The following is a 288,358-nucleotide window of genomic DNA, read 5'->3' as shown; positions in this document are numbered from 1 at the left end:
AGAGCCCTGCTGGATAAAGTATTCTTGGTTGCCTGTTCTCATTTAGGACGCTGAATATATCCTGCCAGCCCTTTCTGACCTGCCAGGTCTCTGTGGAGAGGTCTGCTGTTATCCTAATACTTCTCCCCATAAAGGTTAGGGATCTCTTGTCTCTCACTGCTTTAAGGATCTTTCTTTATCTTTTGAATTTTCAGGTTTCACTATTAAATGTTGAGGTGTTGAGCAGTTTATATTGATTTTAGGGGGGGGTCTCTCTATCTCCTGGATCTGAATGCCTGTGTCCCTTCCCAAGTTAGAGATGTCCTCATCTATGATTTGTTCAAATACACTTTCTGGACTCTGAACTTTTCGTAGCCCTCAGGAACTCGAATCAAACATAGATATTTCCTTCTGAGGCTGTCATTTATTTCCCTTAACCTATCCTTATGATATTTTGATAGTTTTTCTCTTTTTTCCTCAGCTTCCTTCCTTGCCATCAATTTGTCTTGTATGCCATTCACTCGTTCTTTTACCTTGTTAAACCTCATCATTAGGACCTCCTGCTTGGATTGTATCACATTTAATTGACTTTTTAATTCGACCTGATTAGATCTATATTCTGCAGGAATGAGGGCTCTTGAATCCTTTATGCTTTTTTTCCAGCGCCACGAGTAGCTTTGTAATTGTGCTTCTGAAATGGCTTTCTGACATCGAATTGTAATCCAAATTCTTTACCTCTGTGGGAGAGAGTATAGTTCATAATGCTTTCTTTTTTGGTGAGTTCTTGTTTCTTGTTATTTTGCTCAGTGCTGAGTGGCTAAAAACTAGTTGTCCTTCTTAGAAGTGCAAACTCTTTTCTCTGTAGCATTCCTCTGTAGGTGTTATCTCTTTAAATCTCAGGCCAAATCCTAGGTTTTCAGGAAAATTTGAAAGTTATCTATGGAGAGAGGAGGGGCAAGATGGCGAAAGAGTACAATATTAATGAGACAGAGAGAGAGAGAGAGAGGCAGAGACACAGGCAGAGGGAGAAGCAAGCTCCATACAGGGAGCCTGATGTGGGACTCGATCCCGGGACACCAGGATCACACCCCAGGCTGAAGGCGGCGCTAAACAGTGGGCCACTTGGGCTGCCCTCATTTTCACTGTTTTAAAAGATAATTCATGGAGAACAACAGACCTTGAGTATGTGAGTGGAGGTGAATGAGAGAAACAGAGAATTTGGGAAAGTTCCTGACCAGGATGTCTTGTGTCTGCAGGTGTCCAGGGTGAGTTGTAGTTGGTGGAGTCTGGAGGAAACCTGGTGAAACCTAGGGGGTCCCTGAGACTCTCCTGTGTGGCCTCTGGATTCATCTTAGTAGCTGCTACATGGGCTGAGTACACAAGGCTCCAGAGAAGGGGCTCCAGTGGGTCACATACATTAGAAGTGATGGAAGAAGCACATACTATGCAGACTCTGTGAAGGGTTGATCCAACATCTTCAGAGACAATGCCAAGAACACAGTGTATCTGCAGATGAACAGCCTGAGAGCCGAGGACACAGCTGTGTATAACTGTGCAAGGGACGCAGGGAGAGGACCTCAGTGTGAGCCCAGACACAAACCTCCCTGTAGAAGGGGATTGGAACCACCAGGGGGTGCTCACTACTCATCACTTCTGTCTTGAAGGCCCAGGAGGAAGTGCAGATGGAGGTTCTGGGCAGGTTTCCTGTCTGGGTCTGGGCTTCCTCTCCATGAAGCGTTTTCCCCCAGGGAGCCTCTCTGAACACTTGATTATGTGTTTTCCTATTCAGTTTCTGTCTTAGAGTCTTAGAGAATCAACTATACATTTGCACATTGTTGTACTTAATTTATTCTGATCCTAAATATTAATCAGTTACAAATAACTCCATGCACATCATATGAACATTTTCATGGGTCCCAGTGTCACTCTCTATGGAACAAGGACCCCAACAAAACGTAGTCTTGCTAGAAGCAGCTTAAGTGCATGCAGCACATCAGGGTACAGAGGAATCTTGAATGAACACAAGAGAAAAGAGACCCTTAGTTGAGGTCAATTACTGGCAAAATGCTCACAATAATGTTAGTAACTGCCTGGCACTCAGAGGGATTTCCAACATGACACGGTAAGGAGGTGGAGTCAAAATCACACACACACACACACACACATATAAATCTTTATCACCCTCACCATTTTGTGTGGAGTCAGTGTCCTCCCTACATCAAAGGAGGAAAGGTTTAGATTCTTGTTGGATTTCCTATTCTATATTTTGAAAACAAGACGGTTGAAGGAAGGTCATGGAGCTAGCAATCAAGAAACAAAGGATATGGTGTGGGGATTAATTACACTAAACATGTTTGTAAACTGGGAGGACAACAAAGAGAAATTGTCATTCTAAGTAGAAAATGGTCTGAATCCCTGGAAAAGACAATGAATGATATATCAAAGCAGGATGAAACATAAAATGATAATATAAACAGACCAAGGACCTACCCAGACTCTCAGGTGGAAGCTGTTCTCTCCCCAAGGTCACCAGCTGTTTCTGAAGGTCATGTGTACACTGTGCTCAGAGACCAGCTTCTACTGGATCCATGAGGATCTTCAGGGTGAGGAGCTGGATTGGAGGACCATCTACTTTCAGGGAATAACTCATTGATCCTCCAGGTGCTGATATCAGCTCACTGTGTATGACCTACCATCCCCATGTAGAAACCACTCATGTGATGGGAGGAGGGGTGAGACCTTAGTGAAGCACTTAGGTCAGGAGGTACAGGCTCATGATGGGATCAGGGCCCTTTTACACCAGGCCTGGGAAAGCTTCCTGCCCACTGGCCCTATGTGAGGTGACAGGGAAAGGATGGACTAGCACATGTGGCACTCCAGACACCACATTTGCCTGCACTTGAACCTCAGACTTCTCAGAGTCCAGAGTTTAAGATTGACTGTTTTTTAATCCACCCCATCCATGTATGACATTACAGAAGCTAGAAGCTAGCACAACATATGGTAGTCTATATTGTCTTTATTTAAATTCAATTTGCCAACATATTGTATGACACCCAGTCCTCATCACATCACATGTCCTTCTTAATGCTGGTTCATCAGTCACAACACCCAACCACCCACCTTCTTTCCAGAGACACTCACTTTGTTTCCCAGAATTAGGAGTCTTCCATGTTTTTTCTCCCTCTCTATTTTTTCCCATTCATTTTCCCTCCTTTCCCTATAATTCCTTTCCCTATTTTTATACACCCCATATGAGTGAAATCAAGATGACTGTCCTTGTCTGACTGACTAATTTCACTCAGCATAATATCCTCCAGTTTCATACACATCAAAGCAAATTGTGGTTATTCATCCTTTCTGATAGCTGAGTAATATTCTATTGTGTATATATAAGCCATATAATCTTTATCCAGTATTCTGTTGAATGACATCCAGCTTCTTCCACAATTTGGCTATTGTTGGCATTACGGTTTTAAACATTGGGGGGCAGGTGTTCCATTATTTCACTACATCTATATCCCTGTGGTAAATACCCAGCAGTGCAATCGCTGGTTTGCAGGATAGCTCTATTTTTGTTTTGCCAAAATACAGCCTACATTCCTGATTAAAATCTTCAAATTGAAGGATAGAGAGAACATTCTTTAATATCATAAAACCTATCTAGGATATTTCACAGTGAATCTCATTCTCGGTGGGGAAATCAGAACTTTCCCTAAGTTCAAGAAAACACCAGGGATGTCCAATATCACAGTTTCTATTCACCATAGAAGTAGAATTCCTAGACTCAGCGGACAGAAAAATAGATAAAAGGCATTCTAAATGGCAAAGAAGAAATCAAACTCTTTGCAAAGGGCATCATAGTTTGTATAAATCTCCAAAATATATCACCTAAGATTCCAGAACTCACATAGTTAGTGACTTGACAGGAAACAAAACCAATGCAGAGAAGGCAGCTGCATTTCTACACACTAACAATGAGATTGAAGAAAGGGAAATTAGAGAACTGATCCCATTTATAATGGCACCCAACCATAAGATACCTACGAATAAGCCTAACCAATGAGGTAAAGGATGTGTTCTCTAAATCTACAGAACCGTTATGAAAGAAATCAAAGAAAATTCAAAAATATGAAAAAACATTCCATGCTCAAGGATCAGAAGAATAAATATTGTGAAAATGTCTATGTTACCCAGGGCAATTTATACATTCAATGCAATCTCTATCAAAATACCACGAGCTTTCTTCCCAGGGATGGAACAAATAATCCTAAGGTTTGTATAAAATCGGAGAAGAAACCATATGGTGTTTGTCCTTCTCCAATTGACTTACTTCACTCAGCATAATACCCTCCAGTTCTATCCACATTGAAACAAATGGTGGGTATTCATAATTTCTAATGGCTGAGTAATATTCCTTTGAAAGGGATTATAGGGGAAAGGAGAGAAAACAAGTGGGAAAAATCAGAGGGAGACAGAACATGAGAGACTCCGAACTCTGGGAAATGAACAAGGATAGTGGAAGGGGAGGTGGGGAGGGACTGGGTGATTGGGTGATGGGCACTGAGGGGTGTACTTGACAGGATTAGCACTGAGTGTTATGCTATATGTTGGCAAATAGAACTCCAATAAAAATATACAAATAGTAGATAAATGGAACAGAGTAGATAACCCAGAAATGGACCTTCAACTGTATGGACAAATAATCTTCAACAAAATAGGAAAAATAATTGGTGTGGGGAAAATTGTATATACCCCTGCAGAAGAATTAAATTGGACCATTGTGTTACACCAGACAAAAAGATAAAGTCCAAATGGTTAATAGATCTAAATGTGAGACAACAATCCATCTAAATCTCTGAGGAGAAGACATGGAACAACTATTTTGAACTTAACCATGACAATTTATTGCATGATATATCATGCAACAAATATATATATATTTGTTATATATATATGTTATATATATTTTATATATATATATATAACAGCAAGGGAAACAAAAGCAAAAATGAATTCTGGGAGCACCATCAAGATAAAAATATTCTTCAAAGCAAAGAAAACTGTCAACAAAACTAAAACACAAGCTACAGAAGGGGAGAAGATATTAGCAAATGACATATCAGACAAAGGGCTTGTATCCAACATCTATAAAGAACTTATTAAAACTCATCACCCAAGAAATAAGGAATCCAGTCAAGAAATGGGGAGAAGACATGAACAGAAATTTCCCTGAACAAAACCTACACATGGCCAACAAGCACATGAAAAAACCTTCCATATCACCTGCTACCAGGGAAAAACACTTCTAAAACACAAGGAGATACCATCTCACACCAGTGAAAATTAACAAGACAGGAAGCAACAAATCTTAGAGAGGATGTGGAGAAGGGGGAACCATCTTGCACTGTTGGTGGGAATGTGAACTTATACAACCACTCTGGAAAACTCTGTGGAAGTTCTCAAAGAGTTAAAATAGAGCTACCCTACATCCCAGCAATTGATCTGCTGGGGTTTTATCCCTAAGATACAGATACAATGAAAAATCAGGGCATCTGAATCCCAATATTCATAGCAGCAATGTCCAGAATAGTGAAAATCTGGGGGTAGCCACGATGTCCTTTGAGAGATAAATGGATAAAGATGATATGGTTTATATATACAAGGGGATATTTCTCAGCCATCAGAAAGAATAAATATTTACCATTTCCATCAAAATGGATGCACCTAGAGAGTATTATGTTGAGTGAAATAAGTCAATCAGAGATGGACAATCATCATGGTTTCATCATATGTGGAACATAAGAAATAGTGACAGGTATCACAGGGGAAGGAGGAAAACTGAGTAGGGATAAATTAAAGAGGAAGACAAAACATGAGAGACTCCTATCTCTCGAACTCAAAGGGTTGCAGAAGGGGAGGTGGGTGGTGGGACTTGGTACCTCGGTGACAGACACTAAGGAGAGCACGTGATGAAATGAGCACGTGGTGTTACTGTATGTTGGCAAAATGAAGTTAAATAAAATAGTGAAAGGGAATAAAGGGGAAAGGAGAAAAATGAGTGGGATATATCAGAAAGGGAGACAGAACATGAGAAACTCCTAACTGTGGGAAACTAGGGGTGATGGAAGGAGAGGTGGGTGGGGGGTGGGGTGACTGGGTGATGGGCACTGAGGGGGGCACTTAATGGGGTGAGCACTGTGTGTTATTCTATATGTTGGCAAATTGAACACCAATAAAAAATAAATTTATATAAAAAATAAAATAAATAAAATAAAATATTAAATAAATTAAAAATAATTATTAAAAGAATGCATATTATGAGCAATAACATGCCAATAAATTTGGCAATCTGGAACAAATGGATGCCTTCCTATAAATGTACAAACAACTAAATCTGAAACTGAAATGAATGGAAAAGCTGTACAGATCCAAAACCAGGAAATGAAAATCAAACATACTTAAAAAGTCTTCTAACAATAAAAATCCCAAGCACAGATGGCTGCCCATGGGAATGCAACAAGCATTTTAAAAGAATTAATACCTATATGTCTGAAACTGTTCCAAAAATAGAAATTAAAGGAAACTTCCAAACTCATTCTTAGAGGTCAGCATTACCTTGACCTCAAAAGCAGACAAAGATCCAACTACAAGGCAGAATTACATACCAATATCCTTGATGAATATGGATGCAAAATTCCCACAAACATCATAAACAATAGGATCCAACAGCACATTAAAAGGAAAATACACCAAGACCAAATGGGCTTAATTTCTGTTCTGCAAGTGTGGTTCAGTGTCTGCATATCAATCAGTGTGATGTATCTCATTAATAACAGAAAAGGATATGAACCATTTTGTCTTCTTAACTGATGCTCAAAAATCATATGGCAAAAGAGATTATTATTTCCTGATTAAAACTTTCTACTGTATAGGGATAGGGGAACATACACTACATCATAAAAGCCGTCTACAGAAGACACAGAAAAGTCATCCTCAATAGGGAAAAGTTGAGAAATTTTCCCATAAAATGAGGAACAGGACAGGGATGCCCACTGTCACAACTGTTCTTCATCATAGTACTAGAAGTCTTAGCCTCAGCAATCAGAAAAAAAAGAAGTAAAAACCATATAAATCAGCAAAGAAAAAGTCAAACTTTCACTCTTCACATACAACAAGGTAACTTACCTACAAATCCCGAAGACTCCATCGAAAAATTGCTAGAACTGATACCGGGATTCAGCAAAATCTGAGCATATATTATCAATACAAGGAAGTCAGTGGCTTTCTCTACAGTGTAAATGAAACAGAAAAAAGAAAATCAAGGACTGGATGCAATTTATAATTGCACCAGAAATCATCAGATAATGAGGAATGATCCTTACCAAAGAAGGATGGATGTATAGTCTAAACATTCCAGAACACTTCTGAAAGACAGTAAGGAAGACACAGGTAGATAGAAAGTATTGATTCTCATAGATTAGAAGAATAAACATTGATAAAATATCTATACTACCAGGAGCAAGCTACACATTCAAAGCGATCCATATAAAAATACCACCAGCATTGTTCACAGAATTAAAGAAAAAAATTCTAAAAATTGTAGGGAACTACAAACACCTCAAATAGCCAAAGCAATCCTGAAAAAGTGAAGCAAAGCTGGAGGCATCACTATTCTGGTTGCCAAGGTAAATTACAACATTGTGATAATCAGGACAGTATGGCACTGACACAAATAAAGACAAATAGAACAATTTGAGAACCCAGAAATGGACTCTGAACTCTATGGTCAAAAAGTCTTGACAAAGCAGGAAAGAAGATCCAATGGAAAAAAGAAAGTCTCTTCAAAAAATGGTGTTGGGAATATTGAAGAGCCACATGCAGAAGAATGAATGGGAACACTTTTCTTACAACATTCACAAAAATAAACTCAATGCTGATGAAAGAACTAAGTATGAGGCAAGATACCATCAGACTCCTAATGACACAGGCAGTACCTTTTCTATCTCAGCTGCAACCACTTCTAGACGTGTCTCCAGAGGCAAGAGAAAGGAAAGGAAAATGAACTATGGGGACTTCATCAAGGAAAGAGCATTTTCACAGCAAAGGAATCACTCAGTGTAATTAAAAGGCAACCTACAGAATGGGAGAAGATACTTGGAAATGTCTTATCTATTTAAGGTCTGGAATCCAAAATATACAATGAGCTTATCAACCTCAACACCCACCTAAACAAACAAAACGAAACTTCAGAAACAGTAGAAGTCATGAACAGACATACTGTCCTCTTACAAGATCCCACTTCACACCATATATTAGGTAGCTCATCCCATGTAAGATGAAATACTTTTTCTTTCCTAGGTCTGCCTTATATAATCCAAAATATTAGAAAACACAAAGAATTTGACAAGGAGGGAAAAAATTGACCCTAACTTGAAGATTAAAAGAGAAATTATGTAATAAAAAAGATATTTAATCAGTAAACAGGGAGAAAAATAAATTGCATGCTTATGAAAATTCTTATACCTATTGAATGAGGACAAGCCTCACAAAACCACTTAGTACTAACTAATGAACTCAGGGAAAATCCAGGATATAAAATCAACATATTCAATAAAGCTGTTTCTATACACCAACAAGTTATTTATATGAAGTTACTGAAATAATCCCAGTTAGATTTGTTGACTGTATCCTTTGCTGTGCAAAAGCTTCTTATCTTGATGAAGTCACAATAGTTCCTTTTTGCTTTTCTTTCTCTTGCCTTCATGGATGTATCTTGTAAGAAGTTACTGTGGCCGAGTTCAAAAAGGGTGTTGCCTGTGTTCTCCTCTAGGATATTGATGGAATCTTGTCTCACATTTACATCTTTCATCCATTTTGAGTTTATCTTTCTGTATGGTGCAAGAGAGTGGTCTAGTTTCATTCTCCTGCATGTGGATGTCCAATTTTCCCAGCACCATTTATTGAAGAGACTGTCTTTCTTCCAGTGGATAGTCTTTCCTCCTTTATCGAATATCAGTTGATCATAAAGTTGACGGTCCACTTCTGGGTTCTCTATTCTGTTCCATTGATCTATGTGTCTGTTTTTGGGCCAGGACCACACAGTCTTGATGACCACAGCCTTGTAGTACAACCTGAAATCTGGCATTGTGATGCCCCAGCTATGGTTTTCTTTTTTAAAATTCCCCTGGCTATTCAGGGTCTTTTCTGATTCCACAAAAGTCTTAAAATAATTTGTTCCAACTCTCTGAAGAAAGTCCATGGTATTTTGATAGGGATTGCATTAAAAATGTAAATTGCCCTGAGTAACATTGACATTTTCACGATATTAATTCTGCCAATCCATGAGCATGGAATATTTTTCCATCTCCCACCATTTGCTTCGATGTGGATGGAACTGGAGGGTATTAGGCTGACTGAAATAAGTCAATTGGAGAAGGACAAACATTATATGGTCTCATTCATTTGGGGAATATAAAAAATAGTGAAAGGGAATAAAGGGGAAAGGAGAAAAATAAGTGGGAAATATCAGAAAGGGAGACAGAACATGAAAGACTCCTAACTCTGGGAAATGAACTAGGGGTGGTGGAAGGGGAGGGGGGCAGGGGGTAAGGATGATTGTGTGGCAGACACTGAGGTGTACACTTGACGGGATGAGCACTGGGTGTTATTCTGTATGTTGACAAATTGAGCATCAATAAAAAATAAATTTATTAAAATAAAAGACAGGGATCCCTCGGTGGCGCAGTGGTTTGGCACCTGCCTTTGGCCCAGGGCCCGATCCGGGAGACCCTGGATCGATTCCCACATCAGGCTCCCGGTGCATGGAGCCTGCTTCTCCCTCTGCCTGTGTCTCTGCCTCTCTCTCTCTCTGTGTGTGTGACTGTCATAAATAAATAAAAATTTAAAATAAAATTAAAATAAAATAAAAGACAAAGATTGAGTTAAAAAAATAACCCCAGTTAGACAGGCATCAAAAATAAATAATATTGCTTAAGTTTCACTAAGTAGATGAAATACTCTACTAAAAATGAACTATATTAATGAAAGTGTAAAAAAGGCCACAGAGAAATTCAAAGATAAGTACATTGGTAAATTTGAACGTCATATACTCACAGTGTGATCTACACAAAGTGATTAGAATTTTGAAGTAATCCTTCTTTATAACGTGTAAAGATGGAATTTAAGTTTGGAGTTGCTTATGTAGTCAGAGGACATGCAAATTAGACCCTCTCTCCACTCATTAAACCAGCCCAGCATGGACCCTGCAGCCTGAAGTGCATCCCCAGCTCAGGATTCTCAGGTGACCCCGACCTAGGATCAGGACAAAATACAGACAACTCACCATGAAGTTAGTGCTCAGCTGGGTTTTCCTTGTCACTATTTTAAAAGGTAATTCATGGAGAACAAGAGACATTGAGAATGTGAGTGGAGGTGAGTGAGAGAAACAGGGGATGTGGGACAGTGTCCTGACCAGGATGTCTTGTGTCTGCAGGTGTCCAGGGTGAAGTGCAGCTGGTGGAGTCTGGGGGAGACCTGGTGAAGCCTGGGGCATCCCTGAGACTCTCCTGTGTGGCCTCTGGATTCACCTTCAGTAGCTACAGCATGCAGTGGTCCGCCAGGCTCCACGAAAGGGGCTGCAGCGGGTCGCATGGATTTATGCTAGTGGAAGTAGCACAAGCTATGCAGACGCTGTGAAGGGCCGATTCACCATCTCCAGAGACAACGCCAAAAACACGCTCTATCTGCAGATGAACAGCCTGAGAGCTGAGGACACCGCTGTGTATTACTGTGTGAGGGACACAGCGAGGCGACCTCAGTGTAAGCCCAGACACAAACCTCCCTGTAGAAGGGGATTGAGACCACCAGGGGGTGCACACTCCTCACCACTTCTGTCTTGAAGGCCCAGGAGCAGGTGCAGATGGAGGTTCTGGGCAGGTTTCCTGTCGGGGTCTGGGTTTTCTCTCCATGGAGCAGTTTCTCCCAGGGAGGCTCTCTGGACACATGATTCTGTGTTTACCTATTCCATTCGGATTTCTTTTTTTTTAGGAAGCAACTATTGATATGGAGATAACACACATATGCTTAGACTTGATTACACTTGTGACTAAATATGAAATAATTACAAATATATCCATGTTGAGAATGATGGATATGAGGTCAACCAGTAAATGTAGCCAAAATCCAAGTAGAGAGAAATGATCTGAAAATTTGGAAAATGAGTAAAGTGATATCATGAAAACAGCAAAAAGCATGAAATAGAAGAGACCTGAGGTCCTACCCAGACTCTCAGCTCAAAGCTGTCCGCTACTGAAGGTCATCAACTGGTTCCGAAGGTCATGTGTGCACACAGTTCACACATGAACCATAATCTTCTACTGGACCCCTGAGGATCCTCAGGGTGAGGAGCTGTATTGGGAGACTTTCCGTCTAGAGAGAATAGCTCATGGAGCCTTCAGGTGTTGATATTGCTCACTCTGTGTGACCTCTACCATCCCCATGTTGAATCATAAGCCCATGTAATGAGGGGAGCAGGTGGGGCCTTAGGGGAGCACTCAGGTCAGGAGGTGCAGTGTCATGTCTGGATAAGGCCCTTTATATGCAGGACTGGGAAACCTCCATTCTCTTGTCCCCACGTGAGGGAATAATTGAAAGGATATGATAAAATCTGGGCTCTCTCCAGACACCACATCTGTCTGCACCTGGAACTCAGGCTTCCCAGACTCCAGAACTATGGGAATGAGTGTCTGTTTTTTAATCCACCCAGTCCATGTATGATGTTCCAGCAGGGGGCACAGGAAAAGACACTAGTGACACGTGGACCCATTCACTGATGCTATGGTTTTTCCTGCTGCATTTGTCGTGAAAAGTCCCTGATAACTTCCATCCATGAGGTAAAGGGTGGATTTCTCACATGTTCACTCCTGCAGAGAGGAGTAACCTGTGGACAATCCTAGGACTCTGTGTGAACAAGGCCCAGTGGACACGCAGAGTGAGAACCTTTACAGGGAGTCAGGGGGTTGGGAGATTGTGTAACTTTAGTGTAAGGATGATGATTTATCAACATTTCCAGGGAAAGGGGATTTGCTGACCCTGTGGGACTTGAATCTGAGCATCACCTTCCAGATGCTGATAGAATGATGGCTGTGAGGGTCATGAGAGCAGTTTGGTGCTTTCCAGACTCCTTTCTTGTCTGAGTCTTTTGTGAGTTTAACTATGTAATTCCTTGGAGATGGTCTACTTTTGTTAAATCTCATGTGAGTATCTGTACTTCTTGGAATTTGAAGTCTGTGTAATTTGTGATTAGGGAGCTTTTCCCTTACTATTTCATGGAATAAATCATCTGCCCCTTTTTCTCTCTGCCCTCCTAGGGTCTTCTATCTTAGGAATGTCATTGTTTCAAAATTTGCTGATTTTCAAAAATCTTCATCTTTGGTTCTTTAACTGTGTTTCAGCTTTTTCTCAGTCATTATTTTTCATAATTTTATCTTCCCTAATGCTGACTTACACCTCCATTTTTTACATCATCATTTTATGAGCTCCATTTTGGGTAGCAGCTTCATTATATTATTTTTAATTTGGCCAGAATCAATTATAGCTCAATTATCTCAGCAGAAATGGAACCTCAATTGTTTTCTATCCTTTCTTCAAGTCCACCTTGTATTCTTTATATCATTGTTTTACATTCCAGTTTAGACATCTTGCTGTTAACTGTATTGACTAAAACAGTGATCAAGAGGTTTTCCTCTGCAAATTTCTCAACAAGACATTAGCCAATAGGATCTAACAATATATTAAGAAAATTATTTACCATGACCATGTAGTATTTATTCCCGGGACACAAGGCTGGTTCAACACTCGTAAAACAATCAATGTGATTCATCATATCAGCAAGAGAAAAGCCAAGAACCATATGATCCTCTCATTAGATGCAGAGAAAGCATTTGACAAAAATACAGCATCCATTCCTGATCAAAACTCTTTAGAGTGTAGGGAGAGAGGGAACATTCCTCAACATCTTAAAAGCCATCTACGAAAAACCCACAGCAAATATCATTCTCAATGGGGAAGCACTGGGAGCCTTTCCCCTAAGATCAGGAACAAGACAGGGATGTCCACTCTCACCACTGCTATTCAACATAATACTGGAAGTCCTAGCCTCAGCTATCAGACAACAAAAAGACATTAAAGGCATTCAAATTGGCAAAGAAGAAGTCAAACTCTCCCTCTTCGCCGATGACATGATACTCTACATAGAAAACCCAGAAACCTCCACTCCAAGATTGCTAGAACTCATACAGCAATTTGGTAGCCTGACAGGATACAAAATCAATGTCAAGAAATCACTGGCATTTCTGTACACTAACAATGAGGCTGAAGAAAGAGAAATTAAGCAGTCAATCCCATTTACAATTGCACCCAAAAGCATAAGATACCTAGGAATAAACCTAACCAAAGAGGTAAAGGATCTATACCATAAAAACTATAGAACACTTCTGAAAGAAATTGAGGAAGACACAAAGAGATGGAAAAATATTCCATGCTCATGGATTGGCAGAATTAATATTGTGAAAATGTCAATGTTACCCAGGGCAATGTACACGTTTAATGCAATCCCTATCAAAATACCATGGACTGTCTTCAGAGAGTTGGAGCAAATTATTATATAAGATTTGTGTGGAATCAGAAAAGATCCCAAATAGTCAGGGGAATTTTAAAAAAGAAAACCATATCTGGGGGTATCACAATGCCAGATTTCAGGTAGTACTACAAAGCTGTCATCATCAAGACAGTGTGGTACTGGCACAAAAACAGACACATAGAACAATGGAACAGAATAGAGAACCCAGAAGTGGACCCACAACTTTATGGTCAACTAATATTTGATAAAGGAGGAAAGACTATCCACTAGAAGAAAGACAGCCTCTTCAATAAAATGGTGCTGAGAAAATTGGACATCCACATGCAGAAGAATGAAACTAGACCACTCTCTTGCACCATACACAAAGATAAACTCAAAATGGATGAAAGATCTCAATGTGAGACAAGATTCCATCAAAATCCTAGAGGAGAACACAGGCAACACCCTTTTTGAACTCGGCCACAGTAACTTCTTGCAAGATACATCCACGAAGGCAAAAGAAACAAAAGCAAAAATGAACTGTTGGGACTTCATCAGGATAAGAAGCTTTTGCACAGCAAAGGATGCAGTCAATAGAACTAAAAGACAACCTACAGAATTGGAGAAGATATTTGCAAATGACATATCAGATAAAGGGCTAGTTTCCAAGATCTATAAAGAACTTATTAAACTCAACACCAAAGAAACAAACAATCCAATCATGCCCTGGCCAGGTACCATAGAAACAAGAGCAACATTAATAAACATAGTGACACCTAAGGTCAAACCAAAATAGTCATTTACTCACCCGGGGCACCTATGGTTCTAGGAAAGAACATAACAATTTGGGTTGGAAATGGAAGTGTCAGTGTCCCCCTCCCACGGAACAGGAGACGTGGAGATCAGACTACACAGGGGCTTCCATGGTTCCCGAAACCAGGATGAGCCTCCACCACCATCCAGATACCAATTATCCATGGGAATAAAGAAAGTGGTTGGACAGATTGACATATAGTTATTATGGACATGTCTGGAGTATCTTGGTTCTTCACCTTTATTTCTCCATCCTCTGTGCTCCTCATGGACAGGTCCCTGCATGTACATTGAATATTTCATGAATTATCAATCTATCACAGAAGTCATTCTTCCCTTTTGCATATTCTATATTTCTCTCTGGCTCCTATGCTTCTGTCTCTGAACCCCAAGATTTCAACACATGTATAGTAGAGGGGAGAGTCTCAAAACATTAAAATTAGCAAGTTAACATTGTTTGTTTTTCTATTCCCCAGAAAAATCTTGATATAATGCAGTTATTTATTGCTTTCCTTGTGACTTATCATTTCTGTATTCATTGTTTCTTCTCTGTACATTCTTTGTTCCCCAATATTACCAGGTATTTACATAACTAGCAATGATGGACTCCCCATTTACACTTTTCACTGTAGGAAGAGGCTCAGCCAAAGGAAAGAGTAACATTCCTGATCCTCTGAACACCCACAGATTTCTACTGGCAGAGCTCATGTTTCCTCTGTGTCCTCATATGGACCATGGTTCCTCAGCTGTGACCTTGGACCTCGTGTTCCGGCTCAGCCTGGAAGCTAAGGAGGCCCCAATCCTGCACCCAGCTCTTCACCTGCAACAGGACACAGTTTCTTTTTTTAATATTTTTTTTTAATTTTTTTTTAAATTTTTATTTATGATAGTCACAGAGAGAGAGAGAGAGGCAGAGACACAGGCAGAGGGAGAAGCAGGCTCCATGCACTGGGAGCCCGACGTGGGATTCGATCCCGGGTCTCCAGGATCGCGCCCTGGGCCAAAGGCAGGCGCCAAACCGCTGCGCCACCCAGGGATCCCAGGACACAGTTTCTTAAGCACAGGTGTCTTGTGCTTAAGGAATGAGACCTGCCCTCTGGAGCCCCCTGTGTAGGTTCCAGCGGAGGTCCATTCCCTCTGAATCACAGGCATTTACTCATGAGGATATTTGATGACCCTCTGCACACAGGACCACCACATCAGGGACTCTGGAGGGATTAAAGCTTATGGGCTACAGGACGCCTATGTGTCTGAGGAGTAGAATGAAAGGCGTTCAGGGGCAAAAGTGACACCAGCTCTATGAGAGGGCCCTCCATATTCATACAGACCACAGCCCCCAAGCCATGGACCTTGGACATTCCCTCTTTTCATGGGGGTCTTGGCCAATACATCTCCCTACTTTTGGTTTGTTGGTTTAACCTGAATATCTATGAGGGTTCTGGCAGAAGCCTAGATACAGGAGACCCTGCTGTCTGAGGTGCAAGGAGCAGGTGTCAGGAGGAGTGTCCACCAGCAAGATGGAGCCCCATAAATGGACAGAACCAGAGCTGTCTGGTAATGAGTACTCATGTGGAATCTGGGTTCACTCTCAAAAAGCTGAACCCACTCACCTGCCCCTCTAATGCCCAACCCACCAGGTGACCTAGAGCATTACATGAGTAAGCTGACATGATGCTGATATTTCTGCTCCTCCAATTCTCAGGGTCAACTCTTCCATAATCATGGGTCACCAGGCACTCATCTGTAGCCCAGAGATGGTGAATGGATGGTAGCTCCTGTGCTTCCTCTGCTCAGGCTGTAGTTCATGCCTGGTGGTGTCCACGCTAAACCACAGCAGTCAGCACAGCCCAGACTCCTTGCACTGACCAGGTCTCCTGTATGGTGGGCATGAACTCAGGGCCCATCCCTGGTCAGAGGTGACACATACTTGAATGTATCCTGATGTGTGATGTGTGCAGCCCTATTGAGGATGACCATGAGACAAACTGGATGATAATACACTGGGGCAGTGACCAGAATCCTCCCAGAGCACATCATTACTGGTGACCCTGTAGAAGACCCACAAGGACTGTCTACACACAACATCAAGATCCATTGAGGAGGTATTTTATCCAAAACAGAAGCAGGTGCATCTCCTCCACTACGGTCTTTATGTGCAGCTCTTCTATTCTTGAAACATGACCCATATGCGAGCCCATCTGCACAGGTGAGACAGATACTGATCTCCAGGAGGGATAACCTCAGTTCAGAGACACTTTCATGTCACTCAGGTAGGAGACGCTGATCCAACATGCAGCATTCCAGGAACCCTATTCCCGCATCAACTGCTGTCTTTGCTTCTAGGGAGGCTGCCCTTTCCAGGGGCCTCCATGACCTGAATTTGGGTTCTTGTCTGTGTTCTCTGGGAAAGGGGACATCCAGGGTCTGCAGGTTTACTGATATATCCCCCCATGGGTATGGGGTAGAGTTCTGGAAGCAATGACAGAGTGTGTCAACCTGGGAATGATACTCTGTAGGGCAGGCCTGGACCCTCTTATCCACAGACCTGCAGGTTCCCAGATGCTGGGAGAACAAACAAAACCAACATGCAAAAACTTCCCTATCTCTGCTTGAATCATATTTTCTTCAGAGTTGTTGTGAAACAAGTCACACCCAGGCCCAGAATCAATGTGGAGGACACTGCCCATGAGATTGGTGCTGGGAAGAAGGGAACATTGGGATCCTTACTGCAAATATCAGCTACAGTGTGTGTGTGTGTGTGTGTGTGTGTGTGTGTGTGTGTGTGTGTTATTGGACAGTGGAGGTGCAATGGGTTGTGAACTGCCTCTCTGCACAAGCAGATATAGTCATATGGGATCTTCAACACCAGGAACCTAAGTGAGATAAGAGGCTTCCCAGAGAACTCTGACTTTCTGGCCTCCAGTGACTATGGACTGTATCAGTGCATCTGGGGGTCCAGGCAAGTGGCTCCATTAGGGTTCAGTGTTCAGACCCCCCTTGCTTGGGGTCTCCCTGCTGACTTCACAGCTTGGAAGGCCAGGTCGCTATTGCAGGAGATGTTATCAGAACACATGGTGTCATCGGAAGAGCTATCTGAAGGCACATCACACCCATTGTAGGGGTAGAAAGATTTCCTTCTAGAGTCTTAGGCTTCTTGAATAATTACATTGACATAAGACAACAGGATAAAAAGAATATCAATTTTGAATATATAGGAGATTGTGAAACATAAAGACACAGAGATGTCAGTAAAGTACATAGGATTTACATCTTTATAAAGCGTGGGGATTGGGAGGCATGACAACACAAAGGAAGTAGGTCTGTGGAAATAAATTATTAAAGAAATAAGGTTTGTTTGTACAGTTTCTTGGGCTTAAAATCCTATTTCTGGTACTAAAGAAATCACGCCTCTGGAACAGTGAGGATGGTTTTCCATCAGAAGACTTGTCTTCAGCTCAGGGAGTCAGGGAGGGTCAGGGTATCTCTGCACTGGCTGTTTTTTTTAGTACATTTAATTACATGGACACACGTTTGGTGGCATATTAAGCACCCCTTCACCATGTAATACAGGAGTTGAGACCCTTCAGTAAATACCCTGTGAGCCCAGACAGCGTCCTACTTGCAGGGCCCAGGTCAGGCCTGCAGGGGACGCTCAGGACCACCACGCAAAGGACTGCTGCCAGAGAAACAGCTACACAGGGTTCTGGAGAAGGCTTTCCTCTCAGAAGTTGGAGTCACCTTGTTCAGGAAACAATCTATATTTTAATTGAAGTTTGATTTGCCAACATATAGTATAACACCCAGGGCTCATCCCATCAAGTGCCCTCCTCAGAGCCCATCATCCAGTTCAGAAATCCATCTAAAATGCAAGTAGGACAGGGAGAGCTACAGGCTGTGTAAGTCTCCTGTTCTGTCAGGAGCATTTGCTAAACTCTATACAGTGAGGAGCACATTTGCAGAGCATGCAATTCCACCACTTTTACATATCTGAGGTGTGAAGAGATAGAGGTGGGAATGCACTGATTACCGCATTGGATGCAGCATATTGGAAACACACTGATCCAAGAATAAGACATTCAGATCTCAGAGCCAACATCAGGTTCAGAGAGTCTGTCATTCAGAGGTGCCTTCACAATGAGGAGGATTTCCTGTGGCTTCTAGACCATCGGTGGGAGATGTTGTGCTTGCACGCAGTTCAGGAAACTGGAAGGGGACCTACATCGTCAAACAAGGATTAAGACTTGGGTATCAGGTTCCTACATAGCACAGTCCTGTGATGGAGATCGGCTCCTTCTCTAGATGAGGCTTGTATTGAGTATGAAATGCTCCATCTCATGAATTTTCAAATCATGCAAGATGCAATAGGCTAAGTATGGGAATATCTGTGCCCTGAGCATCACCCAAAACCTGCACATGCTCCCTCCAGTAGCCCCTTATATTGCAGCCCTCACCATGGACTGCTGGAGAAACCTCTTCCTGCTGGCACTGGCTACTGCTAAAGGACTCTCTAGTTTCTAGTCTGAAGACAGTATCAGGCCAGTCAAGGATGTCTATATCCCTTCCTGTTCCTCTCCACAGGTGGGGACTCTGAGGTCCAGCTGGTGCAGTCTGGGACTGAGTTGAGGAAGCCAGGGGCATCCATGAAGGTCTCTTCCAAGATGTCTGGATACACCTTCATTAACTAATGTATGCATTGGGTATGACAGGCTTCAGGACTAGGGCTTGATTAGATGGGACGAAATGATCCCAAAGATGGTGCCACAAGGTATGCACAGAAGTTCCAGGGAAGAGTCACCCTGAGGGCATGGCCTCCACAAGCACAGTCTGCACAGTCTGCAGTCTGAGGACACAGCCGTGTACTACTGTGCAAGACTCAGTGTGAGAACCCACATCCTGGGAGAGTCAGAATCCCTGGTGAGAGGACAGTTTTGGTGGTGGGCTAAGGAGGTGACAGCAACAAGGGTTCTCCTCCTATGACTTCCTCATAGCAATGAGCCAGGGGTTTTGGACAAAGTTAATATACTCATGTGCACATCATTCTCTCCAGCAGGGTTTAAAGCTACAGTTACACTGAAAGAATGATCCTGGTTAAACACTTTGCATCAAATTAATTTTATTACTTGTTGTAGTGGGGATATTTGCAAACTATGCGGACAGAAAAGGGGGAATTCCTTGAGGTCTCATCTGTAAAGTATTGGAAGGTGTTGTGCTTCAGAATCTGAGACTGTTGATTTGTCTGCAAAAGGGTCAGAAATTTTCCCACTTTATTCTGAAATGTGACAATATGCTTGGAGAAAAGAAAGAAAGTGAACACCATGGATGAATTTTTCCAACCCACTCTCTGTTTCAGCAGCACACACATCACATTCTAGTAGGACATTCATGAACTTATGGTCACAAGTCCTGGGCTGACAGGTGTGCCAGGTTCAAGCTCAGTCTACGTCAGCACATCATCCTTGCAATACCCCCCTTCAGTGCTGAGTTTCTGCAGAGGCTCCTCCCCACCCAGTCCACCCCAATGGTGTCTCTGTCCCTAGGGCATTTCTGGGAGTCACCACAAACATGGGCATCATTGGATGACCTGGGATGATGTGACCTGAAAACCCAAACCATAGTCTTCCTTGGCCACAGTTTCCAGGAATAACACACAAGGCTCAGGTCTGCACACGTTAATTCCCTTACCATCTGGAGGGCTACATAAAGTCAAATAATAAGCAATGAAGCAGCATAACAGGTTATAAAAACAATGCACAGAAGTAAGGTACATTTCTATACACTGACAGGGATACAGAAGAAAGAGAAACCCAAGAATAAATCCCATTTACAATGGTAAAAACAACAATACTTAAGCGTGATCCAAACTAAAGAAGTAAAGGATCTGTACTCTGAGAACTGTAGAAACATACCTGAGATGATGATGATCTCTGTGCTGCATCAGAGGAACATTGTTCATGTTCTATAAAGCATAACTCTGCTCCATGAGTTAACAGGCCCCCATGTCAGGTACTTGTCTCAGGAGAAGGGAGGCAGCCTCCCAGTATAGGAATTGTACCTAAAGGAACCCTCTTACACAGTTGGTGGGAATGTGAACTGGTGTAGCCACTCTGGAAAACTGTGGAGGTTCCTCAAAGAGTTAAAAATAGACCTGCCCTATGACCCAGAAATTTCACTGCTGGGGATTTACCCCAACAATATGGATGCAATGAAATGCCGGGACACCTGCACCCTGATGTTTCTAGCAGCAATGTCCACAATAGCCAAACTGTGGAAGGAGCCTCGGTGTCCATCAAAAGATGAATGGATAAAGAATTTGTGGTTTATGTAGACAATGGAATATTACTCAGCTATTAGAAATGACAAATACCCACCATTTGCTTCAATGTGGATGGAACTGGAGGGTATTATACTGAGTGAAATAAGTCAATCAGAGAAGGACAAACATTATATGTTCTCATTCATTTGGGGAATATAAATAATAGTGAAAGGGAATAGAAGGGAAGGGAGAAGAAATGGGTAGGAAATATCAGAAAGGGAGACAACAGACCATGGAAGACTCCTAACTCTGGGAAACGAACTAGGGGTGGTGGAAGGGGAGGAGGGCGGTGGGTGGGGGTGACTGGGTGGTGGGCATTGAGGGGGGCTCTTGACAGGATGAGCATTGGGTGTTATTCTGTATGTTAGCAAATTGAACACCAATAAAAATAAATTTATTATTTAAAAAAATAAAAAAAAACAAAAAAAATAAATAAAAATAAATAAATAAATAAATAAATAAATAAATAAATAAAATTCCCACCAAAAAAAGGAATTGTACATACAGACCACAGAGTGGGTGCCCTGTGTTGGTGTCTGCGACCTCGAGGACATTGGTACTACATCCAGGATGTGCAGGTGTCCTGGAAGAAAAAGATCATCAGCCCAGAGGATCAGGATCAAGGTCTCCAGTTGTGCCTATGCTGTGCATGCAATGGTTCATGTGAGGTCAAGTACATCAGTGAGGAAACTGAAAGAAATATCATCTTAAGAGTTAGAAACCATAACAAATCTTTTTATTTCATTTTTTGCATATTATGAACTTTTGTATATATATTCTTTTATTGGAGTTTGATTTGCCAACATATAGCATAACACCCATGCTATATTTCATTTTTTAAGATTATGTTTATTTATTCATGAGAGACACACAGAGAAAGGGAGGCAGAGAGATAGGCAGAGGGAGAAGTAGGCTCCATGCAGGAAGCCCAGTATGGGAATCAATCCCAGGACTCCAGGATAACTCCCTGAGCTGAAGGCAGATGCTTTACTGCTGAGCAACCCAGGCATCCCCAAATCACTTTGTTTATAGCAGATGTAACAAATATATAACTTTCTATGCAATTATGTCTGGAATAAATGTTAATACTGTGTATATAAGACTAGATTTGTAAAGTCCTCTACACCAATGTGGACCCCTTAAATACCTTTTTGAAAGATCGATTCGATTTAAATAAATTGTCATGCAATGATTTGTTTAACATTGATCCTCATTCTTAGAAACCAGAGGCCATATATTGACCTGCTTGCAACACAGCTCATGGACCACGACTCTCCCAACACCAAACAACATGCTTTATGGGTTCAACAAGTAGATGTCCATGGGTGGTCCTGGGAGGTCCATGGAAGCCTAGCCCAGTCCCTGTCCACTTAAAAGGACAGGATACAACCCAAAAACACCCACTTCTCCTCAACATCTAGGGTAAAATCCTCTCTCAGGCAGAGGGAGCTCAGAGCTCTCTTCAAAGGCTGGTTGAGGTCTCTGGTGAAGGCAGAGCTGTAATATGGAGGAAGATGATTTTCTGGGGTCTTCTCTGTGTCTGGTGACTGCTTTCCAAGTTGATGGTCTCAGATGTCAGGTGGGGGACCATGGGGATAGTTGTGAATGCTCGTGACTGACAGCGCCTGAGTCTCCTTGTCCTCAGGCTCATTTCCCAGGTGCTGCTGCAAGATTCAGAGCAATGACAGGAGAGGGAATCACGGACCCCACACCTCACCACCACTGTCTATTGATTTTCCATGTAAACCATTGATTTCTGGTAGAAATGCATCCACCAACACCAGGAGAATGGGTGCAGTGAGTTGGATCATAATTAATTATAACACATGCAACAGCCTGTCCCACAGGAGCCACATCCCAGAGTCCCATCCTGAATCCCATCCCAGAACAAGTGCTCCCTGTAGCTGAGCTCATTTCCCACCAAACAACTGGCCATGTCTTACTGCACAGGAGAAATGGGAAGGGGCCATCAGTGTGAGCCCAGACACACACCTCCCTGCAGGGACAGGGGAGGGGCTAAGCTAGGGGGTCGCTGAGGTCACCAGAAGATGTGAAGGTCACCAGAGTCCTCTCAGGTCAACAAGGGAACACTCAGGTCGCTAGGGGCTCCACAGGTAGCCAGAGAGCACTTGGATGAACAAATGTAGTCAAGGGACTAGGGCAATTAGGAATAAGGACAGGGTAAGACCCAAGAACAAGTGCAGAAGGTGAATTGTCTTTCTTCTAGCTAGAAAAATACGCTCCTTGTTGGTCTTCATTTTTAAAGGTCATGATATTTTATTCATAATATATGTTAAAATCATTACATTTTATTTTGCATAATATGTAAACTAAAATATCCCTTAAATGATCTCTGGAAATAAACGATGAAAACTTTATATTAAGAGGAAATAATAACTCATGAATATTTACATCTAACCTCCTAGATTTTGTGATAATTTATTGATATTTCCAAAACTAAAAGTTATGGGATTATAATATATGATTATAAATAAATGGATAAGTACAAAAATCTGTAGGTATATGTAGCCTATTTAATAAAACTTTTTGTAAAATATTTCCATAATTAATATCTAAAATAAAATTTATTGATGGACAAAATAACAAAATATGTGATTACTCACAGTTGACAATATATCAATAACTCTACATGAATTGATATTTAAAATTTCACTCCAAATGTACTCATTTTAATACACTATTCCTTAGTCAAAATCATTATCTGCCTGTGTTACATACCTGATTATATCACCCTGACATGCCATCTGCACTTCTCCATCTGCAAAGCTCTAGGAATGACCCCAGGATGAACAGAAGTTGTCTTCTCTCATGTCAGTCAAACACCAGATGTCTCTCTCCTCTTGTATCATGAGGTTTCTTCAGAATCTCAAAGCTGGAGGAGGAGCAAGATGGCGGAAGAGTAGGGTCTCCAAATCAACTGTCTCCACCAAATTACCTAGAAAACCTTCAAATTATCCTGAAAATCTATCAATTCGGCCTGAGATTTAAAGAGAGACCAGCTGGAATGCAACAGTGAGAAGAGTTCGCGCTTCTATCAAAGTAGGAAGACGGGGAAAAAGAAATAAAGAAACAAAGGCGTCCAAGGGGGAGGGGCCCCCGTGAGGAGCCGGGCTGAGGCCAGGGCGAGTGTCCCCAGGACAGGAGAGCCCCGTCCCGGAGGAGCAGGAGCTGCACCGACCTTCCCGGGGGAAAGGGGCGCGCAGGGAGTTGGAGCAGGACCCAGGAGGGCGAGGATGCCCTCGGGCTCCCGGGGACAGTAACAGCAACTGCGAGCCCAGGAGAGTGCGCCGAGCTCCCTAAGGGCTGCAGCGCGCACGGGGGGGACCCGGCGGGACCCTGAGCAACTCAGAGGGGCTCGGGCGGCGGCTCCGCGGGGGGGTTGCGCGGCCCCGGGAGCAGCTCGGAGGGGCTCGGGCAGAGGAAGAGGCTCCGTGCGGAGGGGGCTGCGCGGTTCCAGGAGCAGCTCGGAGGGGCTCGGGCGGCGGCTCCGCGGAGGGGGTTGCGGCCCGGGAGCGCGAATCCAACAGCGCAGGCTCCGGAGCACAGAGCGCCGGGACACAGCCCAGGATCCCGCCTCCCCCCGGGACAGGCAGAGGCCGGGAGGGCCCAGGACAGCAAGGACGCTCCTGCCCCAGCTGAGCAGATCAGCGGCCCCGCCCCGGAGCCTCCAGGCCCTGCAGACGGAGTTCCTGCCGGAGCTGAATCCAGGTTTCCAGACCTGGCCCCGCCACTGGGGCTGTTCCTCCTGCGGCCTCACGGGGTAAACAACCCCCACTGAGCCCTGCACCAGACAGGGACACAGCAGCTCCCCCAACTGCTAACACCTAAAAATCAGCACAACAGGCCCCTCCCCCAGAACACCAGCTAGACTGACAACTTCCAGTAGAAGCCAAGGGACTTAAAGTACACAGAATCAGAAGATATTCCCCCATGGTTCTTTTATTTTATTTTATTTTTATTGTTTTTATTTTTTTTGCTTTTGGATTTGTTTCCTTCCCCCACCCCTTTTTATTCTCCTTTCTTTTTCTTTCTCTTTTTCTTCTTTTTTTTTCTTTTTTTTTCTTTTTTTCTTCCCTTTTTTTCTCTTTCTCTTTTCTTTCCTTCTTTTTCTCCTCTCTTTTTCTCTTTTTCCCAACACAACTTGCTTTTGGCCACTCTGCACTGAGCAAAATGACTAGAAGGAAAACCTCACCTCAAAAGAAAGAATCAGAAACAGTCCTCTCTCCCACAGAGTTGCAAAATCTGGATTACAATTCAATGTCAGAAAGCCAATTCAGAAGCACTATTATACAGCTACTGGTGGCTCTAGAAAAAAGCATAAAGGACTCAAGAGACTTCATGACTGCAGAATTTAGAGCTAATCAGGCAGAAATTAAAAATCAATTGAATGAGATGCAATCCAAACTAGAAGTCCTAACGACGAGGGTTAACGAGATGGAAGAACGAGTGAGTGACATAGAAGACAAGTTGATAGCAAAGAGGGAAACTGAGGAAAAAAGAGACAAACAATTAAAAGACCATGAAGATAGATTAAGGGAAATAAACGACAGCCTGAGAAAGAAAAACCTACATTTAATTGGGGTTCCCGAGGGCGCCGAAAGGGCCAGAGGGCCAGAATATGTATTTGAACAAATTCTAGCTGAAAACCTTCCTAATCTGGGAAGGGAAACAGGCATTCAGATCCAGGAAATAGAGAGATCCCCCCCTAAAATCAATAAAAACCGTTCAACACCTCGACATTTAATAGTGAAGCTTGCAAATTCCAAAGATAAAGAGGAGGGAGGAGCAAGATGGCGGAAGAGTAGGGTCTCCAAATCACCTGTCTCCACCAAACTACCTAGAAAACCTTCAAATTATCCTGAAAATCTATGAATTCGGCCTGAGATTTAAAGAGAGACCAGCTGGAATGCTACAGTGAGGAGAGTTCGCGCATCTATCAAGGTAGGAAGACGGGGGAAAAAGAAATAAAGGAACAAAGGCCTCCAAGGGGGAGGGGCCCCCGCGAGGAGCCGGGCTGAGGCCGGGGCGAGTGTCCCCAGGACAGGAGAGCCCCGTCCCGGAGGAGCAGGAGCTGCACCGACCTTCCCGGGCGGAAAGGGGCTCGCGGGGAGTTGGAGCAGGACCCAGGAGGGCGGGGATGCCCTCGGGCTCCCGGGGACACTAACAGACACCTGCGCCCCGGGAGAGTGCGCCGAGCTCCCTAAGGGCTGCAGCGCGCACGGCAGGACCCGGCGGGACCCGGAGCAGCCAGGAGGGGCTCGGGCGGCGGCTCCGCGGAGGGGGCTGCGCGGCCCCGGGAGCAGCTCGGCCGGGCTCGGGCAGAGGAAGAGGCTCCGTGCGGAGGGGGCTGCGCGGTTCCAGGAGCAGCTCGGAGGGGCTTGGGCAGCAGCTCCGCGGAGGGGGCTGCGTGGCCCGGGAGCGCGAATCCACCAGCGCAGGCCCCGGAGCACAGGGCGCCGGGACACAGCCCAGGATCCGGCCTCCCCCGGGACAGGCAGAGGCCGGGAGGGCCCAGGACAGCCAGGACGCTCCTGCCCCGAGCTGAGATCAGCGCCCCGCCCTGGAGCCTCCAGGCCCTGCAGACGGAGTTCCTGCCGGAGCTGAATCCAGGTTTCCAGAGCTGCCCCGCCACTGGGGCTGTTCCTCCTGCGGCCTCACGGGGTAAACAACCCCCACCGAGCCCTGCACCAGGCAGGGGCACAGCAGCTCCCCCAACTGCTAACACCTGAAAATCAGCACAACAGGCCCCTCCCCCAGAAGACCAGCTGGACGGACAACTTCCAGGGGAAGCCAAGGGACTTAAAGTACACAGAATCAGAAGATACTCCCCGGTGGTTCTTTTTTTGTTTGTTTGTTTTTCTTTTTGTTTTTGTTTTGTTTTGCTTTTTGATTTGTTTCCTTCCCCCACCCCCTTTTTTTCTCCTTTCTTTTTCTTTCTCTTTTTCTTCTTTTTTATTCGTTTTTTTTTCTTTTTCTTCCCTTTTTTTTCTCTTTCTCTTTTCTTTCCTTCTTTCTCTCCTCTCTTTTTCTCTTTTTCCCAATACAACTTGCTTTTGGCCACTCTGCACTGAGCAAAATGACTAGAAGGAAAACCTCACCTCAAAAGAAAGAATCAGAAACAGTCCTCTCTCCCACAGAGTTACAAAATCTGGATTACAATTCAATGTCAGAAAGCCAATTCAGAAGCACTATTATACAGCTACTGGTGGCTCTAGAAAAAAGTATAAAGGACTCAAGAGACTTCATGACTGCAGAATTTAGAGCTAATCAGGCAGAAATTAAAAATCAATTGAATGAGATGCAATCCAAACTAGAAGTCCTAACGACGAGGGTTAACGAGGTGGAAGAACGAGTGAGTGACATAGAAGACAAGTTGATTGCAAAGAGGGAAACTGAGGAAAAAAGAGACAAACAATTAAAAGACCATGAGGATAGATTAAGGGAAATAAATGACAGCCTGAGAAAGAAAAACCTACGTTTAATTGGGGTTCCCGAGGGCGCCGAAAGGGACAGAGGGCCAGAATATGTATTTGAACAAATTCTAGCTGAAAACTTTCCTAATCTGGGAAGGGAAACAGGCATTCAGATCCAGGAAATAGAGAGATCCCCCCCTAAAATCAATAAAAACCGTTCAACACCTCGACATTTAATTGTGAAGCTTGCAAATTCCAAAGATAAAGAGAAGATCCTTAAAGCAGCAAGAGACAAGAAATCCCTGACTTTTATGGGGAGGAGTATTAGGGTAACAGCAGACCTCTCCACAGAGACCTGGCAGGCCAGAAAGGGCTGGCAGGATATATTCAGGGTCCTAAATGAGAAGAACATGCAACCAAGAATACTTTATCCAGCAAGGCTCTCATTCAAAATGGAAGGAGAGATAAAGAGCTTCCAAGACAGGCAGCAACTAAAAGAATATGTGACCTCCAAACCAGCTCTGCAAGAAATTTTAAGGGGGACTCTTAAAATTCCCCTTTAAGAAGAAGTTCAGTGGAACAGTCCACAAAAACAAAGACTGAATAGATATCATGATGACACTAAACTCATATCTCTCAATAGTAACTCTGAATGTGAATAGGCTTAATGACCCCATCAAAAGGTGCAGGGTTTCAGACTGGATAAAAAAGCAGGACCATCTATTTGCTGTCTACAAGAGACTCATTTTAGACAGAAGGACACCTACAGCCTGAAAATAAAAGGTTGGAGAACCATTTACCATTCGAATGGTCCTCAAAAGAAAGCAGGGGTAGCCATCCTTATATCAGATAAACTAAAATTTACCCCAAAGACTGTAGTGAGAGATGAAGAGGGACACTATATCATACTTAAAGGATCTATTCAACAAGAGGACTTAACAATCCTCAATATATATGCAACGAATGTGGGAGCTGCGAAATATATAAATCAACTATTAACCAAAGTGAAGAAATACTTAGATAATAATACACTTATACTTGGTGACTTCAATCTAGCTCTTTCTATACTCGATAGGTCTTCTAAGCAAAACATCTCCAAAGAAACGAGAGCTTTAAATGATACACTGGACCAGATGGATTTCACAGATATCTACAGAATTTTACATCCAAACTCAACTGAATACACATTCTTCTCAAGCGCACATGGAACTTTCTCCAGAATAGACCACATATTGGGTCACAAATTGGGTCTGAACCGATACCAAAAGATTGGGATTGTCCCCTGCATATTCTCGGACCATAATGCCTTGAAATTAGAACTAAATCACAACAAGAAGTTTGGAAGGACCTCAAACACATGGAGGTTAAGGACCATCCTGCTAAAAGATAAAAGGGTCAACCAGGAAATTAAGGAAGAATTAAAAAGATTCATGGAAACTAATGAGAATGAAGATACAACCGTTCAAAATCTTTGGGATGCAGCAAAAGCAGTCCTGAGGGGGAAATACATCGCAATACAAGCATCCATTCAAAAACTGGAAAGAACTCAAATACAAAAGCTAACCTTACACATAAAGGAGCTAGAGAAAAAACAGCAAATAGATCCTACACCCAAGAGAAGAAGGGAGTTAATAAAGATTCGAGGAGAACTCAACGAAATCGAGACCAGGAGAACTGTGGAACAGATCAACAGAACCAGGAGTTGGTTCTTTGAAAGAATTAATAAGATAGATAAACCATTAGCCAGCCTTATTAAAAAGAAGAGAGAGAAGACTCAAATTAATAAAATCATGAATGAGAAAGGAGAGATCACTACCAACACCAAGGAAATACAAACGATTTTAAAAACATATTATGAACAGCTATACGCCAATAAATTAGGCAATCTAGAAGAAATGGACGCATTCCTGGAAAGCCACAAACTACCAAAACTGGAACAGGAAGAAATAGAAAACCTGAACAGGCCAATAACCAGGGAGGAAATTGAAGCAGTCATCAAAAACCTCCCAAGACACAAGAGTCCAGGGCCAGATGGCTTCCCAGGAGAATTTTATCAAACGTTTAAAGAAGAAATCATACCTATTCTCCTAAAGCTGTTTGGAAAGATAGAAAGAGATGGAGTACTTCCAAATTCGTTCTATGAAGCCAGCATCACCTTAATTCCAAAGCCAGACAAAGACCCCGCCAAAAAGGAGAATTACAGACCAATATCCCTGATGAACATGGATGCAAAAATTCTCAACAAGATACTGGCCAATAGGATCCAACAGTACATTAAGAAAATTATTCACCATGACCAAGTAGGATTTATCCCTGGGACACAAGGCTGGTTCAACACCCGTAAAACAATCAATGTGATTCATCACATCAGCAAGAGAAAAACCAAGAACCATATGATCCTCTCATTGGATGCAGAGAAAGCATTTGACAAAATACAGCATCCATTCCTGATTAAAACTCTTCAGAGTGTAGGGATAGAGGGAACATTCCTCGACATCTTAAAAGCCATCTATGAAAAGCCCACAGCAAATATCATTCTCAATGGGGAAGCACTGGGAGCCTTTCCCCTAAGATCAGGAACAAGACAGGGATGTCCACTCTCACCACTGCTATTCAACATAGTACTGGAAGTCCTAGCCTCAGCAATCAGACAACAAAAAGACATTAAAGGCATTCAAATTGGCAAAGAAGAAGTCAAACTCTCCCTCTTCGCCGATGACATGATACTCTACATAGAAAACCCAAAAGTCTCCACCCCAAGATTGCTAGAACTCATACAGCAATTCGGTAGCGTGGCAGGATACAAAATCAATGCCCAGAAGTCAGTGGCATTTCTATACACTAACAATGAGACTGAAGAAAGAGAAATTAAGGAGTCAATCCCATTTACAATTGCACCCAAAAGCATAAGATACCTAGGAATAAACCTCACCAAAGATGTAAAGGATCTATACCCTCAAAACTATAGAACACTTCTGAAAGAAATTGAGGAAGACACAAAGAGATGGAAAAATATTCCATGCTCATGGATTGGCAGAATTAATATTGTGAAAATGTCAATGTTACCCAGGGCAATATACACGTTTAATGCAATCCCTATCAAAATACCATGGACTTTCTTCAGAGAGTTAGAACAAATTATTTTAAGATTTGTGTGGAATCAGAAAAGACCCCGAATAGCCAGGGGAATTTTAAAAAAGAAAACCATATCTGGGGGCATCACAATACCAGATTTCAGGTTGTACTACAAAGCTGTGGTCATCAAGACAGTGTGGTACTGGCACAAAAAGAGACACATAGATCAGTGGAACAGAATAGAGAATCCAGAAGTGGACCCTGAACTTTATGGGCCACTAATATTCGATAAAGGAGGAAAGACTATCCATTGGAAGAAAGACAGTCTCTTCAATAAATGGTGCTGGGAAAATTGGACATCCACATGCAGAAGAATGAAACTAGACCACTCTCTTTCACCATACACAAAGATAAACTCAAAATGGATGAAAGATCTAAATGTGAGACAAGATTCCATCAAAATCCTAGAGAAGAACACAGGCAACACCCTTTTTGAACTCGGCCATAGTAACTTCTTGCAAGATACATCCACAAAGGCAAAAGAAACAAAAGCAAAAATGAACTATTGGGACTTCATCAAGATAAGAAGCTTTTGCACAGCAAAGGATACAGTCAACAAAACTCAAAGACAACCTACAGAATGGGAGAAGATATTTGCAAATGACATATCAGATAAAGGGCTAGTTTCCAAGATCTATAAAGAACTTATTAAACTCAACACCAAAGAAACAAACAATCCAATCATGAAATGGGCAAAAGATATGAACAGAAATCTCACAGAGGAAGACATAGACATGGCCAACATGCATATGAGAAAATGCTCTGCATCACTTGCCATCAGGGAAATACAAATCAAAACTACAATGAGATACCACCTCACACCAGTGAGAATGGGGAAAATTAACAAGGCAGGAAACAACAAATGTTGGAGAGGATGCGGAGAAAAGGGAACCCTCTTACACTGTTGGTGGGAATGTGAACTGGTGCAGCCACTCTGGAAAACTGTGTGGAGGTTCCTCAAACAGTTAAAAATATACCTGCCCTACGACCCAGCAATTGCACTGTTGGGGATTTACCCCAAAGATACAAATGCAATGAAACGCCGGGACACCTGCACCCCGATGTTTCTAGCAGCAATGGCCACTATAGCCAAACTGTGGAAGGAGCCTCGGTGTCCAACGAAAGATGAATGGATAAAGAAGATGTGGTTTATGTATACAATGGAATATTACTCAGCTATTAGAAATGACAAATACCCACCATTTGCTTCAACGTGGATGGAACTGGAGGGTATTATGCTGAGTGAAGTAAGTCAGTCGGAGAAGGACAAACATTATATGTTCTCATTCATTTGGGGAATATAAATAATAGTGAAAGGGAATATAAGGGAAGGGAGAAGAAATGTGTGGGAAATATCAGAAAGGGAGACAGAACGTAAAGACTGCTAACTCTGGGAAACGAACTAGGGGTGGTAGAAGGGGAGGAGGGCGGGGGGTGGGAGTGAATGGGTGACGGGCACTGGGTATTATTCTGTATGTTAGTAAATTGAACACCAATAAAAAAAAAAAAAAAAAAAAAAAAAAACAAAAAGGAAAAAAAAAAAAAAAAAAAAAAAAAAAAAAAAAAAAAAAAATAAAAATCAATTGAATGAGATGCAATCCAAACTAGAAGTCCTAACGACGAGGGTTAACGAGGTGGAAGAACGAGTGAGTGACATAGAAGACAAGTTGATTGCAAAGAGGGAAACTGAGGAAAAAAGAGACAAACAATTAAAAGACCATGAGGATAGATTAAGGGAAATAAATGACAGCCTGAGAAAGAAAAACCTACGTTTAATTGGGGTTCCCGAGGGCGCCGAAAGGGACAGAGGGCCAGAATATGTATTTGAACAAATTCTAGCTGAAAACTTTCCTAATCTGGGAAGGGAAACAGGCATTCAGATCCAGGAAATAGAGAGATCCCCCCCTAAAATCAATAAAAACCGTTCAACACCTCGACATTTAATTGTGAAGCTTGCAAATTCCAAAGATAAAGAGAAGATCCTTAAAGCAGCAAGAGACAAGAAATCCCTGACTTTTATGGGGAGGAGTATTAGGGTAACAGCAGACCTCTCCACAGAGACCTGGCAGGCCAGAAAGGGCTGGCAGGATATATTCAGGGTCCTAAATGAGAAGAACATGCAACCAAGAATACTTTATCCAGCAAGGCTCTCATTCAAAATGGAAGGAGAGATAAAGAGCTTCCAAGACAGGCAGCAACTAAAAGAATATGTGACCTCCAAACCAGCTCTGCAAGAAATTTTAAGGGGGACTCTTAAAATTCCCCTTTAAGAAGAAGTTCAGTGGAACAGTCCACAAAAACAAAGACTGAATAGATATCATGATGACACTAAACTCATATCTCTCAATAGTAACTCTGAATGTGAATAGGCTTAATGACCCCATCAAAAGGTGCAGGGTTTCAGACTGGATAAAAAAGCAGGACCATCTATTTGCTGTCTACAAGAGACTCATTTTAGACAGAAGGACACCTACAGCCTGAAAATAAAAGGTTGGAGAACCATTTACCATTCGAATGGTCCTCAAAAGAAAGCAGGGGTAGCCATCCTTATATCAGATAAACTAAAATTTACCCCAAAGACTGTAGTGAGAGATGAAGAGGGACACTATATCATACTTAAAGGATCTATTCAACAAGAGGACTTAACAATCCTCAATATATATGCAACGAATGTGGGAGCTGCGAAATATATAAATCAACTATTAACCAAAGTGAAGAAATACTTAGATAATAATACACTTATACTTGGTGACTTCAATCTAGCTCTTTCTATACTCGATAGGTCTTCTAAGCAAAACATCTCCAAAGAAACGAGAGCTTTAAATGATACACTGGACCAGATGGATTTCACAGATATCTACAGAATTTTACATCCAAACTCAACTGAATACACATTCTTCTCAAGCGCACATGGAACTTTCTCCAGAATAGACCACATATTGGGTCACAAATTGGGTCTGAACCGATACCAAAAGATTGGGATTGTCCCCTGCATATTCTCGGACCATAATGCCTTGAAATTAGAACTAAATCACAACAAGAAGTTTGGAAGGACCTCAAACACATGGAGGTTAAGGACCATCCTGCTAAAAGATAAAAGGGTCAACCAGGAAATTAAGGAAGAATTAAAAAGATTCATGGAAACTAATGAGAATGAAGATACAACCGTTCAAAATCTTTGGGATGCAGCAAAAGCAGTCCTGAGGGGGAAATACATCGCAATACAAGCATCCATTCAAAAACTGGAAAGAACTCAAATACAAAAGCTAACCTTACACATAAAGGAGCTAGAGAAAAAACAGCAAATAGATCCTACACCCAAGAGAAGAAGGGAGTTAATAAAGATTCGAGGAGAACTCAACGAAATCGAGACCAGGAGAACTGTGGAACAGATCAACAGAACCAGGAGTTGGTTCTTTGAAAGAATTAATAAGATAGATAAACCATTAGCCAGCCTTATTAAAAAGAAGAGAGAGAAGACTCAAATTAATAAAATCATGAATGAGAAAGGAGAGATCACTACCAACACCAAGGAAATACAAACGATTTTAAAAACATATTATGAACAGCTATACGCCAATAAATTAGGCAATCTAGAAGAAATGGACGCATTCCTGGAAAGCCACAAACTACCAAAACTGGAACAGGAAGAAATAGAAAACCTGAACAGGCCAATAACCAGGGAGGAAATTGAAGCAGTCATCAAAAACCTCCCAAGACACAAGAGTCCAGGGCCAGATGGCTTCCCAGGAGAATTTTATCAACGTTTAAAAGGTTGGAGAACCATTTACCATTCGAATGGTCCTCAAAAGAAAGCAGGGGTAGCCATCCCTTAGTATCAGATAAACTAAATTTACCCCAAGACTGTAGTGAGAGATTGAAGAGGGACACTATATCATACTAAGGATCTATTCAACAAGAGGACTTAACAATCCTCAATATATATGCCCGAATGTGGGAGCTGCCAAATATATAAATCAATTATTAACCAAAGTGAAGAAATACTTAGATAATAATACACTTATACTTGGTGACTTCAATCTAGCTCTTTCTATACTCGATAGGTCTTCTAAGCACAACATCTCCAAAGAAACGAGAGCTTTAAATGATACACTGGACCAGATGGATTTCACAGATATCTACAGAACTTTACATCCAACTCAACTGAATACACATTCTTCTCAAGCGCACATGGAACTTTCTCCAGAATAGACCACTATATTGGGATCACAATCGGGTCTGAACCGATACCAAAAGATTGGGATTGTCCCTGCATATTCTCGGACCATAATGCCTTGAAATTAGAACTAAATCACAACAAGAAGTTTGGAAGGACCTCAAACACAGTGGAGGTTAAGGACCATCCTGCTAAAAGATAAAAGGGTCAACCAGGAAATTAAGGAAGAATTAAAAAGATTCATGGAAACTAATGAGAAATGAAGATACAACCGTTCAAAATCTTTGGGATGCAGCAAAAGCAGTCCTAAGGGGGAAATACATCGCAATACAAGCATCCATTCAAAAACTGGAAAGAACTCAAATACAAAAGCTAACCTTACACATAAAGGAGCTAGAGAAAAAACAGCAAATAGATCCTACACCCAAGAGAAGAAGGGAGTTAATAAAGATCGAGCAGAACTCAACGAAATCGAGACCAGAAGAACTGTGGAACAGATCAACAGAACCAGGAGTTGGTTCTTTGAAAGAATTAATAAGATAGATAAACCATTAGCCAGCCTTATTAAAAAGAAGAGAGAGAAGACTCAAATTAATAAAATCATGAATGAGAAAGGAGAGATCACTACCAACACCAAGGAAATACAAACGATTTTAAAAACATATTATGAACAGCTATACGCCAATAAATTAGGCAATCTAGAAGAAATGGACGCATTCCTGGAAAGCCACAAACTACCAAAACTGGAACAGGAAGAAATAGAAAACCTGAACAGGCCAATAACCAGGGAGGAAATTGAAGCAGTCATCAAAAACCTCCCAAGACACAAGAGTCCAGGGCCAGATGGCTTCCCAGGAGAATTTTATCAAACGTTTAAAGAAGAAATCATACCTATTCTCCTAAAGCTGTTTGGAAAGATAGAAAGAGATGGAGTACTTCCAAATTCGTTCTATGAAGCCAGCATCACCTTAATTCCAAAGCCAGACAAAGACCCCGCCAAAAAGGAGAATTACAGACCAATATCCCTGATGAACATGGATGCAAAAATTCTCAACAAGATACTGGCCAATAGGATCCAACAGTACATTAAGAAAATTATTCACCATGACCAAGTAGGATTTATCCCTGGGACACAAGGCTGGTTCAACACCCGTAAAACAATCAATGTGATTCATCACTATCAGCAAGAGAAAAACCAAGAACCATATGATCCTCTCATTGGATGCAGAGAAAGCATTTGACAAAATACAGCATCCATTCCTGATTAAAACTCTTCAGAGTGTAGGGATAGAGGGAACATTCCTCGACATCTTAAAAGCCATCTATGAAAAGCCCACAGCAAATATCATTCTCAATGGGGAAGCACTGGGAGCCTTTCCCCTAAGATCAGGAACAAGACAGGGATGTCCACTCTCACCACTGCTATTCAACATAGTACTGGAAGTCCTAGCCTCAGCAATCAGACAACAAAAAGACATTAAAGGCATTCAAATTGGCAAAGAAGAAGTCAAACTCTCCCTCTTCGCCGATGACATGATACTCTACATAGAAAACCCAAAAGTCTCCACCCCAAGATTGCTAGAACTCATACAGCAATTCGGTAGCGTGGCAGGATACAAAATCAATGCCCAGAAGTCAGTGGCATTTCTATACACTAACAATGAGACTGAAGAAAGAGAAATTAAGGAGTCAATCCCATTTACAATTGCACCCAAAAGCATAAGATACCTAGGAATAAACCTCACCAAAGATGTAAAGGATCTATACCCTCAAAACTATAGAACACTTCTGAAAGAAATTGAGGAAGACACAAAGAGATGGAAAAATATTCCATGCTCATGGATTGGCAGAATTAATATTGTGAAAATGTCAATGTTACCCAGGGCAATATACACGTTTAATGCAATCCCTATCAAAATACCATGGACTTTCTTCAGAGAGTTAGAAACAAATTATTTTAAGATTTGTGTGGAATCAGAAAAGACCCCGAATAGCCAGGGGAATTTTAAAAAAGAAAACCATATCTGGGGGCATCACAATGCCAGATTTCAGGTTGTACTACAAAGCTGTGGTCATCAAGACAGTGTGGTACTGGCACAAAAACAGACACATAGATCAGTGGAACAGAATAGAGAATCCAGAAGTGGACCCTGAACTTTATGGGCAACTAATATTCGATAAAGGAGGAAAGACTATCCATTGGAAGAAAGACAGTCTCTTCAATAAATGGTGCTGGGAAAATTGGACATCCACATGCAGAAGAATGAAACTAGACCACTCTCTTTCACCATACACAAAGATAAACTCAAAATGGATGAAAGATCTAAATGTGAGACAAGATTCCATCAAAATCCTAGAGAAGAACACAGGCAACACCCTTTTTGAACTCGGCCATAGTAACTTCTTGCAAGATACATCCACAAAGGCAAAAGAAACAAAAGCAAAAATGAACTATTGGGACTTCATCAAGATAAGAAGCTTTTGCACAGCAAAGGATACAGTCAACAAAACTCAAAGACAACCTACAGAATGGGAGAAGATATTTGCAAATGACATATCAGATAAAGGGCTAGTTTCCAAGATCTATAAAGAACTTATTAAACTCAACACCAAAGAAACAAACAATCCAATCATGAAATGGGCAAAAGACATGAACAGAAATCTCACAGAGGAAGACATAGACATGGCCAACATGCATATGAGAAAATGCTCTGCATCACTTGCCATCAGGGAAATACAAATCAAAACTACAATGAGATACCACCTCACACCAGTGAGAATGGGGAAAATTAACAAGGCAGGAAACAACAAATGTTGGAGAGGATGCGGAGAAAAGGGAACCCTCTTACACTGTTGGTGGGAATGTGAACTGGTGCAGCCACTCTGGAAAACTGTGTGGAGGTTCCTCAAACAGTTAAAAATATACCTGCCCTACGACCCAGCAATTGCACTGTTGGGGATTTACCCCAAAGATACAAATGCAATGAAACGCCGGGACAACCTGCACCCCGATGTTTCTAGCAGCAATGGCCACTATAGCCAAACTGTGGAAGGAGCCTCGGTGTCCAACGAAAGATGAATGGATAAAGAAGATGTGGTTTATGTATACAATGGAATATTACTCAGCTATTAGAAATGACAAATACCCACCATTTGCTTCAACGTGGATGGAACTGGAGGGTATTATGCTGAGTGAAGTAAGTCAGTCGGAGAAGGACAAACATTATATGTTCTCATTCATTTGGGGAATATAAATAATAGTGAAAGGGAATATAAGGGAAGGGAGAAGAAATGTGTGGGAAATATCAGAAAGGGAGACAGAACGTAAAGACTGCTAACTCTGGGAAACGAACTAGGGGTGGTAGAAGGGGAGGAGGGGCGGGGGGTGGGAGTGAATGGGTGACGGGCACTGGGTATTATTCTGTATGTTAGTAAATTGAACACCAATAAAAAAAAAAAAAAAAAAAAAAAAAAAAAAAAGGAAAAAAAAAAAAAAAAAAAAAAAAAAAAAAAAAAAAAAAAAAAAAAATAAAAATCAATTGAATGAGATGCAATCCAAACTAGAAGTCCTAACGACGAGGGTTAACGAGGTGGAAGAACGAGTGAGTGACATAGAAGACAAGTTGATTGCAAAGAGGGAAACTGAGGAAAAAAAGAGACAAACAATTAAAAGACCATGAGGATAGATTAAGGGAAATAAATGACAGCCTGAGAAAGAAAAACCTACGTTTAATTGGGGTTCCCGAGGGCGCCGAAAGGGACAGAGGGCCAGAATATGTATTTGAACAAATTCTAGCTGAAAACTTTCCTAATCTGGGAAGGGAAACAGGCATTCAGATCCAGGAAATAGAGAGATCCCCCCCTAAAATCAATAAAAACCGTTCAACAACCTCGACATTTAATTGTGAAGCTTGCAAATTCCAAAGATAAAGAGAAGATCCTTAAAGCAGCAAGAGACAAGAAATCCCTGACTTTTATGGGGAGGAGTATTAGGGTAACAGCAGACCTCTCCACAGAGACCTGGCAGGCCAGAAAGGGCTGGCAGGATATATTCAGGGTCCTAAATGAGAAGAACATGCAACCAAGAATACTTTATCCAGCAAGGCTCTCATTCAAAATGGAAGGAGAGATAAAGAGCTTCCAAGACAGGCAGCAACTAAAAGAATATGTGACCTCCAAACCAGCTCTGCAAGAAATTTTAAGGGGGACTCTTAAAATTCCCCTTTAAGAAGAAGTTCAGTGGAACAGTCCACAAAAACAAAGACTGAATAGATATCATGATGACACTAAACTCATATCTCTCAATAGTAACTCTGAATGTGAATAGGCTTAATGACCCCATCAAAAGGTGCAGGGTTTCAGACTGGATAAAAAAGCAGGACCATCTATTTGCTGTCTACAAGAGACTCATTTTAGACAGAAGGACACCTACAGCCTGAAAATAAAAGGTTGGAGAACCATTTACCATTCGAATGGTCCTCAAAAGAAAGCAGGGGTAGCCATCCTTATATCAGATAAACTAAAATTTACCCCAAAGACTGTAGTGAGAGATGAAGAGGGACACTATATCATACTTAAAGGATCTATTCAACAAGAGGACTTAACAATCCTCAATATATATGCAACGAATGTGGGAGCTGCGAAATATATAAATCAACTATTAACCAAAGTGAAGAAATACTTAGATAATAATACACTTATACTTGGTGACTTCAATCTAGCTCTTTCTATACTCGATAGGTCTTCTAAGCAAAACATCTCCAAAGAAACGAGAGCTTTAAATGATACACTGGACCAGATGGATTTCACAGATATCTACAGAATTTACATCCAAACTCAACTGAATACACATTCTTCTCAAGCGCACATGGAACTTTCTCCAGAATAGACCACATATTGGGTCACAAATTGGGTCTGAACCGATACCAAAAGATTGGGATTGTCCCCTGCATATTCTCGGACCATAATGCCTTGAAATTAGAACTAAATCACAACAAGAAGTTTGGAAGGACCTCAAACACATGGAGGTTAAGGACCATCCTGCTAAAAGATAAAAGGGTCAACCAGGAAATTAAGGAAGAATTAAAAAGATTCATGGAAACTAATGAGAATGAAGATACAACCGTTCAAAATCTTTGGGATGCAGCAAAAGCAGTCCTGAGGGGGAAATACATCGCAATACAAGCATCCATTCAAAAACTGGAAAGAACTCAAATACAAAAGCTAACCTTACACATAAAGGAGCTAGAGAAAAAAACAGCAAATAGATCCTACACCCAAGAGAAGAAGGGAGTTAATAAAGATTCGAGGAGAACTCAACGAAATCGAGACCAGGAGAACTGTGGAACAGATCAACAGAACCAGGAGTTGGTTCTTTGAAAGAATTAATAAGATAGATAAACCATTAGCCAGCCTTATTAAAAAGAAGAGAGAGAAGACTCAAATTAATAAAATCATGAATGAGAAAGGAGAGATCACTACCAACACCAAGGAAATACAAACGATTTTAAAAACATATTATGAACAGCTATACGCCAATAAATTAGGCAATCTAGAAGAAATGGACGCATTCCTGGAAAGCCACAAACTACCAAAACTGGAACAGGAAGAAATAGAAAACCTGAACAGGCCAATAACCAGGGAGGAAATTGAAGCAGTCATCAAAAACCTCCCAAGACACAAGAGTCCAGGGCCAGATGGCTTCCCAGGAGAATTTTATCAAACGTTTAAAGAAGAAATCATACCTATTCTCCTAAAGCTGTTTGGAAAGATAGAAAGAGATGGAGTACTTCCAAATTCGTTCTATGAAGCCAGCATCACCTTAATTCCAAAGCCAGACAAAGACCCCGCCAAAAAGGAGAATTACAGACCAATATCCCTGATGAACATGGATGCAAAAATTCTCAACAAGATACTGGCCAATAGGATCCAACAGTACATTAAGAAAATTATTCACCATGACCAAGTAGGATTTATCCCTGGGACACAAGGCTGGTTCAACACCCGTAAAACAATCAATGTGATTCATCATATCAGCAAGAGAAAAACCAAGAACCATATGATCCTCTCATTGGATGCAGAGAAAGCATTTGACAAAATACAGCATCCATTCCTGATTAAAACTCTTCAGAGTGTAGGGATAGAGGGAACATTCCTCGACATCTTAAAAGCCATCTATGAAAAGCCCACAGCAAATATCATTCTCAATGGGGAAGCACTGGGAGCCTTTCCCCTAAGATCAGGAACAAGACAGGGATGTCCACTCTCACCACTGCTATTCAACATAGTACTGGAAGTCCTAGCCTCAGCAATCAGACAACAAAAAGACATTAAAGGCATTCAAATTGGCAAAGAAGAAGTCAAACTCTCCCTCTTCGCCGATGACATGATACTCTACATAGAAAACCCAAAAGTCTCCACCCCAAGATTGCTAGAACTCATACAGCAATTCGGTAGCGTGGCAGGATACAAAATCAATGCCCAGAAGTCAGTGGCATTTCTATACACTAACAATGAGACTGAAGAAAGAGAAATTAAGGAGTCAATCCCATTTACAATTGCACCCAAAAGCATAAGATACCTAGGAATAAACCTCACCAAAGATGTAAAGGATCTATACCCTCAAAACTATAGAACACTTCTGAAAGAAATTGAGGAAGACACAAAGAGATGGAAAAATATTCCATGCTCATGGATTGGCAGAATTAATATTGTGAAAATGTCAATGTTACCCAGGGCAATATACACGTTTAATGCAATCCCTATCAAAATACCATGGACTTTCTTCAGAGAGTTAGAACAAATTATTTTAAGATTTGTGTGGAATCAGAAAAGACCCCGAATAGCCAGGGGAATTTTAAAAAAGAAAACCATATCTGGGGGCATCACAATGCCAGATTTCAGGTTGTACTACAAAGCTGTGGTCATCAAGACAGTGTGGTACTGGCACAAAAACAGACACATAGATCAGTGGAACAGAATAGAGAATCCAGAAGTGGACCCTGAACTTTATGGGCAACTAATATTCGATAAAGGAGGAAAGACTATCCATTGGAAGAAAGACAGTCTCTTCAATAAATGGTGCTGGGAAAATTGGACATCCACATGCAGAAGAATGAAACTAGACCACTCTCTTTCACCATACACAAAGATAAACTCAAAATGGATGAAAGATCTAAATGTGAGACAAGATTCCATCAAAATCCTAGAGAAGAACACAGGCAACACCCTTTTTGAACTCGGCCATAGTAACTTCTTGCAAGATACATCCACGAAAGGCAAAAGAAACAAAAGCAAAAATGAACTATTGGGACTTCATCAAGATAAGAAGCTTTTGCACAGCAAAGGATACAGTCAACAAAACTCAAAGACAACCTACAGAATGGGAGAAGATATTTGCAAATGACATATCAGATAAAGGGCTAGTTTCCAAGATCTATAAAGAACTTATTAAACTCAACACCAAAGAAACAAACAATCCAATCATGAAATGGGCAAAAGACATGAACAGAAATCTCACAGAGGAAGACATAGACATGGCCAACATGCATATGAGAAAATGCTCTGCATCACTTGCCATCAGGGAAATACAAATCAAAACTACAATGAGATACCACCTCACACCAGTGAGAATGGGGAAAATTAACAAGGCAGGAAACAACAAATGTTGGAGAGGATGCGGAGAAAAGGGAACCCTCTTACACTGTTGGTGGGAATGTGAACTGGTGCAGCCACTCTGGAAAACTGTGTGGAGGTTCCTCAAACAGTTAAAAATATACCTGCCCTACGACCCAGCAATTGCACTGTTGGGATTTACCCCAAAGATACAACATGCAAACGCCGGGACACCTGCACCCCGATGTTTCTAGCACAATGGCCACTATAGCCAAACTGTGGAAGGAGCCTCGGTGTCCAACGAAGATGAATGGATAAAGAAGATGTGGTTTATGTATACAATGGAATTTTACTCAGCTATTAGAAATGACAAATACCCACCATTTGCTTCACACGTGGATGGAACTGGAGGGTATTATGCTGAGTGAAGGTCAGTCGGAGAAGGACAACATTATATGTTCTCATCAAAACTATAGAACACTTCTGAAAGAAATTGAGGAAGACACAAAGAGATGGAAAAATATTCCATGCTCATGGATTGGCAGAATTAATATTGTGAAAATGTCAATGTTACCCAGGGCAATATACACGTTTAATGCAATCCCTATCAAAATACCATGGACTTTCTTCAGAGAGTTAGAACAAATTATTTTAAGATTTGTGTGGAATCAGAAAAGACCCCGAATAGCCAGGGGAATTTTAAAAAAAGAAAACCATATCTGGGGGCATCACAATACCAGATTTCAGGTTGTACTACAAAGCTGTGGTCATCAAGACAGTGTGGTACTGGCACAAAAAGAGACACATAGATCAGTGGAACAGAATAGAGAATCCAGAAGTGGACCCTGAACTTTATGGGCCACTAATATTCGATAAAGGAGGAAGACTATCCATTGGAAGAAAGACAGTCTCTTCAATAAATGGTGCTGGGAAAATTGGACATCCACATGCAGAAGAATGAAACTAGACCACTCTCTTTCACCATACACAAAGATAAACTCAAAATGGATGAAAGATCTAAATGTGAGACAAGATTCCATCAAAATCCTAGAGAAGAACACAGGCAACACCCTTTTTGAACTCGGCCATAGTAACTTCTTGCAAGATACATCCACAAAGGCAAAAGAAACAAAAGCAAAAATGAACTATTGGGACTTCATCAAGATAAGAAGCTTTTGCACAGCAAAGGATACAGTCAACAAAACTCAAAGACAACCTACAGAATGGGAGAAGATATTTGCAAATGACATATCAGATAAAGGGCTAGTTTCCAAGATCTATAAAGAACTTATTAAACTCAACACCAAAGAAACAAACAATCCAATCATGAAATGGGCAAAAGACATGAACAGAAATCTCACAGAGGAAGACATAGACATGGCCAACATGCATATGAGAAAATGCTCTGCATCACTTGCCATCAGGGAAATACAAATCAAAACTACAATGAGATACCACCTCACACCAGTGAGAATGGGGAAAATTAACAAGGCAGGAAACAACAAATGTTGGAGAGGATGCGGAGAAAAGGGAACCCTCTTACACTGTTGGTGGGAATGTGAACTGGTGCAGCCACTCTGGAAAACTGTGTGGAGGTTCCTCAAACAGTTAAAAATATACCTGCCCTACGACCCAGCAATTGCACTGTTGGGGATTTACCCCAAAGATACAAATGCAATGAAACGCCGGGACAACCTGCACCCCGATGTTTCTAGCAGCAATGGCCACTATAGCCAAACTGTGGAAGGAGCCTCGGTGTCCAACGAAAGATGAATGGATAAAGAAGATGTGGTTTATGTATACAATGGAATATTACTCAGCTATTAGAAATGACAAATACCCACCATTTGCTTCAACGTGGATGGAACTGGAGGGTATTATGCTGAGTGAAGTAAGTCAGTCGGAGAAGGACAAACATTATATGTTCTCATTCATTTGGGGAATATAAATAATAGTGAAAGGGAATATAAGGGAAGGGAGAAGAAATGTGTGGGAAATATCAGAAAGGGAGACAGAACGTAAAGACTGCTAACTCTGGGAAACGAACTAGGGGTGGTAGAAGGGGAGGAGGGCGGGGGGTGGGAGTGAATGGGTGACGGGCACTGGGTATTATTCTGTATGTTAGTAAATTGAACACCAATAAAAAAAAAAAAAAAAAAAAAAAAAAACAAAAAGAAAAAAAAAAAAAAAAAAAAAAAAAAAAAAAAAAAAAAAATAAAAATCAATTGAATGAGATGCAATCCAAACTAGAAGTCCTAACGACGAGGGTTAACGAGGTGGAAGAACGAGTGAGTGACATAGAAGACAAGTTGATTGCAAAGAGGGAAACTGAGGAAAAAAAGAGACAAACAATTAAAAGACCATGAGGATAGATTAAGGGAAATAAATGACAGCCTGAGAAAGAAAAACCTACGTTTAATTGGGGTTCCCGAGGGCGCCGAAAGGGACAGAGGGCCAGAATATGTATTTGAACAAATTCTAGCTGAAAACTTTCCTAATCTGGGAAGGGAAACAGGCATTCAGATCCAGGAAATAGAGAGATCCCCCCCTAAAATCAATAAAAACCGTTCAACACCTCGACATTTAATTGTGAAGCTTGCAAATTCCAAAGATAAAGAGAAGATCCTTAAAGCAGCAAGAGACAAGAAATCCCTGACTTTTATGGGGAGGAGTATTAGGGTAACAGCAGACCTCTCCACAGAGACCTGGCAGGCCAGAAAGGGCTGGCAGGATATATTCAGGGTCCTAAATGAGAAGAACATGCAACCAAGAATACTTTATCCAGCAAGGCTCTCATTCAAAATGGAAGGAGAGATAAAGAGCTTCCAAGACAGGCAGCAACTAAAAGAATATGTGACCTCCAAACCAGCTCTGCAAGAAATTTTAAGGGGGACTCTTAAAATTCCCCTTTAAGAAGAAGTTCAGTGGAACAGTCCACAAAAACAAAGACTGAATAGATATCATGATGACACTAAACTCATATCTCTCAATAGTAACTCTGAATGTGAATAGGCTTAATGACCCCATCAAAAGGTGCAGGGTTTCAGACTGGATAAAAAAGCAGGACCATCTATTTGCTGTCTACAAGAGACTCATTTTAGACAGAAGGACACCTACAGCCTGAAAATAAAAGGTTGGAGAACCATTTACCATTCGAATGGTCCTCAAAAGAAAGCAGGGGTAGCCATCCTTATATCAGATAAACTAAAATTTACCCCAAAGACTGTAGTGAGAGATGAAGAGGGACACTATATCATACTTAAAGGATCTATTCAACAAGAGGACTTAACAATCCTCAATATATATGCAACGAATGTGGGAGCTGCGAAATATATAAATCAACTATTAACCAAAGTGAAGAAATACTTAGATAATAATACACTTATACTTGGTGACTTCAATCTAGCTCTTTCTATACTCGATAGGTCTTCTAAGCAAAACATCTCCAAAGAAACGAGAGCTTTAAATGATACACTGGACCAGATGGATTTCACAGATATCTACAGAATTTTACATCCAAACTCAACTGAATACACATTCTTCTCAAGCGCACATGGAACTTTCTCCAGAATAGACCACATATTGGGTCACAAATTGGGTCTGAACCGATACCAAAAGATTGGGATTGTCCCCTGCATATTCTCGGACCATAATGCCTTGAAATTAGAACTAAATCACAACAAGAAGTTTGGAAGGACCTCAAACACATGGAGGTTAAGGACCATCCTGCTAAAAGATAAAAGGGTCAACCAGGAAATTAAGGAAGAATTAAAAAGATTCATGGAAACTAATGAGAATGAAGATACAACCGTTCAAAATCTTTGGGATGCAGCAAAAGCAGTCCTGAGGGGGAAATACATCGCAATACAAGCATCCATTCAAAAACTGGAAAGAACTCAAATACAAAAGCTAACCTTACACATAAAGGAGCTAGAGAAAAAACAGCAAATAGATCCTACACCCAAGAGAAGAAGGGAGTTAATAAAGATTCGAGGAGAACTCAACGAAATCGAGACCAGGAGAACTGTGGAACAGATCAACAGAACCAGGAGTTGGTTCTTTGAAAGAATTAATAAGATAGATAAACCATTAGCCAGCCTTATTAAAAAGAAGAGAGAGAAGACTCAAATTAATAAAATCATGAATGAGAAAGGAGAGATCACTACCAACACCAAGGAAATACAAACGATTTTAAAAACATATTATGAACAGCTATACGCCAATAAATTAGGCAATCTAGAAGAAATGGACGCATTCCTGGAAAGCCACAAACTACCAAAACTGGAACAGGAAGAAATAGAAAACCTGAACAGGCCAATAACCAGGGAGGAAATTGAAGCAGTCATCAAAAACCTCCCAAGACACAAGAGTCCAGGGCCAGATGGCTTCCCAGGAGAATTTTATCAAACGTTTAAAGAAGAAATCATACCTATTCTCCTAAAGCTGTTTGGAAAGATAGAAAGAGATGGAGTACTTCCAAATTCGTTCTATGAAGCCAGCATCACCTTAATTCCAAAGCCAGACAAAGACCCCGCCAAAAAGGAGAATTACAGACCAATATCCCTGATGAACATGGATGCAAAAATTCTCAACAAGATACTGGCCAATAGGATCCAACAGTACATTAAGAAAATTATTCACCATGACCAAGTAGGATTTATCCCTGGGACACAAGGCTGGTTCAACACCCGTAAAACAATCAATGTGATTCATCACATCAGCAAGAGAAAAACCAAGAACCATATGATCCTCTCATTGGATGCAGAGAAAGCATTTGACAAAATACAGCATCCATTCCTGATTAAAACTCTTCAGAGTGTAGGGATAGAGGGAACATTCCTCGACATCTTAAAAGCCATCTATGAAAAGCCCACAGCAAATATCATTCTCAATGGGGAAGCACTGGGAGCCTTTCCCCTAAGATCAGGAACAAGACAGGGATGTCCACTCTCACCACTGCTATTCAACATAGTACTGGAAGTCCTAGCCTCAGCAATCAGACAACAAAAAGACATTAAAGGCATTCAAATTGGCAAAGAAGAAGTCAAACTCTCCCTCTTCGCCGATGACATGATACTCTACATAGAAAACCCAAAAGTCTCCACCCCAAGATTGCTAGAACTCATACAGCAATTCGGTAGCGTGGCAGGATACAAAATCAATGCCCAGAAGTCAGTGGCATTTCTATACACTAACAATGAGACTGAAGAAAGAGAAATTAAGGAGTCAATCCCATTTACAATTGCACCCAAAAGCATAAGATACCTAGGAATAAACCTCACCAAAGATGTAAAGGATCTATACCCTCAAAACTATAGAACACTTCTGAAAGAAATTGAGGAAGACACAAAGAGATGGAAAAATATTCCATGCTCATGGATTGGCAGAATTAATATTGTGAAAATGTCAATGTTACCCAGGGCAATATACACGTTTAATGCAATCCCTATCAAAATACCATGGACTTTCTTCAGAGAGTTAGAACAAATTATTTTAAGATTTGTGTGGAATCAGAAAAGACCCCGAATAGCCAGGGGAATTTTAAAAAAGAAAACCATATCTGGGGGCATCACAATACCAGATTTCAGGTTGTACTACAAAGCTGTGGTCATCAAGACAGTGTGGTACTGGCACAAAAAGAGACACATAGATCAGTGGAACAGAATAGAGAATCCAGAAGTGGACCCTGAACTTTATGGGCCACTAATATTCGATAAAGGAGGAAAGACTATCCATTGGAAGAAAGACAGTCTCTTCAATAAATGGTGCTGGGAAAATTGGACATCCACATGCAGAAGAATGAAACTAGACCACTCTCTTTCACCATACACAAAGATAAACTCAAAATGGATGAAAGATCTAAATGTGAGACAAGATTCCATCAAAATCCTAGAGAAGAACACAGGCAACACCCTTTTTGAACTCGGCCATAGTAACTTCTTGCAAGATACATCCACAAAGGCAAAAGAAACAAAAGCAAAAATGAACTATTGGGACTTCATCAAGATAAGAAGCTTTTGCACAGCAAAGGATACAGTCAACAAAACTCAAAGACAACCTACAGAATGGGAGAAGATATTTGCAAATGACATATCAGATAAAGGGCTAGTTTCCAAGATCTATAAAGAACTTATTAAACTCAACACCAAAGAAACAAACAATCCAATCATGAAATGGGCAAAAGATATGAACAGAAATCTCACAGAGGAAGACATAGACATGGCCAACATGCATATGAGAAAATGCTCTGCATCACTTGCCATCAGGGAAATACAAATCAAAACTACAATGAGATACCACCTCACACCAGTGAGAATGGGGAAAATTAACAAGGCAGGAAACAACAAATGTTGGAGAGGATGCGGAGAAAAGGGAACCCTCTTACACTGTTGGTGGGAATGTGAACTGGTGCAGCCACTCTGGAAAACTGTGTGGAGGTTCCTCAAACAGTTAAAAATATACCTGCCCTACGACCCAGCAATTGCACTGTTGGGGATTTACCCCAAAGATACAAATGCAATGAAACGCCGGGACACCTGCACCCCGATGTTTCTAGCAGCAATGGCCACTATAGCCAAACTGTGGAAGGAGCCTCGGTGTCCAACGAAAGATGAATGGATAAAGAAGATGTGGTTTATGTATACAATGGAATATTACTCAGCTATTAGAAATGACAAATACCCACCATTTGCTTCAACGTGGATGGAACTGGAGGGTATTATGCTGAGTGAAGTAAGTCAGTCGGAGAAGGACAAACATTATATGTTCTCATTCATTTGGGGAATATAAATAATAGTGAAAGGGAATATAAGGGAAGGGAGAAGAAATGTGTGGGAAATATCAGAAAGGGAGACAGAACGTAAAGACTGCTAACTCTGGGAAACGAACTAGGGGTGGTAGAAGGGGAGGAGGGCGGGGGGTGGGAGTGAATGGGTGACGGGCACTGGGTATTATTCTGTATGTTAGTAAATTGAACACCAATAAAAAAAAAAAAAAAAAAAAAAAAACAAAAAGGAAAAAAAAAAAAAAAAAAAAAAAAAAAAAAAAAAAAAAAAAAAAAAAAAAAAAAATAAAAATCAATTGAATGAGATGCAATCCAAACTAGAAGTCCTAACGACGAGGGTTAACGAGGTGGAAGAACGAGTGAGTGACATAGAAGACAAGTTGATTGCAAAGAGGGAAACTGAGGAAAAAAGAGACAAACAATTAAAAGACCATGAGGATAGATTAAGGGAAATAAATGACAGCCTGAGAAAGAAAAACCTACGTTTAATTGGGGTTCCCGAGGGCGCCGAAAGGGACAGAGGGCCAGAATATGTATTTGAACAAATTCTAGCTGAAAACTTTCCTAATCTGGGAAGGGAAACAGGCATTCAGATCCAGGAAATAGAGAGATCCCCCCCTAAAATCAATAAAAACCGTTCAACACCTCGACATTTAATTGTGAAGCTTGCAAATTCCAAAGATAAAGAGAAGATCCTTAAAGCAGCAAGAGACAAGAAATCCCTGACTTTTATGGGGAGGAGTATTAGGGTAACAGCAGACCTCTCCACAGAGACCTGGCAGGCCAGAAAGGGCTGGCAGGATATATTCAGGGTCCTAAATGAGAAGAACATGCAACCAAGAATACTTTATCCAGCAAGGCTCTCATTCAAAATGGAAGGAGAGATAAAGAGCTTCCAAGACAGGCAGCAACTAAAAGAATATGTGACCTCCAAACCAGCTCTGCAAGAAATTTTAAGGGGGACTCTTAAAATTCCCCTTTAAGAAGAAGTTCAGTGGAACAGTCCACAAAAACAAAGACTGAATAGATATCATGATGACACTAAACTCATATCTCTCAATAGTAACTCTGAATGTGAATAGGCTTAATGACCCCATCAAAAGGTGCAGGGTTTCAGACTGGATAAAAAAGCAGGACCATCTATTTGCTGTCTACAAGAGACTCATTTTAGACAGAAGGACACCTACAGCCTGAAAATAAAAGGTTGGAGAACCATTTACCATTCGAATGGTCCTCAAAAGAAAGCAGGGGTAGCCATCCTTATATCAGATAAACTAAAATTTACCCCAAAGACTGTAGTGAGAGATGAAGAGGGACACTATATCATACTTAAAGGATCTATTCAACAAGAGGACTTAACAATCCTCAATATATATGCAACGAATGTGGGAGCTGCGAAATATATAAATCAACTATTAACCAAAGTGAAGAAATACTTAGATAATAATACACTTATACTTGGTGACTTCAATCTAGCTCTTTCTATACTCGATAGGTCTTCTAAGCAAAACATCTCCAAAGAAACGAGAGCTTTAAATGATACACTGGACCAGATGGATTTCACAGATATCTACAGAATTTTACATCCAAACTCAACTGAATACACATTCTTCTCAAGCGCACATGGAACTTTCTCCAGAATAGACCACATATTGGGTCACAAATTGGGTCTGAACCGATACCAAAAGATTGGGATTGTCCCCTGCATATTCTCGGACCATAATGCCTTGAAATTAGAACTAAATCACAACAAGAAGTTTGGAAGGACCTCAAACACATGGAGGTTAAGGACCATCCTGCTAAAAGATAAAAGGGTCAACCAGGAAATTAAGGAAGAATTAAAAAGATTCATGGAAACTAATGAGAATGAAGATACAACCGTTCAAAATCTTTGGGATGCAGCAAAAGCAGTCCTGAGGGGGAAATACATCGCAATACAAGCATCCATTCAAAAACTGGAAAGAACTCAAATACAAAAGCTAACCTTACACATAAAGGAGCTAGAGAAAAAACAGCAAATAGATCCTACACCCAAGAGAAGAAGGGAGTTAATAAAGATTCGAGGAGAACTCAACGAAATCGAGACCAGGAGAACTGTGGAACAGATCAACAGAACCAGGAGTTGGTTCTTTGAAAGAATTAATAAGATAGATAAACCATTAGCCAGCCTTATTAAAAAGAAGAGAGAGAAGACTCAAATTAATAAAATCATGAATGAGAAAGGAGAGATCACTACCAACACCAAGGAAATACAAACGATTTTAAAAACATATTATGAACAGCTATACGCCAATAAATTAGGCAATCTAGAAGAAATGGACGCATTCCTGGAAAGCCACAAACTACCAAAACTGGAACAGGAAGAAATAGAAAACCTGAACAGGCCAATAACCAGGGAGGAAATTGAAGCAGTCATCAAAAACCTCCCAAGACACAAGAGTCCAGGGCCAGATGGCTTCCCAGGAGAATTTTATCAAACGTTTAAAGAAGAAATCATACCTATTCTCCTAAAGCTGTTTGGAAAGATAGAAAGAGATGGAGTACTTCCAAATTCGTTCTATGAAGCCAGCATCACCTTAATTCCAAAGCCAGACAAAGACCCCGCCAAAAAGGAGAATTACAGACCAATATCCCTGATGAACATGGATGCAAAAATTCTCAACAAGATACTGGCCAATAGGATCCAACAGTACATTAAGAAAATTATTCACCATGACCAAGTAGGATTTATCCCTGGGACACAAGGCTGGTTCAACACCCGTAAAACAATCAATGTGATTCATCACATCAGCAAGAGAAAAACCAAGAACCATATGATCCTCTCATTGGATGCAGAGAAAGCATTTGACAAAATACAGCATCCATTCCTGATTAAAACTCTTCAGAGTGTAGGGATAGAGGGAACATTCCTCGACATCTTAAAAGCCATCTATGAAAAGCCCACAGCAAATATCATTCTCAATGGGGAAGCACTGGGAGCCTTTCCCCTAAGATCAGGAACAAGACAGGGATGTCCACTCTCACCACTGCTATTCAACATAGTACTGGAAGTCCTAGCCTCAGCAATCAGACAACAAAAAGACATTAAAGGCATTCAAATTGGCAAAGAAGAAGTCAAACTCTCCCTCTTCGCCGATGACATGATACTCTACATAGAAAACCCAAAAGTCTCCACCCCAAGATTGCTAGAACTCATACAGCAATTCGGTAGCGTGGCAGGATACAAAATCAATGCCCAGAAGTCAGTGGCATTTCTATACACTAACAATGAGACTGAAGAAAGAGAAATTAAGGAGTCAATCCCATTTACAATTGCACCCAAAAGCATAAGATACCTAGGAATAAACCTCACCAAAGATGTAAAGGATCTATACCCTCAAAACTATAGAACACTTCTGAAAGAAATTGAGGAAGACACAAAGAGATGGAAAAATATTCCATGCTCATGGATTGGCAGAATTAATATTGTGAAAATGTCAATGTTACCCAGGGCAATATACACGTTTAATGCAATCCCTATCAAAATACCATGGACTTTCTTCAGAGAGTTAGAACAAATTATTTTAAGATTTGTGTGGAATCAGAAAAGACCCCGAATAGCCAGGGGAATTTTAAAAAAGAAAACCATATCTGGGGGCATCACAATACCAGATTTCAGGTTGTACTACAAAGCTGTGGTCATCAAGACAGTGTGGTACTGGCACAAAAAGAGACACATAGATCAGTGGAACAGAATAGAGAATCCAGAAGTGGACCCTGAACTTTATGGGCCACTAATATTCGATAAAGGAGGAAAGACTATCCATTGGAAGAAAGACAGTCTCTTCAATAAATGGTGCTGGGAAAATTGGACATCCACATGCAGAAGAATGAAACTAGACCACTCTCTTTCACCATACACAAAGATAAACTCAAAATGGATGAAAGATCTAAATGTGAGACAAGATTCCATCAAAATCCTAGAGAAGAACACAGGCAACACCCTTTTTGAACTCGGCCATAGTAACTTCTTGCAAGATACATCCACAAAGGCAAAAGAAACAAAAGCAAAAATGAACTATTGGGACTTCATCAAGATAAGAAGCTTTTGCACAGCAAAGGATACAGTCAACAAAACTCAAAGACAACCTACAGAATGGGAGAAGATATTTGCAAATGACATATCAGATAAAGGGCTAGTTTCCAAGATCTATAAAGAACTTATTAAACTCAACACCAAAGAAACAAACAATCCAATCATGAAATGGGCAAAAGATATGAACAGAAATCTCACAGAGGAAGACATAGACATGGCCAACATGCATATGAGAAAATGCTCTGCATCACTTGCCATCAGGGAAATACAAATCAAAACTACAATGAGATACCACCTCACACCAGTGAGAATGGGGAAAATTAACAAGGCAGGAAACAACAAATGTTGGAGAGGATGCGGAGAAAAGGGAACCCTCTTACACTGTTGGTGGGAATGTGAACTGGTGCAGCCACTCTGGAAAACTGTGTGGAGGTTCCTCAAACAGTTAAAAATATACCTGCCCTACGACCCAGCAATTGCACTGTTGGGGATTTACCCCAAAGATACAAATGCAATGAAACGCCGGGACACCTGCACCCCGATGTTTCTAGCAGCAATGGCCACTATAGCCAAACTGTGGAAGGAGCCTCGGTGTCCAACGAAAGATGAATGGATAAAGAAGATGTGGTTTATGTATACAATGGAATATTACTCAGCTATTAGAAATGACAAATACCCACCATTTGCTTCAACGTGGATGGAACTGGAGGGTATTATGCTGAGTGAAGTAAGTCAGTCGGAGAAGGCAAACATTATATGTTCTCATTCATTTGGGGAATATAAATAATAGTGAAAGGGAAAATAAGGGAAGGGAGAAGAAATGTGTGGGAAATATCAGAAAGGGAGACAGAACGTAAAGACTGCTAACTCTGGGAAACGAACTAGGGGTGGTAGAAGGGGAGGAGGGCGGGGGGTGGGAGTGAATGGGTGACGGGCACTGGGTATTATTCTGTATGTTAGTAAATTGAACACCAATAAAAAAAAAAAAAAAAAAAAAAAAAAAAAAGGATCCAAAAGTACATTAAGAAAATTATTCACCATGACCAAGTAGGATTTATCCCTGGGACACAAGGCTGGTTCAACACCCGTAAAACAATCAATGTGATTCATCATATCAGCAAGAGAAAAACGAAGAACCATATGATCCTCTCATTGGATGCAGAGAAAGCATTTGACAAAATACAGCATCCATTCCTGATCAAAACTCTTCAGAGTGTAGGGATAGAGGGAACATTCCTCGACATCTTAAAAGCCATCTATGAAAAGCCCACAGCAAATATCATTCTCAATGGGGAAGCACTGGGAGCCTTTCCCCTAAGATCAGGAACAAGACAGGGATGTCCACTCTCACCACTGCTATTCAACATAGTACTGGAAGTCCTAGCCTCAGCAATCAGACAACAAAAAGACATTAAAGGCATTCAAATTGGCAAAGAAGAAGTCAAACTCTCCCTCTTCGCCGATGACATGATACTCTACATAGAAAACCCAAAAGTCTCCACCCCAAGATTGCTAGAACTCATACAGCAATTCGGTAGCGTGGCAGGATACAAAATCAATGCCCAGAAGTCAGTGGCATTTCTATACACTAACAATGAGACTGAAGAAAAAGAAATTAAGGAGTCAATCCCATTTACAATTGCACCCAAAAGCATAAGATACCTAGGAATAAACCTCACCAAAGATGTAAAGGATCTATACCCTCAAAACTATAGAACACTTCTGAAAGAAATTGAGGAAGACACAAAGAGATGGAAAAATATTCCATGCTCATGGATTGGCAGAATTAATATTGTGAAAATGTCAATGTTACCCAGGGCAATATACACGTTTAATGCAATCCCTATCAAAATACCATGGACTTTCTTCAGAGAGTTAGAACAAATTATTTTAAGATTTGTGTGGAATCAGAAAAGACCCCGAATAGCCAGGGGAATTTTAAAAAAGAAAACCATATCTGGGAGCATCACAATGCCAGATTTCAGGTTGTACTACAAAGCTGTGGTCATCAAGACAGGGTGGTACTGGCACAAAAAAAGACAAATAGATCAGTGGAACAGAATAGAGAATCCAGAAGTGGACCCTGAACTTTATGGGCAACTAATATTCGATAAAGGAGGAAAGACTATCCATTGGAAGAAAGACAGTCTCTTCAATAAATGGTGCTGGGAAAATTGGACATCCACATGCAGAAGAATGAAACTAGACCACTCTCTTACACCATACACAAGGATAAACTCAAAATGGATGAAAGATCTAAATGTGAGACAAGATTCCATCAAAATCCTAGAGAAGAACACAGGCAACACCCTTTTTGAACTCGGCCATAGTAACTTCTTGCAAGATACATCCACGAAGGCAAAAGAAACAAAAGCAAAAATGAACTATTGGGACTTCATCAAGATAAGAAGCTTTTGCACAGCAAAGGATACAGTCAACAAAACTCAAAGACAACCTACAGAATGGGAGAAGATATTTGCAAATGACATATCAGATAAAGGGCTAGTTTCCAAGATCTATAAAGAACTTATTAAACTCAACACCAAAGAAACAAACAATCCAATCATGAAATGGGCAAAAGACATGAACAGAAATCTCACAGAGGAAGACATAGACATGGCCAACATGCATATGAGAAAATGCTCTGCATCACTTGCCATCAGGGAAATACAAATCAAAACTACAATGAGATACCACCTCACACCAGTGAGAATGGGGAAAATTAACAAGGCAGGAAACAACAAATGTTGGAGAGGATGCGGAGAAAAGGGAACTCTCTTACACTGTTGGTGGGAATGTGAACTGGTGCAGCCACTCTGGAAAACTGTGTGGAGGTTCCTCAAACAGTTAAAAATATACCTGCCCTACGACCCAGCAATTGCACTGTTGGGGATTTACCCCAAAGATACAAATGCAATGAAACGCCGGGACACCTGCACCCCGATGTTTCTAGCAGCATGGCCACGATAGCCAAACTGTGGAAGGAGCCTCGGTGTCCAACGAAAGATGAATGGATAAAGAAGATGTGGTTTATGTATACAATGGAATATTACTCAGCTATTAGAAATGACAAATACCCACCATTTGCTTCAACGTGGATGGAACTGGAGGGTATTATGCTGAGTGAAGTAAGTCAGTCAGAGAAGGACAAACATTATATGTTCTCATTCATTTGGGGAATATAAATAATAGTGAAAGGGAAAATAAGGGAAGGGAGAAGAAATGTGTGGGAAATATCAGAAAGGGAGACAGAACGTAAAGACTGCTAACTCTGGGAAACGAACTAGGGGTGGTAGAAGGGGAGAAGGGCGGGGGGTGGGAGTGAATGGGTGACGGGCACTGGGTGTTATTCTGTATGTTAGTAAATTGAACACCAATAAAAAAAATTGCAAAAAAAAAAAAAAAACAAAGGTAAAGAGAAGATCCTTAAGCAGCAAGAGACAAGAAATCCCTGACTTTTATGGGGAGGAGTATTAGGGTAACAGCAGACCTCTCCACAGAGACCTGGCAGGCCAGAAAGGGCTGGCAGGATATATTCAGGGTCCTAAAGGAGAAGAACATGCAACCAAGAATACTTTATCCAGCAAGGCTCTCATTCAAAATGGAAGGAGAGATAAAGAGCTTCCAAGACAATCAGCAACTAAAAGAATATGTGACTTCCAAACCAGCTCTGCAAGAAATTTTAAGGGGGACTCTTAAAATTCCCCTTTAAGAAGAAGTTCAGTGGAACAGTCCACAAAAACAAGGACTGAATAGATATCATGATGACACTAAACTCATATCTCTCAATAGTAACTCTGAATGTGAACGGGCTTAATGACCCCATCAAAAGGCGCAGGGTTTCAGACTGGATAAAAAAGCAGGACCCATCTATTTGCTGTCTACAAGAGACTCATTTTAGACAGAAGGACACCTACAGCCTGAAAATAAAAGGTTGGAGAACCATTTACCATTCGAATGGTCCTCAAAAGAAAGCAGGGGTAGCCATCCTTATATCAGATAAACTAAAATTTACCCCAAAGACTGTATTGAGAGATGAAGAGGGACACTATATCATACTTAAAGGATCTATTCAACAAGAGGACTTAACAATCCTCAATATATATGCCCCGAATGTAGGAGCTGCCAAATATATAAATCAATTATTAACCAAAGTGAAGAAATACTTAGATAATAATACACTTATACTTGGTGACTTCAATCTAGCTCTTTCTATACTCGATAGGTCTTCTAAGCACAACATCTCCAAAGAAACGAGAGCTTTAAATGTTACACTGGACCAGATGGATTTCAGAGATATCTACAGAACTTTACATCCAAACTCAACTGAATACACATTCTTCTCAAGCGCACATGGAACTTTCTCCAGAATAGACCACATATTGGGTCACAAATCGGGTCTGAACCAATACCAAAAGATTGGGATTGTCCCCTGCATATTCTCAGACGATAATGCCTTGAAATTAGAAGTAAATCACAACAAGAAGTTTGGAAGGACCTCAAACACGTGGAGGTTAAGGACCATCCTGCTAAAAGATAAAAGGGTCAACCAGGAAATTAAGGAAAAATTAAAAAGATTCATGGAAACTAATGAGAATGAAGATACAACCGTTCAAAATCTTTGGGATGCTGCAAAAGCAGTCCTAAGGGGGAAATATATCGCAATACAAGCATCCATTCAAAAACTGGAAAGAACTCAAATACAGAAGCTAACCTTACACATAAAGGAGCTAGAGGAAAAACAGCAAATAGATCCTACACCCAAGAGAAGAAGGGAGTTAATAAAGATTCGAGCAGAACTCAATGAAATCGAGACCAGAAGAACTGTGGAACAGATCAACAAAACCAGGAGTTGGTTCTTGGAAAGAATTAATAAGATAGATAAACCATTAGCCAGCCTTATTAAAAAGAAGAGAGAGAAGACTCAAATTAATAAAATCATGAATGAGAAAGGAGAGATCAGTACCAACACCAAGGAAATACAAACGATTTTAAAAACATATTATGAACAGCTATACGCCAATCAATTAGGCAATCTAGAAGAAATGGACGCATTCCTGGAAAGCCACAAACTACCAAAACTGGAACAGGAAGAAATAGAAAACCTGAACAGGCCAATAACCAGGGAGGAAATTGAAGCAGTCATCAAAAACCTCCCAAGACACAAGAGTCCAGGGCCAGATGGCTTCCCAGGGGAATTTTATCAAACGTTTAAAGAAGAAACCATACCTATTCTCCTAAAGCTGTTTGGAAAGATAGAAAGAGATGGAGTACTTCCAAATTCGTTCTATGAGGCCAGCATCACCTTAATTCCAAAACCAGACAAAGACCCCACCAAAAAGGAGAATTACAGACCAATATCCCTGATGAACATGGATGCAAAAATCCTCAACAAGATACTGGCCAATATAATCCAACTGTACATTAAGAAAATTATTCACCATGGCCAAGTAGGATTTATCCCTGGGACACAAGGCTGGTTCAACACCCGTAAAACAATCAATGTGATTCATCATATCAGCAAGAGAAAAACCAAGAACCATATGATCCTCTCATTAGATGCAGAGAAAGCATTTGACAAAATACAGCATCCATTCCTGATCAAAACTCTTCAGAGTGTAGGGATAGAGGGAACATTCTTCGACATCTTAAAAGCCATCTATGAGGGGATCCCTGGGTGGCACAGCGGTTTAGCGCCTGCCTTTGACCCAGGGCGCGATCCTGGAGACCCGGGATCGAGTCCCACGTCGGGCTCCTGGTGCATGGAGCCTGCTTCTCCCTCTGCCTGTGTCTCTGCCTCTCTCTCTCTGTGTGACTATCATAAATAAATAAAAAAAATTTAAAAAAAAGCCATCTATGAAAAGCCCACAGCAAATATCATTCTCAATGGGGAAGCACTGGGAGCCTTTCCCCTAAGATCAGGAACAAGTCAGGGATGTCCACTCTCACCACTGCTGTTCAACATAGTACTGGAAGTCCTAGCTTCAGCAATCAGACAACAAAAAGACATTAAAGGCATTCAAATTGGCAAAGAAGTCAAACTCTCCCTCTTCGCCGATGACATGATACTCTACATAGAAAACCTTAAAGTCTCCACCCCAAGATTGCTAGAACTCATACAGCAATTCGGTAGCGTGACAGGATACAAAATCAATGCCCAGAAGTCAGTGGCATTTCTATACACTAACAATGAGACTGAAGAAAGAGAAATTAAGGAGTCAATCCCATTTACAATTGCACCCAAAAGCATAAGATACCTAGGAATAAACCTCACCAAAGATGTAAAGGATCTATACCCTCAAAACTATAGAACACTTCTGAAAGAAATTGAGGAAGACACAAAGAGATGGAAAAATATTCCATGCTCATGGATTGGCAGAATTAATATTGTGAAAATGTCAATGTTACCCAGGGCAATGTACACGTTTAACTTAATCCCCATCATGATACCATGGACTTTCTTCAGAGAGTTAGAACAAATTATTTTAAGATTTGTGTGGAATCAGAAAAGACCCCGAATAGCCAGGGGAATTTTAAAAAAGAAAACCATATCTGGGGGCATCACAATGCCAGATTTCAGGTTGTACTGCAAAGCTGTGGTCATCAAGACAGTGTGGTACTGGCACAAAAACAGACACATAGATCAATGGAACAGAATAGAGAATCCAGAAGTGGACCCTGAACTTTATGGGCAACTAATATTCGATAAAGGAGGAAAGACTATCCATTGGAAGAAAGACAGTCTCTTCAATAAATGGTGCTGGGAAAATTGGACATCCACATGCAGAAGAATGAAACTAGACCACTCTCTTTCACCATACACTACGATAAACTCAAAATGGATGAAAGATCTAAATGTGAGACAAGATTCCATCAAAATCCTAGAGAAGAACACAGGCAACACCCTTTTTGAACTCGGCCATAGTAACTTCTTGCAAGATACATCCACGAAGGCAAAAGAAACAAAAGCAAAAATGAACTATTGGGACTTCATCAAGATAAGAAGCTTTTGCACAACAAAAGATACAGTCAACAAAACTCAAAGACAACCTACAGAACGGGAGAAGATATTTGCAAATGACATATCAGATAAAGGGCTAGTTTCCAAGATCTATAAAGAACTTACTAAACTCAACACCAAAGAAACAAACAATCCAATCATGAAATGGGCAAAAGACATGAACAGAAATCTCACAGAGGAAGACATAGACATGGCCAACATGCATATGAGAAAATGCTCTGCATCACTTGCCATCAGGGAAATACAAATCAAAACCACAATGAGATACCACCTCACACCAGTGATAATGGGGAAAATTAACAAGGCAGGAAACAACAAATGTTGGAGAGGATGCGGAGAAAAGGGAACACTCATACACTGTTGGTGGGAATGTGAACTGGTGCAGCCACTCTGGAAAACTGTGTGGAGGTTCCTCAAACAGTTAAAAATAGACCTGCCCTATGACCCAGCAATTGCACTGTTGGGGATTTACCCCAAAGATACAAATGCAATGAAACCCGGGACACCTGCACCCCGATGTTTATAGCAGCAATGGCCACAATAGCCAAACTGTGGAAGGAGCCTCGGTGTCCAACGAAAGATGAATGGATAAAGAAGATGTGGTTTATGTATACAATGGAATATTTCTCAGCTATTAGAAATGACAAATACCCACCATTTTCTTCAACGTGGATGGAACTGGAGGGTATTATGCTGAGTGAAGTAAGTCAGTCGGAGAAGGACAAACATTATATGTTCTCATTCATTATGGGGAATATAAATAATAGTGAAAGGGAATGTAAGGGAAGGGAGAAGAAATGTGTGGGAAATATCAGAAAGGGAGACAGAACGTAAAGACTGCTAACTCTGGGAAACGAACTAGGGGTGGTAGAAGGGGAGGAGGGATGGGGTGGGAGTGAATGCGTGACGGGCACTGGGGGTTATTCTGTATGTTAGTAAATTGAACACCAATAAAAAATAAATTTAAAAATTAAATAAAATAAAATAAAATTTGGTAAAAAAAAAAAAAAAAAGAATCTCAAAGCTTCTCACTATCCTTACCCAGCTCTTGTCCCAAACTCAGAACATGATGCTTCATTTATAGAAGTTTGCTTCTCAGGACATTGTAGGATGACATTTTTCTGAAATATCTTTACCCCACAAGAGGTAAAACATGAACTGGTCAGGGTTTCCTGAGGGACAGAACCCATAGCACATTGGTTCCCATGACTGAGTAGTCTGAGAAGTCCATGATTTACGGTCATGAGGTGGACACCCAGGAAAGCCAGTAGAGTAATTTTCATCTGACTCTGCCCTTGTCTTTCATTGGAGAACCTGGGGATGTGCATGTGTAACTATCTCCAAGGCAGGAGGACGTGGATGTTCCAGATCAAGCATGGAAGCAGGAAGAATGATGGAAGTCTTCATAATTCTCCCAATTATCCTATTGAGAACCACTAAGGCATCCCTTTATCTTTTTTTAAGATTTTCTTTACTTATTCATGAGAGACAGAGACAGAATCAGGGACATAGGAAGAGGGAGAAGTAGGCTCCATGCAGGGAGCCCGATGTGGGCTGGATCCTGGGACTCCAGAACAACCTGAAACGAAGGCAGATAACCACTGAGCCACCCAAGTGTCCTGAACATCTGTTGTTTAAAAAACCCCAGTCCGAATGTGAAATGGTGCCGCCACTCTGGAAAACTGTGTGGAGGTTCCTCAAAGAGTTAAAAATAGACCTGCCCTACGACCCTGCAATTGCACTGCTGGGGATTTACCCCAAAGATATGGATGCAATGAAACGCCGGGACACCTGCACCCTGATGTTTCTAGCAGCAATGTCCACAATCGCCAAACTGTGGAAGGAGCCTAGGTGTCCATCAAAAGATGGATAGATAAAGAAGATGTGATTTGTGTATAAAATGGAATATTACTCAGCCATTAGAAATGACAAATACACACTATTTGCTTCAATGTGGATGGAACTGGAGGGTATTATGCTGAGTGAAATAAGTCAATCAGAGAAGGACAAACATTATATGTTCTCATTCATTTGGAAATATAAATAATAGTGAAAGAGAATAGAAGGGAAGGGAGAAGAAATGAGTAGGAAATATCAGAAAGGGAGACAGACCATGGAAGACTCCTAACTCTGGGAAACGAACTAGGGGTGGTGGAAGGGGAGGAGGGCGGTGGGTGAGGGTGACTGGGTGATGGGCACTGAGGGGGGCACTTGGCGGGATGAGCATTGTGTGTTATTCTGTATGTTGGCAAATTGAACACCAATAAAAAATATATTTATTATTAAAAAAAATAAAAAATAAAAAACCCCAGTCCTTGTACAATGTTACAGCAGCCAGAACAGGATACAACCCTGGTTACACATGAAACCAAGTAATGATGCTCTGGAATTTCCACAAGTTGTGTCTCTGATGACCCTGTGGGATTTGCGTGGTACCATGTCCTTACCAATTTGTGTTATACTAACTGCTGTGAGGTGTGCGCCTCACCACTGGGAATTATGTTGGTCCCCCATGACAGCAACCAAATACACATCTGTGTCAGTTACTCTCCCTCCATAGATGAGGGAGGTTTCTAATGATGAGCTCATTACTGGAAACCCTCAAACATCTACAGTAATTGTTTACCCTTTATCTATATGTTTATATGCAATCATTATTCTAGAGGGTTTCTACGCCATCCTGGTGGCATGTCCTGGTGTTGACAGTGTCTCTCAGCTCTGCCATTCTATTGCATAGTTTACATGTGAACTCACTGGTAGTGAAGCTGTTTCAGAAAGTTAAGTCCACTCAGAAATGTGATTCCCCCTGATGGCAGGAAATAAATCTCCATTGAGAACAACTCATTCCATATAGCAGAAGGGGAGAACATCCTCAGAACCAGAAGAGGAAACATAGGGCCCAGAAGTCTGTGCAAACAACCCTTTTCAGTTCCTAGTCATTCGCATAACCAAAACCAAATCCTGGCTTTAAATATCCATAAACCAAATTTTGTATTGTCCAACATGTGGAAGGGCTGCCTACAGTGGTCATTGTCTGGGTGTCATATTTTACATAGCTCATGCACGTGGAAAATGAAATGCATCTCCCCTTAGAACTATCTTATGTCTTAACTGTACTGAGTTATTAGACAAGACAAAGAAACTGGAAGAATACAGGAGAAATCTTCCTGCCACAACAAGGTGAAGACCTATGCAGGGAAACTAGGCAATTAAAAAATATTAATCAGGAGAGAGGAAGAAAATTATTTGTTTCCCTATGACATGATATGTTACAGGGGCAATTTCTACAAACTCAATAAACTAGGAATTAAATAATGATTTCAGGGAAAATTTAGGATATAAAATACCTATCTATTGACAATAATATCACTTAAACTAGCATCAAAAATAAATATTTAGGATTAAATTTCAATAGTGGATAAGATATCATACTAAAAATGACCAATTTTGATGAAGGCTTTTTTAAAAAAATAGAAATGCAAAGATAACACCACTCAAAGATGAGAAATTCATATTTTCACAGTCAAGCGCTGAAGATATAGTCAGAGGACATGCAAATAGGGCCCTCCCTCCACTGATTAAACCAGCCCAGCCTGACCCTGCAGCTGGGAGTGCAACCCCAGCCCCAGGATCCCCAGGTGGCCCCATTCAGGGATCTGGACAGAGCACAGACAACTCACCATGGCATCTGTGCTCAGCTGGGTTTTTCTTGTCGCTATTGTAAAAGGTAATTCAAGGAGAACAAGGGACCTTGAGTATGTGAGTGCAGTTGAGTGAGAGAAACAGGGGATGTGAGACAGTTTCCTGACCAAGATGTCTTGTGTCTGCAGGTGTCCAGGGTGAGGTGCAGCTGGTGGAGTCTGGGGGAGACCTGGTGAAGCCTGGGGGGTCCCTGAGACTCTCCTGTGTGGCCTCTGGATTCACCTTCAGTAACTACGAAATGTACTGGGTCCGCCAGGCTCCAGGGAAAGGGCTGGAGTGGGTCGCAAGGATTTATGAGAGTGGAAGTACCACATACTATGCAGAAGCTGTAAAGGGCCGATTCACCATCTCCAGAGACAACGCCAAGAACATGGCGTATCTGCAGATGAACAGCCTGAGAGCCGAGGACACGGCCGTGTATTACTGTGCGAGTGACACAATGAGGGGACCTCAGTGTGAGCCCAGACACAAACCTCCCTGTAGAAGGGGATCAGGACCACCAGGGGGTGCACACTCCTCACCACTTCTGTTCTGAAGGCTCAGGAGCAGGTGCAGATGGAGTTTCTGGGCAGGTTTCTGGGGCTTCCTCCTCATGGAGGCTGTCAGGATCTGGGGCTTCCTCCTCATGGAGCAGGTTATCTAGGGAGTCTCTCTAGACACATGATTAAGTGCCTTCTTATAAACTTTCTAATTTATAACATTTGTTTTTATATAAACTATTGTTTACATGTACTAAAGACAAATTTGCTTATACTTTTTCTCTACTGCCCCTACACATCATTTAATGACACATATCTCAGTGCATCTCATCTTCTCCTTAAGGAGTTCCACCTTTCTACCCTGTTCATTAGAGAACCCCCCTGCTCAGTGTGCAAGGTTGGTAGAAGCAGCATGAACCAAATGGACAAGAAGCTATAGAGCGATCAGGAGTAAAAAGCAAGACACAACTTCTGGAGGCATCACTGTAATGAACCAACCTACCAGCATTCATGCTAGTGATAACGTGGAAAAGCAGTGGAAACTCCCCAAGGTCGTTGTTAGGATGTGGAATCCGGAGATCACACGCACATGAACACACACACATGCACACACAGAGACACACACATGCACACACACACAAGAGTATAAATCATCATCACATTTACCATGTCTCTTGAGAGCAGGGCAGGCTTCATAGCAAGTCATAAATGCTTGGATGGAATAAGGAAGGACACTGACTCAGGGAGTGTGTTGTAGGTCAGTGGTGGGGATGGGGTCCTGCTCCAGGAGAAGCTTGTGTGGAGTCAGTGTCCCTCCTGCATCAAAGGAGGGAGAACCTGTAGGCTCTGGTTCCATGACCCATGTTTGTGGAGCAAGACAATAGGGAGGAATGGATGTCAAGTTTCTAGCAGGTACATTCAAAATATGGTGTAAGGAATCATTCCACTAAACATGTATGACAACTGGTAGAATATTAGAGAGAAGTGGTTGTTCTAAGTATGAAAATGTCTGAATTAGGAGAAAGTGAGATGAATGTTTCTTCAAAGCCTCACACAATATAAAGTGATTATACAAATGGATCAAGGATAACCCAGTGTCTCAGGTGGAAGCTGTCCTCTCCCCCAAGGTCACCAGCTGGTTCTGAAGGTCACATGTGTGCTATGTGCACAGAGAGACCAGAGCTTCTACTGGATCCATGAGGCTCCTCAGGGTGAGGAGCTGGATTGGAGGAACTTCTACCTCCAGGGAATAACTCATGGATCCTTCAGGGGCTGATGTCAGCTCACTGCGCTCCAACCATCCCCAGGTTGGAACCTAATGCCCATGTGATGGGAGGAGGAGGAGAGGCCTTAGGGGAAGACTTGAGTAAGGAGGTGCAGCCTCATAATGGGATCATTGGGAGTTCCTGTGCTTCTTGGAGTTGATGTCTTCTTCTTCCTGAGATTAGGGAACTTTTCAGCTATTAATCAAATAACTTTTATTTTCCTGCCTCTTCATCTAATGAGACTCCTATCATATGAATATTACTGTGACATCGGAATTAATTGAGTTCCTTATGGCTCCCTTTGTTGTCTTTACCTTTGTTTCCTCTTCTTTTCAGTCATTATTTTCAATAATTTATCTTGTCTAAACTGGCTCTCTCTTCTGCTTCATCAACCGCATTTTTATAACCTTCACTGGGGATTAAATATCGGTTATAGCATTTTTAATATTGTCTGACTAGATTTTACTTCGTTCATCTAGAAGAATTGGAACTTTTGGCGATCCCTGGGTGGCTCAGTGGTTTAGCGCCTGCCTTTGGCCTGAGGTGTGGTCCTAGAGTCCTAGGATTGAGTCCCGCTTCGGGCTTCCCTTGTGGAGCCTGCTTCTTCCTCTGCCTGTGTCTCTGCTTCTCTCTCTTTCTCTCTCTACCTTTCATGAATAAAAAATAAAATCTTAAAAAAAGACCTAGCCTATCTTTAAATTTAAAGATAGCATTATATGGTCTCATTCACTTGGGGAATATAAATAATAGTGAAAGGGAATATAAAGGAAGGGAGAAGAAATGTGTGAGAAATATCAAAAAGGGAGACAGAACATAAAGACTCCCAACTCTGGGAAACGAAGTAGGGGAGGTGGAAGGGGAGGAGGACAGGGGGTGGGGTGAATGGGTGACAGGCACGGAGGGGGAGCACTGGGTGTTATTCTGTATGTTGGCAAATTGAACACCAATAAAAAATAAATTTATAAAATTTTAAAAAAAAATTTAAAGATAGCAAAATTAGAAGAATTGGAACTTATATTGTCTTCTCTCCTTTTTTCCAAGCCCACCTAGTATTCTTTAAATCGGTGTTTCAAAGATACAAATGCAATGAAACGCCGGGACACCTGCACCCCGATGTTTATAGCAGCAATGGCCACGATAGCCAAACTGTGGAAGGAGCCTCAGTGTCCAACGAAAGATGAGTGGATAAAGAAGATGTGGTTTATGTATACAATGGAATATTACTCAGCTATTAGAAATGACAAATACCCACCATTTGCTTCAACGTGGATGGAACTGGAGGGTATTATGCTGAGTGAAGTAAGCCAATCGGAGAAGGACAAACATTATATGTTCTCATTCATTTGGGGAATATAAATAATAGTGAAAAGGAATATAAGGGAAGGGGGAAGAAATGTGTGGGAAATATCAGAAAGGGAGACAGAACGTAAAGACTGCTAACTCTGGGAAACGAACTAGGGGTGGTAGAAGGGGAGGAGGGCGGGGGGGTGGGAGTGAATGGGTGACGGGCACTGGGGGTTATTCTGTATGTTAGTAAATTGAACACCAATAAAAAATAAATTAAAAAAAAACAAATGAGGAAATCCAAATAGAAAAAAAATAAATAAATAAATCGGTGTTTCAATTCCACTTTAGGTATGCTCAGATGGCTCACCGTATCTGCCTTTGACACAGTGTGTGATCCTGGAGCCCTGGGGTTGAGTCTTGCTTCGGGTTCCCTGCATGAAGCCTGCTTCTCCCTCTGCCTGTGTCTCTGCTTCTCTATCTCTGAGTCACTCATGAATAAATAAATAAAATCTTTAACAAAAAAATAAATTCCACTTTGGAGTATTTAATTGAATCTCTAAGCATTAAATTCCTGGACTATGAGATTGGCATGCTTTCATTTTTTTGTGGTAAATTTTTCTATCATTTCATTTTTCTTTTTTATTTTATTTCTGACAAAGTGAGTTAATTTAGGGAATAGCAGAGGAATCACAATTAGAGACATCAGAAACAATGAATATCTACTATTTGCTTTGACATGGATAGAACTGGAGGGTATTATGCTGAGTGAAGCAAGTCAATTGGAGAAGGACTATAATCATATGGTTTCACTCAAATGGGGAATATAAGAAATAGTGAAAGGGATTATAGGGAAAAAAGAAAAATGTGTGGGAAAAATCAGAGAGGAAGACAAAACACGAGAGACTTAACTCTGGGAATTGAACAAAGGTAATGGAAAGGCAGGTGGGCGGGTGGTTGGGGTGACTGGTTGATGGGCACTGAAGTGGGCACTTGACGGGATGAGCACTTGGTGTTATACTGTATGTTGGCAAATTGAATTCCAATAAAAAATATAGAAAAAAGTTCCCACTTCTCCCGGGCTGGGCTTTCCTGTCCCAGAAGCTTTTGCCACTGAGCTTTAGCCAGGGAGGCCCTTGCAGTGCCCCTCCCCCACTTGATTCTTTTTTATTTCATTTTTTTCGCCTTCCTACCTTGCTAGAAGCTAAAATCCTTCCCTCTATGATGTTCCAGTTGTTCTCTCTTTAAATCTCAGGTCAAATTTGTAGGTGTTCAGGATGGTTTGTAAGTTATCTAGGTAAGTTGGTGTGGCCAGGAGAGTTGAGGACCCCTACTCCTCCGCCTTCTTGCCCCACTTCCTCATCTTGGCAGTTTATTTAAGCCTCCAAATTCTTCTCAGTGTTAGAAAATAGTTATGTTAAGTAGAAACAATGACTTTTTATCATCTGGAGGGAAAGACCTCAGAGGCTTGAGGACACCTGATAGATGTCAGGGACTTGATTCAAGATTCCAGCTCACCTCTGACTACAATAAATATAGCTGGAGATCTGTATCCAAGGAGCAGAAGGAGGGATGAAAGATGGGGATAAGTAGGAGACATCCTTCACCAGGAGGATCTGTGTGATCATGTGGAAGAGACTCTGATTGCATGTTGGAAAAACACAAAAGCGTGAGATGTCTACTCTGTCTCTGCAGGGGTGTTTGGAGCCAACAAGTTCTGCTGGGATCACCAGGGGACACGCACAACCACCAGGAGATCTCAGGAACCAGGAATCTCAAGATCCAGAACAAGATGACCGTTGAGAGCTAGTCTCCTCTTCAGGGATTTCTGTGCCATGCTCTGAAAACATCGTCCAGACAGGGACAAGGTTAACATTTGTAAAATCTGTGGAAACACGGAAAAGTCCCCCACTTTTTGAAGACACCATCATAGTGCCAGTAACCAAACTCGCCAAGGTTAACCCACCAGTATTAAAATAACTGATATTGTTATGGCAATAAATGTGAGTGTCAAGGGCAGCCCGGGTGGCTCAGCGGTTTAGTGCCACCTTCAGCCCACGGTGTCATCCTGAAGACATGGGATCAAGTTCGAGTCCCATGTCAGGCTCCCTGCATAGAGCCTGCTTCGCCCTCTGCCTCTCTCTCTCTGCCTCTCTCTCTCTCTCTCTCTCATGAATAAATAAATAAAATCTTTTTAAAAATGTGAGTGTCGAAGTACAATGACCTTCATGACATAGATGAAGAAATGTCCTTAAAAAATAGAATCCTTTCTGTGGTCATATCTTCTGACATTAATTGCTTTAGTAATCGTTCCACTCTGTTATCTTTATGTAGAATTTCTATTCTTATGTACAGAGAGAGATCAGGTGTAAAGCCCTTAGCTTGTTGAAAACCACAGCATTTCTATCAGCTCTCTGAGTCTCTGTCAAGGCTTCTACTTGTCTCTGTGTTTCTGTGAAAGAACGATCTGGTCTACACACATCACTCAGTTGGGGCTTCTGGAAATTCAAGAAACCTTCAAATCTTATGTCCAATTCTGTCTTGGTAGTGGCTCAGGGAGCATCCAGGTGCTATGGTGGGGACCACAGGCCCAAACACTGGGGCTCACTCCAAACTGCTGTGTCCGTTTAGATCCTCACACAACCTCTCTGTGCTGCAGTGAATACTTACATACCTGTAAATGGTGCTAATTGTTTATGTATATACATTAGGTTGTGTCCATATGTGGAAATATGGAAGATGATCAATGCTAAGTATTCAGACAGCAAATCAGGTATTGAGAAAAAACAATTTACTGACAGATATCCTGTCTTAAAACTCTTCCAGGATCCTACATAAGATCTGAGTGCCTCTTGAGGTTGCTTCCTCAAAAATTTCCTGTATACTCAGAATACATGCAAATATGGCCCTCCCTCCGCTGATTAAACCTGCCCAGCCCTGACCTTGCAGCTGGGAGAGAAACTCCAGTCAGAATCCCCAGGTGACCCCATTCAGGGATCAGGACAGAGCACAGACAACTCACCATGGAATCTGTGCTCAGCTGGGTTTTCCTTGTCACTATTTTAAAAGGTAATTCATGGAGAACCAGGGACCTTGAGTATGTGAGTGGAGATGAGTGAGAGAAACAGATGATGGGGGACAGTTTTCTGACCAGGATGTCTTGTGTCTGCAGGTGTCCAGGGTGAGGAGCAACTGGTGGAGTTTGGAGGACACATGGTGAATCCTGGGGGTTCCCTGGGTCTCTCCTGTCAGGCCTCTGGATTCACCTTCAGTAGCTATGGCATGAGCTGGGTCCGCCAGGCTCAAAAGAAGGGGCTGCAGTGGGTCGGACATATTAGCTATGATGGAAGTAGTACATACTACGCAGACACTTTGAGGGACAGATTCACCATCTCCAGAGACAACACCAAGAACATGCTGTATCTGCAGATGAACAGCCTGAGAGCCGAGGACACAGCCGTGTATTACTGCATGAGGAACACAGTGAGTTGACATCAGTGTGAGCCCAGACACAAACCTCCCTGTAGAAGGGGATCAGGACCACCAGGGGGTGCGCACTTCTCACCACTTCTGAGTCAAAGACTCAGGAGCAGGTGCAGATGTAGGTTCTAGGCAGGTTTCCTGTCAGGCTCTGAGCTTGCTTTCCATGGAGCAGTTTCCTCTAGGAAACCTCTCTTGGCACAGAATTCTGTGTTTATGAATTTAGTCACTAATTTTGTAACTTTTTTGTTAAAAAATCCTTCTATGCATAAAAGATAAATTTGATTAGATTTGCTAACTGTCCCAAAAATATGAGTAATTAGAAATCTGGGATCCCTGGGTGGCGCAGCGGTTTGGCGCCTGCCTTTGGCCCAGGGCGCGATCCTGGAGACCCGGGATCGAATCCCACGTCGGGCTCCCGGTGCATGGAGCCTGCTTCTCCCTCTGCCTGTGTCTCTGTCTTCCTCTCTCTCTCTGTGACTATAATAAATAAATAAAAAAAATTAAAAAAAGAAATCTCTGTGTACATCAAATTATCCTTATAAGCCTCACAGCTATGTGCACTGTGTATGACAGAACCACCGAGATCCTTATACAGGTTTGTAGAAGCAGCATAAACTGCCTGCTGGACTTGAAGGAACAGAGTCATCAACAGTCTAAAGCAAGAAAGTAAAAATCCCTGGAGGGGTCACTGTCTTGAACCATCCTCCCAGGATCAATGTTATTGACCACCTGGGAAAGCAGAGGAACCCCCAACTGCACATGGTGTGAATGTGGATTCTGAAGATAACAAATGCACACACAAAGACACACATACACACACGGGAGAGTATTAAACCTTTATCACCCTCACCATCATCAGTTGAGAGTAGGACAGACCTCTCAGCAAGCCATAGATGCTTGGATGGAGGCAGGCAAGGACACAGGATCAGGGTGTATGTTGTGAGTCAGTGGTGGGAACGGGGTCCCTCTCCATGAGGGTCTGGTGTGGAGTTAGTGTCTGCCATGCAAAAAAGGAGGATGAACCTTTGGGTTCTTGTTTTATTTCCCATGGTTGTAGAACAGGAAATGAGGGATGCATGAATGTCAAAAATTTAGCACGTAGATTCAAAGATATGGTGTAAGGAATAATTCGACTAAACAAGTATGAAGAGTGGAAGAACAAAACAAGAAATATCCATTCTAAGTAGAAAAAGGTCTGAATCATGGATAATGAGAATGATCCATGGAAGCAGCAGAAATTTTAAAATGATAGTAGAAATAAAGCAAGGTTTTACTAAGAGTCTCAGGTAGAAACAGTCCTCTACCCAAGGTCACCAGCTGGTTCTGAAGGTCATGTGTGCACTGCGTATACTCAGATAACAAAAGATTCTAATGGATCCATGGGGATCCTCAGGGTGAGGAGCTGGATTGGAGGACCTTCCTCCTGCAGGGAATAACTCATTGATCCTTCAGGTGCTGATATCAGCTCACTGAATAGCTTCTGCTTCTGTTTACTCTCTTATCATCTACTGGGACTCCATTAGTACAAATGTTGTTATGATTTCATAAGTCACTGAGTTCCCTACGTCTATTTTTGTTGTCTTTACCTTTGTTTTCTCTTGTTTTCAGTTGGTATTTTCTATAATTTCATACTATCTATACTACATCATTGCTCTGCTTCATCCTACTTCCATTGTATGGCATCCACGTGGGATAGTGTCTTGGTTATAGAAATTTTAACTTAGCCTGATTTGAGTTTATTCATTTATCTCTGCATTACGCAAATATCTATCTATTATCTTCTATCCAATTTCCAAGTTCTTCTAGTATTATTCAATCATTGCTTTAAATCCTGTTTATATACATATCTTACAGATATGTAAATCTAAAATCCTGGTTTGAGACATTTTTATCCTGTATAATCTGCTGGGATTGATTTATTTCATCATTTACCTTTTTATGATAAATTCTTAAAAAAGGAAGATCCTTGGTTCTCTTTAGTCTTCCACTTGAAAGAATGTGGACTACAAAATAAATTGAAAAATAAAATAAAAATAAAAAACTAAAAGTATTTATGAAAATTAGGGAGGAAAATTTAGAACAAATTAATAATGATAAATAAAGAAGGATTTATTGGAATATAAATATAAAATAGGAATAAATAATGAAGAATGAAAGTAGAAAGGAAGCTAAGAACTAACTCCCCTATAACTGACACCTCACAACACTCTCTGATGACCAGACTTGCTGACCTGGAACTGCTGGTGCTGATCCCCTGGGGAGGGGCTGCCGTGCTCACTCTCAGAAGTCCTGCCTTAGTGGGCATCCTCTTCTACAAGGTAGGGGGCAGGGCTCAGAGTGAGCAGCTCTGGGCTCCAATGGATGGCCCTCTTCTGCTCCCTGATGCACTGAAGGGGGGGTTGAAAATGATCCCCTCTCTTTAGCCTGGGGTAGAATACTCATAACCCCCACTGTTCAGAGAGCCCTCACATGAGAGCCATCAACCCTTCTGTCTGCAGTTTCCATCTGAACCCCATGTTCACCCTGCCTGTGTCTGAGCTAGTTTATCTCAGGCACATGAAAGAGTCTCCATATATCAACATGAGGGACTCCTGTCGTGTGAACCTGGGCTGGTCCTCCGAGGGTGGGTCTCACAGTCTTTAAATTCCGCTGGGATAGAGGTAACAGGATCACACCTCCATTCCATTTCTGATGAAACAGAGAACAGTGAGACAGGCAAGGTGGCAGCACAGTAGGGGTCATCACTTCATTTCACCCCATTAATTTAGCTAGATAACTGTCAAACCACGTGGAACATCTATGAATTCAACCACAGATGTCAGGAATAAATGAATGGATCTCTACAAATAAAATGTGACCGCTTTTCCACAGTAGGAATATACAGAGATAAATGGAGGGGATATGTGGAGAGACAAATGGTGACACAAGAGCCTTCGTAAGCACATTACAGGAAAGTCATACAGTCTGGACCTCAAAACCTGGATCTTTAGAAACATGCTTCTGTGAGTGCAGTCCCTCCCTGAAAGCTGTTCTTAAGTGTTCTTGATATTCTGCCTACAGAAGAAGCAGGCAATATCACAGATGGGACAGTGGGGTTGAATCTTTCTGGAGGCACAGAAAGATCAGGCTGTCTGAACCACAAGAGCTTCCACACATTGGGACAGGGAAATGAGTTTATGTAACAACCCCAGGAGGAGGTTCAGCTTGTTTGAACTAAACAGTGAACCAAGGCCTGATTGGATGACAGCTCTCCATGTTAGATCCCTGCAGAAGTTGGGAATGCAACAACCCTCCACCTTCCTCTGGGAGAGGCAGAGAATTGGTACACTAGACTGGATGAGTACTCTCCATGCCAGGGCCCTACAACAGAGGGAAAAGAGGCCAACCTATGCTTCCTCCAGGATGTGGGGAGCAGATGCATGAATGACCAGGTGAAATGTCTCCTTGCCAGGGCTCTACATTGTTCACAAATGAACCTCATTCCATATGAACCTAGGAGGACCTGAGTGGGCAGGCCCGATAGGAGCCTATAGAGTTTGGCACACACTGCGATGCCTTATCTGCAGGGCTGGAGATTGGAGCACAATCATTTTTATTTTCTTCCTCTAAGGAGGCAAGGAAATCCTTCAAGGAACAAAAGCTTCACACAGCAAATGCCTGACACTGAACCACACCCCCTGACATTGGGTGGGGCAATTCCACCCAAGCACAGGCACCTGAGAGCCTGTGTAGCATGGCCCTCCCACAGGAGACAAGCTGGAAGAATACTTTGTATTTTGTTTGGGTTGTTGTAGATATTTTTCAATCTGCTCACTCATATAGCCATTAAGCACTGGACAAAATGATTAGAAAGAGGAATCCACACCATATGCAAGAACCAGAGAAAGTCTTCTCTATCACAGATCTATTATATACAGTTATAAATAAAATATAAGAGATGAAGTACACAATTATAATTATGAATTACTATTCGTGCTTGAAAAAAACATAAAATACATGAGAGTTTCTTAGTGTAGGAATCAAATTTCATCAGGCTGAAATTCAATGTGCTCTAAGATGCAGTCTAAACTGAATGCTGTAACAGCCAATGTAAATGAGGAAGAATAGACAGTAAATGACATAAGAGAAGGTGATGGAAAGGAAGGAAGATGAGATAAAGGCATTAAAACAAGTGAGAGCCACAAACAGATACTTGGAGAAGTAACCAATGGTTTGAAAAAATACCAGCTTATATATTGGGTATTCTGAGCAGACCAAGAGAGACAGAGGACCAGAAGGAATGTTTGAACAAATCACAACTGAAAACATCCATAATCTGTGGAAGGAAACAGGTGGTCATATGTGGAAAATACAAAGGAGCCCTCCAAAAATCAATAAAATAGGTCAACACAACTACTTATAATAGGGAAGATGCAATTTTCAGAAATGAGAAAATCATAGAAGCAGCTCAAGAAAAGATTCCTCACATACAGAGAGAGAGAAACATTAGACAAACAGCAGGACTAAACATAGAGACCTGGTAGGTCAGAAAGGCTGGAATGATAAATTCAGGGGAGAAAATGTGAAATGCATCCAAATGAATCCATTTGTCTAACTAGGCTGTAATTCCTAATTGAAGGAGAGATAAAGTGCTTTCAGAACAGAAAGGCATTAAAAGATTCTGTGACCACCAAGCCCACCTTCCAATAAATATGAAGAGGGATTCAGTAAGCTAAGAGGGATCCCAAAGATACACAAAAATTCTGCTGGAACGGGGATTGTATTTTATTTCATATTTTTTGGAACGGGGATTTTAAAGGTAATACAATAGCAGTAAATTCATACTCTTCAATAGTTACTCTGAGCATGGATTGGATAAATGATCCAGTCAAAAGTCATAGGATATCAGGTGGGATAAAAAGTAATACCCATTCATTTGGGTCTACAGGAGACTCATCTTAGACCCAAAGACACATTCAGATTCAAAATGAGGGGGTGGATAAAGATTTATCATGCAAATGGACATAAATAGAGAGCTGGGGTAAATATCTTCATATCAGATAAATTAGATTTGAAACCAAAACTTGGGACAGCTCTGGTGGCTCAGCAGTTTATGATGCCTTTTGCCCAGGGCCTGATCCTGGAGACGTGGGATCAAGTCTCATGTCATGCTCCATGAATGGGGCCTGCTTCTCCATCTGCCTCTCTCTCTGTCTCTGTCTCTGTCTCTCTCTCTCTTTGTCTCTCTCTCTCATGAATAAATAAAAAGAATCTTTTAAAAAAATTAGAAAAACATCTCAAATACACAAGCTAACCTTAAACCTAAAAGAATTGGAGAAAGGGACTCCTGGGGGGATCAGTGGTCAACCACCTGCCTTCAGCCCTGGGTATATGATTCTGGAGTCCAAGGATCAAGTTACACATCAGGCCCCCTCTCTCTGTGTCTCTCATGAATAAGTAAATAAGTACTTTTTAAAAAGAAGAACTGGAGAAAGATCAGCAAATAAAACCTAAACCAAACAGGAGACAGAAATAATAAGTTTTAGAGCAGAAATCAAAGAAAAGGAATCCAGAACAGTAGAAAAATCAAGGGAGCTAGAAGCTATATCCCAAATATTTTGAAATGTTGTATCTTCTTTCTCATTAGTTTCCATGAATCTTTTTAATTCTTCTCTAATTTCCTTTTTGACCCTTTCATCTTTTAGCAGGATGCTCTTTAATCTTCATATGTTTGAGTTTCTTCCAAATTTCTTCTTGTGCTTGAGTTGAAGTTCTAAAGCATTGTGTTCTGAAAATATGCAGGGGACAATCCCAATCTTTTGGTATCACTTAAGACCTGATTTATGAGCCATTATGTGGTCTATTCTGGAAGAAGTTCCATGTGCACTCGAGAAGAATGTGTATTCAGTTGCATTTGGATATAAAGTTCTGAAAATATCTGTGAAATCCATCTGGTTGAGTGTATCATTTAAAGCTCTTGTTCTTTAGAGATGTTGTGCTTAGAATATCTCTCAATTACAGACAGCACTGTGTTGAAGTTTCCCAGTATATGTGTATTATAATTACGTCATAACTTTGGTTATTAATTGATAAACTTGCAGGCTCCCACATAAGGGGCATAAATATTCATGATTGTTAGATCCTCCTGTTAGATAGATCCTTTAAGTATGATATAGTGTCCCTCGTCGTCTCTTACTACAGTCTGTGGGATAAACTTTAATTTATCTGATATGAGAATGGCTACCCCTGCTTTCTTTTGAGGACCATTTGAATGGTAAATGGTTCTCCAATCTTTTATTTTCAGGCCGTAGGTGTCCTTCTGTCTAAAATGAGTCTTTTATATACAGCAAATAGATGGGTCTTGCTTTTTTTTATCCAGTCTGAAACCCCCCACTTTCCGATGGGATCATTAAGCTCATTCACATTCACAGTTACTATGGAAAGATATGAATTTAGGGTCAACATATTATCTATTCAGTCCCTGTTTTGTGGATTGTTTCCTTGGACTTCCTCTTTCTTTTACAGAGTCCCCCTTAACATTTCTTGCAGAGCTGGTTTGGTGGTCGCATATTCTTTCAGTTTCTGCCTATCTTAAATATTTTTTTTAATTTTTATTTATTTATGATAGTCACAGAGAGAGAGAGAGGCAGAGACACAGGCAGAGGGAGAAGCAGGCTCCATGCACCGGGAGCCCGACGTGGGATTCGATCCCGGGTCTCCAGGATCGCGCCCTGGGCCAAAGGCAGGCGCCAAACCGCTGCGCCACCCAGGGATCCCAGTTTCTGCCTATCTTAGAAACTCTTTATCTCTCCTTCTATTCTGAATGAGAGCCTTGCTGGATAAAGTATTCTTGGCTGCATGTTCTTCTCATTTAGGACCCTGAATATATCCTGCCAGCCCTTTCTGGACTGCCAGCTCTCTGTAGAGAGGACTGCTGCTAATCTAATATTTCTCCCCATATAAGTTACGGATCTCTCATCTCTTGTTGCTTTAAGGATTTTCTCTTTATCTTTGCAACTTCCAAGTTTCACTATTAAATGTTGAGGTGTTGAACGGTTTTTATTGATTTTAGGGGCGACCTCTATATCTCCTGGATATGAATGATTGTTTCCCTCCCCAAATTAGGGAATTTTTCAGCCATGATTTGTTCAAATATGCTTTCTCGTCCTCTCTCCCGCTCAGCACCCTCTGGAACCCCAATTAAACATAGATTTTTCTTTTTGAGGCCGTCATTTACTTCCCTTAACCTTTCCTCATGGTCTCTTAATTGTTTTTCTCTTTTTTCCTCAGCTACCTTCCTTGCCATTAACTTGTCTTCTATGTCACTCACTTGTTCTTCTAACTCAGTAATCCTCATTGTTAGGACCTCCAGTTCGGATTGTATGTCATTTAATTGATTTTTAATTTCGGCCTGATTAGTTCTAAATTATGCAGTCATGAAGTCTCTTCAATCCTTTATGCTTTTTTCTAGAGCCACCAGTAGCTTTCGAATTGTGCTTCTGAGTTGGATTTCTGACATTGCATTGTAATCCAAATTCTGTAACTCTGTGGCAGAGAGTAATGTTTCTGCTTCTTTCTTTTGTAGTGAGTTCTTCCTTTTAGTCATTTTCCTTAGTGCAGAGTGGCTTTATGAGTGGGGTGAGTCAAGTATATCAACCACGACCTAAGTAAATTTCACCCTAGATTATTCTGACGAGGTCATGGACCAGAAATTGAAAAGAAAGTTCAGAATGAAATTAAACAAAAGGACCACTAAAGTGAAAAACAAATTTTAAAACAAAGTGGTAAAAAATAAAAGGCCAGGAATCCTAAAGAAGAGTAGAAAAAAAGAAAAAAAAAAAGGAGAATAATAAAAAGGGGGAGGAGGACTGTGAGATGGTGGTGGTGAAGAAGTTGTAGTGGAGGGAGAATGTAGTCAATCTGAGGGGTTCTATAGGATGATCCCCTTGTTTCTGTGTATATTAATTTCTGTATATTAGTAGATGCTCAGTACCAAATTTATGTAAACCAGAAATACTTGTAGAAGGCCCCAACACTGGCCACCAAAACATAAATAAGATAAAAGATGGGGGTAGAATGGAAATGAGGAATGTCACAAAATGCCCCAGCATGGTATTCCACTTGGTTCTGGGTGCATATTGGTCCTGTTTTAGAAGGCATTATCTTCGGCCATTTTAAAACAAAATGAGGCAGGTAAAACACACACACACACACACACACACACACACACACACACATACAAACATATCTTGTATATCTCCCAAAATTAAGTCAAGTATGCTTAAGGGAATCTAGCATTGGAAAATATATCTCGGACCTGTAATTGTAGAAATATGAAAGTCAAAAAGGAAGAATCTTAAAAATGAAGGGGTGGTAAAATATTGCAGTTAAGGTGGAAAAAGAAAAAATTGGAAATGTTCACTCTGATATTACAACAAGTTTTACTGGGAAAAAGAAGAGAAAAAAAGGAGGGGTATCCTCTGTTTCTCTATACTGCAAACGTTCGACTTCCTTGGAGCTTTCCAGTGCTGCCTATAAGAATTTGCTCTTCCGCTGTCCTTCCAGCTGGTCTTCCAGGGGACGGACCTGTTGTGCTGTGTCCCAAGTGTGCGCAACTGAGTTATCTGCCGCACCCCCTGCCAGGTGCAGGGCTCAGTGAAAGCTGTTTATCCTGTGAGTCCCCTGTTCTATGGTGGCCCTGGTCTGTCCCAGGGACAGGTGACAAAAGGAGGAAAACAACACTAGTGGCAGTCAGCTCTCTAGCTCTGGAGTCAGCTCCTGCAGTAAGTACCGCAGTCTCCTAGTTCACACTGGCCTGGATGATCCTGGGGCTGAGGAGGCACTGATCTGCACAGTTTGGGGGCGCCTGGTGCAGGAGAGTCCTTGTTGTCCTGTGCCCTCCCTGCCTCTGCGAGTCCTAGGGAAAGTGCAGGATCCAGGGCTGTGGTCCTCAGCCCCCTGGGATCAGGGGCCTATACTGCTGGAATCCAGCACCCAGGTTGTGGCTCCCAAAGGCAGCCAGGTGCAGACCCCTCCAACCAGAGTCCCCGCCTGAGCTTGTCCAGAGACCCCACTTGGTCTGCACTCCAGTCCTATGTGGATCTTGGCCCCACAGTTGTGGCGCACTCTCTCCAGGGTGCACTGCCTCTGTTAGTGACTCCAGGAGACTGGAGGCTACACTGACTCTCCTGCAGTTCTTCTCAATTTCTCTGCTTAGCGCTTTTCTGTCTGGGAAGAATCCAGTGCAGATTTTTAAAGTTCCTGGTTCTCCTGGCCTGGGGTTTCCTGTCCTGGAGGATTTCATCACCTGGCCTTATCCAGGATCCTCATAGGGGTCCTTCCCCCACTTGATTCTTTTATTTTTTTCCACCTTCCTACCTTGTTAGCAGCACAAACTCTTCTCTCTGTAGTGTGCCAGGTATTCTAACTTTAAATCTCAGGTAGAATTCATAGGTTTTCAAGATGATTTGAAAGTTATTTAGGTAAGTTGATGGGGACAGGTGACTTGGGGACCCTACTGCTGCGTCATCTTGCCCTGCCGCCCTCTGCTGCTTATAATACTTTGTGATAGCTTGAGAAAGTCTCTTCACAACCCCATCCCCATAGGTATACCTTCCCAACAAAACACCCCACACATCCTACATTCCAAAAGGTGGACGATTCTCTACTTGCAGACAAGCAGGTTTTCTTCTCTCAGTCTTACAATTGATTTTGTAGGAGCTCAGAATGATTTGATAAAAACCCAGATGTGTGCAGGGAGGAGACAAGCTCATCGCCCCTACATGTCTGCCATGTTAAATCCTTCTTTTCACATTTGTTTGACAGCAAAGATGGTCTGAAGTAATAGAAGGAGAGAATATGTATGACAGCTACAATCCTCATTTCTGTAACAGAAAAGAATAAAAACTGTTAATTAACCTTCCTTCTTCGTCTACCAACTACATATACTCTTTGATTTCAGCAACCCTTCAGCTCCGCAGAGCTCATTACTTGGCCGAATGACCAACACCTTAATCCTGAAAGGTCTCTCCTTGGTCTCCTCTTTACCATTATTGCTACCTAGTTAGTGCTGTAATTCTTTCTTCGCAAGGATATTACACTCATCTATAAAGCCAGCTGCTTCAGGGATATGGATACCATGATACTCTACTGAGCTCCAACATAAAGTAGTGCTTGATTATCTGCAGAACAATCTGTGAAGGAGGCTTATGCTTTTTCTTTCAAATAATTGTACGAATCTCACCATGAGAATATGGGCAGGGTGGAGAGAGAAGGTAGTGGAGCAGGACTGGAGTCCATGAATATTTGGAAGTACTTAGAAGTGACATTCTGTGTCCTGAGGATCGCTTCAGAACCCATCACTTCTTCCATTTGGTGATAGAGAGGCACTGTGCATGCCCCAATTTAGGGCTTAGGCATTCAGATATCATGCACTTGGAGGTGGGACAAGATGGCAGAAATTAGGGTCCCCAACTCACCTGTCCCCACCAAATTACCCAGATAACTTTCAAATCATCCTGAAAACCTACAAAATAACCTGATATTTAAAGAGAGAACAGGGATCCCTGGGTGGCGCAGTGGTTTGGCGCCTGCCTTTGGCCCAGGGCGCGATCCTGGAGACCCGGAATCGAATCCCACGTTGGGCTCCCAGTGCATGGAGCCTGCTTCTCCCTCTGCCTATGTCTCTGCCTCTCTCTCTCTCTCTCTCTCTCTCTGTGTGTGACTATCATAAATAAATAAAAAAAATTAAAGAGAGAACAGCTGGAATGCTACACTGGGAAGAGTTCACGCTACTATCAAGTACAAATGTTGGAGAGGATGTGGAGAAAAGGGAACCCTCATACACTGTTGGTGGGAATGTGAACTGGTGCAGCCACTCTGGAAAACTGTGTGGAGGTTCCTCAAAGAGTTAAAAATAGACCTGCCCTACGACCCAGCAATTGCACTGCTGGGGATTTACCCCAAAGATACAGATGCAGTGAAACGCCGGGACACCTGCACCCCGATGTTTATAGCATCAATGGCCACGATAGCCAAACTGTGGAAGGAGCCTCGGTGTCCAACGAAAGATGAATGGATAAAGAAGATGTGGTTTATGTATACAATGGAATATTACTCAGCTATTAGAAATGACAAATACCCACCATTTGCTTCAACGTGGATGGAACTGGAGGGTATTATGCTGAGTGAAGTAAGCCAGTCGGAGAAGGACAAACATTATATGTTCTCATTCATTTGGGGAATATAAATAATAGTGAAAGGGAATATAAGGGAAGGGGGAAGAAATGTGTGGGAAATATCAGAAAGGGAGACAGAACGTAAAGACTGCTAACTCTGGGAAACGAACTAGGGGTGTTGGAAGGGGAGGAGGGCGGGGGGTGGGAGTGAATGGGTGACGGGCACTGGGGGTTATTCTGTATGTTAGTAAATTGAACACCAATAAAAAAAATACCTTCAGATATAAAAAAAAAAAGTACAACTTGTTTCTGCACTGAGCAAATGACTAGAAGGAAAAACTCACCACAAAAGAAACAGAAACAATACTCTCTCCCACAGAGTTACAAAATTTGGATTACAATTCAATGTCAGAAAGCCAATTCAGAAGCACAATTAGAAAGCTACTGGTGGCTCTAGAAAATACTGTAAAGGATTCAACAGACTTCATGACTGCAGAATTTAAAACTAATCAGATCGAAATTGAAAATCAATTAAATGGGAGGAGGGGCAAGATGGCAGAAGAGTCGTGTCCCCAAATCACCTGTCCCCACCAAATTACCTAGATAAGCTTCAAATCATCCTGAAAGTCTACAAATTCGGCCTGAGATTTAAAGAGAGAACAGCTAGAATGCTACAGTGAGAAGAGTTCACACTTCTATCAAGGTAAGAAGCCAGGGGAAAAAAGATTTAAAGAAACAAAAGGCATCCAAGGGGGAGGGCCCCACGAGAAGCCGGGCTAAGGCCGGGGCCAGTGTCCCCAGGACAGGAAAGCTCCCTCCCAGAGAAGCAGGAGCTACACAAATCTTCCCGGGTGGAAAGGCACTTGCAGGAAGATAGAGCAGGACCCCAGGAGAGCGGGGATGCCCTCGGGCTCCCTGGGACGCTAACAGACACCTGCGTCCCGGGAGAGTGCACCGAGCTCCCTAAAAGCTGCAGCGCACACGGCTGGACCTGGGAGCAGCTCGGAGGGGCTCTGGCAGCGGCTCCACAGAGGGGGGTTTCCCGGCTGGAGCACAAATCCAACAGCGCAAGCCCGGGAGCACAGGGCGCCGGGGACACAGCCCAGGATCTGGCTTCCCCCCAGTGACAGGCAGAGGCCAGGAGGGCCCAGGACAGCAAGGATGCTCCTGACTCGAGCTGAGCAGATCAGCGGTCACACCCCCAGAGCATCCAGGCCTCTGCAGATGGAGAGCTCTGTAGTTACTGAGGGAGCTGAATCCAGGGCTCCAGAGCTGGCCCCGCCACTGCGGTTTTTCCTCCTGGGGCCTCAAGGGGTAGACAATCCCCACTGAGCCCTGCACCAGGCAGGGGGCTGAGCAGCTCCCTCAAGTGCTAACACCTGAAAATCAGCACAACAGGCCCCTCCCCCAGAAGACCAGCTAGACGGACAAGTTCCAGGGGAAGTCAAGGGACTTAAAGTATATAGAATCAGAAGATACTCCCACATGTTTTTTTTCCTTTTTTTATTGCTTTTTGATTTGTTTCCCCACCCTTTTTTCCCTTTCTTTTTCTTCTCTTTTTTCTTATTATCTTCCTTTTTTCTTTTTTATTTTTCTCTTTTCTTTCCTTCTTTCTCTCCTCTCTTTTTCTCCTTTTCCCAATGCAACTTCTTTTTGGCCACTCTACACTGAGAAAAATGACTAGAAGGAAAACCTCACCTAAAAAGAAAGAATCAGAAACAGTCCTCCCTCCCACAGAGTTACAAAATCTGGATTAAAATTCAATATCAGAAAGCCAATTCAGAACACTATTATAAAGCTACTGGTGGCTCTAGAAAAAAGCATGAAGAACTCAAGAGACTTCATGACTGCAGAATTTAGATCTAATCAGGCAGAAATTAAAAATCAATTGAATGACATGCAATCCGAACTAGAAGTCCTAACAACAAGGGTTAACAAGGTGGAAGAACGAGTGAGTGACATAAAAGACAAGTGGATGGCAAAGAGGGAAACTGAGGGAAAAAGAGACAAACAATTAAAAGACCATGAGGATAGATTAAGGGAAATAAATTAAAGCCTGAGGAAGAAAAACCTACGTTTAATCGGAGTTCCCGATGGCGCCAAAAGGAACAAAGGGCCAGAATATGTATTTAAAAAAATCATAGCTGAAAACTTTACTAATCTGGAAAGGGACACAGGAATTCAGATCCAGGAAATAGATCCCCCCTAAAATCAATAAAAACCGTTCAACAACTTGACACTTAATAGTTAAGCTTGCAAATTCCAAATATAAAGAGAACTGGGGGGTATTATGCTGAGTGAAGTAAGTTAATCAGAGAAGGACAAACAGTGTATGTTGTCATTCATTTGGAGAATATAAATAATAGTGAAAGGGAATATAAGGGAAGGGAGAAGAAATGTGTGAGAAATATCAGAAAGGGAGAAAGAACATAAAGACTCCTAACTCTGGGAAACGAACTAGGGGTGATGGAAGGGGAGGAGGGCGGGGGGTGGGAGTGAATGGGTGACGGGCACTGAAGGGGGCACTTGACGGGATGAGCACTGGGTGTTATTCTGTATGTTGGTAAACTGAACACCAATAAAAATTAAATTTATTATTAAAAAAAAAGAAAAGACCCCAAATAGCCAGGGGAATTTTAAAAAAGAAAACCATACCTGGGGGCATCACAATGCCAGATTTCAGATTGTACTACAAAGCTACTGTCATCAAGACAGTCTGCTACTGGCACAAAAACAGACACATAGATCAATGGAACAGAATAGAGAACCCAGAAGTGGACGCACAACTTTATGGTCAGCTAATATTCAATATAGGAGGAAAGACTATCCATTGGAAGCAAGACAGTCTCCTCAATAATTGGTGCTGGGAAAATTGGACATCCACATACAGAAGAATGAAACTAGACCACTCTCTTTCACCATACACAAAGATAAACTCAAAATGGATGAAAGATCTAAATGTGAGACAAGGGATCCCTGGGTGGCACAGCAGTTTAGCGCCAGCCTTTGGCCCAGGGCATGATTCTGGAGACCCGGGATCGAATCCCACGTTGAGCTCCCAGTGCATGGAGCCTGCTTCTCCTTCTGCCTTTGTCTCTGCACCCCCCCCTCTGTGTGTGTGTGTGTGACTATCATAAATAAAAAAATAATTGTGAGACAAGATTCCATCAAAATCCTAGAGGTGAAAACAGGCAACACCCTGTTTGAACTCGGCCCCAGTTACTTCTTGCAATATACATCCACGAAGGCCAAAGAAACAAAAGCAAAAATGAACTATTGGGACTTCATCAATATAAGAAGCTTTTGCACAGCAAAGGATGCAGTCAACAGAACTGACAACCTACAGAATGGGAGAAGATATTTGCAAATGACATATCAGATAAAGGGCTAGGTTTCAAGATCTATAAAGAAGTTCTTAAACTCAACAGCAAAGAAACAAACAATCCAATCATGAAATGGGCAAAAGACATGAAGAGAAATCTCACAGAGGATGACATAGACATGGCCAACCCGTACATGAGAAAATGCTCTGCATCACTTGCCATCAGGGAAATACAAATCAAAACTACAATGAGATACAACCTCACACCAGTGAGAATGGGGAACATTAACAAGGCAGGAAACCACAAATGTTGGAGAGGATGCGGAGAAAAGGGAACCCTCTAATACTCTTGGTGGGAATGTGAACTGGTGCAGCCACTCTGGAAAACTGTGTGGAGGTTCCTCAAAGAGTTCAAAATAGATCTGCCCTACTACCCAGCAATTGCACTGTTGGGGATTTACTCCAAAGATACAGATGCAATGAAAAGCCGGGATACCTGCTCCCCAATGTTTTTAGCAGCAATGTCCACAATAGCCAAACTGTGGAAGGAGCCTGGGTGTCCATTGAAAGATGAGTGGATAAAAAAGATGTGGTTTATGTATACAATGGAATATTACTCAGCCATTAGAAATGACAAATAGCCCCCAATTGCTTCAATGTGGATGGCACTAGAGGGTATTATGCTGAGTGAAATAAGTCAATCAGAGAAGGACATACATCATATGGTCTCATTCATTTGGGGAATATAAATAATAGTGAAAGGGAATAGGAGGGAAGAGAGAAGAAATGTGTAGGAAATATCAGAAAGTTAGAACATGAAGATTCCTAACTCTGGGAAATGAACTAGGGGTGCTGGAAGTGGATGAGGGCGGGGGTGGGGGTGAATGGCTGATGGGCACTGAGGTGTACACTTGACGGGATGAACACAGGATGTTATTCTGTATGTTGGCAAATTGAACACCAATAAAAAATAAATTTATTATTAAAAAAAACTGGAAGAAATAACTGATGAGCTCAGGAAAATCAGGATATAAAATCAGCAAATAGTTTATCCAAAATAACAACAAATTACCTATACAAAATTAACAAAGTAATCTGCTTTACGCTGGTATAAAAAATAAATTTTTGTATTAAAATTTACTAAGGGGATAAAATATTCTATGGAAAATGACCTATATTGGTGAAACCCTTTTGAATATGCACCCCAAATGCAAAGATAACTCTGTTTATACATTAAATCTTCATATAGTCATAATGCCATCTACACAAATTGCTATAGAATTGTGGTGCAACACATGTGCTGACTTTTAAAGACTCTAATGTAAGTCTAGAGTTGGTTATATAGTCAAAGGACATGCAAATAGAGTCTTCTCTTTGCTGATTAAACCAGCCCAACCCCGACCCTGCAACTGGGAGTGGAGCCACAGCCCCAAGATCCCCAGGTGAGGCCATTCAAGGATAGGACAGAACTCAGAGGTCATCATGGAGTCTGTGCTTGGCCTGGTTTTCCTTGTCGCTATTTTAAAAGGTAATTAATGGAGAACAAGAGACCTTGAGTTTGTGAGTGGAGGTGAGTGAGAGAAACAGGGGATGTAGGATCGTTTCCTTACCAGGATGTCTTGTGTCTGCAGGTGTCCAGGGTGAGGTGCAGCTGGTGGAGTCTGGGGGAGACCTGGTGAAGCCTGGGGGGTCCCTGAGACTCTCCTGTGTAGCCTCTGGATTCACCTTCAGTAGCTCCGACATGAGCTGGATCCGCCAGGCTCCAGGAAAGGGGCTTCAGTGGGTCGCATACATTAGCAATGATGGAAGTAGCACAAGCTACGCAGACGCTGTGAAGGGCCGATTCACCATCTCCAGAGACAACGCCAAGAACACGCTCTATCTGCAGATGAACAGCCTCAGAGCCGAGGACACGGCCGTGTATTACTGTGCAGACACAGTGAGGGCACCTCATTGTGAGCCCAAACACAAACCTCCCTGTAGAAGGGGATCGGGACCACCAGGGGGTGCACACTCCTCACCACTTCTGTCTTGAAGGCCTAGGAGTAGGTGCAGATGGAGGTTCTGGGCAGGTTTACTGTCAGGGCCTGGGCTTCCTCTCCAAGGTGTAGTTTCCCTGAGAGAGCCTCTCTAGGTACAGGATATTTTTACCTATTCAGTCTCTAACTTACAATCTTTGTTGTCATAGAAAGAGAAATATAGTAATGTTCACAAATGGCAGTTTCTGATTTGGAAACTTTGTTGGATTTAGTCAACAACTCTTCTTATATGCACAAGGACATATTTGCTTAAACTTTCCCTAAATATCAGTTTATTACCCATTTCTCCATGTACTACAACTTCTCCTTTTTAAGAATCTAAGCTGCATACATGGTACATGAAATAACCACTCAGCTCAGTGTGCAAGGTTTTTAGAAACCGCATAAACTACATGCTGGTCATGACACTACAAGGGGGTCAAAAATCCAAAGGAGAGAAGACGGACTGCAGTTGTGACCTCAGTCTTGAATCACACTGACAAAAACAATATTAGCTTCAACCTGGGAAAACAAGAGACCCCAAGAAGTGAGTTGTGAGGATGTGTAGTGAAGGGCCCCCCCACACACACAGACACAGACAGGAGAGTACAAACCTTTATCACCTTCGTCATCAGGTCTGTTGAGAGCAGGTCAGGCCTCTCAGCAAGTCATAAGTGCTTGGATTTGGGAAGGACACTGGCTCAGGGTGTGTGTTTTGGGTCAGTGGTGGGGACGAGGTCCTGCTCCAGGAGGGGCTTGTGTGGAGTCAGTGTCCCACCTGCATCACAGGAGGAAATTCAATGGTTCCTGCGGGATTTCTCATGAGTGGGGCAGGAGGAGAAGAGGGAGGACTGGTGATCACAGAAGTTAGCAGGTACCACTCAAAGATATTGTGTGATGACAAATTCAACTAAACTATTATGAAAACTGGAGAGAACAAGAGTGGAGGAGGACCCTCCACCTGCAAGGAATAACTCATGGAATCTTCAGGTGCGGATATCAGCTCACTGTATGTGACCTCTGCCATCCCCATGTTGGAACCTAACGCTCTTGTGATGGGAGGAGGAGGTGTAGCCTTAGAGGAGCACTTAGTTCAGGAGGTGCAGCCCTTGATGTGATCAGGTTCCTTATACATCAGAACTGGGAAATCTCCCTGACCCAGGCCCCATGCGAGATGACAGGAAAGGACAGGCTAGGGCGTGGGTGCTTCCAGGCACCACATATGCCTGCATCTGGACCTTAGACTTCCCAGACTCCAGAACTGTGATAATGAGTGTCTGTAGTTTAATCCACACAGTCTGGGAGTGTAATGACACCACCCAGACACATTAAAACAGTGTCGCATCTCTTTTTTGTCCTTTACAACCTGGTCCCAGTGAAACAGTGAGGTTATGACAAAATAGCAGGAAACCCACATCCAGACTCACTGTCCTCAACTGCCTTCCATGCTCCTGTGCTTAGTAGCTCTGCATCATGTTGGTGCCACACATTCCACCTACAATCCTTGGGTTCTTTAGACACATTAGTATCCTGAGATTCCTGCCTCTGTACCACCTAAGGAGCTTTAACCCAGGCACATCCCCATGGAAGCAGACATCTAAAAGGTCAGATTTTCCTGTCTGCTGCTCATAATACTATACAGAATATTCTGGATCAGCCTCCCTCCCTGCTTTCATCACCACAGCTATATCTCCCCATCACAACATCCACACCTCCTACATTCAAAAGGAGGTTGATTTTCCACCTGTGGACTTGCAGTTTTTGTTCTCTCAGAACTCTGACTGATTTCATGGGTGATCAGAATGATTCGACAACTGCCTATCATGTTCCAGGAACGAGACAAGCTCAGGGACCCTGATCCAGCATCTTAACTCCTCCCTCCCAATGCTGTTATAGCAAAGACCGTGTGGGGAATTCCTTCTGATTTATATGCTGTAGATAAAATGGGGATTCTGGAATTTTATGTCAAAATCGCCAGGTTTATTTCCCTCCCAACTCTTATCTCAGTCCTGTGGATTCATTTTGTGTTTGAGTGTATGTTGTACAATAATTGTATTATTTTGCAGTAAGTAATGGTGACATATGTGGTCCATGCACATAATCTCGCTAATGAATGACATAGAGAGGAAAGCACCCCTCAACATGTGACACAGGCTTTGGGCAGGAGGTCGGGCATCCTTCGCAAGGACAAGAATGTGGTAATATTGTTATCACAACTCTATGTCTTCATGCCATTGAGGTAGATGCACTTTGGATGGTGTGGGCAGCTGGCAGTCCCCCGGATGCACAGGATCCTTTCAGGAACAGAAGTTGCTGGATCTGTAGGCAGAGCAGAAGTCCTGTCTCATTTTGCAGGGTCAAGGGGACTGACCCAAGAAACTCAAATTTGAGGTGGATCAGAACAGCAAACTGGAATTGAATTCCTTAACCTTGGTATATTCTCTAAGTCTCTATCTTCCTCTGTGTGTACAAAAGCTAGGTCTAGCTTCTGCTCCAGAATAACAGCTTTATGACGAAGACGTCACATATGGTGCTGGTTCTGGGTTTTCAGAGTGTCTGTGGTGTGTGCTGCATGCACTGTGTTGTCCTGTTTTGGCTGCTATTTCTTTCAGGCCAGGCATCTACACAGGCCCTCTTTGCCTGCAGTGGGCAGTGTGTGGTCCCTGGCCAGCATGTGGTGTGTTTTACCTGGATGTACTCTGCTCTGCTTGTTAAATAAGCCCTGATACCACCTCCGCTAAAACTGAGGCCCTGCAGAATTCTCTGGTCAGGAGATGTGGGTGGGCAAGAGTGCAGCCGGTCTGGGAAACCATATGGTGCAACATCAAATAAGTAATAGGAGACCTGCCCTATGATCCAGCAACTGCATTACTGGGCATTTACTCTAAGAATGCAAAGTACTGGGCTGCCCAGGTGTCTCAGCTGTTGAGCGCATGCCTTCAGCTCAGGCCATGTTCCCAATCTGGGGATTGAGTCTCATATTGGGCTCCTGGGAGGAGCGTGCTTCTCCCTCTATGTCACTGTCTCTTTGCATCTCCCCTGAATAAATAAATAAAATCAGTGAAAATAAAATAATCCTGAGACATCTGGGTGGCTTAGTGGTTGAGCGTCTGCCTTTGGCTCAGGGCATAATCGCAGAATCCAGGGATCGAGTCTCACATCAGGCTTCCTGCATTTAACCTGCTTCTCCCTCTGCATAGGTCTCTGACTCTCTCTGTTTGTGTGTGTCTCTCATGAATAAATAAATAAAATCTTTTTAAAAAATGAAAGAATATTCAAAGGAAAACAGGACCATTGGCATACTCACTATTATAAAAATGAATATAAAAGCACTGAGGTGGATACTTGATGGGATGAGCACTGGGTGTTATGTTATATGTTGGCAAATTGAACTCCAATAAAAGAATATACAAAAAAGTACTAATTCAGAGGGATGTGCATTTATGTTACAGCAGCATTATGTACATTAGCCAAACTATGGAAACAATCCATACATGAATGAAATCTAATCCATTTGCAACTACGGGGATTGAGATAGCAAATATAATGTTAAGTGAAGTAAGTCAGAGTAAGAAAAACACTGTAGGATTTCAGTCATATGTTGAATTTAAGAAAGAAAAAAATGGGATCCCTGGGTGGCGCAGCGGTTTGGTGCCTGCCTTTGGCCCAGGGCGCGATCCTGGAGACCCAGGATCGAATCCCACGTCAGGCTCCCGGTGCATGGAGCCTGCTTCTCCCTCTGCCTATGTCTCTGCCTCTCTCTCTCTCTCTGTGTGTGACTATCATAAATAAATAAAAATTTAAAAAAAGAAAGAAAAAATGAGCAAAGGAGAAAAAAAAAACATTGATACATACACCAAGTAATAGCTCCTTCATTACAGATTACAAGTTGATGGTTACAACATGGGAGATAATTGGAGTATGGTTGACCTGTCAGATGGGGATTAAGGAGTGTATTATTGTGCAGGACACATTGTGACAACCCACAGCCTGGGAGTGTCAGAAATCCTGTTGAGATGAGAACTGTGGTGGAGGGCTGAGGAGGTGACAGGGACAAGGATTCTCCTGACCTCATCACACCAATGTGTCAGGGGTTTAGGACAGAGATAATGCTGTCATGTGCACATCATTCTCTCTATGATGGTTTGAAGCAACAGCTACACAGAAGGAATGGTAAAGGTTTAACACTTTGCATCAAGAAAAAACATTTATTACTTTTTGTGGTGGGGGATATTTGCAATCTCTATATGGTAAGAAGGAGAGAATGCTCCTTGAGGCATCATCTGAGAAGACTTGGGAAGTGTCAGGCTGCAGAGTCTGGGACTATAGATCTGTCTTTATCAAGAATGGGATATCTCCCCCTCCCCGCCTGCTTTATTTTCTTTTTTTTGAAATGTGACAAAGTTCTTGGGGGAAAGAAAGGATGTGAGTTCCATGGATAAATTTATCTGTCCCAGTCTCCATGTGAGCACCACAACCATCCCTTTCTCATAAGATACTCATGAATTCATGGTCACAATTCCTGGGCTGACAGGTGTGCCAGGTTCTGGCTCAGTCTAGGTCACCACATCATTTTTGCTGCCCCCCTTCAGTGCTGTGTTCCTGCAGAGGTTCCTTTTCACACCACCCAGCCAGTGTGTGGTCTTGCCCCTGGGACAGTGATGGTGGTCACCACAAACCTGGGCATTATTGTGTGACCTGGAATGTGACACTGAATACCCAACCTATATTCTTTCCATGACCACACTGTCCAGGTACCACACAAAGGGCTCGTGTCTACAGACTTTTATTCCCCTACCATCTGGATGTCTACCTGAAGTCAGCTCCATCAACTAGAGTTCATGCTTGCAGGGCAACACCCTTGCAGATTCCTGGGTGTTCAGACCCTTCCTCCGTGTTTCCAGAGTAGCCATACTTGTATTTTCATGTTATGATTCTTCTTCTACCTTCACAGAGGAAAGATCATTGAGAACCAATAGTCACATTACTTCCTTTTTGGGAGCTCACCTCCCTCTATTACCTCTCATAAGAGCATTGGCATTACTTGAGGAGCCACCAAGATGCTCCATAAAGAGTATTATTTTATTTTCTGTCACTTATGTGCACTTCACACACACTGTTACATGTTTCAGGAGTACATCACAGTGACAGGACGGAATATATGGTGGGCTATGCTCTTGCCCAGGGGCTCCACCATCAGGAAATTATATTAATCTTAGGATGTCTAAATTAATGAGACTCATAAATGTCCCTTTTACCATGTAATAGAACATTCACAGTTTCCATCCATGATCAGGACACCACAGTCCACCCTGGGAATCCAAGCTCCACATCCAGCCCACGTGCTAATACATTTATCACATCCCTACAGCCCTCGAACCTTCAGCCTAGAAATGCAAAATCTCCAGTCCAAATCTGTCTAAATATCCTCCACCCAAATTCCCACATCTCATCATCTCTAACACATGTGGGCAGGACTCGGTGTATGATCACCCTGGGAATGTCTCCTCTAAACCTGAGGATGCATGATTCTAAAAATAATTCTGATTCCAAAATGCCTGGTGGACCTCACAAGGAGCACCAGCTGTAGACCCTCCCAGTGCAGGGATCACATGGAGAGGATATAGGAGTTGGACATACATTTCTAAGAACAACTTGGAAACAATTAGGTTCTGAGGCCTGAGATTCTCTCTAGTTCTGGAATCTACACTGGGTCTGTTGCTCTTCCCTTGGGGACCTCTATCCCTTTCAGGATCTGTGTCAGTGTGAGGACATGTGTGTTTACCAGCATGCTCTCTGGTATGAAAATTAAGGGAGACCCATGGCCATCTTACAAGTTATCCTCTCTCTCTCCCTGTCAGCCCCCCCTGGGTGCAATCCTACCTCTACAACTTCTTAAACACTTTTCAGGGCTCTGCTGCATGAGCAGGGATTCATTGCATATGAATAAAATCAACTCAAAGCCACACTACAACACTGGAAATAACAATATTTTATTGATGATATAATCCCCAATTTTCACAAGTCCTGGTGCTTAGTTTGGCCACCATGCAGTGTCTATAATGGTACTGATCTCGAAACATCAATTATTTGCATCTATTTTTACATAGTGTTGAGGACGATCTCCATGGAGGAATTATCCAGAACCTGACGTGAAATGGGACCATATCCAGTTCAGGGGGAGTTGATGATAGGGGTGATCATGCTGCCAGCCAGTGCTTCACATGATTCACCCCACACCAGCTGCCCAGCATCCCTATGCAGTTTTGGGCTCATGGAGAGGGAAGGGCATCAAGTGTGGTATCCTGTGTCTCAAGCCCAACTGTGCACATCAAGATATTCATGGACTATCGCTAAGAGAAATTACACACTGTGCACTTATCTCAAGAACATGTCCTTCCTTCCACAGTCTATGAAAATGATTTGTCCATTGACCCCGTCTTATTGAACAATGTCATCCCTCTCTCTCATAATCACAGTGACACTAGCACAAGGTCCTGAGGATACATTCTTAATCTCTGCAGGCTGACACCACCACCTCTGCAGGCAGGAGGAATGCCCCCAGTCTATACCTCTATACCAAATCGTCTAGTAGAGAAGCCCCAGGGTGAGGGTTCCTGGATCAAGTTGAGGAGAGGATTTTGTGTCCTGGTGGCTCCAGTCCTGAAGAATGGAGTGTCCCTTTGGGACCTAGGACATGAGGTCACAGATCTAAGTGCTCACGGTTCCTCCCCTACAGACTCAGTCTCCCTCTGGCAGGGCCCTGTGTCCGACCCACACATGAGTCAGGACATTTATGAGAATGGAAATATCCCCAAAATCTCCCCTTGGTTGAAAATCCATGCACTGCGTTTAGGGCAGTGACTCTTGCATCCCCACCTGGGCATCCTGTGTTCCTCACCCCTGTTGCTGACTACCATTTCCTCTGAGTGCTCATGTTGTAGGCTTTCTCAAGGAAGGCAAGTCCTGTCCTCATCCTGTGGTGTCCCTCTCCACAGGAGATAAGTCCCTGGCACCCCTGCAGGAGTCTGTTTCTGGGCTGGGGAAACCCAGGCAGACCCTTACACTCACCTGCTCCTTCTCTGGGTTCTTATTGAGCATGTCAGTGTGGGTGTCACATGGGTCCTTTACCCACCAGGGGAAGGCACTGGAGTCAATGCCACGTCTGGTGGGAGAAGGCTAAGTACCACAGCCTGTCTCTGAACAGCAGCAAGATGTATAGAAAGTCCAACACCTGGAAAGATAAAGGATTATGTTTCACAGCAGAAGCACATCTATTCAACCTGATGAACAACCAGCCTGATGAGATACAGCAGAGCATCTGTCATGAAATCACAAGTTCAGGTTTGAGCATGAGAACAGAATTGCTACAGTTTATGAAAACAACACCATGAAAATCAATTGCAAGAGTCTATATTCATATAACATAAAAATACTGAGTTACTAGAGACCAATTAGGGAACAGGTCAACATTGAGGAGACCAGGGAAAAAAAACAAGACTTTTACATATATTGTCAATGGATAAACTATTCATAGGCAATCATTAATCATGACATTGGAATGTTATAGACAAAATTTTAATATACATAACACCAAATATTAAGAATACACTTTGTGAAAATCAACTACATTTTTCTACCCAAGTATTTATCAAGGTAATGAAATACAAAATATGGACCAAGGAAAAACTTGCACAAATTTCATAACCAACAAAGTACATTCACTTGAATATCATAAGAACCCTCAAACTCAATAGAAAAAAAAAACAATGACATCCATCTATACAACAGGCAGAGCCTTGTGTGGACATGTTATACATGACAGTACAGACACATGAAGTAAGCACAGGAGAGGACACTTTCCACCAGGATCTTTCAGGGAAATTCATATCAATCACAATGAGATGCCCTATATACTCATCATGGGGGCTCATGTATGAATGAAGCACTTACCAGACATCCTGGGAAGCATACAGGACACCTGGGTCTCAACCCTGTAAGTAGGAAGGAAAAATGAAACAGAAGCCCTGGAAAATCATTTTTCTGTTCCTCATGAAATTATAGATGGGTGACCTACCATGAGACCTGGAAATCCCACTCTTCACTCCTCAGTGATTGCTCTAGAATAATGAAACCCCATGTTCATGTAAAAATGGCATGTGAGGACTTTTTGTGTCTTCATTTCTGTTAGAAGCCTAGAAAAACCCAACAGCCTGTGTGAAGAATAATCCCAGTAAGAAAACATCCATCAATGGGACAGCATTCTGCAATAAGAAGTCACATTATTGATGCACACGCCATCCCAGGGCAACCTCAAGGACATGATGTTCTGTGAATGTCAGCAGTCTCAGAGAGGACAGGCTGTGCAGCCTGGGGCATTCGTACAGCCAAGCCAGGGTCACAGTGGTATGGTTGGGCTTTCTTTCCCTCTCTCTTCCTCAAACCCAGATGATGAGCTCCTCTGCATCAGGGTGCATGCTTCCCTCCTGTGCACAAGGTCCTCACATATGGAGGCTTCACAGACTGACGCAAACCAGCTCGAATCCTCTAATGGGGGTGTTTGAGACCAGAGTGTGATATGTGTTCTGACAGCAGCTGTCCCCTCCAGCATCTCTGGCTCTGGCTCTCTCCTGCAGGTGAGCAGACTATGTTAGGACACCTCCAGCTGTTTCCTGCTACTGCTTCTTTCCACAAGCTGAGATCTAGACCTTCCTCACACTCAGCTGGAAATGAGGGACTGTGTCCGGGAACAGATGTGGAGCTCTGTGTAGTGTGTGGTGTGCACCGTGATGGTTGCCATAGTAGCTACACCACGTGGTTCCTTCCATCCAGAGTTTCCCATAGCCTATTCTCCACATCCTCACCAGCACATGGTCCTTCTCATTTTCTTTCCTGTGGTTCTTTCATCACCACGAAAACTGTGAGAAGATACCTCAGTGGTTTGGGGTTGGATTCATAGGATGATTAGTTTGTTGGACCTTGATGTATATATGTTTGTTGCCTTGTATGTATTTATTTATCTTCTTTTTTTTATTTATCTTCTTTATCCACACTTCTCTCCATAAATATTCTGGCCTTTTCCACAGTTTGACCCTTGGAACATTGCTAATATAAACATGGGGGTGCAGTTGCCCCTTTGGATATATATATATATATATATATATATATATATATATATATATATATACAATCATGCAATTAATGGGTCACAGGGTGTTCACAACCAAAAAAGGAACCAGACATAATACACCCTGCAACATATCTCATCAATATTTATATAATAAGATATCAGAACTGGAATTCAGGACAAGATTTATGTTTTCTAGCTGGGTTTGAAAAAAGCATACAAAATTCTAGACACTCCTTAGGGTAGAAATGCAAAATAATCAGGCCGAAATTTAAAATGCTCTAAGTTAGATGCAGGCTGAATTGGAAGCTCTAACAACAAGGGTAAATATAACAGAAGAGAGTTAGGGACATAGAAGACAAGGTGATGATGAAAAGGCATAAAAGAGAGTAAATGGACCATGTGAGGAGAATTTTAAAATCAGTGAAGCCATAAAAAGAATCAAAATTAGAATGATTGGGGTTCCTGAGGGAGAATAAGGAGAGAGGGAGAAAGAAGGTATATTTGCACAAATATAGAAGAAAATCAATTTCGGGATCCCTGGGTGGCTCAGCGGTTTAGCGCCTGCCTTTGGCCCAGGGCATGATCCTGAAGTCACAGGATCAAGTCCCACATCGGGCTCCCTGCATGGAGCCTGCTTCTACCTCTGCCTGTGTCTCTGCCTCTCTCTCTCTATCTGTGTCTCTCATGAATAAATAAATAAAATCTTTTTTAAAAAAGAAGAAAATCATTTTAGACACAAAGAAAGATCCAAATGCAATTGAGCGTGTAAAGAACCACTTATTATGTCAATGGGCATCAAAAAAAACTTTGAGTAGCAACACTTATATCAAAAGAACTAGACTATGAACCAAACTGTAATAAAAGTTGAAGTGAAAAAAAAAAGAAACAAAGAGAGAGAAAAAATAAAAGATGAAGAAGCATACTATATCACTAAATGTTCAATCCAAAGTAGATATAACTATTCTATATATGTGTGTGCCTAAAGGTGATGTCGGCCAGGATATAATCCATGTAACAATAAAATTAAAGACACAGATTGATAATAACACAATATTAGTGGGAACTGACCTCCCATGGACATCAGGGAAGCAGAATCCAAGCATAATCTCAACAAGGAAACAAGGGCTTAGAACAACACACTGGACCAAATGGACTTCAAAGATGCATACACAGTATTTCCTCGTAAAATAGGAGAATACACATTCTTCTCCAGGGCACATGGAAAATTCTTAAAATTCTTCAGATTTGATCACATAGGTAGTCACACATCCAGTCTCAAGTGGTACAGAAAAACTGAATTCATTCCATTGATATTTTCAGACCATAATGCGATCAAACTAGAAGTGAACCACAGTAAAAACCATAGAAGGTACATAAATACATGGGGGTAAAAAAAGTCCTACTGAAGAAATAATGGGTTGACCAGGAAGTTAAGGAATTAAAACACACATGAGGGATCCCTGGGTGACGCAGTGGTTTAGCGCCAGCCTTTGGCCCAGGGCGCGATCCTGGAGACCTGGGATCGAATCCCACGTCAGGCTCCCGGTGCATGGAGCCGGCTTTTCCCTCTGCTTCTCCCTCTGCCTATGTCTCTGCCTCTCTCTCTCTTTTTCTCTCTGTGACTATCATAAATAAATAAAATAAAATAAAATAAAATAAAATAAAATAATAAAATAAAATAAAATAAAATAAAATAAAACACACATGGAAGCAATCAAAATGAAAGCATGACACTATCAAAACTTTGGACATAGCAAAAAGGGGCCCTCAGAGAGAAGCATAGAACAATACAGGCCTTCTTAAGAAACAAGAGAGTCTCATATACACAAGTTAAACTTGGAGAAAGAACAGCAAAGAAAGCATAAATCTAGTGGGAAAGAGAAATAATCAAGATTGGAGCAGAAATCAAGGATATAGAAGTAAAAAAAAGACAGTATATCAACTCAGCTCAGGGCTGATTCTTTGAAAGAATTCATAAGATTGTAAAACTACAGGCAGACTTGTCAAAAAGACAAGAAAAGGGACCCAAATTAATAAAATCATTAATGAATAAGGAGAGATCACAACCAACAGACAATAAATACAAACAAGTATAAGAGAATATTCTGAGCAATTATATGCCAATGCATTAGGCAATCTAGAAGGAATAGTTGCATTTCTAGAAACATAAAAACCACCAAAACTGAAACAGGAAGGAAAGGAAAAGCTACAAGGAGCTATAACCAGGCAAATCAAAACAATCATTATTAAAGGTATCTCAACAAACAAGAGTCCAGGCGCCTGGTGGGGAATTCAATAAACATTTAAAGAAAAATTAATACCTAGTCCTTTGAAAATGTTCCCAAAATAGGAATGGAAGTAAAACTTCCAAGCCCATTCTCGATATCAGCATTACCTTGACCCCCCAAACCAAGCAATTACCGCACCAACAAGGAGAATTACACAATATCCCTGACCAATGTGGATGCAGAAATTCTCACCAACTTTCTAGCCAATATAATCCAATTGTATACTGAAAGGATTATTCACTATGACCAAATGAGATTTCTTCTTGACCTGCAAGGGTAGTTCAACGCCTGTAAATCAATCAACATGGCAAACCACAGTAATGAAAGAAAGGAAAATAATTATTTGATCTCCTCAACTGATGCAAAAATAGTACTTGACAAAAGAGATCATTCTTTTTTAATGAACAGCTTCTTCTGTGTTAAGATAGAGGGAACCTACTCAACATCACGAAAGCATCTTCAAAAAGCCCAGAGTCAATATCATCCTCAACAGGGAAAAATTGAGAGCGTTTTCCGTGAGGTCGGGAACACGACAGAGATGTTCACTCATCACTCTTCAATATAGTACTAGAAGTCTTCGTCTCAGCAATCAGACAACGAAAAGAAGTAAACTGTATCCAAATCAGCAAAGAAAAAGGCAAAATTCCACACTTCACAGATGACATGATACTTTATGTAGAAACCCCAAAAGATTCCAACAAAAACCTGCTAGAACACAGGAATTCAGTAAGTCAAAGCATATAAAATCAATACATGGAAGTCAGTGGCATTCCTATTCACTAAAAATGAAAAAGAAGAAAGAGAAATCAAGGAATGAATCCCACTTATAATTTCACCAAAAAGCACCAGGCAAGAAGGAATAAATCTAACCAGGGAGAAAAAGTATGTGTAATCTGAAAACTGAGAAAGAAATTGAAGAAAACATAAAGAGATGGAAAAATATTCTATCATCATGGATTAGAAGAACAAATATTGACAAAATATCTGTGCTACCCAAAGAAATCTACACAGTCAATGCAAACCCTGTCAAAGTACTATCACCATTTTTCTCAGAACTGGAATAAACAATCGTGTAATGTATGAAACCAGCAAAGACCCTGAATAGGCAAAGGGAAGTTGAGAAGAAAAACAATCAGGAGACATCACAATGCCTGACATCAAGCTGTATTACAAAACTGTGATCTTCAAGACAGTGTGGTACTGGCACAGAAACAGACTCATGGATCAAAGGATAAGAAGAGAGAATCCAGAAATGGACCACCAACTCCATGTACCGCAGACAATTTTGGTGTTAACACTATTCCTCTTTCAGATCCTACAGGGTCCCTCCTGTGACTACAGGATGCTGGATTGGAAGGCGTTCCTTAGCAGCCAAGTTCTGTTTCTGGGCTGGGCACAGGAGATGTGGGTCTCAAGTAATTTCTGCTCAGTGTCTTCTTGCTCTCGTCCAGCAAGAGCACTGGTGAGGGCTTTATGTGATAGGTTCCCATCCTACAGGGGAGGGATGCATGAGCATGGGATCGGTTTAATGATGTCATCTTGGACAACTTCACACTATAATACCGTCAGCATATGAGATGTCAAGACACCTATTACATATTCAGGCTGAGCCTCGTGATCCTTTGTCACTTTTGTGCCAGGGTCTGGGGCTTCCTTTCCATCAAATATTTAACCCAGGGACACAGGATTCTATGTTGACCTATTCAGTGTTTACCTACAAATATACATGTCATGGGAAGAGAAATAAACTAAACTACACATATGAAACATTCACATGCATTGCTGATTCCTGTCCCTAAATACAAAAACGTTATCAATATCCTGATGCTCATCAACTTATGCTTCACAGGAGACAAACTGACTTGGTGTGCATCACAGGATCACCCAGATCAACCAGCAAGCATGCTACAAGGAGCAAAAAGTGCATGCAGGACACGAGGCTACATAAGCATTAACAATCCAAGAAACAGAGGAAAGGCCTCTGGTGTGGTCAGTATCTTGGACCATGATCAATGTCATGTCAGTGATCTTTGTATTGGATATACACATTTATAAGGGTGTCGTGTCTTTTCTCATCTCTTAATTAGGTCTTCAGATTGAAACCAGTTTTCTGATATGAGAATTTGCTACTGCAGTTTTCTTGGATGTCCCCTAGCAAGAAAAAAGGTTATCCACTAACTCAATTTCAATCTAGAGGTGTTGGATTGAAGATGATCCTCTTAACAGCAGAGAAAGATGATATCATGCACTAAGGTCAGGAACATGACAGGAATGTCCACTCTCAAAAAAGTTCTTCAATATAGCGCTGGAAGTCCTTGCCTCAACAATCAGACGAGAAGAAATAAAAGTTTGGAAATCAAGAAAAAATAAGTCAAAATTTCACTCTCCACATATGACAAGGTACTCCACACAGAAAACACAAAGGACTCCAGGAAAACATTTTATATCTGAGTCAGCAATTCAGCAAAGTAGCAGGATATACATTCAATGCCCAGAAGTCAGGTACATTTTACACTAACAATGATAGAGTACAAAGAGAAACCCAGGATTCCATGGCATTTATATTTGCAACAACACAACAAAAATAATTAACAGTGAATCAAATCAAAGATGTAAAGGATGTGTACACTGAGAATTCTAGAACACTTATGTTGGAAATTGAGGAAGACACAAAGGAATGAAAAACATTCCATGCTCAAGAATTAGAAAAAGTGGAGGGGGAGGTGGGCAAGGGGTGGGGGTGACTGGGTGACAGGCACTGAGGGGGGTACTTGATGGGATGAGCACTGGGTGTTATTCTATATGTTGTCAAATTGAACACCAATAAAACATCAATTTATTATATATATTCTTAAATGTCTATGCTACCCAAGGAAATCTACATACTTAATGTAATCTCTATCAAAATACCATCGAAAAAAATACCATCAACATTTTTCAGAGACATAGAAAAAAAATCTTAAAAATTGAATTGAAGTGGAAAAGACCATAAATACCAATGGGATGGTGCAAAAGAAAATCAAAGCAGGCGGCATCACAATGCCTGACGTCAAGCTGTATTACAAAACTATGATCATCAAAACGGTGTGGCACTGGTGCAAAACAGACATATAGATCAATATAACAGAGTAGAAAACCCAGATATGGGCCCTCAAATGTATGGTCAATAAACTTCGACAGAATAAGGAAGAATATCCCCTGGAAAAATTAAACAGTCTCAAAAATAATTGGCATGGGGAAAATTGAACAGCCCCTGCAGAAGAATTAAACTGGTCCATTGTCTTATACCAGACAATAAGATAAAGTCAAATGGTTAAAAGATCTAAATGTCAGACAACATTCCATCAAAATCATTGTGAGGAGAAGAAAGAAAAGATTGTCTATCTTCCAGTGGAAAATCTTTCCTCCTTTATCAAATGTTAGTTGACCATAAAGTTGAGGGTCTACTTCTGGATTCTGTATTCTGTTCCATTGATCTATGTGTCTGTTTTTGTGCCAGTACCACAATGTCTTGATGACCACAGCTTTGTAGCACAACCTGAAATCTGGCATTGTGATGCCCCCAGCTATCGTTTTCTTTTTTAAAATTCCCCTGGCTATTTGGGGTCTTTTCTGATTCCACACAAATCTTAAAATAATTCGATGAAACTCTCTGAAGAAAATCCATGGCATTTTGATAGGGATTGCAATAAACGTGTCAATATCCCTGGGTAACATTGACATTTTCACACTATTAATTCTGCCAATCCATGAACATGGAATATTTTGCAAGATACATCCACGAAGGCCAAAGAAACAAAAGCAAAAATGAATTATTGGTACTTCATCAAGATAAGAAGCTTTTGCACAGCAAAGGATACAGTCAACAAAACTAAAAGACAACCTACAGAATGGGAGAAGATATTTGCAAATGGCATATCAGATAAAGAGCTAGTTTCCGAGATCTATAAAGGACTTATTAAACTCAACACCAAAGAGATAAACAATCCAATCATGAAATGGGCAAAAGACATGAACAGAAATCTCACAGAGGAAGACATAGACATTGCCAACACACACATGAGAAAATGCTCTGCATCACTTGCCATCAGGGAAATACAAATCGAAACCACAATGAGATACCACCTCACACCAGTGAGAATGGGGAACATTAACAAGGCAGGAAACGACAAATGATGGAGAGAATGCAGAGAAAAGCGAACCCTCTTACACTGTTGGTGGGAATGTGAACTGGTGCAGCCACTCTGGAAAACTGTGTGGAGGTTCCTCAAAGAGTTAAAAATAGACCTGCCCTTATGATCCAGCAATTGAACTGTTCGGGATTTACCCCAAAGGTACAGATGCAATGAAACTCCGGGACACCTGCCCCCCGATGTTTCTAGCAGCAATGTCCACTAGCCAAACTGTAGAAGGAGACTCAGTGTCCATCAAAAGATGAATGGATAAAGAAGATGTGGTTTATGTATACAATGGAATATTAGCCATTAGAAACGACAAATACAAAAAAATAAAAAATAAAAAATAAATAAATAAAAATATAAATAAATAAATAAATAAATAAATAATAAAAGAAACGACAAATACCCACCATTTGCTTCAACATGGATGAAACTGGTGGGTATTATGCTGAGTGAAATAAGTCAATCAGAGAAGGACAAACATTATATGTTCTCATTCATTTGGGGAATATAAATAATAGTGAAAGGGAATAGAGGGGAAGGGAGAAGAAATGGGTAGGAAATATCAGAAAGGGAGACGGAACATGGAAGTCTCCTAACTCTGGGAAAAGAACTAGGGGTGGTTGAAGGGGAGGAGGGTGGGGGGTGGGGGTGACTGGTGGGTGGGCACTGAGGGGGGCACTTGACGGGATGAGCACTGGGTATTATTCTGTATGTTGGCAAATTGAACACCAATAAAAAATAAATTTATTAAAAAAAGAAAGAAAGATGAACTGATATACATACAAAGAGTTTATATATACAAAGGGATATTTCTCAGTCATCAGAAAGGATGAATAGCTACCATTTCCACCAACATGTATGGAACTAAATGGTATTATGCCAAGTGAAATGAGCCAATCGGGGAAGGACAATCATCATGGTTTCACTCATACGTGGAATATAAGAAATAGTGAACGGGATCATAGGGAATGAGGAAAACTGAGTGGGGATAATTTGGAGAGAAAGGCACACCATGAGAGAGTCCTATCTCTGGGACTCATACGAAAGGCTGCAGAAGGGGAGGTGAGTGGTGGGACATGGTGCCTAGGTGCCGGGCACTATGGAGGGCATGTGATGAGATGAGCACTTGGTGTTACTATATGTTGGCAAATTGAACTTAAATAAAATATTGAATAAATAATTGAAAAATAAATTATTAAAGAGTGGGATTATGAGCAATAACATGCCAACAAATTCAGCAATCTGGAAGAAATTGATGTCTTCCTATAAATGTAGAAACAACCCAATCTGAAACAGGAATGAATTTAAAAGCTGTACAGAACCAAAACCAGTAAATGAAAAACAAACATATTTAAAAGTCTTCTAACAATCAAAAGTCCAGAGACACATGGCTGCCCATGGGAATGTAACAAGCATTGGAATAGAATTAATATGGATCCTGAAAATATTCCAAAAAATAGAAATTAAAGGAAACTTCCAAACTCATTTTCTGTGGGCAGCATTACCTTGACTTCAAAAGCAGACAAATATCAAACTTAAAAGGAGAATTATATATTAATATCCTTGATGTATATGGATGCAAAATTCTCACCAAGATCCTAACCAACAGGATCCAACAGTACATTAAAAGGATAATTCACCATGACCAAATGGAACTAATTTATGTTATGTAAGGGTGGTTCAGCAACTGCAAATCAAATGATGGGATTTGAGTCATTAATAAAAGAATGGATAAGGACCATTTTATCCTCTCAACTGAAGCCCAAAAAGCTTTGTCAAAAGAGATTATACTTTCTTGATAAAAAAAAAAAAAAACTCTTGCTGTGTAGAGATAGGGGGACATACTCAAGATCACAAAAGCCATCTACACAGACACATGGAGAATGTCATCCTAAACAGGGAAAAGTTGAGATCTTTTCCCCTAAGATCAGGAACAGGACAAGGATGTCCACCATCACCACTATTCTTCACCATTGTGCTAGAAGCCCTAGCCTCAACAATCAGACAACAAAGAGAAGTAACAGTCATCCAAATCAGCAAAGAAACAATCAAATGTTCACTCTTCACACCCAAGATACTTAAAGTTCAAATCCCAAAAATTCCTTTGAAAAAATTGCTAGAACTTATACTAGAATTCAGCAAAATTGGAGTATGTAAAATCAATACAAGGAAGTCAGTGGATTTTCTTTTTTTTTTTTATTTATTATTTGTGATAGTCACAGAGAGAGAGAGAGAATGAGGCAGAGACACAGGCAGAGGGAGAAGCAGGCTCCATGCACCGGGAGCCCGACGTGGGATTCGATCCCGGGTCTCCAGGATCGCGCCCTGGGCCAAAGGCAGGCGCCAAACCGCTGCGCCACCCAGGGATCCCTCAGTGGATTTTCTATACAGTGCAAATGAAACAGAAAAAAGAAAATCAAGGACTGGATGCAATTTATAAGTGCACCAGAAATCATCAGGTAATAAATAATCCTAACCAAAGAAGGATGGACGTATAGTCTAAACATTCCAGAAAACTTATGAAAGACAGTAAGGAATACCCAAGTAGATAGAAAATATTTATTCTTATAGATTAGAAGAATAAGTATTGATAAAATATCTATGCTATCAAGAGCCAGTTACACACTCAAAGCCATCTGTATAAAAATATCACCAGCATTTTTCACAGAGTGGGAGCAAATAATCTGAAAAATTTTAAGGACCCACAAAGACCTCAAATAGCAAGAGCAATCCTGAAAAAGTAAAGCAAAGCTAGAGATATCCTGATTCTGCTTGTCAAGATAAATTACAACATTTTGATAATCAGGACAGTATGGTACCAGCACTAATACAGACATATAGATAAATAGAAAAGTCTGAAAGCCTAGAAATGGACCCTGAACTCTGTGGTCAAAAAGTCTTGACAAATAAGGAAAGAATATCCAATGGAAAAAAAATAAAGTGTCTTCAACAAATGGCATTGGGAATACTGGAGGCCCACATGCAGAAGAATGAAAGGGGACACTTTTCTGACATCATTCACAATAATGGACTCAAAGTTGATGAAGGATCTAAATGTGAGTCAGGAAACCATCAGAATCCTCAGGTGAACACAGGCAGCACCTTTTCTACCTCGGCTGCAACCATTTCCAGACGTGTCTCCAGAGGCAAGGGAAAGAAAAGGAAAATGAACTATGGGGACTTCATCAAGGAAAGAGCATTTTCACAGCAAAGGAATCACTAAAGTAATTAAAAGGCAACCTACAGAATGGGGGAAGATATTTGGAAATGTCTTATCAGATTAAAGGCTCAAATTCAAATCTACAATGAGAATTGGGCAGAAGTTGTGAACAGACTTGCTGTCCTGTCCAGAGATCCTGCATCACACAATATAATAGGGAGCTCTGCATGCAAAACGATATTCATTTGCTCTCCTAGATATGCTATATATCAAACAAAATATTAGAACAAAGAATCTGACAGAAAAGAGGGAAAACATTCACGCCGAAGACTACCATACAAATTAAGCAATAATAAAAGATATTAAAATCAGTCAACAAGAAGTTAAATGATTTGTGTGCATATACACAAAGAGGAAAATCATTGCAAAAACACAAGTAATTAATGAGCTCACGGAAAATTCAGGATATAAAATCAACATAGACAAAAAAGCTAATTTCTACACACTAACAAAAATTTTCTGTATAAAATTACAATACAATTCCCTTTAAACTGGTATCAAAAATAAATATTTATGATTAAATTTTATGAAGGAAAAAAATACTCTTTAAAATTGACCTATATTAAAAAAATTTATTGTATTTTTTGAAGATTTTATTTTATTTACTCATGAGAGATACAGAGCAGGAGAGAGAGACGCAGAGACACAGACAGAGGAAGAAGTAGGCTCCATGCAGAGAGCCCAACGTGGGACTTGATCCCGGATCTCCAGGATCACGCCCTGGGCTGCCAGCAGCACTAAACCGCTGCGCCACCCGGGCTGCCCAATAAAAACTTTTTAAAAGGCACAGAAAGGCAAAGATAAATATGCTGATGAATTAGAACATCATAAATCCACTGTGCCACCAAAAGAAAGTCATCTAGGTTTAAGAAGTAATGCTTGTATATAACTTGTAAAGAATTGAACTCTAAGTCTGGAGCTGACTATATAGTCATAGGACATGCAAATAAGGCCCTCCCTCCACTGATTAAACCAGCCCAGCCCCGACCCTGCAGCTGGGAGAGCAGCCCCAGTCCCAGGATCCCCAGGTGACACCATTCAGGGCTCACAACACAACACAGAGAAACCACCATGGAGTCTGTGCTTGGCTTGGTTTTCTTTCTCACTATTTTAAAAGGTAATTCATGGAGAACAGATACCTTGAGTACATGAGTGGAGGTGAGTGAGAGAAACAGGGGATGTGGGACAATTTCCTGACCAGGATGTCTTGTGTCTGCAGGTGTCCAGGGTGAGGTGCAGCTGGTGGAGTCTGGGCGAGCCCTGGTGAAGCCTGGGGCATCCCTGAGACTCTCCTGTGTGGCCTCTGGATTCACCTTCAGTAGCTATGACATGAGCTGGGTCCGCCAGGCTCCAGGGAAGGGGCTGCAGTGGGTCGCATTTATTTCGTATGATGGAAGTAGCACATACTACGCAGACGCTGTGAGGGGCCGATTCACCATCTCCAGAGACAACGCCAAGAACTCGCTGTATCTGCAGATGAACAGCCTGAGAGCCGAGGACACAGCCGTGTATTACTGTGGGAAGGGACACAATGAGGGAACTTCAGTGTGAGCCCAGACACAAACCTCCCTGCAGAAGGGGATTAAGACCATTAGGGGGTGCACACTCCTCACCACTTCTGTCTTGAAGGTCCAGGAGCAGGTGCAGATGGAGGTTCTGGGCAGGTTTCCTGTCCGGGCTTCCTCTCCAAGGAGCAGTTTCCCCAGGGAGTCTCTCTGAACACTTGATTATGTGTTTAACTATTCAGTCTCTTTCTTAGAGACTTAGGCACTCAACTATAGCACTTACACTTACTTGTACTTAACTTTTCCAGACCCAAAATATTAATCAATTACCAATAACTCCATTCAAGTCATCTGAACATTTTCATGTGTCCTAGTGGCACTCACTGTGGATCACAGGTCCCCAAGCTAACATGTTGTCTTCCACATCACAGTATAGAGGAATCTCCAATCAACACAAGGGAATAGAGACATTCTACAAAAATGTTAATAACGGCCTCTGTGTGAGAGAAATTCTCAGCATGACATGGTAGGAAAGCGGACTCAGAGGTCACACACACACACGCACACAATCACAAGAGTATAATCTTTTATCATCTTCACGTTCATGTCTGATGAGAGCCAGGCAGGCCTCTCATCACATAAATGCTTGGATTGTGACAGGGAAGACCACTGGCTCAGGGTGTGTGTAGTGGGTCAGTGGTGGGGAAGGGGTCCTGCTCTATGAGGGGCTTGTGTGGAGTCAGTGTCCCAACTGCTTCAAAAGAGGGAAGTAGGGGAGAGGAGGGGCAAGATGGCTGAAGAGTAGGGTCCCCAAATCACCTGTCCCCACCAAATTACCTAGATAACCTTCAAATCATCCTGAAAATCTACGAATTCGGCTTGAGATTTAAAGAGAGACCAGCTGGAACGCTACTGTGAGAAGAGGTCGCACTTCTATCAAGGTAAGAAGGCGGGAAAAAAGAAATAAAGAAACAAAAGGCATCCAAGGGTGAGGGGCCCCACAACGAGCCGGGCTAAGGCTGGGGCGAGTGTCCCCAGGACAGGAGAGCCCCATCCCGGAGAAGCAGGAGCTGCACCAACCTTCCCGGGCAAAAAGGGGCTCGCAGGGAGTTGGAGCAGGACCCCAGGAGGGTGGGGGTGCCCTCAGGCTCCCTGGGACACTAACAGACACCTGTACACACACAGGAGAGTGGGCCAAGCTCCCTAAGGGCTGCAGCGCACACAGCGGGACTCGGAGCAGCTGCGAGGGGCTCAGCCGATGGCTCCACGGAGGTGGCTGCACGGCCAGGAGCCCGAATCCAACAGCGCAGGCCTGGGAGCCCAGAGTGCCGGGACACAGCCCGGGATCTGACCTCCCTCCGGGACAGGCAGAGGCCGGGAGGGCCAAGGACAGCAAGGACGCTCCTGCCCCAAGCTGAACAGATCAGCGGCCCTGCCCCGGAGCCTCCAGGCCCTGCAGATGGAGTGCTTCAGAATTCCTGTGGGGGCTGAATCCAGGTTTCCAGAGCTGCCGCAGCCACTGGGGTTGTTCCTCCTGGGGCCTCACGGGGTAAACAACCCCCACTGAGCCCTGCACCAGGCAGGGGCTGAGCAGCTCCCCCAAGTGCTAACACCTGAAAATCAGCACAACGGGCCCCTCCATCAGAAGACCAGCTAGACGGACAAGTTCCAGGGGAAGTCAAGGGACTTAAAGTATACAGAATCAGAAGATACTCCCCCGTGTTTTTTTTTTTTTTTGCTTCTTGATTTTTTGCTTTCCCCACCCCTTTTTTCCTTTCTTTTTCTTTCTCTTTTCCTTCTTTTTTTTTCTTTTTTTCTTCCTTTTTTCTTTTTTCTTTTTCTGTTTCCTTTCCTTCCTTCTCTCCTCTTTTTTCTCCTTTTCCCAATACAACTTGTTTTTGGCCACTCTGCACTGAGCAAAATGACTAGAAGGAAAACCTCACCTCAAAAGAAAGAATCAGAAACAGTCCTCTCTCCCATACAATTACAAAATCTGGATTACAATTCAATGTCAGAAATCCCATTCAGAAGCACTATCATACAGCTACTGGTGGCTCTAGAAAAAAGCATAAAGGACTCAGGAGACTTCATGACTGCAGAATTTAGATCCAATCAGACAAAAATTAAAAATCAATTAAATGAGATACAATCCAAATCAGAAGTCCTAACGATGAGGGTTAACGAGGTGGAAGAACGAGTGAGTGACATAGAAGACAAGTTGATGGCAAAGAGGGAAACTGAGAAAAAAAGAGACAGACAATTAAAAGACCATGAGGTTAGATTAAGGGAAATAAACTACAGCCTGAGGAAGAAAAACCTACATTTAATTGGGGTTCCAGAGGGCGCCAAAAGGCACAGAGGGCCAGAATATGTATTTGAACAAATCATAGCTGAAAACTTTCCTAATCTGGGAAGGGAAACAGGCATTCAGATCCAGGAAATAGAGAGATCCCCCCGTAAAATCAATAAAAAGCGTTCAACACCTCGACATCTGATAGTGAAGCTAGCAAATTCCAAAGATAAAGAGAAGATCCTTAAAGTAGCAAGAGACAAGAAATCCCTGGCTTTTATGGGGAGGAATATTAGGGTAACAGCAGATCTCTCCACAGAGACCTGGCAGGCCAGAAAGGGCTAGCAGGATATATTCAGGGTCTTAAATGAGAAGAACATGCAACCAAGAATACTTTATCCAGCAAGGCTCTCATTCAAAATGGAAGGAGAGATAAAGAGCTTCCAAGACAGGCAGGAACTGAAAGAATATGTGACTTCTAAACCAGCTCTGCAAGAAATTTAAGGGGGACTCTTATAACTCCCCTTTAAGAAGAAGTTCAGTGGAACAATCCACAAAACCAAGGACTGAATAGATATCAGGATGACACTAAACTCATATCTCTCAATAATAACTCTGAACGTGAATGGGCTTAATGACCCCATCAAAAGGCGCAGGGTTTCAGACTGGATAAAAAAGCAGGTCCCATCTATTTGCTGTCTACAAGAGACTCATTTTAGACAGAAGGACACCTAAAACCTGAAAATAAAAGGTTGGAGAACCATTTACCATTCAAATGGTCCTCAAATAAAGCAGGGGTAGCCATCCTTATATCAGATAAACTAAATTTTACCCCGAAGACTGTAGTGAGAGATGAAGAGGGACACTATCTCATACTTAAAGGATCTATCCAACAAGAGGACTTAACAATCCTGAAAATATATGCCCTGAATGTGGGAGCTGCCAAATATTTAAACCAATTAATAACCAAAGTAAAGAAATACCTAGATAATAATGCACATATACTTGGAGACTTCGATCTAGCTCTTTCTACCCTCGATAGGTCTTCTAAGCACAACATCTCCAAAGAAACGAGAGCTTTAAATGATAAACTGGACAGGATGGATTTCACAGATATCTACAGAACTTTACATCCAAACTCAACTGAATACACATTCTTCTCAAGTGCACATGGAACTTTCTCCAGAATAGAACACATACTGGGTCACAAATAGGGTCTGAACTGATACCAAAAGATTGGGATCTTCCCCTGAATATTCTCAGATGCCTTGAAATTAGAACTAGGGATCCCTGGGTGGTGTAGCGGTTTGGCGCCTGCCTTTGGCCCAGGGCGTGATTCTGGAGACCAGGGATTGAATCCCACGTCGGGCTCCCGATGCATGGAGACTGCTTCTCCCTCTGCCTATGTCTCTGCCTCTCTCTCTCTCTCTCTGTGTGTGTGTGTGTGTGTGTGTGTGTGTGTGACTATCATAAATAAATAAAAAATTTAAAAAAAGAAATTAGAACTAAATCACAACAAGAAGTTGGAAGGACCTCAAACTCGTGGAGGTTAAGGAACATCCTGTTAAAATATAAAAGGGTCAACCAGGAAATAATGGAATAATTAAAAAGATTGATGGAAACTAATGAGAATGAAGATACAACTGTTCAAAATCTTTGGGATGCCCCAAAGTAGTCCTAAGGGGGAAATACGTCGGAATACAAGAATCCATTCAAAAACTGGAAAGAACTCAAATAAAAAAGCTAACCTTACACATAAAGGAGCTAGAGAAAAAACAGAAGATAGATCCTACACCTAGCAGAAGAAAAGAGTTAATTTAGATTCGAGCAGAACTCAATGAAATCGAGACCAGAAGAAATTTGGAACAGATCAACAAAACCAGGAGTTGGTTCTTTGAAAGAATTAATAAGATAGATAAACCATTAGCCAGCCCTATTAAGAAGAAGAGAGAGAAGACTCAAATTAATAAAATCATGAATGAGAAAGGAGAGATCACTACCAACACCAAGGAAATACAAACGGTTTTAAAAACATATTATGAACAGCTATATGCCAATAAATTAGGCAATCTAGAAGAAATGGACGCATTCCTGGAAAGCCACAAACTACCAAAACTGGAACAGGAAGAAATAGAAAACCTGAAGAGGTCAATAACCAGGGAGGAAACTGAAGCAGTCATCAAAAACCTTCGAAGACACAAAAGTCCAGGGCCAGATGGCTTCCCAGGGGAATTCTATCAAACGTTTAAAGAAGAAACCATACCTATTCTCCTAAAGCTTTTTGGAAAGATAGAAAGAGATGGAGTACTTCCAAATTCGTTCTATGAGGCCAGCATCACCTTAATTCCGAAACCAAAGACCCGACCAAAAAGGAGAATTACAGACCAATATCCCTGATGAACATGGATGCAAAAATTCTCAACAAGATACTAGTCAATCAGATCCAACAGCACATTAAGAAAATTATTCACCATGACCAAGTAGGATTTATCCCCAGGACACAAGGCTGGTTCAACACTCATAAAACAATCAATGTGATTCATCATATCAGCAAGAGAAAAACCAAGAACCCTATGATCCTCTCATTAGATGCAGAGAAAGCATTTGACAAAATACAGCATCCATTCCTGATCAAAACTCTTCAGGGTGTAGGGATAGAGGGAACCTTACTCAACATCTTAAAAGCCATCTACGAAAAGCCCACAGCAAATATCATTTTCAATGGGGAAGCACTGGGAGCCTTTCCCCTAAGATCAGGAACAAGACAGGGATGTCCACTCTCACCACTGCTGTTCAACATAGTACTGGAAGTCCTAGCCTCAGCAATCAGACAACAAAAAGACATTAAAGGCATTCAAATTGGCAAAGAAGAAATCAAACTCTCCCTCTTCGCCGATGACATGATACTCTACATAGAAAACCCAAAAGTCTCCACACCAAGATTGCTAGAACTCATACTGCAATTTGGTATCCTGGCAGGATACAAAATCAATGCCCAGAAATCAATGGCATTTCTATACACTAACAATGAGACTGAAGACAAAGAAATTAAGGAGTCAAACCCATTTACAATTGCACCGAAAAGCATAAGATACCTAGGAATAAACCTCACCAAAGAGGTAAAGGATCTATACCCTCAAAACTATAGAACACTTCTGAAAGAAATTGAGGAAGACACAAAGAGATGGAAAAATATTCCATGCTCATGGATTGGTAGACTTAATATTGTGAAAATGTCAATGTTACCCAGGGCAATGTACACGTTTAATGTAATCCCTATCATGATACCATGGACTTTCTTCAGAGAGTTAGAACTAATTATTTAAAGATTTGTGTGGAATCAGAAAAGACCCCGAATAGCCAGGGGAATTTTAAAAAAGAAAACCATATCTGGGGGCATCACAGTGCCAGATTTCAGGTTGTACTACAAAGCTGTGGTCATCAAGACAGTGTGGTACAGGCACAAAAACAGACACATAGATCAATGGAACAGAATAGAGAATCCAGAAGTGGACCCTCAACTTTATGGCCAACTAATATTCAATAAAGGAGGAAAGACTATCCACTGGAGAAAGTCTCTTCAATAAATGGTGCTGGGAAAATTGGACATCCACATGCAGAAGAATGAAACTAGACCACTCTCTTTCACCATACACAAAAATAAACTCAAAATGGATGAAAGATCTAAATGTGAGGCAAGATTCCATCAAAATCCTAGAGAAGAACACAGGCAACACCCTTTTTTAACTCGGCCACAGCAACTTCTTGCAAAATACATCCATGAAGCCAAGAGAAACAAAAGCAAAAATGAACTATTGAGACTTCATCAGGATAAGAAGCTTCTGCACAGCAAAAGAAACAGACAACAAATCTAAAAGACAACCTGCAGAATGTGAAAAGATATTTGCAAATGACCTGTCAGATAAAGGGATAGTGTCCAAGATCTAGAAAGAACTTATTAAACTCAACAGCAAAGAAACAAACAAGCCAATCATGAAATGAGCAAAAGACATTAACAGAAATCTCACAGAGGAAGTCAGAGTTGGGCCAACAAGCACATGAGAAAATGCTCCACATCACCTGCCATCAGGGAAATACAAATCAAAACCACAATGATATATTCTCACACCAGTGAGAATGGGGAAAATTAAAAGGCAGGAAACAACAAATGTTGGAGAGGATACGGAGAAAAGGGAACCCTCTTACATTGTTGGTGGGAATGTGAACTGGTGCAGCCACTCTGGAAAAGTATGTGGAGGTTCCTCAAAGAGTTAAAAATAGATCTGCCCTATGATCCAGCAATTGCACTGCTGGGGATTTATCCCAAAGATACAGATGCAGTGAAACTCTGGGACACCTGCACCCCGATGTTTCTAGCAGCAATGTCCACAAGAGCCAAACTGTGGAAGGAGCCTCAGTGTCCATCGACAGATGGATGGATAAAGAAGATGTGGTCTATTCAGACAATGGAATATTACTCAGACATTAGAAATGACAAATACCCACCATTTGCTTCAAAGTGGATGGAACTGGATGGTATTATGCTGAGTGAAATAAGTCAATCAGAGAAGGACAAACATTATATGGCCTCATTCATTTGGGGAATATAAAAAATAGTGAAAGGGAATAAAGGTGAAAGGAGAGAAAATGAGTGGGAAATATCAGAAATGGTGACAGACTATGAGAGACACCTAACTCTGGGAAATTAACAAGGTGTAGTGGAAGGGGAGGTGAGTGGGGGAACCAGGTGACTGGGTGACGGGCACTGAGGGGGCACTTTTTAAATTTTTTTTAATTTATTTTTATTTCCCCCCTCGGTACATGTCACTCAGTGTCCCTTCAAATTCAGGGAATTTAAAAAAAAAATTCAGGGAATTTGAAGAAGGGAAGAGATAACATGTGACTGAATTAACACTGGCAAAAACGATTGCGTGAAGAGGTGTCCAGGAGCAACACCTTCTGTCAACTGAGGCAGATGTAGAGCTGTCACAAGGCTCTGGTAAATGGACATGTCCCTTCCTTTGCAGCAAACTTATTTTTCCTTTTTGGCTGACTCACACACACACAAGCCTCCAGCAGCCACCTCTTCTGCCCAGCACCCAGAGGTGATGGCGGCCTCCACACCCCATGATCCCTTCTCAAGTGCATTTGCTGGCCTCTCCTGTGTCCTTGGGTTGCACTCTCCAGCAGCCTGTGGTCTCTGCTGGCATCTGATCCTCACCCACATTTGCAAAGGCCTGCTGAGCCCAGGTGTATGCATGTCATTCAGGCCTCATTTGCAGAGTCCATAAGTCCTGAATTCTCCCATAGGATTCTAAGATCCTTCCTCATTCACTCCTGCCTGGGAGCAAGCCACCACATCCATCAATTAATGCACCCCAGATAGTCATTCCAGCTGAATGTAAACTAGATGCTCACACTTAATCACCCATCCCCAGGGGCTGGTTAGGCCAACTGCACGGGAAGAAAATCCCTGTGCAGACATAAAATGAGCAAGGATGGCCTCCGTGGATGTGGAAATATGCCCATGACATATATTGTTGGGTTGGAAAAATCAGGCTCCACCAACTGAGTAGTCTGATATGATGGCCCTAGCTTTTGAAAGCATGTATTTATACAAAGAGATGCCTTAGGTGGGTAGGGCTTGGGGCCACCAAATATGCCTGTGGTTACTTAGATTGAGATCCTTGATGACCTGAGAGCCAGGTACAATAGAAACTAAACCAACACTTACAATCATAACACCTAAGGACAAACCCAAAGGGTCATTTACTCACCCAGGGCACATACAGTTCTAGGAAAGAACACATCAATCTGAGTTGGAAAGGGAAGGGTCAGTGTTCCCTTCCACACAATGGTAGATTGTGTGGAGACGTGACTATCCTGCCCCGACACCAGGTATCCTGGAGCATCTCCTGAGTCAGCTGACATGGTGCTGGTAGTTCTGCTCCTCCAATTTACAGGGTCACCTCTTCCACAATAATGGGGTCACCAGACCCTCGGCTTCAGGCCAGGAATGGTCAATGGATGACAGCTCCTGCCTCTCCTCTGCTCCAGGACTATGTTCATGCCTGGTGGTGTCTACACTAACCCAGAAGCAGTGAGTACAGCCCAGAGTCTGTGCACTGACCAGGTCTCTTGTATGGTTGGCACGATCCCAGCACCCAGCCCAGGTTGGAGGGGACACACACTTGTAGGCAGTCTGATGTGTCATGTGTACAGATGTATAGAACATGGCCGTGATACAAGCTGGATGACCATAAACCAGGGCAGTGACCAGAATCCTCCCAGTGCCCAGCATCACTGCTCACCCTGAAGAAGACCCACGAGGACCATCGACACGCAACATCAAGCTCTTGTGAGGAGTTATTTTTATCTAAACCAGAAGCAGATACATCTCCTCCACGATGCTATTTGTGTGAATCTTTTCTGTTCTTGAAATATGACCTATATGAGAGACCATTTGCATAGGTGAGATAGACACTGATCTCCAGGAGGGTCACCCCCAGTTTAGAGATCCTTCCCTGTCATTCAGGTAAGGGATGCTGATCCAACATGCCCAGGAACTCTATTACTGCAAGAACTGCTATCTTTGCTTCTGGGGAGACTGCACTTTTCAGTGACCTCCATGACCTTGATTTGGGTTCCTGGCTGTGCTGTCTGGGAAAGAGGACCTCCAGGGACTTGGTGTTTCCTGAGACTTTCCCCATGGGTATGGGACACAGTGCTGGAAACAATGACAGAGTGTGTCATCCTGAGAACGATAATCTGAGGGGCAGACCTGGACCCTCCTGTCCATTGACCTGTAGGGTAACAGATGCTGAGAGAACATACAAAACCAACATGCACACACTTCCCCATCTCTGAATCATATTTGCTTTAGTTCCATATTGTGAAACAAGTCACACCCGGGCCCAACTTCCATGTGGAGGAAAATGCACATCAGCTGGGTGCAGGGAACAAGGGCACATTGGAATCCTTACTGCAAATATCAGCTACAGTGTGTGTGTGTGTGTGTGTGTCTGTGTGTCTGTGTGTGTGTGTGTGTGTGTGTGTGTGTGTGTGTGTGTGTCTGTTTTTGGACAGTGGAGGTGCAGTGAACTGTAATCTGCCTGTGTCTGCACGAGCAGATATAGTCAAATGTGAACTTCAACCTCAGGAACCTAAAGGAGATAAGAGGCTTCCCAAAGAACTTTGAGTTTCTGGATTCCAGTGAGTGTGGACTGTGAGTGCATCTGGGGCTCCAGCAAAATGGCTCCATCAGGGTTCAGAGAACCCTTGCTCAGCTGACTGCACAGGTAGGAACCCAGATCACGATTGCAGGAGATGTTATCAGAGCACATGATGTCACTGAAAGAGCTCTCTGATGGTACAACACTCCCACTGTAGGGGCAGAAAGATTTCCCTCATTCCCTTTTAGGTTCTTAGGATGGGTTAATAGATACTTGAACATAAGACAAACAGGAGAAAAATAATGTTAACTTTGCATGTATAGCAGCTTGCAAAATATAAAGGCACAGAGACGTGAGCAATGAAGAAACTACTTATATCTATATAAAAAGTTGGGATTGGAAGGCATGACAACAAATAGAAATGTGGGTTTCTGGAATTAAGTTACTGAAGAAGTAAGGTTTGCTTGTACAGGTTCTTTGGCCCTAAAATCCTATTTCTTCTCATAATGAAATGTCTCTTCCTGGAATAAGGAGGACGCCTTTCCTTCGGGAGACTTGTCTTCACCCCAGAGTCAGGAGGGTTAGTATGTCTCTCCACTGGCTCTTTCTTGAGAAGCATAAATTCCAGGGACACACTTGGGATGTCATATTCTGCACCCATTCATAATGTAGTACTTGAGTAGAGACACTGCAGTAAATACGTGTGAGCCCAGCCAGGGTCCTTCAATTAGAGTCAGGGTCTGGGCTGCAGGGGGCGCTCAGGACCACGCAGCACAAGGCTTCTGCCCCAGGAGCAGGTGCACAGGGATCTGGGGAAGGATTTCCTCTGAGAAGTTGGGGTCGCCTTGTTCTGGAACTATCTAAAATGCAGGTAGGACAGGAAGTGCTATAGGGTGTGAAATACAAATTTTTATAAAATATTTACATGAAAAATACCTAAAAATGAAATTTATTGATGGACAAAATACAGAAATATGTGATTACCAACAGTTGACTCTATATCAATAACTACATGAATCGATATTTAAAATTTCACTTCAAATGGACTCATCTTATTAGAATATTCCTTAGTCGAAATCATTATGTGCCCCTATTACATACATGATTATATCGCCCTGAGATCCCATTTGCACTTCCCCGTCTGCAAGTTCTAGGAATTGACCCCAGAATGAACAGAAGTTGGCTTCCACCATGTGAGTCCAAACACCGGGCATCTCCCCCTTCTTGTATCATGAGGTTTCTCCAGGATCTCATTGCTGCTCACGATCCTCACCCAGCTCTTGCCAAAAACACACGACATGATGCTTCATTCACAGCAGTTTGCTTCTCAGGACATTGTAGGATGAGATCTTTCTGAAATTACTTTACCCCACAAGAGACAATAGCATGAACTGGTCAGGGTTCTCCTAAGGAATATAACTAATAGCTGATTGACTCCCGTGACTGAATAGGCTGAGAAGTCTATGATGTGTAGTCCTGAGGTCGATACCCAGAAAAGCCAGTAGAGAAATTTTCATTTGACTCTGCCCTAGTCTTTCATTGGAGAACCAGGGGACATGCATGTGTAACTGTCTCCAAGGCAGGAGGAAATGGATGTTCCAGATCAAGCCTGTGGGCAGGAAGAATGATGGAAGTCTTCATCCTTCTGCCATTTATTCTATTCAGAACCACTCAGGTGTCCCTTTTCTTTTGATATTTCATATATTTACTCATGAGAGACACAGACACAGAGGCAGAGACTAGGCAGAAGGAGAAGCAGGCTCCATGCAGGGAGCCCAATCTGGGACTGGATCCTGGGACTCCAGGATGACCTGAGCCAAAGGCAGATGCCCAAGCACTGAGCCACACAGGCGTCTCGAGTATCTGCTGTTTAAATGCATCCAGTCCTTGCACAATGTTACAGCAGTCAGAACAGGGTACGATATGACCCTAGTGACACATGAACCCAAGTAATGATGCTCTGGCATGTCCACAAGTAGTGTCTCTGATGACACAGTGAGATTTGAGTGGTACCATCTTCTTCCAGAGTTGTGTTATGCTGACTGCTGTGGGGTGTGCGCCTCACCACTGAGAATGACGTTGGTCCCCCATGTCCCCAACCTAATACCCACCTGTGTCTGTTACTCTCCCTCCATAGACGAGGGGGGTTTCCAAAGGTGAGCTCATTACTGGAAACCCTCAAACACCTGCAATAATTGTTTACCCTTTATCTATATGTTTATATGCATTCATTCATCTAGAGGGTTTCTACACCATCCTGGTGGCATGACCTGGTGTTTAGTATATCTCAGCTCTGCCATCCTATTGCTTAGTTTATATGTAAACTCACTGGTACTGAAGCTGTTTCAGGAAGTTAAGTCCACTCATGGAAAGTGAGTCCCGCTGAGGTTAGGAAATAAATCTTTGGTGGGATCCACCCCTTCTCTGCATCAAGAGAGGAAAAACATCCTCAGAAACAGAGTAGAGATCACAGGGCCCAGAAGGTTATACAAGCAACCCTTGTCAGTTCCTCACTCATTGACTGACACAAACCCAAATCCTGGTCTTAGATATCCAAAATGCAATGTCTATTGTCTAACAGACAGAAGCGCTGCCTGCAGTGGTCATTGTCTGGATGTTGTATTTTACATGGCTCATGCACCTGGAAAATGAAATGCATCTCTCCTTAGATCTGTAAATTACCTATTGAGTTATCAGACAAGACAAACAAACCAGAAGAATAGAAGAGAAATCTTTCTGCCCAAACGATTTGAAGACCTACCAGGGAAATTAGGCAATAAAATCATAATCAATAGAGAGAAAAAAAAAATTCTTTGTTTCCAAATGACATGATCTGCTACAGGGGCAATCATGTAGTCATGTTGTGGAGTCTACAACTCCACAAAAGTTAGGAATTAATTCAAGATTACAAGGAATATCCAGGACATAAAATAAACAAATACAGCTATGATTCCACACAAAAAAATTATCTATATAAAATTAACAAAAATATTCCTTTAATGAGATCAAAAATAAATATTTAGGATTACATTTTAACATGAGATAAAATGCCAGACTAAAAATGACCTATATTGATGAAAGGTTTTTTTAGAAAGCAAACAGAAATGAAAAAATAACACTGCTCACACAGAACATGAGAGATTCCTAACTCTGGGAAATGAACAAGGGGTAGTGGAAAGGGAGGTGGGCAGGGGGTGGGAGTGACTGGGTAACAGGCACTGAGGGGGGCACTTGATGGGATGAGCACTGGGTGTTGTGCTATATGTTGGCAAACTGAACTCCAACAAAAGGAAACTTTTTTAAAAAAAGATAACATCACTCACAGATGAGAACTTATTTCCACAGTGACATCTGCACAAAGAGATCTGCAAAGGTAATGCAATCCTTGCTATTAACTTCTTAGAATAGAATTTTAGTCAAGAGCTGAATATATACTCAGAGGACATGCAAATAAGGCCTTCTCTCTGCTGATTAAACCAGCCCAACACTGACCCTGCAACTAGGAGAGGAGCCCCAGCACCAGATCCCCAGGTGACGCCATTCTGGGATCAGGACAGAACACAGACAACGCACCATGGAGTCTGCGCTCAGCTGGGTGTTCCTTGTCACTATTTTAAAAGGTAATTCATGGAGAACAAGAGACCTTGAGTATGGGAGTGGAGATGAGTGAGATAAACGGGATTTGGGACAGGTTCGTGACCAGGATGTCTTGTGTCTGCAGGTGTCCAGGGTGAGGTGCTGCTGGTGGAGTCTGGGGGAGACCTGGTGAAGCCTGGGGGGTCCCTGAGACTTTCCTGTGTGGCCTCTGGATTCACCTTCAGTAGCTACGACATGGGCTGGGTCCGCCAAGCTCCAGGGAAGGGGCTACAGTGGGTCGCCTACATTAGCAATGGTGGAAGTAGCACAAGATATGCAGACGCTGTGAAGGGCCGATTCACCATCTCCAGAGACAACGCCAAGAACACGCTGTATCTGCAGATGAACAGCCTGAGAGCCGAGGACACGGCCGTGTATTACTGTGCGAGTGACACCGTGAGGGGACCTCAATGTGAGCCCAGACACAAACCTCCCTGTAGAAGGGGATCGGGACCACCAGGTGGTGCACACTCCTCACCACTTCTGTCTTGAAGGCCAGGAGCAGTGCAGATGCAGATGAAGGTTCTGGGCAGGTTTCCTGTCAGGGTCTGGGGCTTCCTCTCCATGAAGCAGGTTATCTAGGGAGGCTCTCTAGACACACGATTAAGTGCCTTCTTATTAACTTTGTAATTTATGACATTTGTTTTAATATAAACTATTTTTTACATTCTCTAAAGAAATTTGCTTACACTTTCTTTCTATTTCCCCTACTCATTATTTAATGACACATATCTCAGTGCACTCAACTTCTCCTTTAGGAGTTTCCACCTTCTCATTAGAGAACCCCCCTGCTCAGCGTGTAAGGTTGATAGAAGTAGCATAAACCAAATGATGGACAGGAAGCTATAGATGGATCAGGAGTAGAAAGCAAAACTGAGAACTTCTGGAAGTGTCACTGTAATGAACCAAACTACCAGCATTCATATTAGTGGTAACATGGAAGAGCATTGGTAACTCCTCAAGGTTGTTATTAGGATGTGGAATATGGAGGTCACACACGTATGTACACATGCACATGCACACACACACACACACACACACGAGAGTATAAATCATTATCACATTTACCGTGTCTGTTGAGAGCAGGGCAGGCCTCGCAGCAAATCATAAATTCTTGGATGGAACAAGAAAGGACACTGACTCAGGGAGTGTGTTGTGGGTCAGTGGTGGGGATGGGGTCCTGCTCCAGGAGGGGCTTGTGTGGAGTCAGTGTCCCCTCTGCATCAAAGGAGGGAAACCTATGGGTTTTGGTTTGATGACCCATGTTTGTGGAGCTGGAGAATAGGGAGGAATGGATGTCCAGGATCTAGCAGGTACATTCAAAATATGGTATAAGGAATCATTCCACTAAACAAGTATGAAAACTGGTAGAACAATAGAGAGAAATGGTTGTTCTAAGTATGAAAAAGTATGATTTAGGGGGGTAAATGAGACAAATGTTTCTTAGAAGCCTTACACAGTATAAAGTGATTATAGAAATGGACCAAGGAAAACCCAGAGTCTCAGGTGGAAGCTTTCCTCCCCCCAAGGTCACCAGCTGATTGTGGAGGACACGTGTGCATTGTGTGCACACAGAGACCAGAAGCTTCTACTGGATCCATGAGGCTCCTCAGGATGAGGAGCTGGATTGGAGGATCTTCCACCTGAAGGGAATAACTCAGTAGTCCTTTGGGTGCTGATGTCAGCTCACTGTGTGTGATGTCTACCATCCCCAGATTAGAACCTAGCGCACATGTGATGGGAGGAAGAGGAGGGGACTTCAGGGAGGACTTGGGTAAGGAGGTGCAGCCCTATGATTGGATCAGTGGGACTTCTCTGTGTTTCTAGGATTTTGAAGTCTGTGTTCTTCCTGAGATTGGGGAACTTTTCAGCTATTATTTAATCAAATAACTTCTTTTTCCTGCCTCCTCATCTGCTGGGACTCCTATCATGCACCCTACGGTCCCAAACACATACACCTTCCTCTCTACCCTGTCTCCATACAAAACTTGGTATACGGTATTAGATTTAAAAGACGCCTTCTTCAGCCTGCCTTTAGCACCCAAGAGCCACCACTCACACCCACGGAGCCCTTTACAGAGAGAGAGGGCTTCTGACAGCAGAAGTAAAGACTATTAAAAACAAAACAGAGATCCTTGAACTCCTGAGGGCCCTCTGGCTGCCCAAGGCATTAGCTGTCATCCATTGTCCAGGACACCAAAAGATAGGTACACCAGTAGCTGGGGGAAACTGTCTAGCCAATTCAAAAGCAAAGGAGGTGGCCCTTTCGGTGACCCAGGTCTTAACAACCATGCTCCCCGATCCAGGGGCACTGACCCTGCCAGACACCCCCAATTATACTGATGCTGATTTACACTGGATCAAACGCTTGCCTATGACCCAGTGCTTATGTGGCTGGTGGAGGGCCACAGACTCCAGCATCATCCTGCCAGAGGAACTAGGACAATGAGTCCTATCCAAAATGCACCAGAGTACTCACATGGGAATAAGGAAGATGGTAGACCTCATACGACATGCAAAGATCACTAGTAAAAACTCTCGAGCAAAGATGGAGCAGATTGTGGCAAGCTGCCACACATGCCAGTTAACTAATGCAACTGCCCATAGATCTAACCCGGGCACTCGGCTCCGAGGGGACCGCCCAGGAGCCTACTGGGAAGTGGACTTCACTGAGGTAAAACCTGAAAAATATGGATACAGGTATTTACTAGTGTTTGTAGATACTTTTTCAGGATGGACAGAGGCATTTCCCGCCAAACATGAAACAGCACAGACCGCAACCAAGAAACTGCTGGAAGACATCTTACTGAGGTATGGTTTTCCTGTTAAGATTGGATCAGACAACGGACCAGGATTTATCTCTAAGGTAACATAGGGAGTGGCACTAGTACTTGGGGGCAGATTGGAAATTACATGTGCATATAGGCCCCAAAGCTCAGGACAGGTAGAGAGGATGAACAGAACATTAAAGGAGACCTTAAATGAATTAGCCCTGGAGACTGGTGGGGACTGGGTGACTCTCTTCTCCTTCACCCTATATAGGGTGAGGAATTCCCCATATAAGATGGGACTGACTCCCTACGAGATCATGTTCGATCTTCCTCCACCTATTACCCCCAATTCAAAACCTGAGGTGCTTTCTGGGTTTGATGATCAACAACTTCTTTTCTCCCTCCAAATGTTACAACGAACCCATGAGCAGGTGTGGCCTAAGCTGAGGACCCTCTACGAGACTGGGCCACCCCCGGACCCCCATCGATATCGGCTGGGTGACTGGGTGTACGTGCAGAGATACCAACACCAGACACTTCAACCTCGCTGGAAGGGACCCTACATCGTGATCCTGACTACCCCCACCACTATCAAGGTCGATGGGATTACTCCCTGGGTCCACTACACCCAGGCCAGCTGACCTACACGCCATTCTCAAGGATTTTGTTACAGAATGGAAAAGCCAACCAGACAAGGACAATCCCCTAAAGCTAAGACAGCACCGTTCTCATTTATTTCCCACCTCTAAGACTCCCTAGTCTGAGGTTGTCCTTCAAAATAGAAGATTAGACTTAGTCTTCTTACAACAAAGGGGGGTGGTTATGTGCTGCCTTAAACATAGGATGTTGCTTCTTCACTGGGACATAAATGGGAATGAGAACAGCAACAAGGTTGGTTCAAATCCTGGTTTAATCATTCCCCCTGGCTCACCCTGAGAGCAACCTAGACCCATGATTCAGTCCTTTCTTAGGTTCCTCTGAGAGGTGGAAATGTGGAGGCCAAGAAAATTAAGGCCATTCCACCTTAAGTTCAGTGTTAGCATAAGTACAGCCATCTCTGACCCCTGTGATTAACAGCTGAACTTTACCTTACTTCAGTTACAGGAAGAAACAGCTTAACGCCCTAGAAAGCCCCATATTAGAATGAGAACAGAGCTCACTACCCATGGCAGAAAGTCCCATATCAGAATGAGAACAGAGCTTAATGCCTTTGAAAGCCCCATATCAGAATGTAAACAGAACTTGAGAAATTCCTCCCCCCTCCTGGAGGTCCCCTAGACCAGCCCATAAAACTAAGCTGGAACCTATCTCAGGATCCAAATCCTTACTCCGCTGTGTCAGGTATACTTGAACCCAAGCTTGAGCTTGTTAATAAACCCTCGTGTACTTACATCGGTGTTGGCTCCTCGGTGGTTTCTCAGATTCACAATCTTGGGCACAACAATCCTTACCAAATTCCTTACTGAATCCTGAAAAGACTACTAGAGAAAGTTGTCCTTCAGAGTAGGACCTCACCACCTCACAAAGGAGAGCCTGTGCCATTTACCAAACAGAATGCTCTGTGTTCACACCTGATGAGTCTGCTGCTATGTCACATTACACCACACAGCTCACAAACAAATGCCCTTTATGACCCTATGCCAAGCCTAGAGAAATTAAATCAATAAAGATGGGAAAGTTGTCACTACAACTTTAAACATTTGATAGAATTCCCCTGGGTGGCCTGAGTCAGGGAAGCTGTGCCAGTGTTGGGGAGTGTGGGGTTTTTAAGCCTTATTGGTTCTGGGTCTGGATCCGGGTGGGTCCCTTGCCAAATTAGGCAAGAGAACACCGTGTCCTTAGGTGATTGGCTGGGGGTGGGGATAGTACAGAGGATGGGGAGTGGTCCCTGGCTGGAAAGTCCTGGATGGAAAGTTTCGGTTTCCCGTTTAGGCTTCGATTTACTGGAGATGATGTGGTGGTCATGGCTGCTTTGGTGAGAAGATCAGCCATTTTGACCCAATTTGAGATGTCCGCCATTTTAAGTGCCCCTGTCTCTCAGCCAGCCCAACGTTCTGACCTTTTGTTCTATATAATGGTGTGAGGGGTGTCGACTCCATTCTGGCTACTTCCTGCTGACAGTTGGGCATCGTTATAGGGGTAGTCATTATAGGGGTAGTTGTAGGTGGGTAGTCGGAGGTGGGCAGGTGAGAGTAGGGCTGTAGGAGGAGCAGATTTACTGAAACTCGCGTCTTCTCTCAAAGGCGTTCTTGTAGGCATCTAACAAGGCAAGAAGCAACAGAGATTAGTAACAAGATTAAGCACAGGGGTCCCGCTAGGGGGAGGAGCCAAGTTACCCAAGTGCAGGGGTATAGACCCCATAGGTGGGAATCCTGGCATCTCAACTGTATCCAGTCTCTGAGTTCATGAATTTTGGAGGTGATTATGTCCAACTGGTTAACATAATAGCAACATTCTTCATTTAAGTAGAGACAAGTCCCCCCTTTTTCTGCTGTTAAGAGATCTAAGGCTCATCTGTTTTGTAGGGCGATGGCTGCAAGGCTGGTAATCTGCATCTGCAGGGCAGTAAGGGAATCAGCGATCTGTTCCATGTCATCATTAAATGCCTAGGAAAGCTTGTAATAAAAGTTTATTGAAGTTCTGAGACCTGCCGCTCCAGTGGCAACACCTGTGGTCAGGCCTGCCCCAATAAGCGGTCGGAGTTTTTCCCTGGTAACATTGCTGGAGTCTGAAAGTATAGGATTGGAAATAGCGGCTACTTCCTGTGCCATGCATGCATTGGCTACAATCGACTGCCCCAGTTAAGTGGGTAAAAGGGTCAGGAGGAGGAGGGTGGCATGAAAGCCATATCTTAGTAGGCCCCAGAGGTTGGGCTGTCCACTCATCTTGAGAGGGAGCTTGTTTTAGTTTAGATAGGTGGACCCAGGAGGGGTATCCTAAAAGTTTTGCTGCAGTTGGAGTAGTAAGGATTACTATATGGGGGCGTGTCCACCTGGGTTGTAGAGTATTAGAGTGTAATTATTTTAGTAAAACACTATCTCTGGGGGACAGATCCTGTAACGTGTCAGGAGTTGGGACCCCTGGAACAGGAATGACAGAATTGACATGGGCTCGGAGAAGGGGCTCTCAAGAGAGTCAGGTAAGGTAGATAGGAGAGGAGGGGGGTGGCGATGAGGGAAGGTTATTAGTAAGTAGAAAGGGTCGCCCATACAGTAATTCAAAAGGGCTAAGTCCTGAGGGTCCCCTTGGGGTTGCCCTAAGCCTGGTTAGGGCAAGGTGGAGGAGGGAAGGCCATGACAAGCGTGTCTCAAGGATTAATTTAGTAAGCTGTTCCTTGAGAAGGTCATTGGCCTTCTCTACCTTACCTGAGGACTGGGGATGGTAGGGTACATGCAGTTTCCAGATGTTGAGACTTTCAGAGACCTGCTAGGTGATGCTGGATGTGAAAGCCAGCCCGTTATCTGACTGTAAGTTTTGAGGAAGAACAAATCTGGGAATAATGTGTTCAATAAGTATTTCAGCAACGTCAGGAGTCTCTCAAGCAGTGGGGAAAGCTTTGATCCAACCTGTAAATGTATACACTAAAGTTAAGACATATCGGAAGGCTTTATGATGGGGCATATGAGTGAAGTCAAGTTGCCAGTCCTTGCCCAGTTGGTGTCCCCTCAGTTGGTGGTTGGGCCCCAGTTGATGGATCCCTCCTTATGAGTTAACAGAGTAACATGTTTTACATGCATGATGGACAGTCTCGATAGCCCTACAGAGATGAGGATGATACAAAATGGGTGACAGGGAGTGATATAAAGCCTTAGGTCCTATGTGTAGAGACATGGATTTCAGTAAGTAGGGTATGGAGGAGTTTGTTTGGGAGGGCAATGTTTTCCTGGAGAAAGATCCATCCCTTATCTCCAGGTTTCCCCCCATTTGTTTGAGGATGTTAAGTTCCTCATGTGTATATGAAGGGGTGTGAGGTGTATTCAGGAACAGGGAGGGGCTGGGGAAGTTTCTTTAGCCATTTGTTTGGCCACAGTGTCAGCTTTGTTGTTCCCTCAAGAAACAAGGTCCTGGGATATCCGATGTCCTTGGCAATGTATAATGGCCACTTTGGTAGGGAAGTCGAGGTCCTGTCCAAAGAGGTGGGGGCTATCTCAAAAACCCTGAGGGAGGACCATCCACATAAGCTGCCCCGAGATGTGTGTGTCTGGGTCCTCCCAGGTAAAGGTGAAGAGAAAGTAGGAATCAGGGTGTAAGGGGACAGTGAAGAAGGCGTCCTTCAGGTCTAGGATGGAAAAATGAGTGGTGTTGGGTGGGACTTTGGAAAGAAGAGTATACGGGTTGGGCACTACCAGGTGAAGGGGTATAACGGCCTCATTGATGAGTCTTAGGTCCTGAACGAGGCGATATGCCCCAGTGGGCTTCCTTACGGGGAGGATAGGGGTATTACAGGGCGAGCTCATAGGTATAAGGAGCCCCTGTTGTTTGAGGCAGTCTATGATGGGCTTGAATCTTTGTCAGTGTGTCAGGAAAATGGTGAACTGAGGATGGGCTGGATACATAGATTGGTCTTTGAGTCTTATTTTTTATAGGTTGATGGTGTGATGCCACAACTGGCTTGGAGGTATCCCAGACCTGGGAATTGACAAACAGAAGGCGGGAAGGGGGTGTAGGGGATTCGGACGCCAGAAGGGGAAGAATTAGGTGGCTAGAGTGGTGGGAGAGGGGGAGAGCCATATAGTGGCCTTTAGTTTATGGAGAATGTCCCTTCCAAGAAGGCGAACTGGGCAAGAGGGAATGATAAGGAAAGACTGAGCAAAAGGGAACCCGTCCAAGCTACAAGTAAGGAGCGGGGTTCACCTAGGACTGGAGGAGGTGCCATCAATTCCCATCACCATCACTGGGGAGGGTTGATTAGGTCCTGAGTAGGAGGGCAGGACAGAATAGGCCCCCCCTGTCCAGCAAGAAGGATATGGACTTACTCACTACCTGGAACGTACTCCTGGGCTTGGCGTGTCTGAGTCTGGGCGCCATCAGTCGTCCTCCATACCCAGAGTTGGAAAGCCGGACTCACTGTTTCAGGGTCTCCTCCATGTGGAGGCGCCAAGGATGCCCCGAGTCTGGGAGAGTCGGACTTCCAGTGGCCCATCATCTTACATTGAGGGCATGGCCGGGTGGGCTCATTTGGATTAGGACAGTGACGGGCCCAGTGTCCCTCAGTCCCATATTTGAAACAGATTCCAGGAGGGGCATGACTATTTCCTTCTTTTTTCTGATCCCCAGAGTTTTCTGGCCTCAGGGCAGCAACCAAGGCTTGGGTTTGTAATTGGACTTTCTGCTAGAGTCTGGCTTGCGGTTTCTGTTTGGCAGCCTCCTCCCAGATGTTAAAAATTTTAAAGGCCATTTTCACCAGGTCTGGGATGGGAGTTTAAGGATCCTCCTCCACGTTTTTAAGTTTTTTCCGAAAGTCTGGCACTGACTGGGAAATAAAATGGGTCGCCAGCACAGTCGTCCCCGCTGGGGAAGCTGGGTCTAAATGAGTATACTGAGTTAAGGCTTCCGTAAGTCTATTTAAGAACATGGTGCAGTTCTCATCGGGGTTCTGAACAATTTCTCACAGTTTGTTATAATTGACCGCCTTGTTTGAGGACGCTCTTGTACCCACCGGGAGGCATTGCACCATGCGGTCATGGCGTGAGTGGCCCTCCTGGCCGGCCTGATAATCCCACCCGGGATCCGCCTTGGGACCACCTGGGTGCCCACGGGCATCATGGCGGCCATGAGATGGGCCTGGTTGGCGTGTTCCCACCGCGGCCTGAATGTGCTCTCTCTCTTCAGAAGTGAGAGTCGTGGTCTGCACCACATGGAGGTCATGCCATGTGAGGTCATGGGCCTGAGCTAAATACTGAAATTCTTTAGTATAGTTATCTGGGCTGGCAGTAAAAGAGCTCAGCCATTTTCCAATCAGAGAGAGATCTTGTAAAGAGAAAGGAATGTGAACGCGGACCACTCCCTCAACCCCCGCCACCTCCAGCAAGGGACAGACAAGGTCCCTCGGTGTTTGCTGAGACCCAGTATGGGTGATGACCGGAGGGGAAGTTGGAGGAGATGGGGGAGCCAGAGGGGAGGGAGTAGGAGGGACAAGGTTAGGTTTAGAGTAAGGGGGGGAGGGATGAGCCAATGGTCCCAAGTGGGTGAGAGGATGTGTGAGGTTTTCAAGTGTTTTGGAAAGGGAAGAAGGGGAGTAGGAGTTGAGGTCATTGGAATTGGTAGGAGGTATGTTAGGAGGTGCGGAATGGGCAAGCAGGACTTGGGTAGTTGAACAGTGAGAGCAGAGGGATGGACAAGATTGCAGATCGCAAAAAGCTTATACATAAGCAACTTCAAGCCATTTGCCTTGGCATCTGCAAAGGTCATCAAGATCCATAAGAATTTGGTAATCGAAAGTACCCTCAGAAGGCCATTGAGACTTATTGTCTAACTGGTATTGAGGCCAGGCTACAGTACAGTAATGGATAAGGCGTTGTTTCCTCAGGTCATGGAAATATCCCAAGACTTTAAAGTTAGCCAGCAGGGAGCCCAATGGGGTTTTGGGGTCGAATTTGGATTGGGCAGTTCCCATGATTCCTGCCGGGTAACCCAGAGACTGAAAACAGGTGTCCCCGTTTGCAGCTCAGGGTCATGGACAGAAACGGAGGTCACCGTGAAGATGAGGACATCTCCCGATCCCCAGGGACCGGCAGAGAGCCACCTGGGGGCTTGGTGGAGGTGCCCTGGTGCAGCTGTAGCTTCAGGCAGGACCACCCAGATGGGGGCACGGAATCAGGGAACTTACCCAACATTTCCAGGCTCTGGGTTCAGTTAAGGTACTGGTGGTGAGAGGAGAGAGACTCCCCACCACTGTGGGGCCTTGATCTCCTCCTGGGTTTCAGCTTAGGTCCTGGTGGGGAGAGGAGAGAGGCCCCCTCCTGGAGCAAGGCCTGAATCCCACAGTTCTCAAGAATCCCAAGTCACAGTCACAGTTCTCCTCCTGGGTTTCGGCACCAAATGTTAGTTTTTTTCCAAAATGAATGGTGGAGAAATAAAAAAACAAAACAAAACAGCAGAGCCAGGCAGTAGGTTCGAGAGGGCTTTTAATGGGGAGCACTCCTGGGCCAGGTTCCGTGACTCAGAGAGGTGGCCCGAGTCAGGGAAGTCGTGCAGGGGTTGGGGAGTGGGAGGGTTTTCAAGCCTTATTCGTGCTGGGTCTGGTACCAAGTGGGTCCCTTGCCAAATTAGGCAAGGGAACACCGTGTCCCTAGGTGATTGGCCAGGGGTGGGATAGTACAGACGATGGGGGGTGGCCCCTGGCTGGAAAGTCCTGGATGGAAAGTTTCGGTTTCCCATCTAAGCTTCAATTTACTGGAGATGATGTGGTGGTCATGGCTGCTTTGGCGGGAAGATCAGCCATTTTGATCCAATTTGAGATGTCCGCCATTTTAAGTGCCCCTGTCTCTCAGCCAGCCCAACACTGAGGAGACATCCAGAACCACTGAAAGGTCATGTTCTGTGCACAAAAGAAAACAATCAAGAGAACTACCCACACAGCTTAGTCCTGCATGGAGCATTGTGACCTGCCTGTACTCTGCCTCATGGGGGTGGGGGATCCTGGGAAGGCATTCCACCCTGGAAAAACATCACATGACCCAGAAACTTCACACTTTCTCATACAGAATCTCCGGATTCTCATCATAAGCTATGAACTATGCCAGGAGCTATAATGGAATGACCAAAAATCAGAAAAAGAAACAACACTTGCCATCAGGGAAATACAAATCAAAACCACAATGAGATACCACCTCACACCAGTCAGAATAGGGAAAATTAACAAAGTAGGAAACCAAAAATGTTGGAAAGGATGTGGAGAAATGAGAACCCTCCTGCACTGTTGGTGGGAATGTGAACTGAGGCAGACACTCTGGAAAACTGTGTGGAGGTTCCTCAAAGAGTTAAAAATAGATCTGCCCTATCACCCAGCAATTACACTGTTGGGGATTTACCCCAAAGATACACATGCAATGAAATGCCGAGACACCTGCACCCCAATGTTTCTAGCAGCAATGTCCACAATAGCCAAACTGTGGAAGGAGCCTCGGTGTCCATAGAAAGATGAGTGGATAAAGAAGATGTGGTCTATGTATACAGTGGAATATTACTCAGCCATTAGAAATGACAAATACCCACCATTTGCTTCAACGTGGATGGAACTGAAGGGAATTATGCTGAGTGAAATGAGTCAATTGGAGAAGCACAAACATTATATGTTCTCATTCATTTGGGGAATATAAATAATAGTGAAAGGGAATATAAGGGAAGGGAGAAGAAATGGGTAGGAAATATCAGAAAGGGAGACAGAACATGAAGACTCCTAACTCTGGGAAATGAACTAGGGGTGGTGGAAAGGGAGGAGAGTGAGGGGTGGGGGTGACTGGGTGGTGGGCACTGAGGGGGGCACTTGAAGGGATGAGCACTGGGTATTATTCTGTATGTTGGCAAATTGAACACCAGTAAAAAATAAATTTATTATTAAAAAAAAGAAAAAAAAGAAATGACACATACCCACCATTTGCTTCAACGTGGATGGAACGTGGTTATTATGCCAAGTGAAATAAGTCAATCAGAGAAGGACAAACATTATATGGTCTCATTCATTTGGGGAATATAAAAAATAGTGAAAGGGAGTAAAGGGGAAAGGAGAAAAATGAGTGGGAAATATCAGGGAGACAGAACATGAGAGACTCCCAACTGGGAAACAAACAAGGGGAGGTGGGCAGGGGGTGGGGGTGAGTGGGTGACAGCCACTGAGGTGGGAAATTAACGGGATGAGCAATGGGTGTTAATCTATATGTTGGAAAATTGAACAACAATGAAAAATAAATTTATAATAAAAAATAAAATAAAATAAACACTACACACACACACACACACACACACACACACAGAAGACGGGGATTCCTATGTGATGAAGACTTATCACCAAACAGTGTATTTGAAGTGCAGATGAGCCTTAAGAACATAGGAAGGGACCTTGACAGAGAGAGACCCTCCCAGTCACAGGGGAATTCTGCACTGGGATGGCACAGGAGGAGGGTGGTCATATGGTGTGGAGGCTTGCCATTGACCATCCATATTTCAAGGACTCGGTGGTGAATGGGTACCTCATCTCCTATGTACCTTTGCCTTTGGTATTCACCCCTAAAATAATGGAATTATAGGGCACAAAAATTGAGCAGGACCTGCAATGTAGACTAAAGTTGGACACTGGAAGGAAACTCAGAGGTAGAACAACAACATATATTTGGAGAAAATAGGATTGGGTTCAAACAATATATATAACACAACACAGGGAAGCCTGGGTGGCTCAGGGGTTGAGCATCTGCTGTTCTCTCAGGTCATGATCCCAAGGTCCTGGGATCAAGTCCTACATCAGACTCCCTGTCAGAAGCCTGCTTTTCCTTCTGCCTGTGTCTCTACCTCCCTGTCAATGGCTCTCATTAATAAATAAATAAAATCTCATTGTAGTTTTGATTTGTATTTCCCTGATGGCAAGTGATGCAGAGCATTTTCTCATGCATTTTCTCATATGCATTTCATTGCTCTGCATCACTTGCCATCAGGGAAATACAAATCAAAACTACAATGAGATTTTATTTATTTATTAATGAGAGCCATTGACAGGGAGGTAGAGACACAGGCAGAAGGAAAAGCAGGCTTCTGACAGGGAGTCTGATGTAGGACTTGATCCCAGGACCTTGGGATCATGACCTGAGAGAACAGCAGATGCTCAACCCCTGAGCCACCCAGGCTTCCCTGTGTTGTGTTATATATATTGTTTGAACCCAATCCTATTTTCTCCAAATATATGTTGTTGTTCTACCTCAAAACTACAATGAGATACCACCTCACACCAGTGAGAATGGGGAACATTAACAAGGCAGGAAACAACAAATGTTGGAGAGGATGCGGAGAAAAGGGAACCCTCTTACACTGTTGGTGGGACTGTGAACTGGTGCAGCCACTCTGGAAAACTGTGTGGAGGTTCCTCAAACAGTTAAAAATATACCTGCCCTACGACCCAGCAATTGCACTGTTGGGGATTTACCCCAAAGATACAAATGCAATGAAACGCCGGGACACCTGCACCCCGATGTTTCTAGCAGCAATGGCCACGATAGCCAAACTGTGGAAGGAGCCTCGGTGTCCAACGAAAGATGAATGGATAAAGAAGATGTGGTTTATGTATACAATGGAATATTACTCAGCTATTAGAAATGACAAATACCCACCATTTGCTTCAACGTGGATGGAACTGGAGGGTATTATGCTGAGTGAAGTAAGTCAGTCGGAGAAGGACAAACATTATATGTTCTCATTCATTTGGGGAATATAAATAATAGTGAAAGGGAATATAAGGGAAGGGAGAAGAAATGTGTGGGAAATATCAGAAAGGGAGACAGAACGTAAAGACTGCTAACTCTGGGAAACGAACTAGGGGTGGTAGAAGGGGAGGAGGGCGGGGGGTGGGAGTGAATGGGTGACGGGCACTGGGTATTATTCTGTATGTTAGTAAATTGAACACCAATAAAAAAAATAAATAAACAGCAAAAGTTATATACACATATGTATGTGTACATACCCAAAAAAATAAATAAATAAATAAATAAATAAATAAATAAATAAATAAATAAAATCTAAAAGCAATAAATAAAATAAAACAACACACACTATAAGCATTCAGGAAAACACTGGGGAAAAACCTAGTTATAGGCTAAAAGGGGTTTTCTGTGGATGCTGGGAGAAGTTAATGTCTTCAAATTATTGGGAGTTTTTGTATTATAAATACTTTATGGGAACACCTGGGTGGCTCAGTGATTGAGCATCTGCCTTCGGCTCTGGATGTGGTCCTGGAGTTCCAGGATTGAGTCCCACATCAGGCTCCTGCATGGAGACTGCTTCACCTCCCTCTGCCTATGTCTCTGCCTCTCACTGTGTATTCATGAATAAATAAATAAAATCTTTAAAAATATATCATTTATCTGTATTGCATTAGGAAAACTATATAATTATAGATTTCAATTTGGAATAAAACTTGTTATTCATTTGTATATTTTATTTTTATTGATAGTACACTTCATTCTAGAATAATAGTTCACTGAAAAATTTTTTAGATACAGACAGACTGGCATAGTCATGTTCTGAAGAATGGCATCTGTAATTTACCATAATAGCTAAGGTCACTGCTCAGGTCCCTGAAATGCAGGCAAGAGGGAAGGGAGGGAAGAACAGACATGCATAGTGGTCCTTCAGGATCCTAGAGGCAACCCTGGCACTTCTACCATCCTTTATGATTGAGTTCACGGGGTGCAACAATCAGGATCATGGCCCAGGTCTCCCACATTCAGAAACATGCTGTCCAGGGTGGAGGTGCTTGCACTAGGTGGTATCAAACCCCAGTCATACTACCCTACAGCCCACAGCCATGCTAGTGCGGGATGTGCAGTGTGGGTGTGAATAGTGCTTCATTGCCATGAACCCACTTTGGGACTGGATCAGGGGAGAATACTCAGAGGGTGAGAAAAACCTCAGTGCCCATGGGCACAGGTTTGAAGGAACATCATGCATTTTCCCTAAAAGAACCAGTAGCAACCTCCCTGAATTCTGCAGCCAGGGTCCTCAGCTCAAGGCCAGGCTACTGACTCGGGTCTTCCTGACAGAGTCTCGGGCTCAGGTTGGGTGCTTACAGGCTTACAAACATGTGGAGAGGCCACCAACATGTACTTTTCAAGATTTATTTCAGAGCAGCTGGTCGGAGACCAATCGCAGACCTGGTATGAGAGTCCCATGAAGTGCGTAGGACCCCATGTCTCCTGCAGACCCCTGGAAATATGGTTGTTGGCTCAGCCACAAGCTGTCTATAATTTCAGTCATGTTCCTTTGGATTGTTAATTGTTCAAGGGTCTGGAGGCTGATTTATGGATTTCCTGTATCAACTATCTGCTCTTTAACTGTGACTGTCTTAATTTTTTTTACATTGATAGCAACACCAAAGAGGAGTGCAGCAATGAAGGCATAGATTCGAGCAAAGATGACTCTCAGATATACCACTGCCTCACGACTTTGCCTGACTGCCCGCCTTCTTCTTGGAGGGGGTCCACTGTCTATACTCCCTCCTTTACCTCGCAATTTGCAGAATGGGGGATCCCAGCCTATGTGGCAATGACAGTTCCTGTTGTTGTTGCAAATGCCCCTGCGATTGCATTTCTCAGGGATACAGTCATAATTCATGTCACTTATAGTACCATTGCAGACAGAATTTGCACAGTATTTTTCAGGAGCACAGGGGGTACCAGGTCTCACATGACCAACATCATTTGTTCCTGTGCCACGATGGGAATCCACTCCAAAACACCAGACCCCTGATATCTTAGACTGATGGAATCCCACATGTTCTTGCAACTGAGGGAGATGAGTGACATTACTACACTGCAGTCTTCCACACTTGACATCTTGGTCCTGACAAGGAATAAAACGTCTGGCTGCATACTCTCTTTTACAGTGTCCAAATCGGTGGCCTTTTTTATTAATTTGGTAGCAGGCATCTGGAGCCTCCACAGTGGATGCTCCAAAGATTTCTTTGCAGTGCACAGTGCGGTCAGTACAGTTTCCATGATAGCAGTAGCCCCCTTCACTGCATGCGGTTCCATCTTGCATATAGAAATCATCAGGGCACTGATTGGATCCCCCCTTGCAATACTCTGGAAGGTCACAGATGTTTTGGATTGGTCTGCAGAGTGTCCCAGCAGCAGAGAAGGAGCAGTTTGTGCAGCATAGTCCCTTATCACAGAGAAATGTACTTTCAAGTCTGCAGTCATTACTGCAGCAGGGGTTGCTGCTGCACTCCTTAAGGGAACCACAGTCACACTCTTCTCTACCCTCCACTATAGAGTTTCCACAACGTATGTGTGTCAGACTTGCATTAAAGAATACCACCTCTTCATTGAATAGGCAGTGCTTGTTAACACTCAGGAGGTTTTGTAAGTGCATGAAAGAACAGTTACTAAAGGAATCAGTCAACACAGGGTATCTGTACATGATACAGGTGGACCTCCTCTGGCAACCACAATCAGCATTATCATAATATAGACCCAAGTTTCTCGCAGCATACTGGGACATTATCACTGCGAGCAATACATAATGTCTGCCTAGGAGACCAATCATATGTAGGCATCGAGCAGAACATATACCACCAAATGTAGGTTCATTTTGATAATCTTGTGGCCCGTCTCTAACCAAAACAAAGGATGAACTAGGGTTTATGATCCTGAACAAGTTGTTCGCATGATATCTGTAGTATTCGCCAGCTGGCAATCTATAATCATTCATGTTGACTGGATCTCTCACATGAAATATCAGGACTGCAGTAAGATGGTACCTTATACCAAGACCTTTATATATTGAGTCTATTAAACTAACCATACTGATCAGAAACTTTGCACAGGCTGTAACATTATTATATAGACGATACATAGAATTGGAACTTTGAGCAAATCCTTTCAGCATGGCTCTGTGGGAGGAAAAGACCCTACTACCAATTCGGGGAATGGCACTGGTATTTGCTTGAGAGAACAAAGGGTCCCTGTCCTCCTTCAGTCCCAGTTTATAGGTAGGGCCTGTTGCATTGGTGTCTGCCACTATCTGAGAAACAATGTGTTCAAATCTTTGGGAGTTGTTGAGGGGTTTGATCTCATAGGCAAGGTCATCCAATTTCATAATACCTTCCAGTCCCCCATAGCACGTGTCCAGGGTGACCATGGAAAGAGGAACCTCCTCCAGGTAGCCGAGGTAGTAACAGTCAGGAGGGATGAAGGGGTAGTCCATCTGCAAGGCACCTTGGTCATCCTGAGTCATCACCAGCAGATGCCTGGACCAGAAGAGTTTCTTGCGCCGCATGTGGATAACGTGCCTCTTGCCCCCAAAACGCAGGCTGTAGGACAGCCAGCCTGGCATCTGGATGCCTTTGCCGTGGTGCAACTCCTTCCTGGGAATGACCGTCTCAGAGGAGACGTAGCGCCATGAGGGACGGCCTTGAGAACCCTGGGCAGGAGCCAGCCTTACCCAGAGCACAAGCAGCAAGAGGAGCCCTCTCATGGTGCCCCGGCCCTGTGCCAGCCTCACCCCCTGCTCAGGGACATCTGGCAGTGAGGTAGATAAAAGGAGGACCCTCAGCACAGTCAGGTCTAGAGGATCTGACAGAACAGAGGACTGCCTCAGGCTGCCAGGTCCCTACACCTGGCAACCAGCTATGGGGAGTAGGTCACAGATACTGGGTGTGGCAGAGGGTGGGTCTGCACATCAGTTCAGCTGGAGTGGATGTGCAGAGGTGGGGAGGGGGATGAACCCAGAGGAAGCCCCTTTCCCACACGTTCAGTCTTTCCTCCAGATCCTTGAATATGTGCCATACGGTTATACAGCAATTACTTTCTCTACCAGTTCCATCTACCATGGCTACCCTGGGTCACGTTCTGTGCAAGGCCACTATCTCTCCCTGTGGAGACCACTGCTAGCTCCTTCGTTGGCTTGTTGAGGGAGATGTGACAAATTTTACCATGTGGCTTTGAACAGCACGGCTTTGTAACTCTATTTGTCTTATTCTGCTTTGCCACCAATCTGCCAGTCATTTGATCCTTTGGTATTTTCTTGGAAGCCTCCTTTGAGCTCACTGAATAAAACATTACCCAGTGTTCTTGGAGAGGACAGGTGAGGTCCCAGGTTGTATTTTACTGTTTATCATGCCAGGTTGTGAGAACAGAATATACTTCTGACCACATTGGTGACCCTGGGGTTGTTTTCTGTCCTCTTCTACTGTGGTTCTTTCCTGGCCTTGAGCAGCATGGGTGGCTGCCCTGAGCAGAAGACCCAGGGATGGGGGTGTACTGAGGCAAGGATGGTAGCCAGCACCTGGAAGCCTGCGTGTGGAAAAGAAATGTTTCCAAGCGCTCCAATCCCTTGTATGATTAGCTTCCAAAAACCCTTTAATATCCTTTGCGTTAGGAAAAACCTCACAAGTGTGCTCCTCCAGCCCACGTGAGTGGCCTCCTGAACCAAGCTCCCTTACTTTCCAGTCAAAACTCATCTCTTGAATATCGGCCTTGTCAACAATGGGCACCTGAAGTTGGGTGTTGGGAACAATGAAGCAGAGAATGGATTGGCAGTTGCCAGGGACTGGTGGGAGGAGCAATGGGGACTTGCATCTCTAGGATTATGGTTTTCCGTTATGCAACATGACTTGGTTCCAGAGGTTTGCTCCAGAACCCTGCACATTTAAACCACAATAGTGTGCCTACAGGTACAATTTTGTTAAGAGGGTAGATCTCATGTTGTGGAGAAATTACCACAATACAAAGTGAAAAACGGGAAATCTGTTCCTCTCATGACAGTGTGCTAAGCTCCATGGACATGCTGTCTAACGAAAATGTGAAAAAAATCTTAATGAAGTGCTGGATAGTTTGCATACTAGCCCATTATCAGATGCGGCCCATTATCAGATGCGGCATCTGCAAATATGTTCTCCCATTCCATCGTTTGCCTTTACCTTTTGTTGCCTATTCCTTCAATGTGCAGAAGTTCTTGTTTTGTTTTGTCTTGATAAAGTTCAGAATGTTTATTTTTGTTTTTGGCTTCCTCTCCTCTGGAGACACTTCTAGAGAGAATTTGTATGGGTCCTATGAAGGACTTGGCTGCCTGTGTTCTCCCCCAGGACACTTGTGGTTCCCTGGCCCACATTTATCTTTCATCCATTTTGACTTTATCTCTGTGTATGGTGGAGACAGTGGTCCAGTTCCATCCTTCTTCAAGCAGCTCTCCAGTTGTAGCAACACCGTGTGCTGTAGACACTGTCTTTTTTCCATAAGATATTCTTGTCCGCTTTGTCAAAGTTTAGGTGACCATAGAGTGGGGGGTCCTATTTGTTCTATGTTCCATTCCATTGATCTATGTGTCTGTTTTTGTGCCAGGACCATGTCATCTTGATGATCACAGCTTTGTAATATACCTTGACATCAGAATCTTGATGCCTCCAGCTTTGCTGTTCCTTTTCAGGATTGCTTTGTCTATTTAGGTTTTGTGTGTTCCCATACAAACTGTAGGATGGTTCATTACAGTTCCAACATTTGCTGGTGGTATTCTGGTAGGGACTGTATTGAATGTGGACACCACTTTCAGTATTATAGACATTTATGTGTGTATGTATGTAAATGTGTGTGTATGTTTGTATGCATGTATCTCTATATCTTTTATTGTCATTATAACTACTGGTTTTATTTTTTAAAATATATATTATTTTTTTAATTGGAATTCGATTTGCCAGCATATAGTAAAACACCCAGTGCTGATTTTGTCAAGTACCCCCTCAGTGCCCGTCTATACCTTAAAAGAGTTCGGTTATCCTTTGAGAGAGAGGGAGAAGAGTGATGAGCAGGAATGAGGGAGTGATCAAGGGAGAGGGAGAAGCAGACTCCTAATTAACAGGGAGCCCGACCCAGTGCTGGAGGACAGGATGAGTATGTCTTGACCTGAGTAAAATGCAAAATTGAAACAACACTGACACCCTGGTGACCAAGGTAATATAGAAATTTTAATAGTCATTTTTTTTCTACCTGTGTGTATTCCATATCTCTTTTTTTTTGTCATCTTCAATTTCTTTCATCGGTGGATCTGGAGGAAAGACAACATGTGGGAAAGGGGTTGCCTCTGCTACAACCCCTTCCCCACCTCTCGCACATCCACTCCAGCTGAACTGATGTGCAGACCCACCCTCTGCCACACCCAGTATCTGTGACCTACTCCCCATAGCTGGTTGCCAGGTGTAGGGACCTGGCAGCCTGAGGCAGTCCTCTGTTCTGTCAGATCCTCTAGACCTGACTGTGCTGAGGGTCCTCCTTTTATCTACCTCACTGCCAGATGTCCCTGAGCAGGGGGTGAGGCTGGCACAGGGCCGGGGCACCATGAGAGGGCTCCTCTTGCTGCTTGTGCTCTGGGTAAGGCTGGCTCCTGCCCAGGGTTCTCAAGGCCGTCCCTCATGGCGCTACGTCTCCTCTGAGACGGTCATTCCCAGGAAGGAGTTGCACCACGGCAAAGGCATCCAGATGCCAGGCTGGCTGTCCTACAGCCTGCGTTTTGGGGGCAAGAGGCACGTTATCCACATGCGGCGCAAGAAACTCTTCTGGTCCAGGCATCTGCTGGTGATGACTCAGGATGACCAAGGTGCCTTGCAGATGGACTACCCCTTCATCCCTCCTGACTGTTACTACCTCGGCTACCTGGAGGAGGTTCCTCTTTCCATGGTCACCCTGGACACGTGCTATGGGGGACTGGAAGGTATTATGAAATTGGATGACCTTGCCTATGAGATCAAACCCCTCAACAACTCCCAAAGATTTGAACACATTGTTTCTCAGATAGTGGCAGACACCAATGCAACAGGCCCTACCTATAAACTGGGACTGAAGGAGGACAGGGACCCCTTGTTCTCTCAAGCAAATACCAGTGCCATTCCCCGGTTCTCAAGTAAGATGTATGCATCTCATCACGGACAGGTGAAAGCACTTTCCTTAAGTTCCAACTCAATGTATAGAGTGTTCAACAACGTGTCTAAATGTGCCCAATTCCTGATAAGGATTTTTAGTTTAATTGACACATTCTATCAAGCACTTGATATGAATTACTATATTGGATCCATGATTATTTACACTCAGGGGGAGCCAGCTGCCATGAACAGTTTTCATCCAATTCAAAGTCCATTAGCTAGATATTACCGTTCTAAACTTTACCCAATTTTTCTTCCACATTCAACCTTAATTGTAACTAAAGAAGGGTCACTGGATAATAATACAGAACCTATAATTTATGGTTTATGCAAAACGCAAAACCTCCTCGTGCTTGAGTATCTAGACAAACATTATTTAATATTGTCTATCATAGCAGCACAGAAGGTGGGTAGAAGTTTGGGGTTGTATTATGACAACAGGTATTGTGTCTGTCAGAGAAGGACTACATGCATTATGAACAGATACATGGGTCTGACTGATGCTTTCAGTAACTGTTCTTTTAAACATGTCCTAAACATTCTGGGTACTATTAAAGCTGAGTGCATGTACAGCACCAACACTGTGTACTTAAATAAAAGCCTGACTCATGATCGCTGTGGAAACTACAGAGTGGACCCACTTGAACAGTGTGACTGTGGCTCCTTCAAACAGTGTTACAGCAATCCCTGCTGCCAGAGTGATTGTACCTTCACTACTGGAAGCATATGTAATACAGGCACATGCTGCACAAACTGCACCTATTCCCCTGCTGGGACACTCTGCAGACCAATCCAAAATATCTGTGATCTTCCTGAGTACTGCCAAGGAGAGTCCTCGACATGCCCTGATGATTTCTATATGCAAGATGGAACCCCATGCACTGAAGTGGGCTACTGTTATCATGGAAACTGTACTGACCGCTCTGTGCACTGCAAAGAAATCTTTGGTAAAAATGCTGTGAATGGTGCAGATGTCTGCTATACCATAAATAGAAGAGGCAATAGATTTGGACACTGCCGAAGGCTAGCTGGGAAAAAAACCAGTATCTCTTGTGAGGTCGAAAATATTCAGTGTGGAAGACTGCAGTGTAGCAATGTCACTCATCTCCCACGGTTGCAAGAACATGTGGGATTCCATCAGTCTAAGATATCAGGGGTCTGGTGTTTTGGATTGGATTCCCATCGTGGCACAGGAACAAATGATGTTGGTCATGTGAGACCTGGTACCCTGTGTGCCCCTGGAAAGTTCTGTCAAAATACCTACTGCAATGGCAGTATAGCTCAGCTAAATTATGACTGCATCCCAGAGAAATGCAATCGCAGGGGGATATGCAACAACAGGAGGAATTGTCATTGCCACATAGGCTGGGATCCTCCTCGGTGCATTGATCGAGGTGCTGGTGGGAGCACAGACAGTGGACCCCCTCCAAGAAGAATGCGGGCAGTCAGGCAAAGTCATGAGTCAGTGATATATCTGAGAGTGGTCTTTGCTCGCATCTATGCCTTGATAGCTGCATTCCTCTTTGGCGTTGCCACCAATGTTAGAACCATCAAGATAGTCACAGTAAAAGAGGAAATAGTTGATGAAGCCAATCTGAAATACAACTTGAGAAAGTGAAGCAACAAGCCAATCCATAAGTCAGCCTCCAGACCCCTGAACAACAATTGGCAATCCACAGGAACATGAGTGAATCTATGGCAAGTTGGTGGCCAAACCGAAATCCACATTCCCAGTGTTCTTCAGGAGACACAGGGTCCCATGCATATCATGGGGTTCCATGTCTGCGACTGGTCTCCAACCAGCCGTCCTGAAATAAATCTTGAAAAGTACACGTTGGTGGCCTCTCCACATGTTTATAAGCCTGTAAGCGCCCAACCTGAGCCCAAGACTCTGTCAGGAAGACCTGAATCAGTAGTCTGGCCTTGAGCTGAGGTCCCTGGTTGCAGAATTCAGGGAGGTTGCTACTGGTTCTTTTAGGCAAATTCATTATGTTCCTTCAAACCTGTGCCCTTGGGCACTGAGGTTTTTCTCACCCTCCAGGTAATCTCTCCTGCTCCAGTCCAAAAGTGGGTTCATGGCAATGGAGGGCTATCAGCACCCACACTCTGTGTTCCACACTGGGGTAGCTGTGGGCTGTATGGGAGGGTGACTGGGATTTGATACCACCTAATGCAACCACTGCCACCCTGGACAGCATGTTTCTGAATGCAGGGGACCTGGGCCATGATCCTGATGATTGCATCCCATGAACTCAATCATAAAGGATGGTAGAAGTGCTGAATGTTGCCTCTATCATTCTTTGGGACCCCTATGCATGTTTGTTCTTCCCTCCCTTCCCTCTCCCCTGCATTTCAGGGAGTTGAGCAGTGACCATAGCTGAATAGGTGCAGTGGAAATTCAACTTGTATTTCTGAGCTCCTGCATGGGCATCAGACATGAAATCACACCCACTTTAACCCCCCATAACTCTTGATAAGGACTTGCCTGTAACTCCTTCTCTGGTTGTCCCAGGCAGCTTTTTACAATCTCCAACCAGGGTGGAGCCCATGAAAGGCTACAGACCGCAGTCCCTTCCACCTCTTGTGTAATTGGCTACTTGCTACCCTGTACATTTTCTCCTGTTCCCTGGGGACCCAGAATGGGAGTCACCCCTTCCTAGGTCATCATAAACCCTCATTTCTGGGCTCTGAACCTATTAAAACTTATGAGTCTGCTTCAGTTGAGGGGTGAACTGAAACCCGACGTTCAGTCAGGATAGCCTTCCAGTCACACAATCTCAAATTGGGAGCTCCGAGGCCAAGGAAGCCACCTATCACCTCCGTGTGGGCAGTAAATCCTCCTCCTTCAGCAGGTCATTGTCTATGTGTTCTTAATTCAGGACATCAGGGTTTTTTCTTTTAATTTATTTTTTATTGGTGTTCAATTTACTAACATACAGAATAACACCCAGTGCCCGTCACCCATTCACTCCCATCAGGGTTTTTGTACAATTCCTTGTATCATTAATAACTTTCCATTCTGTCTGAAATTTTTACTGAAATGTTTGTTGAGTCCTTTGTTAAATTTACTTGGAATTTTATTCTTTTTTTCAGAGTATAATTCCATTTAATTGTAAAGGCATTACTGCTGAGGAGAACAAAGGCAAAAATACAGGCTAACAGTCAATCTCCTTACAACCTGCAGCCTCTGATGAATCGCTGAGACATGCAAAGTGTGATGCTCCTCCAGGAACTCATAGCTCTCCTAAATTTGATGTTTTATTAGAGACTCAAGGAACTTTATTCTTTTAGTTGGTATATTAAGTGGAATATTTTCTTAACTTCCATCATAGAGTGTCCATTGTTGTTGGTAATGCATCTTAAATACACATTCTATGTGAAATATTCCAGTCTTAGAAGCCCACATATTGGGTGGTTTCATTTATACACTATCACAGAAGTAAAAAAGCATATTATGGTGAATGAATTAGAGCAAGAGCATTGATAGGAGAAGCATAGGTGATTTTTCATGTTGCTGACAAAATCCTATATGGCATTTTGATTGGGATCCAGGATGTTATGGATTTGTCAGGAGCCATGAAACTCTTCAACTTTGAATGAACTTCAAGGCACACAATTTTTTAAAATGCTCTGTAAGTCATGCATCTCACGATGGAGTACAGGCTGAATAACCACATCTAACAGAGTTAGAAATTTCAAAAACCAACCTAAGGGAAGGCACGTCTATGTGACTTTGGAGATGAGTGGAATTGGCAGGAGTTAAGGGGAAAGGAAGGCATCTGGCTGCTAATCATGCAGTTCCCCCCCCCACAGCCCCAGACCATTCTGGGTGTGCACAGGGTCTGCACAGTGGTGGAAAGGATGGCATATGAGGGAAACCAGAGTCCTTGTTGTTGCCGTGGGACTTCCACAGAACAAGGAAGGAAGGGCAGAGTTATATGAGGTGCTGAGTTAGGTTCAGAGGCACCAATATGTTCTCAAATTTCCTTTAGGATGGGTATGGAAGACTAGATTCACTAATACTCATCAATATATGTGTATATACAGTGAGGCGTACACACATTTATTTCCTTGGGATGTCAGACACATGGTCACAGACTCCAGTAACAATGAGCACCCTAAGCACCAATCATGGCTGCTAACACCACTCCACAATGAAAGAAAACAGAATTTCTTACAGAAATGTCCAGTGCCTGTGTTGGGAAAGGGAACATGCAAGACGCACCTTAGATATGTTGTACTTGTACAATGTGAGGTGTCTCTCAAAGCAACAAAATCACAGAGAATAGAGGAAAAAAACAAAATTAGAAACTTCAATGGAATCAAGAACTTATCCCAAAGTTCCTGCAAAGTTCTTTTTTTAAGATTTTATTTATTTATTCATGACAGACAGAGAGAGAGAGAGAGGCAGAGACATAGACAGAGGGAGAAGCAAGCTCCATGCAGGGATCCTGATGTGGGACTCAATCCTGGGACTCTAGGATCATGCCCTGGGCCAAAGGCAGGCGCTAAACTGCTGACCCACCCAGGGATCCTTCCTACAAAGTTCTTAAAAGTAGGAAATGTTTGAACAGAATCAACACAGTATAACAGTTTTAAGACAAAGAATAAAATAAAAACCCACATATGCATATTGATATTAATGCAGAATTGAAGAAATGGCACACATATGGGAGAAAGAATTGCTTTCCTTTGGAGAATTACAAATAGCATGTAGATGTCCCCCTCTTCAAAGAGCAGAAGCTTAAGCCTCAGCACTGAGTGTAGAATGCACTTAGAAACATGGGAGAACTGCTGTTCTTTGAGTTTGCCCACTAGTTTTTAGATATGGAACCCAGAACACCAGCCATGAAGAAAAATCAAAATCTAAGCATGCATCCAAATTTTGAATGCCTATTCTGGGAATATCACTGTGAAGGAACTCTTAAGGAAGCCATAGTCTAGAAAAATACACTTCCAGATAGCATCTTTGGTACAGATATGCAATTGGAATATACATGGACACTTCTAAATGACACAAAGAAGACAAGTCGCTCAATTAAAGAATAGGCCAAAGATAGAACATCACCAAGGAAGAACTGGAGATGACCAAAAAGAATGTAGAAAGCTGTTGAAAACTTATGTCACTAGGGAAATGTGAGTGAAAACAAAAATGTGCACTTATTTAAATGATAAAATCCAAATTACTGAGGACACTGAATGTTCAGGAGGATGAGGGAAATGAGGGCTCTTACTCATGGATTGAGATGTAACAGGCAAGACTACTGCAGGGCCTTTGAACTCTTTACTCTTTTATTGAACATAGACCTTCAGTGTAGTCCAGCTGTGAGGGAGTTACCACCATCATCTATAATATAGGTTCACAAAAAATCATCTGTGGGAATGCTGATACCTCCACTTTTCATTTGAGCTTCTCTTAGGCTCATTCCTTCATCTTGTTGAGAGGGTGACTACTTATCAAGCATCTTCCAGATGATTAGAGTGCTCATGTTCATTTTGCTCATTTTCATCCATCACTTCACTACATTGTGCAAGGAGCAGATCCACTAATGATCCCTGTCACCTCCTCAGCTCACCATCACAGCTGCCACCTCTCCAGGGCTTCTGAAACTCCCAAGATGTGAGTTCTCACATTTAGTGTCCCACACAGTAATATGCAGGTGTGTCCTCAGGCCTCTGACTGCTCAGCAGCATGTAGGCTGTGCTTTGGACATGTCTGCCATCAGGAAGACTCTGCTGTGGAACTTCTGTGAATATCTTGTGGCACCATCTTTGGGACCAATCCATCCCATACACCCAAACCTTATTCCTGAAGCTTGTCATAACCAGTGCATATAAGCATCCATGTAGGTGTATCCAGATGCCTTCCAGGAGACCTTCACAGATGAAACTGGTTTCCTCACCTCAGCCCCAGACTGCACCAGCTGGACCTCAGATTGCCCACATCTGGAGAAGAACAGGAGGGGATGAAGTAATCCTGGACAGACCCTTGTCCCCTCCTCAACCTGGGAAATGGGCCAGGTCTCTTACCTGTGGCCAGTGCCAGCAGGAAGAGGATTCCCCAGCTGCAGTCCATGGTGAGGGATGTGATGTCAGGGCTTCTGGAAGGATGGTGTGCATGTGTTGGTTATGCTCTCAGGACACTGCTATTTACACAGCTATCCTAGAATATCTCAGATCATATGCATACCCTTGAGGTATAATGTTTTATAATGAAAGCTGAGCCATCCACAGATGATGCAGATTTTTGTCACATGACTGTGCTTAGTAGCAGTGTGAGGAACCAAGTCCTACTCCTGGTTTGAGATCATGGATCACCAGCCAAGGAACCTTTTAGGAAATTCAGGAAATATCAGAGTCAATGTGAACCAGAGTGAGTGAACATCATGAAATGCAGTGAGGCTCTGGGCAGAACAAATCCACAGGACTCAAGCAAGTCATCTCATCTGGTGTCTTCTGCACATGGGCATACATTTACACCAACATCTTCTTGGGGCTCATACCTTGGCACTGAGAATGAGTCACCACATCTGTTTTCCTGGAGGGATACAGTGCGTAAGGCAAATGGTGGACTTTCTCATCCTCCACGGTCAGCAAACTCATTTCCTTGGGGCACAAACACAAATTCACAATGATGTGAGCTGGAAGCTGCTGCTGATGTCCAGGAACAGAGAAGTGAGTTCATACATTTATACTATGACACTAAATTCATTTCTTATTAATAGTTACTCTGAACTTGAATGGGGAAAATTATTCCTTCAAAGGACGCAGGGTAAAAAAACAAAACAAAACAAAACAAAAGATGCAGGGTATAGAGGGGAAGAGAGAAGAAATGGGTAGGAAATATCAGAAAGGGAGACAGAACATGGAGGACTCCTAACTCTGGGAAATGAATGAGGGGTGGTGGAAGGGGAGGAGGGCAGGGGGGTGGGGGTGACTGGTTGGCAGGCACTAGGGGGGGCACTTGATGGGATGAGCACTGGGTGTTATTCTGTATGTTGGCAAATTGAACACCAATAAAAAATAAATTTATTGGTGGGGTTGCCAGGCCGCCCGGACGCGGAGACTGGAGGAGTAGCGGGCCACCGAATAAGCCTCCAAAATGATGCCCACACCAGTTATCCTGTTAAAAGAGGGGACCGATAGCTCCCAGGGCATCCCCCAGCTTGTAAGTAACATCAGTGCCTGCCAAGTGATTGCGGAGGCTGTAAGAACCACCCTAGGCCCTCGTGGCATGGACAAGCTGATTGTAGATGGCCGAGGCAAAGCAACAATTTCTAATGATGGGGCCACAATTCTGAAACTCCTTGATGTTGTCCATCCAGCAGCAAAGACTCTAGTGGACATTGCTAAATCCCAAGACGCTGAGGTCGGTGATGGTACCACCTCAGTGACCCTGCTGGCTGCAGAGTTTCTGAAGCAGGTGAAACCCTATGTGGAAGAAGGTTTGCACCCACAGATCATCATCCGAGCTTTCCGCACTGCCACCCAGTTGGCAGTTAACAAGATCAAAGAGATCGCTGTGACCGTGAAGAAGGAAGATAAAGTGGAACAGAGGAAGCTGCTGGAGAAGTGTGCCATGACCGCCCTGAGCTCTAAGCTGATTTCCCAGCAGAAAGCCTTCTTCGCTAAGATGGTGGTGGATGCAGTGATAATGCTCGATGAGTTGTTGCAGCTTAAAATGATTGGAATCAAGAAGGTGCAAGGTGGTGCTCTAGAGGAGTCCCAGCTGGTAGCTGGCGTTGCATTCAAGAAGACTTTCTCTTATGCTGGGTTTGAAATGCAACCCAAAAAGTACAACAATCCAATGATTGCCCTTTTAAATGTTGAGCTTGAGCTGAAAGCTGAGAAAGATAATGCTGAAATCAGAGTCCACACGGTGGAGGATTATCAGGCAATTGTTGATGCTGAGTGGAACATTCTCTATGACAAGTTAGAGAGGATCCATCATTCTGGAGCCAAAGTCGTCTTGTCCAAACTCCCCATTGGGGATGTGGCCACCCAGTACTTTGCCGACAGGGACATGTTCTGTGCTGGCCGGGTGCTGGAGGAGGATCTGAAGAGGACAATGATGGCCTGCGGAGGCTCCATCCAAACCAGTGTGAATGCTCTGTCAGCTGATGTGCTAGGCCGCTGCCAGGTCTTTGAAGAGACGCAGATTGGAGGCGAGAGGTACAATTTCTTCACTGGCTGCCCCAAGGCCAAGACCTGCACTATCATCCTTCGTGGTGGTGCTGAGCAGTTTATGGAGGAGACAGAGCGGTCTCTGCATGACGCCATCATGATCGTCAGGAGGGCCATCAAGAATGATTCAGTGGTAGCTGGTGGCGGGGCCATTGAGATGGAGCTTTCCAAGTATCTGCGGGATTACTCAAGGACCATTCCAGGAAAACAGCAGCTGTTGATCGGGGCATATGCCAAGGCCTTGGAAATTATCCCACGTCAGCTGTGTGACAATGCTGGCTTTGATGCCACAAACATCCTCAACAAGCTGCGGGCTCGGCATGCCCAGGGGGGCATGTGGTATGGAGTGGACGTCAACAATGAGGACATTGCTGACAACTTTGAGGCGTTTGTGTGGGAGCCAGCCATGGTGCGCATCAATGCCCTGACTGCAGCCTCTGAGGCCGCCTGCCTTATCGTGTCAGTGGATGAGACCATCAAAAACCCTCGCTCAACAGTAGACGCTCCCCCAGCTGCGGGCCGGGGACGGGGCCGGGGCCGCCCACACTGAGAGGCACCTTGTCCCTCACAAGAGTGGCTGGCAGGCTGGCTGCAGGGTATGCGTACTCTGTCTTGGTTAATGGGTATTATGAGGAAGGGGTAGTAATTGGCCTGCTCAGCTCTCACTGGAGGTTATTTAAATAAACTTAAGGACTTAAATAAACTTAATAGACTTAAAAAAAATAAAATAAATAAATTTATTATTTAAAAAAAGACGCAGGGTAATTGATTGAATAACAAAAAGCAAGACCCATCTATATACTGTCTAAAAGAGACTCATTTTAGATGTAAGGACACCTACAGCCTGAAAATGAGGGGTTGGAAAACAATTTACCATACAAATCGTGCTCAAAAGAAAATTAGGGTAGCAATCCTCATATCAGGTAAATTAGAGTTTATCCCAAAAACTGTAGTAAGAGAAGAAGAGGGACACTATATCATACTTAAAGGGTCTATCCAACAAGAGGACCTAACAATTATGAATATTTATGCTCCTAATGTGGGAGCTGCCAAATATATCAATCAATTAATAACCAAAGTAAAGAGATACTTAGATCATAATACACTAATAGTCGGAGACTTCAACACGGCACTTTCTGTAAATGACAAATAATCTAAGCACAACATCACCTAAGAAATAAGTGTATTGAATGATACACTGGACCAGATGGATTACACAGATATTTACAGAACTTTACATCCGAATGCAACTGAATACACATTCTTCTCAAGTGCACATGGAACATTCTCCAGAATAGATGCACAATTCAATCCTCACTTATACCAAAAGTTTAGGTACAATCACCTGCCTATTTTCATACATTTTTTTAAACCTGAACTCAATCACAAGAAGAAATTTGGAAGAACCTTGTACTTGGAAGTTAAAGAGCATCCTACTAAAGGATGAATGGCTGAACAGGAAAGTAGAGAAGAATTATAAAAGATTCATGGAAACTAATGGAAATGAAAGTAAAATTGTTCAAAACCTTTGGGATACAGCAAATGTGGTCCTAAAGGGGAAATATATCACAATACATATGTCACTCAAAAAAAGAGAAGAAGAAAATCAAATACACAAGTTAAACTTGAAAATAAAGGAACTGGGAAAAGAACAGCAAACAAAGCCTTATTGTAGCAAAAGATGAGAGATAATAAAGATTAGAGCAGAACTCAAAGGAATAGAGATCAGAAGAATTGTAGAAAGATCAATAACACCAGGATCTGGTTCTTTGAAACAATTAATTAAATAGATAAATCCATAGCCAGTCTAATTTAAAAAAAAAGACTCAAATTAATAAAATCATAAATAAAGGTCAGGGACCACAAGCAATACCAAGGAAACACAAAAAATTTTAAAAACATATTATGAGCCACTATATGCCAACAAATTAGTCAATCTGGAAGAAATGGGTGCATTACTGGAAACCAAGAAATTCCCAAATATGAAAGAGGAATAAATAGAATACCTGAACAGACCAATAACCAGTGAGGAACCTGAAGCAGTTATCAAAATTTCCAAAGAAACTGTAAGGCTGGATGGGGCGACTGGATGATGGGCACTGAGGGGGGCACTTGACGGGATGAGCACTGGGTGTTATACTATATGTTGGCAAATCAAACTCCAATAATAAAATATACAAAAAAAATCAAAACAAAAGAAAAAAACTGTAAGGCCGGATGGATTCCCGGGGAAATTCTATCAAACATTTAAGGAAATAATTCCTCTCCTTCCAAGGCTGTTTCAAAGGATAGCAAGCGAGGGAATACTTCCAAACACGTTCTATGAGGCCAACATTACCATGAACCCCAAACAAGACAAAGACCCACCAGAAAGGAGAATTACAGACCAATATTCCTGATGGGCATGGATGCGAAATTCTCACCAAGATACTAGCCAATGGAATCCAACAGTACATTTGGAGGATTATTCAACAGGACAAAGGGGGGGGGGCACAGGACAGCGAGGACTCTCCTGCCGCTTGGTGCCCTGCAAGCTGTGTAGATCAGTGCACCCATGCCTGCACCAGGAGTATCTAGGCCAGTGCGGACTGGGAGACTGCATTAGTTACTTGTGGGGAGCTGACTCCAGAACTGGAAATCTGGCAGCTGCCGTTGTTTTTCCTCTTTGCTTCACCTTGTGCCTGGAAGAGGTGAGGTCACCAGGGAACAAAGGCCTCACAGTGTAAACAGCTCATACCGAACCCAGCACCTGGTGGAGGGGGGGCATCTTCAACAGGCATACACACCTGAGAATCAGCACAGCAGACCCACCCCCAGAAGACCAGCCTGAAGAACAGGAAAAGAGCAAGTTCTTGACCAAAGAGCACTGTAAAGCTCCAGGACTGAGGGAAAATAGGATATAGAACTAGAAGGTCTTCTTTAAATGTTTGTTTGTTTTCTTTCTTTCTTTCTTTCTTTCTTTCTTTCTTTCTTTCTTTCTTCTTTCTTTCTCTTTCTTTTCTTTCTTTCTTTTTTTCTTTCTTTCTTTCTCTTTTTTTTTTTACAATATGACTTGTTTTTATATCAGGTTAAAATTTCACAATATGTTTTCTCTTTTCCCGCTTTAACTATAATATTTTACCAACTCTTCATTTTTAAGTTTTTTTCCTTTTTGACTTTCATATTTCTACAATTACATTCTTAGATATATTGTTTACTTTTGGATTCTCTTCAACGTATTCAATTTAATTTTGTTAGATATACAAGATATGAGCCTTTTACTTCTTGTTTTTGTTTTCTGTCTTGTTTTGTTTTACAGTGATGGAAGTTAGTACCTTCTAACACATGAGCCAAATGCAAACAGAACAAAGTGGAACACTGTGTTGGTTCATTCTGTGAGACTATATTCTCTCTTCCTTCCCATTCTCTCCATGCTTTTATCTTGTTATGTTTTTGTGGACGATGTTGGGACTTTCTATAAATACTGCTAGTTTATACAAATTTCGGATTGAACATCTTCCAACATACAGAAGAAAATGCACTCAGAACCAAGAGGATCAGCCTCTAGGTACCCTCAGGAGACTATATTCTCTATCCACCACCACTTCTTCACCACCACAATCCTTCCCTTTTTTTTCATCTTCTTTGTTTTTGCGTTTTTATTTTTTTATATTTTATATTTTATTTTGGTTTTGCAGAATTTTACAAAGGAAAATAAAGGTTCATTTTTGCTTTTTAAATAGTGTGGTGCAGTAACTTTCTACATAATGCTCTAACAGCTGATATCTACAATTCTGAGTATCACATTTTTGTATTCTGTACTTAGTTGTGTAAAAACTGTTAAAGTTTAATGGCATTCAGTATGATTAAATCATATTTTGAATCTCCTCTGACACTCTCCATAGTTCAGATGTTGTGAAATATGTACCTTGTAGTGGCCATTATTTTGATAATGTAGTCTAACTCATATAATACAGTATCTATGACAATATTTGAAGTTCTGTTTTTTCCTTAGTATATTAAGAGATGAGACTTACAAGCCAGTTTTTATCTTTGTATGAAAGACTAGATAATCTGATAAATAAAACCCTTAAGGATATTAATAATATCCCTTGTGGCATTTATATATTGTTCGGAACTTTAAAAGGATTAATAAAACTCTCAGATTGAATAACTTTTTCTTACAACACTAATAATCTAGATTTTACATTTGGGATTCCTTTCTTTATTGGAGTTCAATTTGCCAACATATAGAAAAACACCCAGTGCTCATCCCTTCAAGGGCTCCCCTCAGTGCCCGTCACCCAGTCACCACCACACCCTGCCCACCTCCCGTTCTATGACCCCTTGTTCATTTCCCAGAGTTAGGAGTCTGTCATGTACTGTCTCTCTTTCTGATATTTCCCACTAATTTTCCCCTTTCCCCTTTATTCCCTTTCACTATTTTTTATATTCCCCAAATGAATGAGACCATATAAAGTTTGTCCTTCTCCGATTGACTCACCATAATTTCACTCACCATAATACCCTCCAGTTCCATCCATGCAGAAGCAAATGGTGGGTATTTGTCATTTCTAATGGCTGAAGAAAATTAATTGTATACATAGACCACATCTTCTTTATCCATTCATTTTTCGATGGACACCGAGGCTCCTTCCACAGCCTGGCTATTGTGGACATTCCTGCTAGAAACATCATGGTGCAGGTGCCCGGCGTTTCACTGCATCTGTATCGGGGTAAATCCCCAAAAGTGCAATTGCTGGGTCATAGGGCAGATGTATTTTTAACTCTTTGAGGAACCTCCACTAGTTTTCTAGAGTGGCTGCACCAGTTCACATTCCCACCAACAGTGAAAGAGGGTTCCCCTTTCTCCACATCCTCTCCAACATTTGTTGTTTCCTGTCTTGTTAATTATCACCATTCTCACTGCTGTGAGATGGTATCTCATCGTGGTTTTGTTTTTCTTTTTTTAATTTATTTTTTATTGGTGTTCAATTTACTAAAATACAGAATAACCCCCAGTGCCCGTCACCCATTCACTCCCACCCCCCGCCCTCCTCCCCTTCTACCACCCTTAGTTCGTTTCCCAGAGTTAGCAGTCTTTATGTTCTGTCTCCCTTTCTGATATTTCCCACACATTTTTTCTCCCTTCCCTTATATTCCCTTTCACTATTATTTATATTCCCCAAATGAATGAGGCCATTTACAATTGCACCCAAAAGCATAAGATACCTAGGAATAAACCTAACCAAAGATGTAAAGGATCTATACCCTCAAAACTATAGAAGACTTCTGGAAGAAATTGAGGAAGACTCAAAGAGATGGAAAAATATTCCATGCTCATGGATTGGCAGAATTAATATTGTGAAAATGTCAATGTTACCCAGGACAATATACACGTTTAATGCAATCCCTATCAAAATACCATGGACTTTCTTCAGAGAGTTAGAACAAATTATTTTAAGATTTGTGTGGAATCAGAAAAGACCCCAATTAGCCAGGGGAATTTTAAAAAAGAAAAGCATATCTGGGGGCATCACAATGCCAGATTTCAGGTTGTACTACAAAGCTGTGGTCATCAAGACAGTGTGGTACTGGCACAAAAACAGACACATAGGTCAGTGGAACAGAATAGAGAACCCAGAAGTGGACCCTGAACTTTATGGTCAACTAATATTCAATAAAGGAGGAAAGACTATCCATTGGAAGAAAGACAGTCTCTTCAATAAATGGTGCTGGGAAAATTGGACATCCACATGCAGAAGAATGAAACCAGACCACTCTCTTTCACCATACACAAAGATAAATTTGTTTTTCTTTTTATTGGAGCTCAATTTGCCAACATATAACATAACACCCAGTGCTCATCCCCTCAAGTGCCCCCCTCAGTGTCCGTCACCCAGTCACCTCCACCCCGCTCCCACTTCCCTTTCTACCACCCCTTGTTCATTTCCCAGAGTTAGGAGTCTCTCATGTTCTATCTCCCTTTCTAATATTTCCCACTCATTTTTCTCCTTTCCCCTTTATTCCCTTTCACTTTTTTTATATTCCCCAAATGAATGAGGCCATATAATGTTTGCCCTTCTCCGATTGACTTATTTCACTCAGCATAATACCCTCCAGTTCCATCCACGTCGAAGCAAATGGTGGGTATTTGTCATTTCTAACGGCTGAGAAATATTCCGTTGTATGCATAGACCACATCTTCTTAAATGGGTAAGAAATATCAGAAAAGGAGACAGAACAAGAAGACTCCTAACTCTGGGAAACGAACTAGGGGTGGTGGAGGGGGAAGAGGGCGGAGGGGTGAGGTGAATGGGTGACGGGCACTGAGGTGGGCACTTGACGAGATGAGCACTGAGTGTTATTCTGTATGCTGGCAAATTGAACATCAATAAAAAATAAATTTATTATTTAAAAAAGGCCACATATTCTTTATAGATTCATCCTTCGATGGACACTGAGGCTCCTTCCACAGTCTGCCTATTGTGGACATTGCTGCTATAAACATCAGGGTGTAGGTGCCCCGGTGTTTCACTGCATATGTATCTTTGGGATAATTCACCAGCAGTGCAATTGCTGGGTCATAGGGCAGGTCTATTTTTAACTCTTTGAGGAATCTCCACACAGTTTTCCAGAGTGGCTGCACCAGTTCACATTCCAACCAACAGTGCAACTGGGTTCCCCTTTCTCCACATCCTCTCCAACATGTGTTGTTTCCTGCCTTGTTAATTTTCCCCATTCTCACTGGTGTGAGGTGGTATCTCATTGTGGTTTTGATTTGTGTTTCCCTGATGGCCAGTGATGCGGAGCATTTTCTCATGTGCTTGTTTCCTGTGTCTATGTCTTCCTCTGTGAGATTTCTGTTCATGTCTTTTGCTCATTTCATGTTTAGATTGTTTGTTTCTTTGCTGTTCAGGTAATAAGTTCTTTATGGATCTTGGATTCTAGTCCGTTATCTAGTCATTTGAAAATATCTTTTCCCATTTTGTAGGTTGTCTTTTAGTTTATTTGACTGTTTCCTTTGCTGTGCAAAGGCTTCTTATCTTGATGAAGTCCCAATAGTTCACTTTTGCTTTTGTATCTCTTGTCTTCATGGATGTTGGGTGTTGCCTGTGTTCTCCTCTAGGATTTTGATGGAATCTTGTCTCACATTTAGATCTTTCATCCATTTTGAGTACATGTTTGTGTATGGTGTAAGAGAATGGTCTAGTTTCATTCTTCTGCATTTGGATGTCCAATTTTCCCAGCACCATTTATTGAAGCGGCTGTCTTTTATCCAGCGGATAGTCTTTCCTCCTTTGTCGAATATTAGTTGACCATAAAGTTGAGTGCCCACTTCTGGATTCTCTATTCTGTTCCATTGACCTATGTGTCTGTTTTTGTGCCAGTACCACACTGTCTTGATGACCACAGCTTTGTAGTACAACCTGAATTCTGACATTGTCATGCCCCCAGCTATGGTTTTCTTTCTTTTTTTTTTTAATTTTTTTATTTATTTATGATAGTCACAGAGAGAGAGAGAGAGAGAGAGGCAGAGACATAGGCAGAGGGAGAAGCAGGCTCCATGCACCGGGAGCCTGATGTGGGATTCGATCCCGGGTCTCCAGGATCGCGCCCTGGGCCAAAGGCAGGCGCCAAACCGCTGCGCCACCCAGGGATCCCTATGGTTTTCTTTTTAAATATTTCCCTGACTATTCAGGGTCTTTAATGATTCCACACAAATCTTAAGATGATTTGTTCCAACTCTCTGAAGAAAGTCCATGGTATTTTGATAGGGATTGCATTAAACGTGTACATTACCCTGGGTAAGACTGACAGTTTCACAATATTTATTCTTCCAATCCATGAGCATGGAATATTTTTCCATATCTTTGTGTCCTCCTCAATTTCTCTCAGAAGTGTTCTGTAGTTTTTAGGGTATAGATCCTTTACCTCTTTGGTTAGGTTTATTCCTAGGTGTCTTATGCTTTGGGTGCAATTGTAAATGGGATTGACTCCTTAATTTCTCTTTCTTCAGTCTCATTGTTAGTGTATAGAAATGCCACTGACTTCTGGACATTGATTTTGTATCCTGCCACACTTCCAAATTGCTGTATGAGTTTTAGCAATTTGGGGTGGAGTCTTTCAGGTATTCTAGGTACAGTATCATGTCATCGGTGAAGTGGGAGAGTTTGACTTCTTCTTTGCCAATTTGAATGCCTTTTATTTCTTTTTGTTGCCTGATTGCTGAGGCTAGTACTTCTACCACTATGTTGAATAGTAGTGGTGAGAGTGGACATCCCTGTCTTGTTCCTGATCTTAGGGGAAAGTCTCCCAGTGCTTCCTCGTTGAGAATGATATTTGCTGTGGGATTTTCGTAGACCCCTTTTAAGATTCTGAGGAATGTTCCCTCTATCCCTACACTCTGAAGAGTTTAGATCACGAATGGATGTTTTATTTTGTCAAATGCTTACTCTACATGTATTCATAAAATCCACAGTTCTTGTTTTTTCTCTTCCTGATATGATCAATCCATTGATTGCTTTACAAGGGTTGAACCAATCTTGCATCCCGGGGATAAATCCCACTTGGTCATGGTGAATAATTTTTTAATGTACTGTTGGATCTTATTGGCTAGTATCTTGTTGAGAATTTTTGCATCCGTGTTCATCAGGGATATTGGTCTATAATTCTCCTTTTTGGTGTGGTCTTCGGTTTTGAAACTAAGGTGATGCTGGTCTCATAGTAGGAGATTGGAAGTATTCCATCTCTTTGCATCTTTCCTAATAGATGTAGTAGAATACATATGGTTTCTTCTTTAAACCTTTGATAGAATTCCTCTGAGAAGCCATCTGGCCCTGGACTTTTGTATTTTGGTAGGTTTTTGATGACTGCTTCAATTTCCTCCCTGGTTATTGGCCTGTTCAGGTTTTCTATTTCTTCCTGTTCCAGGTATGGTAGTCTGTGGTTTTCCAAAAATGCGTCCATTTCTTCTAGATTGCCTAATTATTGGTGTATAGCTGTTCATAATAGGTATTTAAAATCATTTGTATTTCCTTGGTATTGGTATTGATCTCTCCTTTCTCATTCATGAATTTATTATTTTGAGTCTCTTCTCTCTTCTTTTTAATAAGTCTGGCTAATGGTTTATCTATCTTATTAATTCTTTCAAAGAACCAACTCCTGGTTTTGTTGATCTGTTCCACAGTTCTTCTGGTCTCTATTTCATTGAGTTCTGCTCAAATATTTATTAATTCTCTTCTTCTGCTGGGTGTAGGATCTATTTGCTGTTTTTTCTCCAGCTCCTTTAGGTGCGAAGTTAGCTTTTGTATTTGAGTTCTTTCCTGTATTTTAATGGACACTTGTATTGAGATGTATTTCCCCCTCAGGACTGCTTTTGCTGTTCCCAAAGATTTTGAATGGTTGTATCTTCATTCTCATTAGTTTCCATGAATCTTTTTAATTCTTCTTTAATTTCCTGATTGACCCTTTCATCTTTTAGCAGGGTAGTACTAAACCTCCACGTGTTTAAAATTCTTCCAAATTTCGTCTTGTGTTTTAGTTCTAGTTTCAAAGCATTATGGTCTGAAAATATGCAGGGGACAATCCCAATTATTTGATATAGGTTAAGACATAATTTGTGACGCAATATGTGGTCTATTCTGGAGAAAGTTCCATGTGCACTTGAGAATGTGCATTCAGTTGCCTTTGGATGTAAAGTTAGGGGCAGCCCTGGTGGCTCAGGTGTTTACCATCACCTTCAGCCCAGGGTCTGATCCTGGAGACCCAGGATCAAGTCCTACGTCAGGCTCCCTGCATGGAGCCTGCTTCTCCCTCTGCCTATGTCTCTCTCTCTCTCTCTCTCTCTCTCTCTCTGTGTGTGTGTGTGTCTCATGAATAGGATGTAACGTTCTGTAAATATCAGTGAAATCCATCTGGTACAGTGTATTATTTAAAGCTCTTGTTGCTTTGGAGATGTGCTTAGAAGATCTGTCGATTGTAGAAGGAGCTGTGTTCAAGATACGAAGTTTAAGTGTGTTATTATCTAACTATGTCTTAACTTTGGTTATTAATTGATTGATATACTTGCAGCTCCCACATTCGCGGCATAAATATTCATGATGTTAGGTCCTCTTGTTGGATAGATCCTTTAAGTATGATATAGTGTCCCTGTTCATCTCTTACTACAGTCTTTGGGATAAACTTTAATTTATGTTATATAAGGATGGATACCCCTGCTTTGTTTTGAGGACCATTTGAATGGTTAATGGTTCTCCAACCTTTTATTTTCAGGCTGTAGGTGTCCTTACATCTAAAATGAGTCTCTTGTAGAAAGCAAATAGTTGGGTCTTGCTTTTTTATCCAGTCTGAAACCCTGCGCCTTTTGATGGGGTCATTAAGCCCATTCACGTTCAGAGTTACTATGGAAAGATATGAGTTTAGTGTCATCTTGATACCTATTCAGTCCCTTTTTTTGTGGATTGTTCCCTTGGAATTCCTCTTTCTTTTACAGAATCCAGCTTAATATTTCTTGCAGAGTTGGTTTGATGGTCTCATATTCTTTCAGTTTCTGCCTAACTCGGAAGCTCTTTATCTCTCCTTCTATTCTGAATTAGAGCCTTGCTGGATAAAGTATTCTTGGCTGCAAGTTCTTCTCATTTAGGACCCTGAATATATCCTGCCAGCCCTTTCTGGCCTGTCAGGTCTCTGTGGAGAGGTCTGCTGTTAACATAATACTTCTCCCCATAAAGGTTAGGGATCTCTTGTCTCTTGCTGCTTTAAGGATCTTTTCTTTATCTCTGGAATTTGCAAGTTTCAGTATTAAATGTCAAGGTGTTGAGCGGTTTTTATTCATTTTGGGGGGGGATCTCTCTATCTCCTGGAAATGAATGCCTGTTTCCCTTCTCAAGTTAGGGAAGTTCTCTGGTGTATTGTTCAAATACACTTTATGGTCCTCTGTCTCTTTCAGCACCCTCAGAACCCCAATGAAACATAGATGTTTTCTTCCTAAGCTGACATTTATTTCCCTTAACCTATCATCGTGTACTTTTAGTTGTTTTTCTCTTTTTTCCTCACCTTCCTTCCTTGCCATCAACTTGTCTTCTTTGTCACTCACTTGTACTTCTATCTCGTTAACCCTCATTGTTAGAAACTCCAGTTTGGATTGCATCTCATTTAATTGATTTTAAATTTCGGTCTGATTAGATCTAAACTCTGCAGTCATGAAGTCTCTTGAATCCTTTATGCTTCTTTCTAGAGCCATCAGTAGCTTTGTAATTGTGCTTCTGAATTGGATTGTAATCCACATTTTGTAACTCTGTGGGAGAGAGGACTGTTTCTGATTCTTTCTTTTGTTGTGACTTTTTCCTTCTAGTCATTTTGCTCAGTGCAAAGTGGCCAAAAACAAGTTGTACTGGAAAAGGAGAAAAAGAGAGAGAAGAAATGGGGTGGGGGAAACAAATAGAAAACAACAAAACAAAGGGGAGTATCCTCTGATTCTATATACTGTAAATCCCTCTACTTCCCCCTGGAACTTTTTAGTGCTGCTTGGTCAATAACTTGTGTTCCCCCTGTCCTTCTACCTGGTCTTCTGGGGGAGGGGCCTGCTGTGTTCTCAGGTGTGAGCACTTGGGGGAGCTGCCCAGGCCCCTGCCAGGTGCACAGCTCAGTGGGAGTTGTTTATCCTTTTAGTCCCCTGCTCAGTCTCAGGCACAAGGTGACACCAGGAGGAACAACAACAGCGGTGGCGGCAAGCTTTCCAGCCCTGGAGTCAGCTCCCACAGTAACTACCACGCTCCCAGTCCACAGGGGTCTGGATGCTCTGGGGGCGGGGCCATTGGTCTGCATAGCTCGGGGCCACCCGGCTGCAAGAGTGTCCTTGCTATCCTGTGTCCTCTCGGCCTCTGCTTGTCCCAGGGAGAGCGCTGGAACCTACGCTGTGTCCCCCAGCACCCTGGGCTCCTTGTGGTCCTGTGTTGCTGGAATCGTGCTCCCGGCCGCGCAGCCCCCTCCACACCGAGCTTCTGCCTGAGCCTCCTCCGAGCTGCTCCTGGGCCCCGCCAGGTGCACTGCAGCCCTTTAGGGAGCTCAGCCATGGTGTGTGGCGCCCTCTCCCGGGGCACAGGTGCTCTGTTAGTGTCCCAGGGAGCCTGACCACATCCCCGCCCTTCCTGGGATTCTGCACCAACTCCCTGCTGCAAGCGCCTTTCCGTCCAGGAAGATTGGTGAACCTTATGCTTCTGCAGATGCAGCCTTTCTGTCCTGGGAGCTCTCACCAACCCCCTTTAGCTCAGATCCCTGAAGGGCCCCTCCCTCGTGGATGCTTTTTTTTTAATTTATTTTTCCCCGTCTTCCTACCTTGATAGAAGTGCAAACTCTTAAAAATAGACCTGCCCTAAGACCCAGCAATTGCACTGTTGGGGATTTACCCCAAAGATACAGATGCAATGAAAGGCCGGGACACCTGCACCCCAATGTTTATAGCAGCAATGTCCACAATAGCCAAACTGTGGAAGGAGCCTTGGTGTCCATCGAAAGATGAATGGATAAAGAAGATGTGGTTTATGTATACAATGGAATATTACTCAGCCATTAGAAAAGACAAGTACCCGCCATTTGCTTCAATGTGGATGGAACTGGAGGGTATTATGCTGAATGAAATAAGTCAGTCGGAGAAAGACAAACATTATATCTTCTCATTCATTTCGGGAATGTAAATAATAGTGAAAGGGAATAAAGGGGAAGGGAGAAGAAATGGGTAGGAAATATCAGAAAGGGAGACAGAACATGAGAGACTCTAACTCTGGTAAATGAACTAGGGGTGGTGGAAGGGGAGGAGGGTGGAGGGTGGGGGTGAATGGGTGACAGGCACTGAGGGGGGCACTTGACGGGATGAGCACTGGGTGTCATTCTGTATGTTGGCAAATTGAACACCAATAAAAAATAAATTTATTATTAAAAAAAGAAGTGCAAACTCTTCTCACTGTAGCATTCCAGCTGTTCTCTCTTTAAATCTCAGGCTGAAGTCGTAGTTTTTCATGATGATTTGAGTTATCTAGGTAAGTTGGTGGAGACAGGTGACTTGGGGACCCTACACTTCCGCCATCTTGCCCCACCTCCAAAAGCTTCTTATCTTGATGAACTCCGAATATTTCATTTTTGCTTTTGTTTCTCTTGCCTTCATGGATCTATCTTCCCCCTTCCTAGTTTCATCCTTCTGCATGAGGCTGTCCAATTTTCCCAGCACCATTGATTGAAGAGACTGTTCATAGACTGTTATAGTATTTCTTGCCTTGTCGAATATTAGTTGATAGAATTGAGAGGTCATTTCTTGGTTCTCTATTCTCTTCCATTGATGTATGTGTCTGTTTTTGTGCCAGGACCACACTGTCTTGATGACCACGCTTTGTAGTACAACCTGAAATCTGGCATTGTGATGCCCCGGCTCTGGTTTTCTTTTTCAACGTGTAAATTCCCTGGGTGACATTGACATTTTGACAATATTAATTTTTCCAATCCATGAGCATGGAATATTTTTCCATCTCTTTGTGCCTTACTCAATTTCTTTCAGAAGTGTTCTGTAGCTTTTAGGGCATAGATCCTTTACCTCTTTGGTTAGGTTTATTCCTAGGTATCTTATGCTTTTGAGTCCAATTGTTAATTGGGTTGATTTCTTAATTTCTCTTTCTTCAGTCACATTTTTGAAAAAACTGAAATACATGCTTCTGGTCCCTGAACAAGCACATATATAACCTTCAGAACCAGCTGAAAACTTTGGCAAGAGGACAGATTCCATTTGAGATTCTGGGTGAGTCATTGGTCTACCTCTATCTATAATCATATCATAATTTTGCTACTTCTCTCCTATTTTTCAGGACTTCAGGTATTATTTTTTTCCCGCAGGGATTGTAGATCCCTCTTTTTAAAAATATTTTATTTGTTTATTCATGAGAGAGAAAGAAAGAGAAGAGGCAGAGACCCAGGCAGAGGGAGAAACAGTCTCCATGCAGGGAGCTTGATGTGTGACTTGAACTCGAGACTCCAGGATCATGCCCTAGGTTGAAGGCCAACACTATACGAGCCACCCAGAGATCCCCTGATCCCTCTAATCCTTGAAGTACATGGAGATATTTGTATATTTTTCATATTTAGGGAAATAGTAAATAAGTGTAAGCAACTCTGACTTCTGGGATTATAAAGTAGCTATTTTCCTAAAGAATCTAATTTTTCAAATTGGAAACCAAATAGTTTAGCACAAATTCCTGGTCCTCACAGGCTCCCTGGGGGAAACTGCTCCTTGGAGAGGAAGCCCAGACCTCAACAGGAAGCCTTCCCAGAACCTCCATCTGCACCTGCTCCTGGGCTTTCAAGACAGAAGTGGTGAGGAGTGTGCACCTCCTGGTGGTCCTGATCCCCTTCTACAGGGAGGTTTGTGTCTGGGCTCACACTGAGGTTGCCTCACTGTGTGCATCATACAGTAATACACGGCCATGTCCTCGGCTCTCAGGCTGTTCATCTGCAGATACAGCGTGTTTTTGGCATTGTCTTTGGAGATGGTGAATCGGCCCTTCACAGCGTCTGCATAGCTTTTGCTACTTCCATCATTGCTAATCCATGTGACCCACTGCAGCCCCTTCCCTGGAGCTTGGTGGATCCAGTACTTCCAGTAGCCACTGAAGATGAATTCAGAGGCCACACAGGAGAGTCTCAGGGACCCCCCAGGCTTCACCAGGTCTCCCCCAGACTCCAGCAGCTGCACCTCACCCTGGACACCTGCAGACACAAGACATCCTGGTCAGGAAACTGTCCCCCATCCCCTGTTTCTCTCACTTAACTCAACTCATATATTCAAGGTCTCTTGTTCTCCATGAATTACTTTTTAAATTGCAAGAAGAAAAGCCCAGCAGAGCAACAACTTCATGGTGGTTTGTCTGTGTTCACTCCTGATCACTGAATGGGTCACCTGGGGATCTGGGGCTGGGGCTCTTCTCCCAGCTGCAGGGTCGGGGCTGAGCTGGTTTAATCAGTGAAGGGAGGGCCCTATTTGCAAATCCTTGAATATATAATCAGTTCCACACCTAGATTTGAATCTTTACAAGTTATTATCAAGGATTGTTTTACATTTGTCAGCCACTGTGTGTAATGTCTTGTGATATTATGAAGTGTTCAAATCTATGAAAAAAATTACTTTTGCATTTCTTTATGACTTTTTAAAAATCTCTCATCAATGTAAGTACTTTAAGTTTATAGTATTTTACCTCCTTCAGAATATTTAATCCTCTGTATTATGTTTTTAACAGCAATGTCAGTGTAATAAGGTTTTATTAATTACCTTTTATTTTTTAAAGATTTTATTTATTTATTCATGAAAGACACAGGGGAAGGAGAGAGAGGGGCAGAGACACAGGCAGAGAGAGAAGCAAGCTCTATCCAGGGAGCCTGATGTAGGCCTCCATCCTGGGACTCACCAAGGGAGTCGCTAAACCTCTGAGCCACCCAGGGATTCCCCTATTAATTACCTTTTAAGGGATCCCTGGGTGGCGCAGTAGTTTGGCGCCTGCCTTTGGCCCAGGGCATGATTCCGGAGATCCGGGATCGAGTCCCACGTCGGGCTCCCAGTGCATGGAGCCTGCTTCTCCCTCTGCCTGTGTCTCTGCCTTCCTCTCTCTCTCTGTGACATCATAAATAAATAAAAAAATTAAAAAAGTTAATTACCTTTTAAATACTCTATTTGTTGGGATGCCTAGGTGGCTCAGCGGTTGAGGTCTGCCTTCTGCTCCTGGAGGGATCCTGGAGTCCAGAGGTCCAGTCCTGCATTGGACTCTGCATGGAGCCTGCTTCTCTCTCTGCCTGTGCCTCTGCCTCTGTGTATCTTTCATGAATAATTAAATAAAACCTTTAAAATATAAAAAATTTGTTGTTAGTGTGTGGAAACCTAAATATATTTTGTATGTTTATTTTGTATCCTAAAGCTTCCCTGAAATTGTTTATTAACTAAGGGTTTGGTTTTGGACCTTCTGCGGTTTGACCCTGCAACAGATCATGTCATATGGATACAAATATGTTTTTCTGTATATATTAAGTATCCGTTATTCTTTGTTTCCTAAATTTCCTGGATTGGAAATCCAGTCATTGCCCCAGTAATATTTTCCTTCTCTTCTATATGGTTATTTTTCTGGACTAATTACTCTGTAGACATACGACAGGCCTCAGTGGAGATGTATTTCATATTGCATGTGCATGAGGTCCCTAGAACACAACACGCAGACAATGACCAAAGTAGGCAACCTGTGTACTTATTACACAATACTTTGGGTCTGTGGAGATATAAGGCCAGGATATTGGGTTTGGGTCAGTGAATTAGTGAGGAACTGAAAAAGGATGTTTGCACAGCCTTCTGGGCCCTACAGACGGTTCTGGTGCTGAGGATGGTTCACCGCTCCCGGTAGGGAGAAGGGCATTGTCCCATGGGAGATTTATTTCCTTTCATCAGGGTAACATAGGAGGTTCAGCCTCTCGGTCCACCAGATGATTCTTGTGTGATTTTTTTTCACAATAATCCAGGGAACAGGGATCCCTGGGTGGCGCAGCGGTTTGGCGCCTGCCTTTGGCCCAGGGCGCGATCCTGGAGACCCGGGATCGAATCCTACGTCGGGCTCTCGGTGCATGGAGCCTGCTTCTCCCTCTGCCTGTGTCTCTGCCTCTCTCTCTCTCTGTGTGTGACTGTCATGAATAAATAAAAAAAATTAAAAAAAAAAAATCCAGGGAACCAGCTGACATATGGGGTGGCACAGTTTATTCTTCAGTATAACATGTTGAATACTCAGGGTGGGAATGACCCCCTGTGTGGGTCCTGACTTGATAGAAGGGCTTCAGGTTTTCACTTTTGAATGCAGTGTTGGTTGTGGGTTTTTCATAAAACGTGACTACTTCCATCAGATAGGAAGCAATCTCTTCTGTCTCAATTGTTAAGATGTTTTGAAGATAAAAGCGTGTTAGACATTGTCAAGCGGTTTTAGGCATCATAGGAAAGAATCGTGTACATCCATGTCTTCACTTTCTTAATACAGGGGCCCTGTTTATGATCTCTGTGTGTTGAAGCATCCTTGCATCCAGGGATTATTTTCTCTAGGTCATCCTGTGCAATCTGTCCATGGGCTGTTGGATTCAGGATGCGAGGATTTTTGCATTTATCTGCATCTGAGATGTTGTCCATGAGACACTTCTTGTGGGGTCTGTGGTGTGGGTTTATTGTCAGACTCATCCTGGCCTCCTTAAATCAATTTGGTCATGTTCAATTTTCATTTTGTTTTGGAAGAGATTTAAAAGTTTGGGCCTTAATTCTTAAACTATTTAAATATTCATAGATATAGACATCTGATTTTGACCTTTTCTTTATTCTTTTTATAATTTTCATTGTCTTTTTTGAGGCAGAATATTTTTTAGAGATATTATTAATTTATTCATTAGAGAGACAGAGAAAGAGGCACAGACACAGGCAGAGGGAGAAGCAGGCTCCCTGCAGGGAGTCCCACGTAGGACTGGATCCCAGGTCTCCAGGATCAGGCCCTGGGCTGAAGGCAGTGCTAAACCCCTGAGCCACCTTGGCTGCCCCAGGGAGAATTTTTAGATAATAGTTTCAGGCTTCATATTTGTTCTGTTTTGTTCATTTTTTTATTTCTTCATGAATGAGTTTTGTTTATTGATAATACTAGTAATTTTGTAATTTGCTGTGGTTATCCAATATTTACTGTCTTAAAATCTTAGAATTTTATTCAAGCTCCTTTTTTTGGTGTCAGTAATTTCTTCTCTTTGAAATATGATTATATTTATTAAGGCTTACCTATTTTCCTAGAGTGCCTATGAGTTAAATTTCATTTTTATTTTCTATATGCTTATTTAAATTTTCTTATTTTTATTTGTCAATGGAATAGATGAATTTTTTGTTCTAAGGAATTTAATGTTGATTGAGTTAATCAAAATACCAATTGTTTTCTTACATAATAGAAAAACTCCATATTCTTATGAAAAATAAAATCACATGATACTGACCATACAATTATAAGAAATAAAAACAATAGTCAGACATCACACATCCCTCTACAGAAATGTATTTTAGTCACACATTAAGCATTTCAGTGTGTGACTGCCTAATGTCAGACATGTAGACAGTGCAGCACATGATGGAGTCCAGAAGTAAATGTGTGCATATACAGTCAGAAATCCTCCAAAAATATCTACAAATACACAGTGGGGAAAGGATAGTCTCTATAGCAAATGGTGTTGGACAGCCTCATGAAAATAATGACTCTTGTTCCTTATCAAACATCACACAGATACAAGGACACAAAATCTAAAAATGGATTAAAGAGTTAAGCAGAAGTCTCAACCTTAGAACTTATACATGTAAACTAAGGGGAAAACATTATGATGTTTGCTTGGTTGTGATTTATTTGATATCACATTAAAATCACAGTAAAAAAACAAAGACAGATGATTGGGGCTACCTCATGCCCAAAGTGTGCAGAACAAATATTAGCAAAGCAAGAAGGCAGCCTATGAAATGGGATACTGTGTGTTCAACTATATACTGAGACGGACTTCGTATCCAAAATACATGAGGAACTCAACCTCAATAGAAAGTCTGACAAAACACAATAATAACAAATTCAAACCTCCATTAAATAGTTTCTCAAGGATGGGGCCCCCTTGCAACTCAGGTGGTTAAGCATCTAATTCTTGGTTTTGTCTCATGTCGTGATCTCAGGATCCCGGATTTGAGTCCCAACTCAGGCTCTGGTCGTGGGGAATCTGCTTGAGATTTCTTTTTCTCTCTCCTGCTCCTCTCCTCTTTCTCTCTAAATAAATATATAAATTATATTTTTAAATTAGGAAAAGTTCTTCTATATCTATTTCTCTATATGTTCTCATTCATTTGGGGAATATAAATAATAGTGAAAGGGAATATAAGGGAAGGGAGAAGAAATGTGTGGGAAATATCAGAAAGGGAGACAGAACGTAAAGACTGCTAACTCTGGGAAACGAACTAGGGGTGGTAGAAGGGGAGGAGGGCGGGGGGTGGGAGTGAATGGGTGACGGGCACTGGGTGTTATTCTGTATGTTAGTAAATTGAACACCAATAAAAAATAAATTAAAAAAAAAGAAAACAAACAATAGTGGGTTCCTGTATGGACAATTAATTAAAATTCTGACATCAACTCTGTTCGAAATACCTGACCTCATTTTCAGCTGAATGAGAGGAAGGTCTAGACTTCAGGTTGTAGGGAGAGGCAGTAGCAGGAGATGGATGGACTCAGTGGAGGTGTCCTCATGTAGTCCTGCTCTCCTAAAGGAGAGAGCCTGAGACTAAGATGCTGGAGGGGACACCTGCTGTCAGAATACACATCAGACTCTGGTCTTAGGAGCTCCCCATCAGAGGACCCGAGCTGGTTTGGGTCAGTCTGTGAAGCCTCCATACATGAGGACATTGTGTACAGGAGGGCGGCATGCAGCCTGATGCAGAGGAGCTCATCATCTGGGTTTGGGGAAGAGAGAGGGAAAGAAAGCCCATCTAAACCACTGTGACCCTGGCCTGGCTGTACAAATGCCCCAGGCTGCACGGCCTGTCATCTCTGAGACTGCTGACCTTCATGGAACATCATGTCCTTGAGGTTCCCCTAGGATCATGGGTGTGCATCAATAGTGTGATGTCTTATTGCAGAATCCTCTCCCATTGATGGATTTTTTCTACTGGGATTAATCTTTAAATCAGGAAGGCTTCTGGGGGCTTTCTAGGCTTCTAACAGAAATGAAGACACTATAAATCATCACATACCATATTTACATGAACATGGGTTTTCATTATTCTGGAGCAACCAATGAGGACTGGCATTTCCGGGTCACGTGGTAGATTATCCATCTTTAATTTCAGGAGGAACAGAAAAATTATTTTCCAGGGCTTCTGTTTCATTTTTCATTCCTACCTGCAGGGTTGAGGCTCCAGGTGTCCTGTATGCTCCCCAGGATGTTCTGGTCAGTGCTTCTTTCATACCTGAGCTCCTGTGATGAGTGTATAGGGCATCTTATTGTGGTGGATGCGAATTTCCCTCACGTATCCTGGTGGGATGTGCCCTCCTCTGTGCTTACTTCATGTATCTGTACACTCCTGTATAACATGTCCACACAAGTGTCTGTCTGTTTTATAGATGAATGCTGTTTTTTCTGAGTTTTTAGGGTTCTTTAGATATGCAGGTGAACGTTCTTTGTTGGTTATGAAACTTGTGCATGTTTTCCCTTGGTCCATATCTTGTTTTCATTACCTTGATAAATATGTGGATAGAAAAATTTAGTTGATTTTCACAAAGTGTATTCTTAATGTTTGGTGTTATGCATACTGATTCTTATCTATAACATTTGGATTTCATGATTAATGATTGCCTATGAATAATTTCTCCATTGACAATATATTGAAAAGTCTTTTTTTCCGCAGGTCTCCTCAGTGTTGCCGTCTTCCCAACTTGGTCTTTAGTAACTCAGTGTTTTTATTTTATATGAATATAGACTCTGGCAATTGATTTTCATGGTGTTGTTTTCATAAATGGTAGCAATTCTGTTCTCCTGCTCAAACATGAACTTGTGATTTCATGGCAGATGCTCTGCTGTATATCAACTGGCTGGTTGTTCATTACATTGAATAGATATGCTTCTCATGTGAAACAGAATCCTTTATCTTTCCAGGTTTTGGAATTTCTATACATCTTACTTCTCTTCAGAGACAGGTTGTGGTGCTTAGCATTCTCCCACCAGATGTTGGCATTGACTCCATTGCCTTATCCGGGAAGCTGGTGGACCCATGTGACACCCACACTGACATGTGCAGTGAGAACCCAGAGAATGAGCAGGTGAGTGTAAGGGTTTCCCCAGTCAAAATGCAGACTCTGGCAGGGTGACCTGGGACAGATCTACTGTGGAGAAAGACATCACAGGATGGAAACAGACTTGCCTTCCCTGAGGGAGCCTCCAACATGAGCACTCCAACATGATGGTCAACAGCAGGGATGAGGAGCACAGGATGCTCAGGTCGTGATGTAAGATTCACTGCTCTAAACCTAGTGTTTGGCTTTTCAACCAAGGGGAGGATTTGGGGATATTTCCATCCTCATAAATGTCTTGAATCACATGTGGGTGGGACTCAGGGCCCTGCCACAAGGAGACTGAGATTGTCTGGGAGCAACACTGAACACTCAGATCTGAGATCTCACGTCCTAAATCCCAAAGGGGACACTCCAACTATCAGGACTGGAGCCCTCACAAAATCCTCTCCTCAACTTGATCCAGGAACCCTCACCCTGGGGCTTCTCTACTAGAGGATTTGTTATAGAGGTATAGACTGGGGGCACTGCTCCTGCTTGCAGAGGTGGTGGTGTCATCCTTCAAAAAGCAGGAATCTATTCTGAGGACCTTGTGCTAGAGTCACTGTGATTAGGAGAGAGAGGGATGACACTGTTCAATAAGACGCGGTCAATAGACACATCATTTTCATAGAATGTAGAAACAAGGACATGTCTAGAGATACGTATGTGATGTGTACTTTCCCTTAGGAGTAGTCCATGAATATGTTTATTGCACAGTCAGGTTTGAGACACAGGATACCACACATGATGCTCTTCCCTCTTCATCAGCCCAATACTACATAGGGACGCTAGGCAGCTGGCTGTCAGCATATTCACCCCTATCCTCACCTTTACCTGAACTGGATATGGTCCCATTTCATGTCAGGTCCTGGAGAATTCCTCCATGGAGATTGTCCTCAACACTATGTAAAATTACATGCAGAAAAATGACATTTCAAGATCAGTACCATCAAAGACAGTTCCCTGCATGGTGGCCAAACCAACCACCAGGATTTGTGAAAGTTAGGGATTATACCTTTAATAAAATATGATTATTTCCATCGTTGTAGTGTGGCTATGAGTTGATTTTATTCATATGCAATGAATCCCTGCTCATGCAGGGGAGCACCGTACAGTGTTTAAGGTGTAGATGTAGGATCACACCCACATGGGGGTGACCAGGAGAGATAGAGGATAAGATGGCCATGTGCTCCCCTAATTGTTAGACCAGAGGGCATGCTGATCAACACTCATGTCCTCACATTGGCACAGATCCTGAAATGGATAGAGGTCCCCAAGCGAAGAGTCACAAACCCAGTGTAGACCCTGGAACTAGAGAGAATCTAGGCCTCAGAACCTAATTGTTTCTGAGTTGTTCTTAGAAATGACTGTCCACTCCTATATCCCTTCTATGTGATTCCTGCACTGGGAGTGTCTACAGCTGGTGCTCCTTGTGGGGTCGACCAGGCATTTTGGAATCAGATAACTTTTTTTATTTAGAATCATGCATCCTCAAATATAGAAGAGACATTCCCAGGGTGATCACACCCTGAGTTCTGCCCACATGTGTTTGAAATGATGATATGTGGGATGATGATGTTCAGACAGATGTGGACTGGAGATTATGCATTTCTAGGCTGAGGCTTCGAGGGCTGTAGGGATGTGATAAATGTATTAGCATGTGGGCTGCATGTGGAGCTTGGAGTCCCAGGGTGGATTGTGGTGTCCTGATAATGGATGGAAACTGTGAATGTTCTATTATGAGGCAAAAGGGACATTTCTGAATCTCATTAATTTAGACATCATAAGATTAATATAATTTCCTGATGGTGGAGCCACTGGGCAAGAGAATATCCCACCATATACTTCGTCCTGTCACTGTGCTGTACTCCAGAAACATGTAATACTGTGTGTGAAGTACACATAAGTGATAGAAAATAAAATAATATCCTTTATGGAACATCTTGGTGTCTCCTCAAGTAATATCAGTACTCTTATCAGAGGTAATAGAGGAAGATAAGGCCCCAAAAGGAAAGTAATGTGACTACTGGTGCTCAATGATCTTTTCTCTGTGAAGGTGGAAGAAGAATCATGACATGAAATTACAAGGAGGGCTGCTGTGGAAACAAAGAGGAAGGGTCTGAACATCCAGGAATCTTCAAGGATGTAGCCCTGCAACCATGGACTCTAGCTGATGGAGCTGACTTCAGGTAGACCTCCAGATGGTAGGGGAATAAAAGTGTGTAGACACGAGCCCTTTGTGTGGTACCTGGACAGTGTGGTCATGGAAAGAATATAGGTTGGGAATTCAGTGTCACATTCCAGGTCACATAATAATGCCTAAGTTTGTAGTGACCACCAGTACAGTCCCAGGGACAGGACCACACAGGGGCTGGGTTGTGTGAGGAAGAGCCTCTGCAGGAACTCAGCACTGAAGGGGGGACTGCAAAGATGATGTGCTGACCTAGACTGAGCCTGAACCTGGCACACCTCTCAGTCCAGGACTTGTGACCATGAGTTCATGAGTATCCTCCAAGAAGGGGTGGTTGTGGTGCTCACGTGGAGACTGGGACAGAGAAATTTATCCATCATGCTCACATTCTTTCTTTTCCCCAAGAACATTGTCACATTTTTAAAAAATGCTGGGGGGGTTAAATTATATACTTATTATGTGATCTAGCAATTCCATTCCTAGACACCCAAGAGAAAAAATATGTCTAACCTATATAACCTATATACAAATGTTCACAGCAGCTTTATTTATAAAGCAAAAAACTGAAAATAATGTAAACGGCCATTAACAGGTGAATGGATAAAGAAATTATTATGTATTCATGCAGTGGAATTGTTCTCATGAATAAAAAGGAATGAACTACTGAAAAAAAAAAAAAAAATGCTGGGGGGGGAGATATCCCACGCTTGATAAAAACAGATCTACAGTCCAAGTCTCTGCAGCCTGACACCTCCCAAATCTTCCCAAATGATGCCTCAAGGGACACTCTCTCCTTTTGTTCATATAGAGATTGCAAATATTCCCAATACAAAAAGTAATGTTTCTTTCTTGATGCAAATTGTTTAACCTGTATCATTCCTTCAGTTTAGCAGTTGCTTCAAACCTTCCTAGAGAGAATGGTGTGCACACGACAGCATTATTTTTGTCCCGAGGGCAATTTACACATTTAATGCAATTCCTATCAAAATACCATGGACTTTCTTCAGAGATTTGGAACAAATCATCTTAAGATTTGTGTGGAATCAGAGAAGATCCTGAATAGCCAGGGGAATATTGAAAAAGAAAACCAGAGCCGGGGCATCAAAATGTTGGATTTCAGGTTGTACTACAAAGCTGTGATCATCAAGACAGTGTGGTACTGGCACAAAAGCAGACACATAGATCCATGGAACAGAATAGAGATTCCAGAAATGGGCCCTCAGCTCTATGGTAAACTAATATTCAACAAGGCAGGAAAGACTATCTACTGGAAAAAGGACAGTCTCTTCAATAAACGGTGCTGGGAAAATTGGACAGCCACATGCAGAAGAATGAAACTACATCATTATCTTACACCATACACAAAGATAAACTCAAAATGGATGAAAGACCTAAATGTGAGACAAGAATCCATCAAAATCCTAGAGGAGACCACAGGCAACACCCTTTTTGAACTTGGCCACAGCAAATTCTTGCAAAATCCATCTCTGAAAAAAAAAAAAAGATCCATCTCTGATGGCAAGGGAAACAAAAGCAAAAATGAACTAGTGGGACTTTATGAAGATAAAACACTTCTGCACAGCCAGGTAATAGTCAACAAAACTACAAGACAATTTACAGAATTGTAGAAGATATTTGCAAATGACATATCAGATAAAGGGCTAGTATCCAAGTTCTTTGAAGAACTTATTAAACTCCACAGCAAAGAAACAAACAATCCAATCATGAAATGGGCAAAAGACACGACCAGAAATTTCAGAGGAAGACATACACATGGCAACAAGCACATGACAAAGTGCTCTGCATCACTGGCCATCAGGGAAATACAAATCAAAACCACAATGAGATCCCACCTCACAGCAGTGAGAATGGTGATAATTAACAAGACAGGAAACAACACATATTGGAGAGGATGTGGAGAAAGGGGAACCCTCCTGCACTGTTGGTGGGAATGTGAACTGGTGCAGCCACTCCGGAAAACTGTGTGGAGGTTCCTCAAAGAGTGAAAAATAGATCTACCCTACAACCCAGCAATTGCACTCCTGGGGATTTACCCCAAAGATACAGATGCAGTGAAACGCTGGGACACCTGCACCCGATGTTTCTAGCAGCAATGTCCACAATAGCCAAACTGTGGAAGGAGCCTCTGTGTCCATCGAGAGATGAACGGATTAAGAAGATGTGGTCTATGTATACAATGGAATATTACTCAGCCATTAGAAACGATAAATACCCACCATTTGCTTCAACATGGATGGAACTGGAGGGTATTAATCTGAGTGAAGTCACTTGGAGAAGGACAATCATCCTATGGTTTAACTCATATGAGGAGTATAAAAAATAGTGAAAGGGATTATAGGGGAAATGGAGAAAATGAGTGGGAAATGTCAGAGAGAGTGACAAAACATAAGAGACTCGTAACTTTGGTAAACAAGGGGTAGTGGAAGGGAAGGTGGGCAGGGTAATGGGGGGGGACTGGGTGATGGGCACTGAGAGAGGCACTTGACAGGATGAGCACTGGGTGTTATATGTTGGCAAATTTAACTTTTATGGAATAAAATACATATACAAAGAATTAAAAAAAGAATTGGGTGCTTAACTAAATGAGTCACACACAGGCCCCAACCTTGGCCCAATATTTTTAAAATATTTTTATTTCATTTATTCATGAGAGAAAGACACATAGAGAGAGTGTCAGAGACATAGACAGAGGGAGAAGCAGTATCCTCACAGGGAGCCTGATGTTGGACTCTGTCTCTAGATTGGGATCATGACCTGAACTTAAGACAGATGCTAAACTGCTGAACTACCAGAAGTCCCCTTGGCCCAATTTTTAATCAGAGGATTGGTTTACTGTTGTTATGTGTTTGTTGTATTTTCTATTGATGAGTAAGTGTCCCTTCTGTATTTTTGGATACTAACTCCTCAATATGTGATTGAGCACACTGAGTCCCATGTCATAGGCTGACTTCTTCCACTGTTATAGTTTTATTTTTTTATTATTACTATTTTTTATATTTTTTTATTTAAATTTAAATTGCCAAAATACAACTCTCAGTGCTCATCCTATCATGTGCCCTCCTTATTGTTCTGCTAATATGTGTTCTTACTTACTTACTACTTTGATGTAGCCCTCTTATCTGTTTTGATTTTCTTGCCTGTGATTTTGCTGCTACATCAAATAAATCACAAAAAGCACATGTCATGATGTTTTCCCATTCGTTTTCATTTACAAGATTTAGCATCGTGCCTTCTGCTTAAGTCATTAATCCATTTTGAGATTTTCTGTGTCCATGTATCTGTACAATGTAAGATAAGGATCAAGCGTCATTATTTGCATGAGGCTGTCCAACACCATCTGTTATAGAGACTATCCTTTCCCCAATGTGTATTCTTAGATATCCTGTGGAGGTTTTCTGACTGTATATGCATACGTTTACTTCTGGGCTCCGTAATGTGCTGCGCTGTGAACATGTCTGATGTTATGCCAGTCACACAACAATGTACCAAATGTGCCTCTAAAATACATTTGTATAGGGAGCAATGTGATGTCTGAGGATTGTTGGGAGAACCATCCTCAGCACCAGAGTAGGTAACGTAGTACCCAGAAGGCTGTGATGAAACTTTTGCCAGCTCCTCAATCATTCACTGACTCAAATCCAAATCCTAGCCTTAAATCTCCACAAACCCAATCACTTATTGTCACAAGCAAAAGGGCTGTCTACTTTGGTCATTGCCTGGCTGTCATATTGCATGTAGCTCATGCACGTGCAAAATGAAATACATTGATCCCTATATCTGACTTATGTCTACAGAGCTATTAGACCAGACAAAGAAACCAGAAGAAAAGAAATCTTTCTGCCCCATCAAATTGAAGACCTATCCAAGAAAATAAGGCAATAAAAATAAAAAATAATAATCAATCACTTTAGAGGCAGAAAAAATATTTATATCCATATGACATGATCTGCTACAGGGGCAAATTCTACAAACTCCAAAAACGCTTATAGTTAAATAACGATTTCAGGGAATATTCAGAATATAAAATCAACAATTAAAAGGAAGATAGGATTCTTCACACTAAAAAAATTATCTATATAAAAATTTTTAAAATACCTTTTTCACTGGCATCAAAAATAAATATTTAGGATTAAATTTAATAATAGGTAGAATACCATACTAAAAATGAGCTATTTGATGAAGGGCTTTTTAAAAAGGAAACAGAAATGCAAGATTAGCATTGCTCACAGATTAGAACTTCATATTTCAACAGCGCCATCTGCACAATGATCTGCACAGGTAACGCAGTCCTTGCTATTAAATTGTTAGAATGAATTTTAGTCAAGAGCTAAAGATATAGTCAGAGGACATGCAAATAGGGCCCTCCCTCCGCTGATTAAACCAGCCCAGCCCCGACCCTGCATCTGGGAGACGAGCCCCAGCCCCAGGATCCACAGGTGACCCCATTCAGGGATCAGAACAGAATACAGACAACTCACCATGGAGTCTGTGCTCAGCTGGGTTTTCCTTGTCGCTACTTTAAAAGGTAATTCATGGATAACAGAGACCTTAAGGATGTGAGTGGAGGTGAGTGAGAGAAACAGGGGATGGGGGACAGTTTCCTGACCAGGATGTCTTGTGTCTGCAGGTGTCCAGGGTGAGGTGCAGCTGGTGGAGTCTGGGGGAGACATGGTGAAGCCTGGGGGGTCCCTGAGACTCTCCTGTGTGGCCTCTGGATTTACCTTCAGTAGTTACTACATGTATTGGGCCCGCCAGGCTCCAGGGAAGGGGCTTCAGTGGGTCTCACACATTAACAAAGATGGAAGTAGCACAAGCTATGCAGACGCTGTGAAGGGCCGATTCACCATCTCCAGAGACAACGCAAAGAATACGCTGTATCTGCAGATGAACAGCCTGAGAGCTGAGGACACAGCGGTGTATTACTGTGCAAAGGACACAGTGAGGGGACCTGAGTGTGAGCCCTGACACAAACTTCCCTGTAGAAGGGGATCAGGACCACCAGGGGGTGCACACTACTCACCACTTCTGTCTTGAAGGTCCAGGAGCAGGTGCAGATGAATGTTCTGGGAATGTTTTCTGTAGGGGCCTGGGATTCCTCTCCATGGATCAGTTTCCCCCAGGAGGCCTCTCTGGACACAGGATTCTGTTTATAACTATTCATCTCTAACTCACAAACATAGTTGTCATAGGAAGACGAATATACTAACATGCAGAAAATACAGAGTCAACTACATTTGACTTAGTCGTGTTCTTAAATACCAAAAATTTACAAATATCCTGATGCTCATATAATTAAGCTTTGCAATAGCCACAGATGTACTCACTGTGCATCACAGACCACCCAGCTCAAGGAACAAGCTTGCTAGAAGCAGCATAAAGTGCTTGCTGGATATGGGGCTACAGAGGCAACAACAATCCAAGCAACAAAACAAAGGCCCCTGGTGGGGTCGCTATCTTGCACCATGCTCACAGCCTCAATGCCATTGACAGCTTATGAAAGCAGTGGAACTCCCACCGGGACATATGTGGATTTGGGGTCTGAAAATCACACAAACAAACACAAACACAGACACATACACACACACACACACACACACACACACGATAGTATAAAACCATTATCACCTTTACTTAATTTATCTACATTAAAGTTGGTCCATATAGAGAAGTAGACAGCTGTACACATCTACCTCAAGAAACAAGGAAAATCTCAAATAAAAAACCTAGCCCAATTGCTAAAGAGCTGGAGAAAGGACAACTGAAACCAAAACTCAGCAAAAGGAAGGAAATAGTAAAGATTAGAGCTGAAATCAACTATATAAAATCTCAAAAACAACTGGTCATAGAAACTAGAGTCTGGTTGGAAAAAAAAACAATAAAATTGAGAATCCTTTACCTGTATTTATCAAAAAGAAAAGAGAAAGAACCCAAATAAATAATGTAGAAGTCCTTCTGGTCCACTGTGTCACTATAAGCCCATGTTTCCTTGTTGATCTTTTACTGAGATGATGTGTCCACATCATTTACAAACCCACATGGGTTTGTAAATTATCCTATTATTGTTGTTCTATAGCCAATGAGTTTCTTTAATTTTGTATTACTGCATTTACATAATTGCTTGCTCTCATATTGGGGCATAAATATTTAAGATTTTTAGATATTTATGTTGGATAGACATATTTTAAGATATAATGTCCTTCTTCACTTCTTATTTCAGCCTTTGGCTTGAATGCAGTTGGCTAAACAAAGGATGGCTTCTGAGATGCCTGCATGGCTCACTGGTTGAGCATCTGCCTTCAGCTCAGGATGGAATCCCAGGATTCAGGATCAAGTCCCACATTGGGCTCCCTATGGGGAGCCTGATTCTCTCTCTTTTTCTCTCTCTCTCTCTCTCTCTCTCTCTCCCCCTCCCACATCTCTCATGAATAAATAAATATCTTTTATAAAAAAAGATAGTTAACCCAGTGTTCTTTCATGACCGCTAGCAAGATAAATGATTCTCCACAAGCTCTTAATCTGAAGGTGATTTTGGGACTAAAATTAGTGTCTTGAAAGCAGTGAAGAGGGGGTGGGGCAAGATGGCAGAGGAGTAGGGTCCTCAAGTCACCTGTCCCCACCAACTTACGTAGATAACTTTCAAAGTATCCTGAAAACCTATGAATTCGACTTGAGATTTAAAGAGAGAACAGCTGGGACGCTGCAGAGAGAAGAGTTTGTGCTTCTTACAGGTAGGAAGGTGAAAAAAAAAAAGAATCAAGTGGGGGCATGGCACCGGGGAGGAGCCACGCTAAGGCCAGGCAGAAAAACCTCTGGGACAGGAAAGTGCAGTCCCAGAGAAGCAGGAACTTTAAAAATCCACACCGGATTCTTCCCGGACACAAAAGGGCTTAGCAGGGAATTCAGGCAGAACCACAGGAGGGGCCGTGGAGCCTCCAGTCTCCTGGAGTCACTAACAGAGGAAGTGCCTTCCTGGGGAGAGTGGGCCACAACTGTGGGCCGATCTCAGTAAACGGCTGGAGCGTGCATCAGGCAAGGCCTCTGGAGAAGTTCAGGAGGTGGCTCCGGACAGAGGGGGCTGCACCCTGCTGCCTTTGGGAGCTGAGCCAGAGAGCACGAGTCCACCAGCACAGTGGAAAAAGCCTAGGATCCTGCACTCCTCCGGGGCAGGTGGAGACGGGTAGGGCACAGGGCAATGAGGATGCTTCTGCCACTGGGCGCCCCCAACCTGTGCAGAAGAGTGCCCCCCCTCCACCCCCAGAGCATCCAGGCCAGTGCGGACTGGGAGACTTGGGTAGTTACTGTGGGACCTGACTCCAGGGCTGGAGACATGGCTGCTGCCAAGGGCTTGTTCCTCCTGGTGTCACAGAGTACCTGGGGGGGCGGGGCCACTAGGGTACAAGGGCCTCATGGGGTAAACAGGTCCCACTGAGCCCATCCCCCAGTGGAAGGCAGGCAGCTCCCCCAGGTGCACACACCTGAGAATCAGCACAGTGGCCCATCCCCCAGAAGACCAGCTGAAAGGACAGGGAAAAAGCCAGTTATTGACTGAGCAGCACTGGAAAGCTCCAGGGGAAGTTGGGATATTTACAGTATATAGAACCAGAGGAGGGGATGCCTGGGTGGCTCAGTGGTTTAGCGCCTGCCTTTTGCCCATGGCATGATCCTGGAGTCTCAGGAGTCCCACGTCAGGCTCCCTGCATGAAGCCTGCTTCTCCCTCTGCCTGTGTCTCTGCCTCTCTCTCTCTCTCTCTCTCTCTCTCTGACTCTCTCATCTCTCATGAATATATAGATAAAGTCTTTAAAAAAAGAAAAAAGAACCGGAGGATTCCCCTCCTTTTTTTCTCTTCCTTTTTCCAGTACAACTTGTTTATATCCACACTGCATTGAGTAAAATGACTAGAAAGAAGAACTCACTACAAAAGAGTCAGAAATGGTACTCGGTGCCGCAGAATTACAGAATTTGGATTACAATTCAAAGTCAGAAAGTCAATTCAGAAGCTCAATTAAAAAGCTACTGGTAGCTCTAGAAAAAGGCATAAAGGATGCAAGAGACTTCATGATGGCAGAATTTAGATCTAATGACGCCAAAATTAAAAATCAATTAAATGAGATGCAATCCAAATTGGAGGTCCTAACGATGAGGGATAATGAGGTAGAATGAGTGAGTGACATAGAAGACAAGTTGATGGCAAGGAGGGGACTGAGGAAAAAAGAGAGAAACAATTAAAATATCATGAGGAAAGGTTAAGGGAAATAAATGACAACCTGAGAAGGAAAAATCTACGTTTAATTGGGGTTCCAGAGGACGCTGAAAGGGACAGAGGACCAGAAAACATATTTGAACAAATCATAGGTGAGAACTTCCTTAATTTGAGGAGGGAAACAGGCATTCAGATCTGGAAGATATAGTGAGATCCCCCCTAAAATCAATACAAAGCATTCAACACTTCGAAATTTAAAAGTGAAACTTCCAAATTCCAAAGATAAAGAGAAGATCCTTAAAGCAGAAAGAGACAAGAAATTCCTAAACTTTATGGGGAGAAGTATTAGGTAAACAGCACACTTCTCCACAGAGACCTGGAAGGCCAGAAAGGACTGGCAGGATACATTCAGGGACCTGAATGTGAAGAACATGCAGCCAAGAATCATATATCCAGCAAGGATCTCATCCAGAATAGGAGAGATAAAGAGATTCCAAGATAGGCAGAAACTGAAAGAATGTGTGACCATGAAGCCATCTCTGCAAGAAATGCTAAGGGGGACTTTGTGAAAGGAAAAGGATACCCAAAGAAAGAATCCACAAAAACAGGGACTGAATAGCTATCATGATGACAGTAATTCATATCTTTCAAAAGTAACTCTGAAAGTGAATGGGCTTAATGATCCCATCAAAAGGCGCAGGGTTTCAGACTGGATAAAAAAGCAAGACCCATCTATTTGCTGTCTACAAGAGACTCATTTTAGACGTAAGGACACCTACAGCCTGAAAATAAAAGGTTGGAGAGCCATTTACCATTCAAATGGTCCTCAAAAGAAGGCAGGGGTAGCCATCCTTATGTAAGATAAATTAAAGTTTATCCCGAAGACTGTAGTAAGAGATGAAGAGGGACACTATATCATACTTAAAGGATATATCCAACAAGAGGACCTGGCAATCATGAATATTTATGCCCCAAATGTGGGAGCTGCCAAGTATGTCAATTAATTGATAATCAAAGGAAATACATAGGTAGATAATAATACACTACTATTGGAAGATTTCAACACAGACCTTTCTGGAAATGAGATATAGTCTAAGTACAGTATGTCCAAAGAAACATGAGCTTTAAATGATACACTGGACCATATGGATTTCAAAGATATTTACAGAACTTTACATCCAAACGCAATTGAATACACATTCTTCTCAGGTGCACATGGAATTTTTTCCAAAATAGATCACATACTGGGTCACAAATCAAATCTCAACTGCTACTAAAAGATGGGGATAACTGCTACCAAAATATGGGGATTGTCCCCTGCATATTTCCAGACCAAAATGCTTTGAAACTTGAACTCAATCACAAGAGGAATTTTGGAAGAATCTCAAACACGTCTAGGTTAAAGAGCATTGTGCTAAAAGATAAAAGGCTCACCCAGGAAATCAGAGAAGAATTAAAGAGTCATGTAAACTAATGAGACTGAAGATACAACCGTTCAAAACTTGGGATACAGCAAAAGCAGTCCTGAGAGGGAAATACATCACAATACAGCATTCCTCAAAAAATTGGAAAAAACCCAAATGCACAAGTTAACCTTGCACCTAAAAGAATTGAAGAAAGAATAGGAAATGAAACCTACAACAGGCAGAAGAGAGTTAATGAAGATTCGAGCACAACTCAATGAAATAGACATGAGAAACTGTGGAACAGATTAACAAAACCAGAGTTGGTTCTTTGAAAGAATTCATAAGATAGATAAACCATTAGCCAACCTTGTTTAAAAGAAAAAAGACTCTAATTAATAAAATAATGAATGAAAAAGGAGACATCACAACTAAAAACAAAAAACTATAAACGATTTGAAAAACATAATATGAGCAGCAATATGACAATAAATAAGGCAGTCTAGAAGATATGGACGCATTTCTGGAAAACCACAAACTACCAAACTGGAACTGGAAGGAAATAGAGAACAAGAACAGGTTGATAACCAGGGAGGAAATTGAAGCAGTCATCAAAAACCTCCCAAGACACAAAAGTCCAGGGCCACAAGACCTCCCAGGGGAATTCTATCAAATGTTTAAATAAGAAAAAATATTTATTCTCCTAAAGCTGACCTGAAAGATAGAAAGGGATGGAATGCATTCAATCTCATATTATGAGGCCAGCATCTCCTTAATCTTAAAATCAGACAAAGACCCAATCAAAAAGGAGAATCGTAGACACATATCCCTGATGAACAAGGATGCAAAAATTCTCAACAAGATACTAGCCAACAGGATCCAACAGTACATTAAGAAGATATTTTATCATGACCAAGTGGGATTTATCCCCAGGATTCAAGACTGGTTCAACACTCATAAAGCAATCAATTTGATTGATCATATCAACAAGAGCAAAAACAATAACCATAGGATCCTCTCAATTGATGCAGAGAAAGCATTTGACAAAGTACTGCATCCATCCCTGATCAAAACTCTTCAGAGTGTAGGGATAGAGGGAATATTCTTCAGCATCTTAAAAGCCATCTACAAAAAGCCACAGCCAATATCATTCCCAATGGGAAAACACTGAGAGCCTTTCCCCTAAGATCAGGGACACGACAGGGATGTCCACTCTCACCATTAATATTCAACATAGTACTAGAAGTCCTAGCCTCAGCAATCAGGCAAAAAAAGAAATAAAAGGCATTCAAATTGGCCAAGAAGAAGTCAAACTATCCCTCTTTGCAGATGACATGATACTGTACATAGAAAACACAAAAGACAACCCCAAGATTGCTAAAACTCATACAGCAATTCGGCAGTGTGGCAGGATACAAAATCAATGCCCAGAAATCAGTGACATTTTTATACACTAACAATAAGACTGCAGAAATTGAAATTAATGAGTCAATCCCATTTACAATTGCACCCAAAAGCATAAGATACCAGGAATAAGCTGAACCAAAGAGGTAAACAATCTATACCCTAAGAACTACAGAACATTTCTGAAAGAAATTGAGGAAGACACAAAGAGATGGAAAAATATTCTATGCTCATGGATTGGAAGAATAAATATTGTGAAACTGTCAATGTTACCCAGAACAGTTTACATGTTCAATGCAATCCATATCAAAATACCATGGACTTTCTTCAGAGAGTTGGAACAAATCATCTTGAGATTTGTGTGGATCCACTTCTGGGTTCTCTATTCTGTTCCATTGATCTATGTGTCTGTTTTTATGCCAGAACCACACTGTCTTGATGACCACAGCTTTGTAGTACAACCTGAAATCTGGCATTGTGATGCCCCCAGATATGGTTTTCTTTTTTAAAATTCCCCTGGCTATTCAGGGTCTTTTCTGATTCCACACAAATCAACACTCTGAAGAGTTTTGATCAGAAATGGATGCTGTATTTTGTCAAATGCTTTCTCTGCATCTAATGAGAGGATCATATGGTTCTTGGTTTTTCTCTTGCTGATATGATGAATCACATTGATTGCACCCTGAACTTTATGGCCAACTAATATTCGACAAAGGAGGAAAGACTATCCATTGGAAGAAAGACAGTCTCTTCAATAATTGGTGCTGGGAAAATTGGACATCCACATGCAGAAGAATGAAACTAGACCACTCTCTTTCACCATACACAAAGATAAACTCAAAATGGATGAAAGATCTAAATGTGAGACAAGATTCCATCAAAATCCTAGAGGAGAACACAGGCAATACCCTTTTTGAACTCGGCCACAGTAACTTCTTGCAAGATACATCCACGAAGGCAAAAGAAACAAAAGTGAAAATGAACTATTTGGACTTCATCAAGATAAGAAGCTTTTGCACAGCAAAGGATATAGTCAACAAAACTAAAAGAAAACCTACAGAATGGGAGAAAGTAGTTGCAAATGACATATCGGATAAAGGGCTAGTTTCCAAGATCTATAAAGAACTTCTTAAACTCAAGACCAAAGAAACAAACAATCCAATCATTAAATGGGCAAAAGACATGAACAGAAATCTCACAGAGGAAGACATAGACATGGCCAACATGCACATGAGAAAATGCTCCGCATCACTTGCCATCAGGGAAATACAAATCAAAACCACAATGAGATACCACCTCACACCAGTGAGAATGGGGAAAATTAACAAGGCAGGAAACAACAAATGTTGGAGAGGATGCGGAGAAAAGGGAACCCTCTTACACTGTTGGTGGGAATGTGAACTGGTGCAGCCACTCTAGAAAACTGTGTGGAGTTTCCTCAAAGAGACAAAAATAGACCTGCCCTACGACCCAGCAATTGCACTGTTGGGGATTTGCCCCAATGATTCAGATGCAGTGAAACGCCGGGACACCTGCACTCCGATGTTTATAGCAGCAATGTCCACAATAGCCAAACTGTGGAAGGAGCCTCGGTGTCCATCAAAAGATGAATGGATAAAGAAGATGTGGTTTATGTATCCAATGGAATATTACTCAGCTATTAGAAATGACAAATACCCACCATTTGCTTCAACATGGATGGAACTGGAGGGTATTATGTTGAGTGAAGTAAGTCAATCGGAGAAGGACAAACATTGTATGTTCTCATTCATTTGGGGAATATAAATAATAGTGAAAGGGAATATAAGGGAAGGGAGAAGAAATGTGTGGGAAATATCAGAAAGGGAGACATAACGTAAAGACTCCTAACTCTGGGAAATGAACTAGGGGTGGTGGAAGGGGAGGAAGGCAGAAGGTGGGGATGAGTGGGTGACAGGCACTGAGTGGGATACTTGACGGGATGAGCACTGCGTGTTATTCTATATGTTGGTAAATTGAACACCAATAAAAATTATTTTATTAAAAAAAAAAGTTTTGTGGGTAGTCAGAAAAGACTCCAAATAGCCAGGGGAGTATTGAAAAAGAAAACAATGGATGGGGCATCACAATGCCAGATTTCAGGTTGTATTTGTACTAGAAAGCTGCAATCATCAAGACAGTGAGATCCTGGCACAAAAACAGACACATAGAACCAAATAGAGAGTCCAGAGATGGGCCATAAACTCTATGGTCAACTAATATTCGACAAAGCAGTTAAGACTACCACTGGAAAAAAGATGGTCTCTTCAATAAATGGTGCTGGATAAAGAAAATGTGGTCTATGTATACAATGGAATATTACTCAGCCATTAGAAATTATAAATACTCACCATTTGCTTCGACGTGGATGGAACTGGAGGGTATTATGCTTAATGAAATAACTCAATCAGAAAAGGACAAACATTTTCTGGTCTGATTCATTTGGAGAATATAAGAAATAGTGAAAGGGAATGGGGAGAAGAGAGAGGAAATGAGTGGGAAATATCAGAAGGGGAGACAGAATATGATAGACTCCTAACTCTGGGAAATGAACTAGGGGTGGTGAAAGGGGAGGTGGGCGGGGGGTAGGGGTGACTGGGTGGCGGGCACTGAGGTGGACACTTGACAGGATGAGCACTGCATGTTATTCTATAAGTTGGCAAATTGAACACCAATAAAAAATAAATTTATTTTAAAAATCTTAGAAGAGAACACAGGCAACACCCTTTTTAAACTTGGCCACAATAACATCTTGCAATAAACATCCACAAAGGGAAAAGAAACAAAAGCAAAAATGAAATATTGGGACTTCATCAAGATAAGAAGCTTTTGCACAGCAAAGGATACAGGCAACAAAACTAAAAGACAACTACAGAATGGGAGAAATATTTGCAAATGACGTATCAGATAAAGGGCTAGTGTCCAAGATATATAAAGAATTTCTTAAACTCAACAGCAAAGAAACAAACAATCCAATCATGAAATGGGCAAAGACATGAACAGAAATCTCACAGAGGAAGACATAGACATGGCCAACAAGTACATGAGGAAATGCTCTGTATCACTTGCCATCAGAGAAATACAAATCAAAACCACAATGAGGGATCCCTGGGTGGCGCAGCGGTTTGGCGCCTGCCTTTGGCCCAGGGCGGGATCCTGGAGATCCAGGATCGAATCCCACTTCGGGCTCCCGGTGCATGGAGCCTGCTTCTCCCTCTGCCTGTGTCTCTGCCTCTCTCTCTCTCACTGTGTGCTTATCATGAATAAATAAAAATTAAAAAATAAAAAAAACCACCACAATGAGATACCACCTCACACCAGTGAGAATGGGGAAAATTAACAAGGCAGGAAACCACAAATGTTGGAGAGGATGTGGAGAAAAGGGAACCATCCTGCACTATTGGTGGGAATGTGAACTGGTGCAGCCACTCTGGAAAACTGTGTGGAGGCTCCTGAAAGAGTGAAAATTAGATCTGTCCTACGATCCAGCAATTGCACCGCTCGGGATTTACCTCAAACATACAGATGCAATGAAACGCTGGGACACCCTCACCCCAATGTTTATAGCAGCAATTTCCACGTAGCCAAACGGTGGATGGAGCCTCGGTGTCCATCGACAGATGAATAGATAAAGAAAATGTGTATGTATCCAATGGAATATTACTCAGCCACTAGAAATGACAAATACCCACCATTTTCTTCTACTGGATGGAACTGAAGGGTATTATGCTGAGTGAAATACATCAATCGGAGAAGGAAAAACATTATGTGGTCTCATTCATTTGGGAAATATAAAAAATAGTGACAGGGAATAAAGGGGAAAGGAGAAATAATGAGTGGGAAATATCAGGGATGGAGACAGAACATAGAGACTCCTAAATCTGGAAAATGAACTAGGGGTGGTGGAAGTGGAGGTGGGTGGGAGGTGGAGGTTACTGGGTACAGGCATTGAGGGGGGCATTTGATGAGATGAGCACTGGGTGTTATTCTATATGTTGGCAAATTGAACACCAATAAAAAATAAATTTATAAAGAAAATAAAAATAATAAAAATAAAAATAAATAAATGGTTCTGGGAAAATTGGACAGCCACAGGCAAGTGAATGAAACTAGACCATTCTCTTACACCAGACACAAAGGTAAACTCAAAATGGATGAAAGATTTAAAGGTGAGACAAGATTTCATGAATATCCTAGAGAACACAGGTAACACCCTTTTTGAACCTGGCCACAGCAACTTCTCCCAAGATAGATCTATGAAGGCAAGGGAAAAAAAACAAGAATGAATTATTGGGACTTCATCAATATTGAACACTTATGTGCAGCAAAAGAAAGAGTGAAAAAAACTAAAGGACAACCTACAGAATGGGAGAAGATATTTGTAAATGACGTATCAGATAAAAGGCTAGTATCCAAGATCTATAAAGAACTTATAAAACTCAACAGCAAGAAAAAAACATCCAATCATGAAATGGGCAAAAGACATGAATAGAAATTTCACAGAGGAAGACATAGACATGGCCAACAAGTAAATGAGAAATTGCTCTGCATTACTTGCCATCAGGGAAATACAAATCAAAACCACAATGAGATACCACCTCACACCAGTGAGAATGGGGAAATTTAACAAGGCAGAAAACAAGAAATGTTGGAGAGGATGTGGAGAAAGGGGAACCCTCTTGCACTGTTGGTGGGAATGCAAACTGGTGCAGCCACTCTGGAATACTGTGTGGAGATTCCTTAAAGAATTAAAATTAAAAAAAAATTTAAAAAAAAAGAATTAAAATTAGACCTACCCTACAACCCAGCAATTGCACTGCTGATGATTTACCCCAGGAGGCGGGGCAAGAGGGCAGAAGATTAGGGTCTCCAGGTCACCTGTCCCCACCAAATTACCTAGATAACTTTCAAATCATCCTGAAAATCCTCGAATTCAGCCTGAGATTTAAGAGAGAACAGCTGAAATGCTACAGGGAGAAGATTTCACACTTCTATCAAGGTAGGAATACGGGGGAAAAAAGAAATAAAGAAAAGCATCCAAGGGGGAAGGGCCCTGTGAGGAGCTGGGCTAAGGCCGAAGCGAGTGTCCCTAAGACAGGAGAGCCCCGCCCCAGAGAAGCAGGTGCTTCACCAATCTTCCGGGGTGGAAAGGCGTTCACAGGAGATAAAGCAGAACCCCAGGAGGATGAGGATGCCCTCAGGCTCCCTGGGGCACTAACACAGCACCTGCACCCTGGGGAGAGTACCCTACACCATGGCAGAGCTCCCTAAAGGGCTGCAGCGCGGGCCCTAAGGGTCCCCGGAGCAGCACGGAGGGGCTCGGGCGGAGGCTCTGCGCGGAGGGGGCTGCCCAGTGGAGAGCGCGAATCCAACAGTGCAGGCCCAGGAGCACAGGACACCAGGGACACAGCCCAGGATCCGGCACTATCCCCAGGACAGACAGAAGCCAGGAGGGCACAGGACAGCAAGGACACTCCTGCCCCAAGCTGAGCAGATCAGCGGCCCTGCCCCCGGAGTATCCAGGCCCCTGCAGACTGAGAGCTCTGTAGCTACTGCAGGAGCTGAATCCAGGGCTCCAGGCCTGGCCACTGCAACTGTGGTTGTTCCGCCTGGAGCCTCACGGGGTAAATGACCCCCACTGAGCCTCACAGTGGCCTCACCGGATAAGCAGCTTAAACATCACTCACTGAGCCCTGCACCAGGCAGGGAGCTGAGCAGCTCCCCCAAGTGCTAACATCTGAAAATGAGCACAACAGGCCCCTCCCCCAGAAGACCAGCTAGAGGGACAGGGAAAACACAAATTATTGACCAAGCAGCACTGGAAAGTACCAGGGCAAGTCAAGGGACTTACAGTCTACAGAATCAGAGGATACTCCCCCTTGTTTTTTTTTTTTCTTTTTGATTTCTGTTTGCTTCCCCCCTTTTTTCTTTTTTTTCTCTTCTTCTCTTTTTTTCTCTTTTTTCTTCCTTTTCTTTAGTTTCTCTTCAAGTACAACATCTCCAAAGAAATTAGAGCTTTAAATGATACACTGGACCAGATGGATTTCACAGATATCTACAGAACTTTACATCCAAACTCAACTGAATACACATTCTTCTCAAGTGCACATGGAACTTTCTCCAGAATACACCACATACTGGGTCACAATCTGGTCTGAACCGATACCAAAAGATTGGGATCGTCCCCTGCATATTCTCAGACCAAAATGCCTTGAAATTAGAACTAAATCACAACAAAAAGTTTGGAAGGACCTCAAACACGTGGAGGTTAAGGACCATCTTGCTAAAAGATGAAAGCGTCAACCAGGAAATTAAGGAAGAATTAAAAAGATTCATGGAAACTAATGAGAATGAAGATACAAATGCTCAAAATCCTTGGGACACAGCAAAAGCAGTCCTGAGGGGGACATACATCGCAATACAAGAATCCATCCAAAAACGGAAAGAACTTAAGTACAAAAGCTAACCTTACACATAAAGGAGCTAGAGAAAAAACAGCAAAGATCCTACACCCGGCAAAGGAAAGAGAGTTAATTAAGATTCGAGCAGAACTCAACGAAATTGAGACCAGAAGAACTGTGGAAAAGATCAACAGAACCAGGAGTTGGTTCTTTGAAAGAATTAATAAGATAGATAAACCACTAGCCAGCCTTATTAAAAAGAAGAGAGAGAAGACTCAAATTAATAAAATCATGAATGAGAAAGGAGAGATCACTACCAACACCAAGGAAATACAAACGATTTTAAAAACATATTATGAACGCCAATAAAATAGGCAATCTAGAAGAAATGGACACATTCCTGGAAAGTCACAAACTACCAAAATTGAAACAGGAAGAAATAGAAAACCTGAACAGGCCAATAACCAGGAAGGAAATTGAAGAAGTCATCAAAAACCTCCCAAGACACAAAAGTCCAGGGCCAGATGGCTTCCCAGGGGAATTCTATCAACGTTTAAAGAAGAAACAATATCTATTCTACTAAAGCTGTTTGGAAAGATAGAAAGAGATGGAGTACTTCCAAATTCGTTCTATGAGGCCAGCATCACCTTAATTCCAAAACCAGACAAAGACCCCACCAAAAAGGAGAATTACAGACCAATATTCCTGATGAACATGGATGCAAAAATTCTCAACAAGATACTAGCCAATAGGATCCAACAGTACATTAAGAAAATTTTTCACCATGACCAAGTAGGATTTATCCCCGGGACACAAGGCTGGTTCAACACTCGTAAAACAATCAATGTGATTCATCATATCAGCAAGAGAAAAACCAAGAACCATATGATCCTCTCATTAGATGCAGAGAAAGCATTTGACAAAATACAGCATCCATTCCTGATCAAAACTCTTCAGAGTGTAGGGATAGAGGGAACATTCCTCGACATCTTAAAAGCCATCTATGAAAAGCCCACAGCAAATATTATTCTCAATGGGGAAGCACTGGGAGCCTTTCTCCTAAGATCAGGAACAAGACAGGGATGTCCTCTCTCACCACTGCTATTCAACATAGTAGTGGAAGTCCTAGCCTCAGCATTCAGACAACAAAAAGACATTAAACGCATTCAAATTGGCAAAGAAGAAGTCAAACTCTCCTTATTTGCTGATGACATGATACTCTACATAGAAAACCCAAAAGCATCCACCCCAAGATTGCTAGAACTCATACAGCAATTTGGCAGCATGGCAGGATACAAAATCAATGCCCAGAAATCTGAGGCACTTCTATACACTCACAATGAGACTGAAGAAAGAGACATTAAGGAGTCAATCCCATTTACAATTGCACCCAAAAGCATAAGATACCTCGGAATAAACCTAACCAAAGAGGTAAAGGATCTATACCCTAAAAACTATAGAACACTTCTGAAAGAAATTGAGGGAGACACAAAGAGATGGAAAAATATTCCATGCCCATGGATTGACAGAATTAATATTGTGAAAATGTCAATGTTACCCAGGGCAATTTACACGTTTAATGCAATCCATATCAAAATACCATGGACTTTCTTCAGAGAGTTAAAAGAATTTATTTTAAGATTTGTGTGGAATCAGAAAAGACTCCGAATAGCCAGGGGAATTTTACAAAAGAAAACAATATCTGGGGGCATCACAATGCCAGATTTCAGGTTGTACTACAAAGCTGTGGTCATCAAGACAGTGTGGTACTGGCACAAAAACAGACAGATGGATCAGTGGAACAGAATAGAGAACCCAGAAGTGGACCCTGAACTTTATGGTCAACAAATATTCAATAAATGAGGAAAGACTCTCCATTGAAAGAAAGACAGTCTCTTCAATAAATGGTGCTGGGAAAATTAGACATCCAAATGCAGAAGAATGAAACTAGACCACTCTCTTTCACCATACACAAAGATAAACTCAAAATGGATGAAAGATCTAAATGCGAGACAAGATTCCATCAAAATCCTAGAGGAGAACACAGGCAACACCCTTTTTGGACTCGGCCATAGTAGCTTCTTGCAAGATACATCCATGAAGGCAAAAGAAACAAAAGCATAAATGAACTATTGGGACTTCATCAAGATAAGACACTTTTGCACAGCAAAGGATACAGTCAACAAAACTAAAAGAAAACCTACAGAATGGGAGAATATATTTGCAAATGACGTGTCAGATAAAGGGCTAATTTCCAAGATCTATAAAGAACTTATTAAACTCAACAGGAAGGAAACAAGCAATCCAATCATGAAATGGGCAAAAGACATGAACAGAAATCTCACAGAGGAAGACATAGACATGGCCAACACACACATGAGAAAATGCTCTGCATCACTTGCCATCAGGGAAGTACAAATCAAAACCACAATGAGATACCACCTCACACCAGTGAGAATGGAGAAAATTAACAAGGCAGGAAAGCACAAATGTTGGGGAGGATGCAGAAAAAGGGAACCCTCTTACACTGTTGTTGGGAATGTGAACTGGTGCAGCCACTCTGGAATACTGTGTGGAGGTTCCTCAAAGAATTAAAAATAGACCTGCCCAAGACCCAGCAATTGCACTGTTGGGGATTTACCCCAAATATACAGATGCAATGAAATGCCGGGACACCTGCACCCTGATGTTTATAGCAGCAATGTCCACAATAGTCAAACTGTGGAAGGAGCCTCGGTGTCTATCGAAAGATGAATGGATAAAGAAGATGTGGTTTATGTATACAATGGAATATTACTCAACCATTAGAAATGACAAGTACCCCCCTTTTGTTTCAACATGGATGGAACTGGAAGGTATTATGCTGAGCGAAGTAAGTCAATTGGGGAAGGACAAACATTGTATGTTCTCATTCATTTTTGGAATGTAAATAATAGTGAAAGGGAATATAAGGAAAGGGAGAAGAAATGTGTGGGTAATATCAGAAAGGGAGACAGAACATAAAGACTCCTAACTCTGGGAAATGACTAGGGGTGATGGAAGGGGAGGAGGGCAGGGGGTGGGGGTGAATGGGTGATGGGCACTGAGGGGGACACTTGAAGGGATGAGCACTGGTTGTTATTCTGTATGTTGGCAAATTGAATACCAATAAAAAATAAATTTATTATTAAAAAAATAGGCCTGCCCTACGACCCAGCAATTGCACTGCTGGGGATTTACCCCAAAGATACAGATGCAGTGAAACGCCAGGACCCCTGCACCCGATGTTTATAGCAGCAATGTCCACAATAGCCAGACTGTGGAAGTAGCCTCAGTGTCCATCGAAAGATGAATGAATAAAGAAGATGTGGTCTATGTATCCAATGAAATATTACTCAGCCACTGGAAATGACAAATACCCACCATTTTCTTTGACTGGATGGAACTGAAGGGTATTATGCTGAGTGAAATACATCAATCGGGGAAAGACAAACATTATATGGTCTCATGCATTTGGGGAATATAAAAAATTGTGATAGGGAATAAAGGGGAAAGTAGAGAAAATGAGTGTGAAATATCAGAGAGGGAGACAGAACATGAGAGACTCCTAACTCTGGGCAACGAACAAGGGGCAGTGGAAGGGGAGTTGGTCCAGGGTTGGGGGTGACTGGGTGATGGGCACTGAGGGGGGCATTTGATGGGATGAGCACTGGGTGTTATGCTATATGTTGGGAAATTGAGCTCCAATAAAAAGAAATTTTAAAAAAGCTACAATAAACTTATCAAGCTCAATAGCCACCATGTATCTCTAATCAGTATTGGGCAGAAGTTGTGAACAAACTTCCTGTCCTGTCCTGAAATCCCACTTCACACCATATATATAGGAAGCTTATTCTCATACAAAACTAAATTCATTTGCTCTCCTAGATCTGCCATATATCTTTTTTTAGATTCTATTTATTTATTCATGAAAGACACAGAAAGAGAGAGAGAGGCAGAGACCCAGGCAGAGGGAGATAGATGCAGGCTCCATGAAGGGAGCCTGATGTGGGACTTGATCCATGTACTCCAGGATCATGCCCTGGGCTGAGGATAGGCACTCAATCGCTGAGCCCCCCAGGCATTCCTAGATTTGCCATATATCAAACCAAATATTAGAGCAAAGTATCTGACATAAAAGAAGGAAAACATTTTTTAAAGATTTTATTCACTTATTCATGAGAAACACAGAGAGGAGAGAGAAAGGCAGAGGGAGAAACAGGCTTCATGTGGGGAGCCCGAGGTGGGACTCGATCCCGGTACTCCAGGATCAGGCCCTGGGCTGAAGGCGGTGCTAAACCACTGAGCCACCCGGGCTGACGGAGGGAAAACTTTTTTGACCCTAACTCGAAGACTACCATAGAAATTAGGCAATAAAAAATAAAATATATTAAAATCAGTCAACAGGAAGAAAAATAATTTGCCTGCATATGACATTGTCTTATACATAGTGAATGAGAACAAATCTTACAAAAAACACTTAGAAGTAACTAATGAGCTCAGGGAAAATTCAGGATGTAAATTCAACATATACAATAAAGCTAATTTCTACACACTAACAACAAATTATCTATATAAAATTAACAAAACAATCCTCTTTACACTGGTATCAAAAATAAATATTTGGCTCAGTGGTTTGAGTGTCTGCCTCTCTCAAGGCATGATCCAGGATCATGTACCATATCAGGCTCCTGTGTAGGGCGCCTGCTTCTCTCTCTGCTTATGTCTCTGCCTCTCTTTCTGTGGGTCTCTTATGAATAAATAAGTAAAATCTTTAAAAAAAAAACAAAAATAACAAAAATAAATATTCATGATTAAACTTCAATAGGGATACAAAATAATCTACTAAAAATGAACTGCATTAATGAAAGTCTGTAAAAAAGGCACACAGAAATGCAAAGATAACTACTTTGGCAGATTAGAACATAGTATATTCACAGTACCATCTACATAAAGTTATCTAGAATTGTGATGCAATCCTTGTTTGTAACTTGTAAGATCAAATCTAAGTCTGGAGCTTGCCTATATAGTCAGAGGGCATGCAAATAGGGCCCTCCATCTGATAATTAAATCAGCCCAGCCGTGACCCTGCATCTGGGAGAGAAGACCCAGCCCCAGGATCTCTAGGTGACCCCATTCAGTGATCAGGACAGAACACAGACAACGCACCATGGAGTCTGTGCTCAGCTGGGTTTTCCTTGTCGCTATTTTAAAAGGTAATTCATGGAGAACCAAAGACCTTGAGTCTGTGAGTGGAGGTGAGTGAGAGAAGCAGGGGATGTGAGACAGTTTCTTGACCAGGATGTCATGTGTCTGCAGGTGTCCAGGGTGAGGTGCAGCTGGCGGAGTCTGGGGGAGACCTGGTGAAGCCTGGGGGGTCCCTGAGACTCTCCTGTGTGGCCTCTGGATTCACCTTCAGTAGCAACTACATGAGCTGGATCCGCCAGGCTCCAGGGAAGGGGCTGCAGTGGGTCTCACAAATTAGCAGTGATGGAAGTAGCACAAGCTACGCAGACGCTGTGAAGGGCCGATTCACCATCTCCAGAGACAATGCCAAGAACACGCTGTATCTGCAGATGAACAGCCTGAGAGACGAGGACACGGCCGTGTATTACTGTGCAAGGGACACAGTAAGTGGACCTCAGTGTGAGCCCAGACACAAACCTCCGTGCAGTGACACAAGCAGGACTCGGCTGTAGGGGATGCTCAGGTCACCAGGGGGTGCTCAGGACACCAGGGGATGCTCAGGGCACTAGGGGGGCACTCAGGTGACCAGGGAGTGGTCAAGTCATTAGGAGGAGCTCAGGTCACTAGCAGTTGCTCAGGGCACCAGGGGGCACTCAGGTCAGCAGGGGACTGTTTGGTCACCAGGGGGCGTTCAGGTCAGCAAGGGCCTGTCTGGTTACCAGGGGGCGCTCAGTTCACCAGAGGGGTGCTCGGGTCAGCAGGGGACTGTCTCAGGGCACCAGGGGGCGCTCAGGATACACCAAATACAGCGTAGGTAAAGTTACAAGTGCAGGTGAATTGTTTTTCTTCTCTACTAGAAAAATATGTACTGGGTTTGTGGGTCTGGATTTTTACCAGTTGTGATATTTTTAGTATTATCTTGTGATTGTTAGGCTTTACTTTGTAATAATTTTTAAACTCAAATATATTTTGAGTGCTCTCTGGAAATAAAAGATAAAAATATATATTTGGAAGAAATAATAATTTGTAACTATTTCCTCTTATCCTTTCAGAGCTTTATTAATATTTATTGATATTTCTAATTACACAGTTATTGGATTTTAATATACAACTATAAATGGGTAAATACACAAATCTATAGGGTAACCTATTTATTAAATATTTTAATAAATAATGATAAAATATATTAAATATTTTAATGCTATCAAATGCTATTATTAGTAAAAAATTAATAAAAATTAATAAAAATAAAATAACTCCATAAATTATTCCTAAATAATAAAATTTAATGATGGACAAATTATCAGTGATTTTGGTTATCCATATCTGACTTCAATATGTCCACATACCATACATAAATTAATTTTTATTTTTCACTCAAATGTACTCTATTTATTCATTAGTCAAAATCCTTATTGCTCTGTGTTTTGGAAAGATGACATCATCCGGAGATTCTCATCTGCACTCTTACTTCTGCAATACTTGTAGGATTGCCCTAGGATGAGCAGAAGCAGGATTCCCCTTTATGTGTTCAAGGACCAGGGGTCTCTCCCTTCCTGGATCAGGTGATCTCTTCAGGATCTCATAGCTCCTCACTATCGTCACCCCCTTCTTGTCCCAAACACACAACACGACACTTCCTTCAGAGAATTTTGCTTCTGAAGCCTTTATATGTGTGACGTATTTTTCAGTTATTGTAAACCACAAGACATACTAGAATCTCCATATATATAGGCAGGGTTCTCCTGAGGAACAGAACCCATCATCCATTGGCTCATACGACTGAATAGGCTGAGAAGTTCCATGATCTCTGATCCCAAGGTGGAGACCCTGGAAAGTTAGTGGAGTTTTCTCATGTGATTGTGCACTGCTATCTAGTCTGAGAACCTGGAGACCTGACGGTGTAACTCTCAGTCCCAGGGAAGGAGGATCCAATGTTCCAATACAGGCATGGATGCAGGAAGGAAAAATGAGTGAATTCTTCCTCCTGCTTTTCATTCTATTCAGAATCTTAATGGGTTGAATGATGCCCACTTACACAGTGACCATGGATGCAAATACCAATCTCTTCTGGAAACAGCATCCCAGACACCCAGAGAAATGATGCTTACTCTGGGCACGCACATCCCAGTCACTTTGACACAGAGAGTTAACCATCACTAATTAGTCAGCCTTCTGGAAACTTAGGCATACATATGCATCTCCTTAAATCACATTCATTCTGCAACTAAAGCAAATAATAAGGTCATGATTTCACCTTATATGAGACAAGTATTCTGCATACAATGAAAAACACACAAACCCCATCCCCAGAAGAGTAGGCAAAGCTCTTAAGCGGTGCTTACTCTTCTCAATATCCCTCAACTGAACTATTATGATGCAAAATTAAGAATTCTTAAATGCAGTGATATAAAATCAACACATCTATGTCAAATGGAAAAGTAACAAAGCAGGGAAGAAAACAAACACACACACATATTTACAGAAAAATAAGGAAGAAATATGCATGATAGCTAAGGTCCTCATTTCTGTAACTGGAAAAGGATGAAAACTGCTATTTATAATTACTTTCATCTTCTATCAATAATATATTATTTTTGTTGTCAGCCAGCTCTTCAGCCTGTCCCAATCCATTAACTGGCAAGATGACCAAATCTTCATTTCCTGAAGGACCTCAACTTTGCCTCAAATTTGCAAGATATTGTCACTGAGTTAATGCTGTGATCGTGTCTTCATTAGGAAATTTCTCTTCTAAAAAACCAGGTGCTTCAGGGTTGGGGAAAACATAATAAGACTCATGAGTTCTGCCTTTAACTGGTGTCTGAATAGTATGCAGAAACTAATGTGGACTAGGTTCAACTATTTTTTTTCCTCTTTGACGTATTTGTAGGACTTTCCTCATAAGACCACAGGTGCAGGTTGGGAGAGAGAAGGTAGTGGAGCTCAACTGGGGATCATGAGCATTTTGAAACTATTTCATGTGTCATGCTGTGTCTTCAGGATCTCCTCAGACTCCATCTCTTCTCCCTTTTTATGAAGTAGGGTCACTGTGCATGACAAACATTATGGCTGAGTTAGTCAATAATACCCAGTTCAAGGTGAGCGGTCCAATGTGCAGGGTAACTTAGTAACCCAGGTTTCAACCCTTAGGTTCTAAGATCTGGGAACTGATAGGAGCTAATTAGCAAAAGAAGAGTCACAATCTGCAGATAATGGCAGGGATTTACTCCAAAATCTTGAAATCCAAAGCTATGATTTACCTATACCGGGCTACCACAGCTCCTAACAGCTTATGCAGTCTAAATAGGAGTGGTGAATAAGCACGGAGTGAGCCTTACCACCCCTAGAAATTCCTTATCCATGATGGTGGTAGTAATCTCAGCAGTTTTTCCAGGAACATGTGTCAGAGTAATCCTCTATTCTTCCAGAAAGGGATAAGTGATATATGTAAATATGTTTATCCTCACATGTCCACTAATAATGGCTAAAATACAAAAAGATTGATAATACCAAATGCCAACAAGAATATACAGAAAGTAGGATTATCATTACTTTCCAGATGAAATTTCACCTGGAAAAATATATATATATAAATATATCATATGATCATGGAGCCTGAGAAGTCCCATGGTCTGTCCTTTGCAATCTGCGACAGAGGAAAGACAGTAGTATACATCTTTCTGAGTCTGTTGGACTGAAAACCAGGTGTATTGGCATATTGATCAGTATAGGAGTAAGAGAAGGTAACAGGAGGTGACCGACCAGCGCAGGCATTGAAGTAGAATAAAAATGGGTGAAGTCTACCTTCCGCTGACTTTTGTTCTATTCAGGCTCTCGATGGGTGGGATGATGCTCATCTCCATTCAAGAGGGAAATATACCTTACTCAGCCCAAGAATCCAATGATAATCTCACCTGGAAACAAGCTCACTCCTATGGAAATCTATGGCTTCTGTGCAAGGCACATAGACCTCAGCTGTGTCTGTGGATGCACATGCCATTCTGTAGTTTGAGCCAATGGTTTCCTCTATAAACTCTGCTTTCTGATGAACCTAAGAAATGTGTCTTCCATGTGGTTTATGTATACAATGGAATATTACTCAGCCATTAGAAATGACAAAGACCCACCATTTGCTTCAATGTGGATGGAACTAGAGGGTATTATGCTGAGTGAAGTAAGTCAATCGGAGAAGGACAAACAGTGTATGTTCTCATTCATTTGGGGAATATAAATAATAGTGAAAGGGAATATAAGGGAAGGGAGAAGAAATGTGTGGGTAATATCAGAAAAGGAGACAGAACATAAAGACTCCTAACTCTGGGAAAAGAACTAGGTGTGGTGGACGGGGAGGAGGGCGGGGGGTGGGGGTGAGTGGGTGACGGGCACTGAGGGGGACACTTGACGGGATGAGCACTGGGTGTTATTCTGTATGTTGGTAAATTGAACACCAATAAAAAATTATTTTATTAAAAAAAAGAAATGTGTCTTCCTTTTTTCAACATCTCCCTCATTTCCTTTTAATTTTTTTATTTAAATGTTGTTAGGAGCATTGTTGTTAGTAGAATCCAGTGATTCATGGCTTGCATACAACAACGACTGCTCATCACAAGTGCCCTCCTTAATTCCCTTCACCCGTCTATCCCATCCCTAATCCATCTCCTAATATCAACCCTCAGTTTGTTGCCTACCAATAAGAACCTTTAATGGCTTGTTTCCCTCTCTCCCTTTTTACTTTTTCCCCTTTCTCATTTTTATCTCTTTTCTTTCTTAAATTCCATGTGACTGAGAACATATAGTATTTCTCTTTCTCTGGATGACTTATTTCACTTAGCGTAATACCACCCCTGCAATCCAGTAATAAATCCCACTTGGTCCTGGTGAAAAATTCCTTTAAAGTAATGTTGAATTCAATTTCCTAGTATTTTATTGAGAAAGTTTCCATCCATACCTTTCAGAGATATTTGCCTGTAATTCTTTTTGGTGAGGTCTTTGTCTTGTTTTGGAATCAAGTTCATGCTGGCCTCAAGAATGAGTTTCATAGTACTCTTTCCATTCATATTTTTTGAAATAGATTGAGAATAGGCATTTACTCTTCTTTAAATGTTGAGTACATTTGCCCTGGTCCAATAAAAAGACATAGGTATCAGAACCGATTTTTTTTAAAAATTGATACACCACTTACAAGAGACTCGTTTTAGACACAAAGATAGCTCCAGATTGAAAGTGAGTGGGTAAAGAACCCTTTATCATGTCAATGGACATCAAAAGAAACCTGGGGTAGCCATCCTTATATCTGACAAACTAGATTTTAAACCAGGGACTGTAATAAGAGATTAAGAAAGACACTATATCATAATAGAAGGGTCTAACATTTGTAAATATCTATGACTCTAACTTGGAAGCACTGAAGTATATAAATGAACTAACAACAAAATTAAAGAAACTCGGTGATAATAATACAATAACAGTGCAGACACTAATGTCCCACTGACAGCAGGGATATATCATCTCAGCAGAAGCTCAACCAGGAAACAAGGGCTTTGAATGACACATTGGACCATATGAACTTTAAAGATATATATGCAGTATTCCATCCTAAAGCGAGAAAGTGCACATTCTTCTTCAGGGCACATGGATAATACTCCTGAATTTATCACATAGAGGGTCACACATCAAGTCTCAACTGGTACAGAAAGTATGAATTCATTCCATGCACACTTTCAGACCACAATGCGATGAAACTAGAAGTGAACCACCATCAAAAATATGGAAGGAGGGGATCCCTGGGTGGCGCAGCGGTTTGGCGCCTGCCTTTGGCCCAGGGCGCGATCCTGGAGACCCGGGATTGAGTCCCGCATCAGGCTTCCGGTGCATGGAGCCTGCTTCTCCCTCTGCCTGTGTCTCTGCCTCTCTGTCTCTCTCTGTGTGACTATCATGAATAAATAAATAAAATCTTAAAAAAATAAAAAAAAAAAAAAAAAAAATATGGAAGGAACACAAATACATGGAGGTAAATGTACTTCCTACTGAAGAAGTAATGGGTCAACCAAGAAATTAAAGAAGAATTAAATCAAATACATGGAAGTAATGAACATGAAAACACGACCCTTAAAAACCTTTAGGGTATAGCAAAAGCAGTCTTCAGAGTGAAGGAAAGAGAAATACAGGCCTTCCTCCAGAAAGAAGAAAAGTATCAAATACACAAGCTAAGTTTCCACCTAAAGGAGTTGGAGAAAGAACAAGGAAAGCCTAAATCCAGTGGGAGAGTGAAATAATCAATTAGAGCAGAAATCAATGATACAGAAGTAAAAAAAAAACAGTAAAATAAATGAATGGAAGTAGGAGCTGTTTCTTTGAAAGAATTAATAAAATTGGTAAATGCCTGTGCAGACTTATCAAAAAGAAGAGTACCAACCCAAATTAATAAAACCATGAATGAAAAAGGAGAGATCACAACCAAAACAGAAAAAACGCAATTATAAGAACATATTATGAGAAATTATATGCCAACAAATTAAGCAATCTAGAAGCAATGAATGCATTCCTAGAAAAAGACAAACCACCAAAATTGAAACAGGAAGAAATGGAAAAGCTGCACAGTTCCATAACCAGCAAAGAAGATCAATCAGTAATTAAAAGTCTTTCAACAAACAGTCCAAGGCTAGATGGCCTCCTGGGGAATTTGACAAACACTTAAAGGAAAATTAATAACAATTCTTCTGAATCTGTTCCAAAAAAAAATAGAAATACAAGGAAAACTTCCTAAATCATTCTATGAGGCCAGCATTAGCAGATCCAAAAATAAGACAGAGATCCCACTAAAAAGGAGAATTACAGATCAATATCCCTGATGAATACGGAGCCAAAATTCTCACCAAGATACTAGTGGGTAGGATCCATTAAGAGGATTATTCACCAAGACCAAGTGGGATTTATCCCTGGGACGCAAAGGCGGTTCAATATCTCCCAATCACTCAATATGATACATTATGAAAGAACAGACAAGACCAATTGATCTGGGTTACTGGGTGGCTCACTGGTTGGGCATCTGCCTGCTGCTCACAGTGTGATCCTGGGGTCCTGGGATCGAGTCCCACATCAGGCTCCCTGCAAGGAGCTGCTTCTCCTTCTGCCTGTGTGTGTCTCATGAATAAATAAAATCTTTAAAACAAAAAAGACCAAATGATCCTTTCTGCATCCTAGATGCAGAAGAAACATTTGAAAAATACAGCATCTTTTGTTTTCTTATCGTTCTTTTTTATTTTTTATTATTTTTATTTTTTAAAGATTTTATTTATTCATTCATGAGAGAAACACATACAGAGAGAGGCAGAGACACAGGCTCCATGCAGGGAGCCCGATGTGGGACTTGATCCCGGGACTCCAGGATCACACCCTGGGTCAAAGGCAGGTGCCAAACCACTGAGCCACCCAGGGACCCCTGGTAGCTCTATCTTTAATTCTTGAGGAACCTCCACACAGTTTTCCAGAGTGGCTGCACCAGTTCACATTCCCACCAACAGTGCAAGAGGGTTCCCCTTTCTCCACATCCTCTCCAACATTTGTTGTTTTCTGTCTTGTTATTTTTCCCCATTCTCACTGGTGTGAGGTGGGATCTCATTGTGCTTTTGATTTGTATTTCCCTGATGTTAAAGGATGCGGAGCATTTTCTCATGTGCTTGTTGGCTGTCTGTATGTCTTCTTTGGTGAAATTTCTGTTGATGTGTTTTGCCCACTTCATGACTGGATTGTTTGTTTTTTAGGCTTTGAGTTTGGTAAGTTCTTTATAGATCTTGGTTACTAGTCTTTTATCTGATATGTCATTTGCAAATATCTTCTCCCATTTTGTAGGTTGTCTTTTAGTTGTATCAGATATATCTTATGCTGTGCAAAGGCTTTTTCTCGGTAGGTCCCAAGAGTTCATTTTTGTCTTTCGTTCCCTTGCCTTTTGAGACCTGTATAGCAAGAAGCTGTTCTAGCTGAGGTCAAGAATTTCTACCTGTGTTCTCCTCTAGGATTCTGGGGGATTCTTGTCACACATTTAGGTCTTTCATCCATTTTGAGTGTATCTGTATGTCTGGTGTAAGAGAATGGTCTAAGTTTCTTTTTTCTGCACGTGGCTCTCCGATTTTCTCAACACCACTTATTGATGAGACTGTCCTTTTTCAATGGGACAGTCTTTCCCGCTTTATTGAAGATTATTTGACCATAGAGTTGAGGGTCTATTTCTGGATTCTCTATTCTGTTCCATTGATGTATATGTCTGTTTTTGTGCCAGTACCACACTGTCTTGATGATCACAGCTTTGTAGTACAACCTGAAGTCAGACATTGTGATGCCCCCGGCTCTGGTTTTCTTTTTGAACATTCCACTGGCTATGGGGTTCTTTTCTGGTTTTATACAACTCTTAAGATTATCTGTTTTTAAAACTTTAGAATGATTTTGACATTTTCCCACAGTTCAGGTAAGAAAGAGAGAAATTATGCCTTGAAAGGTCATAATCATTGGGATCTAGGGTAATGAGACCCTTTCCATTTATTCTTCTTATCCCTAACTGGTAGTGGACATTAATTAACTAAAGTCATCATGATTCTCACTGTAGTGCCACATGGTTTGGACCTAGAATCACAACTGTCCTTCCTAGCTCATCTGTGCCCACAATTCATGTGCAGCCTATCCAGATACATTGCATCCAATGTCCTCTGTGTGGTCATCCTGTACACCTGGACCATACTTGTTTACACAGGTGCTCCTTGGTGCTTGGGAAGCATGGACAAATGTCAGCTGGCATTCCCTTGCACCTTCTACTCCTCTGTGGGAAATAATCCCAAGTTTAAGGATTCATGTTTACCATGTACTGTTCTCCTGGTCTTCACCACCTGACACCACCCATATTTTTGAATACCTGCTTCTTTTATTTTTTTATTGGAGTTCAATTTGCAAACATATAGCATAACACCCAGTGCTCATCCTGCCAAGTTCCCCCCTCAGTGCCCATCACCCAGTCACCCCAACCCCCTGCCCACTTCCCCTTCCACTACCCCTTGTTCATTTCCCAGAGTTAGGAGTCTCTCATGTTTTGTCACCCTCATTGATATTTCCCACTCATTTTCTCTCCTTTTCCCTTTATTCCCTTTCACTATTTTTTATATTCCCCAAATGAATGAGACCATATAATGTTTGTCCTTCTCCGATTGACTTATTTCAATCAGCATAATACCCTCCAGTTCCATCCACATTGAAGCAAATGGTGGGTATTTGTCATTTCTAATGGCTGAGTTATATTCCATTGTATACATAGACCACATCTTCTTTATCCTGAATACCTGCTTCTGAGTGAATTCTCACACCAATGACAATTTCACTGATTATTCACATCAAAAATAATCAGGAATGGGTGGAGGAGTAGGGTGACCCTAAGCTTTCCTCCTCCCTCAAACACAGTTAGATAAGTATTAAATCATTCTGAACATGGAAGAAATAGGTTGGCAATCTTAGAGAACAAATCTGCTCAGCTACAAACCATAAAAATGACCCATGGAAGGTAGGAACTTCAGAGAGTTTATTTATGGGAGAAAAGACTATGGGCAGTGCACAGAAATGGAGCTCTGATTCCAGAGAGAGTAGTGAGACAGAAGGAAGAAGGAGAAAAAGCATGGGGGGGGGAGGAAGAGTGAAAATATATGCAAAGGATGGCACCAAAAACTCCTCCCCAAAACCACTGACAGGGAAAGGGAGATGGTTATAATACTACCAGTTTTCTATTCCACTCTTAGCAGAGTGCAGGGGCTGCCAGCATCACAGCTGAGGAGCTGAGCCTCAGCAGCAGGTAGCCTGAAGATCCCCAAGGTCACAGTGGGGAAGCAATACCCCTGCTTAGAGTGCATCTAGTAGAGGTGATATGGCCTATCCATGGGCAAAGGACCTTGTGGGCACCATTGAGATTCCCAGCTCACCAGTACAGGAACAAAGATGCTGACTGATGGTATCAAACTCTGGTGCTGGCTGTGAATTCTGATTTACTATAAAGCCCAAACTGCAGCAGAGTCACATAACTGTCTTCTGAAACAGGCCAGCACCACCACAGTGCAGGAAGACCCTCCCTCAAAGGATCAGTGTGGGTCTATGCTTTACGGTTTCTGAAGTGTGGGGTTTTGCAACAGAGCCATATCTGAGATAAAACACTGGAGTGCTGTAACATTTGGCAGGTGGACAGATCAGACACAGAGGGAGTGAATGTGGAGATCTGAAAGAAACAGGGACACGGCGGGGAGTGGCGGGGAGGTCAATGGTTATGAGTGTGTGAGGGTTACTGAAGGAGGCACCATGCATTTCCTGCTCTGGGAACAAGAGAGTGGGGCAAAGCCATTGCCTCTCTGGGCGCCCTCCACCCCTCAGTTTGCTCCACTTCAGTGAGCCAAAGTGCAACAGCAAGTTGAGAAGCAGCCCCTACACCTAGCCCCACCCCCTGTGCCCAGCAGGCACATCTCCACTAAGGCAATTCCACTTGACAACCAGGGCAGCATTCCCCTCCCCTAGAAGATCAGCACAGACCTCTTGCCTGCACCAAGACTGCAGATTACAAACTACTACAAAACTTCAGCTGTAGAAGAAACACGATCAAGTGTCCTTTGAGGTTTTTTTGTTTGGTTCCTGTCATGTTTTTTGTCTTTTTTTCACTATTTTTTATTTATTTGCTGATTTATTTATTTGTTTTTGTATTTGCCTTTGTTTCTGTTTGGGTTTTGTTTCTTTGTTTTGGATGCAGAAAGAGCAATTTTTATTTATTTTTATTTTATATATAATTTAATTTTTAAATACTTTCTTCTTTTTTCTTTTCTTTCTTTCTACCTTTTTTCTATCATGCTTCACATAACAAGCAGATCAAAACACACCTTGGATCTAGCTCATTCATGTATTTCATTTGACTTCTTTATCTTTTCAGCTTTTCAATTCTTATTTTGTTTTACTTTCCTTTCTTTCCCTCTCCAAAATGACAAGATGGAGGCATTCACCTCAAAAAAAAGAACAGGAAGAAATGGTGGCCAGAGATTTAATCAATGAAGATATAAGTAAGATGTCTGAACTAGAATTTAAAACAATAATTGTAAGGATGCTACCTGAGATTGAAAAATTATGCTGAGTGAAGTAAGTCAGTCGGAGAAGGACAAACATTATATGTTCTCATTCATTTGGGGAATATAAATAATAGTGAAAGGGAATATAAGGGAAGGGAGAAGAAATGTGTGGGAAATATCAGAAAGGGAGACAGAACGTAAAGACTGCTAACTCTGGGAAACGAACTAGGGGTGGTAGAAGGGGAGGAGGGCGGGGGGTGGGAGTGAATGGGTGACGGGCACTGGGGGTTATTCTGTATGTTAGTAAATTGAACACCAATAAAAAATAAATTTTAAAAAAAAAGAAGATAAAATTATGGAAAATAAAGCTGAAAAGAAGAGGGAAATAAAAGTAATGGACCATGAAGGCAGACCTAGGGAACTCAGTGACTTATTAAAATATAGTAACATTCTTATCATAGGAGTCCTAGAAGATGAAGATAGAGAAAAAGGGGAAGAAGGTTTATTCAAAAAAATTATAGCTGAAATGTTTTCTAATCTGGAGAAGGACACAGACATCAAAATCAAAGAAGCAAAGAAAACTCTCATCAAATTCAACTAAAGCCAACCATCACCAGGGCCAAATTCACAAAATACAGAGAAATGAATCATGAAAGCAGTAAGCAAAAAAGAAGTCCTTCACATACAAAGGAACAGATTAGGCTCACAGCAGATATGCCCACAGAAACTTGGTAGGCAAAAAAGAAATGGAAAGAAATATTCAATGTGCTGAACTGGAAAAATATGCAGCCAAGAATTCTTTATACAGCAAGGCTGTCTCAGAATAGAAGAAGAGATAAAAGAGTTTCCCAGGCAAACAAAAACTAAAGAAGCTCATGACAACTAAACCAGCCCCAGAAGAAACAGTAAGGGGGACTCTCTGTGTGGGAACAAAATATCAAAAGCAACAAAGACTAGAAAGGACCAGAGTACATAATCAGAAACACCAACTCTACAGGGAACAAAATGACACTAAATTCTTATCTTTCAGTAATCACTCTGAAAGTAAATTGACTAGATGCCCCAATCAAAAGACATAGCATATCAGAATGGATTTTTAAAAATCCATCTATACACTGCTTACATATTGAAAGTGCAGGAATGGAGAACCACCTGTCAAACTAATGGACATCAAAAGAAAGAGTAACCATATTTATATCAGGCAATCCAGATTCTTAAACAAAGGCTATTAACAAGAGATGAAGAAGGGCATTATTGCATAATCCAGGGTTCTAACCATCAAAAAAATTTAACAATTGTAGGTATTTATGTCCCCATCTTGGAAGCACCCAACTATATAAATCAATTGATAATAACACAATAATAGTAGAAAAATTTAACACTAAACCTACAGCAATGTCTGCATCATTTAAGCAGAAAATCAACAAGGAAAAATGGCTTTGAGTGATACACTTAACCAGATGGACTTCGTAGATATATTCAGAACATTCCATCCTAAAGGAGTAGAATACCCATTTTTTTTCAAATGCACATGAAATAGTCTCCAGCATGGATCACATACTGGGTGACAAATTTGCCCTCAATCAGTACAAAAACATCCAGATAATATCATGCATATTTTCAGGTCACAACACTATGAAACATGAAGTCAACCACAAGAAAAAATGTGTAAAGACTTCAAATGGAGATTAAAGTACATCCTAGAACAGAATGAATGGATTAGTGAGAAAATAAAAGTAGAAATTTGAAAATATAAGGATGTAAATGAAAATGGAAACAAAACTGTCCTATAAATTTGGGATGCATCAAAGGCAGTCCTAACAGGGAAGTACATTGCAACACAGAACAACATCAGGAAGTAAGAAAAGTCTGATATACACAATCTAACCTTCCACCTAAAGGACACAGAAAAGAAACAGTAAATAAAGGCCAAGGTAAGGAGAAGAAAGGAAATAATAAATATCAGAGCATAAAAATTATATAGGAACATAAAACAACCACCAGAACAGATCAATGAAACTAAGAGCCGGTTCTTCAAAAGAATTAATGAAATTGATAAATCCCTAAACAGACTTATCAAAAAGAAAAGAGAAATAACTCAAATACATAAAATCAGGAATGGAAGAGGAAAGATCACAGACAATATCACAGAAATACAAACAATTATAAGAGAATGCTATAAGAAATTCTATGTAATAAACTTAATAGAGGTCATATATGACAAGCACATGGTTACCATCATACATATAGGGTCTGGAATTAAACATTTAACACTAAAAGTTTAACACTAAAATATTAAAGATTCTTTGTTGTTTTTCTTGATAATTTCTTTGTTACAGTCTATTCAGATTTTCTGTTAATTCATTATGAATCCTGATACATTGAATATTTCTAGGAGCTTATTAATTTCTTCTATATTATGCAATTTGTTAGTTTAAAATTGTTTTATTTATACTCTCTTATAATTATTTTAATTTTGTGGTTGTAGTTGCAATGTCTTCATTTATTATTATATTCATTAGACTATTCTATTTTTTTAGTCTAGCTAAAATTTTGTCGATTTTGTTTCTTTTCACCAACAGTTAGCTTTGTTGATGATTTCTAAAGTATTTTTGATGTGTATTTTGCTTATTTTCACTTATTATTTTCCTTCTGATAACTTTGGGCCTAGTTTGTTTCTCTTTGTTTAGTTCTTTTAGTTGCATAGTTAAGTTTTTTTATTTGAGGTATTTTGTTTCCTTTATGTAAGCATCTATTACTAAAAACTTCCCTCTTATAACTGATTTTTCAGCATTTCACAGGATTTGGTATACTGTCTGTCTGTCTTCCTTCCTTCCTTTTTTTTTGTCTCCACACCCAGCATGGAGCCCAATGCAGGGGTTGAACTCACAACTCTTGAGATCAAGACATGAGCTGAAATCAAGACTTGGACACTTAATCAATAGAGCCATCAAGGTACCCTATATTTCTCATTTTAATTTGTTTCAAAAACATTTTTTATTTACCTTATGATTTCTCCTTTGGCCCATTAGTTGTTCAGAAGTGAGTTATTATCAACAGATCTGTGAATTTTTCAGCTTTCCTCTTGTTATCTATTTCTAGTTTCATACCATTGTGGTCAGAAAATGATACTTGGTATGATTTTAACCTTCTTTAGTTTGATAAGACTTATTTTATAACCTATCACATTGTCTATCCTGGAATTTGCTCTATGTGCACTTAAGAAGAGTGTGCAATCAGCTACTGTTTGATAACATCTTCTGTATAAGACTGTTACATTTATTTTGTCTAAAGTGATGGTTCTTTGTTGATTTTCTTTTCGATAATCTATTATTTAAGTAAAGTATCAAAGTCCTCTGCTATTATTATATTGTGGTTTATTTCTCCACTCAGATCTGCTATTATTCCCTTATATTTTGACGTTCCAATGTTTTTTTCTTTTTTAAAGTTTTTTTTATTTATTCATGAGAGACACAGAGAGAGAGACAGAGAGACGCAGACACACAGACAGAGGTAAAAGCAGCCCCCATGCAGAGAGCCCAAGGCAGGACTCGATCCTCGAGCAGGTGGAGCAGACGACCTCTTCCTCCCACTCTCACCCCTAGTCCTATGTGGAGCTCTGTGAAGACAATGCCCGGAAGCCAGGCAGGAGGCCTCAGTGCCTGGTCTGGCTGCTTTGGCTGGGCTGCACACCCAGCTGACTCCATTCCAGACACACCACAGCATAGTTGGAACACACCTCCCCCAAGGAGAGCAAAGGGATGCAGCTGCAGGGCCTTGGGTTAACTCTGGGTCGGGTAAGAGGTGCTTCAGGAATCCTCTTTCCACCCTACCCACCATGACATCAGGGTGACCCTGAAGGGATCACCGAGGAACCTGCTGCCCTGCAAGGTCCTCCAGCCTGGATGCAACCTGACCACACATCCCGTTTCCCTGAAACTGAAGAGGAGGGGATGGGGCTTCCCAGGATGGCTGGCACAGGTGGCCTGGCCTGGCCTGGGCTACTCTGTATTACCTTAGGGCACCTCCTGAAAAATGCCCTGAGGCATTGGGTTTGCCGGCTGAGCCAAAGTCTACAGCATGTAAAAAAGCCATGTCCCTGGGGTCTCTGGAAGCCAGAGTCCCAGGAAGTGGGCAAGCAGCAAGAGAACATCTTTCAGTAGCAGATGTCTCCAGGCAAGTGAGCCTGAGGTGGGGCTGCACTAGAATGTGGGGGCCCAGGTGCAGGGGTTCCAAGTTCTGTTGGGCTATGTTGTGAAAGAAGTGACCTCACTGCCTGGGACCCCTTACCTGAGTCCACTCCTGGTTGAACCTTCCATCTTGTCTTTTCACTTTTGTGTCTAATGGACATCTCACATTTAACTTCTGGAAACAAAACAATTCCCTTCCACCTCAGGCCCTTGACCCCAGTGTTCCATGGTGGACTTCTTTATTCCAGTTATGCTTACATGGACCATCCACCTTGGAGGTGTCCTGGATTTCTCCCTCTCTCACATCCCACATCCTGTCCATGAGATTCACAACATGAATTGTGCCCTTGTGTTGTCCGCACCATTCTTGCCTCATGTCTCTGTGCTGTCCATATCATTCTCGCCTTGTTTCTCATGTCATGATGTGCCAGAGCAAGCTCGGACAAGGCAAGCTGATATGAGAGTTCAAGGAATTTTGTGAACTGGTTGGTTTCATTTTGGGAGCTTGAAATAATTCATCACTATAGAACAGTATAATTTATGTATTTATGTTTCCTATCTACTGTCTGTGTCCACCCAAGTGCCTACTTAATGCTCCAATGTTGAGTGCATATATATCCACAATTGTTATATCCTATGAATAAATTGATTTGTTAATCATTATATTAAAAAAAGAAATTATATGCCAACAAATTGAACAAGCAGGAGGAAATGGAAAACTTTCTAGAAACCTACAAACTACCAAAACTGAAACAGAAAGAAATAGAAAATTTGAACAGACCCATAACCAGCAAAGAAATTAGAACAGTCATCACAAATCTACCAACAAAAGAAGTCCTGGGCCAGATGGCTTCCCAGGGGAGTTCTACAAGACATCTAAAGAAGTTGATACTTACTCTTCTCAAACTGTTCCAAAAGATAGAAATGGAAGGAAAACATCCAAAATCATTCTATGAGGCCAGCATTACCTACATTCTAAACCAGACAAAGACCCCACTGAAAGGAGAATTATAGGCCAATATCCCTGAAGAACATGGATGCAGAAATTCCCAATAAAATTCTACCAAATCAAGTTGAACAAATCAAGAATTATTCACCACAACCAGTTATTTCTGGGCTACAGGTTTGGTTCAATATTCACAAATCAATTGTGATGCACCATATTAATAAAAGAAATGACAAGAACCATAGGATTCTCTGAACAGATGCAGCAAAGGTATTTGACAAAATTGAACATCCTTTATTGAGGAAAAACCCTTCACAGTGTAGGGATAGAGGGAATAATCCTCAACATCATAAAAGCTTTATATGAAAGACCCACAGAGAATATCATCCTCAATGGGGAAGAATGGAAAAGTCTTCCCCTATGATCAGGAACATGACAGAGATGTCCACTATCACCATTACTATTTAACATAGAACTAGAAGTCCTAGATTCAGCAATAAAAATAAATAAATGGCAATCAAATTGGCAAGCAAGAAGTCAAATGTTCACTGTTTGCAGACAACATGATACTCTATGTAGAAAACCTAAAAGATGCCACCAAAAAATTGCTAGAATACATGAATTTAGCAATGTTGCAACATATAAAATCAATGTGCAGGATTTTTTTGCATTTCTGTATGTCATTAACAAAGCAGGAGAAACAGAAATCAAGGAATTGTGCCCACTTCCAATTGCACTAAAAACAATGAGCTATCCAGAAATAAACCTACCTAAAGAGGTAAAGTTCTGTACTCTGAAAACAATAGAATACTCATAAAAGAAATCGAAGAGGAGGGATCCCTGGGTGGCGCAGCGGTTTGGCGCCTGCCTTTGGCCCAGGGCGCGATCCTGGAGACCCGGGATCGAATCCCACATCGGGCTCCCGGTGCATGGAGCCTGCTTCTCCCTCTGCCTGTGTCTCTGCCTCTCTCTCTCTCTCTGTGACTATCATGAATAAATAAATAAAATCTTAAAAAAAAAAGAAATCGAAGAGGATAAACATTCCATGTTCATGGTATGTAAAGACAAACATTGTTAAAATGCCTTTACTTCCCAAAATAATCTACACATTTAATCAATCCCTATCAAAATGTCACCAGTATTTTTCACAGAGCTAAGCCAACAATCTTAAATTTTTATGGAACCACAAAAGACCCCAAATAGCCAAAGTAATCCTGAAGTACAAAAAGAAAGCTGGATGTATCATGATTCTGGATTTCAAGCTGCATTACAAAGATGTGATCATCAAGACAGTGTGGTCCTGGCACAAGACAGACACATAAATCAGTGGAACAGAACACAGAACTCAGAAATGGGCCCTCAATTCTATGGTCAAACCATTTTTGACAAAGTTGGAAAGACTATCCACTGGAAAAAGGGACAATCTCATCAATAAACAGTGCTGGAAAAATTGGACAGCCATGTGCAGAAGAATGAAAAACTGGACCATTGTCTTATACCAGACAAAAAGATAAACTCAAAATGGATGAAGGATCCAAATGTAAGAAAGGAAACCATCAAAATCCTAAAGAAGAACATGAGCAGAAACCTCTTTGACCTCAGCCACAGCAACTTCTTATTGGATACAATGCCTGAGACAAGGTAGAGAAAAGCAAAAATAACTATTGGGTCTTTATCAAAACAAAAATATTCTTCACAGCAAGGAAACATCTGATAAAACTAAAAGACAACCTACAGAATGGGAGAAGATACTTGCAAATGACATATCAGATAAAGGGCTAGTATCCAAGATCTACAAAGTCTTACCAAAATCAACACTCAGAAAATTAAAAAAATCCAATAAAGAAATAGGAAGATGACATGAGTAGAAATTTTTCTAAAGAAGACATTCAGATGGCCAACAGACACCTGAAAAGTTCAAGATCACTCAGCATCAGGGAAATACGCATCAATAACACACTGAGACAGCACCTCACACCTGCTAAAATGGCCAAAAGTAACAAGACCAGGAAACAACAGGTGTTGGTGAGGATACAGAAAAAGGAGAACTGTCTTACACGGTTGGTGGGAATGCAAGCTGGTGCACCAGCTCTAGGAAACAGTCTCTCCAGCAGAAACAGTTCCTCAAAAAGTTAAAAACAGAGCTGCCCTACAACCCAGCAATGCACCACTAAGTATTTTCCCAAAAATAATTATTTGAAGGGCCACCTGCCTCCCACAACGTGCATAGTAGCAGTGTCCACTATACCCAAACTGTGGGAGGAGCCATAATGTCCTTCGACAGATGAATGGATGAAGAAGACGTGGCTTATATATGCAGTGAGATAGGACTCAGTCATCAGAAAGGATGAAATCCTACCACTTGCAATGACTTAGATAGATCTAGAGGATATTATGCTGAGTGAAATAAGTCAATCAGAGAAAGACAAATACCATATGATCTCACTCCTATGTGGAATTTAAGAAAGAAAACATATAAACATATGGGAAGAGGGAAAGAAAAATAGGAGAGAGGGAAACACTGCATGAGAGCCTCTTGACAATAGAGAACCAGCTGAGGATTGAGGGAGGGAGGTGAGTGGGGGATGGGTATGAAGGAGGGCACCTGTGTGATGAGCCGTGGGTGTTGTGCATGATGAATTACTGAATTATACTCCTGGAACCAATATTGCCCTGTATAATAACTAAAATTTAAATTTAAAAAATGAGCAAAGAATTCTTCCAAGTCAACAACAAGAAACCGACCCAACTTAAAACTGAAGAAAAGATCTGAACACCTCACCAAGGAGGATTTGCAGATGGAAAATAAGCTCTTTCCCTGCTGGTGGAAATCCAAAATGGTGCAACCACTCTGGAAGACGGCTTGGCAGTTTCTTATGGAGCTAAACCTAACCCTTGGCATGAGCCACAAATGTCTTCTTATTTATGGGACTGGCTTGAAAAGATCGCTCACGTGAAAGTCCGCACATGATACCGTGGCAGCTCTACTCAGTGTCCTTACTGTGTGACGGAGTAGAGACACGCAGACATCAACACAATGGAAAACCCCTTGCCAAGAGCTTTGCTCTTTGTGTAAAACTTGTGTCATTGCTCTCCGAAATCATATCAACTTAGGCTTTTATGCTTTCAACATAATTTCAACTTCATGATAATCCCCAGGTGGTCTCTCATTCCTCTATGCATCCCCCTTTAATATCACTCTCCTCAAACTGGTTGACTTCATACCTTCGTTTTACTAAGTTATACCGTCCCATCTCAATTCATTTGGGACATCGATTGCTTATTTTCCTTTTCTGTTCTTCGTGCAGACTTCCTATTCAAGCCTCTGTTTCTTTTTATCCTTGTCTGTGTGGGTGTTTTGGAAAGCTCTTCCAGGACTCTTAATAGGGTGTTCATAGGGACTGGTCACAAGAGTTCTGACTAGAAGACCTTTGTGTGTTGTGGATTATAGAGCTATCTTGACGGAAGCTGGCTTAACTCAGAAATCTCACTTTTCAGGCAAAGTTGTAGCTTTTAAATCTTATGTTTCTCAGATGAATAGATATTCATGTTACCATCTCCTGACAGGTAACGGCCAGCCTGCCAACTTCCTGGACTCTCCAGAGTGGAAGTAGAATGGGAACCCCCTTGCCCACATGCAGAGGCCTGGGAGACGTGATTTCTGGCAAGGAACCTCCTCTCCACCCTCAGCCAACTCCATGACCCTGAGTCCAGACACAGCCACCCAATTCCTCTGCCCTGTCTCCACTTGGATGAGCTCATTCCCTTCTGTACATGCCCAAGTATAGTTCCCAACACCCCCATTTGTAGAGGAGATTGGGGATGGTATCCATTGCAATCATTTCTAGGACCCCATATCTGATTGGAGGGGGATAATGACCCGAATCAGGCAAGCAGGCAATGGTCTGGATCCCAGGCCACCACCTCATCCTCCGTGTTTCTGAGCAGGTAACTCTGAAGATGGAAAGTGCAACCCATAATCAGAGCCTGAAAACAGAATATGAGAGAACCTTCATAAGGTTCCCAAGTTCATCAAGTGCAGCACTAACCCCCTCAAGGAAACAGGACTGGGGAACAGCTGATCCAGAAACAGAGCCCAGATCACTAGGACCAGGTTTATGGGCCCTCACTCTACTGGGCACCAGGAACAGGGGACTATAACTGGGGTTCAAGATCTTTTAATGTGTCCTTTCCTCTATGGGGACCCACATGCAAATCACCTCTGGTGCTCCTACAAGAAGTCAGCATCACAGGCAGAGGCCAGAACCTGGGTCTCCATCCTGTAGACAGCCATGCAGATGCCGTGGTCCCTCCTCTGCCTGCTGGCAGCTCCCCTGGGTGAGGGCCTGGGAACTCCCAGATGGGCGGGGGCCTTCCTGTCGGATGGGACAGACTCACAATGACCCTCCTTGTCCCTAGGTGTCCTGTCTGAACTCACACTGCAGGAGTCAGGGCCAGGACTGGTGAAGCCCTCACAGACCCTCTCTCTCACCTGTGTTGTGTCCAGAGGCTCTGTCACCAGCAGTTACTACTGGAACTGGATCCGCCAGCGCCCTGGGAGGGGACTGGAATGGATGGGGTACTGGATAGGTAGCACAAGCTACAACCCGGCATTCCAGGGACGCATCTCCATCACTGCTGACACGGCCAAGAACCAGTTATCCCTGCAGCTGAGCTCCATGACCACCGAGGACACGGCCGTGTATTACTGTGCAAGAGACACAGTGAGGGGACCTCAGTGTGAGGCCAGACACAAACCTCTCTGCAGGGACACAGGAGGGGCTGGGCTGAAGGGACACTCAGATGACCAGATGGTGCTCAGGTCACCAGGGGGCACACAGGTCGCCAGAGGGCAGCCCAGATCAGAAAGGGGGCAATCAGGACAACAGGACCCTTTACCACAGAGAGAAGCCAGGAAGCAGGTGCAGAGCAGGAATTCAGGAGGGAGGACCTTCCTGTCACTATCTGGGCCTTTCCTTCTCTGATACTGTTTGCCAAACTCCCTCACTTTGGCACCTGGCTTCTTCTGTATTTCAGGCCCAGGATGACCTCAAGACCTTGGCATTCATGCCATTTTCACCATGTACAGGGAGTGCACCTTGAGGTCAATGCACCGCTGCCTCCCTCCCTGTACTCCTTTCTCTGACATGGTCCCTGATCAGACCCCTTTCATCTCATCAGAAATAGTAACTCAGGCATTACCTGATGGCCACTGTAGTCTCCATCCTATAACATTAGAGAATTGGGGTTGACATGATATATTTGTGATCTCTCCATGGCTACCTCTCTCTCTCACTGGTCTTCAGACAGCACACAGCCCTTCCTTCTTCTGTGTGTCGCAGAGTTTCTGAGCTCAAGACATCACTACGGGGCCATCCTCCCTAGTCTGCACACATTGGCTGGGCTGGCATCTTGCTCCGTCCTCCTTGGGTCCCCTTGTTTCTCACCCCATTCCACAAGGGTGATTTCTGAGCTCCCTGCAGCTGTTCTGTGGCAGAGTTTCGGGATTCTTGTCTCAAGGAATCAAAGAATGAATCTCGTGAACACAAAACTGTGAAATGAGGAGGAACTTTATTATGTGAAGGTGAGAACAGAAAGGAAAGCTAGGAAAGCTCTGTAGAGGAGCCCCCGGGTGGCTCAGTGGTTAAGGCTTCTGCTCAGACTGTGATCCTGGGGTCCTGGGATCGAGTCCCACATCAAGTGTTCCAGGGGAAGTCTGCATCTCCCTCTGCTTGTATCTCTGCCTCTCTCTCTGTGTCTCTCATGAATATTTTTAAATAAATTTATTTTTTATTAGTGTTCAATTTGCCAACATATAGAATAACACCCAGTGTTCATCCCATCAAGTGCCCCCTCAGTGCCCGTCACCTAGTCACCCCCACCCCCAGCCCACCTCCCTTTCTACCACCCCTAGTTCGTTTCCTAGAGTTAGGAGTCTCTCATGTTCTGTCTCCCTTTCTGATATTTCAACAAATATTTCAACTTGTTTTAATGAATAAACAAGTAAAATCTTGATAGAAAGAAAGAAGAAAGAAAGAAAAGAAAAGAAGAAAGAAAAGAAAAGAAATGAAAAGAAACGAAAAGAAAAGGAGAAGAGAGAGAGAAAAGTCTGTAAAGTGAGAGAGGTCCAGAAGGGGTTGCACTGAGGGCTTTTATGATCCTCTCTCATAGGAAACTGACCAGGGCTCTTGGTAAATCCCCTGTCCATGTCCCCATGCATTTGTGGGTATCAGGTCTTTATGTAGAGCAAAGAGGGTGGACTTGTAACTATTGTGGGAACACACAAGGTGTCCTTGTAAACACAATGTATCATTCTGTACATCTGGGATTTCTCTGCCTGGTTATGCAGCTTCCTGCATGATCCTGGTCAGTAGCCCCCTACCTGTCTCTCCCTCCCTAGCGTCACCTGTCCCCTACTTATCCTCCCCCCACCTAGAATGGTTCCCTAACTGCCCTTAGGGAATGGGACAATGATGCTCTGTTGCTTCCTGCTGAGATGGGGCTGCAGGTCGTGCAGCAGTTAGAATCTATCCAGGGATGGATCCAAGGGCCTGAGGAAGGGCTGGGGGGTTGCTGATTGACAGCCAGTGGTGCCTGCATTGATACGTGCAGGAGAATAAGCATAAGCGTGAGGTTCCAATTTGTAACTACATCTCTTAGATGACACCCCCATTACCAATTTGGTCAAACAAACCAGTGGATACCTGGATCCCATTAAATTGATAATGAATGTCCCATAGTGAAAGGAGAAAAAATGAGTGGGAAATATCAGAAAGGGAGACAGAACATGAGAGACTCCTAACTGGGAAATGAACTAGGGGTGGTAGAAAGGGAGATGGGTGGGGTTGGGGGTGACTGGGTGACGGGCACTGAGGGGGGCACTTGATGGGATGAGCACTGGGTGTTATGCTATATGTTGGCAAGTTGAACACCAATAAAAAATAAATTTACAAAAAAAATGAATGTCCCCTAGTAATTGGGACACCTTGCAGGAGTTATCTGTGACGTTACAGCTACATGTGTGAGGAAACTTCTCACACTGCAACTGGTGTAGCAATCCTACACTGTCAATAGGGGCTCAGTTTTGGAGAAGTCCCTCTCTGACGTCACTTAATTCTTGGTTGAGTGTGTTTAGAGGCCTGCACAGCAAGCCTCCTGTTTCCCTTATCTCGTGTTGCTCTCCTGACTTAAGTCCTGCAAGTGTCATCGTGAGCAGTTGTCTTTCTGTCACTGACTTATTTCACGCAGCATAATACCCTCCAGTTCTGTCCACATTGAAGCAAATGGTGGGTATTGATCCTCTCTGATGGCTGAGTCATATCCCATTGTATGTGTAAGCCATGTCTTCTTTATCCATCATCTGCCGAAGGACACTGAGGCTCCTCCCACGGTGTGGCTACTGTGGACATTGCTGCTGTGAACATGGGGCTGCAGGTGCCCCATCATTTCACTACATCAGTATCTTTGGGGTGAATCCCCAGGAGTGCACTTCCTGGGTCATGGGGTAGCTCTATCTCTATTTTTACCTTCTTGAGGATACTGCACACTGTTTTGCACAGTGGCTGCACCAGTTTGCATCTCCACCCACAGGGCCGAGGGGTCCCCTTTCTCCACATCCTCTCCAACATCTGTTGTTTCCTGTCTTGTTAATTTTCACCATTCTCACTGCTGTGAGGTGGAACCTCATCGTGTTTTTTTTTAATTTATTTTTTGTATATTTTGTATTGGAGTTCGATTTGCCATGTTTTCATTCATCATGGTTTTGATGTGTATTTCCCAGATGGCAAGTGATGCAGAGCATTTTTCATCTCCCTGTTTTTTTTCTATTCAGAAAAAAATTTTCACCCTTCATTATTCTTTTTTTAACGAACGGCCCCAGGGAGAGGGAACTAGGGGAAGCGTGAGGAGGGGAAGTGAGGCCCCAGCCCCACAACCCCTCCCCACCCATCCGTTTCCCCCTTACATATTTATAATCTATGTACAAGTCCCAGGGGTGGGGGGCAAGGGGAACTCCCTCAGCTAACTGAGGCTGCGGGCACCCTCTAGGAGCTATGGTGGTGAGGAGAGGCGATGCCAGAAAACCAGTGTCCATACTCCAGAGGGAAGTGTTTAGACCCAATGATCCCCCACAATCACCACAGAGGGAATGCCCAGGAGCCACTGGGAGGCCCCAGCAAAGGTCACCCTCCTGGGGTCTCCAGTGCTCCAGCACCAACCCCAGGTAGGTAAGCAGGAGGGCACCTAGGCCTCCCCTGCACCTGCTCCTGGGCCTCCCTGGGCCCCATTGGGCTCCCTGGGCCTCCTCTGGGCCTTACCCCAGGGTCTTCCCCAGCTGGGCCCGCGGCCTCCAGGGAAGGAGGATTGGGGGTGGCTCTGTGTCACTGTGGTACTACTGTACTGATGATTACTGTTTCAACCACAGCGTTTCAGCGCCCATCAAAATCCCCATCCTGGGGTCCAGGACATGGCCCTGCCCTGGGTGCAACAGGGACACCAACCCCTGGATTTGGAGTGGAGCCACCTCACCAAGGACGTGCTGGTCACCACAGCAGTGTGGCCCCGAACCCAAACCCCCTGGGGGTGGAAGACTCGGCCCTCTCGGCTTCAGGGACAGGGCCAGCCAGCCTCCCCCAACCGGGTCCTGTCTGCTGCCTGCTGCCTGCCGGACCCCCTGGAATCATGCAGGCCAGGGCCACCCCAAACCTCCCTCAGATCTCCAGTCTGGGTGGGCCCGGCATGCAGGCAGGCTGGACCCAAGACCTGGCTCTGCCCCTCCCTCCAGCCACTGCCCCAGGAGGTGGGGCTTCTATCCACCCCTGCAGGAGGGCATCCCCTCCTCCCTGGGGACACCAGGCAGGAGAGGGGCCCAGATCACTGCAGCTGCCGGGGGCCCTGAGGCAGAGGCAGGGGACCCCCCAGGGGTCCTTCCACTGCACTCACCTCTGGGGACTTTTTGACAAGGAACATTGCACTGTGCTACTACGGTAGCTACTACCACAGTGACAGAGGCAGCAGCAAAAACCCAGGCGGAGCCCCAGGGCCCCCAGGCCTGGCTCCCCAGGGTCAGAGCCAGGGCTCTTGGCCCTCAGAGCCACTGGCGGCCAGCTCGGCCCACAGGCTTGGGTCCAGGTATATGTCCACTCACATCCAGGGTCCCAAAGGGCCCGGCAAGCTGACAGGCACACACCTGGCATTCCACACTCATGGCCAGGAAGGAGTCCTGGAAGGACAGAGCCCAGGCCAGGACACCTCCAGTGGTCGAGCCCCCAGTGGGCAGGACCCTGGAGACCAGCAGGCAGGCTGACAGGAGGGGATGCTGCAGCCAGGTCCCTGAAGGTCGTATAGGAGCTCACTGACATTGGAGGGACAACAAGGTTCACGGGGCACAAAGCTCCTCCCAGCCCATGGATGTCCTGAGGGAAGGGGTTGCTCCTGGGCTGGCCAGGGGGCAACTAGGGGCCTCTCCCCAGGACAGGCACTATGCGTGCTCTGGATGTGCTGTGTCTTGCTGGTCAGTGGCAGGAGGCACCGTGGGCTAGGAATCCACCCCACTGAGTGGCCTCCAGGTACAGCCCCCGGGAGGAGCCCACCCTACCAGGCTTTGCGAGGGTGCCCAGAGCTGTGCTGCCCTCTGAGGCTGGGACCCTGGCACATCCTAGGCAGGCTCCACCTCCGCCCACACCCAGGCTTCTGTTCCCAGGGGCTGCATCCCCAGGAGGGAGCCCCCACTGGGTGAACCCTCATAGCCAGGTGGCTGCAGAATGGCCGGGATTCTAACTGGGGATGTGGCTCCACATTTCCTATGAGACTTAACAGAGGAAGCGGCCAAGCTCCAGCCCACCTCTTCCAGGAGGGCAACGGGGGTGGGCCAGGCACAGGGCAGTGGCACTGGGGACTCTTCCCTCCCACGGGGCCTGCCTGCAAGCCACCACCTTCCTCCCCCACCATCCACCCCCTCCAGTGACCCCTCAACCTGAGCCCAGGCCCAGCCCAGGTTCCCAGGTGCCCAGGGACTCTCCCTCCCCGGCCCCTGCCCTGGGGTCACAGGTCTGAGCTCCACCCCACAGCAAGCTGTGCACCCTGAGGTCCAGCCTGCCCACAGGCCCTGCAGGCCTGGCAGGCACAGACCAGGAGTTCTCAGACGATGTCCTGGGGGCTCCTCTCCCTGCCCAGCCTCCCCAGTGACTGCAGAGGGCAGGCTTCAGTCTCCAGCCCCAGCAAGGGACCTGCGTCCCTACCAGAACAGCCCCCACCCCCTCCAGGGCCCTTCTAGTCCTGCCTCTACCCACCCCATCCTGAGGAAGCTCCTCCTGCCAGCCCCCCTCCTGGTGCTGGGCCCCAGTTATTGTCAAAGGGTGTCACACAGTGTATATATATATGGATACCACAGTGATGCCTCCCATAGCAGCAACCAGGGACCAGGGCACCCTGGAGGACTGCCCTGACCCAAGCCAGCCGCCTCACCCCTGGGGCACAGGCCATTGGCCTCTAGCCTCTGGTCCTGAAGGGCTGGGCTCCACATACTGAGGGCCTCCCAGGTGGACTCTACATGATGGGCAGCGTCCAGTGTGTCCAGCAGGGCTGTGCTGCGGCCAGGGGAGGAGGAAACCACAGGCCACCATGGGCCTGGGTGCTCACAGAGCCCAAGCCCGGTGGCCACCCTGCCCCGTCGAGGACAGGCAGCACGGAGGCCTCAAGCTGGACTCCACAGCCAGGCAGCCAGGGCCCTGGGCAAGCCTGCCCATCTAAAAAGAAGGCTGGGAGCCCAGATCCCTGCACCTGCCCACAGGGCCTCTCCTGGGGGCTCTGGCCTCCTCACCATCCACCACAGATGAGCCACAGTGGGGGTCTGACCCCAGGGGGGACCCAGGGTCCCTCAATCAGGCCCCATCTCCTGCCCCCCCCCACGCTTCCTCCCAGGGGCACAGCTACCTCAGCTGGTTCCTCCAAGGCAGATGGATGGGACTGTGGCCTCCACCAGGTCAGAATATGGGCAGCTGTGAGCTGCACCCCCACCCCCAAGTTCTGGGGACAGGCCATACTGTCCAAGCCTCTGTCACTATGGGCACTGGAATGCCATCTCCAACAGCGACATGACCTGTGCTCAAAACCAGGAGCCCTCCCTGGGGCCCATGGTCCCCACACACTGTCCTCCCAATGGCACAGGTTAGTGAGCTCCAGAGAGCCCCTGTCCCCAGCGGCAGGCACGGTGGGGCAGACTGAGGGAGGCTGCCCTCTGAGAACTGGGGTCTAGTGCCATCACCCCAGGAAGGAAGGATGTAACCATGCCCTGGCCTGGTCCCTGCAGCCCTCATGCCCAGAACTGGGCCCTCTTCTCATGCCCGCCCTGCCTGGGCACCCAGGAGGCCCCCCTGCAACCTGGGCTCCAGCCTGGAACCTGACCTGGAGCTGAGCGGATGCCCCCAAGGGCTCCCCGTGCTCTGAATGCCAGCCTGTCTCCCAGGTCCCAGCTCCCTTCCCTGGGCACTTGTCCAGGGGAGGGCACATGCAGAGGGTGCTGCGGGGTGGGGGAGGGGCTGGGGGATCGCAGCTGAGGATGCCATGCCCTCACCCCCACCCCAAACCTGGGGGAATGGGCAGGAGGGACACTGTTGCAGTGGGACACCTGCACAGCAGTTGAGGAAAGACCCAGGGCCCCTCCCTGAGCCCTCTGTGCCTGCGCTTTGGGATCCCCTCCCCCACGGACACCCAGACTGGTCAGCAAGGCTGAGTAGCAGACCCCCTGGAAGAGAGGATGGACCAGACATGTCCAAGAGGCCCTGACCCAGGAGGGCAGGGGGCCCAGCCAGCAGACCCAGGCTCTGTCTGCAGCCACACTGCTCCATGCGGGATGGGCTGGGGGTGCTGACCTCCACCTCAGAGCCCACCCACCCACAGGACACTCACCTGGCAGCAGCCTACATGGGATACTCACACCCTGGGACTCAGGGCCTCTGGAGCTCAGGAGTGTCCAGCAAGGAGAAGCCCCCACCCCTCCACCAGACAGGCCAGGAGGTTTCAGACCTGGTCTGTGTCACGGTGGTATAGTAGCAGCTGGTACCACAGTGACACCATCCAGGCCAGAAACCCCTCCTCTAGGTTAGGGGCAGCCAGCAGAGGGCCTGGAGTCTGGTAGGCAGCGCCTGCCCTTTTGGCCAGCAGACACTCCCACACTCTTACCCTGGTCCTCGGGGGCTGCTGACAGCCTGCGGAGGTGTCCTGGTCCAGGAGAGGGGCAGCCCAGGGCAGCCAGGGAGGACCACAGCAGTACTCCTGTTCTGGGACAGATTTTGTAAAGGCCTGAGGCAGTGTGAGTTCTAGTAGTTGGGGCTCACAGTGCCTCAGACCAATCACAAAAACCTATCTCAGGCTCCACCACATGGGAGACTTTGTTCCAGCCCAGCCCCACCACCCAGGAGGATGTGGGCATGTCCCCAGCAGCCCTGGCTACTGTGGGCCCAGGAGGAACTAGCGCCCACTACCCATCCCCAAACTAGCGGTCAGCCTGGGGAGCCTGGCCTAGTGCAGAGTCCAGGGCTCCTGGGGTCACTGGACAGGCCCAGTGGCCCTCAGCGTCCCCATCTCATGACCAGGACCAGAGGCAGGCTGCTCAGTGTGGATCTGGGCCCTGTGCTCACCCCTCTCCTCTGCTCCGCTCCAGAGACCCTGGCCAGAACCCACAGTCAGGTCACTGCCACTCTGGGCCTGAAGGGAGGCCCATTCTCCCCTCCAGTGCTGGGGGTCACCACAGGCCTGCAGGCAGGAAGTAGATCAGCTCCAGGGCAGGGAAGGCCCTCCTGCCCCACCTTACTGCCCACCCTGCCCCTCCACGCGCCTCCCCTCCCTGCCCTCAGGCCTGGGACCTTTTAGTTTTCAGCAGGGATTTCTCTGCAATTACGTTTTTCTGGTCCATGTTGTGTTTCTTGACTCACTGGCTTGCCTGTTCACTCACTCGCCATCCCAGAGAGCCTGAGCCGGGCCCTGGGCTGTGCACACAGCTGCTGTGCAGACATTTGCACAGGTGTAACATGGGCTATGAAGGGGAGACACGGGGTGAGGCATAGAGGCTGGGGTTCCCCACCTGTCTGGAGGCAGCCAGGGCAACTTCCTGGAGGAGGAGACACTATAGCCACAGTGGGAGAAGCATCCAGGTCTTGGCGATGGGGGTGGAGGGGCTAGCAAGGATGCTCCCAGGGGACAGGGAGCCTCAGGTGGGGGAGTCTAAGTGGTCAGAGGCCCCAGGACTTCTGCACTGGAGCTCAGGAGCCCTCTGGAGCCGGAGACAGGGCTGGGCTGCAGTCCGGAACCAGGGTCCCACAGGGTGCCTCAGGGGGCAAGCCCTTGGGAGGTCAGGGCACAAACCAGCTCCTACTCCTGGCCCCAGGCACAGAGAACAAGCTGCTCTCCTCCAGGGCACTGAGGTCAGCACCGTCAGGCTTCCGTGGACACTCCCCCCCCACCAGGGAATCTTACTGACCTGTGGATTCAGGGGGCAGGTACAGTAGGCTGCAGAAGGGGACCCCAGGGAGAACCACACAGCTGCAAGGCCACACAAGGATGTGCTCCCTGCTGGGACACTGGGCTCCGCCAAGGGCTGGGCTCTAGGAAGGAGGCTGCACCACTGCCCACACCCCCAGAAGACCAGAGCCCCATGGGCTCCATCCCCAGCCCCACAACGACCCCCTGATCCCAGCGGGGACCCCACCCCATGGACACAGTCTGACCTCGCTGCCCCTGTCTGCCCCTGCCCGGCCATGCTCAAGCCCCGCAGCCCCAGGGTCACACATACAAGCACCCAGTGCTCACCGCGTCTCCTCCCAGCCCAGCCCTCTTGGGAAGGGTGCTGCCTCCCCTACTGGGTACCCCACATGGGCCCCCAGGACCCTCCACCCAGCTCCTGGGGCAGCACCCAGGATCCTGACCCACACCCTTCCCCAGAACCCAGCATGTTCATTCTGACTCTCCAGGAGAGACATGGGGCTCCCTGGACCATGTGCTGCAGCAGGCTGTGGGCTGACCAGCTTCACTCCCACAGGCCATCAACACTGTGTGGGGCAGCCATCCACAGGCCCAGCCAACCTCCATGTCCCCCTCCCCTTCCAGCACAGCCCAGACCCCTCTGCGTGGGGTGGCCACTGGACCCATCTCTCACCAGTGGGATATACTTGGGGGCATGGGCTTCCAGAGTGCAGTTAGCTGTTTTCTCTCTGCCTATCCTGAGATGTAAATGCACTGCCTGGAGAGGAGCAGCCCCTTTGCCCACCTGCAAAGTCCAACAGGTCAAAACTCCAGTTGGAACATGGATCAGCAGTGGTGTTTAGAGGTTCCTCCATTCTCACATGAGAGGAAGAAAGTCCCTGTGGTTATACTGGTGGAGGGGTCTCTATGAGGGCTGTCTTGATGCATCCCCTGGGAGGAGCTGCCTTGACACCTCCAGCACCTGGGCCACGCCATGCATCCCTCCACCAAGGGTCCCTCTGCCAACCCTTCAAGCCTGGTCCCGCTTGCTTGCCTGGCTGGCATCCTCTGCTAGTTGGAGCAGAGTGATAGAAGAGGATGTCCTGCCACCTCAGCGCAACCAGCAATCTGCTGGTATTGGGGGGCGGGGGTTCCTGGGGAGGCACCCTTGCAGGCCAGCCTGGTGGAGGGCTGTGCCAATGCCCACAGTACTCGCAGGCAGGGATCTAATAAATACGAATATAAGTAAGATGTCAGAACTAGAATTCAAAACAATGATTAAAATATACTAGCCTGGCTTAAAAAGCATTGAAGTCTCTAGGGAATCTCTTACTGGAGAAATAAAAGAACGTAAATCTAACCAGGTCAAAATCCAAAAGGCTATTACTGAAATGCAATTAAAAATGGAGGCTCTGATTGTTAGGGTAACAGGCAGAAGAGAGAGTCAGTGATATAGAAGACAAGGTGACGGAGAATAAAGAAGCTGAGAAAAAGAAAAACAAATACAGAATTGCGAAGGGAAGATTTCACAGATAAGCGATACCAAAAAGTGAAACAGTATTAGAATAATTGGGGTCCCAGAGAAAGAAGAAAGAGAGCAAGAAAGACAGAAGGTATATTTGAACAAATTATAGCTGAGAACTTCCCTAATCTGGGGAAGGAAGCATATGTGCAAGTCCAGAGGACACAGAGAAACCCCCTCAAATTCAATAAATATAGATCAACACCCCAACATGTAAAGTGAAGCTTAAAAATCTCAGAGACAAAGAGAATATCTTGAAAGCAGCTTGAGACAAGAGACTTAACCTACAGGGGTAGGAATGTTCAACTGGCCTGAGACCTCTCCACAGAGACCTGGGAGGTCAGACAGGGTGGATGACATACTCAGGGTAGTAAATGAGAAGACCATGCAGCCCAGAATATGTTATCCAGCAAGGCTGTCATTCAGAATAGAAGGAGAGATAAAGATCTTCCAGGACAGACAGAAACTGAGAGAGGACGTGACCACCAAACCGGCTCTGCACAAAATATTAAGGGGGATCCTATAAGTGAAGAGAAAGGTCAATAGTAACATAGACCAGAAAGAAACAGAGACATTGTGCAGAAACAGGGACTGTAGAGGTCCTACTATGGCACTAAATTCATATCTTTCAATAGTTACTCTGAACCTGAAAGGGCTAAGTGCTCCAGTCAAAATACACAAGGTATCAGACTGGACAAAAAAAGCAAGTCCTACCTGTATGCTGTCCACAGGAGACTCATTTTAAATGTAAAGACACCTTCAGACTGAATATGAGGGGGGGAGAACCATTTACCACGTGAATAAGCCTTGAAAGTAAGCCAGGGTAGCAAACCTCATAAGAGATAAATTACATTTTAAACTTAGGACTATAGTAAGAGATGAAGAGAGATAGAATAACATAGAAAAAGATATATCCAAGAATAGGGACTTGAGAACAATACATTATATAACTAATTAAAAAGTAAATTAAAGAAACACATTGAAAATAATACAATAACAGCAGTGAACATCAACACATCACTCTCAGCAATGGACAAATCCTCTAAGCAGAAGGTCAACAAGTAAACAAGGCCTTTGAATGACACTGGGCCAGATGGACTTGATAGACACATACGGAACATCTCATCCAAAAGGAAAACACACCTTCTTCATGATGGCACAAGGGAGTTCCTCCAGAATAGACAACATGCTGGGTCACAAATCAGGTCTCAACCAGAACAATAAGATTGGGATGATTCTCTGCACATTTTCAGACCACAGTACTTTGAAACTTGAACTCAATCACAAGAGGAATGTTGCAAAAAACTTAAATACATGAAGGTTAAAAAGCATCCTGCAAAAGAATGAATGAGTAAACCAGGAAATTAGAGAAGAATTTTTTTAAATTCCATGGAAGCAAATGAAAATGAAAACAAAACCATTCAAAACCATTGGGATAGAGCAAAGACATTTCTTTTTTTTAGCAAAGACATTTCTAGCAGGGAAGAACATAGCGATACAAGCCTATCTCAACAAATTAGTAAGATAAGAAGCTTATTCACAGCAAAGGAAACAGTCAACAAAACTCAAAGACAACCTACAGAATGGGAGAGATATTAGTAAATTACCTATCACATAAAGGACTAGTGTCCAAGATCTATAAAGAACTTATTAAATTCAACAGCAAAGAAACAAACAACCCAATCATGAATTGGGCAGAAGATATTAACAGAAAAATCAACAAAGAAGATATAGACATGGCCAACAAGCATATGAGAAAATACTCCACATCACCTGCCATCAGGGAAATACAAGTCAAAACCACAATGAGCTACCACCTCACCCCAGTGAGAACGGTGAAAATTAACAAGGCAGGAAGCCACAAATGTTGGAGAGGATGTGGAGCAAGGGGAACCCTCTTGCACTGTTGGTGGGAATGTGAACTGGTGCAGCCACTCTGGAAAACTGTGTGGAGGTTCCTCAAAGAGTTAAAAAAGATTTTCCCTACGACCCAGCAATTGCACTCCTGGGGATTTACCCAAAAGATACAGATGCAGTGAAATGCCAGGACACCTGCACCCTGATGTTTCTAGCAGCAATGTCCACGATAGCCACACTGTGGAAGGAGCCTCGGTGTCCATCGAAAGATGAATGGATAAAGAAGATGTGGTTTATGTATACAATGTAATATTCCTCAGCCATTAGAAAAGAAAATACCCACCATTTGCTTTGACGTGGATGGAACTGGAGGGTATTACGCTGAGTGAAATAAGTCAATCAGAGAAGGACAAACATTATATGGTCTCATTCATTTGGGAAATATAAAAAATAGTGAAAGGGATTATAGGGGAAAAGAGAGAAAATGAGTGGGAAATATCAGTTAGGGAGACAGAACATGAGAGACTCCTAACTCTGGGAAACGAACAAGATGCAGTGGAAGGGGAGGTGGGTGGGGGGTGGGGGCGACTGGATGATGGGCACTGAGGGGGGCACTTGATGAGATGAACACTGGGTGTTATGCTCTATGTTGGCAAATTGAACTCCAATAAAAAATAAATTTAGGGATCCCTGGGTGGCGCAGCGGTTTGGTGCCTGCCTTTGGCCTGGGACACGATCCTGGAGACCCGGGATTGAATCCCACATCGGGCTCCCGGTGCATGGAGCCTGCTTCTCCCTCTGCCTATGTCTCTGCCTCTCTCTCTCTCTGTGACTATCATAAATAAATAAAAATTTAAAATAAATAAATAAATTTTAAAAAATAAAGAAAAATGAATGCTGAAAAAAAAAAGCCAATTCAGAAGCACAATTATAAAGCTACTGGTGACTCTGAAAAAAAAAGGCATAAAGGAATCAAGAGATTTCATGACTGTAGAATTTAGATCTAATCAGGCTGAAATTAAAAATCAATTAAATGAAATGCAATACAAACTGGAGGTCCTAATGACGAGGGTTAATGAGGCAGAATAGAAGAACGAGTGAGTGACATAGAAAACAAGTTGATGGGAAGGAAGGAAGCTTAGAAAAAAAGACAAAAAATTAAAATATCATGAGAAAATGTTAAGGGAAATAAATGACAGCCTCAGAAGGAAAATTCTACATTTAATTGGGGTTCCAGAAGGCACAGAAAGGGTCAGAGGACCAGAAAGTATATTTGAACAAATCATAGCTGAGAACTTCCTTAACTTAAGGAGGGAAACAGGCATTCAGATGCAGGAGATAGAGAGATCCCCCCTAAAATCAATAAAAACCGCTCAACACCTCGACATTTAATAGTGAAATTTGCAAATTCCAAAGATAAAGAGAAGATCCTTAAGGCATCAAGAGACAAGAGATCCCTAAGCTAATGGGGAGAAGTACTAGGTTAACAGACCTCTCCACAGAGACCTGGCAGGTTAGAAAGAGCTGGCAGGATATAGTCAGGGTCCTAAATGAGAAGAACATGCAACCAAGAATACTCTATCCAGCAAAGCTTTCGTTCAGAATAGAGGAGAGATAAAGAACTTCCAAGATAGGCAGAAACTGAAAGAATATGTGACCACCACACCAGCTCTGCAAGAAATATTAAAGGGGACTCTGTAAAAGAAAGAGGAAGTCCAAGGAAACACTCCACAAAAACAGGGACTGAATAGGTCCCATGACACTAAATTCATATCTTTCAATAGTAAATGTTGGGTATTTGTCATTTCTAATGGTCATTTCTGATTCCACACAAACCTTAAGTTGATTTGTTCCAACCCTATGGAGAAAGTCCATGGTATTTTCATAGGGATTGCATTAAACGTGTAAATTGCCCTGGGTAGCATTGACATTTTTCACAATATTAATTCTTCCACTCCATGAGCATGGAATATTTTCCCATCTCTTTGTGTCTTCCTCAATTTCTTTCAGAAATGTTCTATAGTTTTTAGGGTATAGATCCTTTACCTCTTTGGTTAGGTTTATTCCTAGGTATCTTATGCTTTTGGGTGCAATTGTAAATGGGATTGACTCCTTAATTTCTCCTTCATCAGTCTCATTGTTAGTGTATAGAAATGCCACTGACGAATGTGAACTGGTGCAGCCACTCTGGAAAACTGTGTGGAGGTTCCTCAAAGAGTTAAAAATAGACCTGCCCTATGACCCAGCAATTGCACTGCTGAGGATTTACCCCAAAGATGCAGAGGCAATGAAACGCTGGGACACCTGCACCCCGATGTTTATAGCAGCAATGTCCACAATAGCCAAATTGTGGAAGGAGCCTCGGTGTCTATCGAAAGATGAATGGATAAAGAAGATGTGGTTTATGTATACAATGGAATATTACTCAGCCATTAGAAACGACAAATACCCACCATTTGCCTCAATGTGGATGGAAATGGAGGGTATTATGCTGAGAGAAGTAAGTCAATCGGATAAGGACAAACATTATATGTTCTCATTCATTTGGGGAATATAAATAATAGTGAAAGGGAATATAAGGGAAGGGAGAAGAAATGTGTGGGAAATATCAGAAAGGGAGACAGAACGTAAAGACTGCTAACTCTGGGAAACGAACGAGGGGTGGTGGAAGGGGAGGAGGGCGGGGGGTGGGGGTGACTGGTTGGTGGGCACTGAGATGGGCACTTGACGGGATGAGCACCAGGTGTTATTCTGTATGTTGACAAATTGAACACCAATAAAAAATAAATTTATTAAAAAATAAAAATAAAAAAATAAATGCCACTGACTTCTGGGCATTGATTTTTTTCCTGCCACCCTGCCGAATTGCTGTGTGAGTTCCAGCAATCTTGGGGTGGGGTCTTTTGGGTTTTCTATGTAGAGTATCATGTCATCTGCGAAGAAGGAGGGTTTAACTTCTTCTTTGCCAATTTGCATTGCCTTTTAGTTCTTTTTGTGGTCTGATTGCTGAGGCTAGGACTTCTAGTACTATGTTGAATAGCAGTAGTGAGAGAGGACATCCCTGTCTTGTTCCTGATCTTAGGGGAAAGGCTTGCAGAGCTTCCCCATTGAGAATTATATTTTGGCTGGCTTTTCATAATGGCTTTTAAGATGCTGAGAAATGTTCCCTCTATCCCTACACTCTGAAGAGTTTTGATCAGGAATGGATGCTGTATTTTGTCAAATGCTTTCTCTGCATCTATTGAGAAGATCCTATGGTTCTTGTCCTTTCTTTTTTTTAATGTTCTATATCACACTGACTGACTTGCAGATGTTGAACCAGCCTTGCATCCTGGGGATAAATCCCACTTGGTCATAGTGAATAATCTTCTTCATGTATTGTTAGATCCTATTGGCTAGTATCTTGAGAATTTTTGCATCTGTGTTCATCAGGGAAATTGATCTGTAATTCTCCTTTTTGGTGCGGTTTGGGATCAAGGTAATGCTGGCCTTATAAAATACGTTTGGAAGTTTTTCTTCCATTTCTATAGTTTGAAACAGCTTCAGTAAAATATGTTTTTTCTTCTTAAGCATTTAGTAGAATTCCCCTGGGAAGCCATCTGGCCCTGGATTCTTGTTTGTTAAGAGATTTTTGACGACTGCTTCAGTTTCCTTTCTGGTTATGGGTCTCTTCAGCTTTCTATTTCTTTCTGTTTCACTTTTGTTAGTTTATATGTTTCTAGAAATTCATCCATTTCTTCCAGATTGCCTAATTGGTTGGTACATCTTTGCTCATATGTTCTTAAAATTGTTTGTATTTCCTGGTGTTGGTTATAATATCTATTCTTTCATTCATGATTTTATTAATTTGGGTCCTTTTTTTCTTCTTGATAAATCTGACCAAGGGTTTATTGACATTATTAATTCTTTCAAAGAATCAGCTCCTAGTTTCCTTGATCCTTTGTGCCCTTCTTTTGGTTTCTGTATACTTGATTTCTGTTATAACTTTTATTATTTCTCTTCTCCTGCTTGGCTCAGACTTTAATTGCTGTTCTTTCTCCAGCTTCCTTAGGTGGAGAGTTAGCTTGGATATTTGAGATTTTTCTAATTTGTTGAGAGAGGCTCGTATTACAATGTACTTCCTTGTTAGGAATTCCTTTGCTGTATCCCAATGGTTTTGAACAATAGTGTTTTTGTTTTCATTCATTTCCATGATTTTTTTAATTCTTTAATTTCCAGGATGACCAATTTATTTTTTAGTACGATGTTCTTTATCCTCCATGTATTTATGCACTTCCAAATTTCCTCTTGCAATTGAGTTTAAGTTTCAAAGCACTGTAGTCAAAATATACAGAGAATAATCCCAATCTTTTGGTATCAGTTGAGACCTGATTTGTGACCCAGTATGTGATCTGTTATGGAGAATGTTCCACGTGCCCTCAAGAATAATCTATATTCTGTTACTTTAGGATAAAATGCTCTGAATATATCTATGAGGTCCATCTGGCCCAGTGTGTCATTCAAAGCTCTTGTTTCTTTGTTGTTCTTCTGTTTAGATTATGTGCCTACAGCTGAGAGTGGGGTGTTAAAGTCTCCTACTATTATCGTATTATTATCAATGTGTTTCTTGACTTTGGTTATTAATTGGTTGGTATAATTGACTGCTGCCAAATCAGGAGCATAAATATTTATAATGGTTAGATATTCTTGTTGGATAAATCTTTTTATTATGATATAGTGTTCCTTTTCATCTCTTATTATAGTCTTTCATTGAAAGTCGAATTTGTTTGATATAAGGATGGCTACTCCAGCTTTTCTTTGAGGTCCATTGGCTTGATAAATGGTTTTTCACTCCCTCACTTTCAGTCTGGATAGGTCTTTGAGTCTAAAATGAGTTTCCTGTAGACAGTATGTAGGTAGGTCTCTCTCTCTCTCTCTCTCTCTCTCTCTCTCTCTCTCCAATTTGATACCCTGAGACTTTCAATTGGAGCATTTAGTCCATTTACATTAAAAGTAACTATGGAAAAACAAGTAACTATGGAAAGGGACACCTGGGTGGCTCAGTGGTTGGATGTCTGCCTTTGGCTCAGTGCATGGCCCCAGGGTCCTGGGATCAAGTCCCACATTGGGCTCCTCATAGGAAGCCTGCTTCTCCCACTGCCTGTGTCTCTGTCTCTCTCTCTGTCTGCCTCTCTCTCAAATAAATAAAGTCTTTTTTAAAAAGTAACTATGAGGGATCCCTGGGTGGCGCAGTGGTTTGGCGCGGGCCTTTGACCCAGGGCGCGATCCTGGAGACCCGGGATCGAATCCCACATCGGGCTCCCGGTGCATGGAGCCTGCTTCTCCCTCTGCCTGTGTCTCTGCCTCTCTCTCTCTCTCTGTGACTATCATAAATAATAAAAATTAAAAAAAAAAAAGTAACTATGAGAAAATATGAATTTACTGCCATAGTAGGACCTCTACAGTCCCTGTTTCTGAAGAATGTCTCTGTTTCTTTCTGGTCTATATTACTATTGGCCTCTCTCTTCACTTGCAGAGTCCCCCTTAATATTTCATGCAGAGCTGGTTTGGTGGTCACGTCCTCTCTCAGATTCTGTCCGTCCTGGAAGCTATCTCTCCTTCTATTCTGAATGAGAACCTTGCTGGATAACATATTCTTTTTTTTTTTTTTGATAACATATTCTTGATTGTGTGGTTTTCTCATTTAGCACCCTGAATGTGTCATGCCAGCTTGTCTGACCTGCCAGGTCTCTGGGGAGAGGGCTAATGCCACGTGTACATTCCTACCCCTGTGGGTTAAGAACTTCTTGTCTCGAGCCACCCTCAGGATTTTCTCTTTATCTCTGAAATTTGCAAGATTCACTATTATATGTCAAGATGTTGACCTATTTTTATTAAATTTAAGGGGATTCTCTGTGCCTCCTGCACTTGAATGCCTATTTCCTTCCCCAGATTTGGGAAATTCTCAGTTATAATTTGTTCAAATAAACCTTCCCCCCCTTTTCTCTCCTGGAACCCTATTATTGAGATATTATTTTGCTGTATGGTATTGATGACTTCTCAAAGTCTCCTCTCATGATGCAGTAGTTTTTTTCTCTTTTTTCTCAGCTCCCTTATTCTCCATTATTGTCTCTTTTTAAGATTTTGTTTATTTATTCATGAGGGACACAGAGAGAGAGGCAGAGACACAGGCAGAGACCTAAGCAGGCTCCATTCAGGGAGCCTGATGTGGGACTTCATTCCAGGACCCTGGGATCATGCCATGAGCCAAAGGCAGACACTCAATCGCTGAGCCATCCAGACGTCCCTTATTTTCTTTTATATCACTGACTCTCCGGCCTTCTTCATCCTAGCAGTTAGAGCCTCCCTTTTTAAAAAAGATTTTATTTATTTATTTATTTATTTATTCATAAGAGAGAGAGAGGGAGGGAGAAGCAGACTCCCTGCAGGGAGCCCAATGTGGGACTCAATCTCAGGACCCTGGGATCATGACCTGAGCCGAAGGCAGACGCCCAACCTCTGAGCCACCCAGGTGTCTCTAAAGCCTCCATTTTTCACTGAAGCTCAGTAACAGCATTTTCAATTTTGGCCTGATTAGATTTTAGTTCTTTTATTTCTACAATAAAGGATTCTCTAGTATTTTGTATTTTTTTTTCAAACCCACCTAGTATCTTGATAATCATTGTTTTGAGTTCCAGTTGTGACTTCTTTTTTATATGCATATTGATTAAATCCCTGGCTAAGGGTACTACTTCCTGTTCTTTCTTTTAGGGTGAGTTTCCATATTTCATCCTTATGTCCAGAAAAGAATAAATGAAAGACTGAGAAAAGACAAAAAATAACAACAGCACCAGAAAAATAAAAAGAAAGCAAACCAGAAGAAAATGGAAACAGAACAAAGTAAGAAAAAAAATCAAACAAGAAGTAAAGTGGAATACAGCAATACCCTAGTCCTTGGTGTATTTTTGTCTGCTTCGTAAAAATAACTAGACCCCAAAATAGGAAGGAAAGGAAAAGTTATACATGTACAAAAATAAAATAAAATACGATGAAAGAAAACCATAATTGAGAGGCAAAATGGTGGAAAGGAGGAGTTCTCGTTTCATATGGTCCCCTGAATTTAGCTAGGTACTATCAAATAACACCTATGGATTCAAACTAAAATGTAAGAAAAGAATGGCTGGAATTCTACAAATAGAAAATCAACCACTTTTTATAAGATAGGAATGCAGAGAAGAGAAATGGAAGGGATACAACAGAAGATAAATGGTGGGGGGAGACAGTCTACCTAAGCTGGTTACCAGAAAGTGATATAGCCCTGGAGCTCAAAATCATAACCTTTAGAAGTCTGCTCCATGAGAGATATCCCTGCTGAAAGGTGCTCAGTGGTGAAGTGGCACAGAATCCCAGATAGAACAGTGGGGTTGCAAGATCCCTGGAGTCACAGAAAGAACAGGGATACCTGAACTGGAAGAATTCCCAAGCTTTGGAGTGGGGAAACTGGTTTAGGTCTGCCCCCCCATCTGGGGAATAGGCTTTCAGATCAATTGGCCATAAACCCACAAATGGTGCCCCGACAGGGTGAGTACTCTCTGTGTTGTGTCCCTGAAAAGGACTGGGACACAGCAACCCCATGCCTGCCTCTGGGAGAGGGAGAGCAGATGAGTGCTCTCCCTGCCAGAGCCCTGAAAAGTGCACAAATCAGGATCCCCCACAACCTCACCCAGAAGGATCTGAGTGGGCAGGACCCATAGGAGTCTGCAAAGTTTGGCACACACCATGATCTTTCAGCTCTGGGGATAGAGTTTGGGGTACAGTCTTTTTCATTTTCACCCTCTAAAGATGTGCATAGAGCCTTCAGGGAACAAAAGCCACAGAGCAAACAGCTCACACTTTGCCCAGCCCCCTGGCAAGCAGTGGTGCCCCTCCCCCCAGGCACAGATACCTGAGAATCAGCACAGCAGACTCCTTGCCCAGAAGACTAGCTGGAAGAACAGGTGAATAGCAAGTTTACGACCAAACAGAATTGCAACCCTCCAGCCTCCAGTTTTTTCTTGTTTCTTTTTCAGCTTAAAAATTTCCCATTTTTTTCCTTTTTCTAGTTTCATCTAGTTTCTTATTTTATCAACTCTTTGTTTTTTTTTTCAACTCTTTGTTTTTAAGTCTCTTTTAAACTTTGATTTTTTCCATTTACATTTTATAAATATATTCTCTTCATTTTTTACTTCCTTTCCTATTCAATTTATTTTGTATATATATTCTTTGATTACTTTATAATTTGGGGATTTAGCGTCTTCTAACAAACCAGACCAAATTACAACCCAGGACAAGGTGTATCACCCTGTTTTGTTCACGCTGTGAGATTATATTATTTCTCCCACCCCCCTCTTTTTTTCTTTTGTTTTGTTTAGTTTTTCATTGTCCTTGTCTTTTTTGTTTTTTTTTTTTTCTGATTTCTGACATCTTTGCATTTGCGTAATGTGTATTTCACTTGGGTCGTGGTTGATATTTTTGATAGTGCTCACTTGTCCATCCATCCTTCTCAGGAAAAAATAACTAGAAGGAGAAATTCAAAACAAAAGAAAGAACCAGAGGTAATACTCTCTGCCACAGAACAAATCAATATGGCTTTAAGTAAATGTCAAAGATGTAATTCAGAATAACAGTTATAAAGTTACTAGCTGAGTCTCAAAAAAAGCATAAAAGATACTAGAGAATCTCTTAGTGCAGAAATGATGAGAACTGAGTGCATTATTAAACTGACAAACCGGGGATCCCTGGGTGGCTCAGTGGTTTAGCGCCTGCCTTTGGCCCAGGGCGTGATCCTGGAGTCCCGGGATCGAGTCCCACATCAGGCTCCCGGCATGGAGCCTGCTTCTTCCTCCTCCTGTGTCTCTGCCCCTCTCTTTCTCTCTCTCTCTCTCTCTATCATAAATAAATAAATCTTAAAAAGAAAACTTTAAAAAAAAAATAAAATAAAATAAACTGACAAACCATTGAAAACTACAATGGAAAATAATGCTATACTATATGTTGGCAAACTGAATTTAAATTAAAAAAGAAATGAGGGGGATCCCTGGGTGGCTCAGTGGTTTGGCGCCTGCCTTTGGCCCAGGGCGTGATCCTGGGGTCACGGGATCGAGTCCCTCATCGGGCTCCTGGCGTGGAGCCTGCTTCTCCCTCTGCCTGTGTCTCTGCCTCTCTTTCTCTCTCTCTGTGTCTATCATAAATAAATAAATAAATAAATCTTTAAAAAAAAAAAAGAAATGAGGGGATCCCTGAGTGGCTCAGTAGTTTGGCACCTGCCTTCAGCTCAGGGTGTGATCCTAGAGTCCCAGGATTGAGTCCCACATCAGGCTTCCTGGATGGAGCCTGCTTCTCCCTCTGCCTGTATCTCTGCCTGTGTCTCTGTCTCTGTCTCTGTCTCACTCTCTCTCTCTCGTGCATCATGAATAAATAAATAAAATCTTTAAAAATAATAATAATAAAATCATATAAAAAAGAAACGAGATAGAATCAGGTTAAAAAGAAAAAATGCTCTAACTGCAATGCAGTCTAAATTTGATGCTCTAACAGCTAGGGTAAGTGAGGCAAAAGGGACAGTAAGTGACTTAGAAGACAAATTGATAGAAAGGAAGCTGAGAAAAAGAGAGAAACACAACTAAGGACCACAAAGGAAAGCTTTGAGAAATCAATGATGTCATAAAATGAAGCAAATCAGAATTATTGGAGTGCCTGAAGGCAAGAAAGAGAAAGAGAGCAAGAAAGAGTATTTGAGCAAATCATGGGGGAGAACTTCCTTCATCTGGGGAAGGAAACAAAGAAAGAAACATTCACAACTAAGAGGTATAGAGGACCCTTCCCAATATCAATAAAATAGCCCATTACCCCAACATATATTAGTGAAATATATATAATTTCAACCAGGAAAGGAGAGAATTTTATTAGTTTTTAAAATATTATTTTTATTGGAGTTAAGTTTGCCAACATATAACATATGACCCAGTGCTCATCCCATCAAGTGCCCCCCTCAGTGCCTGTCACCCAATCATCCCAAACCACCGCCCACTTCCTCTTCCACCACCCCTTGCTCCGTTCCCAGAGTTAGAAGTCTCTCACAATCTGTCACCTTCAGTGATATTTCCCACATATTTTCTCTCCTTTCTCCTTTCACTATTTTTTATATACCCCAAATGAAAGAGACCATATACTGTTTGTCCTTCTCTGATTGACTTATTTCACTCAGCATAATACCCTCCAGTTCCATCCACATAGAAGCAAATGCTGGATATTTGTCGTATATGGCTAATGGCTAATGTAATGGCTGAGTAATGGCTAACGGCTGAGTAATATTCCATTGTATACATAGACCACATCTTCTTTATCCATTCATCTTTCTTTTTTTTTTTAAAGATTTTATTTATTTATTCTTGATAGTCACACAGAGAGAGAGAGAGGCAGAGACACAGGCAGAGGGAGAAGCAGGCTCCATGCAGGGAGCCCGACGTGGGATTCGATCCCGGGTCTCCAGGATCGCGCCCTGGGCCAAAGGCAGGCGCCAAACCGCTGCGCCACCCAGGGATCCCTCCATTCATCTTTCGATGGACAACGAGGTTCCTTCCACAGTTTGGCTATTGTGGACATTGCTGCTAGAAACATCGGGGCGCAGGGGTCCCGGAGTTTCACTGCAACTGTATCTTTGGGGTAAATCCCTAGCAGTGCAATTGCTGGGTCTTAGGGCAGGTCTACTTTTAACGCTTTGAGGAACCTGCACACAGTTTTCCAGAGTGGCTGCACCAGTTCACATTCCCACCAACAGTGTAAGAGGGTTCCCTTTTCTCCGCATCCTCTCCAACATGTGTTGTTTCCTGTCTTGTTAATTTTCCCCATTCTCACTGGGGTGAGGTGGGATCTCATTGTGGTTTTTTTTTTTTAATTTTTTTTTAATTTATTTTTTTATTGGTGTTCAATTTACTAACATACAGAATAACACCCAGTGCCCGTCACCCATTCACTCCCACCCCCCGCCCTCCTCCCCTTCTACCACCCCTAGTTCGTTTCCCAGAGTTAGCAGTCTTTATGTTCTGTCTCCCTTTCTGGTTGTGGTTTTGATTTGTATTTTCCTGATGCCAGGTGATGCAGAGCATTTTCTCATGTGCGTATTGGCGATGTCTATGTCTTCCTCTGTGAGATTTCTCTTCATGTCTTTTGCCCATTTCATGATTGGATTGTTTGTTTCTTTGCTGTTGACTTTAAGAAGTTCTTTATAGATCTTGGAAATTAGCCCTTTATCTGACACGTCATTTGCAAATATCTTCTCCCATTCTGTAGGTTGTCTTTTAGTTTTGTTGACTGTATCCTTTGCTGTGCAAAAGCTTCTTATCTTGATGAAGTCCCAATAGTTCATTTTCGCTTTTGTTTCTCTTGCCTTCATAGCTGTATCTTGCAAGAAGTTGCTGTGGCCAAGTTCCAAAAGGGTGTTGCCTGTCTTCTCCTTTAGGATTTTGATGGAATCTTGTCTCACATTGAGATATTTCATCCATTTTGAGTTTATCTTTGTGTATGGTGAAAGAGAGTGGTCTAGTTTCATTCTTCTGCATGTGGATTCCAATTTTCCCAGCACCATTTATTGAAGAGACTGTCTTTCTTCCAATTGATAGTCTTTCCTCCTTTGTCGAATATTAGTTGACCATATAGTTGAGGGTCCACTTCTGGATTCTCTATTCTATTCCGTTGGTCTATGTGTCTGTTTTTGTGCCAGTAGCACACTGTCTTGATGACCACAGCTTTGTAGTACAACCTAAAATCTGGCATTGTGATGCTCCCAGCTATGGTTTTCTTTTTTAAAATCCCCCGGGCCATTCGGCGTCTTTTCTGATTTCACACAAATCTTAAAATAATTTGTTCCAACTCTCTGAAGAAAGTCCATGGTATTTTGATAGAGATTGCATTAAATGTGTAAATTGCCCTGGGTAATACTGACATTTTCATAATATTAATTCTGCCAATCCAAGTGTATGGAATATTTTTCCATCTCTTTGTGTCTTCCTCAATTTCTTTCAGAAGTGTTCTATAGTTTTTAAGTTATAGATCCTTTATCTCTTTGGTTAAGTTTATTCCGAGGTATCTTATGCTTTTGGGTGCAATTGTAAATGGGATTGACTCCTTAATTTCTCTTTCTTCAGTCTCATTGTTAGTGTATAGAAATGCCACTGACTTCTGGGCATTGATTTCGTATCCTGCCACGCTACCAAATTGCTGTATGAGTTCTAGCAATCTTGGGGTGGAGGCTTTTGGGTTTTTTATGTAGAGTATCATGTCATTGGGGAAGAGGGAGAGTTTAACTTCTTCTTTGCCAATTTGAATGGCTTTAATGTCTTTTTGTTGTCTGATTGCTGAGGTTAGGACTTCCAGTACTATGTTGAATAGCAGTGGTGAGAGTGGACATCCCTGTCTTGTTACTGATCTTTGGGGAAAGGCTCCCAGTGCTTCCCCATTGAGAATGATATTTGCTGTGGGCTTTTCATAGATGGTTTTTAAGATGCTGAGGAATGTTCCCTGTATCCCTACACTCTGAAGAGTTTTTATCAGGAACGAATGCTGTTTTTTGTCAAATGCTTTCTCTGGATCTATGGAGAGGATCATATGGTTCTTGTTTTTTCTCTTGATATGATCAATCATACTGATTGCTTTACAAGTGTTGAACCAGCCTTGCATCTTGGGGATAAATCCCATTTGGTCATAGTGAATAATCCTCTTAATGTATTGTTGGATCCTACTGGCTAGTATCTTTTTTTTTAATTTTTATTTATTTATGATAGTCACAGAGAGAGAGAGAGAGGCAGAGACACAGGCAGAGGGAGAAGCAGGCTCCATGCACCGGGAGCCCGACGTGGGACTCGATCCCAGGTCTCCAGGATCGCGCCCTGAGCCAAAGGCAGGCGCTAAACCGCTGCGCCACCCAGGGATCCCTACTGGCTAGTATCTTTTTGAGAATTTTTGCATGTGTTCATCAGGGATGTTGGTCTATGATTCTCCTTTTTGGTGGCATCTTTGTCTGGTTTTGGAATTAAGGTGATGCCGGCCTCATAGAACGATTTTGGAAGTATTCCATCCCTTTCTAACTTTCAGAACAGCTTTCATAGAATACGTATGATGTCTTCTTTAAACAATTGATAGAATTCCCCTGGGAAGAAACAAACAAGGGGTGGTAGAAAGCGAGGTGGGCGGGGGGTGGGGATGACTGGGTGGCAGGCACTGAGGGGGGAACTTGATGGGATGAGCACTGGGTATTATTCTATATGTTGGCAAATTGAACGCCAATAAAAAATAAATTTTAAAAAAGAATTTCCCTAGGAAGCCATCTGGCCCTTAACTTTTGTGTCTTGGGAGGTTTTTGATGACTGCTTCAATTTCATACCTGGTTATCAGCCTTTCAGGTTTTTATTTCTTCCTGTTCCAGTTTTGGTAGTTTGTGGTTTTCCTGAAATGCATCCATTTCTTCTAAATTGCCTAATTTATTGGTGTACAAACTGCTCATAATATGTTTTTAAAATCGTTTGAATTTCCTTGGTATTGGTGGTGATCTCTCTTTTTGCTTTCATAATTTTATTAATTAGATTCTTTACTCTTTTGTTTTTAATATGGCTGGCTAATGGTTTATCTATCTTACAATTCTTTCAAGGAACTAATTGCTGGGTTATTGATCTGTTCCACAGTTCTTCTGGTCTCTATTTCACTGGGTTCTGCTCGAATCATTATTAACTCTCTTCTTCTGATGGGTGTAGGATCTGTTTGCTCTTCCTTCCCCAGTTCCTTTAGATGCAAAGTTAACTTGTGTATTTGAGTTTTATCCAGTTTTTTGAGGGATGCTTGTATTGTGACGTATTTCCCTCTCAAGACTGCTTTTGCAGTATCCCAAAGATTTTGAATGGTTGTTTCTTCATTCTCATTAGTCTCCAGGAATCTTTTTAATTCTTCATTAATACCCTGGTTGACCCTATCATCTTTTAACAAGTTGGTCTTTAACATCCACTTGTTTGAATTTCTTCCAAATTTCTTCTTCTAATATGTGGGAAATATCAGAAAGGGAGACAGAACATAAAGACTCCTAACTCTGGGAAAGGAACTAGGGGTGGTGGAAGGGGAGGAGGGCGGGGGTGGGGGTGAATGGATGACGGGCACTGAGGGGGGCACTTGACGGGATGAGCACTGGGTGTTATTCTGTATGTTGGCAAATTGAACACCAATAAAAAAATAAATTTATTATAAAAAAACAAATTTCTTCTTCTGATTGAGTTCTAGTTTCAAAACACTGCAGTCTGAAAATATGCAGGGGACAATCCCAATCCTTTGGTATCACTTAAGACCTGATTTGTAATCCAGTATGTGGTCTATTTTGGAGAAAGTTACATGTGCACTTGGGAAGAATGTGTATTCAGTTGTGTTTGGATGTAAAGTTCTGTGAATATCTGTGAAATCCATCTGGTCCAGTGTATCATTTAAAGCTCTTGTTTTTTGTTTTTTGTTTTTGTTTTTGAGATGTTGTTCTTAGGAGATCTGTCATTTGGAGAAAGGGCTGTGTTGAAGTCTCCCAGTATAAGTGTGTTATTATCTAAGTATGTCTTAACTTTGATTATTAATTGATTGATATGCCTGGAAGCTCCCACATTCAGGGCATAAATATTCATGATTGTTAGGTCCTTCTGTTGGATAGATCCTTTAAGTATGATATAGTGTCCCTTTTCATCTTTTACTACAGACTTTGGGATAAACTTTAATTTATCTGATATAAGGATGGCTACCCCTGCTTTCTTTTGAGGGCCATTTGAATGGTAAATGGTTCTCCAACCTTTCATTTTCAGGCTGAAGATTCTCTTACATCTAAAGTGGGTCTCTTGTAGACAGAAAATAGATGGGTCTTGCTTTTTTATCCAGTCTGAAACCCTGCACCTTTTGATGGGATCATCAAGCCCATTCAGTTCAGAGTTACTATTGAAAGATATGAATTTAGTGTCATCATGATACCTATCCAGTCTGTGTTTATGTGTCTTATTTCTTTGTGCTTCTTCTTTCTTTTACAGAGTACTCCTTATTATTTCTTGGATACCTGGTGTGGTGGTCACATATTCTTTCATTCCTGCCTATCTTGGAAGCTCTTTATCTCTCCTTCTATTCTGAATGAGAGCCTTGCTGGAGAAAGTATTCTTGGCTGCAGGTTCTTCTCATTTAGGACCCTGAATATATCCTGCCAGCCCTTTTTGGCCTGCCATGTCTCTGTGGAGATGTCTGCTATTAATCTAATACTTCCCCCCGTAAGGTTAGGAATCTCTTGTCTCATGCTGCTTTAAGGATCTTCTCTTTAACTTTGGAATGCAAGTTTTGAGTATTAAATGTCAGGGTGTTGAATGGTTTTTATTGATTTTCGGGGGGGGGGACCTCGCTATCTTCTGGATCTGAATGCCTGTTTCCCTTCCCAATTTAGGGAACTTCTCAGCTATGATTTGTTCAAATACACTTTCTGGTCCTCTGTCCCTATCAGCGCTCTCTGGAACCCCAAATATACATAGATTTTTCCTTCTGAGGCTGTCATTTATTTCCCCTAACCTTTCTTCATGGTCTTAATTGTTTTTATCTTTTTTCTTTAGCTTCCTTCCTTGCCACAACTTGTCTTCTGTGTCACTCACTCTACGTCATTAATCCTTGTCATTAGGACCTCCAGTTTGGATTACATCTCATTTAATTGATTTTAATTTTGGCCTGATTAGATCTAAATTCTGCAGTCATGAAGTCTGTTGAATCCTTTATGCTTTTTTTTCCAGAGCCACCAGTAGCTTTGTAATTGTGCTTCTGAATTGGCTTTCTTTTTTTAAATTTATTTATTTATTATTTATTATAGACACAGAGAGAGAGAGAGAGAGAGAGAGAGAGATGCAGAGACACAGGCAGAGGGAGAAGCAGGCTCCATGCTGGGAGCCCCACGTGGGACTCAATACTGGGACTCCAGGATCATGGGGCCAAAGGCAGGCGCTGAACTGCTGAGCCACCCAGGGATCCCCCTGAATTGGCTTTCTGACATTGAATTGTATTCTAAATTCTGTAACTCTGTGGGAGAGAATACTATTTTTGATTTTTTTCTTTTGTTGTGAGTTCTTTCTACTCATTTTGCTCAGTGCAGAGTGGATAAAAACAAGTTGTACTGGAAAAAAGAAGGAAAAAAAAAAGAGAAAAAAAAGGAAAAAACAAACACACACACACACACACACACACACACACACACACAAAACCCAAGGGGGATATCCTCTGATTCTATATACTATATATCCCTTGACTTTTCCTGGTGCTTTCCAGTGCTGCTTGGTCAAGATCTTTCTCTTCCCCTGTCCTTCCAGTGGGCCTTCTGGGGGAGGGGTTTGCTGTGATGATTCTCAGATGTGTGCTCCTGGGGGAGCTGACCCGCCTCCTGCCAGGTGCAAGGCTCAGTGGAAGCTATTTATCCCATGGGGCCCCTGGTGGCCCAAATCCTCCCAGGTACACAGTGGCACCAGAAGGAACAACATCATTGGTGGCGGCCAGCTCTCCAGCCCTGGAGTCAGCTCCTGCAGTAACTACTGCAGTCTTCCAGTCCAAAGTGGCCTGGATGCTTCAGGGGCAGGGCGCTGACCTGTACAGCCTGGGGCTGCCCAGTGGCAGGAGCGCCCTCACTGTCCTGGGCCCTCCTGGCCTCTGCCTGTCCCTAGAGGATTGTAGGATCCTGGGCTGTGTCCCATGGCGTCCTGAGATCTGGGGCCTGTTCCACTGGAATCACTCTCCCAGGGCCGTGTAGCCCCTTCCACCCAGAGCTGATGCCTGAGCTGCTCCTGAGGTCCTGACGCACGTTCTCCAGCAGTTTACCATGACTCGGTCCATGGTCTGTGGTGCATTCTCCCCTAGGGCACACTTCCTCTGTTAGTGACTGCAGGAACCTGGGGGCCCCACTGCCCCTCTTGGGATCCTGCCCGAGTTCCCTGCGAGAGTCTTTCCATCCGGGAATATTGGTAAAGTTACTGCTTCTCCTGGACTAGGCTTTCCTGTCCTGGATGCTCTCACCCCCTAGCCTTCACCTGGCTCCTCACGGGGTCCCTCACCCACTGGATTCTCTTTTATTTATTTATTTTCAGTCTTCCTACCTTGTTAGAAGTGCTAACTCTTCTTTCTCTAGCATTTCAGCTGTTATCATTTTAAATCTCAGGCCGGATTTGTAGGTTTTCAGATGATTTGAAAGTTACCTAGGGAAAAAAAAATGAAAGTTACCTAGGTAAGTTGGTGGGGACAGGTGACTTGGGGACCCTACTCTTCCACCATCTTGCCCCGCCTCTGGAGAAAAATTTTTAAAATCCATGGAAGCAAATGAATATGAATACATTACTGTTCAAATCCTTTGGGATGCAGCAAGGGTGGTCCTCAGAGGGAAGTATATAGCAATACAGGCCTTTCTGGGGAAACAAGGAAAGTCTCAAATACACAAGCTAACCTTACAGCTAAAGGAGGTGGAATAAAGAACAGAAAATCAAGCCTAAACAAAGCAGGATAAGAGAATTAATAAAGATCAGAGCTAAAATCAGGACTATAGAAACCAAAAGAAGGGTACAAGAAATAAAGGAACCTAGGAGCTGGTTCTTTAAAAAAATAAGATTGATAAACCCCTATCCAGATTTATCAAAAAGAAATGACCCAAGTAAATAAAGTCATAAATGAAAGAGGAGAGATAACAACCAACTTGAAAGAAATGCAAACTGTTATAACAGAATATTATCAGCAATTATATGCTAACAAATTAGGCAATCTGAAAGAAATGGTTGTGTTCCTAGAAACATGTAAACTACCAAAACTGAAACGGGATGAAATAGAAAACCTGAGAAGACCTATAATCAACAAGGAAATTGAAGCAGTCATCAAAAGCTCCCAAGAAACAAGTGTCCAAGCCAGATGGCTTCCCAGGATAATTCTACCAAACACTTAAATAAGAACTAAAACCTGTTCCTCTGAAGCTGTTCCAAAGTAGGGAACTGGAAGGAAAACATTCAGACTCATTCTATGACACAGCATTACCTTGATCCCCAAACCAGACAATGATCCTATCAAAAAGGAGAATTACAAAAAAAAAGGAGAATTACAGACCAATATCCCTGAAGAACATGGATGGATGCCAAAATTCTCAATAATATAGGGGCACCTAGGTGGCTCAGTTGGGTGAGTGTCTGACTCCATCTCAGCTCAGGTCATGATTTCGGGTCATGAGACTGAACTCCACTTCTGGCCCCACACTCAGTGGGGAGTCTGTGTGAGTGTTGTTTCTCTCTCTTCCTCTCCCTCTGCCCCTATCCTATCTCATGCACATTGTTTGTGCATTCTCTCTCTTTAATAAATAAATAAAATCTTTTTTAAAATTCTCAATAAAATATGACAAATATAAATCAACAGAATTATTCACCACCATCTAGTGGGACTCATTTCTGGGCTGCAAGGATGGTTCAATATTCCTTTTTTTTTTGGTTCAATATTCCTAAATCAATCAATGTGATACAGTACATTAATAAAAGAAAGGATGAAAAGCACAAAAAAAAAAGACAAATAAAAGAAAGGATAAGAACCACATGATCCTCTCAATAGATGCAGAAAAAGAATTTGACAAAATACAGCATCCTTTCTTGATAAAAATCCTCCACAAAGTAGGGATAGGGGAACCATACCTCAACATCATAAAGGCCATATATGAAAGACCCACAGCTAATATTGTCCTCCATGGGGAAAAACAGAGAGACTTTCCCCTACTATCAGGAACATGACAGGGATGTCCACTCTCACAATTACTATTTAGCATAGAACTGGAAGTCTTAGCCACAGCAATCAGACAACAACAAAAAATCAAAAGTACCCAAATAGGCAAAGAAAAAGTCATTCACTTTTTGTAGATGACATGATACTCTATGTAGAAAACCTGAAAGATTCCATACACAAAAGTGCTAGAATTAATGCATGAATTCAGCAAAGTTGCAACATATAAAACCAATGTGCAGAATATGTTGCATTTCTATACACCAATGACAAAGCAGCAGAAAAAGAAATAAAGAAATCAATCTCATTTGCAAGTGCACCAAAAACATAAGATACCTAGGAATAAACCTAACTAAAGAGGTAAGGGATCTTTACTCTGAAAACTGTAGAACACTTGTGAAAAAAATTGAAGAGGACACAAAGAAATGGAAAAGTATTCCACGCTCATGGATTGGAAGAAGAAATACTGTTAAAGTGTCTATACTACCCAAAGCAATCTACACATTTAATGCAATCTCTGTCAAAATAACACCAGAATTTTTCACAGAGCTAGAACAAACAATCCTAGAATTTGTATGAAACCACAAGAGACTCTGAATAGCCAAAGCAGCCTTGAAAAAGAAAATTGAGGCTGGAGGCATCATCATTCAGGATGTCAATCTATATTACAAAGCTGTGATCTTCAAGACCGTATGAAACTGGCACAAAAACACATAGGTCAATGGAACAGAATAGAGAACCCAGAAATAGGCCCTCAACTCTGTGGTCAACTCACCTTTGACAAAGCAGGAAAGACTATCCACTGGATAAAGGACAGTCTCTTCGACACACTGTGTCAGAAAAACTGGATAGCCACATGCAGAAGAATGAAACTGGACAAGTCTCTTAGACCAGACACAAAAATAAATTCAGAATGGATTAAAGGTCTAAATGTGAGATAGGCCCTGGAAGAGAACACAGCAGCAACTTTAACCTCAGATGTGTCAACTTCTTACCACATCTCCAAAGGCAAGGGAAACAAAAGCAAAATTGAATTCTTGGGACTTCATCAAGATAAAAAGCTTCTGTACAGCAAAGGAAACAGTCAACAACACTAAAGGTCTGCCTATAGAATGGGAAAAGATATTTGCAAACAACATATCTGATAAAGGGTTAGTTTATAAAATCTATAAATAACTTACCAGATTCAACACCCAAAAAATAAATAATCCGATTTAAAAATGAGCAAAAGATGTGAACAGACATTTCTCCAGAAAAGACATCCAGATGGCTAATAGACACATGAGGAGATGCTCAATATTACTCATCATCAGGAAAATGCAAATCAAAACCACAATAAGATATAACCTCAGAACTATCAGAATGGCACTGAGGGGGGCACTTGATGGGATGAGCACTGGGTGTTATTCTGTATGTTGGCAAATTGAACACCAATAAAAAATAAATTTATTATTAAAAAAAGAACTATCATAATGGCTAAAATCAACAACACAAGAAACAACCAGTGTTAGTGAGGATGTGGAGAAAGGGGAACCCTCTTGCCCTGTTGGAGAGAATGCAAGCTGGTGCAGCTACTCTGAAAAAAAGGTATATAGAGCTTCCTCAAGACGCTAAAAATAGAAAGGCAATCCAGCAACTGCACAACTAGGTATTTATGCAAATACAAGAACACTAATTCAAAGGGATACATACACTCCAATAATTATAGCACACTGTAGCCAAGTTGTGGAAACAGCCCCAGTGCCCATGGACTGATGAATGGATAATGATGTGTCATATATATGCAATGGAATATTATTCAGTCAAAAAAAGAATGAAATCTTGCCATTTGCAATAACACAGATGGAGCTAGAGAGTATTATGCTGAGTGAAATAGAGAAAGACAAATACCACACGATTTCACTCATCTGTGGAATTTAAGAAACAAAACAAATGAGCAAAAAGGAAAGAGAAAGAAAGACAAACCAAGAAACCGAATCTCAACTATAGAGAACACACTGATGGTGACCACAGGAGCGATGGGTGGGAGATGGGGGATGGAGATTAAGGACTGCACTTGTCTTGATGAAGCAAAATAAAATAAAATGATTATTTAAAAAACAAATTTAAAGATTTCAGCCTCCGTGTCATGGCAGAGGACTCCTTGCCTCTTCTCTGTACGTACTCCCTGTCATTGAGCTCCTCTTTTGCATCACTACCTCTTAATCCTGCAAGACTCGTGTGCAAGATGCTACTTCCCATGTTCCTGCAGATAAGGGATCTTGAAGCTCAGAGCATTCAAGAGACTCTTCCAAGGAAGATCATGGTAAATGTGGAAAAGGACTAAGCTGCACCTCTGCACACACCAAAGCCCCTGCCCCTTCCTTACTGCAAGAAGAGCAGCTGGTCTACCCATGGCAGGGGCCCCAGGGAGCTGGCTCTTAGCAGACACAGAGCCATCAGCAGAAAAGCAACTCACCACATATGAGCTAACTGGGTGGGTCAGTGGTCATGGTGGCGGCACCTCACCATCTTCATGTTCCAAAAGCTGAGAGTCATGTTTCCCCATTCTGTCCACACAGACACTTTATCCACAGAACATCCACTCTCTCTAACACAATTGGGGTGCCCAGCCTTGACTAATGGCCTTGGGAGGTCCCCAAGAATTCCAAGGGCACTTTGCTCTTCCCTTCCCACTCATTACTAGGTGGGAACCTATGAAGACAGGAGTCTGTGGGAACAATGAGGAAGGGAGGGGTAAAAGCCTCCCAGTCTAAGTCGGGACAGTCCTCAAGACAAAATCTTGAATGCTGCCTCAAAAGTGCATATGGCTGGCAATGCTCACAAGAACATGACAACAGTGACAAGGGGTCAGGGCCTTTGGCTGTGGACATCCCTCTGGGTACTGTTGGCTGGGCATTGAGCTTAACCTGATTTATTGCAGCCTTAAGGTAAAGAAGGGGTGAGGGGACATGTCATAATCTCTGAGACTTAGTGAATGTCCAGGTCATTGCAGAGTTTGAGCTGCAGGGACGGGCACGTCCCACTCTTGGTGGGGGGGGGGCGTGGGGGGTGGTGGCCCCAGGACCTGAGCCACCCATTGTGGCCACCCACCCATTCCCTGCAGCCATTCTCAGAAGCAGCCCTTCTGTGCCACCAAGAAAGCAGGTTGACGTGAGCTGCCTGTCCAGCCTGGTGAAAGAGTCCTACCAGGTCCAGGGGACGAGACCCTCAGGGAGACCTGAGATAGACATGGGATTCACTCTGGACAAGGAGATGCAGAAGATGCCAAGGCTTCCCTTCTTATACAAAAAGCCAGGATGGCAATGAGAGTGCGTTAGCTCCTGCCGGGCCCTTGGCTTCGGGCACTGGTGGCTGCAGCAGCCCCTCTCCTGCCACGAAGGAACGCCCTTCACAGAGACACCCACCCAACACCCTACACCCTCAGTGACATCAGCCCTGGTTACCCACTGGTCAACCCTCGGTCTCGCATCTGAAGGTGCTCCAGGCCTAGAGAGTGATAACTGCCCCGGCCTGCTGGCCCCTTCTCTCTGGGCTTTGTTAACCACCCGGAACCTCTCTGAGCTGGGACAGGGGTGGTGCTGCCAGGAGCCACTGGGGTCTTCTGTTCTTCCCATAGCAGGACTTGAAGCCCATCCTCTTGTTGTTTCATATTTGTTTGTAAGCTCTTGCCCTTTTTTTTTTTTTAACTCCTTTTTGCTTATGTCACAGGGTCTCAGAGGAGGGAAATTCTGTTTCTTATTCCTCTCTGTTCCCTTCGGTTTGTTGGCAACAGCAGCTATTTGCTCTTTGCAGCTTCTGGCCTGAGAAATGTAGCAAGAGGACTTTCTTCTTGTGTTCTTGCCTGAATGGACCTTCCTCCTGGAGCGTCGGGCTCAGGAAGCAGCTCCCTGCTGGCAGAGGCCACCTGAGGTCAAGTCTCAGAGACAAAACTTCTCCCTGTGAGTGTGAGGACCAGCGGTCGGTACTCAGAGCACACCTGCATTCTGGCCATCTGGCCTACCACCATGCTCCATTCTGGGGGGAACAAGACCCTGCAGCAAGATTAGCTCACCGAGGCATGGCAGCATCACAGGCCCCAGGCCAGCCGCTCCTAGGTCACCACCTTTTTCAGAAGCAATTGCGTGGACATGTCCTGACTGAACAGGGTGGTCTCCCCACCTGCCTCGGGTTTCGGCCTCTGACTCAACTCTGAGTCGTGCTCAGGGCAGCTGAGTCAGCCAGGAGATACCTTCCCAGTCACTGTTCTGGAAGGCGTAGGGGAGCCAGGAGCCTGCAGCTGTGAGCAGAGGCTGGAAGACCCACCAGTTAGCCCAATTTTGGCCACCCCATTATGCTGGTCCAGACACCACAGCCAGCCCTCGCCAAAGTGTACACCTGAAACGCCCATGTCCTCTCCCTGGACGATAGGGCCAGACTCCCAGCACTGAGCATGAGCGCGGCCAGCCACACAGACCCAGCTCAGCTGCCCCTATCCAAACTGCACACAGTGTGTAGTTCTCTGTGGAAGGCTCGAGAGCTCTGCCAAGGTTAGGTGCTATCCTCCCCAAGGGCCCAACAGGACGCGCAGGTCCCCCAGAGCTGTGATGGGTCCTCTGTAGGCCAGACGGCACCTGCAGCCTGCCTGGTTTTCTGTCTCTGCCATGGTGGAGAGGCAGGGCTAGGGCCTAGGGCTGGGAGCTGGGAGCTGACATAGATGGGCCTGCAGGGCACAGAGGGCACCTTCTCTTCCCCCATCCAGGAACTGAAGGTTCTAGAAAGCCAGAGCAGGTGCTTCCTGAAGGGCCAGAGCAGAGCTTACCCTTGTTCCCTAAAAGGAGAGAGGAGGTCCCAAGGCTGAGACCTTAGCACAGTGATCCCAGAAAGGGACTGGGGCTCAACAAGCCCTGCCTGTGAGCCAGGAGCTACCCCTGTGGGTACCCAGGAGGCCCGGGCATGGGGGTGGGAAGGGACCAGAGGCCTCAACCCAGCCCTCAACCTGCCCTGCCCCCCAGCCCGGGTCCCCAGGGCCAGCCGTTCTCATGGAGGCTGCAGCCACCCCCTCCCATGACAGACCACTGCTCTTTCTCCACTGTCCCTGCCTCATCCCTGTCTCTCCTCCCCCACTGGCTTCCTTCACAGGTGCCTCAGGGCCCTTAGGCTGCTCTGCCCCTACACAGGGCCTCCCTATGGTACTCCCCCGGCTGGGCCGTCATCACCCCAGACTGGACACTGTCCATGTGCTGGTGTCCAACCATGTCCAGAGAGGCTCTGCACCCCAGCATGGTGGCGGGTCCCCCACACACACCTGTCATCAGCCTCCCCGAGGTGCCATCGCCAGCTACACCCATTGCTGGGCCTGCTTCTCCTCATTTTCCCAAGACCAGGCCAGAAGCCTAGAGCCCCAGCCTCAGCCCTGAATCCTGGGTGCACAGTCTCAGACACTGCCCTGCCCTCCCTGCTCCCCCCACCCTCATCCCACCACCTCCCACAGGAGACCCTGTGACCTACCTGCCACCCCAGGGGCTCCCTAACAATCTCCCAGCATCCAGGCTTCCCTCTCCTGCTGCTCCAGGCCTCCTGGATCCATCCTTCACACCGTACTGGACAGAACTTTCCAGAAAGAGACTCTAAACAGGGCCCGCACACCCATCAGCCTCTTCGAGGGGCACACAGGCCACTCAACTACATGGAGCCATGTGCACTCCTCTGCAGGCACACGGCCAGCCTGAGGTCTTGGCAACTTACTCTTCACTGACCCCTCTGCCAGCAAGCCTGTCATCGCCCCCTCTCAGTCCCTGGCCCACACATGAGCACACCTGCCTCACCCGCATGGGCCTGGGGAGCCTGTGTGTCCTGGCACCCAGCCCCCCGCCTGATGGGTGGTGTCTGGGGACAGCAGCCTGTGTGGGGCGGGGGTGGGGTGGCCCTGGGCCCTAGACCCTCATGCCCCTCCCCCTGCACCCACCCCACAGCCAGGGGCATGCAGAGCTGAGAGCCTCCTCCATGACCAGCAGTTGGGGCAAACAGGCACACGGCGGCCACAGTGGGCACTGCCTTGGCCCCCAGGGGCCTGTTCACGAGGACACTGATGTGCTACTCTGTGTGCACAGACGTGGCCAGTGGGAAAGCAGCCTTGCAGGCCGAGACTCTGACAGGCCCCTGGGGCAGGCTGGCGGTTGTCCACCCCCCGGGGGCCCAGGGGCCTGGGCGGGGGCCAGAGGCCCAGCAAGCACTGGTGCTGCCTGCCCCTCCACCTGTGCCACCACCCAAGGCCCACATGGCCCGAATGCAGGTGGCCCATGGGCACAGTGTTGGACCTTTTCTTATTTCAGGAAGAGCAAAGGAAAACTGATGCAGGAGAGCCTTCAATGCTGGGATTGTTGTTCGTAGTGGCCATCAGTTTGCAGCTGATGTGGGAATGGCTGGGAGGATGTGGCCCCGTCTCCCATGCCAGCTCTGTGGCCCCACCCAACACCCCCTCTGGCCCTGGGGGGTTTGGCCCAGGTAGGAACCACAGTGCTAACTGGGGCCACAGTGATTGACAGCTCTACAAAAACCCGGTGGGCCAGTGGTCCGAGGGCCAGTGGCCACTGCCTATTCTAAAGCAAAGATGAGCTTTTTCTGATGACAGGGTCCGAGGGTGCCCTGGGCTCACGGGGCAGGCTCACTGCAGACCCAGTGTGGGTTGGCGGGCAGCCCCAGGAGGCTGAGAGGGGTGCTTAGCCTGCTCAGAAGGGACGTGGCAAGTGGACGTGACATGGCCAGAGGGCCGGATGGGGCCCTGGTGGTGAGGGCCATGGGAAGGCCATGTACAGAGAACATGCCCTCAGGAGCACAGCCGGTCAGCTGTCAGGAAGGACACCCACATGGCAGCCCAGGGGCCTGAGGCAGGAGGGATCATGCGAGGCATGGGGCGGGACATTTATTCGAGCAGAAGAAAGACTTTCTGGCTCCTGCATCTCCCTGGGGACCCTGGCTGTGGGGTCTGCTGCAGGCTGCAGCACAGGGACAGCTCACTGGGTGACATTTACTTTGACCTCTGGGGCCCGGGCACCCTGGTCACCATCTCCTCAGGTGAGTCTCCCCTGCAGCTGCTCCATGGGCCCCGGGCCATGTCCCCGGGGCTGCTCGCAACTCCACCATGGCCAGAGTGCTGGAGCCCCAGAGCCCTGCTGTCCGTTAGCCTGAGATCCAGCCTGGGGCCCCGCAGGACTGCGGTGCAGCCCCCTTGGGCCCTGGGGGGTAAGCAAGCCAAGAGCCAGGCAAGAGAGCCTGGGGACAGCTGACAGCTGGGAAGGAGAAGTTGTATCAGGGCCCGGCTTTTGTGTGCTGGGGACTAGGCAGGTGTATCAGTGTGAACATGATTACTTAGACCTCTGGGGCCAGGGCACCCTGGTCACCGTCTCCTCAGGTAAATGCACCCCTACCTGTGTCTGTCTTTCCGTGGTGTCGTGTCGCTGGGGGCAGGGAAGCCAGCTGCGTGCGGCACCCTCCAGCATCGAGACATGGCCCAAGCAGGGGGCCGGGGAGGGTTTATGTCAGGGGAGGAGCAGGGACTGTGTCCCTGTGCAATGCTTTTGGTTACTGGGGCCAGGGCACCCTGGTCACTGTCTCCTCAGGTAAGACAGCTTTCTCTTTACCCCTCTGTCCTGGTGCAGGGAAGCAATTTCCAGAGACTCCTGGGTCTCTGAGGGACCCTGTGAGGAGCCCAGGAGCTGCTTTGGAGGCTGTGAGGTCCTCGCTCTGTGGACGGCCTTTCTGGGGGCCATGGGGGTTTGCCTGCGGCAGTCAGGCCCGCACAATGGGCTGTGTCTGGGGCGCGCAGACCAGAGGACTTGGGGCGTCTGTGGTGGCCGGGCGGCCGGGCAGTAGGTGGGAGTAAGGTTTTTGTACACCGCCTAATGGGGCCCTTGGCAATGTGACAATTTTGACTACTGGGGCCAGGGAACCCTGGTCACCGTCTCCTCAGGTGAGTCCTCACAGCCCTTCTCTTCTCTTTCTCTCTGGGGCTTTTTGCTGCATTTGGGGGAAAATGAGGGTGTCTGGGTCTGGGGTCCAGAAGGACTCAGGAAGGAGCCAATGGGTCAGCGGTCCCTTGCCGCCTGGCCCTCCAGCAGCCTTGGCTCCTGGGGCTGCCTGGTTCTCTCAGCCCCAGTGGCTGTGATTTGAGGTCCAAGGCCTTTCTGGGTCCCATTTATTGTCTGGGGTCCCAGCATGGTTGTCATATTGTGACAACTGGTTCTACTACTGGGGCCAAGGGACCCTGGTCACTGTGTCCTCAGGTGGGTCTGCACCCTCCCTAGTCTGGCTGCAATTGGGGGGGGTCACGGTGTTGGGCGTTCTGGGGCTCAGGAAGTGGAGGCAGAGATGGAGGGCCAGAGATGGCCCTTCCACTGCCCCGAGGATGGCCACAGAGAGGGACGGGGCAGCTTCTTTGCCTGGTCTGGCCACCTAATCCAAGCCTTCCTGGGGGCCGCCGTGGCTGTGGCATAGTCAGCAGAATCAGGATCTGTGGCTTTGACACACCCGCTCTCTGGGGTGGTGGCCCTTGGGGTAGATTGGACTCTGTGTCCCCAATGGTTGGGGGCTGTTGGCCGGCAGACAGGTGGCCCAGGCAGGCAGTGGCCGGGATGTAGGGTCTCAGGGGCAGTGAAGGGTCTAAGAGCCTCCGGGTGACAGTGACTCAGAGGATGGGCTTCCACGGGCCGGACATAGTGCAAGCCTCAGAGTTGGGGCGATGCCGGGCCAGGCCCCTAGGGTTTCGGTTGGGTGTGGATGGTGATTTCACCACTGTGATTACTATGGTATGGACTACTGGGGCCATGGCACCTCACTCTTCGTGTCCTCAGGTAAGAGCGGCCCTCCTGGGGCCTTTATTTTCTGCTCCTTTCTCTGGGGTTTTCTGAGCATTGATGGTGGGTCCTCAGGACGTGGCCCCCAGGGTCTGGCTGGCCGGGAGGGGACTAGGACTGGGGGCCTGAGGGAAGTCAGAGCCTCTTGATTGCCTGATGCCTTTCTGAAACCAGAGTAATGCCGTCATGCCCAGGGGAATCGCTGACCCTTGGGAGGGGCTGGGGGCTGGACCCCCAGGGCCACAGGACTGTGGGACTGTTGGTATGGGCTAAGGAGTGTGCAGGGCTTGTGTGTGTGCAGATCCATGAGAATGCCACTTGTAGAGCGCGCGGTGAGAGACTTCCCGCAGAATCACGGGTGATGTTTTGTGCTAGGCTGTGCCTATGAGACTCGTCTGGGTGAGGAGGGATGCTTGGTCTGCCCAGTGTGGGCCCCAGGGTGGGGCTGGGGGCTGCAGGGTTCGGCTCCCGCTGGGCAGCATCTAAGACCAAGGGGTCTGCTCCTCCTAAGTGCTATGCCTACTAACTAATGAAGGACAGGACATCTTTGAAGTGGCTCCTGAGGGGGAAAAATATATAGGAAATCTGAGTTTAAAATGTGAGAGATTGTCAAGTATATGAGACTTTTTAATTGTATCAGTTGAATCTTATGTTTCGGGAGTTGATATAAGAAATAGTGACACGGTGCTGTCCTGTCCGGCTGCGAGACTTGAGTTTTGACCACCATAAATTAAGTTTATTAATTTTTTAAAATTAATTTGGAGATTCTGGAAGCGGTGGTGCTGGGTTTCGCTGAGCCGCGGCGTGGAGCCAAGCACCTGCAGGTGGCAGGAAGCGGGTCACATGGGCTGTCTATTTTAGGAAGCAAGAAAACACACTTGGCAAATTTATAGTTTGTGGTTATGCAGCCATGGTTTTCGGGTTGTTTTGCCCAGCCCAGCGAAGCTAAACGGGGCCACAGTGCAAAACAACACCTGTGCAATTTGCATTTCTAAAATAAGACCGCGATGCTGGCAGAAGCTGGGAAGCTTTCCTTTTTTTAACTACTTGAATCTAATTTTTCAGTCTTAGCTCATTATGCCCATTTCCAAAGAAAGATGTCTAAGAAATTATACTGTCTTCAGGACAGTTGATCAACATGTTTGTGTAACGGGTTTTTTGTTTATTTATTTATTTTTTATTATTTTTAAATTATTTTTTTTAATTGGAGTTCAATTTGCCAACATATAGCATATCACCCAGTGCTCATCCCATCAAGTCTGTAACAGATTTTAATTGGTTTTTCCTGCCGGTGGTCGTTAACCCGAGCCCATTCTCTAGAGCCCAGAAGCACCGTTTCCACAATCACTGTGTTTGCAGATTTTTAAGCTAGATTTTCTGTTTGTGATTAAGAGGCACTTGGATAGGCTGATAAAGTGGCCTTGGGCTCAGCTTTTCAAGCCTTCCTGTTGGGACAAATCTTAGGTGAAACGTGCCTGATTGTCTCAAATGATCTCAGCAAAGCGTGTTGCTTGTTGGAGGGAGAGGAAGCCTAGTCAGGTCTTGAGTCAGAAGGGAGCTGTGCTGGCTCTCAGGCCGCAGGAGCCCCCCAGGCCTGCTGTGGCTGGGGTCCCCCGGGCCCGCCATGGCTGGGGGCAGGCCAGCGTGGCTTCTGCCACTAGGCCCACCGGCTACCCATCGACCAACCAATTTTAATGGACTTGGAGGAAGTCTTCAAAGCCTGCACGGTGACCAGGGAGCTGAACTGGTAAGAGAGGCAGCCCGGCTGCCAAATCTACTCTTCTGGAAAGTTGCTATTTGCTGTTTTGGTTTTCTATTGATGAGGAATCACTCTTTAATGACTGCTCAGTAAGACAATATTTATTTGTATGAGTCCCTGAGTGACCATTGCCTTGGTCCCTCACATTCAACTTTCTCTAAAGATCGTGTCTAGGAAACGGTGCAAAGTGGTGCCCCGGGGCTTCTTACCTACGGATCCTAGGATCCTAACTTAGAGGGCTACTTAGGCACTCTCTGTTGTGAACGTGGCTTTGGATGTGAAATTATTACTGCGCATTTGGTAGTAGCCCACTGCCTGGTAGAGAGCTTTCTGATACAGAGCAGAATTAGAAGTGCAAGTTCAGATAAGATGCATTTTTGGTCATATTTAATGATTATTTTTATTTAGAGGAAATTTACCTAAGTCAGGGGGCCTACCTTAGACTCAGAGAGTGGGAGTTCGGCCAAGGGCCAAGTCCCAAGGGGAAGATCCAAGCACACTTAGCCCAGAAGCAGCACTGTCTATTCTAAAGCAAAGATGAGCTTTTTCTGATGACAGGAAACATTCCCCAATCCTTGTAAAAGTTCTTAATGGATTTAGACTTGTCAGGAAGCATTTTCCCCGGTATACTGAGATGGGAGTGATTGATTGATAATACTTGGGCACCACTGGCAGGCTGAGGCCGGGGCAGGGCCTGGACACAAAGGGGACCCAAGTGCAGAAATCTGCAAGGACAAAAAGGGCAGGGGTAAGCACAGGAGGGACTGACCCCGAGCCTGGCTGTGGTCTACAGCTTTCCTGGGTAAGACAGCTTTAGCTCAAAAGGCAAGCAGGCCTGCTGGCCTGAAACTTTCTAGAGAGTCCAGGACCCAGCTTTCAGGGCTGCACTGGACAGGACGACTGGGCTGCACAGAGCAGGTCTCAGTGCAGCTGAACTAAACCACATTGAACTGGCACTTCTGAGCTGAACCGGGCTGAGCTGAGCTGAGCCAGGCTGGCTGGGCTGAACTGGGCTGCACTGAGCTGGTGAACCAGGCTGAGCTGAGCTGGGTTGAGCTGGGTGAGCTGAACTAGGTGGGCTGGGTGAGCTGGGCTGAGCTGAACCGGGTTGAGCTGGGCTGAGCTGGGCTGAGGTGAGCTGAGCTAGGCTGAGCTAGGCTGAGCTGGGTGAGCTGAACTGAGGTGAGCTGAACCAGGCTGAGCTGGTCTGAGCCAAGCTGGATGGGCTGAACTGGGCTGCACTGAGCTGGTGAGCGGAGCTGTGCTGAGCTGAACCAGGCTGACCTGGGTGAGCTGGACTGAGCTGTGCTGAGCTGAGGTGACCTGAGCTGGGTGAGCTGAACCGAGCTGAGCCAGAGGCTGGCTGGGCTGAACTGGGCTGCACTGAGCTGGTGAGTGGAGCTGGGCTAGGCTGAGCTGGGCTGAGCTGAGCTGAACCAGGCTGAGCTGGGCTGAGCTGAACTGGGCTGAGCTGGGCTAAGCTGGGTGAGCTGAACCAGGCTGAGCTGGGTGAGCTGAACCGGGCTGAGCTGGGTGAGCTGGGCTGAGCGGGGCTGAGCTGAACTGGGCTGGCTGGGCTGAACTGGGCTGCACTGAGCTGGTAAGCTGATCTGGGCTGAGCTGGGTGAGCTTGGCTGGGCTGAGCTGGGCTGAGCTGGGCTGGGCTGAGCTGGGCTGGGCTGAGCTGGGCTGAACTGGGCTGAGCTGAACTGGGCTGAGCTAGGTGAGCTGAACCGGGCTGAGCTGAGCTGAACCGGGATGAGCTGAGTTGAACCAGGCTGAGCTGGGCTGAGCTGGGCTGGGCTGAGCTGAGCGGGGCTGAGCTGGGTGAGCTAAACTGGGCTGAGCTGGGCTGAGCTGATGTGAGCTGAGCTGGGTGAACTGAACCGAGCTGAGCCAGAGGCTGGCTGGGCTGAACTGGGCTGCACTGAGCTGGTGAGTGGAGCTGGGCTAGGCTGAGCTGGGCTGAGCTGAACTGGGCTGAGCCGGGCTAAGCTGGGTGAGCTGAACCAGGCTGAGCTGGGTGAGCTGAACCGGGCTGAGCTGGGTGAGCTGGGCTGAGCGGAGCTGAGCTGAACTGGGCTGGCTGGGCTGAACTGGGCTGCACTGAGCTGGTAAGCTGATCTGGGCTGAGCTGGGTGAGCTTGGCTGGGCTGAGCTGGGCTGAGCTGGGCTGGGCTGAGCTGGGCTGGCTGAGCAGGGCTGAACCGGGCTGAGCTGAGCTGGGCTGAGCTAGGTGAGCTGAACCGGGCTGAGCTGAGCTGAACCAGGCTGAGCTGAGCTGAACCGGGCTGAGCTGGGCTGAGCTGGGCTGGGCTGAGCTGAGCGGGCTGAGCTGGGTGAGCTAAACTGGGCTGAGCTGGGCTGAGCTGATGTGAGCTGAACTGGGTGAACTGAACCGAGCTGAGCCAGAGACTGGCTGGGCTGAACTGGGCTGCACTGAGCTGGTGAGTGGAGCTGGGCTAGGCTGAGCTGGGCTGAGCTGAGCTGAACCGGGCTGAGCTGGGCTGAGCCAGGCTGAGCTGGGTGAGCTGAGCCGGGCTGACTGGGCTGAACTGGGCTTCACTGAGTTGGTAAGCTGATCTGGGCTGAGCTGGGCTGGGCTGAGCTGAGCTGGGCTGAGCTGGGTGAGCTAAACCTGGCTGAACTGGGCTGAGCTGGGCTGAGCTGAACCAGGCTGAGCTGGGTGAGTTGGGCAGGGCTAAGCTGAGCAGGGCTGAGCTGGGTGAGCTGGGCTGAGCTGAGCTGGGCTGAGCTGGGTGAGCTGAACTGGGCTGAGCTGTGCTGAACCAGGTTGAGCTGTGCTGAGCTGGGCTGAGCTGAGGTGAGCTGAGCTGAACCAGGCTGAGCTGGGCTGAGCTTATCCAGGCTGAGTTGGGTGAGCTGGGCTGAGCTGGGCTGAGCAGGGTTGAGCTGGGCCGAACTGGACTGAGCTGGCTGATCTGGGCTGAGCTAGGCTGAGCTGAGCTGAGCTGGGCTGAGCTGGGTGAGCTAAACCTGGCTGAACTGGGCTGAGCTGGGTGAGTTGGGCAGGGCTGAGCTGAGCAGGGCTGAGCTGGGTGAGCTGAACCGGGCTGAGCTGTGCTGAACTGGGTTGAGCTGTGCTAAGCTGGACTGAGCTGAGGTGAGCTGAGCTGAACCAGGCTGAGCTGGGCTGAGCTGATCCAGGCTGAGCTGGGTGAGCTGGGCTGAACCAGGCTGAGCTGGGCTGAGCTGATCCAGGCTGAGCTGGGTGAGCTGGGCTGAGCTGGGCTGAGCAGGGCTGAGCTGGGCCGAACTGGACTGAGCTGGCTGAGCTGGGCTGAGCTGGGCCGAGCTGGGCTGAGCTGGCTGATCTGAGCTGAGCTGGGCTGAGCTGAGCCGAGCTGGGCTGAGCAGGGCTGAGCTGGGTGAACTGGGCTGAGCAGGGCTGAGCTGGGCCGAACTGGACTGAGCTGGCTGAGCTGGGCTGAGCTGGGCCGAGCTGGGCCGAGCTGGGCCGAGCTGGGCTGAGCTGGGCTGAGCAGGGCTGAGCTGGGTGAGCTGGGCTGAGCTGAGCTGAACTGGGCTGAGCTGAGCGAGACTGAGCGGGGCTGAGCGGGGCTGAGCGGGGCTGAGTGGGGCTGAGCGGGGCTGAGCTGGGTGAGCTGAACCAGGCTGAGCTGCGTGAGCTAAACCGGGACGAGGTTGGCTGAGCTGTTCTGAGCTGGGCTGAACTGGGTGAGCTGAATCAGGCTGAGCTGAGCTGAACCAGGCTGGGCTGAACTGGGCTGCACTGAGCTGGTAAGTTGAACTGGGCTGAGCTGAGCTGAGCTGGGTAAGCTGGACTGGGCTGAGCTGGGCTGCGCTGAGTGGGGCTGATCTGGGTGAGCTAAACCAGGCTAAGCTGGGCTGAGCTGGGCCAAACTGGGCTGAGCTGGGTGAGCTAGGCTGAGCTGAGCTGGGCCGAGCTGGTTGAGCTGAGCTGGGCTGAGCTGAGCTGGGCTGAGCTGAGCTGGGCTGAGCTGAGCTAAGCTGGGCTGGGCTGAGCTGAGCTGGGCTGAGCTGGGTGAGCTGGGTGAGCTGAATTGAGCTGAGTTGGGTGAGCTAAACCAGGCTGAGCTTGGTTAAGCTTGGCTGAGCTGTGCTGAGCTAGGCCGAGCTGAGCTGGACTGAGCTGAACCTGGCTAAGCTGGGTGAGCTGAACCAGGCTGAGCTAAGCTGAGCTGGTTTAAGCTGAGTGAGCTGGGCTGAGCTGAGCTGGGCTGGGTGAGATGAACTGGGCTGAGCTGAGCTGACCTGGGCTGGGCTGAGCTGGGCTGAACCGGGCTGAGCTGCACTGAATCAAGCTGGCCTAGCTGGGTGAACTGAGCTGGGCTGAGCTGAGTGGGAGTGAGCTGGGTGAGCTGAGCTGGGCTGGGCTGGGCTGAGCTGGACTGAGCCGGGCTGAGCTGCACTGAATCAGGCTGGCCTAGCTAGGTGAGCTGAGCTTGGCTGAGCTGGGCTGGGCTGGGCTGAACTGAGTTGAAGTGACCTGAGTTGAATTGAAGTGAGCTGGGCTGAACTGTCCTAGCTGGGCAGAGCTGGGCTGAATTGGGCTGAATGAACTGGGCTGAACTGGACTAGGCTTGGTGCACTGAGCTGGTTAGCCATGGTCACTGAGCTAGTCCAGCAGAAATGGACTGACTGAGTTGCTTTGACCCAGGAGTTTGAAGTCCTAGATGGGCTAGATTCATCTGCATTGGGGCATTTAGTTCTAGTCGGGGGGTGAGCTGGCCTTGCTGGGCTGTCCTGACTAACCTCGATGTGACCTCAATAACCTGGTTGTGCTAAGGATGGGTCAAGGGGAATTTGCATCACCCGACTCCTCATATGCACACCATTCACTGATCCTAGACACACCAGCCAGGGCTGGTTGGCTGGCTGGGGCGCTCCTCTCTATGCTATCAACCTGCTTCACAGATGGCTCTCAGGCTTGTGGCTGAGTGTGGCAGCCTGGCTCCTGTGTCTCAGGGGGAAGGCCACACTGGCTGAGGCCAAGCCATCCCACAAGTCCAGAGCTGGGCTTCTGCGGCAGGTTGGGGGCAGCTGCGCCTCCTTTTCCTGGCAGGACTTGACATCAGCACTGCCATCCACTGCACTGTTGGGCTCCTCCCCGGGCTGGGGACACTGCGAGGCCAGCCTTTGTGGCAGTGAGGTGAGGGAGCTGCAGGGCTGGCCACAGCCCGCCTGGCAGAGTGTGGAAAGAACACAGCTTCTCACCCATCTCTTGTCCCTCTCTGGTCCTCAGAGAGTCCATCCCCTCCAAACCTCTTCCCCCTCATCACCTGTGAGAACTCCCTGTCCGATGAGACCCTCGTGGCCATGGGCTGCCTGGCCCGGGACTTCCTGCCTGGCTCCATCACCTTCTCCTGGAAGTACGAGAACCTCAGTGCAATCAACAACCAGGACATTAAGACCTTCCCTTCAGTTCTGAGAGAGGGCAAGTATGTGGCGACCTCTCAGGTGTTCCTGCCCTCCGTGGACATCATCCAGGGTTCAGACGAGTACATCACATGCAACGTCAAGCACTCCAATGGTGACAAATCTGTGAACGTGCCCATCACAGGTGAGAGCAGGGCCCTCCTCCCCGTGGCCGGATGGGCAGGGTGGGCCAGCCAGCTTGATGCATTGTCCCCTCATTCCAGGGCCTGTACCAACGTCTCCCAACGTGACTGTCTTCATCCCACCCCGCGACGCCTTCTCTGGCAATGGCCAGCGCAAGTCCCAGCTCATCTGCCAGGCTGCAGGTTTCAGCCCCAAGCAGATTTCCGTGTCTTGGTTCCGTGATGGAAAGCAGATTGAGTCTGGCTTCAACACAGGGAAGGCAGAGGCCGAGGAGAAAGAGCATGGGCCTGTGACCTACAGCATCCTCAGCATGCTGACCATCACCGAGAGTGCCTGGCTCAGCCAGAGCGTGTTCACCTGCCACGTGGAGCACAATGGGATCATCTTCCAGAAGAACGTGTCCTCCATGTGCACCTCCAGTGAGTGACCCCGCCACTACTGAAGCCCCTTGGGCTTGGAATCCCTCACCTACACAGGTGTCCACTCGGGCCAGCTGCTCCCCGAGCCTTGGCTTCCTGCAGCGGCCAAGGGCGGGGCAGTGGGGGCCTAGCATTCCCCTCCAGCGGGTCCTTGCAGCTGAGGAAGGCCCATGGACTGGACCTCCATTCTTTGGGGAAAATCTCCACTTTGCCTGATTTCATGTCCAGTCACTGACGCAAACTCTCTCCTGATCTAGATACACCCGTTGGCATCAGCATCTTCACCATCCCCCCCTCCTTTGCCAGCATCTTCAACACCAAGTCAGCCAAGCTGTCCTGCCTGGTCACTGACCTGGCCACTTATGACAGCCTGACCATCTCCTGGACCCGTCAGAATGGCGAGGCTCTGAAAACCCACACCAACATCTCTGAGAGCCACCCCAACAACACCTTCAGTGCCATGGGGGAAGCCACTGTCTGCGTGGAGGAATGGGAGTCAGGCGAGCAGTTCACCTGCACAGTGACCCACACAGATCTGCCCTCACCGCTGAAGAAGACCATCTCCAGGCCCAAGGGTAGGGGCCCACTCCTCCTCTGCCCTAGGGCTCTCCCACAGCCCCTAGGCGCCTCTCCCCACCAGCCACTCACCTGAGCTCACCACTGTCCTTCCTCCCACAGATGTCAACAAGCACATGCCTTCTGTCTACGTCCTGCCCCCGAGCCGGGAGCAGCTGAGCCTGCGGGAATCGGCCTCACTCACCTGCCTGGTGAAAGGCTTCTCACCCCCAGATGTGTTCGTGCAGTGGCTGCAGAAGGGCCAGCCCGTGCCCCCTGACAGCTACGTGACCAGCGCCCCGATGCCCGAGCCCCAAGCCCCCGGCCTCTACTTTGTCCACAGCATCCTGACCGTGAGTGAGGAGGACTGGAATGCCGGGGAGACCTACACCTGTGTTGTAGGCCATGAGGCCCTGCCCCATGTGGTGACCGAGAGGAGCGTGGACAAGTCCACCGGTAAACCCACCTTGTACAACGTGTCCCTGGTCTTATCTGACACAGCCAGCACCTGCTACTGACCGCTGGGCCGCCCACTCCAGGCGGGTGACCTGTCGCTGTGTGTGCACATGTGCAAACTAACCATGTCAATGGGCTGAGATATGGCATTTTATCAAAATTAGAAATAAAAACATCCATTCAAAAGATGCTCGTCCTGAGTAAGCGATGCTCTTGCCTGCAAGGGCCCTGGCTGTGCTGCCGCCATCCCCAGACCACCCTCCACCACCATCCCTGCCCCCACCCAGCCTCCGGAGGTTGCTGTGCTCCTCGCAGACCAAGCCCACGCTCATAACTCCTCTAGCTGCTCCCACAGCCACATACATGCACACATGCACACAGACGCGGACACGTGGACACACAGCAACATGCATGGATATGGACACAGACATGTATACAGTGCACATGGGCACACATACCTAGGCATGCACACACATGGGTGTGGACACAGATGCACCTCCACACACACACAGAGACATGCAGACACAGGCATGTGCACATGTGGGCGTGGATATAGATGTTCCCACATACACACACAAAGACATACAGGCAGACTCGCAGACACAGGCATTTGCACACGTGGGTGTGGACACAGATGTGCTTGCCTACACACAGATAGACATACAGGCAGACACACAGATATAGGCACACACACACGTGAGTGTGGACACAAGCACATCTCCACATACATGCACAGACATACAGGCAGACATGTGGACACAGGCATGCGCACACATGTGTGTAGACACGGATGTGCCTGCCTACACACAGACATACAGACAGACACATGGACACAGACACACACACGTGGGTGTGGACACAGGTACACCTCCACATACACATGCACAGACATACAGGCAGACACACAGACACAGACACACACACGTGGGTGTGGACACAGATGCACCTCCACATACACATGCACAGACATACAGGCAGACACACGGACACAGCCATGTGCACACGTGAGTGTGGACGCAGGTGCAGCTCCACATACAGACATATAGGCAGACACTCAGACACAGATGCACACACGTGAGTATGGACACAGGTGCAGCTCCACATACACACGCACAGACATACAGGCAGACACACGGACACAGACACACACACATGTGGACACAGATACACCTCCACATACACATGCACAGACATACAGGCAGACACGCAGACACAGCCATGTGCACATGTGAGTGTGGACGCAGATGCAGCTCCACATACACACGCACAGACATACAGGCAGACACGTGGACACATGCACACACACAGAGACATACAGGCAGACACACGGACACAGACACACACTTGTGGGTGTGGACACAGGTACACATGGACACAGATACATGTGCACACACATGTACACTTATTCACACATGTATACAGCCACGCTGACACATGTGCACACACATGGATGCCAGCCCTTGCACACCCTCTAACCCAGGGCCTCCCGCTGTCTCCAGCCACGTCACTTCCTGCAGGCCTTCATGCCCCAGCTCTGCTTGTCCTTCTGTCTCTGACCATGGCTGCCATTCCCAGGTCTGGGTCCAAGGGAAGCCCCTGCCCACGCCCAGACACTCGAAGGAAGCAGAACCCCAGCACCTGGGGATGAACGGGGCTGGACCTGTCCTGACAAAGCAGGCAGGGGGAGGCCGCAGAGAGTCTGATCTGAGTGGGGGGCCCCTATGAACACCAGGCCCTGGAAATGGTGGGAAGCAAGGCTCTTGGGAGCAGGACTGAGGGAGCACAGAGCCCTCTGGGCAGAGAAGGGTGGGGCCAGCCACAGGCAGCAGAGCCTCCTTTGGGCTGCCTCTGAGACCCTGTCTGCACACCAGGCCCTTGGGAGCCTGAGCTCCAGATGTCCCCAAGGGCCCACTTGGACTGAGGCTGGAGCCCCCTGAGCGCCCTCAGCCTGTGCACCCCAATGTCACCCTCCCTGGAGCTTCAGGGTTCTATCTGGCCCCTGGGTCCCCGAGCACTTGTGGGGTGGACATCCAGCCAGGGCCCCACCTGGCCTCTCACATGTGCCACCCACTCAGAGCAAGGAGGGCGAGCCAATGGGGATCTCACTGGGAAGCCAGGCCTCAGTGTCCTCTGCAGCCAGGGGCACACGCACCCAAGCCACCATTGGTGGAGGGGCCTGCTCCCTGCCTCAGTCCCAGGTGGTCCTGGCTGAGCTACCAGCCCCCCAGGACACTGAGCCACCTGTCTGGGGCCCTACGTCTCGCCCAAGCCCAAGCCATACTGCTGTGTCTGTGTTGCTCTGCCGAGCTCTCTGCCACCCCAGGGCTAATAGGGTAGGTGCTCAGGGTCACCACCCCGCTCTGCTTTGGCCATGTTCTTCCTTGGCCTGACCCCTGCATCAAGTGGCCAAGGCCTCGCTAATGCCTGACTCAGACCCTTCTCCACAGAACCCAGGAGCCCTCTGCCCCACGGGGCGGGTGCTGAGGCATCGGGGGGGGGGGGCTGGAAAGCCATGTGCCCTCACCGGCCCTCCTGGGGGCAGCACAGCCGGGGCCAGGGGTGACTCTGGGGCTGGGCCCTGCTGGACATGGCCTGACCCCTGTGTGCTGTGTCCCCTGCAGGGGGGGAGGTGAGTGCCGAGGAGGAAGGCTTCGAGAACCTGAATACCATGGCATCCACCTTCATCGTCCTCTTCCTCCTCAGTGTCTTCTACAGCACCACAGTCACTCTGTTCAAGGTAGTGGCAGGATGGCAGCGGGAGGGGGGGTGCACGCAGCCACAGGCCTGCCTCACCTGCCCCTGCACCACGGGGAAACAGCTCACACTGTCTGTCATCTGCAGGTGAAATGACCGGCCAGCTAGGAGCATCAGAGCCCCGGGAGATGGAGCCCAGGGGGCACTGCCTTGGGGTCTGGGGTCCCCAGCCTGTGGGGCCCATCAACTTGTGCCTAAATCTTTCCCACGTCGCCCCTCCCGCTTCCAGCTCAAAGACAAGGGCCTCTTGAGACTTGGCCAATACCGGGATGCGTGGGAGCCTGCAGCCGTGGCTCCACTGCGAGCGTTGCTTTGCAATGTATACGCATGTCGCCTTGAAATAAACATGTACATTTTGTGAAACTGCTGCCTTGTGCTGGTGTTTTTGTCCCGAATGGCACTCCTTGGGTGTTGCATGTGCATCTCAATGGGCAGCCCTCGCTTGGAAGGGCACGGGAGAAGGGGGGTCTGTCTGCAAGCAGGCCTGCCAGGGGACATGCCAGGAAAGGGGACCCCGGCGGCACCCCGGGAGTCGCGCACATCCAGCCTGCTTCAGAGAGTCCCAAGCCTGACCTCCTGGACATGGTGGGTGCCAGGAATCAGGCGTGGGCCTTGGGGATTCGTATGCGGCCAGCAGGGACCTCTGCCTCAGGGTCCCTGCACAGTGTACTGCCCGATCTCTGTCCCCAGCAAGCCTGGCCACCCTAAGGGCTTGTCCCACCTGCTGTGGCATCTGGGGGCTGGCAGAACCGCGGCAGCTCACCCCACAGCTGGGCTACACAGTGGCTGGTGTGGGGAAAGCAGGAGTTTCTGGTGAGCAGGCGAGGAGAGGCAGAGGGCAAAGGCTGGGCGTGTCCACATCACTGCAGAAGCAGGGCAGGCGGTGCCGGGCCTGGGGCCATGGCTGAATCAGAGCCACGCAGAGGGGGCTGGTCTGGCCACAGTGCGAGCAGCCAGTGTGGACCACGGGTCATGGAGCCATGGCAGCAGGCGTCTGGGTGCAGGTGCATGGGGCAGGAGGCTGAGAGGGAAGGCGCAGACCTCCACTAGGGATGTGGGGTGGCACCTGGCGAGGACAGCTGAGCCAGGCTGCAGGAGGAAGCTCCAGAGGTGCGGAGAGCAGCCGAGAGCTTGCAGGGCCAGCCATCCACATGTCGTCTGGCCCCAGAGGGGTGGCTGCCATGGAGGCAGGAGAGGGACATGGTCCCGGGACATCTGTCCCCCAGCCTGGGCTCCAGGTGGACACTTCTGGCTCTGGCTTTGCTTTGGTTAAATGGACTGCACCTTGGCCCCATGAGGGGCACATGGGCCTGGGGGCTCTGGTGCTGGGGGCGGCTGTCGGCTCAAGACGGCACCTGTGGGAGCGGCAAGAGCCATGGACGCCGGGGGCAGGAGTCGGCTCCAGGCTGCATCTTGGCTTCCAGGGCTGCCATGGTTGGTGGCAACCTTGGCTTGGACACGAGGCACCCTCTCCCTGCCATCTCACTCCCCAGGCACCACCGCTGTGTGCGTGTGCCCTTTGTAAGGATGCTCGTCGTGTGGGATTAGGGCCTTGGCCCAATCCAGTGGGACAAGTACATCCCCAGGGATCCCGTCCCCCACGAGCTCCCCATCAGGGGCACAAGGGTGACAGGATGTCAAGGTATAACCTGGCACACATGATTCCAGCCGCCCACCCCGTGGCCCCAACTTCATGTGCTTCTCCTGTGCACAGCACTTCAGGAACAACTCCAGAGGTCACCCTGCTCAGCATCAACCGTGAGGTCAGCATCTCATTTATCACCTGAGTCAGGTCCAGGGGAGACACTGGTGAGCCTGCAGCAGGAGGACAGCACACAGATTGACCACATCCAAACAGTGACGATGGGGCTGCACGGAGTGGACATTCCTGTCAAGGACGGAGAGATAGTAGGAAGAAGGGACAGTCCAGGAGGGCTTCCCCTTTAGACGAGCAGGAGCCGGAGGTGTCTCTCAGCTACACGTTCCCTCCTCAGCTCCACGCATTCTCCTCAGCTCAATGCTCTATCCCCAGCTCCACACCCTTTCCTCAGCTCCACAATCTGTCCTGAGCTCCTCACTCTGTCTTCACCTCCGGGCTCTCTCCTCGGCTCCACACTGTGCTCAACCCCTTACTCTGTGCTCATCTCAATGCTCTCTCCTCAGATCATCCCTCTCTCCTCAGCTACACACTGTCTTTACTTCCACCCTCCACCCACAGCTCCTCATTCTTTCCTCAGCTCCATGCTCTCTCCTCAGCTCCACATTCTGTCCTCTGCTCCTCACTCTTTCCTCAACTCCACACTCTCTCCACAGCTCCATACTGTCTCCTTAGCTCCACATCTCTTCCTTCATCTCCACCCTCTGTCCTCAACTTAATGCTCTGTCTTCAGCTCCACACTCTGACCTTAGCTCCACACTCTCTCCTCCACTCCGCACTCTTTCCTCAGTCCCTCACTATGTCCTTACATACTTGCTATCTCCTCAACACCTCATTCTCCTCAGATCCACACTCTGTCCTTACCTCCATGCTCTCTCCTCAGCTCCACATTCAGTCTCCTCAGCTCCACTCTCTCTCCTCAGCTCCACACTCAATCCTCATATCCACTCTGTCCTCAGCTCCACTCTCTCTCCTCAGATCCACAGTCTCTCCTCCACTCCACACTCCTTTTTTAATAAATTTATTTTTTATTGGTGTTCAATTTTCCAACATATAGAATAACACCCAGTGCTCATCCCATCAAGTGCCCCACTCAGTGCCCATCACCCAGTCACCCCACCCCCTGCCCACCTCCCCTTCCACCACCCCTAGTTCGTTTCCCAGAGTTAGGAGACTCTCATGTTCTGTCTCCCTCCCTGATATTTCCCACTCATTTTTTTCTCCTTTCCCTTTTATTCCCTTTCACTATTTTTTATATTCCCCAAATGAATGAGACCATATAATGTTTGTCCTTCTCTGATTCACTTATTTCACTCAGCATAATACCCTCCAGTTCCATCCACATCGAAGCAAATGGTGGGTATTTGTCATTTCTAATGGCTGAGTAATATTCCATTGTATACAGAGACCACAGCTTCTCTATCCCGTTCACATTCAGAGTTACTATTGAGAGATATGAGTTTAGTGTCATCATGATATCTATTCAGTCTTTGTTTTTGTGGACTGTTCCACTGAGTTTCTTCTTAAAGGGGAATTTTAAGAGTCCCCCTTAAAATTTCTTGCAGAGCTGGTTTGGAGGCCACATATTCTTTCAGTTCCTGCCTGTCTTGGAAGCTCCTTATCTCTCCTTCCATTCTGAATGAGAGCCTTGCTGGATAAAGTATTCTTGGTTGCATGTTCTTCTCATTTAGGACCCTGAATATATCCTGCCAGCCCTTTCTGGCCTGCCAGGTCTCTGTGGAGAGGTCTGCTGTTACCCTAATACTCCTCCCCATAAAAGTCAGGGATTTCTTGTCTCTTGCTGCTTTAAGGATCTTCTCCTTATCTTTGGAATTTGCAAGCTTCACAATTAAATGTCGAGGTGTTGAACGGTTTTTATTGATTTTAGGGGGGGATCTCTCTATTTCCTGGATCTGAGTGCCTGTTTCCCTTCCCAGATTAGGAAAGTTTTCAGCTAGAATTTGTTCAAATACATATTCTGGCCCTCTGTCCCTTTTGGCGCCCTCGGGAACCCCAATTAAACGTAGGTTTTTCTTCCTCAGGCTGTCGTTTATTTCCCTTAATCTATCTTCATGGTCTTTTAATTGTTTGTCTCTTTTTTCCTCAGTTTCCCTCTTTGCTATCAACTTGTCTTCTATGTCACTCACTCGTTCTTCCACCTCGTTAACCCTCATCGTTAGGACTTCTAGTTTGGATTGCATCTCATTCAGTTGATTTTTAATTTCTGCCTGATTAGCTCTAAATTCTGCAGTCGTGAAGTCTCTTGAGTCCTTTATGCTTTTTTCTAGAGCCACCAGTAGCTGTATAATAGTGCTTCTGAATTGGCTTTCTGACATTGAATTGTAATCCAGATTTTGTAACTCTGTGGGAGAGAGGACTGTTTCTGATTCTTTCTTTTGAGGTGAGGTTTTCCTTCTAGTCATTTTGCTCAATGCAGAGTGGCCAAAAGCAAGTTGTATTGGGAAAAAGAGAAAAAGAGAGGAGAGAAAGAAGGAAAGAAAAGAGAAAGAGAAAAAAAAGGGAAGAGAAAAAAAAACGAAAGAAAAAAAAAGAAGAAAAAGAGAAAAAGAAAGGAGAAAAAAAGGGGGGGTGGGGGAAGGAAACAAATCAAAAAGCAAAACAAAACAAAAAACAAATCAAAAAAAATAATAAAACCAAAAAAAAAAAAAAAAAGAACCACCGGGGAGTATCTTCTGATTCTGTGTACTTTAAGTCCCTTGGCTTCTCCTGGAAGTTGTCCGTCTAGCTGGTGTTCTGGGGGAGGGGCCTGTTGTGCTGATTTTCAGGTGTTAGCAGTTGGGGGAGCTGCTGTGCCCCTGCCTGGTGCAGGGCTCAGTGGGGGCAGCTCTGGAGCCCTGGAGTCAGCTCCGGCAGGAACTCCGTCTGCAGGGCCTGGAGGCTCCGGGGCGGGGCCGCTGATCTGCTCAGCTGGGGCAGGAGCGTCCTCGCTGTCCTGGGCCCTCCCGGTCTCTGCCTGTCCCGGGGAGGCCGGATCCTGGGCTGTGTCCCGGCGCCCTGTGCTCCGGAGCCTGCGCTGCTGGATTCGCGCTCCCGGGCCGCGCAACCCCCTCCGCGGAGCCGCCGCCCGAGCCCCTCCGAGCTGCTCCTGGAACCGCGCAGGCCCCTCCGCACGGAGCCTCTTCCTCTGCCCGAGCCCGGCCGAGCTGCTCCCGGGGCCGCGCAGCCCCCTCCGCGCAGCCTCCTCCGCGGAGCCGCCGCCCGAGCCCCCCGAGCTGCTCCGGGTCCCGCCGTGCGCGCTGCAGCCCTTAGGGAGCTCGGCGCACTCTCCTGGGCGCGGAGTTGCTGCTACTGTCCCGGGGAGCCCGAGGGCCTCCCCGCCCTCCTGGGTCCTGCTCCACCTCCCCGCGAGCCCCTTTCCGCCCGGGAAGGTTGGTGCAGCTCCTGCGTCTCCGGGAGGGGCCTCTCCTGTCCTGGGGACACTCGCCCCGGCCTCAGCCCGGCTCCTCGCGGGGCCCCTCCCCCTTGGAGGCCTTTTCTTTCTTTACCTTTTTCCCCGTCTTCCTACCTTGATAGATGCGCGAACTCTTCTCACTGTAGCATTCCAGCTGGTCTCTCTTTAAATCTCAGGCCGAATTCATAGATTTTCAGGATAATTTGAAGGTTTTCTAGGTAGTTTGGTGGAGACAGGTGATTTGGGGGACCCTGCTCTTCCGCCATCTTGCTCCTCCCCTCCCACAGCTTCTCTATCCATCATCTGTCGATGGACACCAAGGTTCCTTCCACAGTGTGGCTATTGTGGACATTACTGCTAGAAACATTGGGGTGCAGGTGTCCTGGCGTTTCACTGCATCTGTACCTATGGGGTAAATCCCCAGCAGTGCAATTGCTGGGTCTTGGGCAGGTCTATTTTTAACTCTTTGAGGAACCTCCACACAGTTTTCCAGAGTGGCTGCACCAGGTCACTCCACACTCTTTCATCAACTCTTCACTGTGTTCACAGCTCCTAACTCTGTCCTCACCTCCACTCTCTCTCTTCAGCTCCATACTTTGTACTCAACCCCATGCTCTGCTCACTCCTCACCCCCACACTCTGTCCTCAGCTCCTCACTCTCTCCTCAGCTCCTTGCTTTCCCCTCAGCCCCTTGCTCTCTTCTCAGCAAATTGTTCCCACCTCAGCTCCTCGCTCTTTCCTCAGATCCACAGTGCCCCCCACCCAATGCTTCTAGTTCTGGCTCCTGAGAGCCTCTATCCCCTCCCACATTCCCTGGGAGCAGGGAACGGAGGCTGTCTCTTCCCCTGCACTTAGTTTAGAAAAGTCCATGCCCCGTACCTGCAAGGCCTGCTTCGAACAAAGCACAGAAACACTCTCTTGCTGACAAAGTTGTAGTCCCCCCAGCTGTCCCCTCCATTTTGAGCCCTCACCCAGAGTCCCCTTTAACATCCAAATTTCTACCATCTGTCTCCAGGGAAATTTGGCTTTTTCTGACACAAACATCAAAACTCTAGCCTCTGCCCGTCAGCAGGTTCCAAAGCCATGTCCTTATTTCTAGGTGTTTCTTACATCATGCTCCATTTCTGGTACCAAAACTGGCATTTGTTTCCTGTGGGTGGCTGAACAACAAACATATTGTGCCAGTCTTGGGGGCAGGGAGGCCCAGATCAGGGTATGGTGGGTTGGCTCCCTCTGGGGCCTGGAGGGGTCCCGTGTCCCACACCACCGCTGCTGCTGGTCATGGGTGACCCTTGGTGTTCCTGGCTTGTAGCACGTGCTCCAGCCACCAGCTCTTCCTCACAGGGTACTTGTCCTCTGTGCATCCCACTGCCTCTCATAAGGACAGTCGTATTGGGCTTGCACCCGCGCTCCGACAGTATAACCTCAATAAATTATTTATTCTTCTGCTATGACCTTATCTCCATACAAGGTCACATCCTGGGACACTGGGGGTCAGGACACAGCTCTGCCCACAGGCCCACTCATGCCTGGCATCCCCCCGACCATGTGTTATAGGAGTCCTTGCCTGAGAGAATGCCAGGGAGCTGCCTGGGCAATGGGGGCCCCAAGGGCAGTTTGGCCAGCTGCTTAGGGGAGCAGAGAGCTGTCCTGCTCATAGGACAAGTGGAGTGGGCACTGGCACCACCACCCAAGCAGACAGCCCATGTGGCAGGCTGACAAATGGGCACGTCTGAGCAACAGCAGTGGTGCCTGGGAGGCGTGGCACTGATATGGGAGAGCAAAGTTCTTTTTTATATATTTTTTATTGGAGTTTGATTTGCCAACAAAGGAGTGGGAGAACGAGGCTCTTATCTCATGCAGTCGAAGAACAAATCTTGGGGATAATGGAGAGTGAGCAAAGCGATAGAAGTTTATTAAACAAAGGTCTAGAGAAAGCTCTCAGAAGTGAGAGAGGTCCCGTCAAGGTTGCCTCTGAGGGCTTTTAGCAGGAGTCTTTTATTGAGAACTGACTAGGAAGCTGGTGGCCTTGAGATTTTCGTGCTGTCTTGGTTTGAGCAGGACTATTGATAACACCCTCAATGAGTTCATTCTTTGTGGTCTGGTGAGTTTCTGTGATTGCTTGGTAACCATCAAAGGGAGATACTCCCTAATATTTCACAGCTAGGGAGCCAGGTTTTTGGGTTGTTTTTTGTTTTTTCTGTTTCCACTGCCTTACCTGTTTCCTTGGGATCTATGGGATCCTGACTCTGGGCCTTTCCCTTACCTTGTCCTGCCTAGGCCCACCTGTTCCTACCTCAGCACAAGGCAGGGGCCACAGCCTAACAGGCAGCTGTGCCATCAGGGACACAGGCAGGGACCCCACATTCGTTTGGCCACCCTTTGCCAGCCAGGTCCCAGGGAGAGGTCAAGGGGCCCTGAGCAGGGTCTGGGCGACACCAGCCCAAGCATTGACCGAGCCATGGGCTCTGCAGTGAGGGAGCACCAGTTATCTGATTCAGGCAACAGGTGGGGCCATCAGCCACTGGCTAGCTCTGCCCTCCCAGCCGCACCCTCTGAGCCCCCTCCCCAGCCACCCTGCACACTCACAACCTGTGTCTGTCTTCCAGCCTCCAGAGAATCGTCACTTCTGCTCCCCTTGGTCTCAGGATGTAAGGTCCCAAAAAATGGTGAGGACATAACCCTGGCCTGCTTGGCAAAAGGACCCTTCCTAGATTCTGTGCGGGTCACGACAGGCCCAGAGTCACAGGCCCAGATGGAAAAGACCACACTGAAGATGCTAAAGATACCGGACCACACTCAGGTGTCTCTCCTGTCCACCCCCTGGAAACCAGGCCTGCACTACTGCGAAGCCATCAGGAAAGATAACAAAGAGAAGCTGAAGAAAGCCATCCACTGGCCAGGTTGGTGGCCCCCGACCACCAAGGAGGGCCCTCCAGGCCCCCCACACACCTTCACCACAGGGCTGGTCCCTGAGCACTGACACCACAGCCAGGCCACGCAGGGCACAGCAACTCCCCTTCCACCACCCAACCCTCGAGTCCTCTCCCCACAGACCATGCCCCAGGGTGTGAGAGAAAGGCTGTGCTGGGCGTGAGGCCTCCTGAGGCCCAGTGCTCACCTCTGCATGGTGCAACTGCTCACCCCTCCTTCCTGCCATCCCCAGCATGCACTCTCTGGCCCTCACCTGCCATTGTTCCTCTGATTTCAGCATCCTGGGAAACTGCTATCTCCCTGTTGACTCATGCGCCATCCCGACCCCAGGACCACACCCAAGCCCCCAGCATGGCCAGGGTCTCAGGTGAGGAGCCCCTTCCTGCCTTCCCATCCCTTCCACTGACTCCTTCCAGCAGCCCTCCGTGACATCTCCCATGAGCCTCTCAGTCCTGTCTGGGTCAGGAAGGGCAGGCGCTGCAGTGGCATCTACCCACAGCAAGCCCTGTGCTGGGCAGCAGCAGACACCATGCCAGGCCCCTTGTGAACAGGAGACCCCCCCACAAGACACCCCACAGACAGCACAGGGACGGGGTGGGACCTAGAGGACAGAGCTTGGATGTGAGTTTGACACAGAGCCCCACGGAGGACACATGGCCAAAGTGTGGAGTGAGGAATGCAGCCCCATGACCCTTACAGAATGGTAGCCGGCCACCTGAAGGCTCAGGAGCCCTGGGGACACAGGACCTCCTTGCCACACAGGGCCTCTCACTGAGCTGCCTACCCTCCTCCATAGGGTCTGGTTTCCTCTCTGCAGGCCACACAGGGTTACAGCCACCCTGCTTGCGCCCTCAGGACAAGGCTCAGTCCTCTGAGCCAGGCAGCAGGCCTCATGAGCAGAGGATGGCAGCCCCGGCGCCAGCCCTCTGGGGTGTCAGTGAAGCTCATACAGAGCAGAGGCTGTGGGCTGCTGCAGCTCCTCTGTGGGCTCTCCACAACCTGCCCCAGTGCCATCCCCAACCCCTGGCTCAGCACAGCCTGGTCAGACATGGAGGGGACAGGGTCATCGAGAGAGGTCAGCCCTCCAGGCAAGGATGCCACCATGACCTTGGCCAGGGTACACGCCTGCTGATGAGAAGCCTGGGCTGGACGCCACACACAGGCTGGGCCCTCACACTCTGCGGCTGGGTGGGCCTCTGGGGGAAGGTGACCTTGGTGGGGTAGCCTGAGGTGTGCTGTCCCAGGAGCCGGGCCCTCAGAACAGGCCAGCCACATCTAAGCCCCACACTGCCCGGCCTGCCAGCCAGATGCAGCCCAGACCCTGTGTCCTACAGCTTTAGAGGGCTGGGGATGGGAGAGGCAGGATCCCCACTGACTGCAAAGCCTAAATGTTTACAATGTGACCCTTGACAGAACAGACCTGTGGGCCCCTGGTCTATCCCATGCCTGTGGCCCAGAGCCCTACTGGCCATCCTCACCCTAACTGTAGAGGTGACCCTGGTGGGGTGACCGCTCAGGAGCCTGGAGGAAGGGGCAGCAGCGGGTGTGGGAAGGCCCTGGGGCCCCGGGGAGCAGGAAGGCCCAGGGCCCCCCCTACATGTGCTGCCATCTCATCTCCCTTTCCTCCCTAGTGCCTCCCACCAGCCACACCCAGACGCAAGCCCAGGAGCCAGGATGCCCAGTGGACACCATCCTCAGAGGCCAGTTCCTGGGGTGCAGAGTGGGGGAGGAGAGGAACCACCTGGGGAACACAGGGAAAGCCAGGCCCCAAGCCAACCCCTAGCCCCCAACCCTGCAGTGGGAGGCCAGGAAGCAAAAAGAGCGGAGTCTGCACTAGGGAGAGTGGCCCTCCTGGGGTCAGCAAGCCCCCAGGCAGGGTCTGTATCCCCCCACCCCCAGCACCACCCCCAGGCAGTGTCTGTATCCCCCACTCACCCCTGTTGACCAAGGTTGCTCTCCCGACAGAGTGTTGGAACCACACCCACCCTCCCAGCCTCTACATGCTGCGCCCTCCCCTGCGGGGACCATGGCTCCAGGGAGAAGCTGCTTTCACCTGCCTGGTGGTGGGAGATGACCTTCAGAAGGCCCACCTGTCCTGGGAGGTAGCCGGGGCGCCCCCCAGCGAGGCTGTGGAGGAGAGGCCACTGCAGGAGCATGAGAATGGCTCCCAGAGCTGGAGCAGCCGCCTGGTCTTGCCCATATCCCTGTGGGCCTCAGGAGCCAACATCACCTGCACGCTGAGCCTCCCCAGCATGCCTTCCCAGGTGGTGTCCGCAGCAGCCAGAGAGCATGGTGAGGCCTGCCCCTAGGCCCAGGAGACAGGCTGGCTGGGCACCCCCTCACCATGCACACACACGACTCCTGTGGGCTCTGCTGGCCACCTCCTCCCATAAGGAGACACCAAGTGGGGGGACCCACCATCCTCCGGGCCACCCAGCTTCTCCCAAAGCCCCAAGGGGCTCAAGCATGACCAGGCTTCTCCCCACAGCTGCCAGAGCACCCAGCAGCCTCAATGTCCATGCCCTGACCATGCCCAGAGCAGCCTCCTGGTTCCTGTGCGAGGTGTCCGGCTTCTCACCCCCTGACATCCTCCTCACCTGGATCAAGGACCAGATTGAGGTGGACCCTTCTTGGTTCGCCACTGCACCCCCCATGGCCCAGCCGGGCAGTGGCACGTTCCAGACCTGGAGTCTCCTGCGTGTCCTCGCTCCCCAGGGCCCTCACCCGCCCACCTACACGTGTGTAGTCAGGCACGAGGCCTCCCGGAAGCTGCTCAACACCAGCTGGAGCCTGGACAGTGGTGAGTCACACATGAGTATGCGGCCTTCAGTGCCGGCCTCTCCCGAGCACAGGGTCGGGGTGGAGGGGAAGCCCTCAGAGTTGCTGAGTGACCAGGTCCTGGGGTAGCAGCCAAAGGCCTGTACCACCCAGCCAGGATGGCCCCACCTAGCCAGCTCAGCGTCTGGACTGTGCACATGCTGTCTCCACACTGAGGGCTTTGGATGCACTGACACCTGTGTCCTCAGGTCCACACACCACATGCTGGACTAGGAGGGGTGGGGAGGTGGTTGTCACCGCTGCCAGGTCCCAAACAGCAGCCACTTCCCACCAAGACATGCCCCACTGGTGGATGCAGAACAGGGCCCTCCCTTGGAGAGGGTGGTCATTCCTGACACTACTCTCAGGGACATTGGAGCCTCCCCAAGCCCCAGGAGCCCCCCCTAGTCTGGGAGAACAGTCTGCATCTCAGGGGCCAGATATACCCAGAAGTGGGAGCTGGTCTGCCCAAGAAATCTGACCAACGCATGCCCACAACAGGCCCTGATTGCAGGCCCTACAGGGCCGGAGGGACTGATGCCTGCCACGGTGGGCACTCATAGTACAGGCTTAGGGTTTACTCTCCCCTCTGAGGCCCCTTGTCAGACCCCCTTGCCACCCCAGCAGGGTGAAGCACCCAGACAAGTGCCCCCTCCGTGCCCAGCAAGGCCCTGGTGGGACAGTGCTGGACACCTCAGGCCAGGTAGGGAGCAGGATGCCATTGTCCTCCTGCTCAGGCATGGAGAGGCCCCCAGGCTTCCCTAGGAGCAAGGTGGCAGAAGATTCCCAGTACAGGCCCAGAGCAACAATGTGGGAGGCTGTGCCAGGCGCCACCCGCTCAGACACCCTGCCAATGGCCCAGACCATGGGCATGCCTCCAAGTGAGGAGATATCCAGACAACAGCACTGGCCCCACTGCCTGATATAGCCAGGCTTGTCAGGGTGGCATCCTGGTGGGGGGCAGCCTGAGGGCCCCCAGGGACGTGGCTGCTCCTCAGCCCCCAGCCTGTCTACCTCTGCCCAACAGACTTTCCCCTGAAGTCCCAGTGTCAACCCTCGTCTACCCCTTGTCCTAAGCCTGTCTTCTCGACCCTGTGTCCTGCCCCTCTGGGTGTCACCTGTCATGGCTCATGTCCCCCTAGGACTGTGTACTCCAGCCCCCAGAGCAGCCTCCTGGCCCTACTTCTCCTCCTTCCCCTGGGCCAGGTCCACACTGGCAGTCTTCCTGGCTCCACCCTCCTACACCCTGCATACAGGCTGCTCCCAGGCACAGACCCAGCTTTCCATGGCCTGACGTCATGGTGAGGCTAGACTAGCCCCCCAGACAGACTCCATCAAGGCTGGAGACTGATCTGCCATCAAGCACCAAGCCCCAGGCTGCAGGCTGCAGGTGTGCACATGCTCTCCTCGCTCACCTGAGCCCATAGACGTGCCAGCATGTGGAGAGGCCTGGACAGCTCAGTGGACAGGGCTCAGCTCCAATGAGGTCCTCATGATCCCCTCCATGGGACTGTGGCACCTATGCCCATAGTTGCTGTGGGTGCTCACTAGGCCTCCTCTTGGACCCACAGGGGTGGGCATGTGTAGAGTAAGGCAGGGGAACATGGGGGGATGTGAGTGAGCAGGGAGTGGCCAAACCTCCTCGAGCCCAGCTCTGACCACCACCCTGCCGATAGCTGTGTGGTGCTCACACTTCTTGCATGGGTCAGGGGTAAATCCACCTGCCAAGGTCACACACTCTGGACACAGGATGCAGTGGGGGGGTCATCCCGGCCCCAGGTACAGGGGGATGGAGGAGGATCAGCCCTGCCCAGCGCACAGGGGGAGAGAGGGGAAGGTCAGCCCCACCTAGGGCACAGGGGGACAGAGGGGAGGGTCAGCCCACCAAGGGCACACGTGGACAGAGGAAGGTCAGCCCCACCCAGGGCACAGGGGGACAGAGGGGACGGTCAACCCCACCCAGGGCACAGATGGACAGAGGAGGGTCAGCCAGGCCCAGGGCACAGAGGGACAGAGGGGAGGGTCAGCCCCACCCAGGGCACAGGGAGAGGGAAAGGTCAGCCCCACCCAGGGCACAGGGGGACAGAGGAGGGTCAGCCCCACACAAGGTACAGGGGGACAGAGGAGGGTCAGCCCCACCCAGGACACAGGGGGACTGAGGTGTGATCATCCAGGGAGGAGGAGGGAATGAGGGAATCCCCAAGACTCTAAAGTCCTCGTGGGATGACACCTGGTATGAGCACAAAAGCATCCTCTCTGCATCCTCTCCACCACTGATTGCTCCATACAGGAGCCTGCTCAGTGGCCACCATTGGAAGAACTGGGTCAGGTGTCCAGGCCTACAGCCTCTGTAGGCGGGCCCTGACCCCATCCTGTTCTGCTAGACTCCCCCACCCCCCCGCCCAGGGAGACTGCACTTACCTCTGCCAGCTGTTGGCTTGTTCACAATGTCCAGCACACAACCAAAAATTAAAAGACATGCAAAGAAGCAGAAGAGCTTCACCCACAATCTGATGAAAAGTAGCAAACAGAATTTGACCCCAAGGAGATCCAGGTCCTATAATTAAAAACAGTTCCACTCGTGTCCAGATCCCATGTCAGGCTTCTCCAGGCTGTGCTCCACAGACTGCCTTCTGCCCTGCCTTGCCGTGCTGCAGTGAAAGCCGCATAGGAAGCATGTCCTGCCCGCCCCACCCCTGTCTTCTGACAAGCGCTCCCCGCCTCGCCACCCTGGGGCTGGGTCCACTGCCCTGGCTGGGGGTCATTACCTGGACAGAGCTCTGTCCAGGGCGACCGCCACAACGTCCGCCTGTCTGGTTGAGCCCCCCAGCCATTCAGCGCAACATCCCACGTGTCTAGAACAGGTTTTCCTATATTATCTGGAGTCAGAACCACTGCCTTTCTTGAAATTCCCTGTGCGGCATGGACCAGTAGCCTAGTGGAACGCACTAGTTACTCGAAAAATGAAATAAACAGAACAAAAATGTGCCTAAGTTTCATTACCAGATGTGACGACTGCTACAGAGTCCGCAAGGCCCGCGCGGTGTCCACACTTGCTTCTTCTGCCCATGACCCACGCCGCCCCAGGCCCACTGTACTGAGCCTCACCAACTGCTTGTCGGGCCAAGGGCCTGATGCTCTTGCACCCGGTGACAGTTCCCAGGACAGTGGCGGCTTCGACAGGCAGATCTTGCCAAGTCAGTCACCCGCTTCAAGGCCCTAGGGGCTCCCTATTGCTCTGAAGGGCCCCACCCAGCCCCAGCCCCTCTGCCACCCCTGCCCAAGCTCTCCGCTCTGGCCACATTGGGCCCCTCTACCCTCCTGGTTCAGGCTCCATCCCAGAGCACGGCGTTTCTTCTGCTTAGAGTGTGGTCCCCACTTCTGGTCACATGGTCAGGCCATCTGGTCCCTGTCATGACAGCAGCCCCTCCTGAAAGGCGCTTTCACCATGGCTGGGCCAGGCTGCCCATGTCTGCACCTGCCGAGTGCCACCCACTGCCCTTGTGCACTTGCCATGCTGACATGTTGGCTTCTGTGCCAGGTGTGTGGTTCCAGTCTGTCTGCTCCACTTGGTGCTGGGCCTCCCTGTCTCTGTGGAGCCCCTGGTTCTGGAGGGCAGGGGGCAGGGAGAAGCTTTACAGAGGTGCATCAGGTGGGCACTCCGTCAGGATCAGGAAGCCTCAGAGTCGTCTGTCCCTTGGCACCCCCCCTCACGTGGGCCCACTGGTGCCCTTGCTCCCAGGTCTGACCATGACCCCCCCAGCCCCCCAGAGCCACGACGAGAGCAGCGGGGACTCCATGGATCTGGAAGATGCCAGCGGACTGTGGCCCACGTTCGCTGCCCTCTTCGTCCTCACTCTGCTCTACAGCGGCTTCGTCACCTTCCTCAAAGTAAGGCAGCTGGCACACCTGTGAACAGGGCTGGGACACACTCTGGAGCAGGCTCAGGGAGTCTGCAGGGAGCGGGGGCATGTGTGGCCTTGGTGGGCCCCGGGTGGGTGGGGAGACACCAGGGGCCCCTCCCCTCCACCACAGCACCCCACAGTGAAACATCTGGCCCTGACTCAGCCAGGCAGGACATGAGGACGGGCTGCATCCTCTGAGGACCCTGCCCCTCACACTCTCCCCCTGCTCCACTCTGGCCACTAGCCCCCTTCCTCACTGGACTCCTCCTGCAGGTGAAGTAACCCCAGGAGAGTAGACACCTGGCACCCTCAGAGAAGGGAGGCCCAGCCTGCATGCTGTCGCCGAGGACAGAGAGGCCTGGCCTGGACTCCGGGACCACCTCTGCTCAACCCCTGCCTACCTCTGTCTACCTCTGTCCAGAGTTCAGCCACCAGATGCAGAGAGGAGGGCATCCCACCCTGCATGTCCCTGAGCCAGCCGTCCTGACGGCAGCCCCTTGCCTTTTTGCTCCATAAACAACCTTGCTACTGGGTGTTATGCTATATATTGGCAAATTGAACTCCAATAAAATAAATAATAATAATAATAATAAATAATTTTTTAAAAAAACAACCTTGCTCATTCCACCTGTCTCCTGCTTCCCCACCTCAGTCCTAAAGACCTACCTCTGCTCAGAAGATCCAGGGGATGCAGACAAACGTCCAGGAGATTCACACCCAGGTCAGGGGTAGAGCAGTGGTCGGGCACGTGGTGGGGAGGCATGGGAAAAGGTGGGTGGGGGCCTCTCTGCCCTGGGACTGACTGCTCTCTGCCCTGGGACCTCTGCCCTGGGATGGGACCTACTGCTCCCCACACCCACGGGTACATGCATGCAGGCATGTGTGCATCCAGGTGTGCACAGGAGCACAGGTCACAAGGGGCTGCTACTCCCCACATCCACGGGCACATGCATGCAGGCATGTGTGTACATACGTGTGCACGAGCATGGTTCACACATAAGCACACATGCACAGACACAAACAATATACATGTGTATTGTACCCCTATAAACACAGAGCATGGGGATCCCTGGGTGGTGCAGCAGTTTAGCTCCTGCCTTTGGCCCAGGGCACGATCCTGGAGACCTGGGATCGAATCCCACATCAGGCTCCCAGTGCATGGAGCCTGCTTCTCCCTCTGCCTGTGTCTCTGCCTCTCTCTCTGTGTGTGACTATCATAAATAAATAAAAATTAAAAAAAAAAACACGGAGCACACATACATGCATACAAATGTGCAAATACCCAGGCATGTGCACACATGTGCATGTACACATGCTGGTCTGCTGTGTGTGGTCACATAAATGCACAGACATGTGCCCATGCACCCACACAGGCTCACACACAACATTGGAACATGGCTCTACATGGTGGGAGTTAGGACAGCCCCGTAGATAGAGCTCTTTCTGTGTGTGCCTGTTCTCACAGCCTCAGGCATGACCTCTGACCCTCGTGAATCACGTCCTTCCAGGGCAGTGGGTGGGAGCACACCTGTCACGTGGAATGGGGTGAGTGGTAAATGCAGGAGTGCCTGAAGGGGCCCAGAGGTGACCCTGGCATGGCTCAGCACAGTCACCACTTGCAGTCCTGCCGTCACCCAGAGTCCTCAGCTGCAGGAGCAGAAGTGGTCACAGGGGCAGGCGACTGTGGTGGACACCTTCCATGCTCCCTGCCCGCCCCGCCCACTGGCCAGGGAGAAGAGTGAGGGGGAGCCGCTGCCAAGCCCAATCCCCCCAGCCAATCCACGGTGCTCCCTTGTCACTGCTTGTGTCTCCAGGTGCCTCCATCCTCACCCACCCAATCAAACCTCACAGCTTCAGCCCACGTCTCATTGCTACATGCAGACTTTGACTCCACATGTCGACACTGGAGCTCCACGTCACTGACACTCCACATGCCACAGCTGGACATCACACTGTGGTCAGCTGACTCATAGCCCTGAAAATGTGCACGCAGGACCCCTCAGACTCTGCATAGGACGTCCAGGGCAAAGACACTTTGCAGAGGCCTCAAGCTCAGGATTCAAGAAGAGGCGGTCCTGGCCAAAGGAGGCCATGTTGTCACAGAGCCACACGGGAAGGCAGTGGCACCAGAGCAAGACACCCTGCTGCAGCTGCGCAGTAGAGGAAGGGCTGTGACCCCAGCTCAGCCGCCATGCTCAGCCCAGTGGGAAGTCCAGGGACAGGCTGTGTCCTGGAGCACCCAGGAGACTGAGCCTGGCCCCGCCTGGCCTTCCTTGGGGGCTGGTGTCAGACTTCCGACCTCTGCCAGCCAAGGCAGCCCCACCCTCCCAGGCATTCAAGCCAAACTCTCAGAATGGATTCCCACCTTTCCCTGCACCCATGCTGCTCCCAGAAGGCCGCATCTCCTGCGCTGGCTGACCCGTCTCCTCGGTGTGCACACCACCCACCCTTGGTGGTGTCCTCTGCAGCCACCCTGCCCACTGCGCCCTTGGCAGCCTCTCAGCGGCATGGGCAGCCCTGTGTCCAGAACCAGATGAGGCCTCAGTCTCCCCACGGTTCACCAGAATACTGCACATGGGGCCTGTGGTAGCTCTGCCCCCTGCCCTCTGCTCCTCCCCCACTGAGTTCTCTTCTCTCCCCTCTGGCACATTCTCTGGCTCCCTTTCTCATTAAATTGGTCGGTTATTTCTTTCTCCTTGCCAGAGCACAGTGTTTCCTGTTGCTCCTTGATGACCCCCAACATGCAGAGCAGAGCCCAGTACACATTAGGTGCTCAGCAAACAGTTGCTGAATGAATGAACGTCTGCCTGCACACGGCACAGATTTACAAATGCAGCACAAATCCTGTATTCCCAAAGTTAATTCCTTCTGACGTCCACCCTCCCCCACCCTGCCATCTCAGTCAATGACATCTGGCCGAGTGGACCCCCAAAGACACCCAAAGCCATCACAGCCATCCTCCCACACACAGCCAGCCACGTCACCCCCCCCAGAGCCCCAGTCGTCCAGCCAGCCTCCAGGCTTCCCTCCCCAACCCATGGCCAGTGCGGTCTTTTGACCTGTGTCCCAGCAGCCTCAGCTGAGGAATATCATGGGGCTCCCTTTATGCCAGGAATGAGGTGAGGACCCCTTTAAGCCTGACTGAGGCCCTGGGCCTCCCCAGCCCCCGCCTCCTTGCAGCCCTCTGGGCCTGCTCCCCAGACATTCTACAGGGCACCATCCACCTGCCCCCTGGTTCTTCCCACCTCCCAGCCCGGCCTCCAGGCCCCATGGGAACAGGGACAGCACACACCCAGCATTTATAATAGCAGAAGGAATGAATGAATGAACAAGCAAATGGATGAATGATCTGGCTGGCCTCAAAGGAGGTCATGCACTGGGGTCCTCAGACCTAAGCCACATCCTCCAGCCCATCCTCACCAGGAAAAGTGCCCATGGTGTCCCACCCTCACTCCCAAGGGAAAGTAGCAGTATGGCACCAAGCCCCTGACCCGTGTCCTCGGCTGAGCATGCTGAACACCTGGCTGGGCCCGGGTGTCTGTATTTGACCTGCTTTCTGTACAAGAAACACACTAGGAAAAAACCCTAAAATATAAGATGTGAGGCATCATGAACACATATGCCTCCAGGCAATTCTAAGGCCAAATCTCCCTTGGCCAAAGCCAGGACATTTGCCTAAACTCTCAGTCCCCCAAGCCCCTCTGCACAGGACCCTCTTGGCTGGTCCCTCCTGGCTGGTAGTCCTGGCTGAGCCCTTTGGGATGCTCCTTCGTGGTTGTTTCCTCCTGGCTGATCCCTCTGGGATAGCCTTTCCCAGCTGGGTCCTCCTGGCTGGTCCTTCCTGGCTGATCCCTCCTGACCTATCCTCCTGGTTGGTCCATTCTGCCTGAATCCTCCTGGCTAAACCCTCCTGGCTGATCTTTCCTGGCTGCTCCCTTCTGGCTGACCCTTCCTGGCTGATCCCTCCTGGCTGGTCTCTCTTGGCCGATCTCTCCTGGCTGATCCCTCCTGGTTGGTCCCTCCTGTCTGCCCTATCCTGGCTAACCCCTCCTGGCTGATTCCTTCTGTCTGGTCTCTCCTGGCTGATCCCTCCTGGCTGATCCCTACTGGCTGGTCCCTACTGGCTGGTCCCTACTGACTGGCCTCTGTGGGTTGATCGCTCCTGACTGTTCCTTCCTAGCTATTCCTTCCTGGCTGATTCCTCCTGCCTTATTGCTTCTGGCTGGCACTTTCTGGCTGATCCCATCTGGCTGGAGCTTCCTGGTTGATCCCTCCTGGCTGATTCTTCCTGGCTAATCCCTGCTGGCAGATCCCTCCTGTCTGTTTCCTCCTGGCTGATCCCTCCTTGATGATCTCTCCAGACCTACCTCACTAGTCCCTCCTGGCTGATCGCTCCTGGGTGATCTCTCCTGGGTGATCCATCTGAGTTGATCCCTCTTGGCTGGCCCCTCCTGCCTGATCTTTCCTGGATGCTTCCTATGACTTATCCTTGCTGGCTGATCCCTTCTGGCTATTTATTCCTGGCTGATCCCTCTTTGATGATCCCTCCTGGCTGATCCCTCCTTGTTAGCCTCTCCTTGCTTGCCCCTCCTGGTTGATTCCTCCTGACTGGACTAGCCTGGCTGATCCCTCCTGGATGATTCCTCCTGGTGGATCCCTCCTGGCTGATCCCTCCTACTTGGCAACTTCTGGTTGGCCTCTCCTGGCTGATCCCTCCAGGTGGTCCCTCCTGACTGGTGTCTCTTTCTTATCCTTCCTGGATGGCCCTGCCTAGTGGACCCCTCCTGGCTGAAGTCTCCTGACTAATCCTTCCTGGATGGTCCCTCCAAGCTGATCCCTCTTGGGTGATCTTTACTTACTGATCCAACCTGACTGATCCCTTTTGCTGATCCCTCCTTGCTGGTCCCTCCTGTCTGGCCTCTCCTTGCTGGTCCCTCCTGGTTGACCCCACCTGGTTGATTCCTCCTAGCTGATCCTTCCTGCATAATCCCTGCTGGATGATCCCTCCAGGCTGTTTGCCCTTGGCTGATCCCTCCTTGATGATCCCTCCTGGGTGATCCCTTTTATCTCATCCCTCCTGTCTGATCCATTTGACTAATCCTCCCTGGCCATTCCCTTCTGACTGATCCCTGCTGGCTAGTACCTCCTGACTGGTCCCTCCTGGCTTGTCCCACTGGCTGATCCCTCCTTGATGATCCCTCCTGGGTGATCCCTTCTCACTGACCTGCCTGGTTGGCCTCTCCTGACTGATTCCTCCTCCCTGATCCTTCCTGGCTTCCTGGATAGCCCCTCTTTACTGATTCTTCCTGTCTTATCCCCCCTGGTTGGTCCCTCCTGCCTGGCTTCTCCTGGCTATTCCCTCTTGCCTAGTCCCTCCTGACTGATCCATCTTGGTTGGCCCCACCTGATGGCTCCTCCTGGTTGATCCCACCTGACTGATCCCTCCTGACTGATCCCTCCTGGTTGGTCCCTCCTAGCTGGCCCCTCTTGACTGATTACCCCTGGGTGATTCCTTTGTCTGATCCCACCTGACTGATACTTCCTGGCTGCTCCCTCCTCACTGATCACTCCTGACCAATCTCTTTCACTGATCCTTCCTGGCTGGTCCCTCCTGGCTGGACTCTCCTACCTGGTCCCTCCTGGATACTCCCTCCTGAGTGATCCCTCCTCACTGATCCCTCCTGACTGATCTCTCCTGGTTTGTCCCTCCTAGCTGGTCCCTCCTGAATGATCCCTCCTGGCTGATCCCTCCTGACTTGCCCCTCTTAACAGGTCCCTCCTGGCTGCTCCCTCCTGTGTGATCCTTCCTGGCTGGTCCCTCCTGGATGATCCCTTCTGGATGGCCCCTCTTGACTGGTCCCTCCTGGCTGATCCCTCCTGTCTGGTCCCTTCTAGCTGGTCCCTCCTGGCTGATCCCTCCTTACTAGTCCCTCCTGGATGATCCCTCCTGACTGGTCTCCCCTGGTTGATCCCTCCTGGCTGATCCCTCCTTGCTGGTCCCTCCTGGTTTGTCCCCCCTGGCTGGTCCTTCCTGGATGATCCTTCCTGGTTGATCCCTCCTGGCTGGTCTCTCCTGGCTGATCCCTCCTGGTTGGCCCCTCCCACTGGGCCAGATGGTCAGGCTATTTCCTTCAATGGAAGAATCCAGTGGTCTGCCTTTTACTGGGACTTCCCCTTTTGTCTTAAATAAGCATCAACTGACCTCTGCCCAACTTCAGAAATCTATGTGCCAGAGGCATGTGACAGTCCCTGTGGGGCCTTGGTTTAAGCTGTTTGCCTCAGTGTAGGGAGTGTGTGTGTGATCTTCCCCAGTCCTGCGGCCACAAGCTGTAACTCAACCCTATGACAGCAGGCCAAGGGCGGTTTCCCTGCACGCTCCACAGCTCACCCGGGGCCACCGCAGTCCCGCCTGCTGGGAAGCCATCCACCTTGGGCAGAAACATATGTTTCCAGCTGTGTGATAAACAGGACATATGTGCCCTCCCACACCTAAATCAAGGTTTGACAAGTCTGGTCCCACACAGTGGAATTCACCGCCTAGCCACCTGCATGGGGGCCCAACTGATTTCCCCCTCTCTTGGTGTTTGAGGGGAGGATTTGAGCTGCTCTGCCACCAGGGACTGTGGCCCAAGGCCTCCTGGCATGTAGGCAGAAACCAGAGTTCTGTCCTGCAGGCAAGGTCCTGTTGTCCATTCCCGACTGTGGTCAGGCCTGCCCATGTTTCCTGAGCTTATTCTGGAAGACAGAATACACAAAGTGAAAGGGACGGGAGACAGCAGCCAAAGCATTTGACATCAAAGAGTCTACTGGTTAGAGTTCTTCAGAGAATAAACAGTGATAGACCAGATAGATAAATTATACATAGATAAATGATTGATAGATGTGTGTGTGACAGGAAAATCTGTCAATATTATTTCAAAATCTCATCTATCCTTTATATAAATATATATATATATTTGTATTTATATTTTATTTATATTTATAGGGGGGTTATTTTAAGGAACCAGAGTACATGATTATGAAGACTTGGTTAGCCCAAAATCTATAAAACAGGCCTGA

At 44.7% G+C, this 288,358-nt stretch overlaps 1 protein-coding gene and 2 gene segments (V, D, J or C); all 3 read left to right on the top strand.

Moving 5' to 3' along the window:
- Positions 1-86,025: 86,025 nt before the first annotated feature.
- LOC106557516 lies at positions 86,026-266,937 on the top strand. The segment is given in 10 exon segments: positions 86,026-86,185; positions 86,289-86,593; positions 222,647-222,658; positions 254,141-254,183; positions 262,074-262,391; positions 262,471-262,809; positions 263,067-263,384; positions 263,488-263,820; positions 266,442-266,557; positions 266,662-266,937. Coding segments are annotated over 10 exon segments (1,839 nt in total).
- Positions 147,523-149,392, top strand: LOC119876513 (T-complex protein 1 subunit eta-like). The gene has a single exon (XM_038545964.1). The coding sequence runs from the start codon at positions 147,588-147,590 to the stop codon at positions 149,217-149,219; it is 1,632 nt and encodes a 543-aa protein (XP_038401892.1). The 5' UTR covers positions 147,523-147,587; the 3' UTR covers positions 149,220-149,392.
- On the top strand, positions 255,070-281,909 carry LOC100685971. The segment is given in 8 exon segments: positions 255,070-256,813; positions 274,253-274,546; positions 274,855-274,944; positions 276,209-276,277; positions 276,543-276,869; positions 277,066-277,377; positions 281,137-281,285; positions 281,573-281,909. Coding segments are annotated over 7 exon segments (1,104 nt in total).
- The last annotated feature ends 6,449 nt before the right edge of the window (positions 281,910-288,358 follow it).

Source organism: Canis lupus, chromosome 8 (assembly GCF_011100685.1).
Source record: "Canis lupus familiaris isolate Mischka breed German Shepherd chromosome 8, alternate assembly UU_Cfam_GSD_1.0, whole genome shotgun sequence".
NCBI lineage: Eukaryota > Metazoa > Chordata > Mammalia > Carnivora > Canidae > Canis > Canis lupus.
Note: the sequence above shows the minus strand (reverse complement) of the source record. Positions and strands in the feature narration are given on the sequence as shown.

Coding starts and splice junctions, on each gene's coding strand:
- LOC119876513 (XM_038545964.1), top strand. CDS start 147,588: ATGATGCCCACACCAGTTATCCTGTTAAAAGAGGGGACCGATAGCTCC.